This window comes from Rhea pennata, chromosome 9 (genome assembly GCF_028389875.1).
Source record: "Rhea pennata isolate bPtePen1 chromosome 9, bPtePen1.pri, whole genome shotgun sequence".
In the NCBI taxonomy this organism is placed as follows: domain Eukaryota; kingdom Metazoa; phylum Chordata; class Aves; order Rheiformes; family Rheidae; genus Rhea; species Rhea pennata.
In genome coordinates, this window is record NC_084671.1 from 2,904,062 (window position 1) to 3,192,419 (window position 288,358).

At 39.9% G+C, this 288,358-nt stretch overlaps 7 protein-coding genes, 1 long non-coding RNA gene and 1 other non-coding gene across 17 annotated transcripts; 1 reads left to right on the top strand and 8 right to left on the bottom strand.

Moving 5' to 3' along the window:
• Positions 1 to 1,645: 1,645 nt before the first annotated feature.
• TRIM59 (tripartite motif containing 59) lies at positions 1,646 to 11,182 on the bottom strand. Its single transcript, XM_062583165.1, has 2 exons — positions 11,109 to 11,182; positions 1,646 to 5,103 (listed from the first exon to the last, which is right to left on the bottom strand). Exon 2 carries the CDS (start codon positions 5,098 to 5,100, stop codon positions 3,877 to 3,879), a length of 1,224 nt encoding a protein of 407 aa, XP_062439149.1. The 5' UTR covers positions 5,101 to 5,103; positions 11,109 to 11,182; the 3' UTR covers positions 1,646 to 3,876.
• An 11,311-nt stretch (positions 11,183 to 22,493) lies between these two features.
• On the bottom strand, positions 22,494 to 52,020 carry KPNA4 (karyopherin subunit alpha 4). Its single transcript, XM_062582319.1, has 17 exons — positions 51,833 to 52,020; positions 42,492 to 42,536; positions 41,596 to 41,685; positions 41,478 to 41,507; positions 41,344 to 41,396; positions 39,253 to 39,348; positions 39,039 to 39,124; positions 35,630 to 35,716; positions 34,119 to 34,288; positions 33,982 to 34,026; positions 32,450 to 32,581; positions 32,059 to 32,187; positions 30,343 to 30,447; positions 28,884 to 28,955; positions 27,983 to 28,145; positions 26,894 to 26,988; positions 22,494 to 24,398 (listed from the first exon to the last, which is right to left on the bottom strand). The coding sequence occupies exons 1-17, from the start codon at positions 51,899 to 51,901 to the stop codon at positions 24,300 to 24,302; spliced, it is 1,566 nt and encodes a 521-aa protein (XP_062438303.1). The 5' UTR covers positions 51,902 to 52,020; the 3' UTR covers positions 22,494 to 24,299.
• On the bottom strand, positions 31,391 to 31,718 carry LOC134144408 (small Cajal body-specific RNA 7). The gene has a single exon (XR_009959363.1). It is a non-coding gene; the product is annotated as a small Cajal body-specific RNA 7 (non-coding RNA).
• Positions 52,021 to 52,420: 400 nt separating the features above from the next.
• Positions 52,421 to 97,298, top strand: B3GALNT1 (beta-1,3-N-acetylgalactosaminyltransferase 1 (Globoside blood group)). 8 transcript variants are annotated; one of them, XM_062582939.1, is made up of 5 exons: positions 52,421 to 52,686; positions 52,909 to 53,001; positions 76,759 to 76,897; positions 78,412 to 78,483; positions 79,629 to 82,756. In XM_062582939.1, the coding sequence occupies exon 5, from the start codon at positions 79,720 to 79,722 to the stop codon at positions 80,680 to 80,682; it is 963 nt and encodes a 320-aa protein (XP_062438923.1). In that variant the 5' UTR covers positions 52,421 to 52,686; positions 52,909 to 53,001; positions 76,759 to 76,897; positions 78,412 to 78,483; positions 79,629 to 79,719; the 3' UTR covers positions 80,683 to 82,756. The 8 variants fall into 8 exon arrangements, 6 of the variants coding, with proteins under 6 accessions (XP_062438923.1, XP_062438925.1, XP_062438929.1 ...); XM_062582941.1 differs by lacking the exon at positions 78,412 to 78,483; XM_062582945.1 differs by lacking the exons at positions 76,759 to 76,897; positions 78,412 to 78,483; positions 79,629 to 82,756 and adding exons at positions 57,968 to 58,068; positions 58,695 to 58,946.
• Positions 69,754 to 70,338, bottom strand: ARL14 (ADP ribosylation factor like GTPase 14). The gene has a single exon (XM_062582981.1). It carries the CDS (start codon positions 70,336 to 70,338, stop codon positions 69,754 to 69,756), a length of 585 nt encoding a protein of 194 aa, XP_062438965.1.
• PPM1L (protein phosphatase, Mg2+/Mn2+ dependent 1L) lies at positions 81,665 to 187,623 on the bottom strand. Its single transcript, XM_062582938.1, has 4 exons — positions 187,164 to 187,623; positions 112,476 to 112,650; positions 95,461 to 95,622; positions 81,665 to 91,398 (listed from the first exon to the last, which is right to left on the bottom strand). Exons 1-4 carry the CDS (start codon positions 187,560 to 187,562, stop codon positions 91,052 to 91,054), a joined length of 1,083 nt encoding a protein of 360 aa, XP_062438922.1. The 5' UTR covers positions 187,563 to 187,623; the 3' UTR covers positions 81,665 to 91,051.
• A 1,787-nt stretch (positions 187,624 to 189,410) lies between these two features.
• Positions 189,411 to 205,024, bottom strand: LOC134144198 (uncharacterized). Its single transcript, XR_009959312.1, has 3 exons — positions 204,966 to 205,024; positions 204,440 to 204,511; positions 189,411 to 189,483 (listed from the first exon to the last, which is right to left on the bottom strand). It is a non-coding gene; the product is annotated as an uncharacterized LOC134144198 (long non-coding RNA).
• A 23,970-nt stretch (positions 205,025 to 228,994) lies between these two features.
• Positions 228,995 to 241,625, bottom strand: NMD3 (NMD3 ribosome export adaptor). Its single transcript, XM_062583116.1, has 15 exons — positions 241,538 to 241,625; positions 241,040 to 241,174; positions 240,258 to 240,354; positions 238,250 to 238,330; positions 237,860 to 237,988; positions 237,177 to 237,267; positions 236,916 to 236,994; positions 236,512 to 236,608; positions 236,074 to 236,191; positions 235,233 to 235,378; positions 234,458 to 234,570; positions 233,433 to 233,505; positions 232,740 to 232,846; positions 231,771 to 231,841; positions 228,995 to 231,365 (listed from the first exon to the last, which is right to left on the bottom strand). The coding sequence occupies exons 1-15, from the start codon at positions 241,579 to 241,581 to the stop codon at positions 231,232 to 231,234; spliced, it is 1,515 nt and encodes a 504-aa protein (XP_062439100.1). The 5' UTR covers positions 241,582 to 241,625; the 3' UTR covers positions 228,995 to 231,231.
• A 15,109-nt stretch (positions 241,626 to 256,734) lies between these two features.
• Positions 256,735 to 271,769, bottom strand: SPTSSB (serine palmitoyltransferase small subunit B). Of its 2 annotated transcripts, XM_062582623.1 has the most exons (4): positions 271,711 to 271,769; positions 261,278 to 262,562; positions 260,087 to 260,245; positions 256,735 to 256,961 (listed from the first exon to the last, which is right to left on the bottom strand). In XM_062582623.1, the coding sequence occupies exon 2, from the start codon at positions 262,529 to 262,531 to the stop codon at positions 262,289 to 262,291; it is 243 nt and encodes an 80-aa protein (XP_062438607.1). In that variant the 5' UTR covers positions 262,532 to 262,562; positions 271,711 to 271,769; the 3' UTR covers positions 256,735 to 256,961; positions 260,087 to 260,245; positions 261,278 to 262,288. The 2 variants fall into 2 exon arrangements, with proteins under 2 accessions (XP_062438607.1, XP_062438608.1); XM_062582624.1 differs by lacking the exons at positions 256,735 to 256,961; positions 260,087 to 260,245 and having other exon boundaries at positions 260,939 to 261,468; positions 262,015 to 262,562.
• Positions 271,770 to 288,358: the final 16,589 nt, after the last annotated feature.

Here is a 288,358-nt window from a genome sequence, read left to right on the forward strand (position 1 = left end):
TTGTCATAGGTAATGTTTTATGATATGATAATCAAAACAGGTATTTGTAGCCATTTTGTAGTGAACTGACTCTGCTTCAAAAGCTCTTCTCTGTGGTTATCTTCCTACCCTTTCTCTTCCTGTGGTTTGATAGAGAATATTGCTTTATCTTTTCCTAGACCCAGCAAGCTGCACTCTCACACTGCCATGCTGCACACTTGCAGCTTATTATTTCCCCCGTAACTATCACCTGCTAACTTTTACCAGCATTTCCTTAAGGGCTAAATTGTTGTCATGGAAGAATATGTAAAGCTAGTCCTTACTCCTGTTGCATACTTAGCTCGTCAGTTCTCCCATTCCCTATCAACACCTCAATCTGCATGTTTTGAATTCAGACTTTTTTATACTTCACTAACTGGAATTTGTGTCTATTACTCCAGAGTTCATACCAGCATCTTGTGTTCTCCCATTGCATAGCTAGAAGTCTCTCTTGTATCTTCAAATGGCATTTTCAATAGCTGTATCACATTGATATCTCAGCTGACAGGAAAAGCATTTATCTTACTTGATATTTCATTTCACTTCTGTTATGCCTCAGGAGTTACCCGACTATTTCTCACAGAAGTCAGATCTTTCTCTATTAATGTTTGTTATGCTTCCAAGAAAAAAAAAATCATTTAATGATGTTTTTTTGTAAGAGGACAAGGACAGCAAAGAACATGCGATTCCAAGAACAGCAGCATCTGTACTCCCCACATCATACCTTCACTTACCTGAAATCCAAGACATGATCAGCAACAGAGAGCTGGTTTGGAAAAAGAAATGGGGGGGGGATACTGTAAATAATTTGTTATAAAGTGAGGGGGGAGAAGTTGAAATGTGCTTTTAATGTAACATTAAAACATCAAGATTACATTAAACAAGTGCAAATGAATAGACATAAAATGGAGCTGTAGGTATATGATCTAAATTACTACTCCTCAGTGTCAGTCAAACAGAAAAGCATAACATTAAAAAAGACAAAAAAAACAAAGAATTTCTCTGCCACAGTGTAAGTTAAGTCTCAAGTGCTGTGTATGGTTTTAGTCTTCCCATATTAAAATGAAACTATAAAAATCTTGAAGTACAGGTTCAGAATAAATTTATGGGCGAGATTAGCCAAGAACAAAAAGGTACAATACAAGAAGCAGCTCTTCTAAAGAGCATTGAAGGAATAATTAATAAACCAGGTAAAGAACCAGAGGAGAAAGTTGCTGATCAAGTTGTAGACAAACATGGTCACTGGGAAGTGGATGACAGGTAAGGAAAATAAGCTATTTCTGAGCTTTGACTGAAGAGCAAGAGAAACCTATGACAGGACACTATAATTGTTAACAGCAGGAGGTGGTGAATAGGGAACAACTGTTGATTATTTTCATCTGCAAAAAGAGCTTGAAAAAGTGATCTCCAATAACGCTAAGTGGTCAGAGGCCACCTTTGTACCTCCTCTGTCCTCACCGCTGGTCACCTGGCAGGGAAAGTGTTTGCAAGTCCAAGTGATAAACTGGAAGTTTAAGTCTCCTCCTCCTCCATGGCAGGGGGGGGGGGGGGGGTCAGTATTTCAGCTCTACTTAGGATTAAAGGAAGAGTTCTGTACAGTAGGAAATCAAGGTGTATTAGTCAAGCCTAATGTAAGAATACATTTTATTTGTATGCAAATTTATTAAAATATATAGTACATTGATAAGTACAAATACTAAATGTTTTAATCAGTGGTAAAGGTATTTTATAAATTCATACTGTCTGGAAAAATAAAACTGCACTATAAACAACATGCAAGATTTTAATTGTTATGAAAAATAACAAACGATGGGAAGATAGGTCAAAAAAGAAGCCTCATTTGGTAGTTGCTTTACACTTAGCACCAGGTTTCAGGACTGACTTACATGCCAAACAGCAGTATAGCAGGGCCTTAAAAAAAAGAAAATCCTAGAGAGCCAAATTCCAAAATCTTACTGGGAAATTAATAAGAGCAGTTGAAAGTCCCAGGATATACCTAAATACTATTTCAAAACCCAACCTCTGCAATTAATGGGATTTGCCTTTGTAACTAACAGAGATTATAGGAAACTTCAGTACAGGTTACAGAAACGGTTCCTAATAAACAGGCAAAGCCCACTCTTCTCAAGCATTGCTTGTTCATACATTTCATTCCAACAGAAATAATAAAAATCACCAAGCTGCACAGAATAGTGGTAGACAGTATTTGTTTGGCTAGGCTTAATTAACACTTTATTAGTATCTAGATGCCAATATTCTTGGAATCTTTATTTAGGCTTAAATTGGTATCTCACATAATCAAACCCAAGGATTAACCTTGTGCTCAGCTCTCACTTTAGTCAAGAGCAGCAACTAGTATCTTGCAGGACCCTCATCAGCGTCTGCAAGTAGGAAGGAGCATGTTTTGTTTCCAAAGGGCTTCTTAAATGTCAAGCAGCTACAGGCTAGCCTCAGAATTCAATCTCTATTTGAACAACTTTTATTATTTAAAAATATACAACAGCCAAGGAATGTTGCTATACCAGAATATACATCTTTTCACTTTGAACAAATCACGTACAATTAGACATGGTAAATACTCATTTTTGGTTTTTATAGTCATTAGTGAATTAATTGGAAGCTCATTTGTGTTATGATATTCTAATTGCAACGCTTAAAGGATATTCCAGTACATAATGTAATCAGCTTATTAATAACTGAAGGTCAAAAATTACTTTCATCGGGATTTTTGCTATTGAACACAGTTCAGACTGGAGTATTTCATCAAAAGAAAACAACTGCATTAATAAATGTTTGATTATAGAATAAAATGCCATCATTTTTGTTCTATATCAAGGTAACAATCTCCATTTTTTGTGATGAAAAGCTGAAAATAAATTACATTCACTTTCAAGTTACTTTATGGGTTCTTAACAACATTTGACATCCTTATACCACTAATTTCAATGAGACTTTTGCCATTTATTACAATACATATCTATTTTCACTACATATTAAATGATATAGCAAAAAGTCAGGGTTCATTTTAGTAAGCAGCAGGAACTTCCCGCTAGACTAAATAATACATAATTTGTACACACTTGAATCTAAAAATTGTATTCAGTTATTTACCAGAAGCATCATAGACACTGATCTGAAAATTTGTGGTAACTACTTGAAAGACGCCAAACTATTAGACACAGATATTTTTTAAAAAGATGAAACTGTATCATCCACTAGGAAACAGGAATCAACAAAATGAAACCCAGGTCAACTAGTACATGATTAAAAGATCACAGATGTAGCAATTAAAATACACTTAGAGAGAGGTCAGTAGAATAAAAAATAAGCTTTATGTACATCAGAAGTAGGGACTGACTTATTCTTCTCAGACTAGCCTGTTTTGGGTTTGAGGATTTTTTTTCTTTTACAGTGCTTTTATTACAAAACTACTTAAACTATGTTACCAAAGGGGGAAGAAAGGATAGTAAATGAAAAGGATAATATAAAAGAAGAGTTTTAACAAACCCTTCTAGGTTATAATTTGTAAGTTGCTTATAGCTTTCTTACAGACATTATTTCTGACTGGCTTCCAGTTTAAACAAATAGAAAACCAACTATTTGTTATTTACCAACCTATCATATCGGAACAAGCAGAAGAGTGAGCCTCTTCATTGTAAATCTTCTCATTCAACTGAGAATTAAATTTCCTAGGTGTTCTACCTAGATGCAAGGAAAATATAAACAAAACAGAAAAAGGAGGGCGATGAAGAAAGAAAAATGTGTAGTTTTAATAAGCAACCCAGCTTTTAAGCAGAAACTTAAGGAGGATATCATAGGGATTCCTATACTAACTTTTAAACCAATTATTTGCATTATTCAAAAATAAGCAATTCTACCCCAAAATTCCATCAGTAAATTGAACACATGGCACAGTGCATCCACTACAGTCTGCAAATGGGTGCAGGTATCTTCATAAACAAATAGTAGGAATTCTGAAATATAAGTAGCAGTAATTTCATTTACAACTGATGATATCTGTTTGTGGAATGAAAGCAGAGTTATCACTATTATTATAAGAAGTAGCATGACTGTTAGAGGATTTACAGCCTGAAAGGATTCTTTAGATTTTCCTCTTTCCTTTTCGCTGCTTTTGCAGCATAACTTCCTTTTCGGAATCAGTTTTATTTTTGGAGTAAGGATCTTGTTGATCTGACCAATTTCAGTTTTAGACCACACATCCTTCAACAGGTGCCCTACCCTTGGATAAATCTCAACAGGTTTAACATCTGGTAGCTGCTTTTGTTTCACAGCTTTTATACGTTGTTGCATATCATCAACCTTCTCAAGAAAAATAAGTGGGGATTCTTCTTTTTGAATAGATGTGTTCAGTGACATTAATTCAAGCTGTTCTTCCCTTATTTGTTTCAACTTTTCAATTAGAGGCTCATATTCTTCCAAAATGTGTTTGTTAACTTCATCCAGTGCAGTCAGCAATGCTTGTTTTTTATGCTCCAATGTATCATTAAGTTTCTTAAAATACTGTAGTACTACTTTTTTATCATCTTGAACAACGTTTTCACACTGGGATTTCTGTTCTTTCAACTTTTCAATAAGCAAACATACATCAGTCCAGTGTTTATCTGTCAGCTGCTCAAGAATTTTTCCAGAACTCTGTTTTTCTTTTACGTAGGCACTTTGTAGGTCATCTATTGGATGGCCATTATGTTTTCCTATCGTAAGACAGTGACCACACACTAATTTTCTATCCAAAAGACAGTAAACATTCAGTGGTTGTCTGTAGTGTTCACTACAGGTTGCAACATCAGGCTGATCCTCCTGTCGGTATTTTTCAATAATAGCTTTTAATGCAAAGTTGATAGGCAACGACTCAGTACCAGATGCAGGAATTTCAACAATACTTCTACAGTTAGGACACTTGAGCGGAACTCTCAGTGGTCTCCAAATGGAAAAGTTGCTTGACAGCTGAATAACACCTTCCAGACAATTTCTACAAAATGTATGGGAACACGGTAGAACACGTGGATCTTCAAATATACTATAGCAAATGGAACATGTTAATTCTTCCTCAAAGTGATGCATGTCCTACAAAAGGAAACAAAAACAAAAAGGAAATACAATTTAATCTGTTTCTACAAATCCACTAGTTTAAAATTGTTTCATTGACCTAAGCACCTCAACATGAAATTTAGCAACAAGTAGCCTAATTCAAATTAGTATTTTGATTGTGGGCATGTGTGTGCGTGCACGCAATGGTTTAAAGTTTTTATCAAATTATCATCCATATTTAAGTGACTAGATACTGTTTCCTATTTCCACCTCCTACCTTAAAAGGTGGAAAAAGAAGCAATAGATGAGATTTTTTTTTTAAAGTAAGAACCAGTAGCAGAGAGTAATAAAAGTCAGAGCTAAAGTTTCTAAATAAATTAAGAATTGGAAAAATTCTCTCCCAATGTTAGTAGTTTTATCCCCTTAAGAACAGCATAATAACTATATTAACAGATTATTTTTGTAACTTTTTTCAAATAATACTTTTCTAATTTAAATAGTCATCAGAATATTAAGCAGTCAAATCTACTAAAAGCTACCTATAGCTTCCAGACCAAACAAGAGAGTCTAACTTACTGGTCCTTAATTACTACTAATAGTAACTAGACTTGTAGTGTTACTCCTTTTAACTCCTGGGTTACTCTAACCACGAAATTTAAAAACTAGCTTTCATTTTTCATCTTTTGTAATGTTTCCTTGTATTTATTTGCCAATTCAGTGAAATCACAGTGTAAAAGTCACAAACAACGTTAACATTGGTTTTCAAAATAACTTTTTTTTTTGTAAAAAATAAGGAAAGTAGTTCCAACTTTCATTATCCTGTGTCATACTTTCCTGTCCCTTTCATGAATACTAGATCAAGTATTTAGACTTAGCTACACTGCAAAAAGAAACAGTCCAAGTATTGGTATTTATCAAAAACTCCCTACCTAGGGTCTAACCCTAAATCTCATAGTGATAACATGCAGCTGGGCTATCACAGCTGCACGAGGTGCTATTGAGTTTCAACCTTTGAAGGCTTATTTTATTCAGTCAGGAAGATAACTGGCTATGAGCTACATTTAAGGAGGGTATTTTATTCAAATGTGCCGTCTTAAATGCAGTAACATACTTTTGCATAGATATATCATTGCACATTGACATCAGGATTAGTAAGATTCACTTTATTTTAATTTATTTAACAATAACTTAGTCATTTATTATACTTTTCTTTACAAATAAAACCTTAAATTGAATTTGGAATCATGAAAACCAGTAAGGATAAAATTTGGCACTATCCACTGAACAAGTTACAATAAATAAGCAGTATTTTTCCTGCAGAAGTCACAGAGCTAAACTGATGGAAATCAGAAGCTAAGTTCTTAGACTCTGGTTCTTTGAGAGTTAAGTCAGCTATTAAGAGAGAAGCTTATTCTGGTACAGATATAAGCATGTTTATCTCTCTTTATTCAGACAGCTTAGTATACCCAAAAGCAAAAGTGTTTAGCTATGAAAGTCTGATCAGACTTCTTTTAAACTGTAATTAAGAAAATGATAAAAATTGTCTAATAGTTGAAGGTCATCATTACCTGAAACACCCAGTTTAACTCATGGAAGTATTACGTGTTACTTTTTTTTTTAAATAAGTCAATTTTAAATTCAAAACATAATTTTGATTAATTAAAACAAAAAAAAAGTCTATCCAACATATTTCAGGTAACTACTTTTTTTTAGCTAATTAAGCTAAAGTATTAGTTCACTTATTTGAACTACATTTTTCAAACAGACCTTGACAAAAGTCAGAAAAAAACAACCTACTAAAAAAGGACACCATTCTTAAATCTTTTTAAAACATGCATGATAGTGTTTATGGCTGATCAAATAGTGTATTCTCCTAGCTACAGCGAATTAGTATCAAGTACTAGCAGTCATTTAGCAAAAAATATTCATAACATTTTGACACTAAATCTACTTAGGTAACATATTGTTCTTAATAAAGACTATGAAATATTTCTCTTTGTATCTTTATTTTTGCCCTTTATTTTCCAGTTTTCCCAATCAGTCAATGTGACAAAAGTAGGTTATTTCAGTTTATGTTAACAGTTTCATATTTTTAAGGGATATATTCCAGACACTGAAACAAAGTAATGCATCAATAATAAAACCAACACTAACAACAATTTGAAAATTCAATGCATTCCCACAGTAAAGAGATGTAAAAGTTAAAATATATTTCCAGTAAGAAAGAGTCTCAGGAATGCCACCTTCACTTAACTGAGATTTGTTAAGTTCTTGCTTGTAGTTAGAAAAATCAACCCTTAGTAAACAACCTCATTCAATTTTTCCTTCTATATAAATATATATAATAAATATAGTTCAAAAAATTCCTTATGTTTAAAAATCTATCTTTTCCTAAATCTAGCTTTCAACGCACTTTTCTCCTAAATCTAAGGCAGTAGTTCAAATGAACTGTTAAAAGAGAGAAATTTTCTTTTTAAGGTTTGGATCACTTGAGTTACGGAAAAGATAGGATAAAATTAATTTTCAAAAAATGGATTAAACTGCAAAATAATTGCTTGCTATCATAAAAATCAAATAGTAAACCTACAAAACTTATCTTAGCACTATTACGAATATCTTTAACTTTCTTAAAGAAAACAGCTTTTAACTTCACAGTATCTACCACTAGCAAATACTCGCATCTTGCTGCAAGTCTGCTCAAGTTAGCACCACAGCAAGCATGGCCAACCTAGCGGCCTGCACGCAGCGCCAGGACTGCTTCGTAACCCAAGATCCTCGCAGCCGCTAGCCAGAGAGAGTCAAATTCCCATTTCCACAGAAACAGACTGCTCTGTTTCCCAGGCAACTCACAAATTTGAAAGTGACAGCAGTTGCCTGCTCGCAAACAGCCCTCAACAACTAGAGCCGTCCTTGCTGAGGCCGTAGCTCTCGCTTTCAGCGGAGACCTCGGCCCGGCCGCAGCCCCCAGCGCAGTGGCCGGTGCGAGGCACTCCCGTCTCCAACCCCGCATGGCCAGAGGGGCCGTGGGCAGGTCCCAGAAGAAATTAGATTCCATTTCTTTGCTACCCATTCGTTCATATATTTCAAAACATTATTCAGATTACTGATGTTGGTATTTGCTATATATACCCTGGAATGTTTTAAGTCATTCTAAATAACTGTGCTAGGTAGCCGTACCTTCTAGAAATACCAGGAAAGGAAAAGGTGGACATACCTAGATTTGATTTCATCCTGCTTTGGTAGCAGTGCAGATAAAAAAAATATTCCTTGCATGAATAATACTGGAAATAAATTAGTAGAAATAGAGAGACAAAAAGCACCAAGAAAAAAAGACAGGGGAGGACCATAACATCACAGAGTGAAGAAAACAGGGGAAAAAGAAAACAACTATATTTTTTCTGGGGGTAGGGGAGGAAGGAGCAGGAAGTTGGTAAACTGCTTCCCTGCACACAGCAGATACTTTTCCTCAAATGTTCCAAACAACTTTGGTAGAGAAAAGTTGGGGGGGGGGGAATCACAAAACCTCCTAGTACTCAGTAGAGCTTTAAAAATTACTTTGAGAGCTACTCAGCATAAGAAAATTTCAAATAGAAGGTATTTCAAAAATGCAATGAGTTCCAGAAATATTTTAGCAATAGAAGGCCTTCTAATTGGGTATGACTTTATCTTCTTTTACTTAGTGATACTGCAGACTAGATGAAAACATGTAATATGTCATGTATACATGCCTTCTGCAGCAGAAGTAATTTCAACATTTCAAAATTGATCAGTTTTCTTTTTCTTTATACACATTAAACGAGTCTGAATTTAAAAAAATAATAATTTAAGCACATCAAAGTTATATAGTGTATTCATCAATAATACTGCATTCCACACCCAGGGATCCAGCCACTATTCATCTAATTAATTATGCTAGCCATTATTTAGAAATAATTATAACTGGAATACATAGTACGCATATTTTTAGATGAATAAATATCTAATAGCTTTACTACAAAAGCCAGCTGTAACAAGCTAATACACCACTATTCTACACTGAAGAATATTAAAAAGTAGATTTGGTATTTGGTGACAGTTTACCATACTCTAAATCTCAACTGTTACAATTTTTTGCTTGACTATCACAAAAGAAAATGACATCTGTTTTCTTCTGAAAGATGCTCTATTTTTAAAATATTTGACTTTGATCCTTTTGCATTTCAAACCCCACTTAAAATACTGCCTTCCTGTACCACAGTGGTCCATGAAAGCCCTCCTGTACCACTAGCACAGAAGCCCAGGTTTATGTTGTGAAAAATAAGAGGCTAAATGACATTTGTACCGTGTTTTCCATTTACAGGTCACCTTCATTTTAAAGGGTGACAGAACTTACTCTCAGAAAAGTGGCTGAGCTGCAGCTCCAGCCTTTGTCAGTTCATCAAAATGCAGGGAATCTCCTACACAGCTGCAACATGATCCCAGGCATCAAAAGTTAGAATTGTAAACTATGTCTGTTGTTTCTATTTGCAAGTCCATTTCAGCTGGACTGCTTTCTCCATGCCACAAACACCCCACACTCAGGTCACAGTAATTCTCTATCAGGAATGTTATAGTCTTGATTTTTTCTATATTAACAGTCAAATTTCAACAACACTTCCCATTCCTACTACAGCTATGATAAATCATCTCAGACTTTTACACTACATTTTTTATGAAATGAGAAGAGATGCATACAGCTGAGAAGTCTATCTAGTTTGTCAAGTTGATCAGACAGCTCCCTTCTTTACATCCTTCCACTGGCTCCTTATCTGCTACTACAAACAAACTTGCACAAGTTAACCACATTCAAAAAAAAGCTACGCTGCTCTGTCCAATCCGTACTTACTTTCCTTCACTGACTCACTTTCCATCCCGGATCTCTTGTGCTCTGCCAAAGCTTCTGGACTTTACTATTAATTTGTCATTTGCCTTTTCATATTACACAACGGAGCCAGGAGGAGGAATGCAGACACCTTTACCTGTCACCTACCTGTTGGAGTCCCTCTCTCAGCTCCGAAAGCAGGGCGCACAGAAGATATGCATGCCAGCATGTCCCCACCCCCCAACCCTTAACACATCCCCTGAACAGGAATGCCTGAATCCATTTCTGAACTGTCGCGATCTTCAACACAAAAACAACCCCGAAGCATTGGGTGCCCTGAAGACGAGTTTACAGGTAGCGATGGGAGTTGCATCTGTGTTAACAGCCAGGATAAGCAGTAAACAATAATGGCAGCAGACTTGCTAAGGTTACACAGACAGCAATGCAAATGAGGAAAACGAAATAAGCTTTCAGCTACGCGACACCTGAGCGCCCAAGGACATACAAGTCTCCCAGGCGGGCACTATCGCTGCTGGAACCTGTAGCCAGCACTTTGTGCCAACCTGCTGAAGGAAAGGACCAGCCCAGGGTCTCCTTGGACGCGACTGCCCATCGCCTGACCCGAACATCTCTAGCCGAGGTCAAAAGACTGGAGAAAACCGACTGAAAGAAGGGGAGGGCAGAGGTTGCTTAGGACGCTGTTCCCCGTCAAAGGTGGTTTTAGTTTCAGACACGCTACTGAGGGTAGAAGCATCGATTACGCGCATCGGGGCTGCGACATCAGGTCAAATACTTCTGAAACAGCTTCTTATGCAAAGCGCTGCACGAACACGAAGCACGACCCCGAAAACGGACGCTCTCCGCGACCTCACGAGCAGGGCACGGCAATGAGGAGCACCGACGCTGCCCCAGAGCAGCCCCGCGGGCAGCGGCGAAGCGGGAAGACGGCGCGACCCGGCCGCAGCCAGGCCCAGGCTGAACGGGTTAAACCTTTACACCTCGCTTACGGCGGCCGCCACCCGCGCCCGGCCGCGGTAACGGGGCACCTCGCCGCTAACGGCCAGGCGCTCGCCCCCAGCGCCGCCAAGCGCATGGGAGCGCCGAGTTCCTAGCAAAGGCCGGCGCCGTCCGGCCGCGGCCAGCCCCGCCAGGACCCCGCCGCGGCCAGCCGCTACCCCCGCGCCGCCACCTCGCCGCTCACCGAGCACCGCGCAGCGCCGAGCCGAGCCGAGCCGAGCCGCGGCCGCCGCCTCTCACAGCGGCGCCGCCGCCGCCCAAGGACGCCGCGGCGCGAGCCACGCCCCGCCGCCGCCGCCGCGCATGCGCCGCGGCCAACCGCCGCCGCCCGCTCCGTTCGAAAGTCAACGGGCGGCGGGGCGGGGCGGGGCGCGCGCCGTCGCCGATTTCAAATCGTCGCGTGCGGCCGGCGACCGTTAACGGCTGCCTGCAGCCGGCACGCCTCCAGGCGCCGCCCGATGCGCAGACCGCGCTAGGTCCGCGTTCCCTCAGGCTTTTTTTTCCCTTTGTTTGTTATTTGTTATTTTGTTTTTCCCCCTTAGAAAACCTGTCCCCGGGGCCGGGGTGCCATCCCGCAGGTCGCAGACAGCCCCAGAGCTCCCCACGGAGCCCTGAGAGCGCCAGAAACAGCCTCCTCGGCTCGCAAGAAGTGAGGAAAAGCTACCTTCCTTGGGCCCGGCAGGTACATCTCCCCAGCCATGGTGTTTCTGAGGGCTGGCAGTTCTCCTTTTTCTTTCATCTCTCACACGATCTGCTTTGCAAAAAAAAAAAAAAAATAGCCAAGTAATACACAGTTGGATAAAATAAATCTGAGAGTAATCTGGATAAAGTAAATCTGTTCATTCCCTAATGAACAGGCCTTGTTCATAATGAACAGCCAAGGCGGTTCTCTCAGCAGGTGATGACAGACCCAGCCTTAAGGAGGAGTGATATAAAACTTTAATACTCTGTTCATGGCAATGGTAAAGGTGTTCACAGATGAACAGTAAGTCAGTTATCTTTTTACTGTAAATGCAGACAAATCAGACAAGCATAGAAGAAAACAGACATCAGGAGTACTCTGGAGAAGGCTTACCTGGACAAGGGCTAGACAGACTGAATGATGCCACTATTCAGTTAGTGATGTAACTAGGAGCAGCAGTCTTTTGCCAGTAAGGCCTGTTTTAAAATGAATGATCTGTAAGTGATTGAGAATGTATATTGCAATTTGAATATGTAAGAGCACAGATGTATTTAACCTCCACAATTTAAGGTGGGACAACCATCAGAGAGAGTTTCTGGAACTGAACACAATGCTGTCAAATGGGCTCTTATAAGAGATCATTTCCTACAGCTACTCTATATTGTATAGTCTTCTGATACAAATCATCTGAAAGGTATGCATTTAAAACTACAAGATTAAATAAAGTTATATTGACAATTATGCAAATATTGACAATACTTAACCTTTTAAATAACACAGGAAGTAATCTATGCATGCCAGTGCCTTTACAGACTTTGCATTTAATTTGCAAGCAGTGAATTAGTGAAGTAAAGTATCATCTCAAATACCTCGCTAAAATGATGCGTATTTTGTCTGGAGTTTAAACAAAATATGAAGTTTTTATATTGTACACTGAATTTTCATGCTACGTGGAAAGAAAAACATAAATTGTAAGAAACAGGAAAATGGCTAATCAGGAATGATTCTCTTGATGTCACCACCATCAGAAATGAAACAGAATTCAAACAAAAGTAGAAACATCTTGGTATATGTGTGTTTTTCTTTTGTACTGCTTTGTGTAATTGTTGTAAGTCAACATTTTACAAAACTGATTTTCCTTCATATTATGGGAGAAATTCATCCTGAGGCTGGAAACTTTTGACATCTACTTCAGTGGAAGCAGAAACAGACCTTCTGTCAGTTACTAATCCCAGAATTTCAAAAAAAGTAAGTAATAATGTTCAGTTTCAATTTATTTACCTGGCTTGGTTACTGAAGCTAGTTAAGGTTTTTAAGAGAAGCAAAACTGTTACTGTCATACAAAATACTTTAAAATTGAGTGGTTATAATGAAGACTATAGAACATCTTGGTACCTTGCTGAGCAAAAACAGAAAGTAATAGAAAGTCAACAGATTAGTATTATTCTTAGTGATGTTACTAACATCTGTTACACATGAAAATCTCAACATTTTCTCTGTCAAAGCACCTAGTGTTGTGTAGAATTTTCACATATTTCAGATTAAACTACACCAAAACTGCAGTTATTCTCAGATGTTACTTTTACAATAAATTTGAAAAAAATCATAAAATCCATTTAATATTGTAATGTAAACTATAACACATCATTCAAGAGCTACCTCAACGTCACTCTTAAAACCAGCATTTATACAACCATATATAAGTATCTGGGAAACATCTGGACTTATGTTTGAAATAATAAAATTTCATGCCATAGTGAATTAACCATAAACATTTTTGTTAGACACAACTTATCCTACTACATATTGCTAAACTTGGTCTTTTTGTGTGAATTCATTATGATAACTATTATAACTAAAATTTTTACCTTCCTGTGCAATGGATTAGTTATTCCTATAAACAACTGAACTCAGAACATGATCTCTCCTGCAAGTGAATATTAACTTTTGAAACTTACTCAGTTTTTGATCTACAGTCACACTGTCAATTACTGTGTAATGATTTTTTTTTATAATGCAGGCAATTACCTAATGGGAATTGCACTGTAATCACTTATTTTGTTTAGGCCACTAGTTGATCATTGAATAGGCAAGATTTTTGATCACTATCATTTTGAAGTATATTTAAAGTAAACTTTTGATTGCTACTGTGACCTGGTCTGTTATGGATTATAAAAACAGAAATCTATGAATATGAATCAGTATCAATAACTTGGGAAATAGAAAATAATAATGTATTTTCATTCAGAAGCTGATCAAGGAAATAAACAACTTAAATACAGATGATCAACCTGCTATAATAAACACAGCTTCAGTAGATCCTTAACATAATCCTTTATAAGGAACAAATCTATAAAGGTAATTACACAGCTGTCTTTATTTTGTCAGTACTAGTCTTTTGAAACCATACCACTAGTGATGTCAGTTACACAACTTTAGTTCTGAATATGTAACAGTTCAAACTTTTTTGTATGTTAGCAAGTTGAAGTATTTACTTTTTCGCTGTAGCACACTGAAATAGTGCTTCCTGTCACTGTTGTTGCACTTACAGTAGTAAAGATGCTGTTATCTAAATACAACTAGCATAAAAGTGTTTTCTTAAGAAATACACATTTTTCAACTATCTTAATGATGTTTCTATTTTTTATTATAAATCTGTTGGCTACTGATTACTTTTACTATGTAAGTCTAATTGTAGTTTCTAATGCAGATTCCTTATGATTTTGCTACAGTATATGTTGGCTCTCAAAAGTCACCATATAAATTAGGTTGATAAAATTGTTCTTATCTTTGTTTGAGATTGGCAGGGAAGGAGGAAGGATTACAAACAGATCTAATTTTTTTCTCTCAGTGACAGAGGGGAAAAAACATTGGAAAATATTTTAGTGACACTCATCTACTTAGATGATTTCTAATTAATATGTCATATATAATTTGACCTTTTAACTGGTAGCTGTTGTTTGAATAGGCTTGATGCAGAGCCCTAGATTTCAGTATTACTTGGGACATAGTTTTGTTTTTCTCTCAGGGCACAGCATACTGTGCTCATGCTCAGCAGGGATAATTGCTTCTCTCCTTTATAAACACAGCACTTTCACTCAAAACATAAGCCCAGCAAGGACCTCACCTCAGTCCACTTCCAGGGGTCTCCCAGCTCTGCCTAGCTGACATGCAGCCGCCTGCGGACTTAGGAGAGAGGAGTGCAGCACTGGGGCTGCCGAGCTGGCGACATTTCTCCTGCCCTACCTGCCTGCAGCCCAGCTCCATGCAAGCAGCCACAAGCTCTGTGATGGGCCAGAAAGATTTGCACAGCCTCAGCTCATTGAAAGGCAGAAGGCGAAGGGGCAGCTTGGCAGCGGCCGTAGCCCAGTGCTTATCCCTGGGGATGATGTGCACAGCTGGGGCCTTCCCTAGCTGGGTTGTGGTCCAAGGTACAACGATGCAGTTTGTGCTGGGGGCTGCCTGTGCCCTTAATCCCAGACACCTCTCATCTCACTCCCTAATCCTGGACTATGCAGGATTTATCCTCCTGAAACTGATAGCTCTCTGCTGCCTGCTAGCCATCCTCAGCAGCTGTGGTGCCTTGCTGCTTGACTTCCTGGGGCTGCCACTGGGCAGAGTAGCTGCCCCACTGCTGCATGGCTTAGCTGCCCTGTTTGCTGCCATTGGAGTGGCCACAAGCTCCTGCCTCTTGGCACTGACAAGGCGCAACCTCCGCACTAAGCAGGAGCTGCAACCTTTGGGCCTCTCCTCAGTCTTTGGCTCAAGCTTCTTCTTCTGTATCATTGCTTTTGCCCTAGCAGCCATCGCAACTGGCTGGAGCTGCACTGCCTTGGCACAGGTTGAACCTGCTGTGGCCCTCTGCCACACCAGGGTCAAAAAGCAACAGACAAGCTCATGCCCCACACCGGAGGGAGATACTGATAGCAACACGCACTGCTTTCCTTCCTCACTGCAGCAAGAGACCAGACTACCTATGGATGTGAGCATTCCCTTCATCCAGGGGGAAACTGAACTCAAGATAGGGGAAGGTCCCCCCTTCAAGCAAGAAGAAATTGAACTCCGGATGGAGGAAAGTGTCAACTTCCTCCACAAGGAAACTAATCTCCAAAGAGAGGAAAGTCTCTCTTCCAAACGGGTAGAAATACAAGCCCAAATGTCACAGTATCCTTATCATATGTAAGAAAACTTACCCAAAATGGAATGGCCTTCAAAGGAGGAAATAACACAAGTGAAATAGAGAGAAATTCCCATTAATTAAGGAAAAGGCTAACTCTGACACAGGGAAGACCTTTTCTCTTCCTGGAGATGCCGACTACATTGCCCCATGAAGCCTGCTCAAGTCAACTATACAGACACTAGACAGTAAGAGATTTATCAAACAAGCCGTATAAATTAAAATTTGAGCAAAACTCTTGCTTTGCCATGGGGGAGATTAAGAGGTTATGACAAATCAAATCCTTCTTTAAAATAAATGGTTAGAAGGAACATTAGGGCCTTCCTTACCTGAGAACAGGACTTAAAATGTCTTCCTAAGAAAGTAATATCCTTTTCAGAATATAGGAAATATTGTGGATGCAGCAGCAAAATGATTAAAAAAAATTAAAAGTCCAAGTACTTGGCTAAGTTGCTTAAAGTTAGTCTTAAAATAAGGGATATGGGTCTTCAGATAACCGGTTCAGCTTATAATGGTACCAGAAACAAGTGTCCTACATAGCCTTGTATCTGCAGACTCTGTTTGACTTGTGAATTATCTGCCTTTCTACCTGCCTCCACTTTTAACTCATCTAGCAGTTTCACAACTGTATTATGCCAGTCTACATCTATCAAAAAGGTGGCTCCATCCATTTCCTTTCTTTGCACTGGCCCTTGTATGCAAGCCACCATGGAGCCTGATCTAGGAACTAGTTGAAAACTAACTCAGAATATAGTTTATTTTCAGATAGGTCAGAGAACTGATGTATTAGCTAGATGAATATGCCGCATTGGTCATTACTGAGCCATACCACCAACACAGGTGCATCAAGATGATGATAGCATTTCTTTGTTTATGCATATAATATATATGTTTATAGAAGGTGGCAAAATACATTTTGTGGCAAAATGCAAATTCACAGCACTTGGACCCTTGGGCCATGAAAAAACCATATAGCCACCATAAAGATGCAACTAACTCAAGGTTTATACCAAAACATAAGAATAATCAATATATTTAGAGTAAATGCAACATTTTACACAAGCAAGCCCTTTGGGTCCACAATACAAACAATCTGCAAAATAAGGCTTTAGTTCCATGGGTGTCTAATTGCTAGTTGCCACACCTTTCATTCTCTAGATACCTATATATTGTATCTATTTTTCCCTCCTGTATGCAAGTTTTGGAACTTATTAGACATGTTAAGTCATTTCAGGACATTAAACAGGAAAACATTGTTTCTTTTTCTTGTCTGGTTAGTTACCTCTGTTCTGACCCAGACCAGAGAAGGGTCTGGGATCCTCAGCCATTACTCAAAAGGATCCAGAAATTCACAGCTGGACGTAGAGAGATCAAGACCATGGCAGACCTAATTTAGATTGATGCAGGTACTGAGGAACCTCAGCCTCAGGACAGATTGCAAATAAATTTATCCAAATTCAATTGAAATACTGCATTTAAGTAATTTGAGAGAAAAAGTATTTTATACGTTGAGAGGCAAAGAATGTTATCAATGGGAGAAATGATAATGCCATTAGTCTATATGGGACACAGGAAATATTGTGGAATTTGCTGGGGCACAGCCCTGGAAAATTATGATGCATGATAAAAAAAAAAAAAAAAAGTATCGATCTCTACTGTGCTGCGATTTTCCATGGTTTAGTAGGGTTGCAAATTTTCTCAGGCTCATGTTTGAAAGCTATTTTCAAGTATTCCATAAGACCCTTCAAGTCTGAAAGTTAAAGGTGGAAATAAGAGCAATTTTAGCAACATTTTATCTGTTTTTCTGTCAACAATTCTAAACCCTCAAAAAGTATTCTTCCATGACTGTTTGCATCTATCCAGAAACACTAAACTCAGAAGCCAGGATGTCTACACATTCACTGCAACAGATGCATACTTGAGGGCTGTATCTATCTGCAGTGTCTAAGCCGACAGCACTTGCACCTAAACCAGTGGAGATGGAAAATATTTCCAATATATTTTTCTTTCTTGATTTGCAATTTTTTTTAAACATGCTCAAGCTTCTGTGTTCCTAACTGACTGAAAATGAGACAGATATATTTCAGATGATAGATAGTAAAGGAGTACAAGTGTATTCAAATGACTGCAGTCCTTGTCTCCACTTGTCCCCAGAGACATCATTAGCTGCCCACCATGATTTTGCTGAAGTAGCTCCTACCACTGGTGTTTCAGGTGTGACTAAAAGGAAAATTAATGCACACTACAGACATACTAGCAGCAAATAAATAGTTTCTCACCAATGTAAGCTAAATCAATTTCTTTATAGGTGTAACTAAATTGGAAAGACACCATAGAAATAATATAGATTTAGCAACTTAAGATGGAAAGGAAAACTCAATAAATACTCAAAAGGATGCACAGAAAATATATAGCCCTTTTAGGTCCACAAATGCTCCTGATTGTACTGTAGTTTTATATTCAGATGCAAATAATCCAATCTTTAATTCAGAATGCAGAAAAAGGAATTACAAGAGGAAGAAGTTGGTTTCAAGACCTCCAGTTTGGGACCACTGAGAAACTTCTTTCCAGTCTCAATTCTCAATTCTAGCTCCTGAAGAGCTAGAAATAGCAGTAAATATGGTAGAAATTTTAACAAGCTAGTATTGGAAATGGCCCACAAAGATAGTGTCTAGCTTCCAGCATTGAGGAAGATTATTCTTGAACACTCTAGAAGTGCAGTGAGAAATTAGAGTCAAAACTGTCTGAGCTTTAGTCTATGTTCACAGGCCAAATAGGATGTATAGAGACTCAAAAAGTACATCTAATTTGTCCAATAATGCATACTGATACCAATGTATGAGCTGAGGAAGATATCTGCAGCACTGTACTGAACCAAGTAGGTGATATTCAATCCAAATCGAGGTGTAGACAATATTCGGCAAATCTTCAGCAAGCATTACAGAAGTACATACATCTAAAGTCCTGCACACTTTGAAGAATAATTCTTACTCAAATAATCTGAACGTCTGGCACACTGAGGCAGAAATACACTTATCACTGTATACTTATGCTTAGTATACTTACAGTACTTCTGCTTCATTGTAAAAGTAGTATCTTGTCAAGGACTGTAGAAAAGTATGAACTGTGATCAGAGCGAGAGTTTAACAGATTTCAAACAGCTTAAGGAAAAAGAGGTAAATTAGGGACATATAGATAAAGAAAAAAGGAAAAAGAAAAGTTTGAAGAAGAGAAGTAACTACACATGGTAGGGCAGAATAAGAGCTTACTCTCATAGCATTACTCAGGCAAAAATTTTAAAGTTTGATACCAAAACAGATGTGAACAGAACTTGACTAGTCACTCAAGAAAAAGAGTTAAGACTGTCACAAAGTACTCTGATTTTTGCCTTGATTCCAATGCCAAACCAATTAATACAGGTACATGGACTTTTTCGTCACTCATTTTATTATATTTGAAATAACTATATTTACCAGACTAAAAGGCTGTAGCTGTCCATGGTATTGGAATAGTCCACCCAGTCCTAATCTAGCAAAGATCTAAATCATAGTTTCATGTTTCTTGGAAGATGTTTCTCCAGGTGATCAATACTCTTTAATTTTTGTGGTGGAGGAAGGGAATGCATTGGTATATTACTCAAAGACCTATACTAAATACACTGCAACAGCACAGAATACCTCCTAGTAATCCACAGTGCCTGAAACAGAGCCCAAATAACAGAGACACAAAACTTGGGAGTAATTTTGTTTCTGAGGTGCAGGCACTACATAAAGTAGAATACAAAGTGGTGTTTATCATCATTTCCCCTCTACTACCACCCCCCACCAACAGGGAAGTCTTAAGGAACAAGCCACAGAAGCAGAACGAACAAGGGAGCTCTTGTCAATACAGTATTAATAACCGATGTTCGCAGGAAGAACGTATGCTGCCTGTTTATTTTTTAGGTACTTAACAGTATATAAGAGTTCAAAATGAAGCAACTGTTAATTTGAAAAACTGCCATTCCCAGAATGACATACTTGCCTCATACTGTGATCTGCTACTGACAATATAAAGTCTGATTACAGACCACTACCTCTCTGTTCAAGTTACAAAACTTCTGTAAAGCATTTACAAATAGCTGTCATCTTAAAGCTTCCATATTTGCTACTTTCTAGTAATAGCAATTTTCAATGCCATTTTCTAGAAATTTAAACATTAAAGCATATCAAAGATATTTGTATGCATTTACAGCATCAACAGTTCGATGAAAAGAAAGTTTACAGAAGCTTTTGAGCACATTGAACCAGCAGAATAAATACAGCATCCCCTTTTCATAGGATTTACAAGCAAGGGGGTTTCTTTACACAAATTAAAATTTCAGCTATGTTTCTGTGGGTACTGAAGTGGTGTTAACTCTTTCAAAGCACATTGTGTGCCTTCTGAGGCTTGTTCTAACAGCAGCTAAAACTTACTACTAGGCAAGGGTTTGTAAACTTTACATGTTTTCTGCTACTAAATCGCCTTTCATAAAGTCTATTTGATCCAGATGCATGATTTTTGTAATTGCTTCCAGCCTTGTGACCAGCATTCCTGCCAGTAATTTGGTAACACGTGGAACTGAGGAAACACTTACAGTTAGAAATAGCGAAGAGTCTAGTAGTATTGATGTGAAGAGATTCTAAAGCAATAAAAGTAATTAGCAATTTATGCAATATAGTATACTTATACTAGGTGGAATTGTTAAAATACATACAGCTTTCTTCAATTTCATTTAGAAAGAGAAGCATTCCTCTTTCTTTCTAGCATATTCATTATTTTCAGTAGACTTTCAAAATCCTGTAAGAGCAGAGCCCTTGTTACAGAGAAGTGATCAGGTTCCCTTGCTCAGCACTGGCCAAGTTACACTGTTTAACTGTCATTTCATTTTGCTTTGAAATCCTCAGAAGTTGTTTGGTAGCTTAATACAAAACCCAGATATGAGCGTTTTTACAGTGAGACTAGCCCATTCCACCAACAGAACAGCAGAAGTAGTGAACTTACTGGGAACACTTGTCATCTGCCAGAAAATACACTTCTATGAAGAAGGATGAGAGGTATTTTTCTGCTCAAGTCTCCATATATCCAGCAAATGGCTCTCCTGTGCTGAAAGGCCTCAAAGAATCAGGAGTTATTCCACTTCCAGCCAGTAGTGGGAAAGAAAAAAAAAGGGGGGGGGGGGAAGGAAGTGTCAACTTCTCTCAGGTTTTCCTTCGGATTCAGCACAGCATTCTTCCCACTGCAGAGCAATTTGTTGCCCCAGCTATGTTAGGTAGTCCAGCCTGACATAGTCAGTCAAAATCCCAGCACAGCTGCTATTTGAACTCAGTGTTGCTTCTGCGAGGAAGAAATTATACATGGAATAGTTTATATTATGAATTAACTTTTGCCCTTTAACATTTTTAAATGTCTTCCTAGAACTGTTACTCTTAAGTTCAGCTGAAGAGGAAACTTTTTACTTCTAAGATACTGAAAGAATAGATTTACATGCTACCTGACTTCTATTTGTGTTTTCTAGCATGTAAGAACAGTGACCAAAGAGATCTAAATATCATAGAGCAGTGTTGTCTGTTACTGAACAACTTGAAGTATACTGTGATCTATGTTATAGCTTGAATAGTCAAAATAACACATCTGATTTACTTCTGTTGATAGCCCATTGGTATTGTTCAGTGTGGATAAAGTCAGGTGATAAAACATTTATCTTTATTCATAGGCAGAAAACTGATCTATGACTTCCATCAGAGCAAAGTTGCACCCTTGAGGAAAGTACTCTGATCAGATGATCAGGTAAGAGGTGAGGCAGTCTTCCTAAAGCTAGCCATTAGGTGAAGTTGTTTTTAATTTCTATCCTGTACCCCACCCCCCTCATATAGCCATAGTTTTTGAAAACCAAAACATTAGACAAACTCACTTTAGTTTTACTGCCTAGCTTGCCCCTGAAGAACTAGGAATACTGCCACCTCATGGATGCCAAAATATTTAAGCTTTCAATACATTGGTATACTAACAGAACAGAGATGGGATCTGCTCTGAAACAGGTGAAAATTTTTTAAAAAAACACAAGACAACAATATGTAAGAGAGTGTAGGCTGTAGGTAACAAGAATCAGGCTAGCAGACAAAGTGAATTAGCTTAACTATATCACAACAAAGGAAGCACCAAGACAAGTTGCTTACTGTTGGCAGTAGGGGTGCTGCATGAGCTTGCCCCAGTGGCCTTTTTTTTCCTTTTCAAACATACACATTTCTACAAATGCATCTGTTCTCCTCCTGCCCCCATAAAAAGCAACTGGAACAAAGCAACAGACTTCTACTGTATGTCCTTCCACACAGATACTGCAGTGTGAAGTTAAAAAAAAAAAAAAATATATATCACTTGTGGCATCTCAGTCATTTAAACACTTCAGCTCCTTACAGGTTACTTACACTTTACATGGACAAAGCTCTAGTTTATCTAGTGAATATGTACTATGTGATCAGGTAAAGTAGTAGATATTTCTTAATATTTACATCAAAATAATTATTTTTCTCAAGTCTGCATAGCATACTGCACTACACACTGATATCTGGTAGGTGGTGTCAAAAAATGATAGACAAGATGCCACAGCAACACAGCTTTCTTCAAAAGTTCACCTGCACCTTTGGATGAAAAAAAATCTGAGTTTACACAAAAAGACACACTGAATACGATACTGTTGCAAGTTTTAATGTTTATTTCCCCAAGACAGCCTAGCCTGCACTCTACTTGGATAAATTTCACAAGCTAGTTTCCGCTGCTTCTAGTTTTAAACTTTAACCATGTTTCTGATGACAAGGAATGCTGCAAAAATACTCTAGTCCAACAAAGAGTTATGATCACAAAATAATCTTTATCCATTCTACAGTGTTTCAGAATTACCAGTTGATTTTAAAACACAAGGTAGATATAGATGCTAATGGTGGCTAATCTGGTATGTTTTATTATAGCAAACTGTTGTTCATGCAACACTTGTGCTCAAAGGGGAAGGCACAGCATTTCCTACAATGAGCCACCTTATAAAGAGTTCATTTTGTACAAATTTGTAACATCACCTTTAATTTAGTGTGCAGAACCTCAAAACTGAGGCATTACTCCAATTATAAAAACACTTGCATCCATTTTATGCAAGTTTTAAAAATACAAAGTTGTCTCTCTAAAGTGGCTCAAAATAGATTGTTCATGGCTGCCTACATCTAAGATAAAAAGAGTCTAAAACAATTGGATTAGGCATATTAAAGGTGTTCAAACCATGACTTGATTTGTACATCTATTCACACCTCTTTCGGTCTTTATTCGGCAGTACATATGCACCAAATTTCATTTTTAGAAGTTTCCATATCATTTTCATAGAAAACAAAGTTTGAAAACAAGTAACATTGAAACACAGCACGGTATTCTACCACAACGGAAACATTTGGTTACAGGACTCAACAAAATCTAAAAATGAACTATGCTGTAGATTACCACATGCAAAAGTCTTTATGTTATCTTTGAAAATGAAAAGGATGAGACTTTTATTACCACATTTTACTGCTTTCTACTATTATGGCAAATTGTGTACTGCAACAGTCTGAAGGGAAATGTATGATTTTTCATGCAAAAATCTACAAATTAGTTTTGATGATATGGAAAGCTTTTCATAACATCAAACATTCATCTGGTGCAAATGCACAGGGAAGCCTTCCTGAAAATTCTGACTTTACGAACAACTAATAAGCCATACAGGAAAGAAATTAAAAATAACTAAAAGAAAAATAAGAGGGGGAAAAAAACAAAAAGAAACACAGGCTGCAGGAGTAAATCAGAGTCTGCTGCTAAACCGGTCTTTGTTTTTGTGTCCAGTGTAAGTTAACACTTATGAACTCATTTTGATGATTTACTAGGTTTGTTATCAGCCCCCTGAAGGCGAATCAAGCTTGCATGCGTTCACATACAGCATCACAACCATACTCTCGTACACACGCCACTCCAGGACTAGGAGTCTGCTTCATGACTGAAGAGCCCCATATTGGAAACATCAGTCTGGCTCCACAGCATTGAGTCCAGACATTCATTCAATGTTGTCCATTCACACGGTGCTTCATAGCAAGGCTCATTCTCCTTGGACTTATATGGGCATCCTATTCTCTTATGCTTACAAGGCTTGATGATGATAGTACTGCATATCCCCCCAATTGCTCTAGTAAGTCATTGTTCCTTCTCAGGCACTGAAGATCTTTGACCTGTAGCCCTTTTTCTTTGAACAATCTAAATAAGCATTCAGTGTGAAGTTTTTCATAACATTTTGCCACTCATTCTCACTCGCACCCACTCGCCATCTTGACTTCATTTGGGCTTTTCTGTGATTCCAAATGAAATCTTCACATTTTCTTTCCCGATTTAATGCAGCAGCGGATCCCATGAGCCAAGATTGATGGATCAAACCTTTTTTTTTTTTTATTCAGTGCTGCATTGTACCTAACTTCCAAAACACCACTCTAAAACTGGAACCCTTCTGCTGGTACATTGGCAGATGAATTGAAACCAAACGTTCCGCCTTGTATTGCCTCTGGAACAAGGCTAGGATCTTCATCAATCTGTAAGAAAACAAGATGATGATTAAGTAGGTACAGAGGAACCAAAGTCTAGCTAAGCTGTCAGAAAATCCTAATGAACATTCATCACTTCAACTTAGTTTACTTCATTGTATCAAGTCTTCCCAATTTTCTCCCCCAGCTCTATGAAGGTACCATAGTAACAAAATAATTTAGGCTGAAGTGTTTCAGATTACAAGCAGACTAGCTTTAGCAGGTGGTCTGTATGGTACTCAATAATGTCTCCCCTTCATAATAAAGTTTTCACATCTGGGAAGTACGTCAGCCACATGTCATCCTTACTGCCAGTTTGTAAGCTGTCACAGTTCTTAGAGGAAACCAATACCATTACATCAGGTGCATAAGCCAAAACTGCAGTTTGTTTAAATAGGCAACATACATTTCACCAAATCTGAATTTGTCAAGGACACTTTGTTGAATTCCAAGTTCAAGTGACTATACATATTTTGAACTGCTAAATTCTGTCTTATTGTTCATCTAAAAGATGAACACAAAATACATTTCTGGCACAAAGCACACTTCATGGCATATAGTAAGTAGGGCCTGCAATAGAATTACAATAGAAGGGTAAAATTCATCTGAATTTTACTATTTTGCTATAATCTGCTCCTAGAAGTTTTTCAGCCAAGTAGAAAACACTTCACAATGCAGACTGACATTATTTATTGCATCTTCCCATGCAACTTTTTTTGCTATTTAAAATGTACACACATCTGTAAAACAACCTTCCTTTGATTTACATTATATTTAAACTGAAAACAACATTCTGGGTCAGTACATTATTTTTACTTGAGTAAAACCACCTTACCTATGTCATTACTAAGATATTCAAAATAATTTGTTTTATAAGCATCAGAAAAATCAGACTTGGTATTCAAGTCAGCAGGGAGCTTATTGGATGTGAGAAGTCAAACTTAGTCAAAAACTGCCAGTAAGAGAACTATTTTAAGCCTCATCTTTAGGGAATAGAATACTAGGCTTCAGTTAGGCATCAGATCTTCAGATGCTTCATTATGAAGCAGCAGCCATGCAGCAGGATAACATAAGGACTCATTTTTCATTGAATCTGCTAAGTTTACTAAGCGATTTTTCTAAAACTTAAGCACCACAAACTTAAAACCAAAATGGTAATAACACTAAGTAAAAATTGCAGGACCTTAACAGTACAGACAAACACATGTTAAGACGAAATATTAGTATCACTTTAAGAAACAAGCAGCATCTAGCTGAACAGAACTGTTCTTTAACAGCATGGTTGCAGAAGATGACACATCCTAAACAGCAAAGGCTTAAAAATCCTTCCTTCTGACTTTGAATATCCATGATGTGCATTTTATCAGCTTCCTCTATGCTGCTTATCAAAGCAAAATCAACGTGCAAACAAATTATCATGACATCCCCATATTTATCACATTGTTGAATAGTATCTTAAAGGTTTTAAGCTTACACTTAAGACACCAGTAGACAACTTATTCTCTCATCCATCTCAAATAGAAGTTATTCAAAATCCACGATTATGAACACAAGATCCTATGCAAGTGAATCAATCAGTGATGATAACCCTTCAGCATAATAAATCAGTCCTCTTTAACACAATTGCAGTTTATACTCAGTTCTTATAGTGGTAGCATCTAGCAAGCAGTTTACATGAAAGTTAGAAATACTACAGACAGGTACGCAACTTTACTACCACTAGTAAGTGTTTCCCACCCCGGCGAACCGAACTCAAAAGTCTCAAAGACATCAGGAAAGAAGCCGAAGTGGAGGTATCAGGAATTCAGTCTTTAACCATAACTCAAGCAGCAACAGTGACAAGGGAAAAACATGGAAAGCCAAGTAAGAGCATAGAAAATACTAGGTTGTCAGTAAAATAAGTAATCCTAGAACACCTGAAGTTATTACCAGGATGTTGTTAATTTCAAGTTGTACAAAATACATTCTTTAAAAACATATACATCCATTCTTTTGCAACCGTACACACTATGGCTTCCCTGAACAAGTAAATTCATTATGTAAAGCTAATGCATTGAAATAGAGCAAATGCAGATTAGAAAGGGCTGTATTTCTTTAAAATGACAGTGTTTCAAAACCTAAAAGCTTCTGATTATTGCCTGTAATCAACTACTCAGAAAGGCTCTGGCATCAAGTTAGAAGTTCCATGAGTTCAATAACCTATTCTTAGTTTTACATTTATTTACATTTATAATTAAAATCTGTCAGTACTAGTCTAATGGAACTTTAAAGGAAGCTAGTTTCAATGAAACATCTCACTCAATTATTGCAGCTTAACAAACAAGTTATGCACAGCAGGACTATTAAGTGTGCATCAGTAATTTAGGTACAATAAGAAAATCCTGAAAAATCGAAGAAGTGTCAGACATCACATACTGTCGGCATTATAGTTGCTGTGTCTATCCTGAACCATATTTATAAACAAACAATTTCAAAGGCAGATTTCAGAGCTATCATGCACTTACATCATCTGAAGAGAAGAACTGATCAATGATCTCATAAGCCAGTTTGTAGATGTCTTCATTTTCATGATTTTGTAGCTGTTCAATTTTCTCCAGGCCTAGAGGAAACACACAAAAGATGACTGAGTTAGAATTCTAAGTTCAGTCAAAATAACCTCCCTCTCCCTAAGGCCTCATCATACAAAATAATTAACAAATCTAGGATAAAAGCAAATACGAATAAATGCTGTTAATCTCATTTGAGCTGCCTACACATAAAAACTTCTTAGAGTCAAAGAAATATAAATAATGGGACATACATGCTACAATAGCAATTTACATAAAGGTCAAAAATCTTCTAGCACTGATAGTACTTCCCTCTCCCCCTACAAGTTGTTAAGCTAATTGTAGAAATGCAGTCAGAGTCAAGAGCTTCACTGATGTTGCAGCTGTCTGTAGCGTGCATGGGATCAGTCACTGACCTGTATCTTGAGTACATACCAGTATCTCCAGTATTGCCTGGAGATAATATTATTTTAGTAATAAAACTTATTAGCAGACATGAGCAAAGCATGCATATAAATATATTAGGAAATTCTGACCATTCTTTTTATGTATAAAAAAAATCCCCAAAGCTTTTACAAGCACGCAAGTTTATCACTGTTCTTTTTACCTGAAGAGTTTCAGCCAACTGAAATAGCAGCCAGTCTGTAAAGCCTGAAAGCTATTAATGAGTTACTACTGCTATTACATTTTTACAACTTCTGTATGTAAAAATCTTTAAAAATTCACCTGGACATGACTTGTGTACAACTAAGTGCGCTATCCCTACAGTAATAGATAGGTATTTGTGAAGTACACCAAACTTAGAATTGGCACCTGATAGGTTTCATAGTAAGAATCTAATTTCTACACATTTTACTTAAGCATGAAGTTAACTGGGGAAAAAACAAAGTATATTTACCTAATAGGCAGAAAAGAATGCTACCTTATTTATAATGCTTGCTTCAAACATTTGTACCAAAATACTGTAAAGCCTGCAGCGTGTATGTGCAGTAAGAAACAAAACCATCAATTTATACAAGAACATTATCCAAACACAAAGCATCATACCTCCACACTCTTCTATAAGATTGGCTATGGTTTCTGCTTCATCTTCAGCCATTTTTAATATATTACTTAGTCCATCCAGAACAACTTGCACAACTTGTGCATCTTTTACTGTTAGCAAATTGCAAAAGGGAGGAATTACATTTTGTTGAATTAAGTATGCCACCTAGGAAAAAAGCAGAATTGATTCAGAATCATGAGAAGCAAGCAGTGCACCACTACCACACACTCAAACTAGAAAAGTGAAAATACTCAGTTACCCGACAGCATAAGACTCTAGCAATAATCATTTTCAGAAATACCTTTTTATGCTCTGAAGTGAATATCATTTATGAATTAGGTCGTAAACATATTTCAATCCTATATCACTTAGGCAAGCAGTAACTACTGTAACCTTTTCATTATTAGAAAAGAAGTTTCAATCTGATCTTTGAAGAATGACAACCTCCCTCCTGATACAGTAAATTTGGGTTAACAAGAAACTAGAGTATTCATATTCAGTGGCCTTTCCCCAACATTAACATCCTGTTTTCACTTAACTCACATGAGAAAGTGGCAAATAAGGCAGACTGTCTGCAGCTTCCACACTTTTAATTATCGTACACTTACTCAAGGAAAGAGGCAGTACAGATGTTGAATGACTAGGAACCTATCAGAACCTTGTTGTTGCTGTTCATAGCTACCAGGCCACATCAACCAGAACCCCTGTTCAAATTCCCCATTGATAATCCTAATCTCAGGACACTCCAAAAATGGAAACTAAAGTTCACTCTTAAATCCTTTTGTGGAAAAAGGAAACAAGTTACTGTGACAGAAAAAGTGACAGGATCTAAGCAATGGAAATACACTCTCAAATGCGCTTAAGGTAGATAGGTAAAGAACTCTTTCTAGAAGTTTGACTCACTTGGTCTTTTCTTCCGCTGATTGTTAGGTTGCTTATTGCCCAAGCAGCTTCTTTCTGAGTACCAAAGTCCCCCTAAAATACATCAGCAATTAGAAGTAGTCATTCCAGTTCTTATTTGTAAAATTCATCCTGCTTAATGTAATATTCTGGTAGAAGCTTACATTTGTTACAGTCACTTCTACATGGTGTCACAATACCAGTTTTAGCTAAGGAGGAAGGGTAACTGACAAAGCCTGCTGATACTTGAGTCCACCAGAATGTTCATCTCTCCCATGCAACCATGTTTTTAATGCAAGAGCAAGATAAGTTTGTACCAAAGTAAAGAAAAACAGCTGCAGTACTCACATTCCTTATCAAAAGCTGTCATACATTAGTGAGATAATACAGCAAGTGTTAATACTGATAAATGTTGTGTATACTATAATGAAGTCTGGCTCTGAAATTAGCCCACTCAAGTCTGTTTACCAATTTAAAAAGTCTTCAACTATTCTTATGATGATCAATAATTGGTAGTAACAGAACTATTTAGGAACAGCTATATGTTACCAGGGGAAGAGACACAAGTACTTCTTCAGTCTCAACTCCAATCCCTACACTGACATAGGACTTTGCATTTTTGCCTTGGCCGAAATAGTCATAAGGTTAGCGTTGCTGGCTGCCTTACTTTCCTTTCCTGAAATACGGAAAGTCGCGAATAAAGTAAAAAAATAGGAAGTATCTGAAAGACAAGTGTTGTATATGTTTCCCCTCATTTATAAATGCACTTTTAGCTACAATTTATCCTCACAACAGAGTTCCTGGGAACACAATGCAGTTTGGAAATTGATGTTTTAAAAGATACTAAAACTCAACAACTGAAACTGAATACATGCATTTGAACTCCAGACAGATGACCCACTGGCATTCAACCCCTGGTATGGAACAGGCAATAAACGACTTGGAGACAAAGCAAGAAAAAAAAAATCATTCTGAATAGTTTGCTGGCAACTACTTTGCTTTACTATTTAAGTAGTAATTAAACCCTCCCCCAAACCCCATTCATTTTAAAGGCTTAATCTACTGCTGAAAAGAAACATCTATACATGCACATACATGCATATATGTATACATTAAAGTGGCAAAAACCTCTGAACACAGAAAAGCTACAATTTTTATACACCTCTGTTTTTTGATGCAGTTCTACTAGTTAAAAAAAACGAACAGATTAACAAACGCCACTGTTGAGCTTCTCCTTATGTTTCCGTACAACAGGAGGGGAAAAAAAAAGGATGTCCTTAAGAATAGGCAAAATGCTGGGAACTAAACATGTTCCCAGCTGATTGACTAATTACCAGTTCATTAAATACCACTCCCTGGCAACCTCCCACTCCAGATTTTACAGTATGTTATAAAAGGTAAAGCAGTAAGTTCAATGCCACTTTCCCTGCTTAGAAAAATAGTTAAACCATTGTTATCTAACCTTATCCAGAAGATGTATTATCATTGGAACAAGGTTTGCATCTATTACTGCTTGAACTTGCTGCTGATTTCCTGCAGTGATGTTAGATAGGAACCACACTGCTTCCTGCAAAATAAAAAGATTTAGTGAAATTAAGTAAGTCTTCTATACCATATTCTATTCCCAGTGCAACTAGTTTTTAATACATTCACATTTTTACAATTGATATGACAACCAATCTTGAATGCAATTAAAGACTTGGTCTAGTTTGTATTTAGCTCAATTCCTTGTAAGTGGACTAAAAGCACAGGTGAAGTTAACACAACTACATCTCCTTGGGAGATTCTGCAGGATTCTAGTCTTTCATGGTAAAACTACAACCAAATACTCCAAATTCATAGATCAAATGGAAAATCTAGAGACAAAGTCACAGGGCTACAAACAAGCACTCAGAATTGATTCTGCTACTGAGAATGAATGTTACAGCATTTTCAGCTGACTGCCAGATCAACGCTAAAATGCATTACAGCATCATGCATTTCAGATTTTAGAGGGCCTAAATCTAAAACAGATTTTCTCCCGTTCCAAAGTGTATTTCTTTTTTGTTACTTCTCAATCATCAAGAAAATGCAACACATACTAATCAATTTTAAAGCAAGCTTTTCAAGAACACTGTAAAGTCATACGATCCTTTATGATCACCATCCAGAAGATCTTGTCTCCAGGACACCTCTCCAGCAATAACCACTGACAGATGTGCCTAACAAGGTATGCAAGGAGCTCTTTTCCCCAGTGGGCCCTCCTAGGCTTTGACAGTTGACATTTTGAACAGAGCCAAAAGCTGTATTTTGGGGGTTTTTAAACTGATCTATACTTCTACTCACAAGAAATGAAGACAAAGACACAAAATTAAATATATGAAGAATATATTGCTCCTTGCTTTTAATCTTTCAGTTGATAAATTTCTCCTCTCCTTATCCTGCACAACAACTTTTCAGATAAATATTCATCTCTAACACATGATTCAGAAATTCCCACATTTGTGTATGTGAACATTCAGCTGAGTCTCTTGGATCAGATCACAGGATCATTTCCATTAATGAACCTGTTAGAGATTTTTAAGATGCCTAGGCTTGTCTGGTGAACCTGTTTTGGGCTCTAATCATCGGCAATGTTGAAAAGTAACACCCCAGAATTTAACAACATGCCTCAGATGCACTCCGGAATCAGCACTTAATTATCAGTGCCCCCAGTCTATAGCCTTTTATATATCACCCATACACACACACACACCCCACTTCCCCCTCCCCTCAAAAAGTCTGATTCAATTCATATTATATTTACCATACACACTCCATTCAGAGAGACATCCAATTATCTCTGTTTCATCACTTCCAAGAGAGTCAGTTCACGTTACATTTATTGAACTAACTTGCAAGTCAAAACAGGTAGGACTACAAGATAAAACTTTATTTCATGAAAATTTAATCAGAATAATTGGAAACTGACCATTCATGTCAAGGAAAAGTTGGTAGCTCCTCAGAAATTTTTCTATATATGTTAATTTAAAGGTTGGAGGGGGTGGGGAGGAGCAGGAATCAGCACCCCGTGTCCTCTTGCAGTATCTTAAAAGCAGTCAATCACTTGAAGCTCTATCACACTACATTTGTGGAATTCAAAATGGCCAAGCCAAATATCAAACAATTCTCAGTCAGGCGCAACTCTGCAGTTACATACCTTATTAATTTTTTCTTTGGGATGCGTCAGAAGTGCTGGAAAATGCGAAAGAGCTTCACAATTCAAAACTACCTGTGTCTGTTCATCAGTACCAGTGACAATGTTTCCTACAGCTCTCAGTGCAGCAGTCTGAAACAAAACACTGTCTTTAAAGTTCTTTTGAATAAAAAAGATGAATTCTTTTAAACAGAAAGGACAAAGATTTTTCTAATCAAACACATTCTGCACCTTCAAGAACAAGAACAGTTAAATTGAAATATCTTCCGCAAAAGTTGTACCACACAGCATTTTTAAATGCTTTAAAACTTAAACGTGAACTATTAAAAGAAACAAACTACTTTTTCTAGTAGTAATTTTAAACAACTCTTTTCTAATAGTTATCCAAACATACTTGCACTTTAACTTCCTGATGACTGAGAAGAGGAACCAAATGAGGGACTATTCCGGAGTCTATCACCATCTGGATCTGTTCATTGCCAGCATCCGTTAGATATGAGAGCGCCCAAACTGTATCTACCAATATCTAAAAAACAAAAAAGTTTTTTAAATTAGCACAGAAGTGTTATAAATCTTACAAAACTTAAAAGTGTATACAGTTCATATTGAAGTCAGGGTTTTGATGCAGTACAGTAGCTTCACATCCATAACCCACTTGTAGAACAAAGTTTTGTACATACCACAGTTCAAAAGTCTAAAACATCTTTTTAACCTGTTCCCGCTCCCAAGAACACATAGAGGTAAGAATGAGCCAGCTAAACAACCTAAACTACTAAAACTAGAATTACGAAGAATCTAATAATCAAAGGAATTCAAGAATAGCTGCCCTTTTCATGAAGTACGGGAAGCACAATAAGATATGAAAGACTGATCCCCTGAAGGAAGATAAAATCTTAGAAAATAAAGGACTGCTGGCATTTCAAACCAGCGGTCTATACTTCACATAATCTCAAGTTATTATTCCTCCAGTTTTGCCAGTGAAGTTAAGACAGACTTTAAAATTCTTCTTAAAACCTAGTGCTGCAATGCTTTAGACTATATTTCCTGGGGGCATGTGCATGTGCAAATGTTCACATACAGAAAAAACAAACTAAAGAAGTAGAAAATCAGAACATTTCAAACAACAGCTTACAAAAGAATTAAATAGTTGAGAAACTAAGCATTATTTCAGCTGACAACTCTCGATTAACTGATAAACTGTAAACATAGACATTTCAAGAAATTCCAAACAAACTTTTTCATTTTTACCTAATGGAATGACTAAAATATAATTCAATTTGTATATTAGTTTAAATATATTTTGTTAAAGCACTTGTTATTAAACTTAGACATCTAAACTACAGCTTTGCTAGAAGAGTAATCACAAGTAATTCTGCTCCTTTTGTTTAGGTAAAAAATGGCCTATTTAATAATTTCAGTAAAGTCTTTTATGATTTACTTTACTATGAAAATAAGCTAAAATTCATATTTAACATCTCATAAGTTTTATATAATGCTTGCTAGCATTTTACATTAGCTCCTCGTTTCTCATATTTCTCCCTGGATTACTGGGCACTGGTTTTCATTACAACCTCAAACTTTTTAGTGCTAGATGTACAAAATCCTATGTTTATCTATTAATATCGCTACAGAAACAGATAAAACTGCATTTTTACTTCCTATGAAATGACTGCATGAAGAAAATAAGCTGATAATCTCTTAAGCATGGGGAAAGTACATTCAATTGAGTACCTGCAAAAATACACAGGGAAATGAGGCAAAATCATAACTCCAGCTTAAAAATATATATCAAGACATCATTATAAGCTTGCAATGATCCAGGAGTTTTTTTTTTTTTTTTTTTAAGTTACTTATGACAAATCATATACTTCATCTAGAAAGCTACACATGAGCACAAAATAACTTGCTGAAAGTGGTGCTACTTACATTTACATCTGTGTGGTGAATTAAAACGCAGAGGGCTGGAAGAATCTAAGAAGAAACACAGCATTAAGCAGCTATGTTTAAGGCATTCAGATACTAAACTTTGTTTAATTACACTGTGCAGTGAGTAATTCAGTCACCTCCTGAATGGTTTCCATCGGTGGAGGAGGATCTTTGTGACGACACAAGTTGACCATGACCCAAGTAACGTTTCTTAAGAAAGTTATGGGAATAGATGGGCTGATGAAGGACAGCAGTGGTTTCACTACTCCGAGACTAATAACATAATCTCTACACTGGGGTCCATCACCTGTTTAAAACACCAAAACCACACAAAAAAAGTATGAAGACAAAAACCATCACAGAAACCAATGCCATTCACAGAAACAGTAGCATGAAACATCCTCTTAAATTAACGTTAGGCTGCAAGCTCTTAAAGATATCTGAGAGCTTCCTACCAATGTTTTGACATAATTTGTGCATGAGTCCTAGACCCTGTTGTATAGGGCTCAAATCCATACCATCTCCCAGTTCAGCAGACATCCAACAAAATAAATTAAAAATGATTAATAATGGCTACTTAGTAAATAATAATGCATCCAATATTCAGCACTTACTAGGGAGTCAGTCTACTCTAACTTCTGTACATTTAAAGTTGTTTAAATTAAAATGCATATAATAGACCTGAAGTTAAAGATGATAGGCCTGGAGAGATGTATATAGATGCACACAGATACATTATCTGTCATAAATGGACACTTATTTAAAGCTTAAAAATGACCTGTAGCTGTCTAATTGCTTTGTTTTGAACCACTCATTAAAATCAGGTAAACTGCTAGCAGAAAAGCATTCCACAAGTTATAGCAGATCTGCGGGGCAGGGTGGTGGAAGGGCAAAAGAAAAGGGTGAAGAATGTTGCAACTAAATAGTTTACTGCCCAATGCATTCCCGAAAACCCGTGCAAAAAGATTAATACTAAAATATCCTAAGAATAGTTCAGAATTGCCTGAAAACAAACTATAATCTCTGTATTTGAAGAATAAACACTACTTTTGTCACTACCTAAGTAATGACAGTTGCCTCAGACATACCATCCAACTCATACTACACACATCCGCCACTAATAGTCATTCCAGGTTGCTACAATACTGAACTTTCTTTTTCAGTATCTTACAGCTGATATTAGCTTTCCAGCACTATAAACATAGTCAGGACTACAATCACGTACACTGCAGTGGCTAAAGCTCACACAAGAAGAATCAAATGAAAGACTGAACAGTCGCAACCTAACTAGATTTCAATGCACGCTGTGTGAGAGCTCAGGCAAAATGTCAAGAGCTCAATGGAAAACAGTATTTTAACAATCTGCATGCCTGTTTACTAGCATTTCCTCTTCCTGTACCTGGAATAAAAGATGTAAAGGCACATGTTTTTGTGTGCACATTGCGTGTTTGTAGACAAAACAGGAAGAAGTTAACAACAGGGTGTAATTCTTGACATAATACCTCAACGTATCAAAGTCAGTCTAAGAGCTTCATTTCTTAGTTGAAACTATCTCCATATTCTAACAAACAAGATCCTACCTACTTTATTCATTCAATTTCAAAAGGAACTTAAAGGCTTTTTAATAGCAGGTGTAAGTAACACAAACCTATGATATTGCCTAAAGCCCACACAGCTTGCTCACAAACATTTTGATGAGGTGAATGCAGCAGTCTCAGAAAAAGTGGCACAGCATCTGAAAAACACAAACAAAAGAAATCATGCCATCGTTAAGAAATAAATTATCTTTTGAGAGTTATAACTGACACAATTAACTCTTAAATAAAAATTCAATACTGCATGAGAAGTTTTTTTATTATTTTTTTTTTTGAGTTCAGTACTGGCCAAAGCTGTACTACTAGCTTCCTAGACAGAACTGAAAGAAAACATTGCAACAGTTATTCCTTTATTAGGTTCAAACAAGAGCCTGCACATCAAAACACTAAGGAAGCAACTCTCAACATTTCATCTGCTTAATCTTAATAGAAGTTTACTAAAGCTTATCAAAACTCTGTATTTAATTATACTATATTGGAATTAATTTAGAAATACATTGCTAACTTATTTGTCAAAACTAACTGGCAAGTAGTAACTGTTTAAGACCAACCTCAACCAGTCAAGTTACCGAAGTCTAAGTATATCTATACTACTGATTGGTAATGTAGTAAGAGGGAAGGACAGGGGACTGATTTGCTGCAATCTTATGATTCAAGCACCCTCTATCCCCCATCACATCTTTACTAGCAGTGAAGCACATGCCAGCTGCTGGTCTAATGTGCAGAAAGCTAACTAGTTGAGGACCTTCCAAACACATTGCAAGTGGGAAGCTCCAGGCAACTCTTCAGCACACTTCAGCAAATAACTTTAGTTGTGGCTCTACCAGGAGGGAGCAAAGCTGAGCACGGGTGTGGTGAGTTCCAGTGCACACCACAAGGGACAAAGCAAGCTAAACTGAATCCCTGCTACTGATACAAAGCACTCACTAAGCATCAAATCACTGTACTTTCTCTGATATTTCCAGACTTATCTGTGTTAGTATTTTTTGAAGACAACCCTCATGAAAATATCTGTACAGCAACAGCAGCTGTTTCTACAAATCCACTCTGCTCAGTCTCCCAAAAGGTAACAGATACTGATTTAAAAGGATACTTCATATTGAGTGTAAGTTTTGACTCTTTAACTCGAGAGCTGTTGTCAGAGATAACACAACAATCTAGCTGATCACCACAGAGGAGACTGTTTCAAATGCTAATACATGACCAAAAAGAGAGCCAACCAACTGAGCAGTAAGAAAGTGATCCAAAAGACAACATGCAAAACCACACAATTGTTATCAAGAACAAGGCAGCTATCATTCTGCCCCATGCTGGGCTCAGACAGGAGAGTGCTCCCAAACAGCAACAGCTATACTGAACCAACACTTAAATAACCATTCTATATGCACTACATTTGAATGACTCATTTGGATACTCATTGTTGCCCCCAAACCTAAGGTGCTCACATGACTGACAGTATAATCTGAACACTTATATACTTCAGACCACATGGTATTTCACTAAATTCTGGTATTTTATAGATTCTCTCTCAATATGAACATTTTTTGTTAGAGAGATAACAATCACAATAGATTCCCTATTTTCTCCTAAATAAAAGTACTTCAATGCCTGTATGCAAGGAAGGAAACACATCCCCAGCAACTATATTAATACATACTTTCAAGGAAGATGATAGATCACCTTCTTTCATTTAAAGAAATGATTGCAAAAAACAGTTTCATAGGTTACAACTGGCTAATTAAATTGGCTAATACAGACCATACACACAGGCCTGGCTAAGTCAGAAATCACCAAAATAAATAATGGCTATAATTGGCACTCAGCTTCACTCTATCAATAAGTTAGGTTTAAACAGTTAGGGGAAAAAAAAAAGTGTTCTAAATCAAGAGATGTGTAACAGAGCTTATATATTAACTAGATTTTCAAAAGAAAACTCAAGATGCAATCAGGAAAGGAACAGAAGAAATTTGGGAACATGAAGTTAAAAGTATTAGAGAAGACTACCTATTTTAAGAGTTAGATCCAATCTTTATCGAAGTTAGAGTCAACACTAATTACCCTTTACTTTTACAAACTGTCAGTCTTGCAACCAATGCAATTTCAAAGCATGCATTCAATTAAAAAAGTTCCTTTGACTGAAGTTACCTGCCTTAAATTCTTTGAAAACTGTCATTGAGAATATATTTGTTCAATTAAAAGGATTTTTAACTCCCTCAGTCATTTAACAGAAAAAATGGTACTAAAGACTCTAGCATGAAAGATAATTACTTTTAAAATCATATCCAATAATCTACAGATTGTAAGAAACCTGTAACCACCAGGAAATAACAATGAGCAAGAAACAATCTACTTCTATTAAAGTGAAACAGTTAATCATGGAAGAGATGAAAGAAACATTGATACAATTTCATTGCTTAAGTCACAGTACATTTTAGAAGCAACATTAAAAAAAATCCATGTAGTTTAAAAAAATCCAATATACTATGATGGGTGGGGGAAACATACAAAAAAAAAAAGCATAATTCTGTGCCTTTTCATTGTTGGAAGCACAGCATGTCCAATGGAACCAGCAGTGTGAACTGTAATACAACACTGACTCCAACTCTTAAAGCTATTGGTATCTCACTTCATGAGATACCCCATTTTGTGGGTTTTTTTTTTTTTTTTTTTTTTTTTTTGAATTTTAGGGAAAAAGCTTGTTTTAATGTTTGCTTGATTGTATTATGAGTCACAAAAAGCTCAGCTGTTTCATTCCCTAAGTTCAAAAAACTGCCAGTGCTTCTATTTAGCCCTGCTTTACCAACAGAAATACTACTTTGGCCCAGGACACGTTTAAAAGTACAAAAAATTGTTTGTTTTGCTTGGCAGTTCAGATTCCAAGTACAACAACAATTCCTTTGCAAGCTTCAGATTCCTCAAAATATGAAGGAGAGCATTTTTATCTTCAATGTGATTTTGGAAGCGAGTTCGATGACAGGCAACCTCTGAAGTTGGTCTGCACCTTTTCCTCCCTCTTCACAGTTAGACAGGAAATCCCTCCACGGGATATTTTAAAAAAAAAGTTTGAAAACTGGAAACCAGCAGATATCATCTCTGCTAAAATAGTGAGTTCCCAGAAGAGATTACTCACCATCAGGAAACCCAACTGAATTTAAAATCTGAGAAAATGAAGAACAAAAGCAGGTGTGCGCTTCAACTGATGCTGCTTGCCAGAGAAGAGGAAGAACTTCTGGCAGGAGACTTCAGGGGCAGGTCCTTCAGCGACGTGCCTGTGATTGACAACTCAATTTCAACCATCCCGGCTATCGCATCGAAGGACCAACCCTATCATGTGGATTGGTGAACATGCTTGAGATAGAGAGAACAGGAGTGTGGATGCTCTTTACAGTATCATTCAGATCTTCTTATTTTGTGGAAGTTACTGTGCACACTATATCAACAATCAAACACTGTTTGACTTACTAGATTGAACTACAGCCTGTGTTTGTTCAGAGGTTCCAGATGCAATGTTTGTCAAAGCCCATGCAGCTTCAAACTGTAAAGAAGGACTACAAAATAAGAAAAAAAAATGTAATATGAGTTTTCATTTAGAATCTATAGGCATGTTAACTGAACACTGAAAATTCTTGCAATAATAGAAAGGTAATAATAATAGAAAGGTTGTAAGAGTACTCACTTGTCATCTCTTTCAAGACAGTGCACTAAAATAGGTAATATTCCTGATTTTATTAAATCATCAATTGGTGGATTGCGATCACTGGAAAGCAGCTTTCTGTTCAGGAACAGAAAAGAAAATATAAGACTTATCAGGGGAATCACAGTATGAGAAGTGATGACTGGAAAGGCTCTCTGGAGGTAGTGTGTCCAACCTCCTGCTCAAAGCAGGACTACTGCTAGCATTAGATCAGGTCACTCATGGCTTCATTAGACTCTGAAAACCTCCAAGAAGTGTGGAGGTTCCATAAGTTCTTTGGGAAAGATGTTCTAGCACTGCACTACACTACCCTCTGGCAGAGGGATCTTTAAGTATCTAATCTCATACTCTCAAAGACCAAGTAGGTTTTACTTTCTCAGCTTCAGTGAAAAATAACTAAAGCCTCACGACAGAAACCACTGAACTACTGAAAGTTACCATGTATTCTCTGACTAGTTTTGAGGAGCATCACCAGCCAGTAAAATAAAGATTACTAAACTTATTCAATTACATCCTCCTGCATTATCTTCCTACCCCAACCGACAAGGCATATAAGCAGACCCTGGCTGCTCTGGCAAGACTGTCAGAAGCTTGTTTCCTCACTACTAAGGATATAATATGAGAGGCCAGGGTTCACAAAGTACTATTGCAAGGAACAGAAGTGTACGGAATTGTCATAATTTCTGATCCCTTTAGTTTCACCTTTCTCCACAGGGAGGAAATTTAAGGATGATGAAGGAAGGTTCCTGAGGGGACCACTTGGGCTGCTTCCTAAAACCTTTACAGGTAGTGGGAAGAGAGTATCTATAATGATATAGCTATAGATGAAGAGATATCCCTTCATATCCCTGTTTATTCACAAATACAAAGCCTCTTGTAACAATCAGCAAGATGTGCATTTTCAGCTTCCAGCTGAGCAAAGACTATTCCCTCTAGAAGTGATGACAAGTTCACAAAAATTAAGAACGAAAGTTTTGTCTTAGATTAAGTACTTCTAATCAATTTTCAATGTATGTTTTGGGGTATGATTTGGACAAGATTTTTCCTTCTCATTCCAGCCTCAGACTAAACAGAGACACAGAGTAATTAAGGCTGAAATGCATGTGTTTTCTTCTCTAAAAAAAAAAACAAAACAAAAAAACAAAACAAAAAAAAAAACACCTTTAGGTTACTACTTTTAAGCCTTGCCAACAATATCAATTGCACCAGTTTAAAATTAAATTTAGTTTTCAATTGAAAAAGAATATTTAAAATAGTAAGAAATCCATGTGGATAGTTCCATCAGGCTTAATTCAGTGTACTTCAATCTCATTTATATCAGCTATAATAAATATGGTTTTCTAAGAGATACTAACCTGATTAAAAAAAAAAAAAAAAAAAAAAAAAAGAAGGCAAGTCCCCTGACAAAATAGCATGGAAACTGCTCTAACACTTATCAGATTCAAGTACAATACCTCCCAAAAGTCCAAGTAACTTCCTATTTGCCAGCTTCTCTGCCTGAACTTCCACAGAGTTGAAACAGATAAAAAGTTGTAGCGCTCTGCTACAACAACAAAAAAAAGCAGTAGCTCAGGAAATGGCAGCTAAACACTGAATTTATGCAAATTTAAAGAGAAGTTCTTAATATTTTCAGAATACTTCTCATAAATGCATATATAACTTTACATATACCATGCATAACTCCTCTTAGAATGAGGAGAGATTTTATGAGGCTTAATTGATGACAAAAATATATTAAAAAGATATTTATAGTCACTTGTTTCTGTACTTAGTCTAAATACTGTCCATAATCCCACCAATTACATTTTGTATTCCACTTGCAAGAAGCATCAAGTTATTACTACACTAAAGTAAAACTCTAGTATTTAATTGTATCTAAGGAAATGCTGACCACTTCGAATACACAGGTATTTGAATCTCTTTTTAAAGCTCTGTTTATTGAGGCTTTTTAAGGCTTTTTTTCTTTTTTTTTTTAAATAGTAAATGACACCCTTTTTCTAATTTGGCTAGAAAAATTAGGAAAGAATATATATATATATGTATAAATATATATGTCTGAGAAAAATGTCTTACCTTGCAGCCTGCACAGCACTTAGCTGTATACCCTGGTTGTCACTTGAAGCATTCTAAAATGAAAAAGAAGTTAAACCTTTCACATACTTGTCACCAGGTTACAAAGATGTTCAAACATAATTAAGAATTTTTACCTGTACTATTGCCTCCAAAGAAGTGTTTTGCTAGAAAAGATATTAAAATAAAAAGTTAGAACTTAGAAGCATCTTCTGAATAAGAAAAGAAGAAAATATTTGTAGAGTTAATTCTTACCACTCTAAAGTCACCATCTATATCAGAATCTTCACAGATATCTTCATGGGGTACATTTCTCCTCTTTAGAAGATGCTCATCTCTTTTGTTCTTAAAGAGAAAAATGATTTTATGTCTTTAAAATCTTGAATGGGGCAGAGGAAGGAAGAAGCTTCTGTTCTAAGCCAGCACCATAAACATGCTTTCATTGATACTACTAAAGTTCCAGCATTCAAAAAGTCAGAAATGACTGCAGAGGGAAGCACTTATGCAAAACCACTTTATAGGGAGAGGAAAAAAAAAAAAAAAAAAAGCTTCCATCCAACTTTATCTAGCAAAAGTACAGTTGCTGCTGTAGTTTTCACATGTTCAAATACTTACAACCTACTTGTCAGCATTTATAAGCAAGATGAGGCAATTCCCAGAATTTAGTTTTCTATTCAGCCCAGAAGTAAAGCATCTCAACTCAGGATTACTTTTCTCAAGAGCTAGAGTTTTGACAACTGCAAGCAGTTTTTAAATCTTCACACGTATCCTCTGCACTAGTGTACCTGCATCTGTATTTTGGATCACTGCTTTGGGCAACAGAATAACTCTGTTTCTAGATTAGGAGAAAATCCTCATTTTCAAAGGAAAAAAGTTTGAACCTTTAAAAGGCTTACCTTAAGAAGCTATCTGCTTCTAAAGTTCCTTCTAAACCAAAAGCACCTACACAGAATTCATTAAAAAAAAAAAAGAAAAGAAAAACACACACACACACACACAAAACCTCCAAATCCCCCCAAACCCAGAGTGTTTATCAGTGGCGTTCTTAGTGGCCTGAAGAACACACAACAACTTTAAGCTTTAAATACAAGCTTTTACTGAAATACCAAAACAGCCAAATTCCACTTGATAAGAATACCAGTTCATCTCACCTTTCTCAACTCCACAACAACTTCATTTCTTTGTCTTCTCATAGTCTAAAAGGAATCAAGATCAAAGAGTATGTTATATTATGAATCTAGATCAAGTAGTCAGAAAATAATTTTTGCACAACTCTTTAGCTTATGTACTTTAAACAGTGCTTATTCACACAATTTTCCTTATAAAGTAAAAATTCAAGAGGAAATAGAGATACTGTGTTAAATTACATTTGACTATTATTTGATAGTTAAGCACAATTCCCTAGGCCTTTATATTGAAAATGAAAAATTAAGACAGTAAACTGGATCAGGGAAGACAGTGTCTGAACAAAAGGTCATCATTAAAGAGCTGTATATAAAGCACAGTAGTACCAAAACCACATTATAAATACCACAGAAAACAGTAATTTCTAAGGTGTTTCCAATTTCAGTTTGTCCATTATTTATAGCCTTTTCTTAATTCAAATTTTTTTTTAAATGTCTCCTTTCAAGTTAAAAGTATTTTGACAGGAATCCTATTATTAGCAGAACATACAAAACTGAGTATTCACCTAGTAAAACGTACCCAGATCTATAAGACCACGATCCTCAAAACCACCCAATACCTGCAGATACTATTACCAGTCAAGTTAGATTAGAAGCTACCACCACTGCTTCCAAAACTAGCACCAGTGTTCCTTCCAGAATCAGGCCTGGGCAAGAGATACAGAGCTTAAGGCCAAAGCCCAGACAGCCAAAACTGCCACTTCTTTAAGAAAGTCAGAATAAAAAGTGCTGACCTGCTTTCAGACAAAGGCATACTGGTAAGCTAGGAAGCAGTAAAGCCCAGCCCAATTGCCTCCCCTCCACTCAAGATTAACAGCTCACACTTCAGGGCAGCCAGAGAACCAAGTGACTGCACAGACACTGGTACCAGGGAAACAACACTGCTATACAGCTGCAGCAGACTCACTGATCAGACAAATGTGCAAGGAATACAATCCATTACTAACAGGTAATAGTCAACACAGAAGACATCACACAGCTACACTGTAAAACAGAGGCAGAAGTTCAGATTGTACAGGCAATCCTTGATATCAAAGAATACAACCACTACACTGAAAAGAACAATGCACTTCTTCAAAATAAATACATATAGTCAACACAATGATCTATTTTTAAGTGATGCCTACTTGGATTAGTCCTGCCTTCTCATGCACACATTGCACTAGTAAGTGTACTTTTCCACACATAAGTCATGAAACTTTTCTGCTGAATAACCACAGTAAATGTGACGAGTTTCACACGTTCCTGATGTGCACGTTCTTCTGTTGCTGTGTGAAATAACAGTGGCTTTATACACAAGTTTAGATGAAGAGATCTAATAAGCAAAGCTGAATTATGAAAGTATTATTTATAAATTAGTCACATGAAATACTTTTCTGTAAAGACTCCAAATTAGGTTGTTCAAAGAAAAAATGCAATCATAAATGTACATAAATGGGTCTACTACTGCTTATGTTACCACAATGCAAAGTATAAATAGAAAAGTCTCTAATAACTTTCTTCTATGCTTCAAACTCCGCAGTGAGTCAGAATGGTAAAATCAAAGCCAACTGCATTTTATTCTAACTTAAGAAAATATTCAATGCCAGAGAAAGTTTAAAATTCCAGAGCATAAAGGATCCCATTAAAATAAAAGAAAGCACTAAGATTTTCTGTACAGCAGTAAGAAGCCGTTCTGAAGGTAAGGATTAAAAGCTTGACTTTCAGAAGGGCTTTTCTTTTTTTTCTTTTTTTTTTTTTTTTAATCAAAATGAATGTACATTTCTTTAGAATCAATATTTTCCAGTTCCAAGTAATGCAGTTTTCTTTCTCAAAGAATACATTATAAGAAAAAGAGGGCAGGAACAGAGACATGGGTAGAAGAAAGGATGACTCCCCATTGCCTGGGAAGTAGAAACTTTCATTGCTTGAGGACCAAAATGCAGTTCACTGGGAAAAACAGAAGAAAAAAAAACAAAACACACCCACACAATAACTTCCCCATGAGGATACCCAACACAGATGAAGCACACGTAACAAGATAAAAGTCACAACACACAAGTTTGAACTGTCCCACACTGGAAAGTACCAAATCAAGTATTCAGTAACTGTTTTAAAGTATGTTAATTCAAACATAGGTCAAAGTTAAAATTAGTAACAGATCAAAGATAAAAAGAATAAGTCCAGTAAGTTAAAACTAATTACATATCAAAAGTATTAGAATAAGAGTCCAGCACAACTTAAATTTGTAGCTTTCATCTAGACAGTTATATCCACCACATGAAGTCAACAGTAGTGTCTAACACTGCAGTGTTTTTTTTTCTTGACAAAGCTGATTTGTTCTTCCTGCTTTGTTCATGTCATATTCTTAGGAGAGTTTTTTTTTTTACTTCAGTATTATGAGTTTGCTCTCCAACAGCTGGATAATCTTTTCAAATATTTCTCAGAACTCTTCAAAGAGTGTAAAAAATCTCAACACAATGTGATCTCTAAATAGCAAAAAATATTACTTAAACATTTATTAACACATATTAACATATTTATTATCCAACAGATAGTCTCTGAATATGATACCTGTTTTATAACTACATTAGCTTTTATAAATACATAAGCTTATTCATAAGTGTCAATGTTTTATAATAGACCTAATTCAAGTGTCTTTGCTGACACAAAATGGAGAAAAGTTGAAAACAGGAAAATTTCCCTAAGAATTATTTTCCTAAATATGCACTTGTTATACAACACACCAATACAGAATACTAGCACTGTTATCTGGCAGTTCATGCTTCAGCGTTCTAATGTGTGCACCACTTCAGCGCTGGGAAGCTCAGTCCTTTGCCAGCAGTTGCACACACTGCAGGATGCTACCAACTGCAGAAGTCAGCACTACAAAATTTGAGTCCAGAAAAGTGTAGCCCAGGATTCTTCAAAGACATGTATTCTGCCTGAATGATGAATAGTAATGCTGAAGAACAGAGGCAAGAAGCACTCAACAGCCATTTGCCTGTGCTTGAAGGACTGGTGCCTTTCCAGAGAAGCCAGTATCAAGCACATTCCTGGATACCACCTAACATATAGGCACTTCAGAAAGACTGTGCAACTTCACAACTGACAGATCTGCTAGAAGCTCTTGCTCTCAGCCTGCAGTATGGCATTCACTGTACTTTCTCCCAAGTCTATTAACCTGATACATGCGAGTAGAAATTAAGGTGAGGAAAAATCTTTCATTGAAACATTCCAGAATACAAACCCCCTATCATCACACAGGATTGTTAATTAACTCCTTTCCAATCATCACCATTTACTGCAAACTAATGCAAGAAGCACACCTAAAGAAAAGCTGCAAGGAACATTTTTTCCTAGACTTCAGTAACGATACCACGGTTTACAGCAAAGCTGTAGCTAACCAAGAGCAAGACACAATAAACAGTTTCAAGAAGCAGAAGACTGTATTGTTGGGGCATCAACTGCTAGTCACCATTAAACCATAACACATACTAAAAGGTAATAGTTACAGTTACTAGTGAGCCCAAAGGGGAATATATTCTGACTCAAGTGGTAACATACCTTCAGAAGGACCAGCACACAGGCATGCATGCATGTGTAAGAGATGGGGAGAGAAGAGTAGGAAAAAATGCTGAAAAATACACAGATATGTCATTTGAAAGTTTCATTATTTGAAGACAAGACATGTATACAGTCAATTAGGCTTTAAAAAAATCTTGAAATTACATCAGCCCTATCTGGAAGACCATGCTTCTCATTCCAGCAGAAAAACCTGATAGTCCCTTGGTTTTGATTCCTGCTTGCCTCTGAAAATCTGAGTACCTTAGACTCGCAACAGCTTCCACATGAAAGACAAGTAACCACTGAAGTCACTGGTAAAAAACAATTTACAAAAATAGGGCTACTTAAAAATAATTTTGTGGATGAACAGTACTTGGTTTACAAGTTGGTCATCAGTGGTTAACTGTCACTGCCCTTTCTCCTAAGAATATGACATGAACAAAGCAGGAAGAACTGAAATCAGCTTTGTCAAGAAGTTTCACAGCATGATTTCCCCAGCCTGCAAGAGTTTTGAAGAAACTGAAGTGAAAGCAACAGACCTAAGAGCTAACTTGTGGGGTTTTTTTTTGTTTATTTAATATCCACAGGGTAGATATCTAAATATAACGGTTTCTTGGCAGGTGGCATCATAAAGCTAGACTCTCCAGTGTTACCTTCTGCTTTGCAGAAGATACAGCTTGATTTTCAGACTTCCCTGAATCACTTCTCAGCCTGCACTAACACAACTGTAAGCAATCAATCTCAATTTAAAAGATCCTAGAAACAGAGAATCCAGAATGGTGCTTGACAAATGCTCCAACTTAAAAACATGTATCACTTTTTAAGTATGAATTCATCTGGCTCCTCTAGTCATCAAATCTTATTCTTCATTTGCTACCCTGAAAATCAAATTATCAAACTTAGTTCTCTCAGCCTATGATTGCCAGCCTTCCATCCTCTTCCTCCCCCAACTAAATATAGCTCCTCAAGTTTTATCATAAAGGAGGTCATTAATCATTCCTCATCCCTCCAGTTTATTATTACAATGTTTCATTAGCTAAGAGCAGCAGGATCCTGATGCACTCTAGAAGGCTTCACAGCAATATCAAATACTGAAAAAATACACTGCACATTCAGGAACTTCTCAGATCTATCAGCACTTTCTAAATATACTAACATACACCTGGAGCTCATGCTCAGCTGATGCATCACAATCCCTCTTCAAGTTCTTTCCTTGTATCACTGCTTCTCAAGATCTCAACCCCTATTATATACATAGCATGTCTTTATTCCTTTGCATGTTTTTTGCTCACAACTCACAGAGTTGTTTTTGCATCTACAATAGCAAGGCCTGCCACTGTACCAACAATGTTAAACCTTCGCTTATGCCTCCCATTCTAGTGAGTGGTTTGCAAAAGCATGCTCTTCCTGTTGCAAAAGGCAACAGCAATTACTCTAAAGCAGAGCTGCTTGACCCATCTTTTCCTTCCTTGGCAATTGCTACTGTGCACTGGTATAGCTAGTATGATCTGTGATTCAAAACACAAACAAGAAATTGCCTGGAAAAAAAACGAACACTAGTTACCTCCAAAACCTTCTGATGGCTGTGTGACACCTTCAATTTTTTGTTGAAAACACTATCAACCATGGCCCTGTGCACCAACTGCTTGTCCATTGCTATGTGCTCACAAAGCACTCAGTCTGCAGATCACAGTTCAAGAAAACTAGTCTGTAACCCTGAACACACAATGACTAACAAGTTCTCTTCTGCTTCACAGGAATAACAGGCCACTGAAGAATAAAACAAAAAACAAAAAATAAAGGCCTCCTCAGAGGCATGTGGAAGTTCACATTTGCAGGTTCTCCTTTATCTGTTAGTCCTCTTCTATACTGGTTCTTGTTCATTTGTAAACTAGAAAAATAAATTTTATCCTCAAAATTACTGAGGAAAATGCTAAACAGTTTTAAAGCCAATACAATCTTTACAAGATACCATTAGAAAACAAATCTCAGCAACTATTCCTCCTTTAGAATTATAATAGGAACTCTCCATTGCAAAAATCAATATAACATTCCGCATGCTGTCATTCTAGTTTCTTCCTGGAGAAGCTGTACACTCCAAATAAAGTGTCTTACACAAAGACATCAACATGATCTTTTTTTTTAAACCACCACAAAACAGGTGAGCTTCATCACAGAACTAGTGTTTAATGGAATCTATTTTTAACCAGCTTATAGTGAGTGAAGTTACTGCCCTCCTTCAGATTCTTCCTATTTGAATCCCAAACTTACTATTTTGTGTGTGATACGACAGAAGGTTAAAAAGCTTCTAACTACTTGGGATAGCCAGTAAGTCATGAAATTAACTTTATTTCAATCCTATGAAGCTTTCTTAGTGCTCCCCAATATTTTGTCAGTGTTACAAGACCAGTGAACTTCATTGGCAACTCTTTAAAAACTTGATAGAGTTTTTCAGCAGTGATCTTGAAACATCTAGACTCAACGGCTGCTCCAACTTTTGTTTTGAAGTACCCTGCCTTACAACATAATTGTTGTTTTATATCATGTGTCTCAAATACACAAGACATTCCTTGTGGACACTCCTCTCCATTCAAGGAGAGCCAGGAGAACCATGGTGCAAACAGGAAAATATATTTCTGGTTGAAGAGACAAGATGAAAATAAGTTATCTTACCTAGCTTTCCTATACAACAAGCACTTATATAATTTTGTATAAAATTACAGATAAGCATTGTTGAAGTATAATTTTGTTTCTGGAAGTATAAAAAGAAATAGCAAGTGTGACTGTTTGGGCAGTTCTTTAAGGAGTTATCCTTAAAAATTTTAAGGATTTTTTTCCCCCCATTAAGGGGGGGAGATAAAAAATAAGGAATTTAACAAATCCTTACTCTTACTAACAGCCTACTGCATGTACTACACTAGAAACTTCAAACACTACAAATAGATACTGTCTTAGCATTGGCTATAAATTAGCGCACTCATGCCACAAACTCTTCAGCTGTTAAAAAAAAGTTTGTAATACTTGATATTTATGTTATCAATGCTATAAATACTAAAAAGGACAAGGAATTATTTTGTATTTCTGGTCAAAACTAACTCCTCTATTCCTAACCTAGTCATTAATGTCATCTTAAAACATACAGCAGCAACTGTTTACAACATAACATGTTTTTGTATGCATGTTTACTCAATACTTAAGTGTATAAAGAACTTATTAAGCATGCATTCTGTAAATTAGTGTGGGTTTGTTTTAAGGCTAGGCTTTATATTTTTAGAAGTACATTGATATAAACTGGAAAACTAGGTCAAACTTTAATTCATATTTACACATACAAAGGTCTAAGCATATGCTTAGCATTTTAAAAGACAGAAGCTGAAAATTTTCTTCCAGTCTTCTGAAAAACATACAAATAGCCTACTATGATGTGGTAAGACCTAAAAGTTAAGTGCAATGCAAGAGTAGCTATTAATTTAACTACCAATGAATGGACTTCAGCAACATGTAAGAATGTGAACCATTTTTAAAAAAGTTTGTAATCTGCAATGTGCTAGAACTTCATAATCTTTAGAAGTATTTATTAATTTGGCATTCACGAAAAATACTAGAGTAATTTATAATTTGTATGACAATCTGCAGAGACCAATTGTCACAGAAAAGAAGGAGGATCACTAGTTTTGAATTAAAAAAAGAAGCTAATGGCTACAGAGGCAACTTCAGCAGACATAAAATGGGGGAGGAGTGAAGGAGGCGGGACAAGGGAAAGATAAAGATCAAACGTTGGCTTCCTATGTGAAATAAACAGACACCTTTCTGTCAAAAGCAACAGAAAAACGCACTTGTATGATGCACAAACCGAACACTCATTAGTAACTGTTGCTGCTATAATATACCCTGACTACAAGCTGGCATTACCAACATCTCACGCTTTAATGAAAAATGTGGTGTGTAAGCAGTTAACAACAAGAATGATAGCCGTAAGCCTGAGCTATTGTATGAAAAATAACTGTCCATGGTAGTTATTTTAGGTACCAAGCATATGTTCCAAGATTTGTTGGACAGATGTCAGTATCTAAAATTTAACATTGCCACACAGTGTTTTTTCACTGTAGAAGGCCACTTAAATGCATCAGCAAATTCAAAAAATACTTGACAGATTACCTGCTTCCTGATACACACACACAGGGCTCCGTCTCTTTGCGCATGTGTTCGTGTTAAGCCTTCCCTACTTTAGCTGACTTACCTTAAAACGGAGTATGTAGGCACCAGAAGAGGAATAATGCAGACACTCCAATCTATTATTTTTTGTAAGTTTTTTTTTTTTTTTTTTTTTAAGTCTGTCAGCATATATTTTACTGCATCTTTTCCTAAAGGGTCTCTTCTCATAGTTATCTGTTCAAAGTTAACTAAACAACTTAGACAAAAAGAAATCAACATTTAAAGCAAGTCCTCACTAACAAAGGTAACAACTCTATTAAAGCTAACAACTCTATTACTAAACAGAGCAATCAGTGCATTAATTATTGCCATTTCCAACTATTTTGGCATTGCCAAATATTGTGCATAATCAAAGAATAAACTGGTACCAATACAATTACTTCTTAGTAAGAACTTGCCTTAAATGTTTATTTCTTTTTGTCTATATTGTTTCAAGAAAAAAAAAAGAAAAGCTATTATTAACTTCTAGATTAGCCAATTGCCCAGGAAGAAACATGGCCGATATTTCCATGAATGACAGCAAAATAAACGCATCCTCTACTTTTGAAAAAGGATACTCTAAATTTATCTGTATTGCCACTTCATATGAAAGCTAGGATATTATACTATGCTGTTCACAGGGACAGATATTGAAGTCAATGCAAAATGAAAACGAGAAATATCTGAAGCCCATTTCTCCATCAGAAAGAACTCCATGCCATGAATATGACCACGCACAGGTTCCCCAGTCAGCACTGCCGGCAAGTGTCTATGGGTGAGGCTCGATACATAATTTTAGTATTAGAATATTTACTATGGAAATCCTAAATTAATTATCTCTTCCACTATGTTGACAAAGCAGCTTTACAGCTGAAGCGAACAGCATACATGGCAATCTGGCCTCTGGAAAGTTTAGAGGCTGCACAGTACAAGCCACAACTGTTTCCACGCTCCACGAATTGAACACTAAAATACTAACATTTGCCCCATTTTAAAAAGGGCGTTTAAACGGACAGTTATTGCCTAGAATTAACGTTGAAGATTAACACTTGAATATTTTAAGAGACAAACAGCAGCGCGCACAACTGGGCCCTGATGCCTGACTCAGGCTTTTCGAGCTGTTCAGTTAAAAAAATAGTAATGATTAAAAAAAAAAAGTAGTTAAGTGTTTAGCAGGGAATTAAGGAAAAACTACGCAAAAATACTACTTTTATTGCTGTCGACAGCGCGAAAGCGCCTTAACGAAGGGCGGTTTTAACTACACCCAACCGAGCTCGATAAGCGCCCGGGGCGCCCTGCCGCGGGGAGGGGAGAGAAGGAGGGGGAATGCCGCCGCCCCACGCGTGAGGGAGCCCCACGCGCGGCGCGGAGGTGGGGGGGGCGGGCCGCGCGCGGCGCCCAACGGCCCGGCCGCGCCCGGCCCTCACAGCGCCTCCCCCCCCCGGTTCCGTCCCTTCCCCCCGCCGCCGCCGCCGCCGCGCCCGGGCGGGGGAGGCGCTGCCGCCTCTCCGCGCGGGGCGGGCGGCGCAGGCCGCGGATGAGAGACGCCACACGGCGGCGGCGGTTACCTCCAGGTCGCGGCCTTTGTTCTTGAAGTTCTTCAGCCGCTGGTTGTCCAGTTTCTCGTTGTCGGCCATGGCGGGGGGGAAGGTGGGAGGGCGCGCGGCCTCCTCCGCCGCCGCCGCCGCCTCCTCCTTCCTCCTCCTCCTTTCCTCCTCTTCGCGGGCCCGCGCCCTGCCCGCCGGGGTCCCCCCTTGCCGCCGCTGGGGCCGCGGCCCGCGCTGCCGCCGCGGTGCCGGGGCGCCGCTGCCCGCGGGCCCGGCTGCCTGGGCGGCGGAACGTGCCGGTAGCGAGGGACGGAGCCGAGCGGGGGAGGGGAGGGGAAGGGAGGGAGGGGGGCGAGCGGGGGGGGAGGAAAAGAGGGGCAGCCTCGATCTGGCCCGGCCGGCCGCGCCCGCTGATTGGCCGCGGCTCCCGACGCCGGCGGCGAATCGGAGCAGGGAGGCAGAGGGAGGGAGACGCGCGGCGGCGTGACGCGCGCGCTGACGCCGCGGCGCGGGGAAGGGAGGGGGAGGAAAGGGGCGGGGCGCCGGCCCTTCGAGGAGCTTCGGCCGCTTCCCTCAGGCGCGGCGGCCATTTTGGGTGGCGGGGGAACGGGGCGGGGGGGTTGAGCGGTGCGGCGGCGCGGTGGTGGGGCCGCGCTGCGCCTGAGTGCCCGGGTTCGCTCAGCCGCGGCGGCTGCTGCGCTCGCCCAGCCGAAAGTAATCCTTCGTCTCGCTGGAATTTGTATTCGCTGACCCCAGCGGGCGCCTCAGGAGCTGCCCCACCCCCGCCGCGGGAGGCACTGCAACTTGCCAGCAGTTTATAAAAAAAAAAAAAAAACGCAAAACTGTCCTAAATGCGGCCGCGGGTCGGGCCGCAGGTGTGTGTGAGCGCCGGCGGGGAGCGTTGGGGGCAGCGAGGGATGGAGGGGCCGGGCCGCCCCAGGCCTGCCGGGGTGGGGGGGGGAGCTGGCCGCTGTCAAGCAGCGAAGCTTCACGAAATACTGAGTGAAATCGGGGCGGGACGAGCCGCTGGGACTGTCAAGAGGTGGCCTCCATCTGGCGCCGTCCAGACTTTAATCCAATCCGTTGTGCTTTTCTAGACTTCGGCGCTAAGGCGACTGATTTTGGAAAGAGGAAGTAGTAGCGTGCAGGAAACGGCAGCAGGTATCTTGGCCGCCTCCAGAGAGACGCGGGTAAGCTCTCCGAAAGCATCAGCACCATCCGTATGCAGATCTGTCTGCAGGAGTGCTGCAGTTCAGTTTTACTTGCCAGTTTTCTCATTTACGCTATTCAGCAACTGTGGCCCAAGCCCACAAGCAAGAATTAGTGGCAGTATTTCTGATAGACAAGGGATGAACAGCGTTGGGAGCAAAATACTTTTTCAGCAAGATCAGATTTCATGGATCTTTGCAGCCTCTTAGCATGATGATAAAGATAGACTGTACTGGGCTAGAAATAGGTTGCTGTTGTCTTTTGGACTCTGCTATTTCAGACAGGTCCATGTCTTACCAGTTGGGTGATGACAGTCAGGTTTTGTGGCGGTGGATTTTGGCCTGTAGCAATAACTATAATTCATTCTCAGGTGGTGTAGGTGGGCCGCGTTCCCAAACTAATGATGAGCTTTCATTGGATAGGCTTCTCACATTTAAGTATAATTATCAGTGTTACACACATTTGTTAACTCCCTGCTTCCTTCCAAGGTGCTTTGTCACAAGTATTACCTATGTATTATGCAAACTGGGAGAGGTTGTTCTTGAATTTGTGTTGAATACTCCAGTGAAGGGAATATGAAAATTCCACAGTGGTGCTTTGCTTAAATATAGCCCAAGACCCTTTGTTTACACCAAAATGTGGAGTTTAGAGTGTGTCCTTGTCTTTATTTTAGCAAAGGCAAGTTATCAGATTTTTTTTTCCTTAGGAATGCAGATATGATAAACTATTGCCTGTTGACAGTGACTCTTCCAGAAATACAAACTCCTCAGTTCTTTAGCTTTTCTGTGATGCAGGTGATTAGAGTACAGAGAATTTCTAGAAATGAAGACAAATCAGTGATTGCCAGAAAAACTCATTTTTTTTTCACAAATTACCCAGTGTTTTTTCTTCCTCAGGCTTACTTGGTAATGCCTGTAATGTTTTGACTCAATGGTAATTTTGAGGAAAAAACGCTGGGAGTAGTACCTGTTCCTTCCAGTCTTCCAGAATATTAGAAAAAAAGTATTATCCAAAGTGTTTAAGCTAAGTTTGCTCATTTTGAGTGTTCATTTTGATTGAAAGGAGATAAGGAATATTTGAACAAATAGATGTACTTGCTGAGCAGAGAGGACGGTAACTTTTCTAAGTTGGTCCAGAAAATAATACCTTCTACCTGGAAGTGCTCACTGAACATTATATTGTGCTGGTCATGCATGTAGTACATTCAGTCTTAATGCTTGTAGAATTAAGTCTGGGTTCTTCTTTGTTAAAGACCTATACGTTGATGAGACTCTCATTTAATCAGTTACCTTATGATTCTCCTTAAACATACTTGTTGGGAAAAGTCAAAACCATGATGGAAGGTGCAACCTCTGAAGTAGGTGTAGTTAAGACACTCTAAGATTTATGAATATCAGAAGAGAGAACTTGATTTTGGTTTTATACTCAAGAAAACATGAGGATGATGATCTCCCAGACTATGGGGTCTTACCTCCAGGAGATTTTTCAGAGCATGAGTCTCCGTTCCTAGATAGAATTGTAATAAAGCCTGAAAGTGACAAAAGTCCAAGTCACCGCAGCCATGTTGATTGCATAAATCCATGTGAGTAGGGTAAATTAGAGTTAAGTAGTCCAGGTGACATTCCATATAGCCATAGCTAGCTGTCTACCAATACATAAGCTGGCTTGTTCAGAGATGACTTGGGTACACATTGCAGTCTGAACATACAAAAAAGACTTTCCTGACATTGCTTTTTAAATAAAAAAAAAAAAAAGAAAAAAACTTAATTTGACAATATGATGGTGTTTTAGTGTACTAGTTAAGAAAAAAAAGAAAAAAATAACATTTATTTAGCTAAATTCTGGTTGTTAGCACAATTGCCTTAGGAAGGCAGGATGTTACAACAGTACAACCATCTCAATGTCATACCTCACTTTTTCAAAATTCTTGTACTTTCAAATTGATGGTCTCACTTCAAAAGAGAAGTCTTTAATAAACAAGAAAAAATTAAGATATGTAAAAAGTAGAAATGCGTGAAGTCTGAGAAACAATATATTTTATCAGCTTCATCAGTGTTAATTCAGTTAAATAAAATTGCCAAATAGCTTCTCATTACTATTAGAAGCGAATGTTGCTTCTGCACTTGCTGTTTAAGGAAATAATCAGTAAGTAAAATACTTTTCTTTTTCTTTACCAAATTGGAAATCTCTTATTTTTGCTGTAGCTTTTGTTATTATGAGTTTCTTGTATAACCTATTTACACCTGAACAGTTTTAATTAACTGAAAGGAAACTCCCTACTTTTGCTATATTTTTCAAGGATATTTTGAAGCTGCTTCCTTTTGAGATTAAGGTTTGCATTGCATGTTTCACTGGGATACTGAAAACCCGTCATCTTTTTTATTCTCTGTCAGCTTTGAAATTGCCCTAGATGAACATACCTTTTGTAATCACATAGTTGATATGATGGAAATAGTATTACACTGGCAACTGTGCTTTCTAGTACTTTTTGCTGAACCACAGCTTTTTACATGCTAGGGGTATGAAATGCAGAAAGAGAGACCTAAAAATAACAAATGTTTAGCTAATAACCATTGCAAAAGATCTGAAAATTCAGGATGCAGCACTACAAATCTGTTACCGTGACTGACTCATGCAGTTAGTAACTTTAAAATTGAGCTCCTTCTGAGGAAATTATGTACTGAAAGAAGAAAAAGATGAGAATTTTAACAAGTGCAATAGCTTTGCAACTTTGTCTAAAAATATAATCAGAAACATTGAGAAGTTACTGTTACAATACAGCATGAAGTCATTGGTCTCAGAATTAAAAGGTGACAGGTATTTTCCAGACCTACAAATAACTTGCTGTTTGGTTGTAATGTCACCTCCTTTGAGAAGAGATCTTAGAGTCCTTGAGAAACATCTTTGCAGTTTTTGAAATTTTGTAGCTCCAAGAAGTTTTCTTTGTGAAACACTATCTGAATGCACAATTGAGGTGCTGGCCGTGCAAAACATATTAATAATTAAATTGTACAAAGTACTACAAGGTTAAACTCCTGACAATAACAATATCCTGAGATTATAAACAGTCAGGCTATGAAAGTAAAAAAGTGTTTGTGTGTGTGTATATTCCTATATTCCTCTCTCTCTCTATATATATATGTATATAATATATGGACATATACATATGTAATATATATACACGGTGTCTAAGACCCAACCCAAAAGAATTCTATGAAGAAGAAAGAAAAAATATTTTGCTCCATCAGAATTTTTTTTTCGGCTACTTTTTTCTTGTCTTTTGTAACTCAAAAATGTTTGTGCTCATCCCACCTCTACCACTTCGTGCTGTCACCACATGTAGTGTTGCCTGGTTATGTAACATGTGGTTTGGAAAAGATGGAATTGAAAAGCCAGCACATTATTTTGTGACCAAAACTGACTCGGTATTAGACAATGACCTTTAATGAAGTCATCTCCCTTTTGATCTTCCCTCTACATTCTTGGAAAAAGATTGACAGAGACAAGGGACTGAGCAGTATCTTGTCATTTTATGAGTAACCGTTTGAAAATAGCTGAGAATCACTGGGTTAGTGTTCCTTGGAGAATCTTACATCAAATCCAGATCTATCTTAAAATCACATTACTGCTTGCATTGTCAAATCTAACGTAACACTCTGGTGTGTATAGCTTTCCTTTAGTGTACCTTTGTATGAAATATAAGAATATGCTTAGTTCTTACTGAATTATGTATGTTCAGAGGAATACTACCCTTCGGGAGTCTTTGATCTGTGTTTCTGGTCTGATATCACCTGAAGAATAATTTATAGTGTGACTTCAGTGAAGACATAATCAGAGATTAATCAAGTGCATTTTGTTTAACTGTAGTCTAATTAATCTGTTTAGCTCTCAGTGGAACAATTACCATATTATTTTCTTACTGGTTGGATTTTTACCTCAGATCTGCAGTGCTAATATCCTAGCACTTGGAAGCCTAGTTCTGAAGAACAGACCAGTTCCCTTCTGAATTCTTGATCTTGCAGTGCTGGGTTGTCTTAACAGCAGCAGCAAAGAAAAGCTGATATTTTGATTATAAATTATTTTTTCCTAAAAGAATATGGTTTGACTAAATATAGGTGCCCACAAGATAATAAGTTATGTATATTGTGCAAATTCATTTGGTATGATAATCTTCAAACCTCCCATGATATTACAATACAAAGCTGTGTAATTTATTCTGTTTTTTGCTTGTTTATCAGCTTGGAAAGTAACAGTAATGCAAATATAAAGATGGTGAAATAAGATTCTGCTCCGATTTTATACCTTCAAGCAATTAAAAAAAAAAAAAAAAAAAAAAAAAAACCACTGAAAGCTGTTAAGTTACTGTTAGTGATTCTAGATTATTTGATCTTAGCACCTGAACATAAAGTTAAGATGATCAGCACAAGTCAGAGTAGCTTGAGATAGTTATAATTTGTGCCAGATTTGAGCTGCCAGTGCCTGCCATGTATAGGAGCTAGAAAGGAGTTACTGTTTGTCAAGAAAGGATTTTTCTCCACAATACAAGTTTCCAATTGACATAAACAGCCATTTTGTCACTTTTCAAAGTTTCTGACGCAGAGGATATCTGCAAGGGCATCAGTTTTATGAAGGTTCTGGCTTGTCAAGCAGCTGTAACATAGGCCATTCTGACTTACAATCTTAGTTCATCTGGATTTCTGCAAAAAATGCAGAATTTATATATCTGAAATAGCTTTTAGCCACTGTTGTTCCTTCCCTATGGGTTGTGGCTTCTTTGTCTCCTACAGTGCAAAATGGAATCTATTCTTTAGTATTCCAGTTCGTGCATGAGTCTCCTTCATCTCGGATGCCAGTATTACTAGCTAACTTAAGTTATGCGCTGCTTCCTATGTCCTTTGGGCAATGTATTTTACTTGTCACAAAACTGACTGCTCTGTACTCCTGCAGCCTCTCATTTCCAACAACCTTTCCTTGGGGCTGGAAGCAGGTGCCAGTGGGAGAGCTCCGCATGGTCTGGGAAGCTCCCTTTCACAGGAAATACTCAGAAGGTGAAGTACTCACCGTTTTAAAGCCGCTTTACTCTCTCAGGCTGGCATAAAGGTTGTGCTTCAGAGAGCTAGTCTAAATAAAAGCTAATCTTTGAACCTCAAAATATTTCTAAATACTTTATTTCTTCATCCCCAAAATACCCTTATACAGGTTACTGACCTGTATGTATATGTAGATAGATGGATGCATTATAAATAATTCATACTTACAAAAGGGTAAGTTCATTTGTAAATTTTGCACCTGATTAAACAATGAGACAATGTCTAATTATAAAGTTATTTTGATAGTCTTTTTAAAGTAGTTATGCAGATTGAACTGAAATCTTCTAGTAATATATTTTCATCAGAATATTCATTTATGTGAAATGTGTTAACTGAGAATGCTTTTTCATACCTAGTAAATCTGTCTGCCTAGTATAAAAAAATAAATATAAAGCTGAGAAGATTTGTGTTGCACATAGGAAAATTCTCATTAATCCTGGAGATTATCCACCCTTTGAGACTCAAAATGGTATAATAACTAGTATTAACAAAAAAAAAGTGGACCACTGGCCTGCTCTTAGGATATTGTATAATAATTTTACATCTGGTATGCAAACACAGCTATTTGTTTTCATCTTACACAGAGTGTCTCCAGGTCTGGAATTCAACTGCACTTGCTGGACGCTGAAACAGACATATCAGATGATACCTAAACCTAAACTGGGATGAGCCTTGAATAACACTCCAGTTAAAAAAGACATACAAAAACAACACAAACAAATAGTAAATGCACAAGATCAAGCCTTACAGAACAGAGATTTTACTTTTTAAAAAAGAAGGTATTTACAGATAAGGATGAATTCAAATAAAAAGCACCATGGCTTTCTTGGGCTCCATCAAGCAGCTTAAGTTTTTGTGCGCTTGTTTTCACTTCAAAGTGTTCTGCTGTAACTCTTTAGTATGAAAAGCCCCTTCTAGAAAGAGCTGGAGATGTTCATAGAGTTTTTCTGCTGAATGGGAGGGCAGGTGGAGGCATAATGACTCCAGAGGCAAGTCAGCACAGAGCCCTCAGCATGAGCTAGTTCAAACGCCATACCGTACAGCAGTAGGTCATGAGCAGCAAATGCCACGCTCACATTTCAGACTTCAGTCATTGAAGCAACGACAACCATAGGCTGGCTTCAGGGGAGCTAACTTGAATCATACTTTTGCAATACACAGCAGAATTTTTAAGGTTAAATATAGGAGCAAAATTGATTTTTACTCTCTGAATGCCACTTTCCCATTTCATCTCCTCTTACGTCAATGTATTAGAAGCACTTCTCTGGAGCTGGCATTAACCAGTTACTGCTGCAAGGGATGTTGCTTTTTAGTACAGTGCTTGCTTTTGGCTGAGTGTCTCAATTCTCTCTGCTGCTGCTCGCTTATTTTACCTATTTGAACTGCTTGAGCCAGATCATAATTTTTTCTTAGAAAATGCTTATGCAAAGCTGGCATTCTTTCCTGAGCTCTTGCTTTACTAGCTGATTCTTAACTAGCTGCTCAAACTTTCTTTGCCCAGTTGTAGGCCACTTTGCAATAAAAGGCTGTATGTCAGGTATTTGAAGCAACTGTAACAAATCCACTAGAGTTGCTGTCATCATTGCTGACATTTTCTTTAGTGTTATTGTTGCCTATAGGTCTTTGAAAACAGGAGTACAATGGATTGTGCATTGCAGATATATCTGGTGGATGCATGTCATCCCTTAGGAGCTAGAAAGAATTGTTAATACTGTTATCTTCTTTGAAAAAATGTTAACTCTTAAATTACATGCAGCCTTCTGTCCTGCTTCCCTTCTCATTTGAAAAAAAAATTGATATGCAATTATTTCAGCTAATTTTTCAACTTGTTTTTCAAATTGTTACCGTAAGCTATTGTTTTACTTTTTGATGGAAGTAGACTGAAGTCTTTTGGGTGACACTAGGAATGGATTTGGACCACAAACTTTTAATTACAAAAATTTTATAATACCATAGTTTAAAGTTTTGAAATTTAACTACCACTACCAAGTGTCTTTGTTCATCACAGGCCTATGATTACCCAAGAAAGACATTTTTCTACTGTTCCATGGTCAGGGCCGGGAGGAAAACAATTTACCCTGCCTTGAAAGATAATATATCCCAAATAACTAATAGCAGATTGTACTATGTTGTATGAGCATAAATAACTTATAGGCTATTTTCTGCAGGTAGCTGCTGCTCTTAGATCTTCACTCTTACAGATGGGTCATTCTCTTGTGAGTGGGAACCTGTGTAGATCATGTCTAGTGTATTAAAAAGGTGTAGAGTTTCCTGTGTGTGTCCTCTCTATTTTCCAGTGTGTAGTTTATAAGTAGAATTTAGAATTCTTGGTTACACTGTATTTTAGCTTTTTTGTGTTTAGAAATACCTCTTTGTATTTATGTATTTATGTTTTTGTACTTAGTGGTGCTCAAAAAGGGTCACTTTCTAGCAGTGTAGTTACCAGTAGTGAACTGCGACATAGTCACTAAGTAATGAGCTGCACATAACTGAAGAAAAAGCTGCAAGTATCCTAAAATGTCCAAAACTTGGTAGGATTCGACACATTTCTATTTATAACACTTTAATCATATTGTACGATAGTGACATTACAGAGGGATGTTCTTGAACTTAGTGCAGGCTTGTATCAAATGTTAATAAAGCCAAAGGCCTGTTGATGTCACTATGCCAATTTAGTTTTATTGCTCTCACTCATTTAGCACAGGCCCTTCCCAGTCTTTCTTTCCTGTTCTTATTTAGGCCCTAAATGTTATAGATGCCTTGAGGATCTCCCTCCACGTTGCCTATTTGAATTTCAAACACCTCATCATGAGCACTGTTGTTTTAGATAAAGAGCTCTAGATATTTTCTCCTCTCTTTTAAGGAAGCTACTGTGCAATTAGTTATAAGATAATGCACAGTATTCTTTCTTCAAAAGGAGAGACAAGGAAACAGATCCACAGATGGTGCGAATTAAAGGTAGTTCCTCTGACTTCAGTGGGGGTTTGCTGATTCACATCAGCTGAACATCTGCTCCTGTGATTAGAAAATAAACTTAGGACTCCCACATGACTGCAAGTACTATGCAGCAGGCAGTCATGTTAAAATTTATGATCATAGTTTCAAAGATATTTCTGAAATAGGACATGAGCCTAGCTCTGACCTCAATTATTCTGATTTAATATAACTTTTTATTTAATATAGTTTATGATTGTTCTTAATTTATATTGGTGAATTTTTCTACAGTTTTGCTTATATACATTGTTTTTAATGCATTAGACCAGACTATTTGAAGAAAAACTTACAGATCGTAAGATGATTCCAAAAGGTTTCTTGGTGCATGAGCTTGAGTTGATCATGAACTCCGCCAGCTACAAATAGCCCAAGTATAGGGATTAGCAGATTGAAGAGACGCACTTTTAGGTCTACTCTTCAAGCAGAACAGATTCCTATTAAGTATCAGAGAAGAATATTTCATTTGAGATGAAAAGTGAGGAAACCGTGGATGAAATGAGCCATTTCAGTGTTCAGGCAAGATTCGGGAGTATATTGTTTTGTGCCAGAAAAAAATTCCTTCTTAAGAAGCCCCTGGAACAAAGTCACCCTCTGGTAAGGAGCTTTTCTGTTGCAGACAGTTTTGTGTGATTCTAGCTTGTTCTTAGGTGAGATCCATAAAGTTTTTAGAAGGAAAGGAAAGCTTAGTAGACTGATCATAGGACTGAGAAGGCTGAGAACTGGAATATTCAGAATTCTGTTCTGCTTGAACACCGTCAGTCTGCAGCACGAGGAAGTCGCTTGTCCTCTTTCCCTTAGTTCTTTAGCCTTTCAAATGTAAGAATGATCCTCAGAGTTGTATTTTAAAAAATAATATATATAATAGGCTTAGATAATTAAATGCAAGTGTGAAGTATTAGGTGATATGAGTTATTTACACGCACGTAAATAACAGCACGACAGCAAGGGAAAGTGCTGCCCCCCAGCTTGGGCAGAAGGGTGCACAGCTGCAAAGGGAAGGCCCTGAGCTTTCCACAGGTTGGTTGCACAGTGGGTTGGCCATGCTAGGAAAGGCTGAGATGATTCAGAAAAGAACAATGAAGGTCAGAGGCTGTATTGGTGTGGTGCCTTCATCACAATAAAGAACTTCTTCAAGATGTGATACTATTTGTATATATTGGCTAAAAAATCTTTTCAGAGAGGTTACAAATACTGATTCAGCTATGGATCAACTGGAAAATATTTGTCTTGTTCCTTTTTTCTTTAATCAAACACTGAAGTACCAATGAAAGGATAAGATTTAAGCTTTCAAAAATATCGGAATAATTTCTTCAAAATAATTTGCTCTTCTGGGAAATCTTTCTTCAAAAAAATTTTTTTTGAATATTCCATTGCATAGATGTTCAAGTTGAATTAGCATATTTACATTTTAAGTTACTCCAAACAGCGTTAGTTTGGATCAGATAAATAAAACATCAAAGTGCATTTCTTTGTTGAGAACCAATTCCTTAAAGAAACATCAGCTCAGGCATCAGTCACTGTTACGGGCTGATTTCCTTCCAGGACTATATCTCCCATAATGCAGGACATATTTTGCTCCTAAGACTGTGCTGCAGTCATATGATTTAAGGAATTTATAACCTCGCCAAGATAACAGCACGGAAGAAAGAATGGAGGCCTGAATACTGCAGCTACCGCAAAACAGAATATTGCCACTATGGGTCATAATTGTACGTATCTTTTGTTCAGCACTTTTTGCAGTGGAATTCAAAACAGTTCATAAAAAAGCCAATACCCTTATCCCTGCTCTACAGATGGGGAAACTGAGGCAGGGAGAACATGAATCACTCAAAGTCATAACAAGGGGTAATTGCAAAGTTGGAAATAGGTGCCAGGTTTCCCAAGCCCCATGCTTGTGTTCTATCCATTGAGCATTTAAATGATTTAGAATAAGGCATTTGTTTTAGTTAAGTAAATGGGAATTAATTAGATTTTGGAAAGCTGAGAAGTTTAATTGTAGGCATCTTTAAAACTCTGAAATTCAATTACAACACTTCGAAGTTTCTATTCCTCAGAATGCTGTAATTTTAAAATATCCATCCTAACGTAGAGTGAAAACAAATGTGAGTATTTCTTGCAATGCAAAAATTTGAATTTAACAGATTGTTACTACCAGGTTTACAACCACCTAATATCTGAAAATAAGTTTCATAAATGTTGCAATTAGCCATTTTTTTTGTTGAACAAGTAGTGTGCAAGATTTTTAGCTAAGTGGCTTGAACCTCTCAAAATAGAGAGATCTCAAGCTCAAGTTGCCATTCAAATTTACAACCAGATAGTTTCCTTTTTATTAACTGCAATATGTCTAATATGCCACAAGATGTCTCAGTGCTGTAATACTAAAATGTATACACGTTGTTTTTTAATGATATTATTAGATTTAGATAAGGATTTTCAATATTTAATTTGGGTTTTCCTTAATACTCGGTAGGGGCTTTTTAGTACCACATGAGAAAGAAAAGTGTATACATACTTACACATTAGTGTAGAGAATAAATTATTTTAAGTGGTCAGTGAAGCTAATGGTTCCTTGGAAAATTTTAATTTTCAAGAAGTAAAGGCTTAGTTTATAGCCCTTTCTAAGCAGGTGATCTCTAACAAATGCGGATGTTTTCCTGTGTAGATTAGATGGAAGAGCTTTCTTTTATATATATAATTTTAGCTACTGTATTGTATTACCATAACATTTAATTTTAATAAAATGTTACATATTTTTAATTATTCATGCTTACTTGGGATTAATATTGTTTAAAATTACTATAAGGCGTCAATCAGTTATTTGTATAACACTGTCTTTAAGGGTACGTTATCTTACTAAAATCCCCCTGGCAGTGGGATAAGTGGGCTCTGGGAATAAGACCCAACAAACTTGTACAAAGATGAGGAGCCTAACATTAAGTTGTTTATGAAATGCAATACATTTTTTTTTGTATCACAATGAAATCAGGGACTGTTGCACAAATTTATGATGGTCCTAGAGCTTTTCAGAATTATGAATCAGTTAAGAAAATGTTGAGAGACTAACATTCTTCCATGATTAATGTGTATGCTCTAGTAAAGTAACTGCAAACTATTGATTAAGGCTCAGTTACCCTTTAACAGTCAAGGACGATTGTTAGGGAGATTAGCCTTTCTCTAAATCAATGAGGTAGCTGCTGTAGTCCCCAGGTATATCTTCTAAAAAGAAAGAATACACAAGGCAAAGGTTTCAGAGCTAAATGATTTATTTATGAACACAAAATTACTTATTTTGGCAGATATTCTATGAGATTTGAGTTACCTGCAGCAGTAGTATAATGTCTAGAAACCCTTCTCATCAGTCAGGAAGTATATGAGGCACAGAACAAAAAGATGATCTTTGCACCAGAGAATGCACAGTCTAAAGCTAAAAGCCAACAGACGAATAAAGAATAGGAGTACAAGGAAATAATAAGAGAATACTCATCAGAAGATATAGTCAGGGGCCTCATCATAAAACATATAACAACTATAGTCAGGATTTTTGCATACATCATGGGAAAGGAGTGCTTTCAGGAAGGAACTGAAAGAAAACAAATGATTTTGCAAATGTTTGTTGACAATTGCTTCCAGGTATAAAGAGCAGCAGGAAAGCAAGTACAAAAACACTCAATGAAAATCTAATAAATAAGACCATGGAAACTGGCATCACCATTTTGATAATCAGCGAAGGACAGGGAAAGTGAGAACAGCTCTGCTGTGCAGAAATACACAGCTGCAAATATCTAATGGGGGCGACAGGGACACAGGGGAGACAAAGGGCATGGGGAGGTGTCTCCTGGTGACAGCCTGACTTAGCATTAGAAGCTGTATAATGTGAAACTACACTGCAGATACAGTGTGGACCAGTGTGAGTGCTACAGAAATATTTATCACAGCTAAGAAACAGATTCATGTAGAAACTGATGTACAAGTTAAGGCACGATTTGTTGAAATCGTATGAATTCGAAGAAGTATTTTCAGACATGTTACTGTTTTATGAGTACATATTTGCAAATAGTACCTGCAGTATGATAGGTGTTTTACATGTAGGGTCTCCACCCTCATGAGTTTACAATCTGAATTGCAGAGACTTAACTAATCTGGACTTTGTGATCTGATGAAATACATATCTAGAATCCATATATTTGTGCTTCAGACCGCAGTGTAGAATAGCAATACTTGAGCTAATTTTAAATATAAGAAGTCTAATCGTTGCAGCATAGAACTCAGCATGGGTGATGTACTTTGCCAAGAAAGCTTGTTTAGAACAGTTTTATATACTACAGTACTTGAAAATGCTGTCTTTCTGTGTACTGGGCTTAGAAATTATGTTTTAAATAGAGAAATCTTTCCTTCAGTTGTTTCAGTTAATTTGTCAGAAAGGAGGAGGAGGTGGCAACAGAGACATTTTGAGTAATTCACACTGTTGTAAAAGCTTGCATTACCTAATGTTGTAAAAGCTTTGCCCTGCCATTGCTTATATGCAGGAATACATAAGGAATATGTTCCTTCACTTCTGTTTGATTCTACAGGGTATTAAATTACTGAGAAAGTTGTCTCCAAAGAGAAGGATGGAGTGTTAATCGTCCAAATTTGCAATGGATTCTTGAGCTGCTCCCCACGTTCCCTTAAAACAGCCTTAATCCTATTTGGTTTCTTATTGGAATTCTTATTAGCTCCATGTCAGCTATTTCAAAACTGAGAAAGCTCATCATGATCTTATGGTACAGTAATATTATTAGTGAATGATCAGAAAGACAAATCCCATACTCCAGATTTGTCAACTTTTAAATTGTCCCACCCAAACATGTCCCAATGGATAGCCTCAAGCTGGGACAGGATACAACATGCCTCACAAATCACTGATCTTGCCCTTTCTGTATTTCACAATCTCAGATATGGGCCATTTACTTCTGCGTGGATGACTGTTCTGTCAGCAGAAATGAACGGGTACAACCAGACAAGTGTAAGAAATATCAATAGACAGTGAAGGACTCATACAGTTTAGCTACAGTGATTTTTACAGCTTTTATTATGGTTGCACAAGACTGCCATTATGCATGAATAAGAAGTGCAAGAAACACTAGGCTATGAGTTTGTGATAGAGGTGTGATTTATTAGGAAAGCTATTGAAAGAAGTTCCAAAACTGGAAGCCACGAAGGCAGCTGACTAGTGCTCCAAACTCTTCAGAGCCTTCCTTTCATCCTGTGCACACTTTTCAACTTACAGACCACCCATCTGTTGCTCTGTCAGTCAGGCTGAAGGCCACTCTAACTTTGGTTACACTACTGAGGAAGGCAGCACTCCTCATATTCTGATTTATCTTTTTCTCAAAGCACCCTGAACCCTTCAAAAATCCTAAAACTGTTTTTAGTAAGTAGTCTGTGTAAGTTTTTTCAGAGCTTAGCTCTAATTTTTAATTAGCCACAAATCCATGCAATATGAAGTTGTCCAGAAATAAATGATGCTTTCAGTGCTATGGACTGTATTTTTAGCTCAGGTAAAATTCCACTTTGTTATGATCAGAACCATAAAGAAAATTCTGCTTACTGTATTGTTCAGCCAAAAAGTCAAAAGATTTAAATCTCGTCACAGCAAGATTAAGTTGTAAAATGCCTTTTAACTTTCTTCCTGTGATTTTAACATGTAATACACAATGGGATCAAATGTCAGACAATTTCTGGGCTTCCAGTGGGGACCGAACAGTGCCCTAGAGAGAGCATGAGGGCCAAGGCACAGAGGCTGTGGCAGGTGCACAGGGGACTGTGTTCCCTACCAGTATGTCTGACAACTGACCTTCCTTCAGAACGAAACCCTGTGTGGCTGCAGGCCTGCGGCAAGGCTGCCACAGGATGCTCTGCTCTGTGTTCTTGCAGAACGTGGCCACAAGTTCTGCTTTCTCTGCATTTTCCTGCCTACATAATACATATTTCGGGGACCCTTCTCAAAATGCTAGTGCTCAGGGAAATGCTTTGCTGCAAGTGCAGAAGAGGAGAGGAAGCTTTATAACAGTGAATGCTCTGTCCACTAACTCTTCATCCTAAAGAAGCCCCCAACTAAGCTTATTCATAAGATACAAAAAAAAACCCCAACTAACTCCAGCAGCAGCAGAACTAATTAAGTCTGGGTTCTCTGGATTTATGTTCTCTTGTTGGCTTTCTTTTAAATAAAATGGAACACTTATCTCCCAGGGGATTAGTCTCTCATACCTTATCAGCCTTTCCTTCAATGGGGGCACCAGTATCATCACCTTTCTCTATCTCACTGCTTTTCTTAATTAAACTTTTAGACATGTAATTCCTTTGAGAATCCTCCTCTCTGTCCAAACTGATTGATACTTAAAAGTTATTCAGAAAAGTAGGGGTCTAGATGGACAGATAACATGGCCAAAGTGTCACTTCTTTTGGACACCAAGGTGTTAAAAAACCTAATATTTAATACATGATAGTCTGCAAAGTGAGAGGAATAATTTTACTTCCTTTGAAGTATAATGGAAAAGATTTTCTTCAAATCAGTGTCAGTATCATTTCATCTAATTTGATAACCTGAAGAAAGGACTGTGTGCCTGAAAGCTTATTCACTTTTTTTAGTTATATTAGCTAGTCTATTATAATATATTATTTCTCCCTTCAAAATTTGCTTCTTGTTTAATTAGAGACCCTGGTGCATTCTTATTAAATCTCTCAAGGAGTATTCCTCCCTGAGGAAGTTCTGAGGCCAGTGAACTAGACTGAAATTTATGAAAGTTACATGATTGGATTAAACTAGTGGGAGAAATAAATGTGTAACAAGCACATGCAAATGTTTATAAATGTATTAATCTAAAATACTACATTATTTAACACTGAATTATTGGGATTAGAAAAATAATATTCTCATTTCTCAGTCTGTTGTAGACTAAGTTTTTAACCTTTTTTTGGAACAGATGATGATATTTTATATTAACCCTAAATCATCAGACTGGGCAATGACAAGTCTAAATACTTGCTATCCATTTAGAAATGTAGTCTCAACATAGGATCTAGCCCACAGTATTGGCTGTCAGTATTAATAAATTCTGTTGAGAAACCCTCCTTTGTTTACTATTTCAGCAAATTCACCTGATGACTTTTCATTTTTGAATGCATGAAGCAACAGCATATGTCTGCTCTCCTTTCTGCTTTGCCCTTTTATAACTTGAAATTCCTGCTTTTTATTAGTAAGAACTACCTGTAAACTTCTCATGTGACTTGCTTGACCCTTTGTCACAAAAGAAAGGCAAACAAGCTGACCTGTGCCACAACTTTTTAGTGAGCATAACTGGGAAGCTTGTTTCGCCAAGGGACTGCTGAGACACAGAATGATTAAATGACTAGCCCATGGTGCAGGTAGGGAAAAAAAATCCAGCTACCTAAGCAAGCATCCTAACCACTGGAAAAGCTTACCTCTGCAGAGATTGCTCAAGAAGGCAAAAACAAATGGTCTGGATTTACTGCAAGTGCATAGCCAGTAATCAGATGCTCTCTTTTCTCTTGCTTTTAGAAGAGCAGTCTCTATTCACTTTTTAGCCTTAGCAATTAAACTGTTTTTGATGGTTGATACTGTTCAATTAGTCTTCTTCTAGTTGTCAATCTATTGTTACCTTAATGGCATTCAAAATACTAATTCATTCCTTAATGAATCAGGAAATCTGAATGGAAAGGTTCATTGGAATTTTTTCTAAAAACTGTAGTAATGGGATAAACCATTTTTTGTTACTTTTTATGTCAAATATAATCAGAGCAAAATTTGTCAGTAATGATCACAGGTGGCTTTACTAAAGGCAAGACACAATCCATCAAGATCGATAAAAAACTCACCAACCAGCCTGCTCCCCCTCCTCCTCTGCATGCACAGCACAGATCAGCACTTTGCTGGATTGACCTCACGCTGGCTTCCACAGCCCTGCTGGTGGTTAACGATAGCAAACCGCAGTACAGAAACAAAGAAGCAGACACACGGAAATCTTTAACAACTTGACATCAAAGCTATACCTTACAATTAACAGATGAACTAAATTTTATCTGTGGCTTGGTAAAAACTTGATCCTGATTGTGAAAATTGATTTGGAGGAATAGGTTTTAAAATGCAGTACATTTGCAGTTCATTTGAAACAAGCATTTCAAATTCATGGGTTCATAGGTACATAAATGAGAGTTTAAGCTCTAAAATAACTATATTTTTACATGAGAAATACATCCACAGAGCACAACAACATTGAAACAACATTTTATCTCTTGCTTTTCTTGCTGAATGAATGATTTGGCTATTGAGCTTTTTGACAAAATACTTAAGCATTTTAAGCACTGCTCACCCATTTTGTTTCCACTTGCTAAAATTCAGAAGCTCAGCTCTGCCTTTTTTATGATTCATCTGCCACACTTCTGAGTTGAATAAACCCAAGTTTACTGTCGATAATTAAAGTACTGCAGAACAGTATCTCAGAAGCATACATAGGTAGAACAATATAATTTGAAAGCGCTTTATAAATATTTATTTAAAGAGTTTTTCCAGAATCAAGCATTTTTGGATTCAGTCTGTACAACAACATATGTTGATTAACGTTCACCAGAATTTGATGATAGAAATTCTTAAAGTTTTTCATTTTGCTTAAAAATTGTAGAAGTGTCTTTTGATCTCCTGTGGTTTTTTGCAAATACAGTTAGTCTTTCGAGAGCACCTGACAAACCTTCTCCTGTGATGGCACAACAGGGTTGTACATACCAATTTCTGTCACTGCAGTACTTCTTCATGTTGAATCTCCTCGTTACTTCCTCAGCATTCAAAGCTCCAGGCAAATCCTGTTTGTTTGCTAGCAGAACTACTGGTACATTTTTTATAAATTCATTCTTTAAAATGAGTTCAAATTCTTTCTTTGATTCTTCCAGACGTTGCTTATCAGAGCTATCCACAACATACAGAAGCCCATCTGCATTTTCCAAGAAATTGCACCAAAGCTGCCTCATTTTGTGTTGTCCTCCAACATCCCAAAAGGTCAATGCAAAATCTTTCTCAGTTTCAATCATATCAACATTAAAGCCAATTGTTGGAATTGTTAGAAAAACATCATTGTACTTCAGCTTGTACAATAGTGTAGATTTCCCTGCAGAATCAAGTCCTAACATTAATATATTGCCTTGTTTGACTTTGGAGTCTTTGGTGTTGTGGAGGCCCATTTGTGCTCTTGTATCCTATATTAATCCTTTAAAGATGGTATTCGCTGTCTTTTGAGAAGCCAGTTTTTTGTCAGTAAGCTTTCTTTCTTCCTCCGTGAGATAAAGCACAAAGTGTAAGGAAGAAGCAGCCTTGTGCTATGAAAAATAAATAAAAGCTCTGTACAAATACCTTCTGGCTTTTATCAACTTGATAAAAAGCAAATGATATTTATGAAGGCGTAACGTTCAATGCCAAGCCTGTGGGTGGAACAACTATGAGTAATGTACTGATTGGTCACAGAGCCCAAAGGTTACAGTCTCTGAACGTGTTTGAACAGTGAACCATAGTTACCTGTTCATCCTTCTCTAGAATCTAAGAACTATTCATCTATTATAAAATTGTGGATGCTGAACCAGCAATGATCTGGTTATACTCCATAATCCCATGAGCTAGGAATCATTAGCTCTCTCCCACTGTTTCAGTGTGTACCCAGAGAGAAATCGCTTTCTTACTGTACCAGCATCCTTTTTAGAAAAGAAACCTAATATAAACACAACCATTGGGGAGGAGAGATCTTACAGGTTTGTCCGTAATTAACAATCCATGAAATGACAAGGTACCTGAATTTATCAGTGTATCTCATCTCCCAGCAACAGATTAATCTCAAGTGGTTTCTAGTAGAAATCTGTATAGATACATGGACTCAATCAACCATAGAAGAACTTGATTTTAAAATTTTTCTGCTCTAAAGGTGGCTAGCTTTTACTCTGTAATTTTTCTTCCTGCTCATTCATATGTCAGGCTGTCTGCTTTGACTGTACTATTAGAGGTGTAAACTAGGTGAGTTAAGTTTTTATGAAAATGATTGTTAACTGCACTCTGCACATTGGAGATAAAATACAGGTCTGATGATCTGGTCATGCCTGAGATTCAACTACCTGAAATTAAAAATATATATTAGCTTCATTATGATCTATTCTGCTGTTGCATGCAGATATTTGAGCAAGATTTCTTAGAAGAAAGTAGTAAAAAGAGGGGAAGTAACTGAGTCTCAATCAAAAGATCATTTTTGCCAGCATTCTAAACAATAGATTGATAAAGAGAATAAGATTGAAAATTTAGTCTAATATTACTTAATTCATGTTGAGTCTCAATTCTTTTTGACAGCTGGTAGATCCATGTAGCACTAGTGTAATGCAGACTGGTTATTTTTGCAATACTTATTTGCCCTTGTACTCAGATGGACTAGTAGTTAGTATTACCACTTCTCTTTGCCTCAGTAACTCCATAAAGAGCAAAAAGACGTAAAGACTATATGGCCAAATGAATTGCTGACTGATAAGGCAAGCGCTTTGTTAATTATCACATTGGTTGCCCAAGTATTATGCATGTTCTGTAAAATAAACCTCTGTCTTGATAGCCAAGTTACAATCTAGTGTCGTCAAGCTGAAAGGATTATAGCAGAACTCCTAATTGGGGACAACAAAAGATTACAGTGACATATTCACTGTAGGACTGTTGTACATTTTTCATATTTAATAACATATAGAATATGTATAGGATTTCTTTCAAGAGAAGATCATGATATATTAAACCATGGAGGAGAGTGTTTGCCTTTCCTTATAAATAATGTATATAAATGAATTGAAAGATGGGGAGACGGGAAACTATGCAAAGCACATTGTCAGCTTGGTCAAATGAATCATAATTCCCTGCAAAATAGCATGTCAGTTCCTTTGAAATATGGTTATCTTGATAAAGGGCAAAACTCCCCTTCTGTGCAAGCTGTGATAAAATGGATGGACTATCTGTATCTTCGCATAGTGCTGTGATCTAAACATAACTTACAGTTCTGTGCTCTATATGTTTGCTCCAACTGTATTTGATATATGTGGTCTCAACTATTATTTTATTAAATCAGATTACCACTTCAAATAAGCTTATTAAGCAATATCTGACTTTTTACAAGAAAATTAAATTTGTTTCTGGGACAGAACAGCTAGTTTTTGAAGACAGCATGTTTTTGCAGTTTTTATCTGTACCAGAGTCAAACATCAGTTATCTGGTTCAGATACAGATTTGTTCTTTCAGGCCCACTTCTAGTAATAATTTCCCATGCTACTCTAGAGTATAAAAACTACAGTCTAAATAAGGATGGATTCCAAGTCAGTCTGTGGCATACCAGTGTAAGATCAAAACCACCTTACTCAGCTGCGTAAGATGTGCAGCAGTGCAGCCTTCAGCAGAGGTGTCATTCACAAGGCTGTTCAACTCCTTGCACAAAGACAACCAAGAGCTGCAACTGAACTATATTCAGCCAGCAGCCAAGTACTGCAGATTTTAATTTGTAATTGTTAAGAAGCATGGAGCTGTAGTAAAGGTTTCTGCAGGCCAGTTCAGATTTAAACCCAATTTGTTTAAGAATGTGAGCAGGGCAGCAAAATGATGACATATATTGAGAACGGCATCCTTTGTGGGTATTAATTTATGCTACAGGGCCACATCTTTCAAAAGGTCACATAGACACAGGAGGTGAAACTTGAGGTACAAATCCGTAGCGAACTGTACTCAGACAGGCTTCGTTTGTTCAAACCGTAAGAAGTGATCTACATTTGCACAGAAAGAAAAGCATTTGAAAAAAGGAGAAACTACCTTTGACTTGTCCAAAGGTGAATTTGTTTAGTAGGGGTGAGGCTATATTGCTTGTTAGGTTTGCCTTTATAATTCAGTTAAAAAAAAAACAGACATAAAATTGGGACAGCTGATTTGCCATAAAAATTAATCTAAACTCAGAAACTTCATACAATAGATTTTCCAAATAACCTGCTTAGGTGTCTATCTCCAAGTGCAGCGGAGACCCAAACTCCTTTGGCTGGTGGTCCGGACGTTTATGTCGCAAGTCACTGTCAGGAGCGGAGCGCCACAGGGCATTGCCCAGACAGCATCTCGATAGGAATTGAGTAATGGCTCTCCATGGTCCTCATTTCTGAAATCATCCCCCCTGTCAAACCAGGATATTCCATAACTATGGCACGCTTTGATAACAAGAGATATATAATTTAGGGAGGCTTCAGAGTGAATCGTCACAAAGCTCAATTGCATTTGCTAAAGCTAGTGTAAAGAGGCCATGTGCAATTTGAAAGACTATGTCTCTTTTTGCCTAGAATCCACAAACTCTGATCGTATAGTTACAAGGCTGCAATTTAAGAAAAGGGAATATGGTGGGGTCAACAGCGGAAAGGACCGCACACTGCTAGAAGAGATCAGGGAGGTAGCGGACTGTGTTTAGGGGGAAAGCCAAAATGCCACTTATTACACCATATTTATTACTCCTGTTGTAGGCCCTCAGGATGAGGCGTAGGAGCGTTCCTACCAGAGAGAGATGAAAAAAAGTATCCACTTTGTATCCTGCAAGGAGGATGTCACTTTGCATCTGCCACAGCCTGGCTCTGTAACCGCCTCCCTCAGGACTCAGCCATCGCTTCCTAAGGGCGCTGCCGGGGCCGCGCTTTGCCTGGAGGCGCGGCGACCGCTGGGTAGCGACCGTTGCGCGTGAGGCGCGAGGCGCGACGGCCGTTGCGCGTGAGGCGCGGCGACCGCTGGGTAGCGACCGTTGCGCGGCGACCGTTGCGCGTGAGGCGCGAGGCGCGGCCGCCCGCCCTGCCCCACCTCGCGCCGCCCTGCCCTTCCCGCCCGCCCCAGCGGCAGGAGGCGGAGGCGGCGCCGCACAGCACGGTAATGGCGGTCGGGAGGCAGCGGCGGGCTCCGGGGCGGAGGCGGCTGCAGGCAGCGCGCGGAGGGGGTCGGGCCGGGCCGTGGCAGGCGGCGAGGGGATGAGGCGGGCTCCCCGCGGCGCGGCCTGCACGAAAGGGCAGGAGGGCTCCGCGGTGGCTCTGCTCGCTAGCACCGGGGCGTGTCATTTAACGCAGGGATCTGGTGTAAATTGGCTACAGAGGCTGGGGAGGCGACAGCCGCCCCCGATAATCTCTGTTACTGTCGCGCACTTCCAGCGAGGCGGCCTCTCCTCCCCCCCCCCCCCCCCCCCCCGGATTTTCAGAGAGGATAGTGTTAAAACGGTCAGCTGCTCGCTCGTAGAGGCAAGCAGACAGCGTGCCTGTGGGTGTATTTTTGAAATTCGCCGAGCAAGGGGTTGAATGCGATCGCTCCGACCGGAAGGCAAGGCCGCCTGAGGCGCCGCTGCCGGGAGGTGCAAGGCTGCCGCAAGCATGCGGCTTAGAGGAATAGGAGGGTGGAAAGAGCTCCCTGGCCGGCAGGGATGCAGTTTAGCAGGTTGCTTTGTTTTTCCAAGCGCTGAAATGCCTCTAGGTGAAAGGATAATAATATAGGCACATAAGCAATAAAAGTAAAAGCACTTGCTTAATCGTGCTCTTACAGTATTTGGGACAAGTTTTCAGAATACTGTTTGCAGAGTTTCTCAAATATTTGGCTTTGGTTGGAATATCCTAAATAAAACTCGTGTTAAACAAAAATATTTTAAGAAGTCAGTGTACTTAAAAAGCCTTATTGTTAAATAATTTTGTCTCCTACTTTTCACTAGTCTGTTAACTGCAGAATCCTTTAACATCAGTTCTGCACTAGAACTGAGGTGTATAGATGAAACTGTACTGCTTGCAGTTCTCCATAAAGTAGATTCAGAGGTAAAATACACTGGCGTTAAGAGAAAGAAATATATCCATTCAGGAAAAAGCATTTTACAAATATGTGGTAATTATTTTTAAAAGTCTAGCTCTGAAAACCTACATGCAAAGGAAAGGCACACACTAAATCACAGAAAAGAAAGGTGAAGGTACTTGGAGAACCTTAACTCTGCACTATCAGTGCTGCTGAGAAGGAGAGCAGATTTATTTATTTCAGTTTTTGAGCTCTTATGTTAGAATAAACTGATTTATAAAGAGAACTGGTTTCTTTCTTTTTTATTTCTCTTCCTGTTTTTCTTATTTATTTTTCACTGGAATCAAACCTTGAACTTAGAATGACACACATGTCCAGATACATAGTTCAGAAAGGTAGTGTCTCAGAAACCTAGTGTATGAATATAAAATATTCTTCTATCACCATGTCTTTTTTTAATATAAAAATGAGAGGAATTTAATTGTTCTGTCTAGTTTCAGCAGGGGGCAGTAGATTTCCTTTTAATTCTAGTTTTTGGACTGTTTCTTCCTTAGTTACTTCACACATACTGGAAAATTGCCTAGAAAAGAAAATTGTTTGGACAATTTGAAATAATAGCAAGTCATTTTTAAAAGGTTATTTAAAGTGTTTTTTAAACTGCTATTGTATTACTATCCTTTAAACTTAGTTATACTCATAGCCTAGCATCTTGCAAAAATACCTCAAGCTCCTGTTCTTAGTAACCCGTATCATATGAAGAAAATGAGAGGCCAAGAACTTTGATTCCTTCCCAAATAATTTGTGGTGGTGACTTAAAAAAAAAAAAAAGAAAGATTTAATTTCTGTTTGTATACACTTATCACTACAAATAATATTAAGTGTTTTTTTGTCTTTAAGTTGAACTACCCATTGGTTATTATAATAATGTCAAGAATGTCTGCACTAGATATTACCCTAGCTACAGCAGTGTGTGAGGAATGAATCTAAAATTAATATAGAGCATGACCAGTGCATCTTGCTTTAAATATGATTGTCTTAAAATTGATCTGTTTGATCTGTCAGCATAACCTAAAACTTAAGTTTGAGTCCTGCCAGCAAGCTGTGAACTTGCAAGCAAATGAAGCTGTTTCTCTGAGAAGAAGTTTTGAACTGGCGTTGCTCCCTGCTGCCTCTCCTATCATATGACAATACAACTAGAAAGCAAAACAATGCAGAAAAATGGAGTATAAAAGCAGTAGAGAACCTGTCATGAGCATATCTGTAATTTCTACAACTTTACCACCTCCTAGCAAAATTGCTGAGGGACCTATCAAACTACATCAGCTCAACCTCATTGTTTTGGATGACTCTTTTGGACTAAAAAGAGATGGGACTCTCTTGCTGTGGTTAGGGTTTCTCATTTTATTGGTACTTTTATTTTCCGTGTGTGCTTGAAACCAGAGTGCTGTGCTTAATGATTTTGGAATATGACTGCCTTTATTTTAAGTTCTCAGCCCTACACTAAATAGCTAATATTTTGGGAGTGACGTTTCTACCATTTCACCATTATAAAAGCTTTAGTTTGGTGAACCTATACTAGCTCGTTAACAGTTTAGCTCATCACTTGGGAAGTACAGCTTAATGTAGCCAAAAAATGCTATGTGCATTGTTGATCAGCCTGCTTTTTTGAGTGAGCTAATCCTGCCATTTGGTACTTATTTCATGGGATTGGTGCTGCTGCCCTCTGCTGTGTGAATGGCTGCTGATCGTCTACTGGAGTAAGCAACTCATTTACTGTTATCCATTCTTCTGTCTTCTCACTTTTGCAGCTGCATGCTCTGCATATGTGGTAGTTGAAATTTCAAAAGTGCAAGAATTGCCAGTTGCTGTATTTCCAAAATGGTACGACAATTTAGCATTGGTGTTTCTGAGAGCAAGATGGTGGAGAGGCTGAAAAGGATAACATGGGTAAGATTTATGGAACAGAACAGCAGCGTTTGTGAGAACTAGACTGTAAACTTTTTTAGTTTCATAGTAGGATTCCTAACTCTTTAGGATTCATACAGCATAAACTAAGCATTTTATAATGCTCATTCAGGTTTCCATATGGTGCAGCCTTTTAATGAAGATCTGATAGCTTTAAGATAGTGTTTTGCATAGTGTGAGCAAAGAACTTAAATTACTGATTTATTCTCTCCCCACATTTTTTATTGCTTGTCAGATTGGGCATTGGTTTCTAATTCTGTTGTTCAAAATGTCATAAAATCAAACTTTTTGTCAGTAAAGAATTGAAATCTTTATCAACATATTTTTTTTCTTTCAAGATGTCAAGAACTGACCAAACTTTGATATGTTTTTTCCTTTAAGTTGATCATCAAACCTTGAGAAATACTATTTATATAAAATCCAATACATACACACCGGTAAATAACTCAGATTATTTTCTTCTAGTATGTATTTTGCATATTGTTCAGTAAAAATCAGGTTGATGTATGATGAGAGAAGAATTAAATATATTCTTTTTTTTCTTTTCATAAAGCTGAGAAGTAAATACCAGTTTAGATCCCATATAAGGAGAGGAAATCTTTAGTGTTATGTGGTTGTAATCAACTTCCCTAAATTACTTACAGTTTTGACAGTCCTTCCTCTATGCTTGCCAAACTTCAGTTTCATTTTGCTTATATACCTTTAATCCATGTGGAGGTAAAAAGAATTGATTAAAAAAAAATCCATGCTTCTTCTAAACATTTTATGAACAAGGGAAAGATCATAAATCTTTTTAGAAAGTTCTTAATGAAACTCACTTGTTCATCTGTAATTATGTGAAATACCTTCAATGAAGCATTGATTCCTGTTAGCCCCTTAGTGTTTTTGAAGTAATGCACATTTGAGAGAGATCAGTCTGAAATTCTTCTGTTTAATACCTGTTGGTATAAAATGGCTGTAATACATTGTACTTGCTTTAAAGAATCATATATTTAAGGTCAAATCAAATGCAGAAATACAAGGCAGGAAGGCTCTGGCAAATCAAATTCACCTAAATCCCAGAAGGTTGTTTATTTTTTTTGTAAACATTTTGTACCAAAAAGCTCCAAACACTGTGGCGATATTTTCAAAGATAAGTTAAAGTGTAATTAATTGTGCTGTGAAATTGAACGTTCCCATCATCCTCAATGTGGCCACTTTGCCGTGCAGGGGGAAATACTAACACTGAAAACATTAGTGATCATTTGGAACTCCCACATATGCCAAGGGAGTTTCTTGCTCAGCTGTGAAACTGCATTTCAAACTGTCTCCTGTGCATTTACTAAGACATGTTTATTGCTTTGGCTTAATGATATTTAATATATGTTCACAAGATACATAGACATAGTTTTAATAAATATAGTAAAGTCCACTGTTACATGGAGAGTACAGGGATTTTATTTAAAATACAGTTTTGGAAAGATATATTGGTTTGATTTATAGTCTTGACATTGTAGTATTATCTTCGGGATGGACTCCGTGGAGACTTGGAAGTACCTGTCTGTATGGATTTGACTGCAGACCAGTATGTATGTCACTAACTGAAAGACTGCTTTGATTCTGTGTTCTTATTTCACACTCATCACTGTTTTAATTTAATACGGTATGCATTATGGAGCAGGGCTAATCTGTTGTATTTTCTAACTCATGCACTGGCACCTTGGGTTAGGGTCTGCAGACATTTCAGGAAGATGACACAGATGGGCTCCTTTCTTTGCAACTTAAATACGTAAAAATAGGTAGGAGGATTTTGTAGTAGCTTGTTTAAATTAAATTATTGAAAGAATATGCAAAGCTTATTTAAGGTTTGAGCCTCATCTGTTGCAGTGGATTTGCTGCTGTTCCCATTATGTCATCTGCAAAACTGCTGTGACAAAATTGGTTGCCATGTACCTTTACTAAATCACTTGATTTAATAAGCACATAAAAGAAAATAATTGACTGTTGTATAATGTTATGTGTTGTAGGAACAGCCATTTCTTTGGGCATTGTAATAGCTTAGTCTGTCTGCCAAGATACGTTTGTGTTTGCAAGTTTGCAATGCTGAAATAGCTTGGGATTGCTTGTAAGGAAGTTACTTTTTCCTTTTCTCCCTACCACCTATTCAGCCGGTTCAGAACATGTGGTTAGATGTAAGCGTGTGCTCAACTCTTCAGTACGGGAAAAATTACTTGCCTGTACTTTTTTACCGCCTTGCTTTGCTTGCTTGTTTATAAAAGTTTATAAAAACTTGTAAGATCCTTTCTTTGAAATAAAGTACAAAATTTTGAAGCTTCTGAACAACCATTTGTTGAGCACTTTGTAGCTATTAGATTTTGTGTACTGTTTTCCTTCCTCAGGGTTTAAACAAGCCTCAGATATCACACTGAAAACCTTCAACTTTCTCTAGGATCACAATGCTCTATTTGTGATCCTTTGTAGAGATCAGGTTTATATCGGGAAAATGCCCAACATGAAAGCTATGAGATTTCAATCCATACCATATTCAGTAGCAGCTCGATATTCTGCTCGTGCTTGTTGATTCACGGTGTACAGGATACAATATGCAATAGCTGAATCAAGAAGTCTTGGGATTGTCTTTATTATAGCATACTTCTAGCTACCATTTTAGGCTGAGAAAACGATAATGTTTGAATAATAGCATTCTGAATACTACTTTTCATTTGTTTTTCAGTAAGACATGTGCTTCTGAACTTGTGATCCAGATTTTGAAGGTCACTGGCATACTTCTGCAAATTACTTATTGCCCAGTTCCAGTTAATGTCATGTATATGAGACAGCTGAAATGGATTTTTTTGTCCCTCCTTGTATTTTCTGTCATAGCAATATGGTATATAACTTTTTTCTCAAACACTGTGATTGAGCATACAAACTCAATGTATTTTTATGAATATGAACCAATTTACAAGCAACATTACCTCTTCACTTTGCGGGAGCGCTTGAAATGCGAAGACATAAATCCATTTCTAGTCATCTTGGTGTCTTCAGAACCTAAGGATGTGAAGTCAAGGCAGGCCATAAGAATTACATGGGGATCTAAAAACTTCTGGTGGGGACATCGAGTTTTAACTCTTTTCTTATTAGGTCATGAAATTCACAGAGAAGACAATTCTGCATCATTATCAGTAGAAGATGAAAGCATTCTGTATGGTGACATAATTCGCCAAGATTTTATGGACACGTATGACAATCTTACCTTGAAAACAATCATGGCATTTAGATGGGTAACTGAATTTTGCTCAAATGCTAGATTCCTCATGAAGACTGATGCTGATGTTTTCATCAACACGGGTAATTTAGTAAAATTTCTTCTAAAGCTGAATTCCTCTGAAAATATTTTTACTGGTTATCCTCTAATAGATAATTTTGTCTACAGAGGCTTTTACAAAAAAACTTATATCTCCTATGATGAATATCCATTCAGGTTGTTTCCTCCGTATTGTAGTGGAATGGGTTATATATTGGATGGGAAACTTGCTCTGAGGATCTATGAATTGATGAGTCATATCAAACCTATTAAATTTGAAGATGTTTACGTTGGAATTTGTTTAAGTATACTTAAAGTGAACATCAGAATTCCAGAAGATAAACAACAATTCTTTCTTTATAAAATTAACTTTGACATTTGTAAGTATAGACATTTGATTGCAGTACATGGTCTTACATCAAGTGAAATAATCAGGTTTTGGCAAGATTTGTCATCAGACACTTCATTTAATTGCCTTTGATATGACTCATCTTAAACCTTTGAATTTCAGTGTAAAAATATTTAAGATTTGGGGAACACCAGATAAAACCACAGTTTTAGAAATTGCTGCCTAAAGGAGGACTACTCTACTGCAAGGGCAAAAATGCTCTGGCAGCATTTCACTGAGGCATTGTCATACTCTTAAATGAGAAGATCAGGAATTCACAAAACACCTTCCTCCTATGTATCCCGTGCATGTAGGCAAATTTGGAATACTCTGTCTTGGCTCCCTCTGTCTCCATGCATTTCATTGTAACCACAGGATTTCTACCTGATTCTTCTGGGATTTGTTAAATCTCACCAACAAATAATGTTTCTTCTGAGAAACTATCTTTGATGGTGCTTCCAAATTCCTGGCTAACAGGACTTTTTTGTTGGTGGTGTTTTGCAAACCGTCTTCCTTTGTCACACTCAAGAAATGTATGTTTGCTGCTCAGCATGAGCAGAGTTAGTTAAATGGAGGTAGTTTAAAAAACCCTACCTTCTTATGTAAATGTATCATCACCTCAGTGATGCTTCTGATAGCGTAACAAGACTTAGGAACATTAGATCTTACTGACATCTGCAGCATCTGATGGGGAATTCTGAAAAATATAGTATATGCTGTGTGCGTGCATGTGTGTGTGTGGTGTGTGTATATGTGTTTATGTATCTATAAAGTAGCTGGCTTTGATGTTTTAGGCAGTGTTGATAATAGTCATAGTTTGAGGGCTACATGCAGAAGAGTCCATATGCACTTTAGTTACTGTATAGTTTTTAACATAGCAAAATCATACATATGTATATGTGCTGATGCATCCCAAGAGGTATTGGAATCCATGCAGGGAAAATAAAACCAGATGTATTTAAATGGTGACTTTATAGTTGTTTCTAAAGCAGTTTTCTTGTTTCAGATTTTAAAATTTAAGAGTGAAAGTCCTGGATTCTTAAAGACGACAAATGCAACTATAACTGTAAAGATGGATATTTTAATAACTTTATTCATATCCGCAAGGCTAAATTTTCAGTAGTTTACACTTCTAATGGACAACAATACATAATCTGTAATTGCATTAACATAATTATTCTTGACACATCTATTACACACTGAAGATACTATAGTTACTCCTGTACATCTAGAATGACAGAGCACTGCCACCTTATTTGTACTAAAGCTAATATGTTATGATATATTTACATTTGGCTGTCTTTCAGGTAGTCTCTTAGAGACAAATTAGAAGAAATGCAGAAACCTCTAGTAGTAAGATTGAGGTTTCACCCCTTTTTTTTGTTACATTATGATTATGGTCAGTATTGATTTTGCTGTCTTTTCAATTACTGCACATGGTTTTATGATGGTGTTACAGGACACGTTAGTTTTAACTATAAAAAATGAAGTCTTAGAGGAGAATACCATCAAAATAAGCATTTCAGATTTCAGTGTTTTAAGAATGTATGTTAGAAAGGACAAAGTTTTCCAGAGATGATTTTTTTTTGGGAGGGGGGTTAAACTAAATAGCTGAAAAAGCAGTATTGCATAATTAAGGAAGGAATGCTATCGTAGTCCTAGAAACAGCTAGGACTACAACTATTCTTAGGGTTTTAGGATTTGTCATTTGATTATTTTAGTATTGTGATCAGATCTGAGAGCTCTGGGAAAAACATTTAACTTGTCTTATGATTCTGTGTACATCTTTAAAAAAATCAAATTTTTCTTAAGTCTGCCATGATAAATGTTTGGAAATAATTAACAAGAATACTACAGCATAGTTTGTATTGCTTTTTTAAAAATTGTATTATGAAAGACTATGTAATTTTCAAAAAAAATGTGTATCTATAAAGCAGACAGTGCTCCTGTTGAAAAAATAATGAGTATCACAGAAAAATGGCTGTGCATTACTACAGTAAAAATGCAACTGTCACCGAACAAGCTATTTTTGTATTCGCGTCCCAGAATGGTAACACTGATCATAGATTACAAGGCTTTTGTTTTCACAAATGTATGTTTATACACAGTGATCTGTTTATGCCACTTGAAATTGTAATTTGGTGACATAAACGCTGCAAGAAAGTTATATTGTAAAATGTTCCTATGTCTTTTTTTAACCCACTTCAAAATCCAGTTTGTATTTGCATTTGACCTTATTATTGCTTAAAAGACCATAAAAATACATAAATAAGCCAATGTTTCTGCTTAAAGCAAGCATCAGCAAAATCTCTAGTTTCTGCAGCTATGCAAGAGGTTAAAAGCTGGTTAAAAGCGTAAGTCTATGAACTGACACAAACATTTAAGTCAGTAGTGGTTATCCTTTGGGCCTAAACTTTTCAAAAGCATGTGCTTATGATATTTTAACTTTTTTTTTTTTTTTTTTTTTTTTTTTTTTTTTTTTTTTTTAAGTCTGAACCACAGGTTACGATTATTCCACATCCTAAGATTCTTCTTTTCCTAAGTCAATGGTTGAGAAAGACATTTTTTAAAAAGCAGATTTCAAAGCATTTGTGATCTTAGTAATAAAAGCGTGAGGCTTCAGTAAAAACTTGAAAAGCCTAATACTACTACCTTGGTCAAAAATGTTTGGAAACTACTGGATAGCAAAAGAAGGTTACAATGTAAAATTTCAAACCTGTATTGCCTGTGTACTATTCCAGAAGAGTTCAAAAGTAAAAAAAAAGTTTCAATATTTTGCATGCGTTCCTAAACTATTAAGTGTGTTATTCCCCTGCAAATACAGGGGCATTATTCTAGCATCAGTTTGGTATCATCAGAAAAAGGACATAGAGGCTTTGGAATATCTTTTGAAGTCTTATGTTTTGTAACCACTAATGAAATATTTCAATGCAAGTTCATTATAAATAACAGAAAGATGTCTGGATATACAATAAATAATGTAACTTTTATCATATTTCCTTCAAATTTAAACTAAAAACTGATTGAAGGTCAACCAAAGAATATGACACTGAGTTCTTGATATGTGTGTATTAGACATGTTACATATGCTGAAGGAGTTTAGGAGCTACAGCTTTACTCACCCCTTTTCAAATTTTCATTAATCTCTTTTTTTTCTGACCAGTGTGTACTATTTTGGTCATTTATTAAGAGTAATTTACAGTTTGCTTAAGGTAGAGTTTGGCAAGGAGAGCAATGAGAGTGGGAAGAACATATAAAACTGCAACCTGATTGTTAAATAAGCTTGTCAAGTTTTAATGCAGTTTTTGCATACTGCATCTTAAGTTTTAACCATATACAAATGCAAGCATTACATATGAGAAGGAAAGAAAACAACCTTAAAATGAAGCTTAATCTATGTTTGTTGTTTATTTTCACTTGTAGTTGAGTCCACATTTTAAAGAAACATAAAAAAAAAAAAAAAAAAAGTAAAGTCTATGATTATGTTAGGTGTCTAAAAATCCTAAAGACACTTTATTTTAAGGGACTAAAGAAAGTATAGTGAAGAATCATGTCAGTATCGTCAAGACTAACGGCAGTATCTTCCTGAAACTCATGTTGGGAAATACAATCTGCATTAAGTACAGTTTGTCTCACCACAGTTGTGAGACTTAATTTTCCTCACGTAAAAAAAGCACTTAGAAATACAGAGTTAAACTCAAGTCGTGTTTATTGATAGGGTTGATATAGCTGAGCTCTGTTTACTTCCAGCCTTCTGACAGTTGCTACATAGCACATTAATTTTTCCAGATCATATTACCCTGAATGAGTTTTTTTAAGCTTATGCTGAGTGAGGATGGTCTGTAGATGCCATATGCATCCAAATTTGCTATCCAGACTAAGATAGCATTGAGCCTGATGTCCTGTCCCCTCCTGACAGTAATGCTTTTGTCCATGGTGGTCCTCAAAGTAATAGCAAAGTGCACTCTCCTCTGAGCTGGCACTAATGACAGAATCTTAAAAACACTTTTGCTTTCAGTGAAAAAAAGTGTTACAAACAGAAGCCTGAAGAGGCTGTTATCTAAGATAATACAGCAATGTTGAACTAAATGGAAGTTGTCTTTAAGTGAGACAAATTACTTACTTAAATATTGTGGTTTTGTTATCTCTCATGTTGTTCAGGCTTTTAATAAACCTCTGAACTGCCCTTACAGAATTCTGAACATGCACTCTTCATTTTCATAATCAAATTTTCTCAATCTTTTTAAGAGCACTTACAAATAATACTAGGCAGAAATGGTTTTGCAGTAGCTAAGTATACCAACATGTATTTTTTTTTTAACTGTTCCTCATACAAAATTAACAGTTGCTATTGGTAGAAGTAGGTGCAAGTGTTGCATTATAATTCAACATGGTAAAGGTAGATGGGTTTAAAAACCCGTTTTATACGAATGAACTTAATTTGTAAATTCAACATTAATAACCACTGCCTAAGTTTTGTATCTGGCTTATGCAGATAAGAACAGTTTATCAAAGAGCAATGTGGTGATTCAGTACAAAATGAAACTAACTACAAACAGCCAACAAACTTTTCCCAATTAAACACATTTTAAACTGAATTGTTTTTACCAGAAGGAGAAGTTACTAAATCACACATGGACTTCTGTCAGTTCTCGTGTGAAAGTCTTGTCTGATCAACAGACGAAGCCAAGTGAGTACATCTGCAGAGGCACAGAGGCAGACTTGCACTACTTTCAGCCAACTTAGTTTCACAGGGCAGTGAAACCATGATGACACCAACATTTGTGTGGACAAGCCTGCTGGGGATGCCGAGCAGATACTTGCCTGTCAGCCTACACGGCATAATTTCCTGACTTTTATTACCAAGACTAAAACAAGTGCAGTTAAAGTACAAGTTTGTCCAAGTTACTTTTGCACCCCTGACTACACAATAGGCATACCCAAAAAACAATGTTTGACAGTCCTGCATTCAGATTTCTAAAACATTGTAACTGATTATTCATAGTCTTTTAGTCAGCTGTTTTGAACATAGGCTGAAGTAGATTTCTGAGCGTCTAGGTCCCCAGAAGTACTAATGCATCTCCATAAGCTTGAGGGAATATAGGATTGGTCTTTTAACACAGAAGGAAGTCCTTTATTTCCCTATTGTTAACTAATTCAAAATTTCTTCTCAAAGACTCAGGAGAATGGACAAAAGGACTGACCTCCTCCTAAAAGAGGATTTCAAAACTTAAGAATGTCCCTCGATGTGAATCTTGGTATTTATAGTTTTAGACAGGCTTCAGTTCCTTTGACTGCACACATTTTGTTTAGCAGTAGAACATCTAATACATCATCTATGACTGCAGACAACTGATAACCTAGAATGTCAAGTTACTTAAGGGAAAACTATATTTAAAATAGCTGCTGAGCTAAGCCAGTCAGTACTATATAAATAAAACTGAGTAATTCAATATTTAAAGCAGTATTCTTAATTTAAAGGTAGCTATCTTATTGGATATGAGTTCTCAGATTTAGAAAAATAACTTACAAATTCATTGACAACACTGAAGGGTAACAGCTCTGTTCTGTACAATTGTTAAACTTCAACTGAAAGTTCTAACTTTTTAAATCTAGCAATTTCAGTTTTGTACAGTCAGATTTCAAGATGAAACCATAAAAGCCTACTATAGAAATGAAAGCCTAGTTGCTTTTTAAAATATAATCACTTACTAAATATTTTTATGTAAAATGTGTTAGATACATTAGCAATATAACACTATTTAAAGCAAGACTGCCATGTATTCTGAAAGACAGCTGAATAACAAAACTTTATTTTCAAGATACAGCATTAATATTGTGCAGCATTAGCATGCACTGTTACTTCAAGCTAACCCAGTGTATTTATTAACCTCTGCATTCTAATGTTTAAATGGTATAATACTGTAATAACAGTAGTTTTGCTCTGATCTTGTCTTCAGAAGCCTGTAGATGTTATTTCATTATGTTAAATGGCATTTATTTTATTTGTAATATTTATCTAAGCATTCTATTTGGTAAACAGACTCAATCATTTGAAATTCTGTCTTTTTAGAAGTTTTAGGACTACAGTGCTAACAGGGGCCTCAAAATGTCATGTATAAGACAGGATAAATATGCCCAGACTATTAGCACTGAGTATCACAACAAAAGAAATGGCATACATTTTTATACAAAATAAAATAGCAGATCCTGCCATCCCTGAGACTAGCTATGAATTCTGGAATCCTCCAAGCACCATCGTCAAACCTTTTGCTTCCATAAACAAATGGTCAATACTTAAAATGCATTCACCAGTTTTTTGAAGATACCCATACAGGGGTGTGTACATGTGTGTAAGGTGGCAGGGGATGCAGGACAAGATTATTATATGCCATACTCTTTCACACACATTTTTGGCTGCTGAGTAGCTGAATTTCTTAGATACATGCACATGTTCAGACCGCACTGCTTCCGCACTAGTGTAAAATTCAGCCTGAGAGTGTGGGCCTGCATTAACCTCGTAGTGGACTGCAGTCCTTAAATCACATGCATTCTTCACATGTGCTAACAGAGCAACTATTAGCTTTACTTAGTTAATGTGCTAAGCCACTAGACGGAGCTATGATCACATCTAACCAGCCTGGTACACATACTCCAGATTCCCAATTAACAGTACAAGGTGCTACAGCTGATGAAGGTTATAGCCCTTTCATTACATGGACAAACAGCCTTTCTAATACCATACTAGCATATAATCAGAGTGATATACTAAATATTAGTATCTTTATTATGTGCAAAACTGCACTATATAAACCCAACTGCTCATTTATAATACCACTGTTGGGTGGAGCCAACTTATTTGAGCACTGGATGAGATGACTGATTATATGGTACGGTTTGCAAATTGGACCAAACTGAAGATACTTTTTGGCACCATCTTAATATAGCACTTTTTTTGCTATTAGATGCTCTTACTTGGTGAACAGGTGTCACTGATAAAGCTACTCTGGCTTAAACAACAGAATTGTTCCATGAAGACATAAGGCAAGAAGTAGGGACTTCTCCGATGTATGTGGGACACTGATCAAAGTGCATCTCCCTTTTTCAGACTCCAGAGTGCTGAGGCAGGAAAGCAGCACTGAGGATGGCATGCAGGAAGTATTTTCTCTCCAATGCAGTAACACATTCTGGTAGACTGCTCTAGCATACGTGGGGCTATTTCTGGTTGCAGTGTCTGACAGCTCTTTCCAGATGTAGGATTTAATATTAAGGCAATGAAGGATCAGACTCTAGATCATTCAGGTTGCATAAGCTACGCATACATCTCCTTAATCTTGTCATCCAACAGATGTAAGTATCACTACAGAATTTGGCACACCTAAGCATGACTGAAAAGTTTTAATTACGAAGGTCTAGAACTGGACTAGAAAACTTACCACAAGGCTTGTAATGGGAGCTAGGCAGGCACTGTGCATGTACAAGGAAGACTACCCAAAGCCAGTCATTTCTATTAGTCATTTCCATCATTAACTCTAAAGTAGCTGCAACTCACTTTTTAATAATTAAAAAAATAAAAATCAACAACCTTACCACAGATCATTGGCATGAGTATCTTTGGCCAAGAAAAGGAGCTACTACAAAGAATGAGAATGTTAAAGGGAAAATTCACAGCGCTAAAACAACTAGTGATGCAACTGCAGTCAAAGATTGAAATAACGTCTGATTCAGTAACTGACTGCACTGAACTGTGAGTGACAAAGTAAATGAATCCTAGAATAAATAACCAGACAAATTTACAAAACAGTTCTGTATTACACTGCATTACGAGCTTGAATCTCTGAGTGTGGCTTACTCGCAGAGCAAGCCCCCCCCCAGCTCCCTCACGCAGCCACAAGGCTTTGTATGTGTCCATCTCCTGTCAGCGCATTCTCCCATCTACCTCAAGGGCTCCAAGCAATCAGAACGCTAGCTGTACTCAACAGAAGGGCACAAATTCCCGAGCAATATTTACTAAGCTTGAGAAAGTGAGCTGCACAGAGATTTAGTGGCAGCTATAATCTTTTCGCTCAAGTAGCCTTTGTTTGTAGGGTTTTTTTGGAACTGCCTATTGTTCCAATTCCAACTCCTCAAACGTGTGTGAAGGATTAGTAATGTCTCTGCTGCTATACAAGTTCTCTGTGCTTTAGAGTTCTGCAGACTGCTAGGTCTAATTCTTTTGTTCTCTGGGCATCTGTTTTGACAAACATCCAGGCTGTGTCCTACAAGGAGAAGCCAGTACAACTGAAATACCAGCTCTGAAGGAGAAAGCAAAGGCAAATGCTACATGCACTGAGAGCTCTGCCTGGAGCACGGTTTAGATACTGCTGCTCTAGCGTTATTCAGTACGTGATTAAGCACTCCCATGAAAACTTCACACAAGGTTTTCATTTCACAGCATTCTGACCTAAAATACTTGAAGTACTCTGCAATTATTAGTATTTTCTGTTACTTGCTTGATTTCACTGCACAGTTACATTTGCAATTCTCTGAATGCAGTTTTTTATGTTCAAGTGATTCAAAAAATCCCAAATGTTCCATCTTCCAGGTAAGGATCAGTACAGGCTGTGCCTTGTGTATTACAGAGAAGTTAAGGGAATTTACTGAGAGCCTGGAATGAGAAGAGGCTATATTTACATTTTGAGTAGTACTGGCAGGAGCAACATAACCAGATGAGATTTGTGATTATCTCAGAACAAACTAAAGAAGGGAAATTTGTTAGGAATGAGATAATCTAAAAGCAAAAAAGAAAAGACTGATGTGGGAATGCCTTCCAATAGGGGAAAGCAGAATTTGCATTCATTCTTGTCTTCAGAAACATCATACCTACTCAATAGAACCACAACAGATCACAGTATTTTAAAGACAAATGAACCATTTTACCAGAAAATGCTATAGCTGTGGTAATGAGAAAAAGTAATCACAAGTAATCTTGTATCTTTACCCAACAAACAGGCAATGTTAGTTAGTATTTCCCTGATTCAGCTAAGGACTCAAATACCGAAAACCTCCATCACCTTCAAGACAGGAGATTTTAGCAGATCTTCCAGGACCAAGTTCTGTGGGGAGGGAATCCCAAAGGTCATGTTACTATAAGACATAATGCAGGCAAGCAAGCTATCTGAAACGCACACTAACAGCCAACTCAGCCCTTGCTCTGTTCCTGTAACACACGTTGCCCTGTCACTCTGCTGCTGCAGCCTCTCCATCATGAAGCAGCCAACGAAGTTATCGTATGTATACCAAATTCAAAAGGTCATTGTTTAAACTTAAAATAGTCACAGGTTCCAAAATACAATTCAGTATTGAAAATTAGCTCTCAAAATATTTTACCTAGACTTAACCTAATCTTTCCTTCTCTACAGTGCAATTACACTGTCTAGCATTTACACATTATGCCAAATGTTCTAAAGTTCTGTTCTAAAGTGGTCTTGTCCTAGATTAACATTACAAATTAACCTGCAGTGGTACTAGGAAATCTTTAATAGGCAATTTCCATCTAGTAGCTCTAAGGAATGCTTTGTTTTGCTTCGTTTTCCAAGCAGTCACTAAAGAAATTTTATCTTGCATTATTTTCTTCTCATGCCTATGAAAATTCCATGCTAAAATACTGACACAAGGGTAACTCTCAGTGAATGACAGGCATTCTTCTATAATGACAGAACTAGTTTTCTGATTCAGAAGCCATCCACATTTTGCTGGAGTTTAACATTAGTTGGTTTGAATACAACGTGGTTAAAACCAAAATGTTTTTAAAGTAATACACAGACTGAATAAACATGTGGTTTCCGGTATTCAATACCTGATCACATGCTTAGCAAGGTTTTGTTCAATGTGAGGGGAAAAAACAAAGTGAGGAGAGCCAGCTCTATGGTATCAGGCTAATATCTGGCTCCTTTTCCTCCTTCATATCAATGACAGGCCAATGATTACAAACCTTTTCCAATACAACCTTATCACCACAAACTAAAAAAGAGTAAGACAAGAAACAGTAGAGCATCATTCTGAAGAGTTACATCTATGAGTGAAAAGCAGCATCATTCCTATCACTTGCTATTAAGCAGCAGCGCTGCCCTGACCCTGCCGTGCATCTGAATGAACCTTTGACTCTTAGAAATAAAAGGTAAGAAATCAAAAGTCTACACAGGATTTGAAAAAATGTTTGAAATGGAAGATTACAGTTAGTTTCTAAGGAGCAGCAAGGTCACAGGAGACATGTACATGTGAATAACATGACTAAAGTTAATGATAATCACTCAAGATGTATTTGTTGTATTGCTCCTTTTGTTAAGCAAAAAAAAAAAAAAAAAAAAAACGGAGGGATCTGTTCCTTTTGTGTAAAATCTTAATGATATTTACTAGAGCTTTCTACTATGTTTAAAATACAAAAATTTAAGTTCGGAGTGAGGCAGAGAACCATTGGGAATTACTGTTCTTCCGTTTTGCTGCTATTCCTGAACTTTACCACCATAACTGTTATATTATCAGGACATCCTCTGTAAAATGACTGTAGAACTATACTCTTTGCTCCGAAGTGTGGTTCATCCAAGCGTTCCTTGATGAATCGGACAGCCTCCTCGTTGCTGAAGGCATCCCACAGACCATCCGAGGCCAAGATCATGAACTCTGGCTGCAGTTTGTCCAGATCAAAGGTGAGAATATCAGGGTCAGGAATTACGACGTTCAGGTTCTTCAGAGGATAATCTCCTAGCGAACGGGACATGGCCAGGATCCCCTGAACACGCCAGGAGCCGTTAAAGCTGATGAAGCCACCTGGAGAGAAACACAAACTCTGTTAAAGCATTTCTCTGACTGACCCACCCAAAAATTCATGATGCAATATCCTCAGGTATAAACGTTACGTATTTCAAAAATCAAGAGATGCCTCAAGTAAACTAAGCACCAGAGCACTGCAGTGAAGAGCTGGATTGTGCTTACCTGCTGCTGAAACAGCCGAAGCACAAAAGTCGCGAATGGCTGCGCTTTCAAATGAAGCACTGCTTCATACTCCACTCCCCAGTGAGACTGACAACGTGCTGAACAGAGATAAATATTCCTGTACCATACAGTTTATTGTTCAGAAAGCCTTATGGCAATGTTAAGAGAACATACTGAAAGTAAGTCTTTATATTCTTGCTTTAGTAAATCCTTCCTGTTTCTCTGTAGTTCAGGTTTTCCCTCATTTAGGAAGATCTATGAAGGAAACAACCCTGAAAACACTTTGCAGTAGGACTTGAATTTCACTTTAAGGCATAAAGCAAAGAAGCAGCAAGTGCAAAAAAACATTTATAGATTCTTCCACGAAACCTGCCTTAAGCTGTGTCAAAAGAAAGACCTAAGAATTCTTGTTGTGAACAAACTACATGCTGCCTCAAGGTCAAAGAGTAGAACTGAAGCACCTTCAATTTCATAGGAATGTTTTTGTGTGGCACTGTCTGCACTGATTCGCAGGAATACTCCCTTCATCTTAACATGACAGAGTTATCAAAGTTAGTTTAGGACAAATAATTTGCAAAATGCGTAACATAGAACATAATATGAAACGTGCAAAATAAACAGGTAAGCTATTGTCTTTTATACCTACAAGTTCTCTGCTTTAGTTTTCTTACAAGTGTGTTTGTTCTTCACAGTTACTAGAATGTTTTCAGCTTTGCACTTCAGTCTATAAATTATTTGTTAACCACTCAGTCACCTAAATCTTACGATAGCATTTCCATTCCTGGTTGGCTAATCTAATCTTTAAATTCCTTCTGTTTTCGCATCAAACCACACTTCATTTAATGATTAATTATTGTCTAAAGCTTGATTTGTGTTAAAACTGTCAGAAGCAAAACTTTTTATTTGGATGTTTTCATGAATACTTACATGGAGTCTCCATTATTAAGACATTTTCTTCCCTAGTCTAAAAATGAAGGATTCTTGAGACTATCTGCAACTTCTCTTCAGATACACAGTCAGACAAGCCCTGTCCAGCTGCTGCTCTGTGTTTAGATGGGCTCTTGCTTGAATATTACACAGATACCTATTATCAGCACTGGATTTTTTTCATAAGTGATTAGAAAAACAGTAACTGAGTGTAATCATAGGTATATACTGGAATGACAGGGACACAAAATGCAATTAAAAAGAGGTAATTGTAAGTCCTCATTATATACATAATTAGAGGAAAGCAATGCCTGCATCCATTATTGTACTTACAGAGGAGACATCTGATCTCACTGACTTGCTGCAATCTGCGACCTGCCTTTGCCGGTAAGGCTTATGCATACAAAATGACTTTTCACTGTCATTGTCAAGTGGCAACTGAAATTTTCTATGGCACAGGTTGAATTCCTGAGGTCCACTGAAGTGTCTGTTGGCATTTTTCATGTTTTGTTTTATAAAGTCATCCATACAGAATACTTAAAAATTCTCGTTAGAATTTGCTTGTTAGAAACCAAACATCCTGCAGCTCTAGATGTTACTAAAGAGGAAAAGGCATTAAAGAAAAATATTTTTTTGGCAATCACATGGTGATTTTATGGGTTAGAGAGCTCAGCTCAAAGGATTCTTTCTGTCAAGGTGAGTAGCTTAAATTTCTATCAGTGACAATCATCTTGTGGCTCTAGAACTGAACATCTCTTCAGAAGTCAAAACTGTGGTTGTTTCAAGGCTCCCTATTTAAGCTGATACTTCAAACATTGCTCAAGTCCCTGATCAGAAGAGCATTCCTTGAGTCTCTGGGGAAAACAGCATCCTTGCATGGCAGGACGTTTCCCTCTCCCACGGAGATCTCTTGGGGTGGATCGGAGTGACGGGCTCCCTCTCCTTGTTCAGCTGCTGGACGAGCAGCGCTGCAGCACTCGGGGCGTGTGCTGACAGCCAGCTCCTTGTGAAAATAACAGCAAGTTTTGACAGAGGCCCTGCGACTGGTGCCGCTCATTTTATAGCCACAATACAAAGCAGGTACTTATAAAAAATGTGGCATCTTAACTCAAAAAGTGAGGGCCTTGCTCACTATTCTGTTAGCTAGTGCCATTTTTTTGGTATTAGTAATTTCATTTGGTCGCAGGTTTTGGTACCAATAACCACTCACTGCATTAAAGAAACTCTCAAGAGAAACCTGAGCGTTGGCTTCGGGGGATTTCAGCACAAGAGTCAGTGGGCTGTGCTAGACTGAGAGAGGAATTTTATCCTTCAGTTGCAGGCTGTGGGTAAGGAAGACTTCCTAGGTAGTAGCAGGGATGGGGAAGGAAAGGACTGAATTAATTCCCGATCCAACAGCCTCTGAAAGCAGCAAGCTAAAGCCTCCTTAACTTCCACCTCTACAGCAAAAAATGAAGGATTACTTTAGACTTGTCATCACAATGTTAACACTCCACCAAGACGTACAGGGCAAGTCACACTTTACTTTGAGCTACTCTTTCAGGCTGCCTTGAATTGATTTACATCAGACTCACATTTGAAAGATATTTTCTCAAAGCAATTACATGGATTTCACTTTTACAAGAAATCTTATCCTACTAACACAACTGTGCAGCTGTGTAGTAACTACCTATAGGGCCCTGGTCATGACATTGCCATTTGAGGGTGCAAAGCAATGTTGAAAACCGGGTAAGTATAAAGATGATGTGGTTAGTGTAGCTTTCTTCAGTTCTACATGATGACAAAGTATCCAGCTACTGCAAAACACAAGGTCAGGTACTATTGTCACAGTAACAATGTCAGCTTGGTAATTCAGTTCTGGCATTTTACTTCAATTTTATATTTATTATATATATTAAAATCTAAAGGGTTGTTCTGAAATGTAAACATATCTGACTAGCATAAAATGGAATATACTTTTTTAATACCACTGTGAGGTCATAGCAATCATGATAATAAAAAGGGATAATATGTAATAAAGAAGTAAATTCATTAAGTTATTAGGTTACCTAGAATTTTTTTTTAGTCGCAGACACTTACAGCATTTACTTGTCTATTAAAATCATTTTTGTCAGTGTTGAAAATCCATACAATGTCAAGGCTCAGTCTTGCTGGGGTGTTATAAAAACTCACTTACACAGCAAAGAAATACTCAAGTTATTTTTTTTCTCCTAAGTGAAGGCCTTCTCTAAGGGACCAATTTTATAGGGCACCTGGACATGGCTAGTTCTTGCGTTATGGGACCCTCCTCTTCTAAGCTGGCAGAGGCTCCTGAGGGAAAGGGACAGGTCAATAATTCTAACGTTCCAAGCAGAAGTGAAACCTCCAGGTAAGAGCATTTCAGAAGAGCCTTCCCGAGGTTATAAAGTCCAGGGTCACCTCCACGACTAACCATTATTAAGTTTGATTTGGAGTTAGAAGAGGGCCAGTGGATGAGGTCCAACCCTTTATTGCTATTTGTTCGTGGAGGGCTCAATGCACAGCCTGGCTTTGTCATTACGGTATTTTCTGTTTTTGTGGTGTATTACTAACAGTTTTTTTCAGTTTTTGAAAACATTAAATATTCCTGCTTATTTTGCTGCCATTTACAATAAACAAGGACTCTTTGTTGCACTAAAAAGCCTCAGTCACAATCAGGCTGTGACGGAAGAAACAGTGGTAAGACAAGACGAGAGCTGTACAGGCAGTGCACTCTGCATGGCGTTACACCGTTTAACTTCACCCTCTTCTAAAAAAAGAATGGAAAGCACAGACGCCAGGTACGCTCTGAGAAAAACCAGAACGATTCAGCAATGTAATAAACGCTGTATTAACAGCTCACAGGGAGATCTGTTTCACTTTTCAGTATCTTTTGAAGAGAAAAGTCTGTATTACTGACAGAGTAAAGAAAAGAAAGATGAATCTTCAGTTTAAAAGGAAAATGTAACTCACCAGCTCTTTTAATCCTCTTCCTCTCCTTCAGCTGGTAGGGTTTGTGATCATGGGACAAGGGGATAGCATTTCCATCCTTGTCGCACAAGACTCCCCGCGAATCACCAACGTTGGCCACTGTGAGTTCTTTATCCGACAGTAGTGCAATCAAACAGGTTGTACCTGGGGAAAAAGGGAATAGTATGTATTTAGGATGACCAGCAGTAATACTGCAGGTTTTCTCCAGTTGTTATCTAGCCAAGGTTTCACAGTGAGGCCAAGGAGAACCTGCCTTGATGGGGACTTCTCACGGCACTCGCTCTGCATTGCTCTTGCACAGTGCGACAAGTAGATGAGTGATGTTGAACGCTGAAAACCTCAAAGTTCTTGGTCTTCAAGTAGGGGAAAAGTGACCAGCAGGAAAATGTTCTTTACATTAAGAATGGCAGAGAGGGGTTCAAGTGGCAGGGGTATATTCTCAGTCTCCATCTGGGAGCTGTCTTTTCCTAATGGGCAAGGAAAGTCGTAAGAGACAAGTATACCCTGGCACCAGGGCCCACCAGCTGTTTCCATGAACAGAAAATACTGCATGGGTAAAACAAGCATGGGTAAAACTAGTCTTCTCTCTCCTTATCTCTTCAAGAAAAAGCTTTTACACTGCAATTATATTAATCTTTACTTGTACAGAAAAAATAATCAATCATTAACCACAATATCTGTTGGCTGAAGTGACAGGACAAATTGGCCATTTTTAAAGTACTAACCCCACAATTTTTATTCTCCTTATTTAATTGATGCAGAGTAGCATGAATTCTAAGCAAGAGACCCCTTTAAGAACATACCTTGTGTACGTTTTCTCGTTCTAGTCAGTATAACATGAGCTGTATTCACAAACACCCTAGCTATTGAAAAATACTCCTTTCAGGAATGTTACAATTAGATGTCACAATTTCATTAATGTTTTAGAATAGAAAGTTGCCAAGTATGTTTTTAGATATATACTAACAAATATTAAAAGGGAACACTCCTGACAGTCTGGATTACAGAGCAGTACTAAAACTCATTTATTTTCACATTATCACAAACCATAACCTAGCATCTTTCAACAGTAAATAAAATGGTTGCTTTCTTTTCCTTTTACATAAGTCAGATAAGTGCACAGTGAATTTTCATCTCTGTTGTTAATTTACATTGGATTATTCATTAAAAAACAAAACAAAAAAAAAAAAAAAAAAACCCAAAAAAACCAGCAAGGCGCCTACCCTTCTCCTATAGGGGAGGTTGGCAGGAAGCAGCAGGACCGGCCGGGCAGGAGACGGTGGCAGGCAGCACCGACAAGCTCCGAGGAACCGCCCGGCACGCGCTTGTTCGTTCACCCACCTCGGGGCCAGGAAGGCGGAGAAGACGAATCCCCGCGAGCGCCCAGCCGCCCGGGGCCTTGGAGGAGGCGCGGCGAGCGCCGCGGGCCGGGCGCCCCAGGCGACGCGCCCCACGCGCTGCCCCGCTCGCGGCCCGCGGCCGCCGCCCCACGTCGTGGGCACGACGGAGCTGCCGGGCTGCCCGACAACGGGCCCGGGCGACTGGTTCGCCACGAGCAGGAGAGTCCCGAAACAAAACATCTCTGCTCGTGCTTTTTAAGCAGACAAGGAAGCAGTTTAATGGAAAAGCCAATGACGGAGCATTCCAGCACGTCCTACCACCAACAGCAGCTTCCGACCTCTGTAGATTTGCTCCTGCAGAGCTAAATTAGGGTTTAAGTCTAAATTCTCATGTCAGTGGCTGTCCAAAACCAGAATTACAAACTTTGTTTTACTGTTCCCATGTCCATAGCTGAATGTCCCATGATTGGTATAAATAAAATAGCCAGTAATAAACTGCTTGTGTTTAGATGCAGTGTGTTTGTTCTAAAGATTTATTTTTAACTTAATGGTCTGCCTTGCACAGCTCTGCACTAGAACTATTTTTCACAGACATATATATATAAAATATATATATATATATTTTACAATTGACTGACAGATTATAAACATAAGTGCAAAGAAAATCTGCTAACTGCAGAACTTAGTGGTTCCTCTAATAACAGGACATACAGAGAAAGACGATCCACCAGACCCATGCAAGGAACGAAGGAAAATTAACTGCCTACTCAAAAAACACCTTAACCGAAGGCTGAGCAGGATCGTACCAAAGGATGTTAAGGAGGTAACAGGGAAAGGGCCACGTGCCAACTGGACTCCTGCATCACCTCTGTCACTCGCCTGCCACCCAGCATAAACACCGCTGGGCTCGCCTCACCTCTCCCATGGCCAGATCCCCTGGCAGCAGCAACACAGAGCGGGTCAGACACGAGGCACCTGGCGTTCCTGCCCTGATGAACAGACCTGCGCTAGAGCCAGAGGGCTTAGCCGTTAAAATAACAGTTTTCACAGAGTCACAGAGTGGCTGAGGTTGGCAGGGACCTCTGGAGATCATCTAGTCCAACACTGCTTAACCAGGGGCACCTACAGCATGTTGGACAGGATTGCGTCCAGGCAGGCCTTGAATACCTCCAGGGAAGGAGACTCCACAACCTCTCTGGGCAACCTGTCCTAGTGCTATGTCACTCTCACGGGAAAGAAGTTTTTCCGTATATTCTGGTGGAACTTCCTGGGTTCACTTTGTGCCCGTTGCCTCTTGTCCTGTTGCTTGGCACCACTGAAAAGAGTCTGGTCCCATCCCCCTTGACATCCTTCCTTAAGGTATTTGCAGACATCAATAAGATCCCTCTCGGTCTTTTCCAGGCTCTCGCAGCCGTTCCTCCTAGGGCAGATGCTCCAGCCCTCTGATCATCTTCGTAGCCCTGCACTGGACTCTCCCCAGTAGCTCCATGTCTCTGGTACTGGGGAGCCCAGAACTGGACACAGAACTCGAGATGAGGCCTCAGCAGGGCTGAGTAGAGGGGCAGGATCACCTCCCTCCACCTGCTGGCAACACTTCCCAATGCACCCCAGGAGACCATTGGCCTTCTTGGCCACAAGGGCACATTGCTGGTCATGGTCAACTTGTCATCCACCAGCACTCCCAGGTCCTTCTCCGCAGAGCAGAGATGTATCAACAGAGGAGGAAACAAAGATACCCCTCAAAAATCTAGTGCAGGTGCAGCCTACTACCTCCAAGTATCTAGTTATAAAATACGGAAAGCCTTGCCACATTCACAAAGTGCTCGAGAGACTTGTTGGTGATTACTATTACTACCCTTACTGTTTAGGATGACAAGATTCTGCCAGCTGAAACGGCCTTTTAGAGGTTTCAAAACATAGCACCAGCGCAGAAGTGTTGCATTCTGACTTCATTTTGCTAAGACTCATTTACTCCAATGGCAGCTCTACACAAAAGTCACAGACACTCATACAGACTCCATGTTTTTGGACCTAATTAATGCTGAACAGACAAATGTTAAACAGTTCATTCTACAAATATGCATTTGAAAGTATTGGATCGATATTAAGACAAAAATGGCTAGAGTACAGGTAAGTAGCAAAGCCAGGTGACTATCCTATACCATGGTCTCTTGGGACAGGAGAACAAGTCTGTAGGTGGGAACTCTAAATGGTGAGAGTACGGATAACTAGGATATCCTGTAGGAACTCTAAAGGAGGATACAAACTATTACAGCAGGGTGCAGCTGTTCATTTAAGCAAAGCAAAATGTGAATTAGCGTTTGAGGTCACCTCATTTTCTGCCTGAACAAAACAGATTAACATTGCAAATCCATGAAGCTCTGCATCAAGAAGAAAATCATAGTGGTAAACTGTACCCTCCTTTGCCTTTATTTATTAAGTTTTCTTTAACAAATGTTCGAATACTATAGTGCTGACAATCTGCAAGAGTAGAGGAACCTGGTACCCGCTGAAGCCAGTCTGACATTTTGTCCAAATTTCAGGAAGGAAAAGAACAGCCACCTTTACGTTTTTGATTGAAAACAAAACAAGCGAAATGCAAAAAGGGAGCAAAAGTCAAAGCCCCTTTGGAAGGGAATGTGAAGCCAAGAAGGACTCATCCAGCTCCAGCAGGCTCTCAGCAGACTGTGGGACAAACGCGAGCTCGCGCAGTCCAAGGGGCTGGAACCTTCCCTCATCTATCATGCAACCCATTTTGTTTCCAGAGATCAGAGCTCCTCCTTCTCTGGCCCTCCCTGCCATCTTGGCTTGACATCGCGTTTGTAAACTGAGCATCCACGTTCATTGCGTCTCAGGTGTACAAGATCGCCCTGCGCACAGCAAATTACCTTCCCTCTCTCCAGTGATAGCACCAGAGCATATATTTTTCCTAAAAGTGTAGTAAAAATCTAAAGTTTCCTAGTGAGGAAAATATTGCAAATAACACTCCAGAGACCTGATGTTTAGAAAGTAAAACACTTCAAAAATAGAGTAATTATTACAAACCTGCATAAAAATGGCAACTTTGAATACAGTCTTACTGGTTAGAGGATCTATGTGCATGAAAAAGCCCAAGAATCTAAAGCAGAAGATAATTTCCAAATTGATTTACGAAGGATCAATTGCTTCAGTCTCTGTCTCAGCCCCTGACGGATGGCCGGGCTGCCGTTAAGTCCCTGACCTCACGGTCCAGCCTGCTATTACATGAGAAAGCAAACTTACTTTACTTTGTTTTCTTTTCCATCTATTTTTATTTCAGTCATTTAACCTTGTGTGGAGTTAGAAAACACTGCGCTCTTGTCAGTTGCCTCAGATTTAATGCAATTGCACAATGGAAAATTCCCAACATAAAGGGTCCAAAATTGAGAACACATGTTATATTAGTCCCTCGGTGCAGTTGGCTGAATAATACCCTGCTGAGCAGTTTAAAAAGAAAATCACCAGAAAATTTAAAACCTGTAGTATACTGGCTGCAGAGATAGCAGGGGATTTTTTTGTTTGCCTTTTTTTTTTTTTTATTATTTCCTCTTAGTCAGAAAAGATTATTGGTGTTATATTTTAGCATAAGACAAGGTGCATTGTAAAAGTCAAGGCTGCACCAGCTCTACTGTTTTTTTTACATAACTGCTTTAGCTAAAGAACAAAAATTTACCAGAGTACAAAGACCTGATTAATGCATTAGAAGGAATTAGGGAGCGCAGGCATGACCCGACTCAGGCGATAGCTGCCTGGAGAGCTCTGCTGCAAGGAGATCTGCCGGGAGCGGCTCACCGCCGGCTGCTGCCCAGCCCAGGCCCGGGCACGGGCCGGTTCCCCCCGATCCGCACGGACACCTACGTCTCCGTGCAGGAAGCAGAGGCACTTCACGCACGACGTCCAAATTCTCGCATCTCACCCCAAATCCCCTTCAGCTCCTGGGCCGCCTGCCAGCCTTGCTGCGGGGACAAACCGGCCCGGCGTAAACGCAGCCAGACGGAGCAGCGCGTGCCGGAGCTGCAGGCTCCCGTCCGACGCGACTGCCAGGCGGGAAGGCTGGAGAGCCGCCTTCCTCCTCGCGCTCCCCGTCCAGGCCGTGCGACGCGGGAGGGGCTCGCCCGTCTCCCGCCCCCGCGGCTCTCGCAGTCGATGTCTTCCCCTGCTCTTCCCCGAACGCCGGAGCCAGGCCCTGCTCAGCCCGCGCAAACCTGCCAGTGCGGCGGACGCGGCCCCGCGAGGGAGAGCGACCGGGGGGGTTGTGGCTTCTCCCAGGGCTCAGGCTGCTGCTGCCCCGCAGGCTCCTCGGTTGGGTCCCACGTGGTGGCCTGAAAGCTTCGGTCACACGAAACGAGCTGACGGCAAAGCCCGGTGCCTGGGAAGGGGCGTCCCGCGGGACGGGCGCAGGGCAGCGTTCCCAGACCTGGCACAATAACCAGGGTCCTGTGGTTTGCTGACTACTTGCTTCAGTCTTGCTCTGCACAATCTTAATTTCTGAAGCTAAAAGATGTCGAGGAAGTGCAATAGTTAAGCAGAAGGGGAAAGAATGAGAGAAAAAGCAGTCAAGAGATGTAAAAGAAAAACGAAGGTACGGAAGTGGCTGAAGGATATCTGTCGTCAGCAGACCTTCCCGGGGACACATGTAGCACAAGGATGCCACAGGCAGCCAGGACACGCTGCGGCTGACGCGCGAGGGGAGCAGAGGGTGATGCTTCAGACCAATATAAGAGCAAAAGCAATTCGGGAGCTTGAATTAAGAGGGAGCGATAACGGACAGAAACCTACAGCACAAAACGTGCATCGCAGTCGAGCGTTCAGCGATAAGCCTAAGTCGCGTGTCAGACTTACAGAAGTGAAACAAGGCAGAGAGATAACCTAGACCGCAGCGGCTGTGAGGGTATCAGAAGTTGATTGAAATCTCGCCACCATCCTTGTTTTATGCGACTCCCTTCGCAAAGTGCAGTTATTTCCACTGAGTCCCCTCGTCTTCCTTTTTCCTCTGCTGAGTTTTCTTTTTCTTTTCCAGGTATTACATGGTTCCTCGTGATTCCTTTCGGTCCCCCAGCACATGTACCCTCCTACCATGCTCTTGGCTGTTCCTTCCTCCCTTTCGCTCCTTCTACCCCTAATATTGCCCATCCCTCCACTGTAAGGAGCCACCTCCACCGTGCCCCAGCTCCTCTCTTCAGCTGCGACCCACATGACAACTCCCACGAGAGAGACCTCCCTCCAGGACCTGTCCTGAACACCCGCGCTTCTCCAACATGCCTCTTCCCCTTTCAGCTTGCTTTCAAGTCCAAGAGAAAACTGACAAACGAGACTTTCCTCTTCCTATATTTTAACCATTACTTATTTTTTCCACAATTTTCCTCAGCTGAAGCTTCTTATCTGCTGTCTCTCATCATTTTCTCTAATCGCCAGGGTCTCCCACAGCACTGTCTCCGAGCACCCCTTGTCCCTCTGCCTCAGGCGTCGTGACCTGCTCCATTTCCCCATTCCAGAGCTGCTGCTGCAGAATCGCATCTGCGGACACGCACGTCGCTAACGTTTCTCTGCAGACCTCACAGGCCCGCTTTTCTATTCCTGATGGGTCACTTCAGTCAACTAAATGGTCACTAAAAGCTCAGCCTCCCCCCTCGGTATTTATGCTCTGCCCAGCACTTCCACCGGCCCACGCAGCGCTCCCCGGCCTCCCTCGCAGCCTGCTTTGCTTGGCGTGGACGCTGCCAGGACCTCCTCCATGAAGGCCATGGCACGGCCTCCTAAGCGGACATCCCCCTGGAGCCCTGCTTCCAGGTCGAAGCCTGGCACAGCGTTTCCATATCAGTTCTCTCTGGGATACAGCAAGGAGGTTGCTGGACATAACTGCAACAGAAACATCCCGGGCAGACGGTGGAAGCTGTTGCGGCTGCAGCGAGCGTGTGTTAAGGCTGTCCCCAAATCTCAAGGCAGCTAGATGACGCAAGAAATGCCATCAGACACTATGTTCCAAGGTAGCCAAGACATCATGAGGAACAGGATGTTCTGCTGCCTCATCTCAGCTTCATTACACAGGAACCAAGAAAAAATTGGTAGAATAATGACCTCAAAAATATAAACGATCACCATAAAATGTAAAAATATAAACCATAAACCATTACCATCATCTTTGATCTAGTCATCATCACTGTCCTCCCCTTGTTGGTATCACCTCAGCTGTGGAAAAGCAGCAAAGCATCAAGAGAAAGAGAGAAGAAGCAAGCACATACCCAGTATTAATTTTCAGGCAGAGACAGAGAAAACGTGAAGAGACCAGCAGAACTACAAGGCAGTGACCGGATGTAAGCAAGAACCAACAGAAGAAGGACGTGCAGCCTTTGATACAGTCTGCAGAAGCAGGAGGTGGGTTGCGCTGGTCGTGACTGCTGTGAAATTATGGGGGAAAAGATTCCCCGGTGTCCGGAATCAGAAAGGAAAGCATTTTGGGTGCCCAGGCTTGGAGCATGCTCAAACAGACACGGCTGCCAGTGGCTGCATTTCTTAGGATAGAATATGGTGCTAGAAAGACTTTCGACTTGAACAGCACGACCCCTGCACTGAGAGCATCGACTGGAAAGAGCAGCAGGTCGGAAAGAGGCAGATCCCTTGCCTGGAGCTGCCTCACGGGTACGACGGGGCCAATCTATTCCCAGCAAATCTGGTGCGTGGCGGGAGCAGGGGGAAGGGCTTTTTAGCCAGGCAGGACAGAGATTTGGAAGATGATGAAATACATGTTCGGTTTGTTTCTAGAGATGTGCTCTAATCTGAAATCTGATACTGTACTTTCCCCAACAGCCTGTTAACCTTTTTTCTTAAATGCAATGTAAAAATAAGTTCCTCTTCGGATTAAAAACACGGGTTAGTAAATGATAGAATGGCTACAATAGAAAAACAAATGTTTCTTTATGACTTTTGCACTTGAAAGTATTGTTGCTGGCAGAAAAAACAGAAATTGAGAACAATTCTTGCAAGTAAGGTAAGCCTATGTTTCAATAACAGTGCTGTTACCCAGGAAGGCTGGCTTCTGCCTGACCGTTTGCCATGTATCTCCTAGGTTTCTGGAGCAGCAGCAAACAAAACCCATCATCGTACAGAAAATCAGCCTCGCGCCTCGGAGGAAGGGAACGGCTGGTACGGAGGAGCGGCAGCGCCAAGCAGGAGCCTCCACCGCACACCGGCCTTTAAGGTATTCTCTATTGCCATAGGGTCAGCAAGGAAATAAAGAACATCCGGGGAGACGAACCAAAATAAAGATACGGAGAAGCAAAGAAACAAACAGTCGCTCAAACTCGCCAAAACCTTGCTGAGTTTGAAAGACCAGAAAACAGACGAAGATAAATCTTTTTGACATGACGTGCACGGAGTTGGCGCACGCTCCAGAACTCACTCCCGTTTCTATTCCTGTTTCGCGCCGTTTCACAAACTCGGGGCCTACGTCACTGAAGCGCTTCCACGGCGCCTGCCAGCGGGAGGAGAGAGGCCCGAACGCTTTCGCAGAGGCTGGGAACCAAACACTCGGTACTCGCTTGGCTGCACTGGGAACAAACTTCCCCTTCTCTTTGCAACAGCACTTAAGCATCAACTCGCACAACAGTTGAGCAAGAACTGTATTTTCAAGCTTCAGCAGTCTCCAAAAGGCAATAGAATTACTGAGAACACCACAGAGAGGGGGAAATCAGTACAGATTTATGCTTACTCTCCAACAGCAACTCTCACTGCACGGAGTTTTCTTCTTACCTGTAAACCGTGCGTTTACATTTGCCTTACCTGGACTTCAAATCCTAAACAGTAAGACTATATATACTATACGTATATATAGTTGATTTTAGGGCAGATATGTGGTATTTTTGTTATTGATATAGCTGTCCTTTATGCCCATCTACCTTTAATTCCTCCTCAGTCTCTCTCCTAGACTAGCCATGTTGCTCCCAAACATCCGTTTTACATGTTCTACACATACACCTCAGGCAATGCAAATTAAACTTTGATTATAGCCTGCGGAACAGGGAAGACTGAGAAAAACACTGTAAATGTATGAGGGAGGGTAAGGGAGGCTTTTCCTTCCCAACAGCGGGAACATGGACAAGACGGGGAGGGGAGGGAGGAGAAATGTTATCAGGCAAGACCACAACATGCTGCCTCCGCGTCCTCCAAACCACCCAGCTCTTCTAATCCAGACCCATAAAACCTAAAATCTAATAGCCCAGTGCCGATCTATGAGATAAGCCGGGACAAAACCAGGCTGCAGACGCCTGCGCGTCCCTCGCGCTGGGGCAGAGCCGCAGGCGGCTCCGATGCTCCCCAGTGACCGTGCCGGCACCGCAAAGGCAGGTCCACCAGGTCCTGAAGACAACAGGTCTCCAGTCTGAGAAGGCGATCGCCACGACCCGCAGTTATCTGCGGACGCGGGTGGGCTCTCGCTGCCAAACCTGCGCAGAGGCGGACCGGCTCCATCTCTTCCTTTAGCTGAAGCTATGCAGCTTAGAGCAAACGCTAGAATCATCTCCAAAATATTATGCAATTGCAGCAGATTTCTGGTTAACCACCTGCCTGTGGAACGAAGCTCTGATCAGTCACAGCAACTTCCAGAGACACAGCTGCATTTTTAGAGTACCCACATCCTTCCCATATATTTCTTGCAAGGTCCATGGGACTGGCACGTCACTGCGCCACTTCACCCCCGAATTCCCTTCGTGCTGATCTTTCCTACAAATGAACTGCACTTGCTCCTTCTTCTAGTTAAAAAATGTGTTTTGCAAAACTCAGTTCCGTAAAGCACAAACCTCTCCCCCACCCTGTATATTCTGGAAACTCAAGGGCTTGTAATTCCCTAATCATTTCAACGTGAGTTTTTTTCTAAAATTGAAAGAATTCCTTTTTTTTTTCCAAAATAGACTCACAGAAATGTCGGACTCATCAGGAACAAACATAAACTACTTTGGATCGTTCTGATAGCGCAGCTTCATTGCGGTCACGAGACAACTCCTACTCGACCGCACGCAGCACTACCTTAAGACAGTGGAAGCAGACGAGCACCGCACTAGATCTCCGTTTAGACGGGCTTCGTTTTCCCGTCTAAACCACCAGCGTGCACAGGGACGTCAACGCCACCCGTCACCGATCCCATTACACTCATCATACACACCAGCTCTGAGCAGATGCGACGTACGGGCTAGACGAGCTTCGCACGGAGCACCTGGAAGGCGAGGAAACAACCGGTGCAGGGCGCCGCGCTGGCGCGGCCGCCCCGCGCCCCAGGCCGCTGCGCCGCGAGCCCCGCTCACCGCCCGCCCCGAGGCAGAGCGCAGCGCCTGCCGCGGTCTTCCTGAAAAGCCCGAGTTGTATAAACTAAAAACCAACAGCCTTACCTCGACCGATAGTAAAAGTTTTTGCTTTCAGGTAGGAATTTCACTTTTTTTTTCTCCAATCCGTGAAGGTGAAATTCAGAAAGACACAGACCCAAACCAGGTATGTTTTTAAAAACGTTTCCTTGAAAGCATTTTCTTCAATTCTGAGACCTATGCAGCACAATTAATATCTTGGGGCAATTTTGTGCAATTTATCTATCGTGAGCCGGAGGCGTTTGTACGAGGCTACCTCCACCTCAAGGCGGCGCTAACACGGTTCCGTTTAGACGGGCAATTACGCCAAATAGCCCCAAGGTTCATAAAAGCCAAGTTGTGGCATTTCTTTGGGGTCGAGCGCCAAGCAGGAGGAGCCGGAGGGCATTTCCACAGACTCCCAGAGCGGCTGAGGTTGGCCGGGACCCCTGGAGATCGCCCGTCCACCCCCCTCCTGCTCAACCGCGGGCACCTAGAGCCTCTTAGACAGCACCACGTCCAGGTGGGTTCTGCAATTTCCTCAGGGAAAAACACGGGTACTCAGTCAAAATAACAGGGCTTTAACTTAAATAAGCAAGAGCAGGAGGAAAGTTTAAACACGAAAGAAGCTGATACCGGTTCCACGGTAAGATACACAGAGCCATTGAGTCTCCGTGGAGTTTACTCCATCCATACTCCTCAGGCATCAGCTGTAGGCATCAGAGCTTTACGTCTGCGCCGCACGCTTGCAGACCAGCTGCAGCTGGGGGACCCGCTGCACGGGGGCCACCCGCAGCACCCCGGACGCCGCGCGCGTCCCTCCATGGCCCCAGCAGCACCGGCCGCAGCAGGACGCGTCTCGTCAAAGCCCCCTCTACGGCTGCCAGACGTGACTGGTGAAGCGCACGCCAGAAAAGGCGCTAGGGAAGCGGCAAACGTGGCACGTGCAGGTGGGCACTTAAGTGCCAGAGTGCCACTACCACGCTGAGCTTCTCCTGAAAGGTTATAACTATACGGAGTAACAACAAATTGAATAAAAAAATGTAATTAAATAAAACAGTGAAACACGCTTGGGCAGGCCTAATACGTATCTCTTGTTCGCGACTGTTGCCAGCATCCGCAGAGCTGCGGGAGGCCAAGGGCAGCGCGAGCGTAGCGGCGCGGGGAACGCGAACCACGTGGCTGCTACCGGAGCTCCACGCTAAAACGTGATTTCAACAGTTTAAATGTCCACTTACACAGACGCATCTCCCGGCTAGAGCTGTCTACCTGTATTTTACGTGCGAGCAAAAGCTAACTCGCAGTCAGCTGAAAGGAGCAGGCACACTTAGGATGTACGCGGAGCCCTGTGACGGAGAAGAGGCCAGCCAGGCTGCCGGCTCCCTCGACGACCGAAGCTAACCTCTCCCCAGAGCAACCGCATCTGCACAGATGTTTGTGCGAACCAGATGCATTTGCCAACCTACCTGACTGAAATTTAATCTTGGATATTTTTGCTCTGCTGTTACTTTTGCCAGAGGTGGCAAATGCTCAAGGCGCCGGGGCTCAGCAAACTGAGCCGGTTCCACTCCCGGAGTCGCAACGGAAGGCTAAATTTCTGCTCGGACTGCGTTTTTAGAGCTGCAGCTAAAGAAACCAAAGCCAGGCGTCTATGAGGCACAGCAGTGCAGACTAAGAGGAGGCAGCTGAAGTCCTTGCCCACTCCTTACACACTAGGTGCTGCGGGGACGGAGGGCCGCGCGGGAGAGCGCAGGGCACGGGCCGCTGCGGCCCCCGTCTCGCTCTGCAGCGCGCCGCGGTCCTGACGGCCGCGTTTCTCCTTGGCACAGAATAAATTCCGTTGCTAAGATCTGAGCACTCGGACAATTTGGGATGCGACCTGCTATCGTAAAAACATACTTTACGAAAATGAACCACTGTCAGGAGTGATTTCACTTACCCAGTGACACTGGAAGAGGTGTTAGCGGAGGAAAAGGGCAGCCGCGGTACTGAAAATTAACGCGTGCGCAGCAATGAACGCTGCGACTGCTTCTCGCGCCTGGCGAAAGGAAGCCCCTCGCTCCTTGGGCACGTTCCTCCGTCCCGCTGCTCAAGGCTCCTTCCGGAGCCTTGTTTTTCCTTTGATTTGATTCGTTCTTTGGGGCTTCAGATGTGACTTCATTTACTGTTATCAGTGTTTTCATGTTAGCACCCAACAGCTCCATTCAGTTTCTGGAAACCCACCGCAGCAGTCACCTCTGGCAGCACAAAAGGGCTTCTTGGTGAAGTGGTAATACAGCAACACCGTAAAACAGGCGCGAGGTGTGAACAGCTCAGTGACGCTCAGCCGGGTAACAAGCTTCTGGTCCCCTCCGAGAGGCTGCACAGAGCAGCTACTACTTGTTTTTAACACACGTGGCTCCAAGAAGCATGCGACACAAGGGTAAAAACCAGCTAAGCAAACGTCTTCCAGGTTGACGTCTGGCTCGGGATACAACGCCTAAATACCAAAATCTTTCACATCTGCTTCACGGCACGGGAAAAAAAAATTTTTTGTCACACAATAATGAAACTCCGCAGGACTTTGGGGGTCCTGCGCTAAAGAAAAACCTATTGACTCCTATGCAGAAGGATCACCAGAATCTCCTAGCAGGCTTCAGCTAACGGACACACGAGTTCAGTGCCAGAAGTGCCTTTAACTACCCAAAACTTTTATTCATACAGAGCTGTCACTGATCACCCCGGACATTTAGAGATGCTGTAAATAGAAGGAATAGGATTAACATCCTATTAGAGCAGAGCTTCAAGGGGAAACAATATCCTTGCGCAAAATTAACCCAGCTGAGAATGCCACTTTTTAAACTAATGTATTTAAAGATTATGAAAGGATTTGAATCCATCTGCCACATTTGGCCTGATTTCATTTTATAAAGCTTTCTTAGTCAAACTTCACTAAAAATCTTGTCAACAATGACTGTTTTTAGAATAACTCATTTTATTCGGTAGCTTTGATATACTGATTTCCTAAAGAGAAAGATTTACGAGAAGAGGCTTTAGACTCCTCAGTCCACTGAAACTGCACGTTATTAATATCGTATGTTACGTTATAAAGGCCAAATTAACATACAATGTTGTACCCAAAAGCCCAGGCTGTTTTAGTGGAGTTCTTCTGTTTTCATCTGGCAAACAGATATAGTTGGTATTGAATCCTACATAAAGAAGCACACTTGAGACCTACAAAACGATGAAGTTGGGGGAAGGAAAAGAAAAATCAGTTTAAACCCATTTCAAGAACTCTAGTGTCCCAGTAACTATAGCACTTAAGTACAATATTCACCAATTTTCCCTCTAAGAATTCACTGAAGGAAGAAAAGTGAAGGCAAAACGTGTTCCTGAGAAGATGACAGAAGTTCACTTCAACTTCATGGATGGTCAGAGAAAACACGCAAAAATAGGGACTTAGCTCCGACTGCAGAGACGAGCGCCCATCAGCTTCCCTTATCCGATACCTGAAAATACCTTTGTCATCACACGCTCTCTCCTCGCAACGTGCAGCCTCACCTGGACCAGGGGCACCTAAGCAGGAGGACAACGGCCAGGAGCTGAGCACCACTGCCAGCAGCCCTAAACCTCCTCTGGCCGCTGTGTCAAGAAAAATTTGCTCAGGTGAGTGGGTTAGAGCTGTGTGAGAGCTCAGAAAAAGCCTTTTGGGGAGGAATGTGTTTGGAAGCGCTGCGCATGGAGAAGTCAAGGGCTGCTGCAAAGCTCAGGGCAGAACCTCGTTTGCATTTTCCTGGATGGAAAAGGTCTCCTCGCTCCAGTGAAGTAAGCTGGTAGGTTAAGGCTGTGCAAAGCATGAGGAAATGCCCTTAGCAAAATTGCATGTAAGCACACAGATATTTCTGCCTTTGCGTAAGTGCTAACGTGCTACACCTAGGCCCTTGTTACAGCCAGCTACAGAAGCGAAGCTCCGATTTGTCATGTACCTTAAACATTTAACTACTTGGTTTCCTAGGCTGACTCTTAACAGAACTCCAACTGCTTATCATTATAGAAATTAAACACTTGACAGTGGTCTACAGGATGGATTTTGTTGACATCTCACAAAGTCTCCTGTTAGAGAAAAGACTGTACTTTCCCCATAAATAATAATCACTCCTATTTTCACCATTATGCTTCTTAAGGATTGCTTTCTTCAGTCTGTGTATACCAAGAACAGCTTGATCTTCTCATTAAATTGACTTTGGTAAGGAAAAACACTAACAAAAAAACCATCAGCAACATGACTGTTCTAACACTGAATATAGAGCTTGGAGTCATGAACATCCGCTGTAATTATACTTAACTGCACATATTCTGTGCTCTACTCTCAGTCAGATCTTACTTCAGGACCAGGTAGCACCATTTCTTCCCTTGTAGTAAACAAGTGACATGATTAGAATGATAAGCAGGTCCCATCTCAGTGTTTTAATCTCCAGAGGTGTCTCTACCTGATTAGGAAGCTAAAATTCTGGCTTGTTATTTACAGTGAGTTGTTCTCTCCCTCTATTTTGATTGTGTGTATGTGCTGAGCTTTTTCTAAACTAGTTATTTATGAGGCATCTCATTTCTGCATGATTGTTTCTTTGCATGATATAAATTCCCAAATGCGTGTTTCAAGCACTTTTGATCTATATTTTCTCTGTACAAACATTCAGTTTTCCATAAAGAAAAATGCTTTCTTTTCCTTCTGACAGGAGTTGATAATTTCCTCCACTATCTTTTTTAATTCCTAACAAAGTCCCATCAATCAAAATGACTACAGAGAGGAAGTGACCAAGTAAGTGTGGCAAAAAAAGAACTACATGATTCATTGGCTGGTAAATTCTGTGTTAAAAATGACAAACAGATTTGGAAGAAAGAAGGAAAAAAGACTTTTAAAGCCTACTTCTTATGCATCATTAAGAATGAGACAAGACTAAAAATAATAATAAAAAAAAATCCTGTGCCCTTATTTTAATTATTTTGTCCTTCAGGAGTTCCTGTGACTCAGTTCTTCAAGTACACGACATGCATGGTCTGCAAATGGCACACTAAGTCACTTGAGAGCTTCTGAGATCAAAGTAGTTTAAGAGAATCAGGCTTATTTATTGGGTGACAGTGAATATCGCTGATAGAGTATTTTAATTACTTCACATTACTAAAGCACATAGTCCTTTAAGTTAGAAGAATAAACAGTCTGCAGATGGCCTTTTCAGTTGCTTGAGAGCATTTGAGATCAAAGCAGTTTAAGAGACTCATACTGATAACGAGTAGGAGTCTGAACAATGTTGATAAACTAGTTCAAGCAAAGTATTTCAGGCCATTGCAGTGCAAGTACAAAGTAACAGGACAAAATAATAGAAACTTGTCAGTGCTTCAACTAATGAAGAGAAACTCAGACGACGACAATTTTAGCAGACTGCCATCTAACCAGGTTGAACAAACCACTTACCTGCTGGGACTGGTATCTGGCAAATATGACCTAAATGTGATGAAATACCATGTATGCGTTCCAGGCTTGTGTCAACAGCTGAAAGAAAACCTTAAGTTGAGCTTACAATGGTTTCCAAAGGGTGCCATGGTGCCCAACACAGTCAAGAGACAACAACAACAACACGACCAAAACCAAAAACACCTTCAGGGATTTAAAAAAAAAAAAAATAGAGAAAGAGATTTCTAACCACATTAAAACAAATGCTAGTAAAACCAGCACCAGCTATAACTAGGAAGAAGCCCCAAATATTTGGGCCACCAAGACACAAATACCAAAACTGAAGACCCCTGTAACCTCTGTCTGTGAAGCCCTGTGTCAGAGACCTCTGCCACTCTACAGTTAACTTATTTTGGCTAGCTACGTGCATCACGAAATAGTAAAGATCAGATTCTGTGACTATCCGGTATTCACTTAGCTATGCAAAAAGTAGTAGTCACTGATAAAAAAGCAATATATAGGACATGTGCTTGAAAAAAAAATGTCACAATGGGCTTCACACAATCCACCCAAACTGTATTTTGTAAGTTGGTAGCAAAACTTACAGAGGCAATAAAAACGCATGGAAAGATCTAACAACAATAGTATATTAGAAAGGACAAAATGCCATTAGAAAAATAACCGTCTTTTCAGCTATTTAGTATTCAATAATTGAACTGGAAAGTTCTCTATCTCAACTTGGTTTTAGGAGAAAGAAATGCTTCACTGAATTTTGAGGACAAAGTTCAGTTTGCAAACTCAAGGACTAGTATTTTGAAGAAAGAAAGTGATCAGATTTTTCAGAAAAAAATAACTGAGAAAGAAATACAAATATACCTGCTTCGTCATAGGATACAGTCAATTTTTCCAGCATTTCTCGATCAATTGATAAAATCTGCTGTTCCAGAATGGTTTGGTAAGACAGCACACTGTTCTCCTTGTCTTTCTCATAGTCTTGCAGATGTTGTTTCAGGACTTCAGGCAGACGGGACTTCACATATTCTGCTGCTGACTATATGGAAAAGAGGCAAAGGTTTAATTAGTATATTTTCTTTTGAAAAGCTTTACGCATACCCATATCATTTTTTTTTTTAATTAAAGATTTCTCAAACATAACCCATGACAACATAAACCTAGAACAGAGTTGTAACACTGTTCTCTCACGCTTGTCGTTTCCACGAGTGCTTCAGCGACAGATACTGCTGCTGACACGAACCCCCAGCCCCAGACTTACTTCCAGGGAACCCGGGATGGAAGTGACCAAATTCCTCTTTGCTGAGGAATATTTCTGCCCTTCAGCAGGATGTTTATGGTGTAACATTTGCATTTGGTAATCTAGAAACAGTTACTACACTTGACTAGACACAACCTAACAGGCAAATTTCTTATTCTAAATATATTTTGAAAATATAAACACAACTGTAACAAATATGCCTTTATTCTGAATTTTAAAGTAATAAGTAACAGAAAGGAATCACTTCAACTGCTATTGATACCAGAAATTGATAGCAATATTGTCAGCCAAGTTTGGACAGGAAGATAGTAGTAAACCTTTAATAGCATTAAATTTTTTTTTATATATATATATATATATATATATATATATGCACACACAGAGAATTCTTACTATTTTCTTTTTTTTTTAAGGCTGCTCAAGGCCATAAAACAACAGAAATTAACACCAGGTGGCATGGTTGTACCAGGTTATGGAGCCTTGGGCAAAAAGGTAAATGGCAGTAAATAATGAGAGCGTTTGCCTCTGGCTGGCTGTCCACAGCCCCAAGACGAGAGCTACTACTGAAACAGCCGCTCTTTGTTCTTCCTTTGCACCTCTGATATAAACGTAACTGGAGAAGAAAGATGTAGCAATGGCTGCTGCCCAGTGCTCCAGCCTTCTGCCAGTTTCAAGACAGAAGGGAAAAATAAGTGATGGAAAAGTGATATTATTTCAAGCCTGGAAGTGACCAGTAGTTACCCCTGCTCAACGACATGCTCTTCCCACATTTATATTTAGTTTTCCAAAGTCAACTGCTGATTAAATTACGACCTTAAAATATCACCAAAGTTGTGTTCAATTTATCTGCAAGCTAAGTCATGTGAGACGAATGAAATTATTCCACAAAAAAGTAAATTAACTCTCCGCACGAGAACAACATATTTAATGCTACATTTTAATAGTATTTTCTTCCTGGAAGGGAAGGTCAAAAGATACACTGTATACTAATTATTTTAGTGCCCTATAAAAATATCATGTTCAGGCATTTATACTTAATGTTTCCTTTGAGAAGAGGTTGTTCTCTGCATAGGGAATTTTTTGTGCTATCCCTATTGTAGCAATGCCAGAAAGCTGAAAACAAGGAAAGAGTGTATATAGATGCATTTTCTGAAACACGCATTTTTACCATCTAAGCGAGTGTTTGTATACTACTGGCTATAAACATATAAGAAAACATACTGCTTCTGTCCCACAGATCTTGCAATTTAAGTAAAAGTCAAGAGACAGATGGCTACAAACAGACGGGAAAACAACTGGGAACAAGCAGACAACGCCGGTCGCAGGACGGACAGTTGCTGTGAGCCACGTGAAGCCTATGTGCCCAGGTCTTCATCGGCATCAAGGCCACAAAGCATCCCAGGGAGAACCGTGGCCACAGCACCCTTTTCCCCAGACATTTGCACATCCAGAGGTCCTCCTGAAATATCCCAGCTGCTGCTGCAACCTGATCATGATCCACTACATTTGAATTCATTCCTGGTATCCCCCGTGAAACCCAACCGTAAGGGATATTTATTTCCAAACACACGTTAAGAAACCATTTTCATGCTGAAGTGTTATTCTTAGCGGGACAGAATGGAGGCTGTTCATAAAACGGGACCCGCGGTTTGCTCGTCTGGTCCTCAGCATTCACGGACATCAAGCACATAAATTAATCTAACTACAAATTCCAATTTTTTTCAATAGACTTTGGAATGACTATTTCAAGTGTAATCTCATAGGTTTTGTTTCTCAATTTGTTTCTCAGAGAGAAATAAAACACAACACTCCAGTAGTTTACTACCTTTCACATTACATCTAGATATCATTAAAAATTTAAACCTAAAGTAACCAGGAAACTGATATGAATTACTTCTCCTTTTCTAGCAAGAAAGGCGATCAGCTGCATTTGAATAATTACATCCCTAGCTGCACTGACGTAATCAGGCAGATCGTACTACATTCTCTTTAGTATGAAAGTAATTTGTTTTTAAAATGTTGTATTCAGTCTTTGGAAACTTAAAAAAATGATGTGTTCGTGCGTGTGCTTGGAATTAAAGCAATTGAGAGGCTGAATTAAGGGAAAAAAAAAGGAAGAGGGAAAAGAAACAAAAGACTTCCATATACCCCCCTCATGCGCCTCCTTACGGTTTCAGGTGCAGCTTGGAGACTCGTTTGCGGGATGCAGCGCAGCAAGAGCCGGTCCCCGGAGCCGCCTGACGGAGCTGGGCAGCCCGGGCAAGTCAGCCCGCTCTTCACGGCAGCGCTGCCACGCGCTGCAGGCAGCGACAGCTTCGGCCTCCCCGCTCTTTCCCAAGCACGCAGACTCTACAGTACAATCGTTAAATCCATTTTTGTTATTATTTGTATTCACGTCGCTGACACAAGTCGGGAAAACCCCACTTCGCTACTTTGAACCTCCAAAATAGCTTTATTCTCTTTTTCTCCGTACAGTCCATCCTTATTCCTGCAGGAAGGAATTACAAACCAAGCTACTCCTAAAAAACGTCTGACTTAAGCCGTTAGTTGTGGGTACTACTAATAGCACAAAATTTGCTGCTCCATTTTCCCCACCGCTACCTATGCAATAAAACAACTGGGAGCCGCAGGGCGCTGCGGCAGGAGGAAATGTGGAGAAAGGCTGCAGCTGCTCGTGCAGACACCTCCTCACTTCCTCCACACGCCGCCTTAGGTTGTCACCTGTTCTGCTCACATTTAAGGGAAAACAAGTGAAAAATTACCTAGGTAGAGCTTTAGACACGTTTGAAAGTGGAGATGGCACCTCTTGGTCAAAGCTGGCCTCAACAGTCAAGCGTTGGAGCACAACAGCCCAACCAGACGTACAGGAGAGCCACAGCGGTGGTCCAAGATGGGCACGCGCTGCCCCATGCAACCCGGCTCCGTCCCCCGCTGCCCATGGGCCTGCCTACGCCTGCTTCCCCCAAGCACCTTGATTCTTGTTCCTGTTTCGCTTTTGGCATTTATGAGGTTTGGCTTTGAAGACTCATGTTTGGAGATGTTCCCATCAGTCCACCCAGGCCAGGTTTTGAACTCCAGCCAGTCGGGCTTTGAGGTTTTGCAACATGTTTTGGAGGAATCCTCAAACAGGATTCAAATACATCAAAACGGCATAACAAAACGCAGATTATTGACTTATTTCTACTATCCTTCTGAAACTATTTTCCACTTCTTTTTTTGATGGATGAGGCATATATATTCAAAGCGAAGACTTCTATAAATCACACTAGCAGTCTGCGGCAATTTGCTCTGCTTTCCTGCAATCCCTCCTTCTGGGAGCGCCTTTCTACGTGCAGAAGTAAAGGTCTGCAATGGTTAATTAAAGGTTTCTTTATGAAGCTACTTTGAAAGTCAAGTGGCAGCTTGATCAAAGAGGTCTCCTTCCAGAGTTAGATCAGGTGCTTTCCAAAAGGCTTGCAACACATGGTAAGGGACTATTCCTTCCTATTGTAATTAAATTGTTTCTGTATGTAAGTGTAAGCAATAAGTGTAAGCAATAAGTGTAAGCAATACTTCATACTGCAAAGGACATGCAGGCAAATCCCGCTATTCCCCACCGCTCAACAACCCGTTATAAAATAACGGCATCAGCCAGAGGGGAGCCTGGGCGGCCGAGGAGCCGAGTATTTGCTATGCGAAAGATAAGCTTCGCCGTAAAAGAAAGTTACGGGCTTGTTCATTTTAATCACATGCTGCAGCCTGCCGCCGCTCAGCACACTTTATAGCCTGGAATTACCAATCTGCTTGACCTTTAAAACCCCAGTTTTCACCAAAGCAAATACAGTGACCTTGCAGTCTTCTGAGGCCCGACACACTTCGACGCACTTCTCCAACAGCCCACGGGGCAACCACGCAAGTCTCCCTACACTGCGTGCCAGAGAGTAAGCGCGAGCGCCTTCATCTGCGGGCACTCAACTGCTCTACGTGTTTATTAAGACGGGACACGTTAACCAGCTCCTGTGAAAAATGAGCCGCCGCAAACAACAGCTACGGAAAGATAAACACACTCACACGTCGGGCGATTGAAGAGTCTGATTAGCTGGAACAGCCATCATTCAGAAACTCACATTTCCAGTTTAAGCAGCTGGAAGATGAAAACCTCCTTGTCCCAGACCCCTACTCCTCACCGACTCAGTGATTTATAGAGCCAGGAAGAAAATCCTGAATTTATGGCCACAATATTCTTGAGACAATTCACTGCCTGCCCAGATACTGCAAACATTTGGAGGTGAATGGAAAATGCAGCCTACATTTTAGAGTGTGGTCCTGCTGCCATACCAGGTGTACACCACTGAAGGATTTTAAAAATAATCACGATTCTTCTGTTGCGTATTTCTGCCTTTTCTTTTCATATGGGCTTCAAAGAGAGGCGGGCCCCCAGAGCCACAGCAGAGCCCCAAGAGCCCTCATGAGAAAACATGCATTTTCACTGCTATCATTTGGCTGCTTTTGCTGCTCAATAACCTAATTTTAAGAGTTTTAAAATAAGCCGTTATGAGTATTAAAAGATTCTGTTTTAATATCTTTATAGATATTATAGTTCTTTAGACTAAAGTAAGTAACAACATGTAGCTCTGAAAATTGTAAGGTAATTATTATAACCTGCTCAAGCCAAGGTAACTAGAGTTTGGAGAGTTCCCAAAACACCTAGAAAATGGGCAGGACTGTCCACTGTCCACCAGAAAACTAACCGAGCCCAACACGAGCACCCGTGGTATTGCACCGTTTTGAGCAGTGAGCACCCGGAGCATTTAACAGCTTGTAGGGTAAGCTGAACTGTAGGCTGCTGCCAATGCAACTATCACATGGATAAATTAATGAATCTAATTAACAAAGACCAGGATTTGGCTGAGGGACCTTCCAGTACTAAGAACCCAGTCAAGAAGAGGAAAGCAGAAGATAACTGAATGGAAATGACTATTAAACAATAGCTCGTAATATTTAGGGAGGAAAACAACTTGAGAGAGATGAAGGACTTTAAGGAAGCAGACAATCTCCGAGACTTGACAGTGCAAAAGGATTAACAGGACACAAGTCAAAAGAGAAAAGAAGGTACAGAGTGCAAACATTTCCCTAGAGAAATGAGTAAAACTGAAGTGCAAAATATCCCAAAATGGGGGAAAAAAATAGAATTAACCTAAGTCATAAGCTGTTCAATGATCTCAAACTCACGGAGGAAGTATGTACACAGTCAAATTACCATACGAGTACAGAAGAGTAACATAAATGCCAAGAAACAAATGGAGATCAAGGTGAAAAATGACATAGCGCTAGCAAAGGAAGCAAGAAAAGCCTCTGCAATCCACAGTAATGAGAGAAAACCCTGGCAAAATGTTGGTCTGCTGCTCAACAGAGTAGAAAAGCTATTGACAGATGATGCCATAAAAGCTGAAACATTTAATGTCCTTTTTGCTCTAGTACTCACTATCTTTACCTTGCTGCACCCAACTGGCAGTTGATACCAAGTTGAGACAAGGAGCTAAACTCTCAAGACAGAATGGGGAAAGATTACGTGCTAGACAGCGTTTATAAAGACCGGGTGTTTTCCAGCTGGCTGGGCCAAGTGACATTCATTCAGGTGTACACAGGTAACTGGCTGAAACAATCTCTTTAATGAGCTCTATCTTTGAAAATTTCAGAGGATGAGGAGGTACTATATGACTGGAAAGAGCAAATGTGGGGGCTACTTTGTATACAGTATAAAGGAAAAGACAAGAGAATTACAGACCAGTCAGTTTACCTTCGATGCCTACAAAAATGGACTAAAAGATCAAATGGTTTCTAAATACAAGAAAGCAACAAAACTGGAAAGCGGCAGGCAGCGAAGCGGCGCTCTGGGGCGGCAGGAGGCACGTTAATTCAGTCCCCGTCAGCTGCAGGCTGGGGAGAAAGCGTTCCAGCAAACATGCCCACGCTTAAAAGCCTTGGCATCACTGGTCACACCTTCAGCCTCGGCGAATCTCGCGTGCTATTCTCATAAGCCTTAGGGGATGCTGGAGAAACAGCACTCCAGGAAACGGGGATGCTGCATCCCACGTAGATTAAACATTTTAGAGAAACTGCCACGATTAAGATGCACCTCTGGAGTCCCTTCCCAGGCGCGAGGCGCGCCTGGTGTCCCCCGCGAGGCTGAACGGCACACGGGAGCGCACCGTCCCCACTCTTCTCCTTCCGCTCGCTGCTGTCCACATTCGCTCGTTTTAACGCTCACGGGAAGGACTGCAGCCGGAGGTACCATCTGAAACAGCCAACCATCTCGCTGCAGCTTCACATTCCGCATTTTAGACTAGAGCTCCTCAGTAAAAATACCTTTACATACATGTTTCTGAACTTGCATCTTAAACCCACAGGTCACTGTTATTCTAAGAATAGTTCCCTTAATCTACTAGGTAACTCAAAACAGGATGACAAAAACAGTTGGCATAATAAGCCTGTGAACAAGAAATGTATTCCAGCTAGTCTGCTACTGTTTTTTTTTTTTTCTAGTAATACTACGGTGCTTTCCTGTACGGTATTTTGATCTAGATAGGATTCCATTTCTTTTACCTCCAGAAAGGAATCACTTAGTGAACACAACGTGCATGGACATTAGCTGATCACACGACCAAACCAAGGTGTGTTTGCGCTTGCCATGGCCTCAGCCCGAGAGCCCTGAAATGACGCTGTCCTGGCCCTTCTTTTGGGCCACCTGGAGCCTGCTGGGTGACCCCGAGGAAGCCCAACCCCGGCTCTAGGTTTTGTGAGAACAATAAATGTAAGGATGAGAACAAGATGATTTTTATATATTTACACGCACATCGAAAACTCCAATCTCCGTGCCAGGAAAACTCATTCTGTACAGACCATTCTCTCAAGGTATTCGTATTACAGTGCAGGAAAGGCGGCTGTTGAGCAAAGCAGATACAGAAATTCTGCCTTCAGACCCACACATGCCAGTTGAGCTGGTTTTAGAGGAACATAAATGCAGCAGCCCTAACTCTCGAATCTCATACAAAGCATTTAAGATTCACTTCTCCTCCTTCATCAGCCTGAACCACCACCGACTCAACTGAAGTCAGTGGAATTATGCTGACGCAAACCCTCAAGAATAAGAGTATGAAATTATTAATGGTTACCCAGAGAAAACGTATGATAGAAAAATTTAATCTACTCTCAAGAGGATAATACAAGACCCAAAAAAGGCACTAAGACAAACATGAACAATTTGCCCTCTAAAACAAGGAACTATTTAAAGAACAAACATTTAAAAAGAAACTCATTAATTGATTTTTCCCTTAGCTCTAGACATATTTAATATTTCTATTAAAAAGCATCCCTTTCCCCAAAATCAGTATTAAAATACATAATTTACTACAGAATAATATGTATCCTAGGACAACCACGAAAAAGATCTCACAATTTTAGACAAGAGAGGTTCATAGCAAAAGCATGATACCTGGAAGCGTTCTCAGAACCCAGAAATTCTCTTTTGGGACTTTAAACAAGACTGAACACTAAAAAGGCCACCATTATTTTGTAATCCACGCACAATTTATTTCCCTAGCAGGGAAAATATTAGCCTCACAAACATCTTTAGTTAATCAGAAGCCATATAATCATGAGAAAATTAACCTGATTCCAAGGAGATGTATAAAGTTCAAATTAGTATTCACGCTGGATTGTCAGAGATATATTAAATCCATAATTACCGTAATCCACAGCTGCTTCAACTGCAGAAAGTAATGAATTGCCCAGTGAGAACGGGTGTCCATGAAATGGAAAGAAAAGGTCATCTGTTGTAGGGCTTTGCTCTGACTTCATGCTTTCAGCACAGATAGCTTGATGTTCTTGACACAGTCTATACGTGGATTTATGGCTACAAGCAATTCCAGATAACCACATCACAAAACAGAAAGGATAAAAATGAAAATGATAAAAGATAATGATTTATGGCTTTAAATTACACATTATAGTTTCTTCTGTAAGACAGCACTTGTCACTCATTTTTAAATAGACTTATTTAAATGTCCTTGAGTGAGAAGCAAGTCAGTCAACAAAACTTGTAATGTAGAAATTACACGTTCCTTTCACCCACCCACTCCCCCCAACATTAGTCATACATTAAAGTGTGATATTACATTAAGCATACAGAAGAACGTTGGCATCGTGCTTGCTAGTCCAGGACATGGATCAGAAGAGGTGAAAATAAATGCAAAATGATTATTTTCCATCTTCCAATGAGCAAGGGGAAAGGGTAATAGTTGGGCAACTTTTTCAAAAAAATAATTTAATTGATCCAAATTAACAAAAACATACTGTGTGTGATGTAGTGAAGCAGTCAGCCATTCCAGAAGTGACTGAGGCACAGAGATTACCCTGTAATTGGCAGAGCTACAAAGAGTGCTTCCAAATCTGGACTTCTAATTACAAAATTAATGTTACCAAAGCAAGGTAGAACATTATGATTATCTTGTCTGAAATCTTGGATCAGAGGGACCATACTACTTCCTTGTGCTACTGTTTAAGTCATTTAGAAAAATAATCAATTCTGTTTCAGAGACAGAGAATCTTCATAACCTTGGAAGTTAATTACCCTTACTGTTAGAGGATAAATTTACATACCACAAAAACGTGTTCACATTATTTCCAATTTAAATCTGCTATTATCTATGATTTTCAGCCACTGAATCGAGTAAAACGTCTGTTCACCTACATTTCTCTTTCTCATGTAGATACATGCAAATCGATCAAATCACCCCATTATCTTCTTGTTGATAAACTAAGGAGCTGGAGCTCACTGAACTCCACGTCACGTTACTGCAAACACTTTCTAATCTCTCGAAGCATTCATGTGGTTCTCTAAATACTCAATCCGATTTCCTGCCTTCATTTGTTAACAGCAATCTTCACAATCTTTACTTCTGCTGACCATTTGCATCATGTTTCTTGGCTCACCGTTGCTGTGGGATCTCAGGTACAGTTCAGATCCACTATGGCCCCTAAATCTTCTTTTATGACCTACACGGTGCAGTCCTAGATATATAGTCTTCCAGCTGAATATGCTGAAATGTATTTTACTTGCATACATTCACTTAACAAATAAGTCAAACTACTCTGGATCCTTAGTTGATCTTCATTATTTATCACTTAATCTTTGATAAAATTACTAAATCACATACTCATTCAACAGTTATTCTGTATTTGTAACTATCCTGAAGCCAATCATACAATCTGGGTTTAATCCCTTCAACACATACTGTCTTGATTTGACAGCATTCAAAATAACATGTATATCAAGCCAAACACTATCACCTTTTCGACCAAACCTTTAACCTAGGTAAAGAAAAAAAATCAAGGTGATTTGACAAGATCTGTTTTCCATAAACTGCTGTTAATTGGAACCAATTATGTTACCTTCCTTTGATTTTTATCACTCGTGCCCTGTATTACCTGTTCTATTGATCCAGAACTGATGTCACGCTGATAGGTCTGTAATTGCTTCAGACTTCCCAGTTGCTCAGTTAAATGTTGGGACAACACTGATTTATTTCTAGCTTTCCAAAGCTTTCCAAGTCCCCTAAGACTTAGAGAAAAATCATTCAGGGCTGGGCAAGACGATCCCCAGAGCAATCCTGCGACTCTGTGGCAATGTTTCCAGAGAATCCAAAGGGATAACTATTGCACTGGGAATATTTATTCTGGTTGTTGAAAGAACTGCATATATGCAACAAAAAACAATGTTTACTAAATTCATTAAGAACAATGATGGCAAAAAGGAGTTATTACCCTAATAAAAGGAAATGCATTAGCACTTAAATTGCATATGCACAGACACAAATTCTGAATCTTAATTATGCTAGGAATCCAATTATTATTCATGTCCTTTTTAGGAAAAGAATTAAGATTACTAGGTAAATTAAACTGAAAATTAGCCACAGACAAAGCAGTAATTTTATAACACTTCTGTTAGTTTTAACAAATAAAGACGCTAAACTTAAAGGTGATAATTTCAGAAATTCTGAAAAATACACAGACTTAGGTTATCTTTGGCAAGACAGAAGGCAAACAATAGTTAGGACTTCCAAGTGTGTGTGCCCATATTTAAAGGACATTAATATTTGGCGTATGAGACTAACATCTGCATTTGCCAAAAGGCATGATTTAGCTAATGGAACAAAAGAAAAAATGTTTGAATGAATCACACACGCAAAAATAAAGGAGCGTCAAGATTTAATTATAGAGACAGGGTAGTCAGCAAGACACGGCTCAAATTGGGATGCCTCCAGCGGGTGCATGCGGCCAGAGAAGCGCATATGAGACATGGCTATAGGGAATCCTCTCGCACTCCTCCTGGGAAACCTGCATGCTCAATTACCTCCCTGAAATGCCTGTACACCAGTGCACGCAGCACGGGGAATAAACAGGGAGAATCAGAGATCTGTGAGCAGTCACAGGGCCATGATCTCACTGCAGAGACACGGTGGGATAGCTCGCATGACCGGAATGCTGTCATGGATGGCTACGTGCTTCTAAGGAAAGACAGGCCAGGAAGAGGAGGTAGTGGAGGTGCTCATTACGTGAGAGAGCAACTGGGATATACTGAGCTCTGCCTAGGGGTGCATGAAGAGAGACTCAGGAGCTTACAGGTAAAGATTAAAGGGCTGGCTAACATGGGTGACACTGCTGTAAGTATTTCCTACAGGCCACCTGATCAGGAAGAGGAAGTAGATGAGGCCTTCTACAGACAGCTGGAAGCAGCCTCACAATCACAGGCCCTGGTTCTCATGGGGGACTTCAACCACCCTCCATGTGGAGGGGCCAACAAGAAGTGTGCTGATGGACCCTGTACTAACAAACAAAGAAGGACTGGTTGGAGATACAAAGGTTGGGGGCATCCTTGGCTGCAGTGACTGTGAGATGGTGGAGTTCAGGATCCTGCAAAGAGGAAACAAGGCAATAAGTAGGATTGCAGCTCTGGACTCTCAGAGAGCAAACTTTGGCCTCTTCTGGGACCTATTTGGAGGATAGTGCCCTAGAAGGAAGGGGAGTTCAAGAGAGCTGGTTAATATTCAAGCATCACTTCCTCCAAGCTCAAGAATGGTGCATCCCTGAGTAAGAAGTCAAGCAGAAAGGCCAGGAGATCACGGATGAGCAAGGAGCTCCTGGCAAAACTCAAACAGAAGAAGAAAGTATACATGGAAAAAAGGACAAGCTATTTGGGAGGAATACAGGAATGTTGTCAGAGTTTGCAGGGATGCAGTGAGGAAGGCTGAGTCCTATTTGGAATTAAATCTGGCAAGGGATGTCAATGACAACAAGAAAGGCTTCTTCAAGTACATAAGTAGGAAGACTAGGGAAAATGCAGGCCCACTGCTGAATTAGGTGATGAAGGATACAGAGAAGGCAGAGGTACTGAATACCTTCTTTGCTTCAATCTTTACTGCTAAGGCCAGCCCTCTGAAATTCCAGAGCCTGGAGACAAGAGAGAAAGTAAGACTTTCCCTTGGTCAAGGACGACCAGGTTAGAGATCATGGGCCCCATGGGATGCACCCATGAATGCTGAGGGAGCTAACAGATGTTACTGCTAGGCTGCTCTCCATCATCTTTGAAAGGTCATGGAGAACAGGGGAAGTGCCTGAGGACTGGAAGAAAGCCAGTGTCACTCTAGTCTCCAAAAAGGGGCAAGAAAGAGGACTTGGGTAACTACAGGCTGGTCAGCCTCACCTCCATCCCTGGAAGGATGATGGAATAGCTCATCCTGGATGTCCTCTCTTAAGCATACGGAGGAAAAAGAAGGTGACTAGAAGTAGTCAGCATGGATTCACTACGGGAAATCATGCTTATCCAATCTGATAGCCTTCCATGATGGAATGACTGGCTGGGTAAATGAGGGGAGATGTTGTGGATGTTGTCTGCCTTGACTTCAGCAAGGCTTTTGATGCTGTCTCCCATAACATCCTCCTAGGCAAGCTCAAGAAGTGTGGGTTAGACAGGTGGACAGTGAGCTGGATTGAGAACTGGCTGAAAGGCAGAGCTCAGAGGGTTGTCTGCAGTGGCGGAGTCTAGTTGGAGGCCTGTAGCTTGCAGTGTCCCTTGGGGTCAGCACTGGGTCCCATCTTGTGCAACTTCTTCATCAGTGACCTGGATGAAGGGACAGAGTGCCTCCTCAGCAAGTCTGCTGATGACGGCAAACTAGGAGAAGTGAGTGATATGCCAGAGGGCTGTGCTGCCGTTCAGAGACCTGGACAGGCTGGAGAGCTGGGTGGAGAGGAACCTCCTGAGGTTCAACAAGGGCAAGTGCAGGGTCCTGCACTTAGGAAGGAGTAACTGCATGCACCAGTACAGGCTGACCTGCTGAAAGGCAGTTTTCTGGAGAAGGACCAAGGAGTGCTGGTGGATGACAAGTTGACCATGAGCCAGCAATGTGCCCTTGTGGCCAAGACCACCAATGGTCTCCTGGGGTGCATTGGGAAGAGTGTTGCCAGCAGGTGGAGGGAGGGGATCCTGCCCCTCTACTCAGCCCTGCTGAGGCCTCATCTCGAGTACTGTGTCCAGTTCTGGGCTCCCCAGGACAAGTGAGACCTGGAGCTACCAGGGAGAGTCCAGCGCAGGGCTATGAAGATAATCTGGGGATTAGGGTATCTCCCCTATGAGGAAAGGCTGTGGGAGTTGGACCTGTTTAGTATGGAGAAGACAAGACAGGGGATCTTACCAATGTCTACAAATACTTTAAGGGAGGGTGTCAAGGGGGATGCGACCAGACTCTTTTCAGTGGTGCCAAGCAACAGGACAAGAGGCAACAGGCACAAAGTGAAACACAGGGAGTTCCACCAGAATATAAGAAAAAACTTCTTTCCCTGTGAGAGTGACGTAGCACTGGACCAGGTTGCCCAGAGAGATTGCGGAGTCTCCTTCTCTGGAGATATTCAAGGCTCTCCTGGATGCGATCCTGTCTGATATGCTCTAGGTGCCTAGATGATCTCCAGAGGTCCCTTCCAACCTCAACCATTATTCTGCGTGATACTTTACTGATAATTGGTTGTGCTCAACTAGTAACATAAAAGCAACTGAATAAATTAGCCAATGATTAAAAAAATGCTTAAAAACGCATGAAAATACTTGCTTATTATCAGTTACCAGACGCGACTACTACAACATAAACGTCTATCAAGCTGTATCAGCAGAGATTACATTTGCTGCTGAAAACCTACCAGAAAATTTTCATCCAACCAGGAAGAAAGGAAACATTTTCTTATATTACTATAATCAAATCTAAGCAGTGGGGGAACAATTTTTTTTAATGCTGACATAAAAAATATAAGCAAGAGAAACAGAGAAATAGCACTGAAGATAATGGTTGAAATATCACACAACAACTAACTTTATAGGAGTACCGAATTGCTCATTTTGCAAGCCAGGCATCAAATATTTTTTTGATATAGAAGAATACTGCATTTTTTTATTTTACCAAGCTCATCAAGTTCAATACAGAAGCTGGAACAATTTAGCTTTGCAAAATGAATGCTACTCTGCACAACCCCTGAGAAAACGATGTTTTAAACTTTGTAAGTGCAATCTTGTGTCAATACAGATCCTGAAATGAAAGCCTCCATCAGCAATTAAAGTGCCTTTAAATGACTCCAGAGGATTTTTACAGATATTTCTGTGCAGATACTTTTGCAAATAGCAGTTGGATATAAGAGGTATGGGAAGAATTAGTTTTTACCAGAAGCCTTTTATTCTACTACTTCAGTTTAGGGAAAAATCTATTTATAGGCCTATTAGACACAACTAAATAGTAAGAAGTATCTTATATATCCATTATAAAGACTTTGCCTTCACTAGCTGATAATTTTACCAAAATTCAACCAGCTGGTCCAAAATTCACATTCTAATTTAGATTCTCACTCTGGAAAAGTTTTAGTCAAAGCAAATGAATTCATCTGCAGAACAAAGCTGCTTTTCCCACTGTAAAATCACTTTTGGCAACCACTTCCTCGAACAGCTTCCACTCAATGACAGCTAGGTCCTTCAGAGCAGGGACCTGAAGCAGGCGGCAAATGAAGAGACAGGTGCACAAGATACTAGATACCGTACAGACCAGGGAATTTGCACCCCTTATGATGGGTGACCAGTGTAGAGATCGTCTGCACCGTTATCGCTGGTGGCCTCTTTGCTGCTCGTTGTCTGCTTGACTGTGGAGCACTGGGAGCACTCAGAGGAGCCGAGGCTGGCACTGCTACACCCATGCTTGCCTCAGTCATGACCATTACTTTTAGCTGACGTAATTCATACAGATGGCTCACGTAGAGCTATTTTGTATTTACAGCCTCTCACGCAGAAAGACAGGTGCACAAATGCCTGTCTGTAAGTCACTCTCTAGGGTTTAGGTTGCAGCACAAGGTAAATACATGCCTTGCCCTTCTGCATTATGGTTTCGTAACTGTGGGTGGAAGAAAAGTGTTGCTAATTTATTCTGTTGGTAAAAAGCAAATGTAGGAGGATTTTTGTAATGGACTTAAAAGCACAGGGGAAAGGTTTGAGAAGCACAGCATCAGACACAAACTGGTTACCACCCTGCTATTCTGGGCATGCTTTCCCCAAGAACTGGCGTATCTGCACGGCTCCCACTATCCCTCTTCACAGTATCGACTCCAACGTTTCTGACTGAAATAGTTCTGTAAATTATTCCAGCACAGTTTCAAGATTCAACAAAGCTTAACAAAATGGATGGAATTTTCAAATAATTGCACAGTGTCAACATATAAAATACAATTATTTTACCCCACCTAGTCATAAGTCATCAACATATCACCGTAAGAGATCCAGCACACACAAAATACTGCAGCAGCAAAGGCATGTGCTTTTCTCTCAGAGCAAAAGCTTTCCCTAGATACTGTCCCCTGAAGTCCAGCAGCTATAGCTCCCATCCTGAGAAAGGTTTTACCGTACTGGATATAATTAATGCTGGGAACCATTCTTAAGCTTTCATTTAGGTTCCCCATTTCTCTTATTAGTGACCTTATAAAAATTCTATATTAAGAAATCACATTATTAATTAGCCCCATGTTACATCCAATATTATAATGAGAAAGAGATAAGAATCAAGATAAACTAGTTCAGAATGAAAAGAAAAAAGTATTTGAAGTTGCAGAGCCTAAGGATTAATCCAAGATCTGTAGACGTGTCCTGCTGTGCTGCTCGCTCAGAGGAACTCGAGCCAGCAAAGAATAGACGACAAAACCGCAATTTGTTCCAGCCGCATTTACTGGAGTCCCCTGCTGTCTTTTCAAAGGCGCTAACGCTGTAAACAAACAGTTAACAAGGAAAGCACGGCCAAGTCGTCTTTTAAACAATTTACCATGGGGCCTGACGACATTTTCCTTTAGCAACGTATATGGAAATTAAAATTTGTGGAGATAGTGACTTGAAGATTCAGCGAGTTCTGTAAATGCAGTTACGGTTTTTTTGCTCAGGCTTCCTCCTCACACCAAACCTGAAAGGCCACTAAAACCGACCCACGCTGCAAACAACGAGTAAGGAGGCGGCTAGGGAAGCGTTGCATTCACAATTTACCTAAAACTAACCCCACACTGTTCAGGAATGGGGGGCACTACCGTCTCCTCTGTGTACAATAGTGCAACAGCAGCATGCCAGAAAAAAAAGGTTTTTCTTGCCTCTCAGACTTTCTGATAATGTTGGTGGTAAGTGGCTGAAACACAGATTATGGTACCATATAGTGTTTAAAATGGCTCCTACAATCCTAAAATGTATAAATAGAAGAATGTGATTGTAATAATTGTGTTATTACAAAACTGTTATTGGAATATAACGTCTAGTTCCCGCATCTGGAATTCAAAGATGTTAAAAAGTAGATGGGTTCAGAGAAGCACCATAAGAATAACTAAACAGTTAGGAAAACAAACAAATAAAAAAACCTGAAAACAATACAAACCTCCCCAAAGACTACAGCAGCAGAAGCAAGGATCTGCCACAGTTTACCAAAGTTAAGGCTAATATATCTTAATCAAAAGCCGTAACAGGAACAAGATGCTCACAATCCACCAAACGAAGCTACAGCACGAGTCATCAGCTGGAAGCTGAAGCTAGGTTAAAACAATATAAAGCCTTTTCAACAGCTGCAGGTAAGAAACCACTATGATAAATTACCAAAGCCTACGACAGATTTTCCCTTGCTGGCAATAATTTACATTGGATTTTTACACAGCCATTATTGGTCTACTCAAGGACTTCCCAAGCAGAGAAGCCCAAGGTTAATTTTGGGCACCCTCCTCAGTACACTTCAAGGTCAGCTTCTTTGGTAGCTTAAGTGGAAAAACTGGAGCTGCTTCTCCCGTCTCAGGATTGCTGATCTGTCAGAAAGACGCTATATCCCCGCAGCTCTCGCGGAGAACCGGTTTATTCCGAGAGCTCTGCTCTGTTGCCGGAGTCACAGCCCCGAGAAGGAAACTCCCCCTCCGACGAGGAGCAGCTCAGACAGGTAAGGACGCAGGCTCTGCAGCAAGAGAGGCTTTGCTGATCCCGCTGCTAAGGGGTCGCGGCACAGCGGCCTCGGAGGGCACGAGCAGGCAGCATCTGCCCCCAGAGAACGCGAGACCTTTCCTAAGCCTGGCGTTTCTCCAGCAGCGAAGAAGGACACAGCAGGGGTTCTGTGAACGTGCACTGCGTCTCCGCCACCACGCTGACGCAGGCACCCGACCACAGCCCCTCTCCCCCAAAGGAGAAAGTTCTGATAACTCAGTAACCGAGGAGAGCAGAAACGGCCTGAACTCACTCAGCTCACCCGAACCCTGCTACAAAACCTGGCTTTAACTTGGGATTCTTCACGTCTGTCCGTTTGCTGCTTTGTGTTGTCTCCCAAGCTGAAGCACCTATCAACCACCAATAGCAATGCATAGTACATAAAAATTAAGATACCTTCTTTAATAAGAAACATAGACCTTCCAGAGTGGACAGAAGTGACAGCAGAAAGTAATTATCTAAAGCACTTAAAGGGCAGAGACTCAGAGACAGGCTCCATTAAGCAGAAAAGCAGCCAATTCAAATCCATAAATAGAAAAACAAACTTTCAAATGCACGTTCATCTTCTAGCGCCACTTCACAAAGCAAACTCCGAAGGCAGAACCGCTGAGAGAAGGGAAGGCATAAATCACATCTCCAACTAGGAGGAAACATGTATTACACCTGAACGTTATTTTTTCTCCTCTGTAAAAACGTATTTAGTCAAAGACTATATAAAAAAAAAAAAAAAAGTCCTCTTGCCTGGGCTGCCAGTGTATCTCTGCTTACCGAAGCCAAAAGCCTGCCAGTACGCTGGGCCCAGCTAACGGAGCCAGCAGCAGCCGCACGGGGCAAGGCTCCTGCCGCGGATCCAACATGATCCGCGCGCCGAGCAGAACGTGCCTCACTCCACGGCTCTGCATGGACGCGCTCGCCGGCTCCCGTCCGTCTGTCCGTCCGTCCCTCAGTGCCCTTCAGCTAACTCTACTCTCCGCTGTGCTTCGGCGCTCCGCTCGCACACCTTCTGGGAGGAAGCAACGCAAGCAGAACTGCATCCACCTGTGGAGGTATTTCTGTGTTACCCACCTGGCTTTCGCACCTGACCGGTTAAACCACAGCAAAATAAAAATACAGAGAAAATAAAGATAAAAAGACAGACACAGAAAACACAGTAAAGGGATGCTAATTACAGAAAAGGTAAGGAGAGGGGAACAAAGCCAGAAAAGATGAAACCGATATCAGGGAAAAGTATGTTACAGTTTAATGGCACTTCCTTGAAATACAGTTTAAGTAAATGAGAAGTACACAGCAATTTTTCTTCTCTAGCTCATTAGGACAAGAGGTTGTTAATACTTCTTCTTAAAAAGGCAAAGTTCAAGCAGATTTCAGGTTCTTTCCATCACCAAATAGACAGAGAAACGGGAGCAGAGCAATGAAATTATCTAGCCAAATGACTTATTGCAAAAAGCCTGTGGCTGGGATTAGAATTCAGTGTTTCCACAAACACTTCTTTCTACACTTTAGCCACAAGCATTTAGTTCCTTTGTTGAACAACAACCAAGAAAAATCCCAAACAAACACCGGCAAAAAATACATTTAACATGAGCAAAACAAATTTAATGCTGCTTTGACTACATTTACCTGAGGGGAGGAAATTAACTTCATAATATTCTGATGTACAGAACCAAATAAAAATGGGCTCTGCAAGGAATTGAGAACTCTGCTGTAGATGCACTGAATCTTCATTGACTCTAACAAATGCACACTCTGAATCTGGTAATGATAACAATAAATAACAATAAATCATCTGTTGTAGTCATCACTTCTAGTAGTTTTTTTTTTTATCTTTATATATCATCACACTGTCTACCTAAACTTTCAGCAGCATCAAACTTAAAAATTACAGCTGTGACCAGCTATACTTCACACTGAAACCGAACCAGCAAACTCTATAGAGTGAGACTGATTAAATGTTCAAACAGCTTTTTTACATTACTGCTTCACTTTGCAATTTCTCACTATTTTAAGAGCAGCCACAGCATGGATTAAATGTCCATGATATCACACCAAAAAAACTTCAAAGACGCAACTGGAAGTTATTCTGCCTTCGCTTTAGAATCTCCTTGAAAAAGCTCCTGGTCTGAAGAGATAACAGCGCAGCTTTGATTTTAAGCCTTTTGTATTGCTCAGTGTGTTTGTATATTAAAGTGACACAGCCTGACGTTTTCAGATTTCACGGCGAGCCTTGAGACGACAGAAAGCACACACCTTTTATCAGAAGCATGTAGTACAGCAACTTACGCAACAGAGCTCAGTATTTTGGAAAGCTCCCAAAAATATTCCACCTTTCACTTCCAGGAGTTTAAACAGAAATTTAAGTAAATCTGAGCCAACATTTCTAAAGAATAACAGGGTTTGAAAATCAGAGAAACTCAATATAACGTAAAGGCTGGCCGAGTTTTCAGTTAGCAGAGGAGAGCGCTGTTCTGCAGCAAAGTGAGTGCTGGCAGCGCCCAGGACTACCACTGCTTTAAGCTATGAAGTTCAGGCACAGGAACCCAAAACGCTCTGCCTGGGAACCGCCAGAGCACTACAGAGCCCGTGCTGCCCTCTGCGCACTCGGCATATTAACTGTGTTGACATCTGCAGTGCATGTGCCTCAACTGAAGATGAAGGAATCATCATCACCATCACCTGTCCTACACATGGGTGGGAAATCTGGCGAAAGCAAGCGCTTCTCCTGAGATCACACAGTGCACTAGTAGCTGAGCTAAGAAATCAGATCCCCAGCTCGTAACGGTTGCCCCTGGGGTCCTCAGCATTAAAAGGAAGAAAACCAAAGACAGCCATGAAGCCGCTCAGAAACAAGAGTCATGAGTTTTTCCCCCATTTATCCACGTGCCACTGAACTCCTGTCAAAACAGAAGGCACATGATAACATCTGAAACAATTTTAGTTAATTAACATTCAGGAGATCAGAAGGCAAAGCTTTACATAAGCATTTCTGATACTAAATTTATTTCTTTAACTAAAAGTAATTTCTGCTACTGTTAAAATGGATGATTTAAAAAAAAAAAAAAGAGAGAGAGAGAGGTCAACTCTTCTACTGTGGTCTTAGCTAAGTATGAAAAAGCAAAGGTTAATCCCTGTGTGTACTGGTAGGACTTCAGCCTGACAGTTTTAGGTTAAAAATTAGGATTTTTTTTTTCTAGTATAGATTCCTTGAAGTAGCTGTGGGAATCTCTTGAACTGGAAGTATTTGAGAACTGATTAGAGAAGTATTTTTTTAAAATGGTTATACATACTTAATCCTGCCTTGGGACAAGAGGATGGACTAGATGATCTCTCAAAGTCCCTTCCAGACCTATTTTCAATGACCTGAAATTCTTCTTGCGAAGTGTGTTACTTACATCCTGCAATCATCCTTGGAGGAACAGTCGTGCACTCTTTACTCCAGGAAACAGTCATAATCTTTTGCATCATCTCTTTTCATTATTCTAGGACACAATGTATCTTGTGAGAAGAATGATATCGCACAGATTTTTATCAAAAGCAACAGCAAAGTAGAATAAGGTCGTTCCCTATGAACCAGATTAACAAGGCTAACAAGTAACTTATCTTACAGTTTTCTCTTTGAAAAACTCATTGAAATACCTTTCTCTGGCAAATAAATTACTCCTGTTTTTCCGATTCAGTTAGCTGACAGTCTTTAAAGGCTGGAGGGTGTTGAGATCAAGATTATTTTCTCAGCAAAAAGGGCTGGTAGCAAATCTTTCTTTTGCTGTCAGTCAGTTTTTGATTTATTTTCTGCATTCATTAAAAAAAAAAAAAAAAAAAAGAAAAATCTATCCAAGCTCCTAGGTGCTTGATCTTCTTGCCAAGCCCTTTTGGCTACACACCATGTCTTTAAAATTAGTGCCACACCTTAACTTTAAAATTTGCTCCCTGAGGAGGAACCCCCCCTACATTTCCCTTTCACCCCACTCTGCTACCTATATTCTGCCTGCACAAGCACTATTCTTAGCCCTGGCTTTTTTAAAATTAATTAATTTATTCAGTAATCATGTCCTAAAATTGATGAAGATACAAGGGGCTTCCTAGAACTGATGGAGATACAGAGCCTTAACACACACTGAGCTAAGGCAACGGAGCTCAGATAAATTCTACTAATGGACCGTCTGACCTGCATACAGCACTGCATAGCAAATATGCTGCGAATACCATATACCGTCCTGAACACTGCACGCTCTCCAAATTCCACCTCTCCTGCAGGGGCATTTTCGTTCTGTTATGTAGTTCTAAGTTCTTATAAAATCAGTAACTTTTTCCTGCAGAATATTTGCAGCAAATTTATCCCTTGCACTAAGAGCCCACATCTTACCTTGTACTGTATTTGGTACAGTTGAGGGTGGAAGAAGTGTTATAAAGATGAGCAGCAGATTTGCTGAAAGGCATCAACAAGCAAATACATTTCAAGGTAGAATTTCAAAGCACACAAGTGCCACGTAAGAAATTAGAGCCTAAAATGAAAGCAGCACATAAGCCAAATAGGTAGGACCTAATCTCAGACACAGAAATACAAGTTGAGATCTCTGCTGACTTGTTTCCAAACACCTCCATACACACCATCGTCAGTAACCTCACCATCACTGGTAACATTTCTTTCTTGAAATCTTGCCTGCTTTAATGCCAATCTCTAGTCTTTTTTCCTCTACTGCTTATTATTCCACCAGGATCTTGTTCACAGAATTACTCTCATCCCACCTATGATGTTCCCTGAGATTTTTGTAAGGGTTGTCCAGGAAAGGATCGTGGCTGAATCTCACTTGTAAGTACAAAATCAGCTGTAATCTTTAAGCTCAGTACGAAATCAGCTGTAATCTTTAGGCTCTTGACTTGCCGACCTACCTTGACTCTCTAGAGCTATTTGAATTAAAATCCAAGTCAGACAGCTTTAACATTTACTTGTGGATATTCATGCAGTAGCTTCAAGTAAAATGGTCAAAGCACAGATCTTAATCTTTCTCCCAAAGGTTCTCCTCTTATCCTGTTATTCCAGAGTCCAGCAGCACCCCGGTGTTTGTTCTCAACTAGAAACATATCTGAGGTGTTATTTTTGACTTTGCTCTGTTTACTATCCTTGACAGCTAAATCATGTCTAAATCATCTCAATTATTCCACCTAAAAATGCAGTCTTTCTAAGGCCCAGCTATGTAATAGCGTGCTCCCTCCAGGCACTGCACAATCTCAACTCTTGCGGCACCCCCCACCACTGACAAGCGTGATTTTGCTGAATTTAAAGCCATTCAAAACACTGTTGTGATGCTGCCGCTCCAACAACGTCACTTTGAGTCCCTTCAGAAGCGCTGCATTATTCATCCCGCCGGAGACACCCTGCACTCAGCTTCGAAGCAGGGCAAGGCCGCTCCGTGCGTCCTCCACTCCGCGCGTCTTCTCCCGTGTTCTGCCGAACGGAATTCTGCAGTCGTCAGGCAGCAGCTATGCCAAGGTGTCTAACGTCACGTACCACTGTGCTGTTGCTTTTTCTTGTGCTCGCAGTTCATCTTAGACGCATTTTTAATCCCTTTGGGGCAAGCACTATCTTTGCTTTCCATGTCTGCAAAATGCCTGGCCAGGAAGCTCTTGTGAAACGCTAAGATGTGGAAGATGCAGTCTTGTAGTGCAGGACAGCAAAGGTCTGTGTTGTAGGTCAACGGCAATAAACTCTTCATTTGGAGCAGAACTACATACAAAAGGGATGAACTGTGGTGAAACTAAAAGAAGAACAGATGGAAAAATATTCTGCTTGAAGTGTCTCAACAGATTAGGACAAAAAATGTAAAAAAATAATTCAGAGCAGAAAACTGCTGGGGTCAAGGCTTCATACTCGAGAAAGCAGGCTGTTTCTTGGTGACTGACACCGAGAGACACAAACAGAGACCGAGAAAAAAAATCTGAAAACATCCCAGTGTTTTGAGTAGGGTGGAAAGAAACGGTGCCAACGCATAGCAAAAAAAAGATGAAACACTATTTGGGAATGTTGTGGGTGTAACGGAAACTAATCTAAATAGAGAAAAATAAAATACGAACAGGAAATGTTGGGAAAAAACCTGGCAGACACACAGAGTGTAAAAGATGAAGAAAAGACTGCAGAAACCAATTTTGGAGCCAACATACTGATATAGCGCTGCAGTCGAAGAATAACTGTGATTACTCTGCAAAGAATTTATATGGAGTACAAATGCACACAAGAGGGATGCACACATTCCAAAAAGCTTGTTAGGGGGAAAAAAAGGATAGATTTTAGAAGAGACAGCTTTAAAGGTAGTTTTGGTAGGAAAGTTGCCGGTGCTCTATACTTCTGGTAAATCAGTTGCCTAAACATGGATGGCACCTTACTTCCAACGTGCTCGTATGCCTTGCAATAAGACAAGTAGCCAAAGATCAACGCATTAGTTGCATCAGTTGCACACAATTTGCAGCCCCATCTTCCTGAAGAGAAGAAAAATCACAGATTAGAAGCTGGGCTGCTATGAGCATCACTGACTTCGAGACAGCTTTCTGCAGGCAAACGCCCAGGTCCTGGCATTATTCAGCGAGTTGACAGATATCAAATTACTACATAAACCTAGAGTCTATTGATTCCTTGTTTTCTGAGAACTACTTATTTGGGTGGGATGAGTACTGATAAGAGCTCTAAACTGGACTTCCATCAAAAAGAAACTTCGCAGTTATAGGTAGCCCTGCCAGCTACAAAGCAAAATAAAGAAACCCAGTGCCAATCCGTCTCACAGTGTACATGCCAGCTCAGTAGTTCAAAACCAGATTACTTTGCTTTCCTTGGCCTTTTGATTGAATCTTGGCTATTTTTAATCCATCCCATTACAGAAAGGAGAAAATCTCCTACAAAATAAATACTGAGAATGACCCTGACCTTAAAGAGCTACAGATATTAATATACACAAACAAAATTATTCTAGAAGGAAAATGATTGAATTTGAGAGCAATTTAATCTGATGTACTAAAAGGAATACAAATGTTGGCTTTTGTCTACAGAAGTGCTGCTTTAAGGAAACATCTCATTTTATTTTTTATCTGAGAGGCTCCACAAAACATCAGAACAAAATAAGTCAGAAAAAGGCCCCCAAAAACGTGATCAGGGCTACTTTCAGACTTATCTCACTTTCTGATATCTATAAAGTCCCTTTTTTGAACCATGTAGATACAGTAATTGCAAAGAGAACATTTCAGGGAACTGATAAATCAAATTTGCAAGAGCAGCTACTGTAGGAAATCATGATAAAATGTCTGACATTCCCTGACACCTAAAAACATATTTTAACAAGCTTTTTTCCAAACAAAGAGTTTTGGAATAAGCTGAACTGCTTGGACATAAGGTAGAAATCAAAGGAGACATGTGAATTCAAATACAAAAAGTATGTAGTGAACACTGCCACTGAATAAAATCAAAAGAGGTGATTTTAAAAAAAACCCTGCAATTAAACTATCTGAAAAGTACACTACTGATGATGGTGCCATCGTGACAGAGTGAAAACTTTAATCCTGGCAATTACAGAAAGAAAGTAACAAAACTGAATTTGGTTTGATTTTACTCCACTAGTTAAAAAGCTATTTCACAAGGAAGTACTTCCTCACCTACAGCGTGGGTGTCCTGGACAGCTCATAAGGAAATCTCCTGGGTTTCTGTTCCATGCAGGTTGTTTTGGTCACTATTAAAGTTGCTCACGTACATGAGCAACTACTGGCTTTTCTTTTTTCTTTCTTTTTTTTTTTTTTTTTTATTAGCAGTATAATTGTCATCCTTTGGCTTTATTTCTCATTGCCATGTTTTTGCTCTTTACCATAATCTTTGCAAATCCTTCCCACTTTTATTCCTCTCCCAACTCTGAGTTATTTTGTACTCTTTTGTAAAGCATCTGGTGTTATACTCATTAAAGTCTTTATTTTAACAGTTTATGAGCTCTGCCTTCCAGTGAAGCCCAGACACTCAGTGATACTCAGCCTGGTGCTCCTACTGCTTCCTGCCCCCCATAACTAGACATTTTGGGTAATAAAATTTATTACCATATAAATAGGAGCTTTCACCCTACTTTTATGCCTATCAGCAAGACACACTTGCTAGAAAAGACTGCCAGCAGTGTGTGCACGACAAGGGAGGGATCGCGGGGCTGCCGTGGCCCACGCTGGTCCCGAACGCGTCCGCCTTCCCTGCCAAAGGGCTCAACAGAGAGTAGGATGCCAGCGGGACCGGACAGTCGGTCCAGTCTTGGAAACTCTGGGATGGCATGACCAAATGAGGACCTAGGTTACAGCGAGGTATTTTCTGGCTTTTTATTACTGATCCCTGTGCTTTTTTATTGCCTTCTCAACACTACGGATCATAGGCATTAAGTAAAAAAAACAATATACCTAGGAAGCTGTTAAAATATTTCCATCATTAGGCATTCAAGAAATATTCTTGTTTTCACTTAGGAAAAAAAAAAAAGCCAGAAATCCTTCATTCAAATGATGTCTCTCATTGGCTTAACATCATGTACTTTTTATTATGAAATCAAATACACACAAATCTGTACTCTATTCTTCACTTACCAAATATTGCCAAAATAACACGCAGATTATTTCTTTCTAAAAGACCTAATGCTTGATTCAACTTTGAAAGAGACATGATAAAATAATTTCCATGCAACTCTATCAGAGTGATGAAATATTCATTCAGAAAATGACTTGAGGAAGAAATATGACAGGGAAATCAGGGCAAATTGTTTCTTTAATATTTGGCTCTCCAACAATTCTATGACTGTTTTTCCTTTTCATTAAAGGTGTCTAGCATAAAAACATATGTCAGATCTGGCATTTTGAAGTTTCAATAAAATACCAAATGTTATTACTATAGCAAAAGGGAAGCAAAAGCTTTCCTTAATTATTTCCATAACTTGGTTGAACTTATTTACATCCTGTTAATGTGTGCCTCTTGCAGCCCTTTCACTGCGATAACTGCAGAGGAGCCACGGGAAACCGAACGTGCACAAACCCCCGAGCTCCAGCCCAGGACGGGCTGCCTACAATTTCTGCCTTCTGGCAAATCAAGAGCGGGAACGGGAGCGATTTCTCCTAGTGCCACAAGACCACCGAGTTCTCCGTAAGAGCCCTGCCTCTGGAAACTAAACAGATGTGCCGGCAGCTAGAAATCTGAAAAGTTGTATTCTGCCTTAATACCTGGAAACAATTTTTCATCTGTAGTTGGCGACTACTTAGCATTGACCTCTTCCTCTACAACAAGCAAGGCACCTAAGAAACTAACCTCGGGGATTTTCCCGAGGAATGGGTAAGCAGCTGGAGCAATTCAGGGACTTCCTACCTGTAGACTCCCCAAGAATCCCGGTAGCTGTGGATCTCCAAAAGAAAGACTCCACTTCATATCTCTTGCCTCTGGAATATCTAAAAAACATTTTGTGTTGATCCTACTGCCTTTCTGACAGAAATAAAAATTTCAAAAAAATCATCCTACGTTTAAAAATTGAACATTTTGGCCAGACTGAAGTCCATGTGGCATTGTTACTTGTTACAGCGCAGCAAACCCAGCTTTGAGCTTTTCTGCTGGTCTGTCCCATCAGACAGTTCAATCAGGTCACAAAGAGATAAACTTTCGCAGTCCAGAAAGTATAGTTAAATGACAGTCACCATTTGCACAAAAGTCCCCTGGCAAAAATCCAGCAGGTATCATTAGCAAAACTCTTGTAGGAAGTTCCTTGAAGGAACACTGATTATGGCTATCTACAGAGAAACGGTCTTAACAGAACAAAACACTTGACATACACCTAAATCCTAGTAAACTGAGGAAACAACCTGACTGTACTGCATACAATACAACAAATAAAAAAACAATTCTTGTGTAATCTACATAGCACTTCAAATTGTTTGAGGAATCACATTCCCATTGGGATCAGGTAGCATACGCTGTTTTTTTTTTTTAATAACTGTAACAGCTAGATGTAGAACTGGAGGAAGAGAAAGCAACTAGTCAGTCTGGCTTAACAATCATTGTATATCAAAATAAATGACACTATATTTAAACAGTTGAACCTAAAATGCTTTATAAATAGTTTTTTAAAAAATCTCAAGTTTATAGATTCTCTGGCAACAGGAAAGCAATAAGGAAAGCATTCTTAAAACCAACATCCTATCCAGGGCCTTGTCTGCAGGTTTATTTTAGGTGAAGGGTGGTGTTTTTTTTCTTTTTTTTTTCTTTTTTTTTTTAATAAGGTTTCCATTTGATACATCCCTTCTAATATTACCTTAAGAGATTTGTTTTGGAAATAGTTCTCATCACAGAAGTGAACAGGATGTTTGTACATTTTGTATTTGAAAATGGAATTATTGTATCCTGGAACAAATAACAGCAATTGATGTTCATAACGAATGCTTTTCATGGCAGCTGCCAGAATAGAAGTTGGAATAAGATTCAACTGACGACCAGGGAAAAAAATATTCCTTGTCCAAAACCTGCTCTCTGTTAAATCTTCAGGTTGTGTCTGTCTGACATCAATGGTCTGCAGAGACACTGCCGGGACGTGGGGAAGGTGTTTATACAATGTGCACTGAATACAATAAAAAAGTAATGTTGATATTAGATTGGAAAAGAATTAACAACAAATGATTGCACATACAAGAACTTCTCAAACTGCAGACAGCTTGTGACAAGAAGGGACATGAGAGGACAGGAATGTGATCACCACTGCATTTGCTAATAATTCCTTTCAAGTGATAAAATGTCAGCTCCAAGAAGAGCTATTTCCCAGGTGCCACAGACACGCTTTTGATGAAGCGGCAAAAGCACTTCTTTGCCCTGTTTTTTTTCCATGCAGATTCAAGATATGCTTGATTTAACAGTGAGCCGTTATCAAAAGGGACAGTCCTGCCAGTTCCACCACCAGTTCCACCACGAGCACGTGTTCCCATGTCACTTACACCAGCTCTAGCAATACTGTAGCTAACCACTGAGTTTGGATCAGCTTACCGATCTGACTGCAAACTAACCCTGGAAAAATAAAGAAATTATGCCAGATTTTCAGTCTGAGAGTGAGCTGGTAATGGGCTAATCCAAATCCCTGCATAGCAGGAAAGGGCAGGCAGATGCAGCTGGACATGGGAGGGAAAGGCAGCATTCTTTTTGCAGAAAATTCAGAGCTAGCGCAGATTAAGCTAAACACCAGAATACATATTCAGCAAGTGTGATGGCAGAAGACACACAAGAAAGTCAGAAATCAATCAGAACAGAATTAAATGCAGCTCAAAGAAAACTTATGTCACTGCAGAATACATTTTGCAGCTGTGATGCTGTCCACCAAATACTAGCTTCACACCAGTATCACTCACTTTACAGAGGAAGTCAACAGATCTATTACTTGACCCGAATTTAACATCTGCTTGCGACAAAACATGAAGCAACAGAACAGCAGAGGACGTGCGCACGCGTTACCCAGTGCGGGGCCATCAGCAGTGTCAACCACGCTGCCATCCAGAAGTGAGTGCCTGGGCTCAGGACTCACATCTTAAATATCTCAATGTGATTAGAAAATGGACGGTCAAAAAAACAGAATTCAGTATTTGCACATATTTTTTTTCTAAATTTGCTACACTAGAGGAAATTAATTCCATGTGCTACATATTAGTTTCATAAACTTCCTCCCTCCCTCTTGCCCTTCTCCTACGCAGATTGGCCATAAATACTGATTTAACATACTTTCAGATGAACAGCATCTAGGGATGCCAATCAAGGTAATAAGCAAGTTGTTCTGATTTTTTTTTTTAATCTCCCATCTCATTTATTTCTCTCTGGAAGTATTTAAAAAGTTTTTAACATTTTTGGGAAGATAGCAGCTACAAATTATTCATTCTGCATTATTAAATTCTTCATTATCTTTTCTTACTATGGAACTACTGAAAGTTCTGTGTTCATAAATTCTGTTATCTCTGTTTTCTCCTTATATTACATTATTTCTTTAAGTATTAAGTAGCATTCTTTTCAGCTTCATTTCCCTTGTCACTGAACCCAAATATCCAATGATGACGAGTTCTCTCTGATAATAACAAAATTTTCTGGGTAGTGATTTGCCAGGTTTAAGAAGTGTCTTTGTATTTCCCTATCTAGCCACCAGCAAATTTATAACTTTAAACTTTCCATCATCATTGCTAGTGTACGTTTTGTTCAAAAAAGCCTCTGTTAGCTAGACTGAAATACTATATTGATCTTGAGTTGTAAGATGCTAATTCATTGAATATGCCCAGAATACAGAGTTTTGTTGCGTTTTAATCAACTGTATCACTTCTTATTTGCATAGCATGTTACACACTGACGACGCCTCATATAAAACACGGGACGAAGCCAACAGAAATGAAAGCCAGGCCATGAATTCAAGTGAAGAGTCTCTACAAGATATGACTGTTATTTTCTGTTCGCTGCATCGTCAAGGAGGAGCTGGAAGGCATCGCGAAGGGAGAGACGGCCCAAGGCACGCGCGCGGCCGGGCCGCTGCGCTGCCCCTCGCGGCAGCTCCCCCGGAAACCGCCCGGCCTCCTCTCCTGCAACTTCCGCGCAGCTCCTCGGGGATTTTGACATGAGGAGTTTAAGGAAATATATACATCAGCAGCTGTGATCCTGTAGACTGTAGGTAACCGCTGTGCGCTGCAGACGAGCAGCGGCACGGGAACGTAAGCGAGCTGACGTGTCCGTCATTGCACTAGCCGGCAGGACCGACCGATGGCTGCTCACGGGTGTTAGAGCCCCCACCACCGAGCACCACCGCCACAGGCCAGAAACCTGTTACAACAGCTCCGGTGAGGACATCGCGGCCACACACCGTGAAGCCTGGGGCTGGTCAGAGAGATCTGACGCGGACGCACAAGCCTCCGGTTATCTCAAGGATCAGTGAGTTCAGGGGAAAGCAGCAAAGAGGAGACATCTGTCTCGTGCTTTAGGATCCGTTTTCTCTGCAGCACTTCCCTCAAAGCTGCTCTCTCACAACCACCGCCACTCCTTCTGGAGGGCAAGAGCAGCAACGTCTTGCTCCAGGCCAGGGCTAAGGCACGTACACAAGAACTGCTGCATTTTGCCTGAAGAAAGAGCTGGAGATCTTAGGCAGGGACACACTTAAGAAGAGCCCGGAGGCGTTAAGAAGCAGCTCCGTCGCAGCAGTGGAAACGGTGCAAGGAGCAGAAGACCTCGCCGGCGGGCATAGGGCGCTGCGCGGGGAGGGCGAAGGCGGGCCGCGGCGCCAGGCTGCCGGCCACCCTCATGCCGGGTGCACGCGGTGAGCCTTCGGAGGGCTCAAAAAGCCTCTCGTCGGAGCAAGCTGCCTGACGCAAACGCCTCGTTTCCTAACGGTGCCGCTGCAAAGCAGCCACCCGGGCTGCCGCTCCTGGGCAGCGGCGGACCGCCCGGCTCGGCAGCGCAATGCTGCCGGCACCGGGCCCTGCTCACGACCGAAGCCCCGGCACTTGGTGCAGCGCAGGCTCTTCGTTCACTTAAGGCTCCTTGCACTGCAGAAGGGTTCGTCTCCCTTCCCGTTAAAGGGCACGAGATGAGAAGCAACCTGGCTCTTTACTCAGGTCAGCAGCTTAAATTACTTCCTTGTTATTTTAACCCATTTTTAACTAATTTGAGGTCAGAAAGAAACTGGCCTCCAAGCACTGCTGTTTGCAGAATTCACCTACTCCCTGGCACTTTCGAAATCTGCATCTAACTAATGGTTTGGGGGAAAATATTAATCATGTTTAATTATTAACAATGACAATGATTAAAAATTACTACTAATAAAGGACAAAAATAAAAAGGATAAAGAAACTTCTGTTTAAAAATAAATGAAGGCAAGTCACTACCTCCACATGCTTAAATTATTATTCCCCTCATGAACAGCTTTTCACCGCTTATTGAAATTCATATATTGTCTCTGTGGTAGATGTAGCGTTGGAAAAATAATTACAGAAGATGACAAATGAAGTAAATTATACCCAAAGTATAGCTATAAAGAGTACTGTCTGCTTTATGTCTGATGTTTCGAGGTATTTTTAAGAGCAGGAAGGTTAGAGGTTAATCCAATAAATACAGTGCTGTTTGCCAGCCTCAGAACCCACATAGCATCATTCTTAAACACACCACAACCACCAGCGTCTGCAGAGAAACGGAATTTATACTGTCGAAGGGAAAATCCCGCCCAAAGCCTTTCTAGAAAAAGGCTGCACAAGTTAAAATTTAATGATCTGACTGCATAAAGAGGATTTGGAATTTATCAGAAGTGCAGATTTGATTAAAAAAAATAGGTGTTTACTTCTGAACTCGTGGGTTTTTAAATGGACACAGAGTCCAGCTGGGACAAAAGCGAGATTCCTCGCAGCAGCGAAGTCGCAGCTCTGGTCAACGCAAGTACTGGACGTGGTCACGCTCGAATGTCCCAATCACAGAAATGAGGGCACTAAAGTACAACAACAACAAAAAAGCAATTACGCCTCATTCAGTTTTCAGGAGACCTACAAATTGGTGGAATTTATTACTTATTCTCCACTTCATTAAATATGGATTATTATAAAAGTGAAACAACATCAGTGTAAATATTGTTTACATCCAATATAGAGCTGGTTTATGAACCGGAGGGCATAAATTTAAACTACTAGAACTGCAGAAATTAAAATACAAACTGCTTGGCAAGAGATATGACTGTAGGCAAAGGTTAGTGTTACTAAATGTTTACTTTAGAGACATACCTAAAGGCTGAACCACAATCGTAACAGGGAAATAAATTCAGGCATAAAAAGGGAAGAGTGCACGCACCTTCCAGCCGCCCGCCGGAGGACGAGCAGGGGCCGTGCGCTCCCCGGGGCCCGGAGACGCTGGCAGCGACGCACGCGGCGCCCACGAACCCTGACGGCCGGAGTTGACCGGCTGGGTGACGTTCGCGTGTACGGTTTGCATCCAGGCTGTACTCCTGGTTTGTGCTCCACAGTTTCCTCCGCGGAGGGGATGACAGAGCAGCAGGGAGCGGCGTCGGGGGCAAAGCCGCAGCTCGAGGATGCTGCAGGAGCACGTTGTCCTTCACCAGATTGGAAACTGGAGTTTCCTTCAGAGCACAGACTAAATCACAACGGTGCATTTTAGTTTAATCAGCTAGAATTATCTTTTTCTGCTATTAATGTTAAATTAGCATCAAATTTTATCTTTAATACAACCATTTTTTTTTGAAAAAAAGCTACAAATTAAATCTGAAGCTAGAGCTAAGAGAGGGAATAGCACAGAACTGAGCTGGGGACGTGCGGGAGCGTGGCATAAGCCAGTCACAAACAGATCTAGCATTTTTGAACTTTTGAGTGTACAATCTTAATTAAGAATGCTCTTTTTAATGCTGCCTGAACGAGCAATTTTATAAACATTCTTTAAATACCCAGGAGCAAAATACCAGATTAAATGCTGTTTCCCTCATCCTCAAGTTCAAAATTGATTTCTAAAACTTGGAAAGTTTTGCACAATAGCACTCTTGCCTGCACTATGTTTGTGAGTGCATGTACTTCTTCACAGCTGCACGGCTTACAGAACACACGCTAGATAATGCATAGAAACAGTTAATCACAGGTTTTTTCTCGACAAACGTTAAAGTGGCCGAAGTGCTGCTAGTGTGTGTCTTGTATTTTAGGGCTTTTCCCCCTAAATTTAGCACAGCATAAACATTCAAAAAATAAATTTCTGCAACAAAATAAAAAGCTTAGTACAGAATTAAATGAAGCCATAATAGAGTTTACATTTGAAATTCAAATGTAATTTTTGCTTCAAACACGAATGCAAAAACATTTATGAAGACAGAAGCAAATATTTTGTTGTCAAATGATGTGTAAGTTAGTCAAACACAGATAAGAACTCTGAAATATAGCAAGGCGTCTCTTGAAAACTTCAAAGAAAAGGTTCAAACGTTTTTAACTTAATAACACAATTTAGCATAATTTTTATTTCAAAAGAAGTGCACTAGAGTCACAATCCATAAATTACCTGCATCTTTGCCCCATTTGAAATAAAATACAATTCATTCACATTTCTACAATTTTGAAGAAATTTCATGTGGAATATTCTACAGTTTCTTTTCAGACTGGCTACCTTTAATTTAGGAACTGTGCAGTAGCGTGTAGCTGGGACCCAGAAGGCTATGCAAGCTGTTGTGGCATCAGGGTCTGTCCCACTGGGGAGATACACTCCGTTTTTTGAAAGGTGCACGATGCACAAGCAACAACTTGCATCCTGCTGCTCCAGAGTCAGAGAGTTCAGCTCACGCTGCTCAGTGCGAAATCTTCCTAACACCTGAATGTATAAGCAATGTATTTAAAAGTTAATAAACTACACAGATGTAGATAAAAAGCAATGCTGTGACTGCTCTTGCAAAGTGTTCCACAGGCAAAGCAAAGAAGTTTCAGCATAACTGTTATTTCAGCTGCTGTTATTTCAGTTGTTTAAAAACAAGAAAGATTTGTTTCCACTTTAGAACGCCGTCGTGCTCAACAAGTCCCAGTTTCCTCACAGCCACAGCATCACCCCTGGTTAGGTACAGTGAAACCCATTTGCACGTCCGAGCAAAGGCTAAAATTGTGTACTGGACTTCTAAAGCCCATTTTGGAAAATTTTCTATATAGCTGAAGTAGTGATAATGATTCTGTTTTGAAAGTAGGAAAAAACCATATGTCTGAGAGGCAGCGACTGGATTGCTCACAAAAGCTGCCATCAAGGCAGCAGCGCAAAGCGGCAGGAGAAAGCTTGTTTCCAGATTCACCGCTGTCCAGCTGCCTACGTGGAAATAGCAGGCGCTTTGCCCAGCTAGCACTATGTAAGCGCCCTCAATTCACGCGCTGGGAGACTCAGCGGAGATAAGAGAATTAATCAATGCGGGCACCCGTTATGCAGCTCACCTCTGGGGCTGAAACTCCTCTGGGTGAGGGATGAGCAGGGCAGTAAAGGTCTTCGAGGAGCTACTCCCAATTATAACCCTCACCAGGCAGAAAGCTATGATACTCAGAATTAAATACACTACCAAGGCTAAAAACATTGAAAGGTTATAGGGAAGAGCTAGAGATTCACACTTACTTCTGTCAAAATATTAAAATCCAATCCAAGTACAGATAGCTATACAAGTTCTACCACTGGGCTACTACAGCAGTACGTAAAAAGCACATGGCACTGAAATTAAATACTAATTCCTTACTGCTGTTACCTGTGAAATTCCAGTTGTGTCCAAGAGTCCTATTATACTAACAGAGGGTTGTTCTGTCTTATTTTAAGACTAATCTCTAATGTTTTTCTATATGCTAAGTTAATGTATGTTATCTCCATTTAATATTAAGCAAAATAATTGCCGGATGGTGGGAAGAGGGGTTTACATTAGCAGTCCCTGCACAAAGACTGTTCCGTTAGTATCAGTCACGTATTCCCTGCATTATGGGAGGAATAACGTTAAGGCATTTCAGTAATACAACAGCAACTAGCATCTTTTGCCAAGACTGTAACTACTCTAGCAGCCTGCTACTTTTCTACTGCTACTTTGCAACACAGTGTTTAAAAACCAGAGATAAAATTTGTTCTCTATGAAAACATTCTGAATACAGAGCAAGCCAAAAGCCAAAGGAAACGTTTGGGCTGTAGCTGCAGACGCAGCTCGTGGCCCTTCCTACCCGCCTCAGAAAGCTCTGGCTGCTGCTTCAGAAACTCCAGAAAGAGACTAAACGCGCACAGCATGGCACGTGCATGCAATTTAATATTCACTGAACAAGAACCTGAAGGGGCTTTTTTTTTTTGTGCAACTTTCTCAGCAGCTATAGATCTAACTCTCAAATGCAGTTCTTTTATCCAGAGCATGAGGATGTGTTAAATAATAACTTTTATGTATTATTATGTGGGCTGAACATTTAAAATGGGAATATATACATGATGCACAACTGGCAAAGCTAAACTACAGACGAAGCCTTTGCTTCCGCAGTAGTTTTGTGCCCCAAACACTTGATTTCTCAATTACAGCAATGCATGCCCATCGCCAGTCACCGCTAAGGAAACGGGCTGCAGGCTGTTTACTGTGAAACAGGCTCAGAAACGGGCTGTCAGACACTTGACAACGATAACGCCAGTGATACCTGGAAGCGTCAAAAAATGAAGGAGTCTGTCAGGATTTCTGAGGTAAATTAATTCTACCACAAATTTCATAAAATTGGCTTTTACCATTTGCACTTTAGGAACTTCTGGAGTCTAAGGGAGAAAAGCAGAGACTCCAAACCATTTAAAACGTATTTTCTTAGCTGACTACGAGAAGGTAGGCAACCACCACACGGCCTACGTAACGGGCTCGATTTTGCAGCACGACTTCCACAAACCGCACGGGCAGCGCGGCGTGGAGCACACGGCGTGCAACGTCCGCGCAGGGTGACAAAGCACGCCTCAACCCAAACCGGACTGCAGCCTCGGATTTTTTCAAATGCTCGGATGTATACTGTGACAAGAACTCCCTAGATGAAGTTAACAACACACAGGTTAAACAGGAGATGATTTTTGGTACTTCCAGTAGAGAGATCATTTAACAAAAACATAAATTAGGTTGTTTGTCAACCATCAGTGACAGGGAATTGCACACTCGAGGGTAACACAGTATTTTAGACAATGTTACATCAATATAAGTAAGATCAATAATGTACCAGTTAGACATTTCTACACATACCTCATGCTAGATATACATTGCAACAGAATTTATCTTTGAAAAGCTGCCTTCTCTTTAAAGTGCAAAATTCAAATCAGAGAGAAAACACTGTTTAAAGACAAATGATGCACAGCCTTTCCAGAAAAGATGGAGGAGGAAATATATGAACCTGCCCTTCCTTCTTTTCTATTAAGAGCAACCGAGGCAGTTTTCTGTGTAGCTTTGACACATCAGTAGTTTTAAAAAGGAGGTGATTTATTCAGGTAAGTTTGGACTTTCAGGAGTCTTGATATTCTGCCGTAGCTGCAGACTGACACAAATATAACTCCTGGAAACAGCACAGAGAAGACACGACGTGTTACCCCAAGAACACTCAGATGCTCCCTGTATCCCTTTGAGAAGGGCACTATTCTTTGCTGCATTTGTCCATTTATTTTTGTGATGACATGTGTACTGTCAATGTTCATAGCTCAGTGCACATCTTTGAAGCGACCACGAGGAACATTATGCACTGGTAGGCTTTTACCTACACAAGTATATCTACAAAGACTTTGCAACAATACTGAGGCAACAACAAAATAATGGGCTTAAATACAGTTACTGAAGTTAGTACACTGAATACGAACTCTACAAACTTCATGCACACTAAACTGCATAAACAATAAACACATGTTACTATGATGTGTTTCAATACATGCTTTATCAGCATACATCTGGCACTGGGCATCACTGAAATTACCAGAGTATTTTGGCAGTCATCACAGAAGACCTCTACTCCACATCATACATTTCAGTATTCAAGACATGCATATAAATAAAATCAACTTTACAATCTTGGTCCTTATCTTTGCAATAATGATTGATACGGGCCCACCATCTCCAGGTTCAGAACAGAAAGATTTACCAATTACTTGGGCAAAATGCAGCGCACAACCCAAACAGGGGAAGGTCACCTGTATTGAAATGTGCTTTCTATAGCTTTTACAGCCAAGTTCACAAAGAAGCTGAAAGGTATTGCCAAACTCACACCCTTCACCTACAGGCAAGGTGTGCTGCTTTCATCTGACAGCTATCAGAGACAAAGGAACAGCCAAGACAACAGTGAAAGCCTGCAAAGCAAACATCAGGCTGCACATACAAGTCTCCACTTGGAAAAATGATACGAAGGAAAATGAGCTGTTAGTTATTACCCTTAACACAATACAGCTATAGCTCAACTAGGACAAGTAGTACAGGAACCTGTAAGGCATGAAATGCATGTGTATCCTGTCCACAGGCTGAACAACTTTAAAAAAGCTCGTTGAGTAGCTTGAATGCCAATAGCCAGTGCCCAGAAAACTACAGGTTTCTGAGAAACAGTTCTGAAATGCAAGTTGCTCCAAAAGAAAGGATTCATACTCCTGCAGAACTCTGCTTATTTCAGCCAGTCTCTCAACTTCTTGCCTGATCTTCCAATTTGTAGACTTACAGCCACATCAGTGTTACAAAAAGCATTTCAAAAGCAGAGACCTGTTTCAAACCGACATCACCTAGTCACTATGGTGTAGACAAGCAATAGGCATTTTTAGTGACTACCACTGTAATTGCTGACAGCACAGAGTTGATGATTTGCCAAGAGCAGAAAATAATGTGTCACTTCAAGTCACTTTTTTTAAACTTTATAAACTCAATAATTTACTCCTACCTTCCTACCTGAAGCATGTTCGTCAGCAGCTCCCGTTCCAGTGAGAAGCTGTCCTTCTAAAAGGAAACTGTCAGACTGATTAATACGAATATAAAATTACACTATTAATACTACCTAAGGGCAGATTTTTGCTGAATATAAACTGTCACAGCTGCTCCACGAATTTTAGACTGTAAACTGCCATAATCCTTACCAATAAAGGAACGTCTCCCCTTCCATTTTCAGGAGCCAGGAGAAATGCTGAGGCAGACAGCGATAAGAGGAGTAGCATAACATTTTCACAAGAGAGGAGGGGAAATGAGAGCACCAGGAGAGATCAGCAGCTTTGAGCAGTTCTAGTTCTTCCCCTTGCTGTGAAAACAGGCTAAGTAAGCTCCGTTCTCCCTCGCTGTGACAGTAAGGCTGACAAGGGGTATAAGAAGTAAAGAAGCCTGCAGCTGGGGAAGGTAAGGAGCTTAAAATGCCAAAGAGCCTCTTGGATTGAAAAGAGCAGAGACAGGCTGGAATATGAGAGCAAATGGTAAGATGAGTAAGTGGGACTGGAAGAACAAACAATTACTGCAAAGGACTCAAAGTTACTACTGGATAGAGGACAGGAAGGTTCAAGGCCAAGGTAATCTTAAGCTAACACAAAATTCATGCATTATCTCCGAGCTCCATGTAGCTGGCGGTGCATTATACCAATCTCGGTACTTCTACAACTGAAGGTCAAAAATCAACTTATTCTACTGCTCTGTAAGACTTGTATACTGTAATTCTCTCACCAGAATGAATTGGGAAACTAAAATAATACTCTAAAGGCCAAAATAAGAGACTATAATAATTTCTAAGAATTCTGGAGATTTTTTAGCCATTCTTGTGAATTTTAAGTATGGGTAATACTCTGCTGCCTGTGGCTTTTCACTTTCTCCCTCTCTGAAACGTGCTTCTACCTATTCTTACACATTAGCACATTCCACATAGTACAAAATCCCATCTATCACAGTCAGCTTGACAAGATATATTTTCCTGCAAAACCTGCATGAAAGATAAAAGAAAACGAGCTATTCATAAGCCTGTTTTATGGGCACACCTCCAGAATGCACCTGTAATGATGTACTATATTTTGAGGAAGCCAAAACTTGGAGCTCAGTTGTGAATGCAAGAGATGTTTTGTATTTACAACCTACAGGAAACTTCATGATGGTTCTTCACTGAAAACAGGAACTGGAAGTGCTCCATAATATCAAGCAATACACTCACTTGTCTTAAAGATCATCATTGGACCCTATTCAATATCTTTGCCAGGACACTGGAACAAAAGAAAAGCAGAATTTCTGCTTTAATCTGGCAGTCAGTTCAGGTCAGTGCACATGGGAACAGTTTACTTTATATATCTCCACAGTAGAGATAACGGTCTTCAAGGAAAGAGCTTTAGCTGCAAAATTAACAATGACATTCATCAAGAACTGGTCTAGTAGCCAACTACAAGCTATTTCAAAAGCGCAATTCTTCTGTGAATTCAATGCCTACAGCAGGGTTAGATTTCAGATATAAATCTGGCCACGCATTTGGTGCTTGAAAGGAAGTAGTGAGATGCTTTCTTTCCCCCACAAAAATGTGAATATGAAAGGTCATTAGACTGAACATAAGCCATGTCCTAGCTTTTACTGCAGTGAAACCCATTAACACAAATGCTTTCTTCAAGAGAACAAAAACAGAATTATACTTCTACTATTGAAAGAGATACATTTTGCATTGTCAGCAAATGCTTCGTGTATTCTGTCTCACCTCCAGACTAATGGACCAACACAAAAACACTTTTCCTTTCAGCCTTCTCATCTGCTCCAAGATAAATATTAATGAAAAAGTATGGAGTAAACACTCAAGCGTTTCTTCTGAAAATACTTGAAACTAAATGAGTCCTTTAATGTATTTTTTGCACCAAATCTTTTGCTCCAAAGATTTTGGAGTTTTGCTTAGTCTTCTCCTCAGTCACATTTAAGCCCTCACATAAAACTGAATTTCGTGTTTGTGAAAAGCTGCCGGCTGGGCAATTCCGAACGGGTAAGCGCGTGCTGAGGAAGTAGGCTGCAACTTGCCTGGAAGCTCTCTTGGGGAGTAATCCCCTCCGCAGGGGCGGTTACGCCGGGCGGATTGCTCGTCTCCACGCAATCGGCCTCCGGGCACTGCGGTCGGCCAGACCAGCCTATTCCCCATTTACTGCCTGGGTTGCCAACGGTCCGCGTTGCTGCGTCCTCAGCAGCCTAAAGATTCATGCATCTAGAATGGATCTCATGTAGCTTTTAAATTCTGTCATATTTTTGAATGAATATTTGATGAATCTTTACTCATAAAATAAAAATGAATAAAACAAATCTTCCACTAGAGTAAGTGGAAACTTTGCGTCTCTGGAAAGCATTTACAGCGGTCGTGTGTCCTACATGCTTGTATATTGAAAATCACAAGTAATTTTTTCTAAGCATAGTTCTGTTAAGTATCTATTTGCAAGGATTAGGTTTATGTTTTTAAGCATGTGGTAACGGCAATGTGGATGATTACATATCTGATTTGAACATCTATCAGTAATCGCTGAGACTGCAGCAATACTACACACACAGCTCTGAAGCTTGTATTCTGCCATTAACACCTTTACGGTTACGGCTTCCTTTTCCACATCAAGTAGAAAATGAAGCGGATGAAGGCAACAGCTCTGTCCTTCCGTTCAGTAAAAGGTAACTGTATGGTTTGCAAACAGCAGCAAGACACAGTATTCTCTACATTCCTCCTCCTCTGAGTGGACCAGACATTTTCATAAAGAGCTCATGCCTTACAACACAGTATAAAATACAGTCTAAATCCCCAAGTAAATGTAAAATGAATAGAGCCTCTCATCTGCACATTCTAAAAATAGTGCCTATGTACATTATGCTATGAATAATTCCTCAGTTTAGGAATACTGAAGTGCCTTTTAAATTTAGACTGCACAGTCTGCAATTTGGACAAACGATATCGCTAGGGGCACTTCCATACGGAAGGGATAAGCCTGTATAATTTTCTCTTAATAGCATTGTTGCCAGTGCTCCATTTTTTAGGATAATTTGCTTTCGTTAATACAATACTTTGCACATCCATATTCATGAAGAATACCAAGGGGGTGTTTTCCATTCATAACTCAGATACCTTTATACGTGCCAATTACTACACCCTAAGTCACCAGGGAACAGAACAACTGCGCAGAGTCGGTCCTTCCGTTAAGGGGACGGGGGTCCGAGCCGCTGAGACCAGCGGAACAGAGCTGCGAGAGCCGGAAAAGAGCTGCTGCCATCAGCCCGGCTCAGCCCGCGCCGGCCCTGCCGTCGCCCGGGCGCAGCCCTCGCGTCCCGCGCGAAGGCCCCGCTCCCCCGCTCGACGGCACACGGGGACCTCCGGCCCCAGCGCTGCGCCGGCTGGGGGCACCGTGCTCCCGGCCGCGCTCTGCCCCACCGCCGGCCGCCCCAGCACCCCGAACCCCACGCCGCGGAGATGCGGATCGCTCACACCTTTAGTGGGCTTTGAAAGTCTTTGAAAGCTCTGGCAATTAAGAACCGGCACTTGGGTCGTCTCAAACAGGAGACCCAAAACTTCTGTGTTTCAGTCTGCCCATAAAGCAGCACGGGCAAAAATCTCTTTAATAGGTGTAATTATTGTTTTGAGACAGAGAAAGGAAATGGAAATACGTATTTCAGATGTAGACCATATCATTTTGTGGAAGTACGTTTTACTACAGAATAAAACAATTGTTTTAATATGCGATAGAAGAAAGATCTTTGAAAAACTTCATCTGATTTAAAAGGGACAGAAATAAGTCTGTGGCTACATTTGAACTACCAAGTTAATTAGGAACTTGTTTTACTTGCAATAATTGCATATTGATCGCAGTGGTTACTGCTGACGAAGTAGAAGAGATGGTTTAAGCACGTGCAGACAGTACCAGTAATACAGAAGCTAATCACTATCCAAAAAAAAAAAAAAAAAAAGCATTTAGGATGACTTCAGGTGATACTTTCTGAATTCTCATTTTGATGAACTTAACTTACAGTTACTTAGAGAAGCAATTTAAAAAAGAGGTCACAGTATGTGCCTTAACCGACAGGTAATTGCTTCATTACGTATGAGATCGGACAGGGAACAAAAGTCATCAGACTACGTAACTTAAACCAGAACCGGTGGCTCAGACCCAAAGGGCGGGCAGGGAGCAGGCGCGGGCGGCAGGCGCGGGGCCGGCAGCGTGGTCGTGCCCGCCGGCCGCTCGCTCGCCCTTGGCCGGGCCCACGGCGCGCTGCAGCCCCTGGAAGGCGCCGCGGGAGCTCTCCCGGAGCAGGCGGCTCCCATACGGCAACCAGAAAACATTCAGAAAATGAATATCCAAGTCTGGCCAACATAATGCTGAACACCCTAACTCTTGGTGAACATTAACAAGTCAGATTATTCAACTTGCAACAAAGTAAAGAATACCGAGCATTTATGTAATAGACGCACCAAAAAGGACTATAATAGTAATGCTGCTTCCCACAGTCTTTGCATTAAAAAGCTATTCTCTTTTCATTTATGCTTTTCTCCTGAAAGCCACAATTATTCCAACAACTCAACACGCTATGCCCTAGCAATATGTAAATCAAAAACTGAAAAGCTGTTCATCAAGGCAAGCAAATTAAAACAGACTATCATTTTGTTTGTACAAAGCAAAAGAAAACTGCACATTTACCTCAGTGAACATAACTAATGCAGGCTTAACTATAGCTGGTAAAAACTTCAGCTACTTTTGAGAGTTATTCATAGCATTTCCTGCCAGAAAACTTCTTAAAGTTCTGTTATCTTAAATTTTTGGACACCTCAATAGAAAAAAAAACCTCTATAAACTTTGAATTGCCATGCAATATGTTACAGTTAAATTGCTTAACTTTCTGCAAGATTGTGTAACAAAAAAAAAAAAACAAACAAACAAACAAAAAAAAAAAAACACACACTCCAAATCAGGCCATAGAATAATAAAATAAACTAAGTGCAGCTAATTGGGATACAACACAAGCAAATAAAACAGAAGTGAAAAAGACTTTATGATGTTGAGGAGAAGAAGGGTAAGAAAAAAGAATGTCCAGGAGTGGAGGTTTTCAGGGAAACAGCTCTAAAAATGGAGCCTGCACTTCTGTGGCTGTAGAGCTCTACCAGTTAATCCCTGGCGGTGAAGGCAGAGGAGCAGGAAGCTCATTCGGTTCTGTAACTGATTTTCTTTTCTCTTGCCTTACAGCCATTCACTTTGATATCGCTTTTGAGTACATAATAAAAACATACATAAATTCAAAGAGATGGATCACGAACAGATCAAATTAATATTAATCTGTAAAATCTTTTCACTCTGTGTATCCAAGATCAAAAGACCGTTTCTCGCATGTCTATGATTTTGCTATAACAGAAAAAGTGCATAAAGAGAGAGGTTTGTATTACATTCTGAAATAGTAAGACTTGCACGGTAGTCAACTGTTGATGGAAGAAAACTCCGCAGAAAAAAACTAGTCATGCATTGGCTAAAGCAAACTGATTAAAATCTAACACAGTATGAGTAATTCCTGTAGCTGAACAACAGTACCAAGGAACTAGCGAGTGCGATGAGCGGTCACACTTGGCCGGTCAACGGGAAGCCTGGGAACAGAGAGCACCCACACTCCACTGAGGAAACATGCGGTGCGGTACAGCTTGGAGCCCGATGTGCTGCCCAGGACACCCCTGAACGTGCCGTTTAAAATTGCTTACCATGAACTGAGCTGAAAGGTGCTGCTAAAAGGGATTTCAGTGCATGCTTACTATATGGAAAACCATTTAATCAGAAAGTAAATCACAGGTGTACAAAGATGGTAACAAAACCATAGGGTGTGCTAATAGGAGAAATGTATATTCCAGCTGCTGAGCAGTGAGTCCTCACTTTACGCTCTTTGATTCCCAGGTCTCAGTCTTGCTGTTGACTTGCTGTTGACAAAACCTGCATGACAAACCAGTGTCAAGTGTTTTGTTGATTCAGCCACCAAAAGAGTGGCACTGGACCTGGAGTTGCTGCAGCCAGTTCTGGCCAGTGGGTGAGCAGCTCTGGCCAGGAGTCAGAAAGAGGCTGGAGCTCTGCAAGTGCCAGCAGGCCAGAGGAGACAGCAAACGACCTCGGAGGAGACAAACCCTGGAAGAAGTTGTGAGCATCGGATATCACCTTTGTTGAGAACTCCATCCCAGTCTCGTGCTAGGACCAGAACATGTGTTGTGGGGACATCTTGTTTTATCTCCAGTAGGTACAATCAGCTTCACTCAAATGTCTATTTGCTACACTGGCAAGCAACTACCAAGATACTACCAGGATGGACATTCTCATCCAGATGAAAGAATAGGACTGTAGCTCTGAAACAGAAGGCTGCGTTACATCTGGCAGTCATGTAAACTGTCTAGTTAATATCTTTCCCATTTGCATATATGTGTCCACAGATTATAATATTCCACAGTTAGAGATGTTACCCAGCTACCATGACTAATTCATTCTCTTCAGTTCACTGCCTCTGCTCCACAGAGGGACTGTACGTTTTCCAATAAAATTAAAATCTTTCTGTCACCCATGCTAGATATTTTGCCTTGGTGTTTAAAGTGGCTTTGCGGAGCACCTTCAAATAAGACAAAACCTCCTTACCTTGAAGGTTATTCTTCAGCACTATGGGCCATTCATTAAGGTCCTGGAGACAGGTGAAAGGAATCAGATCTCTATATTCTCTCCCTTGGGTATTTTAGGCTTCAAAAATCTCATTCCAATTACTTAGTCGTTCTGCCTGGATTTCCCAAATTGTAACGTGCACAGTAATACTGGCATTCAAGCTTCTCCAAAGTGGTACGGAGGTAGTACTCAGCCAAACACCTTTTCATATGCACATGGCCTGGAGGCAGGACTGCTGCACCCAATTCTAACCCCAAAAAGCTGTTGGTTTAGTTGCTTATTTTTGCTGACCTAGATCTACTCGTGACTCAGAGAGAACTGTAATGGAAATCTAAAGTGACAACAACAAGGTTTCCCCCTCTCTTCCCCATATACAAGTCTGTATTAGAAGTTAAAACAAGTATCTTTAAAAATCCTTTAAGTGACATAGTAATTTTAAAATTAAACTACCTGTTTGAAATCTGAAACTGGCTATTACTTTTCAACTTAGTCAAATTCTCTGGAAGAAATACAAGAATTACTAACTACCACATCTTATAAACCTTGGAAGGGTTTACTCAGTTTTTCTAAATTTGCCCAGTGAATCTCAAGAGAGTGAAAAATAGGCAGCATTTTTTATATGCAAGAACGTTTTGTCAATTTTTCTTCTTACTATTGTATCTGAAGACCATTTAAGAGCATGCAGTAACTCCAATACAGCATGTCTCAAAAACATGCTGCCTGATCCAAATCCCGGCCAGCCTGGGGGCCTTGGTGCCTACGACACAAACGGTGCGGGAGAAGTTCCCGATCCTGCGGGACGCCACTCCTGAGCCCGCTGCGGTTAGGCTGTCACCTTTCGGTATCCACGCTCCCCAGACTGGCAGCATGCCCTACTTTCCTCTTTTCAAATCACACCAGACCTGCCGGGGCGGCACCCCAAGCGCGCGGGGACACAGATTGCTTTTCCAGGGATAGACGTAAAAGGTGCTACGGCGCGGGCTGTCTCGCAGCTGGGATAGGGACGCACAATTAATGCAGTCCTTGCGACGTGAATATAGAGCACTCGGGGAGGAAGCTAACAAGCGCCAGAATTTAGGCCTTCACTTGCAAATAAATTATGTATACAATCGCTGTAAAACCGGCCATTTTAAAACACAGATCAGCCTGTTCCCTGAGTCATGCCAAGATTTACACGCAATGTAAATCAATGCAAATTTTTATTTAAATATAGTCCCTCATAAGAAAAATTAAACTCATCCAAATTTTAAGAAGCCTACTGGGTTGTATGGAAGTTTTTACATAAATTCATTAGGACTGCTCTAACCTGCTTAAGACAGAGTACAGCTGCAACAGTAACAGTGGTGGAAGGGATGGTCATTTCTCAACCCCACGGTGAGGGGCTCCACGCAAGCCAGATAGTCCTTCCCAGGAAAAGGGAAGAGGCCTTCTCCCTACCTCATCTCTAATATCAACTTCTCTAACTTTTACGGTTCTGATAAAAAGGCAGCGCAATCAAGTGGGAGAAAGCCTACATTTAGTTTGGGATAAGCTGGAGGGGAATAGGAACTTGCTGAGATGAAACTTCTGTTTTAGCATTCCATGCTTTATTGGTAGGACAATGATGAAAATGCAGTACAATTCTCCACTAAGATTTTCAAGTGAACTTTAATTTTATGTCTCTACACTAAGTGCTTTTCATGCAGTACTGAACAATACTATCTCAAAGTCAAGGCCTGTTTCAATCTCTTAAATTGGACACAGAAGTTACCAGCTGTTACAGAAAAATTTGGCTGTAATGGGTTCCAGTAACAAAAGCTTGATTTTTGATTGATCAAACCTGTACCAGCTGCTGTCACATAGTAGTTTCAGGAACTCTTGGTTTACTAAAGGTAACTAAAAGAAACCTTTGAGGCACTTGAGTATCACAATGGCAGTAGGTTACGATCAGATTTCCAGTGCTAGTTATGTTGTAGTGAACCAGAAAGTACAAAAGCCATAGAGTATTTCACAGAACACAAAATTTAAGAACACAAGTTATAACTTTGTTTTGTACTGAACATTGTCGCTGATGGGCTGTATCCGTGTGATTAGCCTGAAAGCTTTGTTCTTCATGCCCCACCACCACTTGAAAGAGCAGACCATCTGGCCTACTTCAGGCATATAAATTGCATTTCAAAAAGGCAACTTCCAGGGCCATTGATTAATCAGCATTTTACTTTCCAAAATCTTGATTTCTGCATGGAAAGAAACACATTTTGTGTTATAAAGAAAGGAATTAGGAATTTAAGAACCTTTGATACTCTGCAGAGAGGCACTGAATAAGCAAATCAGACCATGCTAGAGGGTGTAAAGTATTTAGATTCTAAAACGTATAGACTGGTGATTTGCAGAAACTGGGAATGTCCAATGGCCTCAACGCCATTGAATTTAGAGGTAAATTAGGCATATAGTGACTGTGGAAATCTCAAAGTAAACTGCAGCACCTCTGGCTGTAAAAATACCTAAATAAACAAACACCTAAAAATTTTTGTCATTAGTTTATCTATTCCACAGTCTATAAATTGGCTTTATGTTTATCAGACTGCCTGTGGAGCACATTTACAGTGCATTATTTAATAAACACTGCTTCCAATAAAAAAAAAAAAAAAAAGGCAGCATAAGATCTATTGCCCACTCATTTGTTAGTTGATTTGGCTATAGTCAACAACAACCAATTAACATTTTTTAAATCACTCCCCAGTTTGTCATGGAATCGCATGCAATATGCCATACAAAGCACCTCACAAAACAAGTACAAACATCCTAAAAGATACTAAACTGAGAAGTCAAATTCAAAAGTACAGCTCTCTAGTCACTGAACACCTAACGTTCATTAGGAAGAAAAAATTCCAAATGCTCTCATGGAAAAATTATTCTGGTTTCAGTTCAGCAGCCCAAATCCAAATGTCTCCACAAGAAAACAAAATTAAAAGCTGGTATCAAAATGTACCTCACCTGTGCTAACTGTATGAAAACAATTCTTATTTTGGGTTATTCATTAAAAAAAAATGTTTCTTTAAGATGGACATATTTTTGTGATCAACATCTCTCATTTTAACCCAGCCCCTAGTATCTATGGGCCTCTGCATTTGCATTCAGGATTCTGTAATGCAAGTGCTTTCCTTTCTGCTTCACAGACAGGGAAAGGAAGCAGAGGAAAAGTTAAATGATTACCCAAGGTCACATAGGAACTCTACGATGGAGAAAAGGCTATTTAGGGATCTAATTAGTGAACCTTTCTACCCTGCTGGTGTATCCCATAAACGTAACTAATAACGGGCTTGTAAAGTTAACATAAGAATGAGGTTAATATGGGGGAAGTGGAGGATACACACCACGATCGTGAAGCAGAACATCTTTTAAAAATTGGTTACTTTCATACCCCAATTCTTCATTTGGAAAAATTATTTTCTGCACTTCTCTTAAAAGGTAACGTGGCCCTGAACAAATAAAAACTTTGCCACTTTAAGTATCACAGAAAATGCTTTAAAGTCAAAGCAAATGAAAAATTATAACGCAACAGTAAAAGCTAACAGGCACTGCACTCGTACAGCCCAGACTTTCAGATTCAATTTGCTCACTTATGTGAAGCCTACCTGCCACTACACTGCAGGACCACTTGTCAGATTTGAAGGAAGGCATTAAAAGCATTCTTGCCTTCAGAAAAGCAGGTTAGAGAACACTTGAGATAGTTTCAAATTCCTCCTAAGGAAAGCCTGCATTCATAGTAACATTCTGAACTCTAAACTCAACAACTGCAGAAGTTGAAAAATGTAACCTTTCAAATTAAGCAGGAATAAAAGTAATTATTAGTGTGCCAGTTAAGAAAGGCCATGTACTGCCTTCTAGTAAATGTACCACTCTGCTAACTTTGATGCAGATGCTGTGCTTTATAGGGCTATTGCACATCATGTCATTTTTACCTTGTTAGCAAGAGAAAGAGCTCTGAGTCTACAGAGGTGAAGAACTGCCTTCGGAGAGAAGGACTTTTCCTGGTTGCCCTTTTTTCACATAGTATTGCTATACTCCTAACAGCCAGAGAGGTGGCTCAGCAGGAAGGCATAGAAAGGAAGGACATAGTGGTATTTATATTATTCATCCATAAGATTATAAATAAATTTTTGACAATATATTTGTTCATTATTACGGACCAAAATATTCCTCTTATACAAAAGAAGAAAAAAAAAAAAAAAAGAGACAACTTATCTGAGCTAAGGCTAAGTTATCCAGGGACTCTTCATCCAGTTTCTGCAGAGACTCTAGCACTCTCAATTAAAAACTCCATCCTGACTGCAGCTATAGCGCTATTTTAAGTGAACCACTTCCACCTATTCAGGTTTATTCTATCAGCTAGGTCCTGCCCCTAATTCAGGGATATATCTATCACCAAGCAACTGGACCAGCTGAGAAAGGATTTTTAATTCAAAGGGAAACATTCACTCCTACAGAGTTAATTCCTCCAGATTGATAACACACACAAAAAAAAAAACCAACAACCCTCAGTTGATATATACATAAAACCCCCCAGCATTTCAGAAACATAGATTTGTATTAATTCCTGGGAACTGACAAAGCTGGACACTACCGCAGTTATCACACTGATGCCTCTCAGAAGCTATCCAACTACGATACGCGGTTTCTAGCTTCAAAAGGCCGCAAGTCACCTGGGAAGCATTCCGTGCTCACAGCACAGCCCTTTTCAAAACGGCAAGCCAAAACTGACACAACTATAGGATCATTTTAATGAGAAAGACACAGACTCGTGACCATTTATTTTAAATTTGCAGTGGTTCCTAGGGAACTGTTCACATGCCTGCGACACAAAGCAGAAGATTTTATCTTCTCTAAGTGAAAAAGACCCACATCCTAGTGGAATGCTACGAAACAATTCACTCCCAGATTGGGAGTAAAGGCTGGTACTTGTTATAGAGTTTTATTACACCATATAAGCCCCAAAGTGTTTGCTGTTCACATCCTGAAGCCACTCATATTAAAATTAGAAGTCCCCAGGTCCTTTTCCACCCCTCATATTTTACTGCCTATGGGAGACCTAGTTTTTAATACTTTGTGTCATTAAACATTTAGCTGAATACTTACATTGTCCTCATCACTGGGATATCTAATTTGTGCCCATCTGTCATGAAACGATTGGGGCCTAATCTAGTGAACTCACTGAGCTTGTATTAGCCTCTCCCTGAATTACAATGATAAAACCTCAGCAAACTCACTGGAAGCAGCTAGAAGGTAACGTGAGAAACACCCCCGCAGCAGAGAGCTTCTGAAGGGAGACACGCAGAACTGGTTGAAGGAGCAGGAGAGCTGACTCAGGTGCAAGAAATTCACTAAAATTATCTGGCACTGGCTGAATATTTACTCTACTCAGTTCCAAAACACTGCAAATATTTCACTGTATGCTTACCTCTCCTCAAAATCAGCAGATGGTATTAGACAATATGCAAGGTAACTAAAATGTGTCATTGGACTGAGTTACACTATTACTTTGAGGGGTGTAATATTCAGATAAATTCACTTAATCTTCTCTAAATACCTAAGTAAAAAGTACTTTCTAAAGAAGCAGGTATCTAACAACCAAAGCCCATTCCTGAACACAAATAATTAAATAGAAAGCTCTTTCGCCAGAGCGGCCGAGCCTGCTTCAGAGCGGGCTGCCGTCGCAGCGCGAGGACCGGGAGGCTAACGGAGCAGCAGCTTTGGGAGGAACAAGCGCCCTCTCTCACGGCGCCACGCCAGGCAGGCGGATTCGGGCTTCTGCTAGCTTTTGTGTTGCACGTGTAATGCACTGCTCTGCTTTGCTTTCTTCCCTTTCACTTGCTGCGCCCCAAGCACAACTGCTGTCTTTGGGGTCCGCGGAGAGACGTACTCGTTCGGCTAACCGCGGGCCCAGCACGGCGGCCGATCGCTGCGTGCTGCTCACGGCTCAGTACGGGCGATCTAATGAGAAACGCCCAAAGTCCCGGGGCACCGTCAGACACTTCCTCGCTCTCCTCCCGTCTGAGCACTGCCAACGTGAGGCAGCTGAGCGTCCTGAACAAGCAGATCACCTGCTACGCACAGAACTTCTTCACAAATACTTGCAAAACAAGGACTTTATTCACGTGGCATTACAAATAACAAAATTAACTACGCTTTTTTTTTTAAAAAAAATCCTAGATTCTGCTTCACATTTGTATTCCAAAGCAATAAACTGGTACAGTAAATGACGTTAGCCACTGAATAATGACTCTTCTAGTAAAGTAATAAATCAGGACTTAGTAAGTACAGTAGGATATTGCCGTAATTGTAAACAGCTGATACACAAAGATGACCAAAAAAAGAAAAAAGGCAAAATACTTGAATACATTTGGTTGTGGCCTATTTTTTATTACTACTAGTACCTATTGCTCTGCCAGAGCCTGTTACGTACGCGGCGCCCCACGCTTCCGCAAGGCTACGTGCCCGTGCCGTGGAATCACACTCAGAAAACCGTCTCCTCCCACAGCCACCGGATTCGTGAGGAAATACTACAGCCCAGCCTTCGGAAATTCACGAGCGCGCGTGTCACGGTGCTGCAAAATTTAGCCCTCAGATGTATAGACTGTCAAGGAAATTTTAGTAGTTAAAGTGATCGATGATGAGGACTTGGACATGAATGCTGACATCCTAGCCCGGAGAGAACAGAGTGAAATCTGCACATTTATCTTTAGACTTAGAAGGAGAAAAAGGAAGGCCAAGGCAGCCGTTTTCAAGGACTCTCCGAAAATCATGGAGAGGAGAGAAAGATCAGGCAAAAAAAAGAGCGCTGAAAAGAAATATGAAAGAGAGGAAAAAGACAACCTAGGCGTCAGGCAAAAAAAAAGGGGGGAGGGACACAAAAGCACTGGGAGGACTAAATCCTTAAGTGATCACAATCACAAGATCAGAGACAGCTACAAAGAAAATCAGAGTCTGAAGCTGCAGGAAGAAAAATGCTGACAAGGAGGTGATAACCTGCAACACTTGCATGACAGCACGAATGAGAATATTTGAAATGAATACAGGTTTTTGCTATAAAAACTGCTGTATCAAAGGCAGTCTGAAGAACGACTGCCACAGCAGGCAAGGCGGCAGGCTGAAGGCGGGGGGCTGGACGCGGGGCCGCCCCAGGCCAGGCCTGGCGGCGAGCGTGGGGCCAGCTCGCGGCCCGGGAGCGCGGCGGGCGGGCAGCGCCGTGGCGGTGCCTCCGGCCCCTTGGGATCGGCGCCCCAAGGCCCGCTCGCGCAGCGGAGGTGGGAGCGCGCGGAGCGTCGCTGCCTCGAGCACGGTGAAACAGTCGAAGCAAGAGCAGGGGAAGAAGCTCGGCAGGCACTTCAGAGGCCCGCTTGTGGCACGGGACATCTCTTCATCACCAGTGACGCTGGCATTTAGCTCCCTCGCGCACACACGCTGCTCTCAGGAGGCACCATGCTGCCACAGACGAGGCAAAATTATCTCAGACAGCGCTGGAACAGCCCGGTACAAACTCGCCACGGGCTCGTGCAGCTTGGCAGACGCTTGGCTTTGTCCGTCTTTGCTTAAAACCCCAACTCTTATTTATCAGGCCGGCGCTTGGTTTTCTTTCCGAGGGCAGCGCTGCAGCTCCGGCGCGGTCTGGAGAAGCCGGCAGGTTTTCCCATCAAACGGGCGCTTCCGTTCTAAGCCGTCGCACTTTCACCCCCTCCAGCGGGCAGCACGCTCGGCCCGTGCTAACGGGCAACACAACAGACGCACGGCGAAAGCATCTACGTCTGAACACAGGACCAGAAACGGTTTCTTCTCCAATGTTATTTTCAAATAGATGCATTTACAGCATTCAGGATTTTTTTCTGAAATAACTGTTAAAACAGTTTTTGTAAACATAATTCAGTTCCTGTTTCTATCATTTCACCATAGGTGTTCTGGCAAATTGGTTTAATCCTTCACTCTCTCAACTCTTTATAAAATGATATGCTTGCAACATACTATAATCCTTATTGACAAGCAACCCATTAAATGTAGGATTATACTCCTAGAAGGCTTATATGAAAAAAAAAAAATAGTTTCTCTAAGTCCTGAAAAGAAAACTTATAAAACAACAATAATAAAACCGTGCTATTGTTTTCAGAACTGTACTCTTCAAAGAGTAATTGTCTTTTCAGGGAATCAACTGTAAAATTAGAGGTTCTTTTTTGTTATTTTAACCCTTCAAAATGTTGGTTTCATATCACATTGAATAAATTCTAAAAAAAACTTGCTACTCTAATTTAGAGTATCACTTTTAGTCTTCCTAACGGTAATTATAATCTCTTTATAATTTTCACCCCCCTCAAATTTGTCATTTGAAGCTGTTTTCGGTGCATACAAGAGACATTTATCAAGTTGTTTATCTATATCTCTTCAGCAGCTTGAACACCTTATGCCGTGCAACACAGATTCAATACGACGGCTTCTCTTTTGTGGCCGGTGGTCAACAGATGGAAATATAAAGGCATTCTACAAATTACATTGCGATAGAGTGATAAGCGATACTCATACGTCACATCACCAAAAAGTCTGTCTCCATTTTTTTTTAAAAACAAGTAAGAAGACACATTCACCTTTTTATCTTTTTTTTTTCTTGTAAATATAATAAGCAACTCTTTTCCATTCCCAAGTTACATTAACACTACTTACTTGTGCATTGCCCATGATCTGGACTGGATCTGGAGGTAGTACGTTCCCTGAGCTAAATATCTATAATCTAGAGAGACAAGGCTATCTCCAGTGAGAAAACACCCGAGTCTCCAAAGCTTGATGCAGCAACGTCATCACTGTTTAAAGTGTCACTGTGGGTTTAAAAGCCTTTTTGGAGCACACATGGGGCAGATAAACAGACTCAGCAAATACCGCGCTCTGAAGTGGAAACAAAGCAGCGTTTTAAGAAAGCCATGGACTGAACCTTATAGATGTTTTTACAAGCTCTTCACCACAGTTTTACCATATCTAGCAGGATTGAAACCCACACTTCAAAATACGCAGAAGAAAAATATAAACCGATGTTATTTATGTAGTTCATGATGATTTTCAAGTGAACTTGCTAGATGAAGAACAGTTATTTTCCTGGCTGAATTTTTGAACTGACACTGCCAAATCGACAAGCACTTTTATGGAGACACAAATCTTAATCCTAAACCAAACACAGTTGCTCTGGAACGCTGCCCCTGCCACTAGCAACAGTCCTCGGCTGGCAATGAAACAGGGAACTTCTTCTACCATAGATCTCTAGTATCTGAACCTACACAACCACTGGCAGACTGGAAGATGAATATTCATCTTACACAACTGAAAAGAGCATTTTAAAAATAATTTTCAAACATTTTGCCTCTTCAGTCAGTTTAACAAACTAATTTGTTAAAGTCTTCTATTTAAAGGTAGTGTTAAAGCACAAATTAAGAAAAGTCTGTATTCTCTTCATGGAAGCACCATACAATGTGCAAATAAAATAATCTTTATTAACTACATCATCTTTTTTTTAAAAAAAAGTTTTAAAATTATTATTATTTTCCTTTCACTTTCCTCTGCCTGATTTTAGTCATATTTCTGAATAAATTAAAAATACTTAGTAACAGTTACTAAATTAAATGGGGGGGGAGGGGTACTTCCCCAGGAGGAACAGGTACTTCCTTTAAAAATAAGCAGCCCCCAAAACAACCATTCAAAACCTTCAGCACCTTCAGTACTCCAGAACAGAGCTGATTACCACCAGTCATCTACCTTTCCCACAGAAACATAAAAAAAAAAAAATTAATCCACCTTCTAGTGCTACAACAGAAGGCAGTATTTCAGGCCTTAATCATAAAATTTACAGCTGTTAGTAGACAATCTCACACTTTTCTCACTTAATTTTTGCTACAATACACAGCAAACCAAACCAAACGCCTATTTTTAAATCAAAGGAATTCAGAGTTAATGAACATGGAAGAGATGATGGCAAACAGGAGGAGGTATCAAGATGCACAAAAGCCAATTTGGAATCACAAATGTTTTCAATTACAGAATAAAAATAAAACTGAAAATAAACCACAATACCAGTATCTGTGAAATGTTGTCAGTGAGGCCAAGAAGATGAAAGCTACCTTACTAAATAAATATAGGAATATGCAAGAAGGAAAATAATGTTAACATTTCCTCAATATAAAGTATTGGCTCAAATAAAAGCAGCATCTTTAAGCTTAATTTCAACTCCTAACTCAATTTATATTCAGTATCATATCCAGGAAAGAAAAAAATAGGAACAATATCCTTACATATTATGAAATACTATATACTTTGCAACTAGATCATGTGAAAATGATTGAAGAATATGGCACAGATTTTACTTCCTGATTATTTGAGAGTTTATCGCCATCACTTTTAAATTGTTATCAGAAAATACTTTAGAGATGTATCAGATAGGTAGTGGCCCAGCACATGAAAAATCACCTAAGCTCACTCATCCTCTGCTGCATGGAGCTCATTTATCCCTGAAAAGGCTTTGCCTAGGATAGGACTAAGAACTAACTGGGAGACTTGACTGGGAAGAAGAAATACATGGGCTCTGAATATGCTGTCCAAAAAAGAAAAAAAAGAAAAAAGAAAAAAGGAAAAAAAAAAAAAGGAGAGCAGTAGAATAGCTGAAGAGTAGAATACCGTTTGGAAATTAGCCATTAATCCCTATTCTAACCACCGCTAGGGAGACAGTCCCTTTTTTATTCTAGTGACACAGTTTTTCTATGAACGCGTTGCTCCATTTTTAGCCACCCTCTATCTGTAAAACGCTACCGCTTACTTCTTAAGAGCATTGCTAAGAATAAAGTACTTGCAATATTACAACTGCTGCACAGGTTCCAAGCTACATAAACAGAGAGAACAGTTTTATTTTAACCAGTGTGACGGTTTCTGTATACGAGATCTAGCTTAACACGGGAGACGGACAGACACACACAGAGAGATGTTTTGTGGAGATGTTCTGCAAGCTGGTTTTGAGAGGCCTCGCAATGGCCAGGTTACGGCACGCCACTGGAGTTTCTAGGGGGTTAATGACAGGTTGCCTAGAGTCAGTGCCAAGAGACCTGCTTGTTTTTTCCAGCTGAATCTACAGAGCTTAAAATATAATGGCTTTGCAATGCAATGTTTTACTTTTCTTTTAATGGCTGGAAGGAGAAGAGAAGTGCCGTTACTCCTGCTGCCAAGACTCTTCTTTAGCTTCAGAAGTACAGCAGCTACTTTTAGATCAGAGTCCTCAGATTCAACTCCCACAAAGTTTCTTCTCTATATATTATGTCTGTTTGAGTGTTGTAATGCTGTTAACTCTGTAATGAATATTAATACAGCCTTTGGGGAGATTTGTTCTGTCTCTACTATGCCTGGCATATTATGAAGCACTTTTAAATCTGCAATAACAGTTTATCATATCAGAGACAAGTAATTCATTGTATTCCAGTAGAGCGGATGCAGGCACCAACCCCACACTCACAAGCTCTGGATTAACTACCTATTCTGCCTTCCTCCCATGAAATACATGCATTCTTTCACAAGCCACGAGCTATGGTTGGTGTAGGCTGCTGTGGCTTAAAGGACATGGAGAGAAGCACCACGGCCAGTCTCCCACCTCTCCACGGTATTGCAAAGGGAGCAGTTCACCTGCCCACAGTGACCTAGGCAGAATCAAAGCTACAGCCGCTTTAATGTCCAAAAACAGACGTAAAAAAAACCCCAAACAAACAAAAACCAGCAGTGGCCTCTCTCACAGCGTTGTCAGAAGCCCTTGGCACCACTCAGGCCCTCCTGCTGGACAACTCGCCGCTCCGCAGACGAGCCGTGTGCGATCCCAGCTGCTCCCCGACGAGGGGCAGAAGCCACCTCCGGAGGCTCTGCCGTGCTGCCGGTCACCTCCCGGCAACGCAGCAGAGAGCAGCGGCACGGCTGGGCCGCTGGCTGAGACCCCGGGACTCCCTCCTTGCACTCTCTACGTGCTCACCTGAGGGAATGTCTTGATTAAAAACAAGTTTGTAGCTTTGAAGAAGCCAGTTGGCTTTAAAGCCATAGTTAACTTCACTTGACAGAAAGGACAGCTTGTTAGGAAAGATGCTCACACGTTTGGCGGAGAAACTCCACAGGGGCTTTTCTGGTGCGTTTCTTTGTTTACTATGATAAAGCAGGCTGTAAAAAGCAAAAGCAAAACCCCACAAAACACACACATCTTTTTGCTTAAAGTGATATCACCATATGCTTAGTTGCATAAAACAACCTAACTTAACTCAGTCAGCTGACAAGGTGCTTAGTCTTTACTAGGACAGTACCTTGGGGGAACTGCGGAATAAAGATGCCCTTTTTAGCGCAGCAATGCTGCGTAGGAAGCAAAGTCAATGGAGAGTTAATCTAATGGCAAGACAGAAAACTGTTTATTAACTGCACTGTTTTGAGTATCTAGAAGAAGAAAGAACAAGTAGGCTGGGCAGAAGGCAGCTGTGCTAGTTAAAAGGGTAAAAGCAATCACTGTGGCTCTGCAAAAACGTCAGCAGCTGGGACAGAGCAAAAGGATTGGATCGAGCACCGAAAAGGCAAAGAGGCAGGACTGGAAGCCTGGGAAGAAGCTTCACCAGACTGAGAGGGGCTTTCTCCTGCACTGCAATGAGAAAACCAGCACATTCATCAAGCTGGAAAGCTGGGGGGGAAAAATGGGAGTTTCTGTACAACAGAAAAAGTGTGTAGAATCACTGTTCTAATGCAGTGTAGTACTGGAAAAGTACCATGCCAGCAAGAGTGTCTTTTGATATTAAAACATATACCAATGATCACAGGAAATGAGAAATTTACTGCACATAGCTGTGTCCCCAACCGGTTTTTGTCAGCATAAGCACTGAAGCGAGACTAAGCATAAGAATAAAACCAACCACACACTACCCCAAGTACCCAGACACCAGCGATAACAAATTAAGCTGACAAAAACGTGTGCTATATCTGGAGCCCTAGGTTATGCTTCAATTGCAAAGTTAGCTCCAGTTACTTCAGGATGTGACTAACTTCACTGAATGCAAATCAAGAAGGCGCGACAGACTTTCTACAAGGGCAGCGACTCCTCTCCACACGGGCCCAACCTGACACACAGAAGAAAAAACCTGCAGTAGGCTCCTCAGTGTGCACACCAAAGCAGCACATCATCTTTGCCTTCAGTTATATCTTGTACCAGAGCTTTAAGTCAGCACAAAGTGAATTGCACAATAAAAGCAGATGTCCATATAACTAGTTTTAAGATAGCAAGTCTAAAACACAGGTAGTGTTGAGGTAATTACAAGGATAAGGCTGAAGCCAGTTTGGGTATTTTTGCAGTAGGCTCATTGCACAGTGGAGAGAAGCCCTCAGACTACTTGCTAAAACAATTCCCCTCCTCCAGAGAGCAGTTCCCCTTCGGAAGTGAGCTCACCTGCGTTTCAGGAGGGTTTCCTGACTGCAAGCTGGAGGATGTGCACCGCTGCCGGGTGGAATCGAGCCTCCTGCAACCTCCCTGCATCAGACGTGATGCTAGTGCGGCCTCAGCCCAAGTCAGGACAGCCAGCTGCTCCGCAGGAAATAATCTACAAAACAGATCCTGTGGCTGTACGACCACCATAAATATCGAAAACAGGAGCATACGCCTGGGGAAGACGCAGAAGAAACAGGCAAAATCGGAGCTCTGCTTCGGGGAAAAGCTTGCCCTTACAACCACTTTAGTGAAACAGGCAACGACGCGAAGGGCTTTTCAAAACCTGACAGTAATTCAGTGCAAACAAATTAAATGTCAGTCGACTGGACCCTCTCTATACAGACAAGCGCTAAGAAAAATACAAACTATAGTCTGCTTAAGACTGGTTAAAACTGTTTGTGATGAGCCCCAAAATGTAGTCTGTACCTCTAACCTGAAGGCAGCAAGCTCTCCTCTGGCGAATTTGCTGCCAGTACCCAGTCTAACCTTACACTACAGGACTCGCTGCAGATCAGTGCTTGTTACACCGTGCCCAGTAACTGAAAAGTTCTCCCGCAATTGTTTTCTGTTTTCTTCTTTTTCTGAAAAGGACACACAGCACACTCCGCTAAAACAGCCACCAAAATACATGCATTTACCATATTAAAGGCTTTCCAGGACACTTCAGACAAATGTTCTAAGCTAGAAGTATGGAAATATTAGAGCATCTTCCTATCAGTATGAAAGTATTCTTGCTGTATGTATTTCCCTTTCTCAAAGAGAGGGAATACTAAAACTAGTATCTGAAAGGCAAATAATTCTTTGAGATCTCCCTTCACACGGCTGCCACCACTCCCACGTGCTGATTGCTGGCACATCTGCCTTCCCTCACACAGGCACCTCTAAAATAGAGGCTAACATTTCAGACCAACTGGAAAGAGGTAACTCAAACATAGACTCCTCAGATTTTCTTAAAAAAAAAATAACAAAAGAAATTTAGCAGGCATCTGCTAAAATAACATTTCTCATGAAGTTTCCATCCACAGATTTTCATTCTATTTATGAGTAACTTGCATTTCAAATTTAATAGCAGTAGCAGGATTACTGTAGGCACACTTAGGGATTGTCAGAGAAGTTAGGTTGTGTTTGTGCCGTTTGTGATAAAACAATTAAAAAACACAAGATAAAGAGCATTTCCTAGCAGATTGTTTTAATATATTATATATGTAAAATCCTGCATTGGAAGAAATATATATTTAATTTCAAGCATAATTACAAACACCAGTGGGACTTTAGTGCATCACAAAGAAAAAGCACTTCTTGCAAGGTAGTCCAAGGAAGCAGTTGCTTGTGACCATCACTTTAGCATGCAGTCACATATTCAAGATGCTCTATAGAGCTAAATATTTCTAGAATAAGCAATACATTTTCTCCCAATTACGGAATACAAGGGCTGTACAGAATTTGTATAGAATATGAGTTTTCTTCAAAAAAAAATTTTTTTAAGGCAGAGAAAGCAAAAAGCAGTTGGAGAATAAAATCGCGTTAACTCAGACAGGCAGGAGTGGCTAGCAACAGACTTCATCTGAAAGACCTCCTGCTACAGTCATCATACATACACAGGAGAAAACCTCCAGTTGGAAGACATTCAAGTGAGAAAACACGCATGAAAAATGAGCACAGTTTACACATGTTTGCAATTCAGTGTTGTGCTGGGAAGCCAGAGTAACTTCACACCTGGAGCGCTCACAGCGATGAACAATCCTGCAAGGATTTACTGAAATCCCTGCCAAGCCTGCCCACTGACCAGAGACTTTCCACGGGTGAAAGTCTTGTTACGTCTTGAGTTTCAGCTTTTGATCCACTTAAAAATTTTTTTCCTACCAAGTTACCTGAGACTTACATATTTTGCACAAGTAGATATTTGTGTCAGAACAAGATTTTCCAGAAAAAAAAACAGATCGTTTTAAGTAGTTGTAATATATTTTATCAGTTCTTTTCCTCTATTTTAGCTATGGAGAGTATTTTTAGTTCTAATGGAATAGCAAGACTACTACTTCTACGCCTTTATTTAAATGCTGAACACTGAAGAAAACTGATTGTGTCCAGTCCAGATACTGTCAATTTACAGATGAGTTCTGTTTCAATTTCCGGTTTTGCTTCTAGGAAAATAGTAAGATGGATTCAAACTATTTTAATTTCTTCTCAGACAAAATTACATTTGCTAGCAAGTAACCTTCAGTTTGCACCACAGCTGTAATGGCCATTACCAAAATTTGCATTTCTTTGTCTCTGAATATTAGCAGAAGACCATGTTTCCTTGGAATTCCATTGCTTTAACTAATAAATTATAGAAATAGTCTCATCTAGAATCTTGTTCCATACATATAAATGCATGACAAAAACAACTTCCATAATTTAGTATTTGGTTTCCCTTTTGATCCTTGTTTCAATTCTTATTTTGAGGCTAAAACAGACGTTTCAGGGGTTTCTCCACTGGAATGTATCAGGGAAGAACAAATGTTATTTTGTTACTTCTAAATAAAGGAAAAGATGTAGGGTTCCCCCCCCCCCAAACCTCTTTCTCCAAATCTTAGTTTGGAATGATGATATCTCCATTTCCTATTCTTTGATGTATCAAAAATAATCAAGCTCCCACAACCCTCACTTCTACTAACAGAAGAGGAAGATACCGCTACGGAATCGCGCACGTACGCCTCGCCTTTCAGGCACGTTAACCACAGTCCACCAGTTTCCTGAAAGGTGCATGGGTTACTAAAGCACCAGGCAGCTAAGCCCATCGTTACTTTGGTTTCTTGCAATTCAGCTGCAATTCAGATAGTTCCAATTTTTTCAAGGGATCGTTAGCATGCTTACTAATTCCAGCTGTTTCCAACAGTCTCAGTCATTGAAAGTTACTGCATTTAAAACAGGAAGGTCACAGAACAGGGACAGGTCACGAATGTCAGATCGTAGGAGACATGAGCCTAACATCTCCTAGTGAAGTGCGGGAACACTGACAACTCCCAGAGCAGCCCTGATGCTTCTCTGTAACTCTACCTAATGCACCACAGCTAGACAGTTGGAGGAAAGTTGCGGAGCACTTAGGGAGTACAGCCGGTGCTGCACAGGTTTACGGTTCCTGTCAGGCTCCTATGCACCCGCATATGCTGGTGCATATCAGAGTTCACAGCTTTCAAAATAGAGATGCAAAGAAGTGCTTGCACACACTCCTGAAGGATGTCAGGGGAGCTGTGGTCTCCAGAACTTAAGCATCTGTGAAGATATATTAGCAAAAACAGCTTCCCTGGAGTGTTTGGCCTCATTTTTGCCCTATAAACACCATTTCATTACAGACTCTTGAAATATGACATTTAAATACGTTCTTGGGTATTATGGCTTAATGATTGAGGTGGACAAGGTCATGGCAATATTTGCAATTTTGAAACTGTTTGCTGGAGAATCTAGATTTTCTCGCACCTCATGGCCTTGGCATTAGCTCATTCTTACCGCTAATTACTTCACTCTACAAAATATTTACATATAATCCTTTCAAGTATTCATTCTCTCTCTCTCTCTTTTTTTTTTTTTTTTTTAGTAGTCATAAATATATATGCACATTCTTCTTTTGGTTCATTTGATTTTCTCTCCATGCGTGGCTATATGTAATCAAGGTAAGAACAGAGGCTTTCTCCCCTGCCCTGTAATTTTAATTCATCTAATTTCCTTTTACTTTTCCCAACCTATCCCTCTTCACCTTGAAACTTCCCCCACTATTAGGGGCAATTTCTTGTGATACAGCACTTGAATTCAAAAAAAATTGGGGGTGAGGGATCTTTATCTTTCATTAACAAAGTTTTCAAAGTCAAAAGCCAAAACACTTAATTAAATCATTTAGGGCTTTTCACGAGAAATATGAAAATCTGCAACTAGATTACAGTGTTCCGTAATTTAACTTTTCTTTCCGTACTTAAATTGGAGAATACTACCCACGCTCACTTCCAAGCTCCACGTTGCTGCTGCATTCATATCTGCAGACTGGTCAGCCACTTAGAAGTTGATCTCCTGGATCAAAAGCAGCAGCTTCCAGAAGATTTTAGTCTCTCTCCTTTCAACATCAGAAAATTGGAGAAGTACTGCCTCAGGAACCTATGCTGCAACATCTGCAGTAATTAAAGTGACAAGCAATGGACTGCTTGCACTTACCCTCTCTTCATGTTGCTCAAGATAGGTCAAATTATGCTAAGTTTTCAAGTCTCGCCATTCGCTCCCTACACTGAAAGACTCCTGTTGGCAAAGAAAGGGAACATCAAGTCTCCCTTCCAGAAGGGCAGGTGAACACAAAGATGAAGTTCAGCTTCTCCCCTGACACAATACCAAAGAGAAGGCCTGGGACCTCTTGGAGTTAATTCAGGCAGGTAGCAGGGGTTAATGCTGATCACATCCTTTGGTTTCTGCAAACCGCCAAGCCTTTACACCAAGGTTTCTCACTGTGGCAGGTGCACACTGGAAATGTGTTTTGGCATCAGCGATGGCCACTAAGATCAACAGTGCTGAGGTGGATAGGTATTGATGATGCTAGGTCTTGGGTACCACTGTTTGCTTGATAACCTTGTAAAGGAAAGAAGCTGAACACTGCAAAAAGCAGTGAGCAGGTTACTGTGCTATAGTCCTGCAAAGAGTTACCCACGCTGGGGTCTGACCGAGAGCAGAAGGCAGCAGTTGCACCTGGGACTGAAAGGGAGGGAGTCTATAAAGTTCTATTTTCAGTGGCATTACTGACTTGTATCAGATCAGCCAAGGGACATAAACAGAAATTTAAGCCTGTAAAATGATCTGAAAACACCTGTTCACAGAGGTATAATGTGTTTTCGTGATATACTTCGAATCAGCAACACAATGAGGTAGACTCACATCCAGAGGCAAACAAAATATTAAGTTCCCAAACTGTACATACAAAATATCAATTAAAGTTTAAAAGTCTGTTATTCAAATTGATTCAGCTCTCCTAATTACTCAGGAATGCTGGGAAATTTAATCACAAAATATTCCAGTAAAAACCTCTCTCTTCACTACAGTAAGTCTGTGGCGGTGTCCTTTCATATTCATCAATATGATTTTAATCTTCCTCCACAGTCAGGTTTCTTCCTTAATAAGAGATGTACAACCAACATGCCAAAAAAGCTTTTAAAACATATTTGAAACAACTAATTCTGATATGTAGCTGGCTACAGTTTCTTTTGGCTCTCCTGCCCGCATTATAACATTTAGTTTATTAGAAAGAGCTACGTCAGTTGCCAACCTCAGAAGTTTACAGTAACACTTTTAGAATACACAAACTCCAATCGTTTAAAGTATGAGTGCAAAAAATAACCCATCCCAAGAGATGCTCTAATTTACTCCACCTATTTCCCCAGTCAAGTCATGCGCAGAGCTGCAGCATGAAGCTGTACGCAGCTACCATCTTGAGCTGCTGTATGTCACTACCAGACTAGCGCTCTGCTATATAAAGAGGCAGATAAGATAGATAAAAGAGGCTGGGGGGGGTGTGTTAAAATTTTGAATCTCAAAGCCTAAGATTTTTATAATCTATTAATTAAGATAACTATTTAATTAATGTAATAAATTATACACTGCAACTATTTGCCTCTGAAGATTAGAGAAGAAATTACTGACTGGTAATATCAATGGATGAGCATCTGGAATGGGAGTCTGCACCTGCAGGAAAAGATTCAGCTCTTACGGTGGCTTATTTCCATTTACCTCAGTTTACAGACTAGTTCATCCAAAACTGAAACACTTACTTGGTATTAAAGGAAAAAAAAATTGTCCTTTTATCATCTGCGAATAAAGGCTATAAGTAAGGGGACAATACCTACGCTCTAAAATGTTCCTGGCTGCTACACCCTGAAGAGAGTCAACGTTCAGTTCACACACTACCAGCAGTGCTGAAATGTTTTAGAAGAGCTCTTGTTCAGCTTATGAATTCTAGCCTACACTACATAATTTCTGCCTTTCTTAGCATCCCTCTGTCCATTTTCCAAGTAGCCAGAGCAAGGTATTGCTCTCACAAGCGGCATATTGCTACCTAGGGGCTCAGAGGTACGACTCCCGCCAGAGCCCCCAGACCGGAGCCTTTGAGCACATTTAGGTAAGGTCGCAGATGCACTAGCACAAAACACCTTGTGGGACAGCAGGCTTTCCTACCCAGGAAAAGGTGTGGGATTTTGGAAGTAATTGATGACCTTGTGATCATTCTCTCTGAGCAGGAAATAGGTTAGCTCGAGCTGGGTGAAGTACTGCTAATCCTTGTCTGTCCTACGGTGATTCAGGTTAGACCTGAGGAGCCAGTACCTGACTTCCTAAGAGATGACGTGGGCATGGACTTGAAGTCTCAGGAAGACATGCTTGGCAAGAGGACCTTCATCAATGAATAAAGCTTAGAAGCCCCAGAAAAGGATGTGCTTCAAATCGATTCACACTCCAGAGGCTTGAAAGGTTCACTACACTTACCTCTGTAAGCAAAGCATTCGACAGTTTCTAAAAGATGGAGGCCTTTTACTTCATTTTTTAAATTCTATTCTTATTTATGTGTTGGTTTTGGATTTTTCATGTGGATATCAAAGCCAAATTAAAAACAGGCCAATAAAAATCTTGTCAAACAGAAAACATAGCTAGTAAATACCATTCTCCTGTTTCTGTAACACTGTAAAACAGAGATATTGTGAATAGGTATATCAAGAAACATAATTGCTGAAATAAATACTAATGCAAAGAAGAATTCAGGTTGATGATTTAAGTGCTTGCCAATTTAAACCATCACTGAAAAGTGCTTATTTAAAAGCACTAATTGAAATAATTCCATCCCAGAGGCAGGAGATTGCTCCTACATTCGAAGTTAAAAATAATATCACTATTAACCTCAACAACAATTTTCTAATTGCCAAAGATTACAAATCTTTTATGCAGCATTCATCCAGATAGGAGGCAATCACTCTCCTTCACTTTCCAAAAACATTATTGTAATAGCATTGTAAGGTAAGTCCCCGTTTTAAAAAAAGTCAAACTTATGCAACGTATTTTTATGAAAGCATAAAATATTTACCTCTGGCAAAATTAAAAGACCTGTCATACCAATCTTCTATAAATTAATGTAGCACTTCAAACTAATATTTACAGATGAAACACAAGCAGGAGGAGGGGCTGACCAGAACTCTTCTCTGCCCTGTCAATGACAACTGTCACCATGAAATAGGCAGCTGGTCCTGCATTTTGTTCTCTAAATCCTGAGCAATCAGGACTGTCAACACATGCCAGCAAACCAACAGCTATTGGGGGTGGGGGGGAGGCAAATTTTAGTTCTGAGAGATATAAAAAGCTTAGTGCTGTTTCAAGAATCATAAAGAAATGCAGCCAAAAACGCACACTCACGCTTTCTTTTTTTTTCCTGACATGCACAGAGAAAGATAAAACAGCATTCATCCTAAATCACATCCAATTCAGAAATAACCCATACACACACATCTCTGAGGGTTTGGGTCTTAAAGCAGAATACAAACAGTGGTACATTGAACTCAGTAGTAATTTTTCTGCTGGTGCCTGGTGATCTTGCTAGGATCAGCTCAATCTAAAATCAAGGAAAGCTACAATGCAAGAACACATGCTAACCTTCCTTTTCTCCCCTACTTAAACTCTTGCCTGCAAGCCCCAAGCTGCTCCTCATTTCTCTCACCCTCCCCCTGCACCAGGGGCCTTATACCTTGCTATGCCATTAAGAACCCTGGATGCCCTCTAGACATTGCTTTCAATTGCATGGCCAGAAAAGGTAGTAACATCTTTTTTTCAAGCAGTTATAAAAATATATCTTTCCTTGTCACAGTTCAGAGTTAGCTGCATCTCCAACTCCCAACTGGCCAAGTGCACACTTAGGCGCAGGCAGGTCCTCTGCCTTCCCCTTCTCTGGTGGGAACCCCAGCAGCATCCTGCCCACCAGCAGTGCCACAGCACATCCAACTGGGTTTAGTCTTTGCGTCAAGGGCTGTGATCAGGTGCTCAGCATCACGACCCCACTATCAGGTGATGAATATCACAGGTCTTTTGAAATAAAATCTGGCTGAATCTTAACTGTAGGATAAGAATGTATGAGTTACAACACAACTATCTACATGCTCATCCTACCTATAGGCTTAGGTCAATCTGGCGCCTCCCAGATAACAGCACTTCTGGGAAATGAGATTCAGTCCCCTTTACAGCATTGCTGCTTCTCCTTCCTGTGATTTAGGGACTCCTTATCCATTCTATTTTTCTACTTTTCCATGTGCAATTTTCCTTTTCTTCTATAAAGAGGCTGAATTTAGCTTGGTCAGGAGTAAATATCAAATGACTCTACTAGCTTTGTTCAGCAAAAGTCATACAAATTATTGCTCAGATTCCCTGCTTCTCAACACAAATAAACCCACTGTAATTACATAGCATGTATCAGCCAAATTTAAAATGTATATATATTAAAAGTGTCTCCTACATCCTATATACAGTCCTAGCTCTTAAAAGACCTAAATAATAAATGTAGCAAGAAAAATTAGCATATTCACACTCAGATACAGGAAAGCATATGAAACTTCAGGGCTATAAACATTAAGTGAACCAAGAGGAAAGGCACTTTTTGTCCTCCCTTTCCTCCTACTCCCACACTAAGCTTCCATTCTTGAAGCACACAATCTTGGATGGACATTTTATTTAATGATGATCACAATCAGATATTTCAATATCTCAATTTCAGTGCGTGTTTGCAGGAAACATACATTTCAGGGAAAACTTAAGACAGTTCTGGGTTACAGGTCCATGTGTACACTACTTGCAAATAAATGATGTTCTCATTTAAAAATGCAAGCTTAAAAAAGTAAGTGAGCTGTGGCAGACCAGCAAACTATATTATGGGCTGTGCACTTTTGCTTATCAGAAGAAATGCTTCATGCCCTGTAGCAGTTTTCTATCTGGTAGGGAATGAAAAAGAAGAGATATATTACATTTAAAATTATTGATTGAAAGCCATACTGTATGACAGTTTCAACTATTATAACAGAATTTAATAAAATCAAATGTTTACCCCTAAAGGGGATTTGGGGGGAGGGAAGAGAAGCTTTTTCAACATTTATGACAATGAGAAAATTTGCAAGGAATAACATTTTAGCACTGGAAGTAAATGCAAATAAATGTTCATTTCTCCAGGGGACTTTTGAGGTTCGCCGACATGATGTGCTATGGATAATTGCATTGTGGTTTAGCAGTTAAAACACGTACTTTGATTGTCTGGCTGGAGATGTCAGCTGCTCACACAGCTGTGAATCAGACAAGGTCGGAGATGATGAGAGCCAGCAATGTTTCAGCATCATAATCAATTTGTATCATCATCAGCATGATTGGTACTCCATGCTGCCACACAGCTCTCCAAAGTTCATTAAAGCACCCAACAAAGACTTACACTTCTTCCTCTCCCCTGGTCTGTTATACTGTACCACCAGACCCTTGTGAAGCTTCCCTACTTCGAGCTGGAGGCTCTATCCCACTTGCATACTCTGTGTTTCCACTCTCAAACTACTCTCCTGGAATGACTTTTCTGCAAAAGTTAAATATATATATATATATACATTTATATATATCCACTAATTTTCCATTCAAATTATGTTACGGCCTGCAAGTTACTCTAGACATGAAAGTCTTGTCTTGAGATTTTTCTTGATTTTAAATAAATTTATTTTTGCAACGTGATCATTACAGTTCACAGAAACAACATCCATATCAGACCAGAAACAGCTGTTACATCTTACTGTGAGGCATTATGGCCAAAATGAGCAGTTATTTCACTGCAATTAGCACACTCTCTCCAGTCTCCCCTACTGGCCCAGGCTCAACTATTTGCTACTATTCTGGTGTCTTCAAATATTTTTCCCACAAGTTGTAACAAAATTCATGTTTTTTTAAAGCTAGACTTCTTTTCCAATAAAATCTCTATATTTGACAGTAAGTTTTAAACTGCTTTAATAGAAAGGATTATCTTTCTATTGAGCATCCTAAGGATGTAAAGTCTTCAGGATGCTCAAAAACATGTGCAGTGACTTTTGATCAAAGAGCTTGAAAAATACACTCTGAGCAGATAAAAAGCTTCCTCTGGCAAATACGGGGACCTACCTAAAACATCATTCCTGAAGGCTCCTTGAACTCCTTTTGAATACAAAATGCCTTTGTAACAAGTAAAAACTAATGATACAATGTCATCATGCACTTCAGAAGGAAACATACTTCTGAACACGTCTTTGTTCTCATTTTACCTTCAGAGTGAACTGAAATTCTACTGGGCTAGGAGAGGGTCATTAAACCTTCACGATCTGCTTTTACATGAAGATCTCTTGGGCAAAAAGCTGGCCATGAGCCAGAGAAACCAGTCTGTCCAGCTAGACTGCTGTCTCGGTAACAGAATCACTGACAGTAAATGTTACCACCATAACAGGAACCTGAGCAGGAATTCACCTGCCAAAGGGATCTGGTAGTTATAAAAGCCATTCTAAAGAAGTAAGAGTCTCATGTTTACCTCCTATTCCAGAAGGAGGCAGCACAAGGAAAATAAGGAATACAGTCCTGAACGTGTAGCAGAGGTTTTGAAATTGGAGTATAAACACACACACTGCTAGGAACAGGCAGATCACTTTAAACAGCACGCATGTGCCATACGGTATGAACAGCAACAGCTCCTGTTATTGCTCATCTTCAGCACGCTGCCTGAGAGGTAGGCTGAGCACCCCAGCAAAGGTGCCCGCTGCTGTCCTGCGTCTACATGCCTTTACAGTATGCACAAGGACCTACCCAGTGTGAGGACCCAAGCTTTGGCAAATGGAGCATAGTTTGTTGAGGTAAAGTGTTGCCTAAATGGATGAAGGTGTAAGCTTCACAGGATGCTCAGGATGTATGACACAAAAACATGACCACAGGGCTACCCAGAGAGCAGGGCAAATGGGCAGAGGTACGAGGAGTCTTGCTCTGCAGAGGCACGTAGTAGGGAGGATAGCAGCATAGTCCAAAGGGTAGCCTAACCAAGGGTACCAAAGGGTACCCTACCCAAGGTAGGCTACCCTACCTTGGGTAGCTGAGTTCACTTAACCTTCAAGGTTTTACCTAATATCAAAGTGAAGAAATGGAGCTAGAGGCTTAGGCCTTTCTGTGTGTAATTATAGGAGCCACTGCCCTTAAACTAGTTTTGGGAATTCTCATTTCAAGGACATCAATTCAAACCAAAAAGCAATACAGAAGCAGCATACAAGCATTTTATTCCCTTTTCTAGGTGTATCAGTACTTATGACACACTTACAAAAAAGAACAAGCCTAGAACCTCAAAACCCAAGAAATGTTAGTGCCATCCACCTCTGGAATATGTTTTTGGCTCACAAAACTTAACTCATCTAGCAGGCCATCTTTTCTGAAGACGTGAGCAGCTGAAGGGTTCCTTGGGGTAGGGGATGGGGGGGCGAGGAAGGTGTACATCCAGAAATGAGGGTGACTGTGAGCCAGCAGCACGCCTTGCAGCTGCAGCGAAGGCACAACGTACGTGCCCAGGAAGCACGTTACACAGGGCAAAGGAAGAGGGAACGGGCCAAAGGGCCCCAAGAGCAAGGAAAAGGTGCCCAGGAACAGAACAACTAGCAAGGGATTTCCAACAGTGCCAAGACAGCTGTAGAGAGCAGTAATAACCAGGGAAAATCAGGCAGTAGCAAAATAAAGCCAAGAGATTGTTTAAAAGATGAAACTGCCAGAAACAAGAAAACTCAGTTTTAAGGAACAGTTTAACTACAAGAGTTACTGAAGGATATCAAGTTAAAAAGCATCATGCACTAACAACTGTCATTTGGACATTCCTGTTCTGTAGCTGTGAAATACCCTTCCCATCTATGGCAATGGATAAGCTGCTGAGCATTTACCTCGGAGCAGCAGCATGCACACAAACACTGCTTGTAAGTAGTCTGAGTTATTCAAGTTCACAGAGGAACTTGAATGACTGCTCAGAATCTAAAGGCATCTACAAATCAAAATTGATTTAGTTAAACCAGAAGCAATCAGTTGGCTGCCTCTGTGCCCAAATGAGGAAGCACTGATTCAAGTTAAGCAAGCAGACTGTATTTAATTAACTTCTTGATTTTTACAAAAATTGAAAAAGACTCAATTTTATACCCAATAATACAGCTATGAATGACAGTGATAAGAGCTACTAGTTCCAATTACTTACTTTTTCATCATATTAATCAATTCTAAGTCACATTTAGATGGGGCAAATGAGCACACAAAGTAGGGCTAAGTTAAAGATTACACAAAAATGCTTTGTACAGTAAAAACTGTAACACCATAACATCATATCCAAGAATCAAAACTTGCATGAACAAAAATGACATAAATTTTCCTATACATAATTTTGGTTTATATTTTAGGATACTTGTGCAGAATTTATAAGCAGATTTGAGACTTGTATACCAACACGACCTTATCTATGTAAGTATTTATTCAAATATTTAGGCATTTTGCAGAGGACTCTAGATTAGAAATTGAAAGAAATTATTATAAAAGGAAAACCATCACTAATGCCAGCAGTTTCTTTTTAAAAACTGCAAAAACTACTTACAAATAGGTTCTAACAGCCATCAAAACTCAAAGCTCTCATTTGCTTTATTTGTACTTTTAAAAATCTAATGCCATTAATTTTTAATGCCCTTGACTCAAAAGCATGACAGGTAAATTTTCATCACCAAGTTTGGTTAACTAATTCAGCATAAGAGAAACAGGTTTTGACTTCGAGATTGCAGATCCTGATAAATTTAGAAAAAAACCAAAACAAAACACAACATTGTCAGCTTTCTCTTCTTTCAACATATTGCATAAATACTTTTCACTCTTGCATAAATACTTTTCACTCTCAGGATTAAAAATGAGAAAACTCTAAACATTACCAAGATAGAAATATTAGCTCAATGTTAGTTTGTATCTGGCAGAAGGCAAACAGTGCCTTTCAACTGGCAACTACCAATCTAGTTAAATGGAATAAATTTTCCCCCACCAATATCTGAACGGATGTTCATCATTACAGCATGACCTATTCACAGTAAAGTTTAGGTTATTATTTGAATCCTTTCACCAATTAATCAGGACAACTGAACGTGCTAACAGCTGTGAACAGGAGCATCTATCTCTAAAAAGCAATATAGACACATGAGAAAGTCATGATGTAGTTCTCCAAGGGTACGATTTACAGCTAATCAGCTGTTCTGCTGATAACCTCACACACATCTGATGAATTTAAGGTTTCTTTAAGTTTAAGAAACCTTTTAATTTCGTCGAGAATCAAGTCGTCTCATACTCATTAAACGTTAAGAACATGCAGGTGGCTACTGCCCAAGTATGTGGCATTCCGCCGCTCACTCCCCGGCCTCGCCGTGCTGCGACTTGTTCGTCGGGGCTGGCGGGAAGACAGCACCTAAGTTTACCCCGAAGAATCCGGGAGGAGTTAATCAGGCTCTCAAATACCTGTATTTCAAATACACGGCCAGCTCACTCGAGCACAGCTGGCATAGTGCCATTTACTCCAGGCTTCACCTCAGCCCGCACGTTTCCATAGTCTCAGACGAGGCTAGTCAGGACTCTAACCGTTATCTCCTGATCTTGGTGCGTTTTTTTTTTTTTTTTTTTCTTCCCTCCTCTTTAAGTTAATCAGTAACCAGGGACTTCTTCCAATAGTTCAGGCTACTGATTTCAAGGTCCTGTGGCACACACAGTATTACATGATTCTGTGTGTGGTTAAAAACATTACTATTTACACAGTGAATACCTGCCTTCCACATTTAAACTTTCCAATCTTTTCCTATGCTACAAATAAAAATTAAAAAGATATATTTCATTTACTATAGAATTGTATCAGCAACTCTTAAAAAAAAAAAAAACTAAATGAAAATCCCAAACCCATAAAACACTGATCAAAGAAATTTTTAAGTAAATGCTACTAGGCAGAAACTTCATTTTTTCCTTCTTTTTACATCTATTTCTTTGTCCTCTATCTGCATGGTTCACATTATTCAACCTTCAAGAAACAGTCAAACCAACTTTTTACTAAAAGGAAGCCTGCACCATGTATCAAGTTTCATCTTTAAAATATTATTCCCTTAAACCATTAATTGCAGCAACACACCAGCTTCTTAGCTGTAATACACAGCACTAATACTTTGTCTCTTTCTCATCAAGTCAGCCACAAAATTTAAGTAAATGACTGCCAACCTATTCAGGGTAAAAATTTTAATATGGAAGAGAAAATCACATACCAAAAGAGTAGAATTTATGCAAAATGCTGGCAATATTTAAACAAACAAAAATCCCCCAGAAATTTCATGAATTAGCACCACTCAGTAATTCATATTACTTGAATTACACTTCTCTATCCTTGCACTTCAACCTCACGTGGCAGGAAGCAACTAATGGAGACACATTCCCTTGTATATAGTTGGAAAGAATTAATCTAGCATCTCATTTGTGGCACTATCTGTTTGGAAAAACAGATTTTCTCCCATAGAGCAGTTCGTTCCATGTGTAACTCTACATGTTTTGCAGTTTTTTGTTCTTTAAATACACAAAAGGAAATTTAATAGGAACCCATTTGGAAAATTAAATCTTTACAAAGGTTTAGCTATCTATGTAGGCAAAGTGTTCCACAGAGTCATTTACTTAACAAGACATCCAGAAAACCAGTTTAAATGGAGACTCAGAATTTAGTATTATGTATTTTGGATTAAATAAGAGCACTCATTTCTCCTGTTTCCCTCCCCTCCCCTTTTCTACTCAAAACTGCAAAACCTGCTTAGATTAAAGCCTATTATTTTACAATTTTATTTTGCTGTATGCATGCACTTCATGCTCTATTTCTACATAAAATCTAAAATGAGAAACTAGTTATGTCCCTAATGATTAGACGTCTATTTTTTTTACGAGGAGGAAAGGTCACTAAGAACATCTGAAGATTTCATTTGAGAGACGAAGGATACTAGATTATATATTTTTTAAATGTTCACTTCAATAAGGTTTGGAGAAAGATCTAAGCCTTTCAAAATGACAGTCTTTATATAAAAGCCTCATACTTCACCACTGAATCAATAAGAACAAGTTCTCTGAAGAATCAGAGTACAAAAGATAAATGTGCTTTCCACAGGGCTAGTATTACCATTCTAACATAGCACATGGATGTAAATCCAAGCTCAAAAATCTCAAGACTATATCCATTACAAAAAAAAAAAAAAAAAAAAAAAAAAAAAACCACACACATCTCTTTCTGTCATTTAGCTGTCTTCTTTTAGCTTTGCATTATTTAATATATTGGCTGTGGAATCAAGTGTGGGGCGAGATACACATATGATATAAACAAAGAAATAAGATCCCTTTTTCACAATGCCAAAGACTAAGTGTTTATATAATACTTCTATCTGTAACCATCTCATGTTTAAAAAACATGACACACATTCTTGCAAACTTGTTTTGGCTGATCAGTTCAGACACGGTAAACTGTCAGTTTAAATAAAGGGAAAAAAGGCACAGAACAAAACACAAACACCTTTCATTCCTATCTCAAATAGTCAGAAAACAAAAGAAGCAGATATACCAAACACACAGTTCAGAGGTACTTACCTTCTCTCTGAGACATATTATTAGTTTGTAAAATAGACATTTCTACCACTATTCCTCAAAGGCCAAGGAACAGTGAACTGGTACAACTATGCCAATAGGAGCTGGCACAGCTATGTCCCAATTGAAAGCAGATGGAAAAAGGAAAATAGGATTCAATCACATCAGAATTTTTTAAGCAGTTGGCAGTTCTCAGTATCTGAAGTGTTTCCATAATTTTCAAGGGCGCAAAACACTAGATACTGCAAGACAGTGTATCATATACGACTCCGCTTACAGCTATGCAGGTAAGGGAAGGGAAGCTTTTGGATACATGCCCAAGGCCTGAAGTTTTCAGACATTGTGTTTAGGGGGGCAACAACCGCTGTCTTGTGCTCCATTAGCATCTGATCACTGCCAGGGCTTTTCTAGGCGAACACTTTGATTGCTTGGTCTGTGAAAGCAGCTAGAGGAACACCAAAGCCCCCCCACCATCTTACCCTTCTTTAAGGGATGCTTACTTGAACGAAAAACTTCGACATTTCTCTCCAGCTGCCATGGTCCCAATAAAACTCTTAATGTAATCTTAGCATAATGCGTACAAGAGTTCACATGTCATATAAGGACTCCCATCTTCTGCATTTCTTTTCCATAATTATGAAATACGTTCTTTGTGCTATAAAAGAAGCTAACCGGCAGCACCACAATCCTAAATGAGGAGGAAGCCATAGTTTCAGCATGTCACCTGAAATAAATGATGCCTCCCATCAAGCTATAATACAAATCACAGAGCACAACCTTCAATAAAGCACCCTCTTTAGAAAGTTAAAGTTAGAAATTCAATATCAGAAAGTTTCAGAATGACAACTTTTTCTGGCTTTCTGCTAGGGAAGGGGCAGGTATGACAGCACAACTGTAATTCTTCAGAAAAATACACGTAATTCATACACACACAACTCATTTGCAATGACTTGTTGGTCTTCATAGGAGAGTGAATTACTGAGAAGAAACATTTTATGTGCATCAGCTGAACGCAACCCACATGCAGCCTCAAAGAGAAACCTCCTCTGACCGCTACCGAAGAGCCCAGCTCCTGACAGGAGAGGGAGACTAGCCCTCTGCCAAAATCAGATTACACCACATTTCTCTGCAACAAAAGATGACTCCAGGCAGTTTGTGCTCATCATCATTATTCTATGCACATAAGATCCACCTCCAAGGGCTTTTACTTCAATTAAGCCTTTACTGCTGTAAAGGGCAGAGGGGTATAAACACATTTATAGCAGACTGGAAGAGGTAGTGAAAGAGAAAGGGAAGGGAGACACTTGTCTCTTCCCCCCCTCCTCCTTTAGGGAACAAGGTCCCCATGCAGCGACCTCTCACACCTCCTTGCAGGAGAACACAGCTGCTCCTTGCCCTGTAGCAACCCTCCCCACTGCCAGCCCCATTTCATCCAACCGAACACTTGCCTCTCCTCCGTGCCCGTCAAATATCCCGAAGATGGAGGGGTGCGTCTTGTTCACCAGGTCGGTGATGACTTCAAACCGGTCTTCCATGTGGTCCCGCCGGCCTTGGATGGAGTAGACGGCCACGTTGTGGCTCTTGAACTCCCAGGTCTTGGAGAACTCCGCGTCCAGCACGTCCAGCCCCCCCAGCCTGTCGTTCTGCATGATCTCGGCCACCTTGCCCTTCACCATCTTCACCGCGTCCCTGCTGGACTTGACGATGGTTTTCACCTCATCCGTGTGGAAGAAATAACTCCACAGGGCCAGGCTGATGCACAGCAAGAACAGGGTCTCCGGTCTAAGCAAGAAGTAACGCATGATCCGACCCAGCAGAGACAGCAGAGTCATGGTATCCTCTATCATTTATTATCGAGAGCGGGTATCCCCCACAGCGTGCAACGCGCGCCCCGACGGCTGCCGGGGCTCTGCGGCGCCGCGGCCGCTCAGTGCATGCTCCGCGGGGCCGCGCCGCTCCTCGCCGCGCCGCGGCCGGCTCGGCGCCGGGGGCGCTGCGCCGCGGCCGGCCGGCCCGGCCCGGCTCGGTTCGGCTCGGCGGGAAGCGGCGGGAAGCGGCGGGAAGCGGCGCTCCGCCGGCGCCGCGGCCCCCCTCAGAGCCCGAGCCCGCGGCGGGCGCCGGCGCCCCTAGGCCGCTGCCCCGCCTCAGGGCCCCGCGGGAGGCCGCCGCTCCCGCCGCCGCGTCGCGGAGCCACCGGCCGCAGCGAGGAGGCGCCTGCCAGGGCCGCCCGCGCTACCTGCCGCCCGCGTCCCCCGCGCCTCGCGCCGGCCCTTCCCCCGGGGCGGGGCGGGGCGCCGCCGCCGCCGCCTACGAGCCCGGCCCCGCCGCCGGCCTACAAGCCCCAGCAGCCCCCGCGCGGGGGCGCCGCCGCGGAGCGGCCGGGGGGGCGGCGCGGGGCATGCCGGGACTCGTAGTGCGGCGGGAGGCGGGCGGGGCGCGGCCTAGCGGCGGGCAGAGCGCGCCGGGCGCGTTCGTCCTCGGCCTCCGCCTTGAGCGCCGAGCCTGCAGCGGAGCTCCTCCCGCTCGGTGAGGAGAGGGGCGCGCTTCTTTGAATCCCCTTGCGTTTCCCCGCCCCGAGCCTCGCTGGCATTCGGTGCGAGCAGCTGTCAGCGAAGCAGCTGTCGCTCCGTCCCCGCTGCGGCCGGCTCTTCCAGCGCTCCGCGTGCCCCCTCGGCACAAACACCTCTCCCGTGGGCTGAGAAAAGGCAGGAGGAGGCTGCAGCGGGACAGGGATGTAAGCGGACGCGGGAACAGCCGAGCCGCGCTCCCGGTGCCCGCCGCCCGGGCTCGCCTGCCCGGACGCGCCGGGGCTGCGACGGCTCCGGCGCCGCTGATCCTGCCGCAGACTCCGATGGGGACCCACGAGCAACCGGCTCCCAGCCCGGGGAGCGGGGGAGCAAAGCGGTGCGAGAGCCCTGCTCGAAGCTAGTCGCACACGGTCACCTGGTAAATCCAACACGTAGCCCCCCGGTCGCATTCGCGGTCTCGTAGGTGAAGAGGCACACAAGCAGGAATTTCTGAATTATTAAACTGACAGAGGAGTTCATCCAGGCAACATTTCAATGAAAAAAATATTACTCAGATTTGGTGTCTCTGATCCACTTCAGTAAGTGGTTGTTTTTCTGTTAAGTAATAAGCAGTGGAAATTACAAACTGTGCGGCCGTGAGCGCAGTTTGCTGGAATAAGCAGAGGGCAGCGGGCTGCAGGGGGGCTGGGAAGGATCTTCGGCCGGCTGCCAGTCTGCGGGTCTAAAACCCCACAGAATTTGTCAACCAACCTCAAGGAGTATGAGAGCTGATGTAAGACTGGTGTGGGGAATGGATATGCAAATGGATGCACAATGGATGAAGTTTTGACTGGAAAATACAATAAAATGTCTGTCAGCCGATGCTGACTGTTCAAGTTCATGCCTTCCCCCAAGTCTTCCAACAGTTCCCACTTTCGGTCACACAGAATTCACATATCAACAATTTTTTTGCTAGTTTTTCAAAGATCAGACTATGTAAAGTCACAAAACCAGTTAACCCAAAGTTAATGAGTTAAACCTTTTTGTGCCGGATTCTCACGCCCAGCTCTGAGAAGCAGGAAAATGAATGACAAATGTTGGATATAACAATGGTATCGCTTTAAAATCTCAGACACATGTAACACTTCTATTAAAGTATTTCAAACTATAAAAAGTTGTGCATAGCAGGTCTGAAGAAACTCTCTTACCTTTATCTTCCTATCTTTCACTATCCAGTGGAGCTGAGCCATGAGCTCTTTACCTGCAAAGCCAAGATATGCACCCATGATTTCAGTACTACGATAACAGACCACACGTAGAAGCATTTGTAGGGAACACTGCTAAGTGCTTCGCTATACTTACAAGTACTGCCAGGAAAGATGAGAGTGTGATAAATAGAGGCGGAAATGAGTTACACCATTAAAACAATATTTTTTTCTACTAGGAACTTTGTAACTACATCTCCATTGAAGCTTTTAGGTCAGACTGGGTCCCCATTTTCTGAACAGAGCATTTCTGGAAAAACTTCTTGGTTTAAAAGAAGCCTCAGTATAGTTCCACCTAAACTATGTCTTAACGTGGCTAGGACACTTGCATTACAACACAGATCCCTCAACATAGTCTTTGTATATGCGCTCTTGGAGACTTAATTTCTTCTCCACAGCTTTTTGCTGTATTTGCTGCGGCAACTCCCCTTATTTATTTTACTGACTGGAAGCTGTATGCGGCCACTAAGAAGAATTTATCCTGTAATGATTGTGTTTGCTTTTAATAACACCTGTATTATTGATTCCTTTAATTCTATTTAATTATATGTTTAATGAAAGATAAGTTTTAAAATGTGGAGAATGCTCACTACAGCCAATTAATTCATTATGTATTTAAACATCACTGTAATAAAATATAAACGTGTATGTACCTTGAGGGTACAGTGACCTCTATTAAAAGTTGTGTTTCACTGAATTCAGACTATGGGATTGCCAAATGATATAAAGTGGCTTCATTCCAGACAGCACACAGATCCCTCTTCCAGCCACCAGTGTGCATCTCATCGTTGTTATTTCAGCTGGTGAGGACTAGTATCTCTACACTGTCTAACAGCTTTATTCAAAGAGGTGCTCTCTGTGCTAAATACCTCCAGGAGCTGAGGCTCAGCACTACCCTGAGGCAGTCCATTAGCAGCAAAATTGTTGCTGCCTGCTTTCCAAAGCATTATACATATTTTAAACTGCTAGAGAGTTTGAGTTGGTTCCAAAATCATCTCAGCTGTGAAAGTATGACCTGAAACACTCTGCAGCTGTGGAGTGTTTAAAGCTTTAATTTCTGAGTGGGAGGCAGATGAAACTAGAAGGTGCAGGCTAAGTCTTATTTTGCTTAACTAATGCAATAGGGTAGCAATTGACATCACGATAGAGGCATCTCCAACTAATCCATGTAATTACTTCAGAGAATTTCCTTCCACTCAGCCTTTGAAATGGAACTGTCCACTAATTAAATGCTAATAAGCTAAGCACAAAGTACAAGCGCCACAGGAAAGTATGTTAAATGCAAAATTAGAAGGTTCAAAGTAAGCTTCAGGCAGCCCACTGGTCTACTCCAGAAAGTGTAACCAAACACATTTAAGGGTTTCTTAATGCTTCCCGTGGCTGAATCCAGCCCTCCTTAATCTTGTGCATCTCCCTAGCTGAATTAGTGGAATAATGAAACTCCAAGAGCCAAATGAATTCTTTTAAAACTGGACATTGATAACTAAAATTTCCGCAATATTTGACGTAACAGTTGCTATTGAAGGATTTTATATAGTTTTTGTTGGGGAGAACTCTGACTTTTATTCATTTGTGAAAGGAATGAAAAGCAATCACTGAGTCAGCTTCACAAATTAACTTGATGATGATGTACTATGTAGTGACTTGAACATGTAGAAAACCATTTCTTGCTCAACAGCTCCGCCTACTGTCTACATGTAGCAAGAAGATACCAAGGCAGAGTTTGTTTTCACGCATTGGCTACAGAGGCAAATCATCTGCAAATATAAGCACGTATTGATACCATGGTCTAGTGTTATAATATACAGGTATTGGGTACATGTTGTCTGATATTGAATAAAATGAGCATTTATTTGGGACCTAGAGAAAAGAGCAACAATACGACTTTTATTCGTCAGTAATTTTCATGGTAAGCAAAATTAAATACTGAGTAAGGTTTTGGAAAAAACACTCACTTCTTGCTAATTTGCAAAGAGTTAACATTATAATTTCTTGCTTATAAAATAAAAGCAATGTAAATTAAAAAATATATATTTGATTTCATTTGCTTTATATACAAACTGGATTTACTATTTCTTTACCCTTGGGATGAATAGTGAAGATATGATTCTAAAAGACTCATCAGTCTTACTAGATATTTATACTAACATTCAGGGTTCAACTTGATGGAAATTTGCTTGTAAAAATCCCACCAAAATCTGTAAAATTTCTATTTTATAACCTGCTCTACGATGCTAAGATTTGGAGTAACTTCTCATATTAATTACTGTATTGTGCTGCCTATTTGAAAAGTCTTGCCAGGATATTCAGATTCAAACAGTGTTATTAGCATCAATCAGAAGTGCCCACTAATATGGCTTAGTGCAGATGAGTTCCTCCATTGCAAGACAAAACACTGAAATTTATATCAAAACATTCCAAGAAGCCTACAAGGTCATCTCCTTTTCTTCTGCTAATATACAGAAGTGTAATAGAAAAAACAGTACCAATTGTATTTTTTTCCCCCTCTGTCAGGAATAAAATTGTAATGCAGTACATTATCTCCTGCTTTTCGTTTTGGATGTTTTAAAGAAACAAATCTTAGACTATTCAGGACATTCTTTGACCATGACAGATATAGGTCTCCAGAGGAATAACAGTACAGCAATATAATGAATTGTTTTCTACAATAGTTTTGGTAACAGGCAAATGAAGCTTTAGTTTTCTTGTCAACAATTTTTATCCTTTCTTTCAATCCCAGTTAATATAAACAGTTCTTTATAGTATAGTTTCCAGAGGTATATGTATTTTTATGTTGCAGCAAATGCCAAGCATTACAAGCAAATTCTCTTTTCTCTCTGTTAAACCCAAGAGGAATCTTATTATATGAATTTTGCTCATCTTGCATCTCCCTTGAAGAGGAACGTTTGTAGATGTGGAATGAAAATAGCAATTTTTCACGCAAGCTGTTTTTTTGTTCTTTTTATCCGTGATTCTTAATTCCCATTCAGCGTTAGAGTACACCTTGGTGTGTAAAGTCTGATTTTCATTTATTTCCCAGCAACATAAAGTGACCTTAATGTCAGGAAGAATGAGGGCCACAAGATGAAAGGAGATTTCTGGAAAAAAAAGAAAGTGATGCTTTCACAGCATCCTTTATTTAAACATATGACACTGCTATGGTTTAGCTCCATGCATCAGAGCAGATACAAGGGAGAAGTAGAAGGGATTGAGAGATAAAATCATGGGAAAGTGGAAGAATTTAAACATGGAAAGAAAATCCTTTTCATCCCCTTGAGATACTGAAGCAAAACACCTTAATGGTTTATGTGAGATTTGATTTGGCTGCTAAGGAGTAGATCTAGGGTTGATAAAAATACATACCTGGAACACTACTGTGCTGTAATTCTGAACTAGCTAGTTTGGCTACAAAGACTGTTAACTTTTAAAACATACATAATTTAGGAAGTGATGCTTTCTGGAAAAATTATTAATATCGTGTCAAATCCTCATGCCGAACGGTACAAGGAAGTGTATTGTAATGTAGCATAATCTGTAAGTTAGTACAAATTCATTTCATGGTTGGGATCTGCCTAAATTAGATTAGAAACAAAGGTTAGTAACTTCTAAGCAAACTGTTTAAAGATGATCTTTTGTGGTCTGGGATAGATAGAGGAGAGCAACTTGATGCATGCACCAGACCACAGCAGTGAAGCTCTGTACCCCTGTGCAACTGAAGCACATCTTAGATATACTGGAAAGGTTAAATGTATCCAGCTGCTCTGCATACAAACAGATAACATGTGAATGCTAGACCTGGTCTACTAAAGTTATGGTATACAGTTTTTTAAAAGTTATACCTGAAGCTAATATATATCGTTTCAAGAAAACAAAAATCAAAAAAACTGCCACTACTATTTCACAAGTAAAAAGGGGGTATTGTTTTTATTAGTGTTTATATGTTCTTATCTACTTTTAATATCGCAGCCAAATTGTCCTATGACACACACAATCAAGAAAAGATGCCAATATTAATTTTATGGAAAATTTTAATCAAGGATATATTTCAGAAATAAATTCTGAAGTTTATCAACTTACAGAACCTTGAATTGATACAATTCAAATATAGCAAGAATAATTTGGCTTTTATATATGAAGATAAAGCATTTTTCTACTACTGAGATCACCTGCTGATGTAGAGACAATCTACAGCTGACCTGAAAAAGTGGGATGGAAAGAAGCTGATAGGAATACAGCGTGATACTCCTCTGAGCAGTTGTACAGTCATCAGGCAATCCAAACATATAAAAGGTTCTCACAAAAAGCTAGAGTACTGACAGTGCCAGTGGGATGAGAAGTCAAAGGTGAAATGCTGTTCCCACCAAAGGCAGTGGGAGTCTCGCCTTGGATCTCAGTGGAAGCACAACTTCAAAATTTTCATTCTGAGTCCATCTCTCAGGGACATGACATGCACTTGGAAATTCACACTGATTTACCCTTAGATTTCTGTAGTTATGCTCTCAATATCATAATTATTCAAAATACTTATTTTCTCTGTCAGTTTCCAGATATAAATTTACTGATAATTGGAGCATGACTGAAATACCGCCAAAAAGGCACAGCAGATAAAGCTGAAGATGATCCTGACTGCCAAAGCTGCTATCTAAAGTATTCTTTCATTTAAATAGCAGTATAACTTTGTACCGCTACTCAGGGAAGATGTATTTCGAAATGTTTAGACAGTATTTGTTGGTGGATTAATGCATCACAAATTTACTGCTTACATGAAGAACTCCAGAATATGTATGCAAAATATAAATTGAAACTAAATCATTTAGAACCATTTTGAATTAACTATGAACTAGCAGCACTCTTATTAAATCTTTCTCAGATTTGAACACAAATTGATAAAAATCAACAACAAAGGAATCTTAATTTTCTTCTTCATTAATTTTTAATTGGTTTAGCAGATGTTTCTTGCATTATGTTGTAGACTATTTCACTTGCATTAAGCAAGAGACTACAAATTTGATTTATACATTTTAATTCCTTGCATTTTTACTTCTTTCGGAAACATCTGCATGCAAAACATTGTGGTCTGTATTCAGGACTAGATCCTTAGGCTGGGCAAGCTAGGCTTGTACCAGAACTGAGATGAGAGGAACTGAAATTACAGATGCCTTCTTTATGATCTACCCTAAGTCCAAAATCAACCTTGGACTCACTTGGCTCACTGCACAATTTAAAACGTGAGGCGTCAATAAGCTAGTACAGCCACTGTGAATCTCGAAGGTGCGGAAGCATCCAACCAACGCCTTCCCTTGATTGTATTCGTAACATAGCCTTAAAAGTAAAGCCTGCTGTAAGGCACAAGAGAGAGAACTCAGCTCTAGGTTACTTAAGATTTCCTTGACCAAAACAGGCAAATTGGTTTTCTGACAGCTTTACAGTTCTTCAGTGGCATAAAGCATGCAATCGATCCTCAGTGACTGCTTCATTTCCACCCGCAGCCTTCCAGCGGGGCTCCTCTGGAGCGCTCCCGCTAACGCTGTTTGGTGTGGTGACGACAAGCCCTACACAGAGCACCTGAGGTGAGGAGATCATCAAAGGGCGAGTCCAGCTTCAGACCGCGACTCAGTTTGAAAGGTTCACTTATTACCCAAGTTTTTTAATGATGGAGATAGACAAATATTAAAATAAGGATAGTGAGAGAATTTATTTATTGGAGTTTGGAGAATTTATTAAGACATTCCTCCCTTTTTGAAATTATGGAGTGTTTGTGTTCGTGCCCAGCACTTGAAGTTCATGTGCATTTCTGAAATGAGTCTGTCAATAAACAAACTTGAAGCATTCATATTTATGGGGCCGAAATATGATATGTATTTTATACATAGCAGAGGAAGGAAGAGACTAAGACTTTCTCCAAAGAACCCACACAGAAGACTAAAGGAGCATTCCTGATGTCCTCTGGATACAGCCGTAATCTTCCTTGAAGAGAAATACAAAAGTATGGAAAGAACCCAGAAGTAGTACAAAAAAACCCACAATACAACTGTGAGGGGAACTCTCAGAAGAGGACTTTAAAAATATTTATAAATTCTGGATTAGGGAACAGGGATAAGACATTTGGAGCTTTTTAGATGTCTGCATTCCACTGCATAACACAAGAAAAGTTTGGGTTCACAAGAACCGGATGCAGTAAGGAAAGCAATCATACTAAACACAACTCCCAATTAAAGATGTTTTAAGTGTTATCTATTCTACTTGTGTGTCTTCAGTGACAAATACATTTCTTTTTGTTTGTTCTCTGTCTTCTCATGGGCAATATGTCTAGTGAGATATGAATTGCATGGTTTGTACTAAAACAGCTCCGTGGTTTGGTACCTTCAGCTGTCAGAACTGTCTCTCCTTCTTGCCCCGTTTGTGAAATATTCACACCACAGCACCATCTGCTTAACCATGAAACAGATTTGCAGCACAGGAGCTGTATTTTAATGGCAAATATCATCTGGGTACAAGAGAATTTCATGACTTTGTTTTAATTTTCTTTTATAGCTACTTTTTTTCTCTAATTCCCATATCAATCCTAGGTCTCCTGAGGCACCAGACTGTGAAGATGATGCCAGATGGGGAAAATGAGTTTCAAACAGCTGCGGGCTTCCCTACCGCTGCTTCCAGCTACTGAAGATTCATTTCTGTACAGGCATATGGGAAAAACTGGTGATACCAACACAATACTAAATTCAGTTTTCTTCTTGACAGTCTCCAATGCATTCAGCATTCACACAGCTCACAAAATTTGCCACAATCACAGGACGTGTTTAGTGAGTGCAGAATAACGGGAAACTGCCTTCGACCGATGAAAAAGAAGCAAACAAAGGATGAGAGAGAGCGTAGAAAGAATGGAATGTGCTTACACGGATCCCTCTGCAGGAGGTGGTTTATCAGATGTTACAAATGGCTTTATTTATAGCTAATGACTTCTCCAAAAACATTGTTCTCTGCTGACCCTCCATCTTCCGTGGAAAATCAGGAGACCTGCTCTGTCAAGTGACTGAAATAACTTAAAACAAAACAAAACAAAACCCTGCCTGCTGTGTTGGATTTCCATTGTGAAGTATTGTATCTGCTGATATCATTCTTAATTGCTCCAGCTAATTAGTATTCTCCAGAATAACCATTAGACCTTGCAGGTAAGAAAAAAAAAAAAACAAAAAAACTCAGCTTTAATATGGGAGTTGAGGACATTTAGCCAGTAACTGGATGAATTGCTTATACGTCAGCTACTCATACAGGAGTTCTGTCTCTCAGTTGCCTGTGCAATGCCCAGTTCATTAGTAACGCTACACAAATAGCAAAGATTACGAAGGATCTGCATTTTTGCAGAGCTTTAATAATTACTCATTGCTTTCTATAAAAATATGGAAAGCAACATCCAGATTGTCTCAGCCCAGTGCATCGCACCTCTTCTGACTTTCATACCCATTCATACTGCCACACTTGACTTTGGCTTACAGAAGAAGTAGCGAGACATTTGCACCCAGAAAGGGTTGCGCCCTTGCCTTGATCTCCATCTCTGCTGTACTGAATAGCTTCCACCAGCAAAGCATAATGAGGTTCCAGCAATATGGTAAATGCCATCGCTCCGGGGTCACCTGTGCACCCAAGAGACGGCTAATTCACCTCACACTGCTGTCAAGCCCCGTGCTGTGGGACTGCATACGCGTGTTTTACAATTGGCTCGTCACCGTCAGCCGTGCCTGTCATCGCTTTCAAATCGGGATGCTTCTGGAGTCAAAGGGCGTCCTGTCACCTTTGCCTCTTGCAGTGCTGATGAAACTCTGCACTGTGCAAGCGCGCAACAGAGACACGAAGGATGCTTACAAATCATGTTGTTGCCCTGTAGCAGTTACAAAGGAGATCCATGCAGTAAATAGAAGGAGATGCTGGAGGATGATACAGGACTTCACACGCTCACTATGTCCCGAACACTTTCTGTGGGAGGAGGGCACCAGTTCATTCGCTTCCTCAACAGGCAGTCCCGATTCCTGCTGCAGTTCTTGCAGTTGTGCAGCTCTGTCTTCTCCTCCCCTCCTCTGCCCTCTTTGCATCTTGGCTAAGCTTTAACTAACAGCATTTTCTACATATCAAATATGTGATTTGCTATAGCTTTAGAAATGGAAGGGGAGAAGGCTGATGCCCTTATAATGACAGTAAATGGGCTACCAACCAAAATTTAAGGTCTACTAGTTATGTTCTATATCAGGTGCTATAAAGATTAATTCATGAATTGAAATATGTGATGACAGAAATTCAAAATATAGCCTAACTGCACAGCATCTGTGGATTGTGTACATATTTATTTTTCTTCTACTGCTTTTCTTTATCCAGTCTTTTTATATCTGAAAATTCATAAAACAAATCATAAAAACTGCAGAAGTAAAGCATGCTATACCTACAATCTAACTCCTACCTAAAAGATGGAATACCCCACTCTTCCCCCATGCCTTTGAGCTCGATGCCCTCTAATGTTTCCTTCAGCAAGGGTTGGTTTTGTCAGTATACATGAAAATAATAGCACCTCAGGGAAAAAACAAAATGCCTTCAAACTTTATTCCTGTAATGACTAAGACATGAACATTAATTTTTAGTTTTCAATATATTTTCCATATCTTCTTAAGTTTTCTACCTGGAACTGCTAGTAATAAGCCTGCATTTTGCGTTCTCAAGAAAATCCATATGGCTGTGACATAAGGAAAAAGACTTTGAGAAATACAAAAATTTTGAGATATCTCATATTGACAAACAACAAGACAGAAATGACAATACAAGAAAGTAAGTCAGATAGAATCCTGCTAAAGAAGTGGAAAACTCTCATTTTAAATAAATAAATGTGCTTTAAACTTTGGCTAAGTTATATTGGAGTGAAGCAATATGCATTTGAAACTGCAGCTGCCATTTTCTAAACCTGCTCTGTTACTCACTTAAAGTCAATAAGCTCACTTACTCTTTATTCCTCTATGATATCAAGAGACATTTAATGAAGTCTACTATCTTAAAATCAGTTTCTCCAAATAGCTGTGCTCTGCTGAAGAATCTAAATTTAAAGGCTTTTTTTAGTATGACTGTGCTCTGGAAAGGCATTTAAGCACATAAATAGTCTCACTGACGTTCAGTCTGTGCTCTACTATATATGGCTTTCCCAAATTTATTTTAGGAACATAGTAAACTACAGAAATTGATGGGACTAGTTATAAGGCTAATAATATAACTGTAACTGTTTGTGTTATTTGTTTCAAAGCTGAGGACCTCCAGGTTATCTGCCACTGTAGCACAGTGCATAGAAAAGAAAATGGAAAAAACACATTTTAAGTACAGTGTGTGCTGTAAAGTTAAGGCAAACATTGATAAATTATTTTAAAAGACTTAAAGAAGAGTTTCTAATAGTTCTTTCTGCACACCCTGTATTGCTATTAAATACTACTTCTTTTCAGAGATTTTAGTTTCGCTCTAATTTCCTTAACTCAGATACTTTTAAACATACAGTTACTACATTATTAAGTAAAAACAGCATAAATTACTGTGGTTCTGTTGCATTGTATTTTGTTGCATTTAACTCCCTACACATACTAAAAAGGTTGTAGAAACAAAGTTTAAAGGTGTAGCTACATTATACTTTTCCTCAGTGGCAAAATCAGTTTAAGATGCTACAACTGTCATGCTACAATTCTCTGCCTTCCTGTTGTTTCCACCCGACACCTTCACACTACTCTGCTGCCTGACAATCTGAGGATACAGTTTTATGAACCGTCTGAAAATTTTATTTTATTAGCTCTCCAGAAATATTTAAAGGGCTAATAACAATATGAACATTGCCATAAATATCTGTTTAATGAATCGCTGACATTTGTTTTAAGGTTTTCATAAAACAGGAAAACAATAACTCTATATTTGTTCATTCCAAAAATTACAGCACCCGCTTTTTTTTTGTGAAAAGCTGTTGCCCTGGCCATCTTTTAAATTAGAATCATTTGAAAGAACAAAAAAAAAAAAAAGGTCCTAGACTGAATATATTTAGCTGAACTGTCACATATGGATCTGACAACGAGAAATAGAATTCAATCTTCTCCGTGAAATGCAAATTTCCTAATGACTTGTAGAGACACACACTGGTATCATTTAACAATCCCTAAATCTCTGCCAAATACATTGCCATTCTGTTAGAATCAGTGGCAGAATCATAGCTAAGATGACTATTTTGTGTACTCAGAGCTCTTCCTTTTTCTAGTCATTTAAAGCAAAGAGCTTATTGATAAATATCCTTCATACATAAGCACAGTTACTGATTGAACTCTGTATATCTGGGCAGGCAGGAGATCAATAACTATTACATTGTTATGAGCAAACATGTAAGCAGGGATAAGACAAATTCTGGATCATTTTGCCTTTTGTTTTCAAAACATGTTTTGTCTTCTCTAGCCCTGAAACAATATTCTACAGAGGTTCTCTGGGATTACACCTGGAATGAGGAAAATATGGTTAAAAAGATTTAATTTATCTTTAAAAAAATATCTAGTATGTCATCCAGATAGAAAAGCAAGCCAGGGATGAATGTTTGATATAAAAATTTATGAAACATGAAATTGGCTTTAATAGTAAGTCTGTGAAGTCTTGAAACAATAGGTTTCTCTGGAGTGGCACAGTCCTATTTTTATGGTGCTGTGATAGGTGGGAAGGTGATAAAGTGCTGTGTATGAGGAAAGATTTAAGAAGGTAATTGAACATGGTTCATAAATCCATGAAGATTCAAAAGCTACACTCTAGGTATTAATTCCTGCTGGGAAATATTTCTATTTAGTTACACTGTAAAGGTTAATAGTAAATACAATCTTGCATCTGCAAATTGACAGTTTCCTTTTCTTCTAAGACGTGACTTGCCATTGACCTTATGTTATCTACCATTTGATGATTATGCCTGCATTTGCCAGTAAAAGCTGTTCTTTCCTTCTTGATTAAATTAGCCTGTGAGCTCAGATTTTGATTTATATGAGTAGCAATACCTCATTCTTCCAGGACTGAAAATATCCTCATTTAAGATCAGATTAGAAGATGAGATAAAAGCTTTTCATAATTTCGAAATGAATTGGTCTTTTTAGGTCAGTCACTACATCTATGTTATTAACCATAAATATAGCTATGTGTAAAAGAAAGTATTTTTACGTCAATACTAGAATTCCAAAAATTTTATATTGACAAATAGCTATTAATAACAGAAAGATACAAAGAGAAATACAAAGAGAAATGTTAAAAATATGAGCTTCTGACTCAGAGACCCACTGCTTTCACAGCTTGTAACTATGAAGGGGCACACAGGGAGCTAAAGCAGATCTGCCTTAGGTGAGAAGTAACCAAATACAATTTAAAGGAGGACTACATTACAGTGAACCAAAATAAGATAGCATCTGGTAGTGCTGGATGGAGGTCTGCACTATGTATCTGAAAGCTCTGACTTCAAACTTCCTTGCTGACCCATGCATGAATTCCTTCCCAGAGCATAAAGTAGTTTTCTAAGGAAAACAGTAACCTAAGAAAATTCACATAAAGCAGTACTTTATATGTTTACTGTTAAAACTGACAAGTAAAGATTGTATAACATAAGAAATACCTCACTAACATTATTGTACCAGTAGTACTATATCTACTATTCTGCCATTAGTGTGCATGCATAGGAACATAGTGTGTAGTAACAGGTGCACAGATCATTTTGGCATTGCAAGGTATGTTTTGCAGTGACAAGATAGGAAAATATTTAGCTTCTTTTTTCCTCTACATATGTCTAGAATACTTTTAGTTATCCTTTAGATTTTATTTCTGCTAGCTGTGATTTGGGATTTCATTAGCTGTGATTTGGGAATTATTTTGAAAATAAATTTTTGTTTTTTATGCCATAGTTTAAAGAAACTAGGACATGTAAAAAAATCTAAATAAAGAAATCTATATACAGCAAAAAGTCTGAACCTCTGTCAAAATAATATGAATAAAGAAGCACCATTGCCAATCATTTTGGCAGTACAGAAATGCAGAAGACTTGTTTTCTGATTAAAAAAAATCATGTAGAAAAAGAAAAATTTGCCTCAAATTCTCATTCATGATTAATCAATTTCATGACTCAGTCACTACAGGAATAAATGAGGTGGACCAACTTCTTTGTTAAGAGTCTACTAGTATAGATGGTCAGAGCTCACTAAAAAAAAAAGCTGTCCAAAAGTTTCAAACTCACATGTCCTGGAGAACAGTAAACCTGTCCTGCTGCTAGGCAGAATATGAGGATGTTCTTATGATGAATTTTAAGGCTTGTTGTTTTAATTAGATTTTAATATCGAAAGCAATATAGCATGACAAGTTAGAGAAATCAACATACACAGAGGAGACACGATTTCTGTGTATTTGGGGTGTTTGTAAAAAATTTACGTATCGTTCATAGATTTTAAGATTTTCTTTTAAAACAACAGGCTTCTAGTCCTCTGCATAGGGAAATTAATTTTGAACATAAATCACTCCATTCTGTGCAGTTGCCAGCCCAAATCTCTCACATATGAAAGTCTTCTCTCTCAGATAGAACATCAATCTTCAGTCCAGGAATAAACAATTTCTCTCCATTCTAATGGGACCTGAAAACAAGCCTAACCCCCTTCACGTGCTGTGGTAGAAAGCAAATTTGAGAAAGAATCCTGGGCAAAGGAGAAGGCTCTCTGCTTGTGGTTCATATCTAATTTTAATGAGGTAATATGAATGACTTAAAGCAGAAACTGTTTTATCTGCACATTTCACTTCTAAACAACAGGATTAATTCTACCACTAAGACACTTCTGCTCAGTCTATCTCTCATCCTGAGCTGCACTCCTTATGCCTGCAGGACAACCACAAACACCATTTATAAGCATCCTTCGTGTCTCTGTTGCGCGCTTGCACAGTGCAGAGTTTCATCAGCACTGCAAGAGGCAAAGGTGACAGGACGCCCTTTGACTCCAGAAGCATCCCGATTTGAAAGCGATGACAGGCACGGCTGACGGTGACGAGCCAATTGTAAAACACGCGTATGCAGTCCCACAGCACGGGGCTTGACAGCAGTGTGAGGTGAATTAGCCGTCTCTTGGGTGCACAGGTGACCCCGGAGCGATGGCATTTACCATATTGCTGGAACCTCATTATGCTTTGCTGGTGGAAGCTATTCAGTACAGCAGAGATGGAGATCAAGGCAAGGGCGCAACCCTTTCTGGGTGCAAATGTCTCGCTACTTCTTCTGTAAGCCAAAGTCAAGTGTGGCAGTATGAAAGTCAGAAGAGGCGCGATGCACTGGGCTGAGACAGTCTGGATGTTGCTTTCCATATTTTTATAGAAAGCAATGAGTAATTATTAAAGCTCTGCAAAAAATGCATATCTCTCTTTGTTATTTGTGTAGCATTACTAATAGGCCACTTCACATGTGGCCTAATAAGTCTCTTTGTTAAGTAGATGACACACTAAGATACTGCAAGCTTTGGTGTTTGCTTCCAGACTTTCCCTGATAACAATGTACTAATTAGACCCTTTCATTTCCTTATCTCTACTTCCATTTTCATGCTAGCATTAGGATGTTCACTGCTCTAGTTCCTAGCAGTCAACAATTAACAAAACATATGATTTCCAGAGTCTGGGACTGTTTTCTCTGCTTCTCTTATTGCAGATTAGATTTCTGTGTATTCACTGAAAGCCTTCGTCATTCATGTGAACAGCACCCAAGGGGTAGTCTAGGATAGCCCTTTAGTCAGCAGAAGACATGCCTCTGGCAATTCTTCCATTATTTTTTGTAATCTATACAACGTTTTCTCCTTTCAGAGGTATGTACAATATCCTTCCTCCTCACAGTTATGATTATTTAAAGCACTATAGATTAAAACATAATTTTAACACTGTTAAAAATATAATTATAAAGTTTTAATCTGATGCCATTTTTAATTTGATGTAATTGATGAAGACATTTTTAAGTAAGTTTTGAATAAAGCATATAAAGGCTTAATGATGTGGCCTTTTGGAGAAGAAATGTGTATTCTTTGGATTAATTTTTGACTTTGCCTATGCTTTCCCCCTGCATAGTTTCCTCTTTTTACATCATATATTCAAATCCAATAGGAAAATTTCATCAACTAGGATTTCAGTGAAAGAGTTTAAGTACCCAAATGAGTATGTTATTTCTACTCCAATATCTTATAGCACTTAATCATATAGTTCAAAGCCATTTGGACCTCTAAAATCTATTAAAGTCAACTGGGAGTTAAACATTAAATATCTTTGTAAATTCTATTTGGGTTCCTGCCCCTCTAAATTATTCATGTCCACAATTGTACTAAAGTAATATGTTTCTCTGAGGGGGCCATTCACTTAAGCAAAATCATGCACACTGAAGAACACCTATGCCTAAGATTTGACAAGGCAAGAAAGGAACCATGTTAGAATGGCAATAGTCTTCCACAAAATTAAACAAGGTTATGCTGAAAAACTGAGAAAAATATTGGCACATTTTATTGAAGTAACAATACCTATGCCTAGACAGAGAAAAATTTTCTTGAGAGATTTATCAGTTATTTCTTAAAGTAATTAAAGAATGTAATACTTTGTACTACAGTAATTCCCTTGAGACCTTTTTGTCACAGTCAGCGTATAAACTGAATGTTCTCACATTTGCCTTTTAAAAGGATCACTTTAAAAAGGCAAGAGCTATTTTTCCCCTTAATACTCTTAATTATCTGAAGAATGTAGAAAATGTATGACTGATCAGATTTTATTAGGTGGGAATTTTCTCTCCTTACAGCTAATTTCGATACTACTCAGCAGGTATATGGCTATACTGAAATGTGGAAAGGGGAAAAAAAAACAAAAAAAAAACCAAAAAAACAAAGAAAACCAAACAAGAAAAAAACAGATACTGCTCACCTGAAGCACTCTAATGGCTGTTGTTGACCCTGTGATTTTGCTGACTCTGGAACACTTGGCTTGTCATTCCAGCTGAAATAAGAAAGATACAGGTAGTCTTTCAGGGAAGTTACACCCTCTGAAAGAGTCTCATGTAAATAACAATGATTTACAGTTTAGAAAACGTTGCATTTCCTAGACTTCCTAAGCTGGAGGAAAACAGACGCTTACAAATTTCACCATCTCATTACTCATAATTTAGAGTGAGACTTAAGTACGTGGTATCTGCCAAGCAATGTCAGACACAGGTTAAGGCTGTTGTCTAATGAAATCATCTCATGTCATTTTTGAAAAACTAAAGGTTTTAATTTGAAGTTGTACAAATGAAAAATAATAAAAAAGCATCCTCCCAAAGTACGAGTTTCAGGAATATATGTGTCTCTTCAGCAGCATTAATTCTGTCATAAAGAGAAACTTTACAACTGAGGTAACTGTAGGCCTGGAATCACTGGCATTTTTATTACGAGAAATCACAACATATTCTTACCTCAGCGCTCCTGCAGTTTAGTCATGTAGAGGTGTTAGGCACATCCAGGTACACTGTTTGAATTTCATTTGCCTGACCTGTGTTAAAGGAGGGCATATTTATTTCAAAAAGAGTTCATAAAGACCTGGCTTTGGGCTGTAGTTTACGATCCTTTGGTGAAAGTTGCCTTCACCTTTCTGAGGTCAAAGATTAATGCTCTATTAATACTTCATCCAAGATTGGCTTATTTCTGCTTATAATACAAACACAAATTGGAAATTTATCTTTCGGCAATTCTGACCCCCCCCCCCCCCCCACTTAAGTGTTAACGCGGAAGTACTTTTCCCGGGCATTCCCCGGGACCACAAGCCCCAGCAGCCTTTGCGGTACCCTTCGTCAGCCGTTAGCGGCTCGCTGGCGCGGGGGCTGCTGGGACTCGTAGGCATCCGTCGGCCACGCGGCTGCCCAACCCGACCCGCGAAGCCTGGCGCGATGCTTGGGCCGGCGGTCCGAAAGAGCTGGGGATGCGGGGGGCTACCCCGATGCATTGCCTTGTAGGGACAGGAGCTGCTGGCTAGCACCGCAATCCAGCTCTGGAGGCGAGGGCAGTGCGACAGACACGTCGCAGCCGCAGGCTGCCACCAGGCAGGTCGAGAAGATGGCACGGGGCAGGAGGGGAGGCTGACAAGATGGCGCCGGGCGGGAGGGGAAGGTGACAAGATGGCGTGGCGTTGGTCGGGAAGCTAAGGAGATGATGCAGGGCTATTTTTTGTCCCTCTTCTTTGAGTTTGTTTTATGGCAATGGGCACTTAATGATTCCAGCTAGCCCCTTTGCAAGGTAAAGGCCAAGAAATCCAGGTTTGGAACTACTGTCTGCTGAAATATCCAGCTAAGTTTTTTTTTTTTTAAAAAAAAAACACCTTTCTTGAGGGTGGTAAGAGCAGTAGACTTCAGACTGAAAGTAAAGAAGAGGATGCGTCTGAGAATTAATTATTCCTGCTTAGAAAAGCACATCCATTTTCATAACTACCTGGCTTAGTTAAAACAGGAGAGTCACTGAGCTCTCATCCTTTCATCTGTCAAACAACAAATCTTGAACCACTTGTCTTTCCTCCTGGAAACCCGTTTCTTGGACCAAGTTTCTCTTGCAGGGAAATCTTCAGTACTGTGCACCAGTTCTTGTGGATGTCAACACTTGCCAAGTATATGTTGACCTACTTTATTGGGAGAGAGAACTGAGCAAATAGCTATCCTTTTGATGTCCATCACGCACCAACAGATGCTCCATAAATGGCGTGTTCTTCTATATATTCTTGTGTGCTGTTCCCCATGTATTAGATAAGGGTGGTGTCATGCCAAAATGATTCAAAAATAAGGGTCACCTGCTAAAAAGCTCATTTTGTTTTCTGCTGCTGGGCTAAGTCACGAAGGCTTTGGAATTCCCTCCATGCTTCTGACAGGATCAAGCAGCTGAACGACTTCCCAGAAGAGTGATGAAACATAAGTGGAGCACGTCAGGGCCGCAGCTGTTCCCACCCTGAGCCTTTATGCAGAAACTCTCTATGCCACACGCATGTGGAAGATAACTGTACTTGCTGGCAGTAAACTGAAGTTTGCACTTTGTTGCTTTTTCATCTCTCTAGGCCCAGCTGTTGCAGGAGAATGCTGGAGTTGGCTTCAGAGCTCTTAATTAAAGGTGACATTTCAGTGAGGTATAGTATTGAAATGTTTACTCAAACCAGAAGTGCCTATAATTCTCATCTGAATGAAGAGAAAAAAAGCAAGAGTAGAGTGTCATGCAGAAGAGTGTTAATGGAAAATCCCCAGTTCCCATCCTCTGACACTGTACTGTGGTGTCACTTTTAGTAGGGCATTTACTGTAATTTCCTGTATGCCTCACAAATAGGCTAATTAAATGCATTTTTTTACATTGTACAAGCAATCCTGCTGAGGATTTTTTTCTTTTAGAAAAGTCCTATGTTAATAAATTATTCCACAGTATTTGACAGAACTATACTTGTTTCTCAAAAATATGACTCTTAGTGTGCTTATGGTTTGCAGTGTGGATATAAAAACACAGTTAAAATAAAGAAGAACTTGTGCTATTTCTCTATGAAAAGCCAAATTAAATTTCTTAGTGAAACGGTGAAATCTTAAGTTCTTTAAGTTCTTATGTTCTTCATGTAATGTATACTGAAAATCTGCAAGGTAGCTAGAGTTGCATCAGTCCTACTTTAATGTAAAATTCCAGAATGGTTGTACAAATCAGAGAACAATAATAGAAAAATCCTGACAAGAATGAACTGTGAGGCAGAGAAGACAAATGAATGTTCGATTGTTGACCTGGAGGCAGAGAGGCTGCTTGTCCCCAAAGCAGTCCAGAACTGAAATATCAGCTGTTTTCCAAATTAGACTCCTGATTGTGTTATGTTCTAGAGTACAGCATGGCTGGGCATTCACTGTAAGTGCTGAGCCTGTCATGATCAAGATATTTTTCTATAATGAGTTTGTATATTGCTTTCTGTCTTTCTGTACGCTAGAAAGCTGGAGTTTCCTTTTGATCAGAGCTGAGGATAACTGGTTAATATGTTGTGCGAGATTTTGAATGGCACTATTGGCAATCTGTCAAAACTATGATAAAGTCATTATCATGAGAGATTATACTCTAATAGGTAAGGTTCAAAAATAACTAAGACCCACATGAGTCATAGGAGTTTGCAACGGGTCCAGAACATGAAGAGGTTCATGCTGTACCAGAAAGGTATCTTTTCTGGCAAGAATGTTGTCTGCATTATGACACAGAGCATGCCCTAACCATGAAATGCCTTTGAAAACAAATCTCCTAAATTAAATAAAAAGCAGCATCTACTATTATTGTTTAACATTAACACTATTCTGATCATACAATACATTGTTTCAGGCAAGCAGGGTAGTTGAGCTGACTTCAAATGCCTTGTTACTTTGTTTAATTTGCTATCATTAATTGCCTTTATGAATGGCATTCTTCTCTGTGATACAATGCTGATGGGAATTTTATTGCTCGTCCACGGTTTCTGTAGTCAGCCATGAGGGAACTTTGGACTTTCGTCTTAGGAGACCTCATGGCTTGCTTAAAATCCTAACTCTTAGGGCCATGGAGGGAAGCCTGAAGTAAGGCTTACCAAAGATGAAATTCTGTATAGATATTTAGTCCCAGGCTATAATTTCTGTAGTCAACCAAGGACTGAGAACCTTTGTCTTAGTAGAATTCTCAGTTTAATTGTTTCCTAGCCTTACACTGAGCATTCTGCTATGGTTTTGTATCTGCACCACTCCGTATTTTAAGCTCCTTTTTGACAGCTTTTTCTTTATATTTGTTTTGCATCTGAAACAATATCGAATTTTAGAAAACTACTGGCTTTAGCTTTGCTTGCTTATTTCCTTCTGCTCTTCTCCTTTTTTATGAAAATTTTAGAGTATGCTATAATATTCTTTAACCACCATTCAGAAAGACTCTTAAGTGCAAAGAAGTTTCTGCCTTGCCTTCTCATTACCAGATGATGACCTTTTAGACCTACAGCTGATGGTGAGCTCTGCGTGAGTGGTCTCACTCTGTGTCTGTTAAAACTAATTTTACTCTTGTTGCTTTCTATAGCTGTTTGGCTTGAGACAAAAGGCTAGGATCTGACAGGAGTAGGCAGAGCCTCCTACTCATGCTGGGGAATGATGAATTGTCTCAGGCTGGCTTTTTCTCTGTGTTACTCCCTTTCAGTCTTGATGTCCTCTGGTGAACCCTGCAAATCCTGGCTGAAGAGTCATCTCATTTTCTTCCAGGGTTCCAGCAATGAAGTGAATTTGGAACAACAGGGAGGAGAAAGCATCTAAATGCATAAGACTCTCTTAGGACTGTGTTCCTTTAAGATGGAAATGCCTTGTAAAAGCACAAAAACTCCCTTATGAACTGAGAAGAGTGGAACTGAACAGAAGGTTGCAAGCATAACATGATTCGCAGGCTTGTGTAAACTATACTCCTGAATGAAGAAGACTTTTAAATAATTTTAATTTAAAACATTATATGTGATTTGATTTCTTGTTGCTTCATAAGCTGAAGTTTTACACTGGATGAGGAGGAAATCCAAGGTATAAACCTAATATAATGTACTGGAATTCAAAGAAATAAGGACACTTAGGAGTGTTTCTAGTCATCTTGATGTATTTTTAAAATACCTAATTTTGTAAAGTGACCTAAACAACCTTCTCCAGATAAAGACAGGTGACTGATAAGTCTGAAACAAACTAGGAAAAAATTCCAAATAATGAATAATCCTACCACTCAAATTGAGTTAAAAGGTAACTGTTACTAATTTAGAGGTGTCCTGATTTCCTTACAAGGAAAAAACAAAATTGAAACTCGTATTGGAGTATGGAAAGGTAATAAATGTTCTTTAGTAGAGTTATGTTTATGTATGCTTGTACTTGCATTGTCTCTAAGGGTGCAGCTAAAAATATTTTCTTATATGCTGAGATTTTAGGATCTTTGTGGACTGAAAAAACAGACTTTAACACCTGCCAATTTTTTCGTGCCATCAGTACTAAATATCCTGGTTTGTTTGTATCATAGAATCATAGAATAGAATCATGTTTGCATCTCATCCCTTTCTATGGCTCTTAGTACTGTTAGAAGACAGTGGGAAAACAAGAAAGTGATACAGTGGAAAATGTATTTTTCTGTATTTCAGTACTAAATGTGGAGGCAGGAGTTGTATTAGGGAGGGAGGAGGGAGGTCAGAAAAGAGGTTTATCTAGGAGTTGATAGCGCAAGAGGCTGTTATCTGTGACTTATTACCCCTAATTTTTTTTTGTGACTGTAGGGATGGAACTGCTTAATGGAAAGATGCATCAGATGAGCAGAACTGTACTAGAGGCAGGTAAGAACTGGGCTATGTGGAGAAGCTGGGACCTGGAGAAGAGTGTGTTTGATAAATGATTGTTTATACTAGTCCTTGTGGACCTACATCATGAAGCCACTGACTGACTTTACCTTCTAAGTGGAATATATTACTACAGACGTAATAATAGTGATTTATGATCTGGACTGACTATTAAACTTCCATAATAATGTTTGTGTTTGCCTCTACATCTCTAACTTAGTTATCTGAAATACCGTATTATTCTTTGTGGTGGTGACTCTTTAGAAGTGGGTTAGTTAAAGCCCTTTTGCTATAGATTAGACTTATAATAGGATGTTCTTCAGGAAAATCAAAGGCTTTCGTATTTCTCTGTTGTTATTAATCTTAAGAGATTAGAATCTGATGGAAGCCAGGACACAACACTAAAAATATGGAATTGTTGAAATGGGGGATTAGTTTGTAAATGATGGTAAAATATATGCATCCCATATAACAACAACCAAAAGTAGTTAATGTACCAATTATCTACTTTTGAAGGAATCAAAAAGTGTTTAGAAACATCTACTATAAAATAACAGAGCCCACGCAGTAGTACAGAGTGACAGAGAGCATTCAGAGTTACATGCTGAATGAATGCTATAGCATGAGCAACACTGGGGAAAAGAACTGTAATAAATAAACATTCTTAGCAGCCTGGGGAAGCTATGAGAGAGAATCGACCTTAGTTGCTCAACGCAGGAACATGTCGTTTCTCTTATGATTTTTATCCTTAAAGGCCCTGTCCTCAACTGCAAAAGGGAAGTGAAAAGCTGCCGGTGAAGGAAGAAGATCTTAGGTAATACAGCCTGGAGCTTCTCTCTGAGATTGGAATGTGTGGTGAGTTTGAACTACACTTAAAGAAGAGACCCTGACCCTCCGATGACAGACCAGTGATACAAGGACTGGGGCAGCTGACTTTATCACAAGAGCGTGCCTTGTATGCTGCTAGAGCGCTTCAGTGGGTAGGTGAAACTGTGTTGCTTTGCTGGCGTTTCCAGTAGATTTTAGCATGTTGGTGGTAGCTAAATGAAAAAAGGCGAGTGACCTGCACGGAGAGGTAAGAAGCAGTTGCATTCTAGGGAAGATCTGTGTCCATCCATCACAACTGACATGCTTAGCTGTACAACTTGTATGCAATATGCAGCTCCTGACGTTAAATTATATGGTGTCATCTTTCTTCCTGTTGAAATAGTGTGTGTCTAAACCTTCTGTGCCAACTATGCATACTCATTATGCTTTTGGAGATCACTTGACTCAATGGTTTTCACTAACTTAATTATCTGTCTTGATGTAGAATTAAAAAGGTTCTGGAACCTGTCTAACCAGGTACCAAGAGGCATGCTGGGAAGCCATGTGATTCATTCAGACAACAATGTAATAATTAAAAGAGGTTATTTGCATTACAAATACAAGTAAGTCAAAACACTTGTAAGCTTGAGCCAAGATACATTGCTCAAGATACATTCTTCATCTATACTATGCTTCTGTATCTGTCCTACAGCTTGACTGCGTATGTGATGCCACTCCAGATAAACCTGCCTGGTGCTAGGATTTGAGGATCCGCATACCAGATACTTTATACCATGCAGAATAGGGCCTTTCTAAGAATTGGCCTATACTACATGGTAGAGCATTTTTTCTATTTTTCAAAAAGAGTAGTATATATTCTGTAGGTTATTTTGTGCTGCTTGGTTATACTAGCAGGTCAAGATAAGAATTCAGACTGTGAGCTGGTCCTTATTGAAGGGTATCTTTTTATGTTACAAAGCTGGTGCTCAGGTGCCTTGAAGACATAGGATAACTCTCAGTGACTGCAGGTCTTCAAAAAGGAAACAGATCTTCACAAAGGAAGCGACACCACCATTGGTGAAAAAAGTTATTTATCCAGTGATGTGGTTTCAGCTGTGTGATCAGGTGATGAGCAGACTGAGGACACTGACCTGAACACTGACGTGTTTCTGTTCTGCCTGGCCTGCGTAGCTTCCTGAATTGCCCAGCCAGCTGGAGCTAGAGCCAGCACAAGGGAGAGGGCAGGCAAAGGTTGCCAGGGACCAGCAGAACAACATTATGGACTTAAAGCTGCAGCCACAAGATTTCATAGTAATTCCCATGTGAATGCTGACTGTCTCCATGAGCTGCAGAATGCTGCCTCCCCAGTATGTTAATCATTCATTTGCTCCATTTTTTGTGGGAGTCTGCAATATGAGGGACATAAGGAAGAAGCCCAAAGCTAGTTTTTGAAGAATACAATTTCCAAATTGTGCTACAGCCAAAAAGGAACAAACTCTAGTATACTTCTGTGACAAAACAAACTTGTCTGTCTTTCGTGTTATGGATAGATGGAGTAGATGAGAGAGAAAATTATCCTCCTTAACTTGATCACCTTAACTTTCTGCTTCAGTTATCTTCCAAGGTCTTAATTTTAAGTACACAGATAAATGATTTAGCATAGTGTGCATGTGTGAAGAAGGGAGATTTCAGGCATTTTTAGTCTGATCTGAGGAAATAAAGCTTATGTATCTCTCCCACGTACCTTATTTTTTAACCCATGACCAATTTCATTTAAATTTGAAAACAAAATACTGCTCTTAAAGGTTTATAAATTTTGTCAAAAGAGAGGGGATGAGAGATGATCCTCACTGAAGGAAAAGTGGCATTTTTACATAGCTCTTACTAGACAGCAAAGAAGCCATATGGAAGACAGCCATTATGAATGCCAAACACAGAACAAATGCTTCTGTATAGGTTTACATGTTATTAGACATCAGAGGGCGCCATTATTAGGCACTGGATAATAGGGAACAAAGCTTCATTGTTTCTCCTTATGGAGCTGTTCTACGAAATTCTGTATATACAAGAAGTCATTGATTTTCCATACTGGGAATCTTACTGGACTTAAAAAAAAAAAAAAAAAGGAAAAAAAAAAAAGAAAAAAAGGGGGGGGGGACATTCTGATGATTTCCCTCAGTGAAGTGATTGTTTGAATGTGTTTCTGGTTTGCTTTTTAATTCATGTTTCGCATACTAGAATCAATCACTGGTATGTCAGTGTATGACCTTTTACATGCTTGTGTTTCAATTTGCTAGACTGGAAACCACCATGAGAAGCTATAAAAAGAGGATTTGAAATTTAGTTATGTATCCGCATATGCCCGAACCTGGGCAACACAGTTATAAGGCCTGAAAATGTCCAGAAAGACAATATGGCAGTTGAAGAATAAGCTTGTTCAGAAGTTGCCTGGATGTTTTCCTCGCAATCTGTCTTGCAGTACATGTGTAGTCACCTTTCAGGAACTGATATAATCTGAGAAAGAAGTAAGTAGGATTGGGGAGGGGACAGCCCTGTGTGTTTAACAGGACATGGCAGGATACAAGGCTAAGGGAGACAGAGTCCAGTATTCTGCAACTCAGATACACATTACCAATTTCTGTTTCATCAGCAGCTGAAGTGACCACTCAATTAAGTAATCTCAGGTCTGGATGCTGCTAATTATGGAAATGCAAGGCTAATTATGTATGACACTCAAGGAGTAATAAAGCTTTCAAAGCTTTACACTGCACTTCTCACACTCCCCTTTACCAGATTTATGTAAATCTGTGTTGATGCAATACCATGAGTCAGTGCAAGCTCTTTCTGGAGCACAGATAGGTTTTGATTCCAGATTTATAATTTTGTGAAAGAGCTACAGCCAAAGATCTGCACAGTTTAGAAACAGTGACTGATACTGTCAAAGGGATACTGTGTACTGATACAGTCTGGGACAGTGTGCTCTCTAGGAAAATCTCTTCTCTTCAGAGCTTCACCAAAAGTACAGTATAATCTTTGCAACAGAATATTTTCTGCCTGCATCTGCAGTCATTTATCACTGTTTTTTTCCAAATATAGTAGTATGTTTTTGTCTATTTTTCCTTTTTTGGGGGAGGGAGGGGGAGGATCTTGAAAATTACTTCTGTTTCTTCTCTCGGGGGGAAGAAGTGTCTTAAAGCACGTAGGTCAAAATTGGCTTAACTAGTAGACATTTCAGGCAAATTTTGTATTCTGAGTGAAGCTATACACCTATGGCTCTGAACTGTGAAAGGTATTAATGAGTTCTTACTTCCTCTTGGGCAGAAGCTGGGAAAGGCAGCAGGAGAGGCTGCTCAGGAAGCAGGGAGGAGAGAAGGCCCTGGGGAGGACCCCACAGCATCATGTGCCATGGCTGCTGCTCACTCTAACATTTTATTTCTGTGAAATAGCCTGTCCTTCTGCACTACTACCTCTCCCTTTCATGAGTGCTTTCAATTGTCAGGTGAAAACTGAAATGTTTTTGAAGCTGTTAAGACTCAAGCAAATCCAGACTTGTCTTACTTCCTACAGTGTTTCATCTCTGGGGATTCACTATTTTGCAGTTGAAAATGGCAGAAGTATCTGAATCATTTTTCCTGGCTTTTGCACAAATCCTTTTTGCATTGAGGTGACAGCCCTGCCTTGAGTTGCTCAGTTACTCCATGTTCTTCTCAGCTCTGCCAGTGCATCTTGCTAAAGGATTCGGAAGAGGCTGATGCACCTAGCAGGGAAGGTAACTAAAGCAGAGAGGGATGCTGGCCTGCCAGGAGTGTAGGCACTATGGTAATCAAGAAGTGTTGTTTCTCCTGTGTATAAAAACAGCAGTATTGTTTCAGTGTTATTTTTCACTAACATTTTCATGAAAAAAACTCTGAAGAACTTCCCCTCCCTTCCCCTAGATACTCTATTGAAATACATACCTGGAAAAATCTGGCTGAGAATAGAAATTCTTGAGATAAAATTGTGAGATAAGAATCTTACAGCAATATTTCAGGACAATTCTATTTCACATTTTATGAGTCCATTCTCTGCTTTTGGAGAGGCCCAGGCCTAGGTTATAAACTCCGTAGTAGTCTGTCCAGCGTGGGAGAGGTGCTCCTGTGGCAGACCCCAGGCTCTAGAAGAAAAAGTTAGGGCCTGGGGTGTATTAACTACTGCTACCAGAAGCAGTGGTTTATCATTTCCGACTTTTCTATGCGAAGTGGACACTTTTGGAACAAAAAGCTGGTTTTTGTTGAAAACAACAACAGAGAAAAATGTTGAAGGAGTAATCAGGATTTAGTTAGTAATAGATCAGCTCAGCTGCATTTGGCAAGGAAGGGAGAAAAGAAGGCGAGGCTAAGATGCCTTAGACATTGCTTGTGGCATATTCTCCCAAAGTGAAGCGGATTCATATCTGGAAATGGTTTGACTGCAAGCAGATAGTTTACAACATGTATTACATAGATTTCTACTATAGATTTCTACCCCTGCCTAACATGCTTTAGGTGACCCTGCTGAGCAGGGAGGTTGGACTAGATGATCTCCAGAGGTCCCTTCCAACCTTACTGGTTTTATGATTCTATGATCCTACTTTACTTGTGCAATTAGATAATTAAAATGCCTCAAGCACTTACTGAGGTTTGGTTTATTTTGTAGCATTTTTAAGGAAAACTCACCATCTTTTCCTCACACAATCTTGTCCACATGTTCTCTCCAGTATGTTCCTGGATCAGGATAACTGAAGTGTGTGTATGGGGCTGAGAGATAACAGCCACAGAGAGAACTATTTGAAAGTGATGTTAATCAAAGGTTGCAGGAGGTAGTGGCTTCATCTGAGACTCTCTTGTGACACAGTAATTGAGCTGCATTTTTGTGGCTACATAGCTCTGACGCCATGTTTTGCATTGGACATTAAATTGCATGTTGAAGGAACTTCAGCAACCTGCATTGTGAAGTCCTACAGAAGTAGATCTATATAGTTTGAGAATTAGGGAGGGCACTAACTGTGAAAAATTTTTGCTGCTGCTCCTAAATATAAATAGTATTTCAGCCTCATGTGTTCCTCCCTGCCTGTAATGCTTCAACTTTAGAGTCCATACAAATTATCAAATTAATGCTGTCTTGAGAGCTTGGTACCGAGCCGATCAGTGAGTGTCGTTGTGGCATAATGCCTCCGGCCAGAGGATTTCTAGCAATAGAATGATGAAGGGTGGGGAATGGAGGCCACACTGTAATTGAGGATCAAAGCTAATTGTTGCTGCTTCTCCATGTATAGGGGAGCTGTTCAGCTGCAAAAGGCAGGAGTGTCAGGACATAGCTTTCATCTAGACATTTGGTCGTCAGGGAGAAGTGAAAAGGTAAGTTCCTTTCTTATATTAGCTGTGAAATTTTTGCAAGAAACATTTTTTCTCAAAATAGTTTGGCTTAAGTGTAGTCTGGGTTTTGTGAAAGCTGCATATAATACCCAGAAAGGAGAATGGTATAATAATAATATTACTACTAGAAATAGTTAATGATAGTACTTAACTATAGAAGCTTAGTTAAGTGCTGTCTTGTCAGGCAGAAGAAGGATGGGAAAGGCATGTTTTGTAAAATGGAAAAGCTGAGGATAAAGTTCTTTAAAACCTTGAAGAAGTAGCTTTAGTTAGGATGAAATCCCACTTCATTAGATTCTATTAAGTTGTCTTTTATTTCTATGGCCTAAGATTTCTCCACAGATCTTGACACTATCAAAAGTTCTAACATTGCAGTTAACACAGAAAGGGGGAGATTGTCATTTTTGTCTTCTTTATAAAATGCATCCCCTGCTTACTGAATGACTGAAAGCAAAAGTGACTGAAATAGTCTTGTTTTTCATTTAGTTCTCTGGATTTTTTTTTATTCTTCTGGTAACTATGCAATGTAACATATAATTTTTAGCATTAATTTGAATACGAAGCTTTATAATAAATATGTATTTCTTATTCTTGCAACAGATCACATTAATCTGTTGCAGAAGGAACTGTATAATCAATATATAGTTTCACTCTGTTTTATTTCTGTATGTGTTTTACTCTGAACTCTTTCCATCTGGATTCCAGCAACAACTGAAGCATAAGACACGAAATTCAGTCTGGAGTAGTCAAAATCAGACATCTAGCCAAATTACATTGTGAGGTTTATAGGAATGGTGAAGGAGAGGATAAACACTGTTTGAAATAATCCAGAACAAGCCAAGGTTAAAAAATAGAGTGGGTAGGAGAATGGAATGGCAATGATGACTAGCTCACAGTTTTCTGGAAAAAGTAGTATTACAGAGTTTCCTTGGTAAATCACCCATGATATGGTGGTCTAAATTTGACCGTCTTATTCAGAACTGAAGGTAGGAAAAGAAAAGGTGTACAGATGAAGCCTTTTATGGGAAGGGGTAAAAGAATGACTCATTCTTCCACAATTGCAGTCCTGTGATTTTAGCTCTTCTGTGTTTTTAAAACATCATTTACTGAAAATGGTCAGTATAAACAGAGTGAATGCCATACATCTATTTTAGCTTCTTCAGTTAAATAAAACATTTATTACAGAGAATTGTGCAAGTCATGATCTTTTTGCATGTCAATATAATGTTTTCATACTTTTTTTTAAGTTTTTTTTTTTTAATAAGACTTATCTTTCTACTGACTATCCTTTATTGTAACAGGAAAGGCCTCAGAAGCTGCTCAAAGATGAAGGTGGATATTAAGAGCATGAAGAACTATCTCTATTGGCTGTACTGCCAGTATGAACTAATCACCTGCAGCTGCCTCATGGAGCCCTGGGAGAAACTTCTCTTCTACAGTTTTAACATTGCTGTGTTAGTTCTGATAATATACACTGCTTACCTCTTTATCCCTGCCCATATTAGCGTGGCTTTTCAATTCTTCCTACACTTCTTGGAAATCAACCTGAAAATACTGTTTGTATCATGAAATAACATTGGCATCATGACACTGGATCCAAGAAATATTTTTCTTAAGACTTTTTTTTTTTTTTAAGAAAGAGGTTCAGGTGTTTGCAAATGCTGTTTTATTCTATAGTAGCTTAGTTTTCTTCTGTGTGTTGGGAATCTATGACAGCAAAACATTTTGACAGACTGCTTTTTAAAGAGATGTGAATTTAAAAAACTGGCTGGAGTTACAAAGATGGGCTTGGTATGGAAACAGCCGTGATGCAGATTTTATTATTCCATGGAGAACTGCTTGCATATGGAGAGTTTTCATCTTGAAAAATTATATGGCATACATTTGTTCTTGTTTGCTATAGCTTTGCTGACAGGAGAGACATGAACACAAAAGGTTTTGCACAATGCTATATGACTATAAGCTGCTTCTCTAAGCTTGGATGTATGTATTTATAGAATGATTTTTTTATTTAATTTGCCTCAGTTATTTAAATGCAATGAATTACTTGACTGGTTCATCATCAATATGTGAACAATGCAGTTGATTTATTAAAAATGTGGGGATTTACATCCATGAAAGTTTAAAATAAAATTCTCATTTTCTTGGATTTAAGAAATTATTTTTATCCTACCAGTTAAACTGGTAAAGGTATGCAAACCATGTGCAAAACAGTAAACTAAATTTTTTAAGCAGGGATTTTATTCAGTTTTTCGACTGAAAATGATGTCTCTGATTTTGTCCTAAAATCCTCATTCTCCCTCTTTTGCCTCCTTTTATATCCTACTTGTTGAAAAGTTCCTGGAACATGAGCTCTTGAGATTGCACGATTTGTAACGAACATGCTGGGCATCCTGTAATCATCCCTGTTTCAAAGCCTGTGCTTTTTATGCCTATGCTAGCTAGAGTGGGCTGCAGACTTCAGCTGGCGGGGGATGAAGTAGCAAAAAAATTAATACGGGAACGACAGTCAGTGTTCTGTATCATTGCAACACACAATAGGTCAGCAGCAGGTGCGTACAGGGTAACATAAATCTAACTTTGTTCCCACCCAGACTGGAATTTTCTTTTATGTTTCTGTCATAGATATTACGCTCCTGGAATACCCTCTCCTTAAAGAGAATAGGAGGTTCTTGCTAAGCAGCAAACTTACAGCTTACGAACTGAGATTTGTGACAAACTGAAGGTACTAATTATGTTACTTGTAGAAGTATTAGTGCCGTCTCTGTGTGCTATATAGTTACTTTCCTAACTTATAATTGGGAAAGCAAGACAGGCTATGAAAATACTGTGAACATGGGGGCAGCTGAGCTTAAGCTGCAATTCTACCTACAATTCTTTTAACAGTACCCAGGTGATCTCTAGGTTTGTTTAAAAAAATTGTTTTCTATTTAATGCTTTCAGATCAGAATTCAATTGTATGTTTTATTAAAGTAATAAATATATAAGCTAAAGTAATAATGTCTTGCACTTGCTCCTAGTAGCTTGTCAGTGTATATATAGTTTTTTTTACCATGTAGGAACAGAAGAGGGAAACATAGTATCTTAGGTTGATTATCAGACTATTTGTCAAGACAATTTATTTCAAAAATGTCAGCACAAATGCAGGTAAGTAATAAAGTATTTTGCATTATACAGCTGGGAAAAAACTAGGTAAGCAGACAACAGATACATTTATATTTCATTATAGTAGAAGACTACATACACATATATTGAAAGTGTTTGTCAGCGTTAAGGAATCTTGACGTCAGACTGAAGACTGACTTAGGAACTCTTACACTTGGGTATGTTTGTGATTTTTCTTTATTGCTACCCTTTCCGTGTCTCTCCAGTGTAAACCCACTTGATGTTTGTTGTGGTTGCCTGAATTGTCTGGTGCCTCTTGCAATAGTTGCCTTATAAGCAGGTCTGTTTAGCTGCTCTGTTTGCATGCAGCAGTCCTTCGGCAGGGACTGGCTCCTTTATGTCTGCTTGTCACAATGATGTTATTTCAGCTTTTCATTTTGTTCGGCAGCAGCAAACGTCTCTAGAGCTCAACTATGAATTAAGCAAGGAAAACATCCAAAAGGCAAAGAAGGAAACAAAGGACTAAGTGGTAGCGGAAAGAAAAACACTTCTTGATTTATTTTACTCATTAAAATCTTCTCCCTCCATGCCACCAAGATTCTCATCTACAGAATAGGATTAAAAATATTACACTCAAACTCCACCTTGCAATTTAATTTTCAAAATGATGCAAACAAAAATCCTAACCTGTTTGGGCATGTTCCTGTTGGAAACTCTGTTCTGAGCAGCAGCCCAAGGTGTTGAATTGATAGAATAAAGCCCTGGTTCTTTATTTGCTAACGTAGGCCAGTGCACGGTCACCTGGTAATGTGAATTGTATCAAGAACCGGCATTGGTGTATTTTTGTTTCTGTCAAAATAGCAGAGCACATGATGCTGTGTTTATCCCAGTTGTAGGAGAACAGATGATACCAGTATGGAATAAAGCCTGCTGTAACACTGTCTGCTTCAACAAATTCTTCAATGAGCGGAGTTTGTATTAGTTCAGCAGTCTACATTGTGTGACCGCATTTTTTTTTAATTTGGTAGTAAGTGATCTAAACTTAAATGTACTATCTCATGGCACTATAATTAAGTAGCAGCTTTAGAGTTTTCATAACATTTGTCCCGCTGGGCATTGCTGAAGCAGAAAATACTTCAAGAACAGAAGGAAATGGAAAACTCCCTGTAATTCATGCTTGCATACCCTCCCCCGAGGACACTCGCACCAAGTTGAGTTCCCAACGATTTCTTGCTAACACCAGTAACAGGTCCGTCGAGCTTTGCCTAAAGTTCTTGCACAACCAAGAACAAACAAGCAGAGGAAAACTAAAACTGGGCAGATTCTTGCACTTTTTCTCTATTTTAAACCCGTCGGAGTGTTGTGTCATGAGCCCCTGAAGACCTCTTTCTTATGAGCAGAGTGTGCTGACTCTTAAGCTACAGCCATGATAGAGCAGAACGATGAAAACGTAACAAAGTAGTAGCTGAAGTTGGACAAGCATCTACCCTTCAGACTGTTGCTGGAGTCTGCCCAACCGACATGATATCCCCAAAGGGGTTGCGAGGGGTTGTCTGCGCACCTGGAGGAGTTCCCAGGCTTGCTACGCTGGTAGCATTGGAACAGCTGAAGCAAATGGGACTGTTTGTTTGTTTTGACAAACTTTCTGGTACAGATAGGCCAGCTACCTGTAGACGATCTGTTTTTACACATGCACACACACACGCAGTAGGAGGTTGTTTTGAGACACTGGAGTGGCTGGTTCATCTCCTAAACCTTAACATGAAAGGATTTACTTGCTTAGCAAGAGAACATCGAATCCTTAACATCAATGCATGCCACAGTAGGACAGCTAATTCTGCATGCCTGCTTTCCAGTGTCTGGGGCTGAGCTTTTGGGGTGTGTGCACATGGGAGGATATACAGGGTTTTTTCTACCCTTTCAAAAAAAGCTTACTGGAGTTGCAGTTCACAGGATTCACTGCAGGTTTTATTACCAGTGAGAGTATAGAGAGGAGCTGTAGCTCTCTCCTAGGGATCTTAAGCACAGAGTATGCTTGTATACAGAGTACATACTTGCTTAGCAACTTTGTCACTAAATGAAGAAATTAATTTTAGCATTTGCAAATGCAGATTTAAACAAATAAGCAATGTTAATTTTACAAACTTAGTTTCTGGCATATAACCAACATGATACTCTCCAATGTCATTTATACTGTTCATCTTTGTGAATGGACGTGACCTGCCATTCCATATATTCATAATTGAGAAAATTATGTCACTGTGATATTATTTTTAAAAAAATGAAAGTGAAGGTGACATAAAGCACCATTCATATCACTGCTTTTGATGGATACTGACTTTTTAAAAGAATCTAATATTAAAGTTACACAGCTTCCTTATGCTGGTTCAGCAAGTGTTGAAACTAAAGAACAACATAATAAACATCTGCTACAATATAACAGCATAAGACTGCTATTTAGTATGAACTGTTTGATCTTTACAACCATAATATGTTGTCATGTACAGTAGATTCACAATTTAAAAAGATTATTATTGTAGGATTTTTGTAGCTTCTCTACCATTAAATTTAAACTACAATCCATATTTTATTGATCCAAATATGTTAAACTTCCAAAAGGCAATGAAGACAATGAGTATTTTATTTATATACAACTTTACCTCCTATACTGTTGATTACGTCTAACAATTTTGGGGGCCTAGAATCAATTCATAATCCTTATTGTTACTTTTATTGTCTTTGCTATTACAATATTTGCATTTTGTCTTTGCTGCTATTTACATCTGAGTGTAATTTGAGTTCTTATGTCAGATATTTATCTGACTTGAAAATCCTGTTCCTACTAGGCATTAAACTTGTCAGCACTTCATAGGCTCTATATCCCACAAAATATCTTCCTTTTCATCTTGCAGATGTGCTTAGAACAATGTTGAGTTTATCGAAGACCTTTTACAAAACTGACCTTAAATTAGTCAGTCCTGCTTGTCTGAAACCTTCTGCTAAACTTTTCTGATGAGCTGAAACTGCATCATGTAACAGCCTAATGCCCCAGATAGTCTTACTTTGCTACAAAAAAGTAAAACTCTACTGATAACTTTTCCAATATAGAGTAAGCATACTCTTAAAATAATATTTAAATTGAAATTCCTCCAATTGTTTTGCAGACGGACAAATGTAAGAATTTGAAATTGTGGAGATTTGTCTGCTGATGCTTCCCTGAGGAGGCCCTGGCTTTGTCCCCGTTCCTCTCTGTCCGCTCCAGTAGCCTCTCATCTGTCTCGCTGACTTGTACATCGCCCAGGAACTGTCTGCCTGTCTGAAGAACTCTAACAAAAAGCAAGGAAAAGGGGTTTACTAGGAGGCATTTTACAGAACTTAAAATCGCAAGAGACTGAAAGTATTGTTCCTTTTTATGCAGCTATCTGGGTGAGATTTTGTTTGTACGAAACGTGTAGAAAAGAACATGAAAAAGCAAGCTCGTCTTTCAGAAAATGTTTCTACAAAGGCAAGTGTGAACATCTTGAAGGCACAATACTATACTGCTTAGATACGTGGTCCATAATTTTATAATGCATTTTTTCCACCAACTATTCATCTGCTGTTTAAACCTAAACCTAGAGCCACCGAGGCTCCTGAAGTTTACCAGAAAATTATTCAAGGTACCTAAACAATTGTGGCTGACTGTAACTGCTGCCTTAGTGAACAGAGTTTGACGGCTGAGCAGCTAAGAGTTTACCTCCTGTTTATCCAATAACATACGCACAAACAGGTTTGCCTGCTGGGTTTACACAAATAACCAAGGCTGGTATGGGGCTACCTTAAAAGGAGGAGAGAGATCCAGTAGATGAATGGCTATGGCATTCATGTAAAACAAATGATAGGCACTGGACTTGTATCTGTCATTAAAATTCCCAGTAGATAAGGTCTTCTACAGCAGGATTCTCTACAACCTTTCTGCTGGGAGTGCTTTACTTCAAGACTACATTAGGCAGAAAAATAGAAAACGAGTCTGCAGGTACTTGATTATTCAACGTGCATGTGATTTCTGACCTTGCTCAAATTAATTCTTATTGACCATCTAAGGATAAGTCTCTCAATAGGTGAGTTTGCAATCCACCTCACGTAATAGCTTGAGGTTCAAAGGCAAGCAGGCATCCTTCTAAAAGGCAAGATGTGAAGGTTTTATCAAGTAGGAGAAGAACTTGCATCCAAAGCTCTCATTTTCCACAATACAGTTTTAACTAGCAGGCAGAAGGGTTCAACTGACAGTGGTACCTCCCCACCTTGTTACTTGCCGTTTACATTCCTATCTGTAAGTCTGAAACATTTGTTAATATTTCACTTGGCTGAGGCTTTGATTCTCTCTCTAGCATTTTTTAAAGACCCAGTTTAGGTGGCTCCTGATTTATCTTGCTGTGTTCCTGCTCCTAACTTCCCAGTCCTTCCCAGTAATCCTAATGGGCATCAGCGCTAAGGAGTCCAGTAGACTTGGCCCTTCCATCCATCCATGCAGCATCCTTACATCCATCTAATTGCCCCTTGCAATTAGAACGATTAAACAATGGGATATAGATACACACTCCTTTAGAAAGCAAGAAAACAGACAGGAGGCCTATTGCAGGAATTCTCTGTGCCAAAAGAATGCTACGTTTTAATTACACCGTTAGTAAAATATAACATCTTAAGGCTGATTTAACATGGGCTGCTATTGCTGCACAGTTTCAATTTAACTACTTTGTATTCCCCTGTTTGTTATTCACCTTTCCATGTAGAAATTCCAGGTCACTGTTTTCTGCCAAAGCTATTATAGAAAAGCAATAGGTGAAAAAAGACACCATTCCTTATTGTTGTTTAAAAAAAGTCTGAGCAGCTAATGTGACTTGGACAAACAAAACATCTCTAAGGTTGGAAATAATTCCAGAGAACACTATGAATTCAGCTATTCTAAGGTGTAACCCTTGAGGAGTAAGCTAACTGCCCAGGCCACCTTTGCAGCTCCAGCAGCTGTGGCGCAGCTCAGGGGACGTCCCCAGTGAAGGCAGGAGAAGGAAAGCGGGAGGCACCAGCAGCTGGCACCAGCTCATATGTTGCACGTGGACTGAACCACGCAAGTTCCTGTGTGTTCTTACATGCAAGGACTCTTTCATCCCTTGTGGCTACAAGCACCTTTGAAAGCGAGATGGGGCGTGTGAGGGGCCAAAGAACAAACAGTACAAACCAATGCTCCGCTTGCGGTGTAAACACAGTAAAAGTTTGCAGGGACACAAGTTTTTGTAGAAAAAATTACTTTTTGTTGCTTCCTACTGCATGTTGCAGGTGGGAGCTATGACGCCGAGAAGCACTTTTGTTTTTAGAAAGCTAGTTTAGATTCAAGTAATCCGATTTTGCACTTTTTAAAAAAACTAACTCTGAAATGGTCCAATTCTGCACCCATTGACTTTAGAGGTGTGTATTAGTAAAAAGTCACAGGACGAAGGAAGATGAGGTCATATGAATCCATCATATTGTTACGAGGGAGGATCACTAAACCTGTACTGTTCTTAGCAGGTTAACAATACAGTCTCCGCTAGCGTGCCATCCTCTTTATCTTTACAATTTTTTTTCCTTATGTTTAATCAAAATTTCCCTGTCTGCTGTTCATCCTATACAAAGGGCCACAGAATCCAGAGTATTCATATCCTGTAGAAGCCAGCAGACTGTTCTTTGAAGATATCTAAGGCTGCTTTCAATTGTGTGTCTGTGAGTGGCTAATTCATCTGCATAAGGAAAGGATTTAAGGCGAGTGTAACACTTCAACTTGACTTTTGATTACTTAATCTTGAAAATAAATTGTCTTTAAAATGGTAGAAAGCTACATTCGAAAAGTAATCTTGCAGTACAGAATGAAGGGAATTGAGTATGATCAAACTGCACCCAATATTACTGAACTTACTATTTTTGTTACATAACATGAAGTTGTAAACTCCTTGCTTTATGCTACCTATCAATGTAGCTATAAAAAACCCCTTATCTGTATACTGCTGAAAGATGATTTAATAACCCCACAGAAAGAATGCTAAAAGAGACAGATGAAAGCTTTATTAAAGACCTACCTCCTAAGACAGCACTTCGATCTATGAAACTTAAACAAAAATTCTCAATGTTAATTTATTAGAACTTTTGTAACATTTGTGATTGTTAAGCAGGAAGCTGAGCAAAATTCCCAGACACAAAACATTAGCTAAAATTAAAACAACAAGTTACAGTAACTCAAAGAAAAATTCATTCCAAGAATACTGTAGTAAATAATAAACTGATATTAAAAAGTCAAATTACGCTCAAAGAAAACCTGAAGTAGCTATGAATACCCTAACTTTTATAAGTTGACACCAGTTAACCTCACCACAGAATGAGAAAGCTACAGAAATAGGAACCCTTTGAAAAGACTGAACTAGGCTGAAACGAAGATGCCTTAAGAAAGTGTGATTTTTAGACACTTAGGAAATGGAGGTAAACAAATGAGCTATACATAGAGTTCAGATGCTGCCAAGGTTAAACTGTAGCTGTCTCAACATTTCCAGGCTCTGGACTAAAGAGAATTCCTTTTAAATCCTCCCTGGAGCATACGTGTCCTTTTGCCGGATCTGAACGAGGCAACAGCAGCCTCCTCCTAGACAGGAGAGTTGCTGCCTACGGGAACGGGCACCTAGCATGAGCAACACCTCAGCAGGCAGCTGGAAGAGCTGCCCAAGCGCCGTCGCTCTCATCGGCATTCACACGAGCGTTTCCGCCAGGCCGGCTCAGGCGTCTCCTTTCTCAGCGCCTGCTTCTGCAGATCTTGTGCTTTGGGACTAATTCCCTGTATTTGGGCACTGGAAACCTGCATGCCTAACTCTGAACTGAGGCTTCCAAAGAGCATCAGAGAACCTAAGATCCAGACAGCAAATGCGAGGTGGTGCAACACTTACGCTCCTCGGGGGATCCAGGGCCCCTAACGGGCTGACGTAGCTCTTCCGTCCAGGCTTCCTGTGCAGTTCACTGGAAAAGCCAGGCAATGTGGCTTGGCACGTTCCTGCACTTTGTCACCTAACTTGAAGCCATCTTCCATGGTCTCCCTCTCGTAACTTTAATTCTGTATTATTTTGAATATGATCATATTTCTTTAATGCAAAAATCTAAAACAAATCTAGAACTTCAAATGACTTCGAGAGCTTTCTCTGCTGCTTGCAGTCACTAGTTTACATGTCAAGCTTTTATACATCAGCATAAATTCATTTCGGCACAAGTACAATTAAAATTTGTATCCCCTTATGTCTCTGATCAAACGAACAAAAAGGTATGAATTTACGAAGACCTACATTAATACCCAAAGTGATAACCATTTTGTTATAGCCCATCTGCACTGAGTTTCATCATGCTAAGTAGTGTACAAAATAACCTGCCCAAATAATTGATAGACTTAGCAGTCTCTATCATTTAAAGTTTGCCACTGAACATGGATTTTAAATGTCTCCCAACACCCTTACAGTCCTTGGCACATCTGAAGCATTTTCTTAATGAATGTGAGAGATTACATTAGCTGCAGATGCATGTCATATATAGTGCTTCATTTTATAAAGCTAAATACTCAAAGTACATAAAGGCACTTTTATTTTCTGGTAATTATGGTTGGAATGGGTCTTGGCAAATTTTAAACTTGATCTCCTGTTTTTAAGTGTCTTAACCAAGTTCTCAGCCTGTGCTTATGCTGAAGATTAACTATAGAAAACTTAAGTCAGGTAAATTCTGAGGGCAATAGTATTCTTTGCTACATGATTATGTTCTGTAGTGTTCTATATAGTGTTCTGTTAGTGCTCTATATACAGCCAACACCAATGAAACACTCTGAAACTCAACACAGGAGTCTCGCTCCTATATTTAACTGTTGTTCTGGGAGCGCACAGCTAAAATAAGTGGCCTGGCAGAGTGCAAGTAGAAGGAATCTGCTGGCAGAAGGAGCAGATTGCCAGGAGCAAGTCCTTTAACAGCAAGATCAAAAAACCCTTTTTTGTCTCACCTTCCCTGAGGTTTGGTTTTATCAGCTTTAAACTTAAGAAAATGTGTAGCAATTACATCAGCAAAAACAAGAATTGGATGAAGTTTTTCAGAGTTCAAAGCTAGCTTTTCTTTGTAACAGCTGAGCAGGCTGCTCTTGAGGCCATCAACATGAGGGAATAGTGACATCAGGTGGACTGTTACATTCATCACAGGGACACCTCACAAGTTTTTCTATGCCCACTTCTGCAGAAGAGCATGAAAAATTTCTGCCTGCCAATGCAGATGACTCCTGGCTGGGATGAGACTGCTGGTCCCTCTCTCCGGCTAGGTGTTGCAGCATTCCAACAAAGTGTACATGACCAGTCATAGACAAGTACTTAAAACATACCCAGCACTTTGCATTCTGTCTTGAGCATGTTTCAGTTACTAGAAAGGGAAATAAGTGTGTATAGCAACCCTTGCCCACCTCACATCCGCAATCTGATTGCCTTGTGGGCAGTGCCTCCTGGGGTGACTCTCTGCTGTCCTCACTGGCTACACACATGTGGTCCCTGTTTGTGAGGGCCAAGTCCTCCCTTCTGTGCCTGGCAGAGCCACTGCTGACCCCAGCCTACCCTCCCCCCCCAAATCCCTGGGAGAAAGAAAAAAAACACATCATACAAAAACTCTCTTAGCTTAAATAGCTACTACTTCCTACCATTCCCACGCAGGGAAATTAGTGATAGGGCTAAAAGCTTCTAAGAAGCCCTATTCAGTTTCCCATTGTGAAAGCTTTCCTTCTGAAAGAACAAGACAGCGGCTGTTTTAAAGGACAAAAGCTCTTCTCTACTGAAACTGAATCTCTTCAGCTAGCTGTGCAAGTTTTTTTTTTTTTAATATATATCCTTTAGAAACTACTCTTTCTGTTTAGTCTAGTATGCTACTGCATGTGTTAAGTACACTTCAAACTTAACCATCATACCACTACTTCAGTCACCCCTTTTCTATCTGCATTACTATGCATAAGTTACTACACATACTACTCCTGCTTGGTATATGCTATCACATATACACTGTGCTAAGTCCCATACACACATGTACATACAATTCATGTCCCAGAAGAAAACCTTCCTCTTCCCCCAGCAGACCGATGAGATGTTTCGCTTCAACAATTCTGATTTAAAATCTGGTTTTAAAAACAAAACAAAACACCCACTTAGCAGCTATGTCTCATGAGTCCTAAAGCAACTTCTCTATAGTATAAAAGGTGCTTTTTCTTTATGCTGTGGCTCTTAATCTACAAATAGTTTTTTCAAAAGAGATGCAGGGTAAAGCAGCAGCCTTTTTATCTGTTGTGAATTAAGTACCTGCTGTCAAATTACTTATCTAGTGTCACTGAGAAGAACTTGGCAAATATTTCAGTTGCCGGTATACCATCTAAGCCTTTTTTGGCTCCCAACCATTTAAATGTTAAAAGGACACTGTAAACTTGAGGACCTAAAATTAGAACTTTGCTTGGTTTCAAGTACACATAGCTTACCCACTTATCTCAGTGCTGTTACTATGTGTTACCATTTAGCAAACAAATGCACAAAAAGCTAAGCACTAGGCTTGGATTTATGACTTGTTTGTCTAGCATCTTCGGTATGAGATTGTTCCAGACAAGTCCTTTGCTGAAAGGACACATGGAAACTAATACAGACTGGTAACAGACCATGGTGGTGGCGGTGGGGAGACATAGAGCAAACACAGAATGACAGGACAGCAGTACGTCTGAACTTACTGAGACATACTACGAAGGCAAACATCAGAGAGGAAGGAAAATAGCTGATCAAAGTGGCACAGTTTAAAACACATTTTTATTCCAAATCACCATTCATTTCCTAACAAGAGAAAGCTATCTATTTCCAAACAAGACTAGATAAAGAATTCATTGCTTTCACCTGGGCTGGAAAAAAAGAAAAAAAAAAAACGAAAAAAAAAAAAAAAAAAATCACAGCCCAGAACACATCTCACCCCGAGACATTATGAATTGGCTACAGGTTACAAATCAAAGCTCTTCAAAAACTTCCACAGATTCAGTCCAAGGGAGCCACTAGAACTGAGTTTTATCTTTATCTTCTCAACAGTACTGCCACCACAGTATAATGAAATTTATTGCAGTGATAATTCAGGTTAGCTATGCAGCTGCATTCTCATGGATTTTTTTTTTTTTTTGAGCACAGTTTTATGCAGTTTCTATACTGAACTAAGTTGCTAGTATGAAATAAATTGTACTTCCAGTTCGCAACAGCTTTATGGATTTTCTTAACTGCTTTTCAACATAGTAAAGATACATGACAAAATTTAAGAGAAGAAGCAGAAGAGCTTAGCATGACACAAATACACAGTGAAAAACAGCACATCTAAGGGATGCCCGCTAACTCAACTGCTAAGTCCAAGAGAAGGCTTATAGTTCAGCTACACCAAAAATGCCTTCCAAATTTCCAATTTTTTCCTTTACAAATGGGTGATTACAAGATAGTCAGAAACAACCAAACAAAACAACCAACTCCCCCACCAAAAAAAAGAGAGGAAAAATCACCCTGAACCTAACTCCTTCTTTTATAATCAAAAATTCATTTGCCTTGTATGAATACTGTCTGAGCTCAAACATCAGGAATACAGACAAGACTGGAATGCAATGAAGTTGCATCTGTTCAGAAATGCTTAGTCAACAGTTGACATTTAAACTAAAGATTCAGCCAAAATTTCTTTCACTTTGCAATGCCCAGCCCACTGCCAAGGCTTGATTGTTTCTTAATTTTTCTTTGAGACCTTAAAAAGCTGTCTAGTACTGTCAAATTCAGAAAGATGTTCCTGACACCTCATCAGTTGATACTACAGAGAAATAGTGCAGTGAATTTTCAGACTTATATATTTCTCAAAAAGTTAATTTTACAAATATACATGTAGTTACAGATAAACGCAGTTAAGTCTTCTCATTTTATGAATTATGTAGAGCCTACACAGAGGAATCACTAATACCTCTGTAACTGAATTCTGCTCTTCTCCACAAAGATTTTCCCACTTTCACATGTGCCAGTTATTTTGAAACATGTTTTCTGAAGCATTAAAAACAAAGCGGCAAAATTACTCTTCCTGTATGGTATGCTTCCCTGTTTCTGTTCAGTTAAATGAAATGTATATTTACATAAACTCTTAGTAATATTTCTGTTGCACCTCCTTTATACAGTAAAGTGAACTAAACACTGATTGATACCAATATTCAATGCCCAACTATACCAATTATGTCCTATTTGGGTTTGTAATAATTTACTTCAACAGTTAACTAAGTGATGGACAAAAAAAGATTTTTATAGTTTTTAATAGCTCATAACTGTTATATTAATTAAAGGTTATGCACAACAATATTCATTACAGTGAACAGAAGTTTCCAATTTTTCTGATTCAGGGTGCTGTACCTTCAATCAACTTAGAGGGGAGTTTTGTGTGTGTACAACATGTGCATTTGGAGTTGTCTTACCAAAGGAACAGAAGATGCATGTTTGAGCTTCCTCAAAATATTACAATGGGGAATACAGCATCTTCATATAAAATTTCTAACCATTGTGCTAAAAAGACAGGAAAAATCTGCCTCACAGGGAAAGAAATGAAAGCAATAAAGAGTAGGTAAGATGTACTACCTACAAGTCTACCAAACTAGAATAAAATCTATCCCTCTGGACATCCCTTCTTATTCGGTGTCTTAAGTACAAGACAATCATTACTCTCAGTTACAGCCCAGCTGGTCTTTATACTGCAGAATTTAAGGGGAGCTTTTGGGAAGATCTGAGGAACTTGTGGAACTTACTCTGCAATGCCTGCATCAGAGATTTAACTTCAGTTACTGATCCTCTGGGAGATTACATATAATCATTCAGCAATATGATTTAGGGGTATAGTGATTATCTATCACATTACTTTCTAAGTTCAGTGTCTAACAATTACAGTTTGTAATGTTCAGTTATGTTTTGTGTATTTGGGATATTTTTTCTTCTCCAAATGAATATTATTGTATATATTAATGGACTGTTCTTATTCTGTCATCATACTTGCTCCCTCCCCACCAGTGGCATCCTGAGAAATATGCAGATCCTCTAGCATTTCAGCTAGACTGATTCGTGGAGGACCATCCTCATCTGTGTCGCTCTCCACTGGAATATCTGAATCTAAGAAACAACAACAACAAAAACTGAGTAAAGATCAACAAAAAAAATCCCAAACAACTCCCTCCTCCAAAGAATAAAGCTTGTCTTCATGAAGGATACTGAATCACTTATCAAAACCTTCACCCAGCAGGTTGGTTTGTCTGCTGTTGTTGATGGGGTTTTTTTGGGTGGTGGAGTGTTCAAAACAGGCTTCTATCTCACACATTAAATACCAACAAACACAGAAAATAACCCATCAACATGCATTCAGTGCATGTGAGACAGAATACCTCATACTTTTAAGTTACAGCGTTTCTCCAAGCATTAGCAGTTGGAAGAATCCAAACACAGAATTTCAATAAGAATATTTTCACTCAAATAGTCATGATATAATTATGTGCAATTAAGTGATTTAAAAGGCCTTACTTCTATAAATGTTGACATTCTTCCTTATGGCTTCATCTTCTTCAAGATCTTCAAGGAAGTCCTGGTACTGTCTGTAAAAGAAGCTTAATGCATTTAATCACTTTTTTTGGATTTATGCAAATTTATTTAGCGAATCATTAGAGAACCCTGATGCCCATAAAATCAAAGAACACAAAGCCCCAAGAAAGGACTGCAGAATGCAGTCCTTTAGACATGCATTCAGATTGCATTCTGACACTTTCCAATTAATTCTTTCAGCTTATCTTTAATTATCAGCACCCAATATTTTCTAAAAAATTTTTTGTTTAAATTGCCTGTCCTCATTTAACTCTAATTGCCTCAGTTTTTCTACTCAATTGAGTATTATTTAGACTTAATCAGCTGTTGCTTTCTCAGCTTTGTCCCTGAATGTACCACCCATGGAAATCCCTCTGTGTTTTCACAAAAGCATCCCTTTAGCCAAATTAATGCCATTTGTAAACAAAAGACGAAAAGCTTCTGATACTATTCATTTGTCTCATGGCTTAAGCTTTTCAAGAAAAGTATCTTAAAGATAGTTTTTATATTTGACAAAAGTAACATGTTTAAGAGTTGATATTGTTATTTATGTAATTATTTTTAAAGTACTGTCCTCAATATCCATCTTCCCTGAAAACTTAGCAGTCAAGACAGAATAATTTAGAAGCATAAATAAGGTGCATGTGCTTCAGGCACTTCCTGCATCGGGGGGAGGGGGAAGCACACAGAAGGATGCTGCTCTTCAGAGAGCACTGAAATCAACCTAGGAGAGCCAGCACCGTACAGTCTCTCATACAGAACCGGCAGCATTTCCTTGCACGCCATGAATAATTAGTAAATCACCTAAGGTATTACACTGAGTTTATCCTCAGCAGATACTGAGAAATATTATTTCTAGACTTGGCACAGTATTTTAGAAAGGACTGAAAAGCTGCATGGTAGATACTGAACCTTTCATCATCTGTATCCATGCCTTCTCTGTCCCTTTCTAGCTCTTTTAGTTTCCAGTTTCTGCGACGCTGGCGTTTGGTACGGTCATAGCTCTTCTTTATTAATACCTACAGTGTAAAAAACACAACAACAAAAAATATTTACATATAAACCTTAAACAAAATTGATAAAATTACCTCAAAATCCCAAACAATATCCAAGTCTAGATTTGGAAACCTGTAAAATCAGCTGACTAAGTGATAGTCAACAATTTTACTATAAACACAAGATAGCAGCATGAGAGCTGTACTTTTGCTCTGAGTAATCCAGGATGGCCAGTCCACTGGCCATCACTAAGAAGCTTTTATATACAATTTATATAGCATCTGTCAATCTAAAAGTTCCAAACACTTTAGGTTACATCCTGGGGAGGCATATGCATGCCAGAGATGCAATACGCAGTTTTCATCATACAGGATGACACAAATTAAATGAAAAAATGAATAAGACAAGTAAATCTATTATTTAAACACCACAAAACTTAGGCAGTGAGAAAAGAATTCTCAAAATTAGTATTCTAATCAAATTTCAATATTAATGTCCCTTTCCTTTGGCACTAGGAAACTGCTAAATACTTTTTATAAAAACACTATATTCCTTAATAGTCCTGAGTAATGAGTGAAAATTTCATACAGAGAAAGAGAATAACCTTACCACATCAGGAATATGGTGTGGGTTCATCTTATTTGCAAATTCATCATTTAAGTTACAATTGGCCAAGTCGAATCTAAAATGAAAACAGGTACAACATATAAAACTGAACTTGATGTATTGAATGCTTATGTTAAAGAGCAGCATATTGTAAATAATAGCTAAGACAAACATTTTCAAAGGAGTTACAGAGCAAATTAAAAATCCACAGCAGCTATCATAACTATGAATAACTTGTAGAAGCAGTTGTTCTCAAAACCTGTTCAGTAGCTTGGCCCATACACCAGCCTCCTAACCCCACATAAGAGTATCTACTGAGATTCTGCTGGGCTCACAAAAACTCCAATATTCATGTTTAAGCCCACCAGTACCAAAGTCTAATCTACCTTATGAACATTTCATATTTGTCAGTGCTGTTTATGATACTATCAAGCAACAAAGCCATATGCTTTACCTTACTCTCACATTGACTGGTATTTTAAAAATGCCTCCAATCTACTTGTGTCAAATCTGCACTTTATAGTCAATACTTAGCTTTAACTATCTTATTACTAACAGCTCTTTTCTTAAGACGACTTTTTGTTATTAAAAATTCTTGTAGTAGGATCATGTCTTCCTGGACAAGACAGAAAGATTGTATTCCTTTTGCCAATTTTTGTTTAGAAATAAGAACAGCTCACAACTCTCTTGATAATGGAGAGAATCCAAGTTAGCTCTTTGATGCTCACATTAAATAGAAAAATATTTCAGCTCCCTAACAAACTGAATAGTAGAGTTAACTCATCAGGTGCCAGAATTTACTTCCTTGCATTCTGGGTTATAAAAAATGTCAAGTTTCCTCTCTCAAACTACTCTAAGCTTCTTTTCCACAATCGAATATAAAAATTTTGTCATGCTTTCCATGTCAATTCAGTGTAACCATCACCAAAAGAGCATTTGAGTCTTGCAGTAGGTAATTCTTACAGAACCACTTATTTAAATCAAAGTCAAAAAAAAAACCCCCAAAACCCCAAAACCAAAAAACAGACCCTAGGACAAGGTCCCCAGGATTTAAAATGTGTCCCAAGTGAGTACAGCAGAAATATTGATGATCCGTATTCAACTCCGAAGTTTTCTGTACCCAGGCTTCTGCCAGCGTGTGCTTGAGGAATGAAAAACAAAATACTTCTGTAATGAAATGCAGCTTAACTTGCTGTGCTGTTAAAACATTCGTACTGCTATACTACTGTTTTAAATTCCACTAATCAAACTTTTATTTCCTCACCAAGTATTCAGTGTATTGCTCAACATTTCCAATTTCTCATCTCTAGTGCTTGGCTTTTACAAAAGTATGGAAATGGCCATGGAGACCACTTTTCACAAGAATTCCAATAAGGCTGTTCCTATAAATAGACAGGTGTTGTTTTTATGTCTTAACTTTCCACAACACACAGCTTTTGACTTGGGGGGCAGAGGGGAAGCTTGAATGAATCTTTAATTCTGATTTAAAATAAATGTTTCTGTAAGTCAACAGAAACAATTTAACAACTGAATAATTATAAAATTAATACAAAATAATTAAGAATGATAGTTACAAGTGAGTTTAAGCTCTACAAAGGACAAGAATTTCTGCAAGTGGAATTCAGAGAACGCCTATGCAATTTCCAAACAAAAATGCTTGGAGAAGAGCTTTTTTGATAGAGAGAAAACTTCAGAAAAGGAAAACATATATGTGGCTTTGTAATATAGAATGATTCAAAACAGAATTTATGACAAAAAAAAGTAACTCCTAAAACATTAAATAAAATACAAAGGAACTCTTACTTTGTTTGATCTTGCCCCTGCACCTGCACCTTTTCTTTTTTCTTGAACTCTGTTGATATCCATAACAATAAACTCTTCTAGTTGTTTTGGATGGAACAAGCTATTAAAAGGGTGGCGCCAGTAAGTATTTCCATCAATTTCAGCAACTGAAAAAAACACAATCATAAGCATGAGAATTTCTTTCAGAGAAATTAAGAAAAAGTATGAGCCAAAATTAAGGCAACTGCCAAAGGGATTCTGTTCAAGTTTGTTATCATGAAACAAGCAACTAAGACAAGATCTTTACAGCAAAGTTTTGCTTCAATAGCTGTTCATGATCTGTCCATATACTGCTCGATCATCTATCACGTGTCTGAAGCACAAGTATCTTTTATTCATAAAAGACATTCTTCTGGATGTACTCTTAATAGAAGTATTTTGCTGGTATTGCTCACCTGCATGCCTATCCAAGCACAGTGCTTCTGTTACCCAAATGGCTAGAATCATAACTCAAGGAAAAAAAAAAGGTCACCTAATTTTAGAAATTTAGAAATATTCCTGAAAAATTTAAGTGCTGAGCTGAGCAACAAGTGAAATAGAGCATCTATGAACTTAATACTGACCTTGAAGATTATGCCTAAGATACTGAAGAAATTAAGTTTAAGAACTATGTCTTAGTCTTATGTCTTATGAACTTATGTCTTTACTATTAAATTTCTGTGCCAAGGAGTGTACAGATACATTGTCTACATTAAGATCTTAAACAAAAAGAAAGAATTTTCATGAAAACAGAGAGTAAAAATTTGTGCTAGGAAAAAAAAATCATATGCAGCTGTAGGGCAGTTAAGAATTCAAAACTTACTCTGCAGAGTGCTAGGATCAATGAGGTGGATGGTACTTGTTACTCTAATGCACACACAGATCTGGCTCATGTTTCCAAGACTTTGTGCCAGTTTTGGTGACAGACAAACAACATTGTCCTGCATATAAACAGACAACATTTTACACTCGTATTTCCCTAATTTTTAATCAAGTCTTTACAAAAGACTTAATCTGATTTTAAAACTCCATCCAGTATCCCCCAATAATCTGAACAAGGGACAGTTCTGCACTGTCTCTTCATGGGGAGACACACACACATGCGCACACCCCCCCCCTTTCCCCAAATATACACTAAATCAGGCCTCTATAGTTCAAAAACTTTATAAAGACAAGGAACAGTCTCAAGATAAACACCATTACCAAAATCAAACCAAACTCTACTCACTGAATACCTAAAGATGGAATAGAGGGAAGCTACCTTGCATATTGGAACGATTTCCACGGAGAAAGTGCTTTTGTAATTGTAGACATTACTATGAATGTCATGCGAGATCAAACGTTGAGATGATTTTGATCTATAAAATATAAGTAGTAAAGCCTTCAAACAGTAAGACAGACATTATTTGAAACAAGATAATCAAAGTACAGCAACAAAGGTACATTGCAATGTACTACCAATACATTAAGGAAATGGGAAAATGCATTCAGAATTGCTTTCACAATGGCTACATGGCAAAATATAGGGCTTTTGTAGGAAGGGTTTCTGTTTAACTAGAATACAGGTTACTTACACTTTCACTTGCATAATTCTTTAAAAACGATGAATAGAAGTCTGTTCCCAAAAACGTTTGGGCATTCAAGGCAAAAAAATTAAACACGTACCTTGCTGGAACTGTACATAGAAGAAAGTCTACCATCTTCTGGGCATGTTGTTTTGAAGAGTAATAAAAATCCAAGCCATCTAAAAGAAAAGAAAGCTTGATGAAGATACCTATTAGAAGTGCTGCAGTTATACTGTGCAGTTCATTTGAAAAGAAAAATATGCCATATGTCTGTACATAGCTACTGATGCAAACATTCTTCCAAAATGAAACAGGCTAGTCTATTGTTCTACTCAAGGATTAAATAAGCCAACTCACTTACCATGGATTTCTTTGATGCGAAGTGTATTTTGATGAAGTCTGTGTTTTAAAATCAACTGCTCCAAGTAGTAGAAAGTCTTCTTGTGCAAAGTCTAAAATCAAAGCAAGACAAATTTATCGAAGTGTTATCTTATTTAAAAACTGTCTAGTGCAAATGCAGTATACCTGGAGAATAAACATTTATATGAAGAGATCATCCAGAAAAGGAAGTCTCATGTCACTTCCAACTGATCAAAAAGATTTCAGATATACACTCTATTTATACCCCAATTTAAGTGTCCATTTCTTATTTTTATGTATCTAGTTGCTAAAGATACTCATTTCCTTTAATAATAATTAAAAAAAAAAAAGATTTAAACATTTATAAACAATCTGTCCTACTGGTTCTAACACTACCTTAATGTCCAGAAGGCACACAATTTTCTTTTCTCATCCATCATTTCAAAAGAATATGCTCACAGTATTAGTTGACATGAAAAAGGAAAAAAAAAAAAAAGAAAAAAAAAAAAAGAAAAGAAAAAAGAGTTTTTCTAAACTAATGCCAGTAAGGAAAAACTGTATACATGCAACTTATTCCTGTGCCAGTTTGTAATCATAAGTACATCTTCTGATGAAATCAGAAGAACATTCAAAGATCTGTCTGACTCGCTATGCTACCATCAACAAGAATTAATTTGCCTCTACCTTTTGTCTGACTTGAACCACAGCTTTCCAGAAATCCTTAGCTTCAACTCTGTGACAATCTTCACACATCTGAGACTGAACCATATACTCCACCACAAATACTTGCTGAAGAACTGCTCCATTTATCACCTGCAAAAATACAAGTTTAAGAAGTTTTCTCTCTCTTTTTCTAGTCATATCAAGACAGGATTTTCTCAGTTTTACTGGGACAACAGATAACCTTATTCAAATCACAACGAACAGCACTCTAATGGCAAAATTTGAGCATAACAAAATGAGTACTCTTTCAAGAACCATATGTCTTTAAAAACAACAACTGTATTTGTTCTAAAGGCTTTTTAAAAGCTACACACACAACATACACAGCTACGTACACTATCATCCAGTTACCTCTTTCTGTACAGTTAGTTTTAGTTTAAGTCTCTTAGAATGTGGTTCAGTCCAAATAAAGCCTGCATCAATCAGCCGGACCTGTCAGTGGAAATGAACAAAAATTCAGACACTGCCAACAGTTTTACTACAGCATGTGTTAAACACGCAAATCTACCAGAAAACACAAATTTATGATATAATTAATTCTTCCTCTACTGAGGAAGTGAATAACCTCAAAAAACAAAAACAGAGAGAAATTTAGCAGTCTACCAAACCAAATAAATAGGAACCACGCTTAACTTGGACACAGACAAGTTGTAGAGTAGCACTCCTCCTTCCCTCCCCCCAAGTCTTACTGTAATTTTCAAATAAGCAGTATCACACTGGCATAGTAATTGTGTTAATAACAACAAAATTAACCAGTAGTCTACTTTCTAGTTGATTGAATCACCCTTGATTAGTGTGCTTTTCGTTAGTAACCTGAAGTATGAGACAGTGGATCAATATCAGTTAACAAATATCAAATGCACAAAACATCCATTTAGTTTAATGGAAGAATCTTACTTTGGGAGGAAAAACACTGTTTGAAATAGATTAATTTCCAAACAAAATTCAACATGAAAAATGTACAGAATTCAGGAATATATCTAACAACACACTCTAAGGCAGCTCAGCAGCTGCAGTTAAATATTTCTAAAATGGGAGCAAAAATAAGAAACAAAAAAGAGTATACAGCAACTCATCCAAGTCACAGTGGATTCGTAGTAAAGGTACAGGAAATAAGGATGTACTAAGAATTACTATCATAAAATTATTTAAGAATACAGAAACTACTGTGTGCACATTATTGAGAAGATGCTTAGAATGTGTTTTTAGTTCTCATGTCAGCAATCCAAGAAGACTTCAGTCTCTCAGGCTACATCCACATTAACAAACACTACAGACTAATCATAGCAGAGATGCAGAAAGAGCTGGTACAGAAGACCTGAAATCCTTTCTATATCCTTTTTTTTGGGGGGGAGGAAGGGTTTTTAGCAACTTCAAGCTAGTCTGATCATGAACTGAATGCCAGCTGGTGGCTTGAGTGCATTAGATGTGCTTCTGGAACATACTTCCCACTTTACTTTCATCCTCAAAAAAATCTATTCATGCTTTTTAAGACTTCTTTGTGATGAGAACCAAAGCAGGGTAAACAGAACAGTCAGGAGATCTGTCCCAAAAGTACACTCTTGATCTACACTAACACTTCCATGGAGATGCAACCTCAAAGCCTGCTGTGTCAGAATAACTGAGTGTACTATCCAACTCTGTTGCTGGATGCAATGTAATGATCAGCTTGGATAGTAAAGTATTTTCTTCTGGTCTTATAAATCTATTTAATCTGCAAAACTAAGAATACACAAACTTACTGCAGCTAAAGGTAAGTAGTACACATAAGTACTGGCCTAATACAGAGAAGCTCCATAAGGCAACTAAATCAAATCTTGATTAGTGCAATAACAAAACAATCTTTTCTGTCTAATACACTAGCTCAGATTTTCTCCTCTGGTAATATTCTTAACTTGAGATACTTTATCCAACCTAACATGTAACTTTCAATTTAGTCTGCATACAAACCTCTGCAAACCCTTTTTGTAACATAATAAGCATGAACAAACATTAGATAAGCAATTTTTGAAAATAAATAAAAAGAAAACAGCAAAATTAAATTGCACTAAAAAAACCTTAGCTTCCTTTAATTGATTACACTCAACTTCTATATAAGTGATAACAATTATGATACTGCATGCCCTAAAGTCACAGAATTGGACCGCAGTAGCCTCAGTTTGTTTGGAAGTTCTTTGTTATAGCCTATCCTTAATGAAGTCCTCTCATATATGACTTATATGAGATCAGATGGCCATTCTGTATGTTCAATATAAGCTCTGTATAAAAACAAAAGGGTACCTGTGCAAGTCAGTCAGATTTAATTTTATGAAATACTAATAGACATTTTACGAAATAATAACAGAATTCAGCTACTAACCCTGCTAAGTGAGGCTTTGATTTTTTTTAGACACAAAGCAAGAAGCTCTCTTGATTCTAAGGCACACTGAATCCAAGTTCCTGGAGGCTGAAGATACCTACAATAAAGAAAATATTTTAGAAAATGTGAAGTGGCTTCAACAAATGAAAACAGTCAAAAGACATGCACTTATTTCCCAAATTTTTAGCTTTAGTATCAACTATGTAGCTATAACTTGTCCTTCTCTAAAATATTAAGATTCACACATTCCAAAAGCACTCAAACTTTTACTGTCATTCTCATCAGCTGCTGACTTTTCTCTTTCAGAGACCATAAACTCATTATTTTATTATTCAAAGCCATCACACCAACACCTTCCTGATTTCACAAGAAAATATATGAAAGCTTTGGAAAATGAAAAAAAAAACATCAAATCCATAATATGCTCTAACTGTCTAAATAGCTATCTGCATACTATTAAACTAACTGAAACTTTAAACAACATAAAGAGGTCCATGGATGTGTTTTCCATAACGAAACTACACCTACAGCCATAACAGCATCTCCAAATCACTGCAGTAGACTACAAGATCATCTCTAAGCTGTAAAGGTTTTAAGGGAAACACATACAACTGAGAGAGGTTTTACAAGCGGTAACCTTAAGGAGCATGTCCTGTGTTCAAGTCACAGTGACTGAACTGAGGTGCCACAGTTTCCTGAGATGGTTACTTTTCCCCTTGGAGGCAGTGGGATCGCCGTGACCCCCAAGCCCGTTGGGAACCGCACAGCACCAGGACGCCCACCTCTCGCACTGCTTGCAGAAGTTCACGGTGACCTGCTTGGGGATGCCCTCCGTGATGTCCACCTGGCAGCGCAGGCACGCCACACACATGTTAGCTGGGTTCGGTGGGATGGGCACGCCGCACTGGCAGCAGAGGCTTGAACACAGGAACCAAGAGTCAACTAAAAGATTTTATATACATATATATACATATACACACATATACAAACATATAAATAAAAATTAAATCCAGAATCTCCACAAAACGAAGTGAAACAGTCTCAGAGAAGCCAGCAGAAGAACGGCCGCTGTTAACCGAATGGACGTGTAGGGCTTTTAATTACTTTTTCCGCTGTTCAGCGCCGGGAGGGGGAGAAGCGTGGCGCACCGCGCGGCCCCGCCGGCAGCCGCGGCCCGGGCACCTCTCCCTCCCCCGGCGCTCGAAGCGGCGCGGCGCGGCGCGGCACCTCCCTTCCCCGCGCGCCCCGGCCCCGGCCCCGGCCCCGGCCCCGGCGCTCACATGTTGCCCTGGCTGGGGGCCGCCGGCTCCGTCATGTACTCCATGGCGGCGCCTCAGGGCGAGCGGCACCGCAGCCGCTTCCGGGCGCGAGAGGAAGGGGCGGAGGGCGGCGATCCCGCGAGAGGCCGTGATGGCCGTGCCGGCCCTGCCTCTCAGGGAGGGCCCGGGACGGGCGGTTGGAGCAGCGCGCGGGCGCCTCGCGGCGGGCGCGGCCGTTGGCGCCATTAGCGCCGTTGGCGCGCGGGCGCCTCGCGGCGGGCGCCTCGCGGCCGTTGCGGCCGTTACGGCCGTTGGCAGGCGGGCGCCTCACGGCGGTTTGAAAGTGAAGAGAACGAAGCAGCGATACCTGTGTTCTGCGTAGAGAGTTTAAAGGAAATACCAGGTTTACGCTCTATTCTCTTGGATAACATTTACACAGTAGTGTAACGTTTCTGCTGTTTCTGAGTGATTCTTCTTTCCGACTCAAATTCAGAAACAAAAGGCAAACGAATTGATGCAGCTTTTGCGCTTAGTACGTTTAGACACCCTCTCTGCTAAAAGGCCAAATGAGGCCCCTTTCAACGCAGCAGCAGTTTATTCTGATTCCTGTGAGAGCTGATTAGAAATATCTCCATTATATTTTTGTAAGAACACTGTTGATGACTGATCAGAATATGATTAGACTTACAAAGGATACGTTTTTACTCCCCCCAAATTAAAGGGTAGGAGAGTAGTGCCCCAGTTTTATTTTTCTGGTTTTCAGTAACACTATCACTTGTACAGATGATCTAAAAAGTAAGAAATCATGTTTGCATAGCTGAGCTTTGAACTTCTTTGTGGCATGGTGCAGGACTGCTATGTATGTGTTTGGATAAATATTGTTTCTTTGTGTCAAGCTTCATGTTTTTATGAAATTATTTACTGCATAGAATAGCAGTAAAATCCCCATAATGTTTCTGAGAGTCATTATAAAGTTTACACTTTTAAGTTTTATGCTATGTCAGGAATTTGATGCTAGTACAGATGCATAAAATGTTTTTGTATGTTTAAAATAAGAACATCAAATTGAAATGGAATATCAAGGAAATAATTTTTTTGAAGCATTGTATTTCTGTAATGTTGCTATGCCTGTTTTGGGATATGCTTAAAAATTCATTGTGTTTTGTCTGGAGATTTTTTTTTCTTGGGTTTGAAAAGGAGGATCCATATTCTGCCTGGATAACAAGTGTGTTTGAAAATTTTAGTTTAGAAAACTTTATTTCTGTGTCAGCTGTGAAATGAGTCTCTCTGATTTGTTTTTCATTGAGATATATTTTCTTCTCAGGATACGTACTTTATTTTCCTTCAGTGGTAAAATGGAAGACTGATACGTTGGCATGGTTTTATGGGAAAGCCTTTAGTTGATCTTGAGGCAGTTGCTGTCCCAATTAGCGATTTTCCGATATGTCTCCATTCCCTGTTTGGGAGCATGAGGGAACTCTCTGGAGTCTGTTCTGCTTTAGTGTGCTGTTTGAAATGTTTTCATGCATTCAGCTGAGAAAATGAAAAATAGATAACTGCCTGTTTTTCACGTAAGTGCATTTTATACTTGCTGGCATATATAGGCTACTTGGAAAGAATATTTTAACTAAGAGAACTTTTTTTAAAAAAATAGAATATTGTTTTTGTCTACTGAAAATGGAAAGTTCCACCTTCAGGAATGGTACAAAAAAAAAACAAAACAAAAAAAAAAAAACAAAAAAAAAACCAAAAAAAACCCCAAAAAACCCAAGCCTTCTTAACCTTTTTCCAGTTAAACTAGTAAACTATCGTTCTCTTTCTTCTCTTTTTTCTGTTGCTCTTTTATGTCACTGTTACATTTTTATCTTTTCTAAAGGAAATGAGTTTTTTTAAAAAAACTTTTTAAAAAAATCTGAAAAACTATTCTTCATCTACTCTTCATTTTTTGCATTCTATTTAATTTTTTTTCACTGGTGTTTTAGCTTGATTTCAGTATATATTTAAAATTTCTATATCTTTTCTCCTCTTTAATTAGACAACTTTGCTGCAGTTGCCAAGACATTATGAAAAATATTCTTGTGTTTTTGTTTGACTCTTTAAAATTCAAAATGCAAAATCTCCAAAAGTTAAGTTTTGAAAAATAAGCCAAGCCCCATCAAACTCATGGTCAAATCATGGGAGCTGGTCTATCTTCTTTCTTAGTTGTACCTATGGAGTAAATCAATGCTGTCTGATGTTTGAATCAAACTACACATTCAATGTTTCCGGCAGATGGTGGCAGTAGTATACAACAGCAGCTTCTCCTTTTATTTTTTTTAATCCTTCAGTCATTATGTTTATATTCTAATTTATTTTTTCATGTGTTACATTAATTTACTAACACATGGATTGAGCTGGCAGATATTGTACATTCTCAAATCGAGCTACAGTGATGTGAACTGATGCTGTCAGTTCCACCTCCACACAAGGAGGTGGCCCTTTTCAACAGCAATTAATTCTTTAAAGTTGCTGTTACTCCGTCTTCACGATATACTACTTTGAACCAGTTGTAGTAATGTTTTTGTCTATTTATCATATGTAGCTGAACTTCTCCAAATACTTCTTTAAGTGCATTTTAAGTGGAAGTTCCAACTTCGGTGGAGAGAATAAAAGCAGAGATGTTTGGAAGTAAATTTGTATTACTTTCAATACTAATTTTGAAAAGAATGTTATCTTCCAGTTTCAGAATTAAATAGCCACTATTGGTATCCACTTGCAATTTCTCACCACTTTGTATCTTTAGAAATGAAAAGGTTACAAACAAAGTACCTTAATGTCTCCCTTTGTTTGGTCTTCCTAAATCTGATCAATGAAATTTTCCTGCAAACATGAATTAAAATTGTTATGATTCTTTCTGACATGGAGTTAATAGTTTATCTGATGGTGCAACGCTGGTAAGTGAGGAAACTAATGACTATTACAGCTGGGGCTTCAATTTTGATTTGAAGTCATTATCAAGCATGAATGCGTAAGGGTACTCATTTTGTCACTAATTTAAGAAGCACTGGATTAAACTGCAATGATTGTCATGTGCCACTGACTTATTGTTAAGACTTATTGTGAAATTGCTCAAAGAACAGACTGCCAAATTCTTACGGGAGGAGGAAGCTACAATAGCAGTATAATAGAACATTATCTTAATTGATGACAATAATCTACTGTCTTCCTCTTCATGATGGTTGATTCCTACTAAAGCCTTGTTGGATTTTGAGAAATTTTATTTAAAGTTACACTTTACATAAAAGCATTTGTAACTCTTTAAGAGTTCGTTTTCTAGACTGGTGTTTGTCCCGTCAGTGCAGAAGAGATGCTGATAAACTGGAGTGAGTTCAGGAGATGGCCATGACGGTGGTTAGGGCTGGAGCACTTGCTGTGAGGGCAGGCTGAGGCCATGGGACCTGGTTCAGCTTTGAGGGAAGATGGCAGCAGCTGCCCATACTGATGAGGAGATCCTGGAGGAGACAGAACCTGGATAATCATAGTGGTGCATCACAGGAGGATGAGCGGGGATGGGCATAGACAGGAAAAAAAAGGAAGGTTCAGACTGATTATAAGAAAAAAAAAATTGCCATGAAGACAAGCGCTGAAGCGGGTTGCTCAGAGAATTGTGCAGTCTCCGTCCTTGGAGGTTTTCAACACTAAGCTGGACAGAGCCCTAAGTAACCTGGTCTGACCACTCATTCAACCCTCTGCTCAAAGCAGAGGGTTGGACTGAGGTCCCTTCCAGTCTGCATGATTCTGTGATTCTAAGCAATATATGTCTGTATTTTTGAAGTAGAACATAAAGCTTAAATACCAAATATTCAAGCCTGGCAGGTTTAACAGTGTCAAATTTCTCCTCTCTGCTCTTCTCACCGCCTTCTGTTAAGAACTGTTCCTTCCCGTTCAGAAACAGGCTCCTCAGAGGAGAACAGTGAGTATCTTTCTTCCTGGATCCATAGCTAATGCAACTTACCCACAAAACTAACAAAAACTACAGTGAGATTGTTGTCAGCTGTGCTGTCATAATTCATAAATTAGGAGTTATAAAATAATTTAGAAGGAGTAGGTACAACTATTTGGGTTGGATTCCATTCATGCAGTACAGTAGTCAACCATTCCTTTTGAAGAACAGCTCTTTACTGAATTGTCATGATGTTATGCTGTGTTTCCTGGTCAGCATGTGTTTTCTGAGTATTTACAGTTACGATTGAGAAAAGTAGAGCAGAATTGCATCAACACACAGCATGTGGTTTATTTAATACAGTATAATATGCTGATGGAAGAGAAGCATTGTATTTGCTGTTTTGGAGTTGCCTTTGGGACTGAAAATCACAGGCTGTCAAGCTATCTGACTTTTTTTCCTACTCTGACACATTTTTCTTTGATGGACTTGTACTGACTTACTCACTTTTGCTCCTTTGAAATTAAGTTTATTTGCAGACATCTTGGGAGACTTACTACAGACCATTTTATGTAGACAGAAAAAAGGCACAAAAAAAAAAAAAATGTTTCCCTGTACTGAAGTTTTGTTTCTATACTCTTCAGTGTGGCAGGGTAGTTTTTGCTTTCAACCCTGATGAATTGCTCAATCTTTGATCACTTTTTTTTCATGAAATAATATATTTCTTGTAAATTAGAGCCTTCTGTTGGCTAGTTTTATGTTGCAAGAGGGATAGGACAAAGCCTGCACATTTACAGGAGCCACGTCTTCTATGAAGTCACCCTATGGAGAATTTGATACCAGTAAGTCTAAATGTTTCTGTTACAGATTTATTTTCAGCTGCAGTTTTCCAAACCTTATTTCAGTACTAACGTACTAAATTCTACTTAAGCTCAATGCAGAAACACCAACTAGTCTCAGTTAAAATCAGAACTATGTTCTTTGTAGTTACTAATGAACTTCACACTGCCTCTGCGAGCTTTCTTGCTCTATGGCTACCACCTGTTCAAGTAAAATTACTGTAATATTTTAAACTGACAAATTATCATATCATTAGTACCATTTCTGAAAGATTTTTTGTCTTTGTATACAATAACCAAAATAAAAGCGGATCATAAAATTCTTTAAGAAAAGTGGAAGTTACTGATTTTAGAACTTACTATTTGTGCAAAAAGCCACTTAAATCAGCAGTATTGGGCAACCTGATGTGCACTGAAAGATTTTACCATCTCTCCCTAATGATGACTCAGTATTTAAAGGTATGCCAATATTATTGTAGTTGTTGAGATGAGGGGTATTTTGTCTAAATCAGTGGCATTTTTAGGAATGGGTGTATGGGTAAGATCTTCCTTAAATAGGTCAGAGGAAGCTGGAGGAGACTGGATTTTACCCTGCCTGGGATGTCTTCCTGCACATATACTCTTGGTTTCTTTCTTGTTCATTCCCAATAAAACAGCGCTCTGTGCTGTTTAATAGCATATATAAGCCAGACATAAGAAAGTGGCTACGACTGCTTACCTGCCTGAAGGGAATGAGAAAAAAAAATTATACTTCTAATGTGGGCCTGGGCTTTGAGTATTTTTTTTCTTTCCCTGCAAGTGCCTATTGAGCTGTTATCTGAAGTGCAAAATGGTAACTCATCAGGACATTTTAGATTTCACTGCTCAGTTTAATTTCCCTTTTCACCTAGGAGCTGCAGTTGTAAGACGGTATATGGACATTGCTGTGAATTTAAAGAAGGCTTTGTAAATTCTGGTAACTGGGGTGATAGAGCTGTCAGGTCTCTACTACGAGCAGCTCTAGTAGTGATAACTGGAAGTGGAGATGGTGAGGATGACAAACATACTGCTCTCCCTTGAGTGATTGGTGCTATCTAAGAACGTGTTGACATTTCCATGTAAGAGTTGTTACATGGAGTTGTTAATTACTCCTCAGGTTTTCCTAAGATCAGAAACATGGCAAGCAATGTGCATAAGTTTTATTTTACATTTTTTCTTTGCAGACTTTTGGATTGCAGAGTACTTCTAAGGACTTTGTCTCTTTTTATTTATTTTCGGTTTGGATTTGCAGGCTAGAATGTGAGTGTCTTAGAAATAAACACTCAGCCTGAAAAAGTGTATACTTAATAATCCTTTGCATCTGTGTCTGCTTGGAGCTCCACTTATTCAAATAGACAAGACATCACTGGAAGTTCTTTGGGTCCTATTTAGATGCAGAAGCTTTTCTGAGTGGGTCAGTAAGTCACTCTTCTCTTAAATACACATCTTAAACGTCATGGTATTAGAAAGAGCACACTAAAAAAATTCTTTCAGCACACAGACGTTATTTTGGCATCTGTCTGAATGTTGCAATAGTTGCTACAGAGTATGCAAAAAGCCTTGCTCTCAGTGGCTCTGCTTTCAAGTTATTGCATACTGTGCATCCTATCTTGGTGCAGGTCTGTTCTGAAACCTGTGGAGCTCCATACAACTTACCTGTCCACATATAGCTCCCTTAAAGGTTGAGTCCACAGTTGACGATTATGAAGTGAGGTTTTACATAACTCAGTTTCTTCTAATTTCAGTTATAGAGTCAGAAAATAAAAATTAAAGTATATATTAAAAATGTCACATACAGAAGTATGAAATGTTTTATAAATTGACAATGTATATGGATCTGTACACAGACATCTTATTTACATAATAGTCTAATAATTAGAACAGTTATATAATTAGTTAAGTTACTGAGATCATAGTTAATCCAGTTCCTTCCTTTCTTGAATGGAAGAGGGATAGAAATCAGTCTTTCTTCATACTTCGTTACATACTTGCATCTAGAATAAACCTTTTCACTCTTGCATGAATTGTGCTGATTGCTATCAACAAGTGCACCCAGTTTTCTGAGTGTCATTTTACCCAGATTCATCTCTCTCTAGAGGAACATGTATTTCAAGGAACACTACCTGTTAATCCAGAAACCAGTCACCAAAATAATTTGTAGAATTAGAGGCAGCAACCAAAGGAAAAGCTTTTCCAGAAGTTGCTAAAGATGTGCAATGACTATTAATGAAAATGAATTGAAAATGAAATTAATAAAAAGTCACTATGTATTATTTTACATATTGCCGTCCCTAGGGGAAGCTCCTGACCCTGTCCTTTGCACCAGTGATGATCCTTGACTGAGTCCTCATTTGATTCAGATCACTAAGGCATTAGAAATCTAAGCAGAAGAGAGCTAATAGATTTTGCTAGCACTGAGCTGTTAGATAACTGCAGGCATCTGTTTCAGTATTACACCTAGTGAAAAGCATATTTGGTAGAATAGATTAAGATGGGGAAATGTCACCGTTAGGTTTTTATGCTGAGTCATGTATGCTTTGCATTGATTTCTTATCCTTCCTTTTGTCATTCTGTAAGTCTTAACTACAGTATTTATGCTATAAACTAGTTTTCTGCTTTTACTATCATATTCCTTAGTGTCTATATGATCTGTTACCATAAACACATTTGTTCATCTTATACTGTATCATGTTTCATTTCTCTTCATTAGACTACTCAGATATTTAACACTGTATCAATGGGCACATGGACATTTGAGTTAATGAATGATATTGAACTTATTGTTGATGTGAGTTTGTCCTTAGATTTGAAGTAGATTTTGTACCCAACCCTTAGAAATACTGCTCTGTCTCTGATCTACCAAATGATACAGAGGCCCCAGTAGTAAAAAGAATCTGTGCAGTGTGAAGGGAAAGTAAGTACACCATTTTAAAACAATTTAAACACAGGTTTGCTCTCATGCTTAAATGCAGATGACTGGACCTTTGAATAAATAGCTGTGTGTGTTTTGCTTAATGCTTAAATGCCAAAGCAAGAAAAAAGTCAAAACACTGTGTTTGTGGAGATGTGCCAGCCAGAACGGTTGGCTCACAGCAGCAGTTTTCATAAAAACTTTAATAAATAGAAGCAGAGAATGAAAAATGCATAGGAAAGATATTCTTGTGATTAAATTAACAGACCATCTGAGGTCACTATTCACTCAGACAAATTGGACCTAGGAATGGAGCCCATGAAACTAATAGAGAAGGTCCTAGGGCTACTTGCCCAGTTAGAGCTGTTCTACCCTTCAAACAACAACAAAAGATCTGTACTAGAAGTTTTGTCCTCATTTGGGCAGCTCTTTTTCCAAGCATCAACCATATTTCTTTAAATGTAAAGCTAAGCTCAGTGGTTCAACTCCCAAGAGTCTAAGAACAAAAACAAACATAGTGTTCTAGGCATTTTTTTTAACATTCACTGTAAAATAAACTTGAGGTACCAAGCAACATACACAGCTCTTAGGACATTTATAATTTCCAAGTGATAAATAAATAAAAAGGCTGTGATTTAACCATAGAAGTACATTAAGATGGAATATTTGTGCAATAACAAAGAAAGATCTTTGTGAGAACCACTCTAAAACTTAAGTTTTTTTTTTTTTTTTTTAAGGATTGTGATAATTACTAGGCTGTATTTTTAGTTACCAAGGGCCTGAACCTGCATCTGTTCTTAGCAATTTCAGTTTGCTGCCTATTGCATGAGGCAATTATTTGGGGAATTAAATTGTTTCTAGTTAGAGAGGAGACAAGTAACAAAAGCATATTCAGTACCTGAGGTGGGGTAGGGGGAAGTGGAGTTATATCAACTGAGCTGTTACAGATTAAAAGTGGAGGCAGCAGCTTGTTGTGCCTGTGGAGCTCTTGAAGCTGTAGGAGATATTCTTGTGCTGGAACAGACTGCTGTGTCTGCATGTAGGGTGCTAACTCTATACTCTCACATTTAGTAGGAGCTGGGCTTTAGTTCCCTGGAAGGGTCAGTCAGCAGCCTGGCTCACCTGGAAGTATCCTCCTCCATGTGTGCAGTGGCTCCTGCTAATGCTTCTGCCTACCTCTGTGGGTACTGCTTTGGGCCTTTAGGAACAGAAGGCTCTCGTTACCCTTTATTGATTGCAGCCATGAAGTTGCAAACAAGTAATTTCAGCAATGCATTGCGAGCAGAGCTGTACTTCAGAAGAGGTAATACTGCTTCAACTTGCCTCCTTCCTGCATATCTGGTTCTGGACTCAGTGTTAGGAATGGAGGGGATAACACCAGCTAATCCCCTTGGGACATGACATTTCCACAGACTGTTTTCTATAATCTGCACTATACTTACTGAGATACTGCTCCAATTATCTTCCAGTTCTCGCCTATTTCTTCAATTCCTTTTAAGGGCAAGCGATTTATGTATACAGACACACTCCTAAACTATATGTAATTCTTTATTTACAAGAAACATTCTGCTTATTTAGAAATAAAATAGGGGAATTGGTATTTGAGCCATAACTCTCACAGAATATTATATATATGTATATATGATTTGGAAAATGCCTTTTGGGGTACTTCTTCATTTTCATTAATTAAAGTAAAAGGAGTAAAATTAAGTAGCCAAATTTAAATGATATTCAGTTAAGCCATAGGACATATGTGTATCAGCTGTCCCAGTGGCTGTTGATCAACAGATAAAACCTGTGCATTTTATCGTCAAGCTTTAAGATAGTTCTTGGCAGCCAACATCTATGGTTTAGTTTCCTTTTAACTAGGTAATATCTTGCCTGGAACTTGCATATAAGGCGTATCCAGTGCAGTTTGGAAGTGCAGGACACACTTCCATAATGTTTGAAAGAACAGCAAATTAACTTTAGGCTACGCAAAGTGTAATACAGAATTATTGCTAAATGCTGCCATTTGTCAGCAGGGGGAGATCATTCTCAGTCTTCCTTTCTTTAAGTTGAACAAGCTTGAAACAGCTGAATTCTCAGTTGCCAGAAGCAAAGCCACTCTTTTTGTGCAAACCTGATACTGCACTGGTGCTGTTAGAGGAACATGTGGATACTTGCAGCAATTTTACACAGAAAGGCAACCTCTTCTTTGTAAATCTCTAGAGCCCTTTAAGAAACACTATTACAGGGCATGGGGTTAGTAACATGAATTTTTCTTAGTAGCCTTTAAAAAACAAAATAACCAAAATCATAAAGTTACTTAAATTGATATTTACCATAGAACAAGCAGACATCCTTAGTGCATTAATTGTGATCTTCTTAGGTTTATTGGAAGGGAAAATTCTGCTAGGATAGAAACTTCTGTTCTTTGACGGTTCCCATCCCCTATTCTGCATTTATCAAACATCACAGCGTACTGTTTCTTGATAGCCAAAGAAACGAAACCTCTTTATTTACCTTCAAGATAACCTCAGCAGCTCAGCTGTTACACTTGGTCCTATCAGTGTGCTATAATGTCAAGGAAACTCTCTTTGCTAATTACTTCTCATTGCTACGTAATACTTGGCTTTTCTACTGAGACTGCAAAGAAAGCTGCTCTCCTTTTTTAAAGCAGAGTGGTAGTTTTAGTATGATCTTGGTACTTGCCAATAATCTGTTACAGCCAGTGCAGAGAGTACAGCCAATTCCCACAGATAATTCAACTTAATCTCTTTTATTAGAATTTTTCTGTTTCTAGTATAGAAGACCATGGCAGGTCTTGCTACTAAGTTCAGTGTTTACACTACCTGACCTGTGGAACAGGCATGTCCAGGATTTAATTTTAAGCAAAGGGCAGACAAGATGTGGGAAGTCTTGCTTTAATACTGGTATACGTGTTGCCTGTACTGCGATGAATTAGACCTGAACCTCAGTCAGGAATAATTACCTTTATAAAGGTAAATATTTGTTCTTCAAACCATGATAGGAATCTCAGAGAATATTGTACAGTAGCTGTTTGCTTTTCATGAGCCTTTTGTAATCTTTCTTGTCTCAGCGAAAAACATCTCATCTCATTAGCTGTCTAAAGGAAGCATAGTGAAAGAGCCTGTTGCACTGAAAGGTTTGGAGCTGCCAGCAGAGGATCCAAACCGAATGTGAACTCTGGACATATGTATCACTAAAGGAAATACATTTTTGTGGTATCTATATTTTCATATATTAGCACTTTGAGTTCTCCTGTGAGACTCTGAGAGCTCTGTAAGAGCTGTGAGACTAGCAATATACAGGTAGAAATATTCTACATATTGCGTCTGTTATGAGGACTGTTGACATTTCCTACACTCCTCACTCTAGCCAGCTGAGGATGAAACCAAGCAGGGAAGAACCCAGAAACAGTTCAGTGGACTTGTTCTTGGAACAAACCATTATCCCTTTGGTTGGGATGTATGCTGCTGCTCCTTCCTCCAACATTGCTTTTGTGGGTAGAAACAAAGGGCAAGAGCGTGCTGGAGGCAGGCACTAGATGTTTCAAAGTGCCTGAAAGGACCAACTGTTTATGGTTTATAGGGGAAAAGTTGAAGCAAATCAAAGTGAAGTGAAATGATGCAACTTGGGTGAAAAACAAGTAAAAGAAATGCTAAATGGAAATGATTCCACTTTATAGGGGGGCCTTGCAGAGCCAAATGGAGAGGGGGAGGAGATCAAGATGATAACGTACGACAGCCGTTGATGATTTCTCTGCACAAGCTGGAGCAGCTGCTCTGTAGTAAGTCATACTCTCTCTGTGCAAAACAGCAGCTAGACAATTTTGAGAAGAGAGATGCTCAGTGTTTTGCTTTGTCCAGTTTTGACACTTTCTTCACTAAACAATGGTAATGTCTCTGGAGTCCCTTTGCAAAACTTACATCACTAGGATCATCATTTGAGGCAGAGCTGGATTGCAGTATAGTCCTATCTGAACATGCCCAGGGCAAAAGGAGCCTGAGAACTGATCTGTATGATTACAGATAAGTTGTTCCTGAGAGTGTGGACTGATAAACAGAAAATTACATACCTAGTCAGGAAAGGAAAACATGGAATGGGGAAGACAGGCACACTCCGCCCTCCCAGGGCTTTGCCAGTATGCTTGAGCATTTTATCACCGAGTGTCATACAAATAGTAACCTACTAGTAACCTGCTACTGGAGTAGCAGGTTTGATAAATGTAATGGAAGTTAGCCTTTTTTTTTTTTTTTTTTTTTCTTACAACAATCTCTGTGATGTTGCATGTATTTTATAATTATTCATCAAGATAAGTTCCCAGGATGAGGTGTTGAAATTTTAGTGGGTTGAATTTTTCCACCACTCCCATCTTTCAGGCACATCCACTACATGGAGATCTGACAAATCTCTATTAAAAGATGTCTGCACAGGTATTGCTGTGCTCTAAAATTGCAAAACCTGAACTTACTGTGCATGTGATAGACTTTTAATATAAAGATGCAGACTGTAGACTGCTCTTTCCTAGTGGAAACTTTTGCAAAGCTGATGTGAATGTTTGCAACTCATGATTTAATTAGGAGGCATGGTTATTCTGGGTAGAAAGCTGATACTGGAATAGATTTGGGGATCTGAAGTATTTTGGTACCACCAAAATATGTCTAAGTTAAGAAAGAGCTTTGGGACATTAAAAAATTCAGGTAATGGATTACAGATAAGCTAGGTCTCTTCAGATGTGAAATGCTTTGAATACAGGAGGCACTTAGCATTTGTTCGCTTTTGTCCACACTGCTCATGAGGCAACACTGACATCTGAGAATCAGTGGTAACTCTAGGCATGCTCCCTATAAGAGTAGACTAATCCTGCTTGATTTCCTGATATAAATATTCTCTGGCAGCCTTAGATGTTTTTGCAGTGTTAAGGTATGATTGAGCCCAACAGTATGTACCCATATTCATAGAATGCTGTTCATAGAATCATAGAATCAGTAAGGTTGGGAGGGACCTCTGGAGATCATCTAGTCCAACCTCCCTCCTCAGCAGGGTCACCTAGAGCAGGTTAGACAAGATTGCATCCAGGTGGGCCTTGAATATCTCCAGAGAAGGAAACTCCACAACCTCTCTGGGCAACCTGTTCTGGTGCTCCGTCACTCTCACAGGGAAGAAATTCCCCCTCCCGGTCAGGCGGAGCTTCCTGTGCTTCAGTTTCTGCCCGTTGCCTCTTGTCCTGTCACACAGGGCAACTGAAGAGCTTGTTCCCGTCCCCTTGACACCCTCCCCTCAGGTGCTTATACACATTGATCAGGTCCCCCCTCAGTCTTCTCTTCCCCAGGCTGAAGCGGCCCAGCTCTCGCAGCCGTTCCTCGTAGGGCAGATGCTCCAGCCCTCTGATCATCCTCGTAGCCCTGCGCTGGACTCTCCCCAGTAGCTCCATGTCTCTCTTGTCCTGGGGAGCCCAGAACTGGACACAGGACTCGAGATGAGGCCTCAGCAGGGCTGAGGAGAGGGGCAGGATCACCTCCCTCCACCTGCTGGCAACACTCTTCCCAGTGCATCCCAGGATGCCATTGGCCTTCTTGGCCACAAGGGCACATTGCTGGCTCATGGTCAACTTGTCATCCACCAGCACTCACAGGTAAAGTTTACTGTTGGTAAAGTCATGCCTTTTATTCCCATATGAGAAGAAATACTGGAAAGGGAAGTAAAAAAGTATTCATGCGATGTAGAGAAGTCTTCTTGGGATCTGAGTATTTTTTAACCTGTAGTAAAATTCCTGGTATATCATGTACTTCCTCAAGGGGAGTCATTAAGGAGTATGGAGTTGTATGCATCCACTTAATTTGAGCCATCTTTCCTTTAACTGTTATTTAATAAAGCATTTTGTCTTTGTGATATTTAATGTGTATAGGCTACCAAACTTTTCTTGTCCAATTTGCAGCTTTGGAATGCAAAGAACTGATAGAAACCCTTTCTTTTGCTATCTAGAAGAATGGGTGAGGCCTTTTACTGTGCCTTGTCACCCTCTGTTTAATTATGTTGCTGCAATTCTATTTCTTTTGTATGCTAGGACACTTCATTCTGAGCTTGGCTTCATTTTTTTTTGTGTCAAATACTCCTTGATGTACATTTTACCTGCAGACTGTCTTCCTATTCTTTTTTTTTTAGCATCTAAAAGACTTAAAGAATCATGGCATGTAATTCACACCTTGAAATAATGAGATATTTCTGATCTACTCCGTGATAATGAAGCAAAGATAGGAACTGTCAGAAAAAATAATTGAAACACTACCTTAGCTGACAATATGTCTATTCTTGACACTGCCACAATTTACCTTTGTTTTCTCCCTTCCTTCCTCTTTGCTCAGTCAATGTATGCAAAGCAGCCTCTGATTTTCATACAGATCTGCTAGAGTTACCCCGTTCTCATCTTGTAGATATTCCTGCTTTCACCTTTGTCCTGGTTATTAGCTTTTTTCTCCTGCCTGAGTGTGTGTCAGCAGTTGACTAAATATTCTAAACTGAGGATTCACATGCATCTTTTAAATTTCACACTTAAACCTTGATTAATGGCTCCTTATAATGGAGTGAGCATAACTTATATTAGGACACATGAAGCAATTTCAACACCCTTTTTCCAGCTCAGAGGTTCTTAGTCCAATTTAAAGAAGGCCCCAGTTAGCCTGATAACAACTCCTGAACAGGTTACTTTGGGGCTCATTATATTGAAATGCCGAAATCAGCAGTTTAGCAGCTATAAACTGTAGTGGTTTAGCAACCACTGAAAGCAGCCTCTGAAAAAAGGGTGGAGTAGACAACAATGATGACAGATGTCTCAGAGTTAATTCTTACCTCCATATGTGAATCACAGCTATAAAGCTAGGGAGTTTCTAAATAAGTTGCCTAGAGATATTTTCATAACCTGCGCTCTTCAAATTCAGTGGCAAAATATTCTGAGGAACTGATCTATTGTGGACAAAATCAGTCATGCTTTGGACCAAGATACCTTCAGTTAGTTCATACCAAGTTTTCTGCATTTTTTGGAGGAAGGAGAGTAGAGGAGCCTGCTTTGTTTCCGTTCTAGCCACTGGAGCAGCTGGAGGAGCTCTGTGCTGTTACTGTGTGCTCACATCCAGCCTTTCCTGCCTTCTGAGGACCTAGGGGCATTACAGGTGTCTGACCTTCTTTGTCAGCTAACAAATGCTGCTATTACACTGAATTTTCTGTTTCGTGAGATTTAAGGTATTTTATTTTGCCAGAACATTTTGATCATTTCGGCTCCCTTGACTTCCTTGGCTGCAAGAAGTTTGAGGCAGGTCTGCACATAGCATGAAGTTTGCTGTGGATGTAGTAGTTGATGACTTGTACCTTAAGAGAAGTCTGATTTTTCTACTGACTCCTCAGTTTTTTAGCTACTGGTCATGCTTGGGTTGGAGGGTAGAGTCCATACAAACTGAGTGAGGAACCATGTCTTGTGCAGAAGGCAGCTGGTGAGTATGAAAACAAACAAAACGATACCTAGTAATTTAGCTGACCAGTGACCGAGATTTATTTTTTAATTGTGATTTTTGCATTCCCTTCATCTGATGGAGCATCCTGCTGTCTTTCTGGAAATAATGAGGCTGGCTATTGCTGCTGTCAGCAAGGCTGCGGGACAGGCATGACGGGAGGAGCTGCTAACATCTGCTGTCTCTGTCTCCATTGCCACATGCTGTTTGCTGACCTCCAGCTGCAGGACACTGGTGACTACTACTGCAGAAAGGAGAGGAGCGACTGTATTTGTCATGGTTTTTCACTAAATCTTGCTGTTGTCAGTATCCAGATGCACACAGGGAGTCCAAATAAATAAATTGTTCTCCTATCTTGGCTAGGAAGCTATCTGGAGTTACTAAACAGAAAAAAACAAACAAACAAACAAAAAAACCCCCAGGTTCTATGCAAAAATACATTTGTAGTAGGATAAGAACATGGTGATTTGCTAATATAGCTGTGATTTGGTATTTTAAAAATAAACAAAATGACTTAGGGACTCACACATACTATGAAAGAACAGCATTGCTTTTGATATGGTACTGGATGGTGATCATTTTGTGTGATTGTGAGGAAATTCTCACAAGCTTAGTGATTTTTAATTTGTATATTACTTTTTCTACTTTAATTTTCAAAAGCTCAGCTTGAAATACTGCCATTTGTCCATACATCCACCCAAGAGTGCACTAATTCACCTGAGAGGGTAGGCTGAATTTTTGCAAATATTTTCTAGTGCTGTACAAGATTAATTTGCAGTTCCTGTGGTTCTGTTGACTGTTACTACACCCTGCTGTACTTCTTGTATTTAAAGATCCACCTTTGTGGTGGCTCACACAGGTTTTTTTTTTCCCTGGCTTCTGCATAATTAGCAAAATTAAACTCTAGAAGTGGAGCATTGCCCTGGTAACAGAGAACTGAGGGGAGACCCAGATACAGTATGTTGTATTCACAATCCTGACTGATACTGTGTACATGCTGAACAGGGCTAATACTGTGCCTATAACAAGAACAGGACAACATCTGCATTTTGAAGTAGTACAGGAGAGCTTCCTACCACTGAGATAAGAACAATTTCTGGACACATGCTATTTTTACCACCCCTTAACTCTGTAGACAAGCTTCCAAGAGGCATCTCTGTGGAGGTACATTGCTCACACATTGTAGTGTTTGTATGTTACTGATTGGTGATAGCCGTTTGCTCTTTTGGAGTTCATCTAAAACAGAACTTTTATAAAAATTATTATTTTAAGTATGTTAATGACATTTTTCTCTTGATAAAGGAGAAAAGGCACTAAGGTTTTTAATGATTTAACTGTATAAAAGGTTATCAGTGAAAAAGTAACGTAACTTTTTTTTTTTTACACTAACTCTGCATCCAAAGCAAGATTCTTAAATTATAGTTAAATAGCATCAATAATAAAATGTCAGAAAAATTTTGTACTTGGGCATGTTCAATATTTCAAAACTTTCCAGAAACACAAGCTTTCATTTTTCAGGGAATTCCATGTAGATCAGATTGGACACACAAGTGATGATCTGTCTCTACAAGTGACTAGTTTGAACCCAGCTGCCCTCTGTTTATTCCCTGAAAACGTGAAGAGTACACAATAGTGATTTTCCCCTATCAGCCGCTTTGGACTGTTCTGCTTGATTTTCTAGGAAGATCAATGGAAGGAATGAGGATATCACTTTAACCACTAAATATATCTATTCCTCTTCTCTCAGGTAAACTGAAAGGCAGGAACCATTTGGAGGATATCTAGGAGTTATGAAAACGGACTGGGAATATTGCTCTGAAGTAAGTGAGATACCAGCTAAAGCAGCCTATAATTAGAGCCTTCTCTATCCCACTGACTAGCCTTTGAGCTATACTGTTGCTAATGTATTTGACATTCCACATTTTAATTCATGCGGCAAAATGAGTACACCAAAATAATTCAGAAATAAGGCCGCTAGATATGTCAAGTCATTGTTAACTCTGCTGATCATTACTAATTTCCTGTATAAAACCACAGCTAAGGAAAAGGGCCCTGGGAACCCTTTTTCAATAATTTTTCTTTAGCAAAGTCTGGCTGGAAATGTTTCAGGAAGACCCTTCTGGAAGTGCATTGTCTGAACAGATGCACATGTAGTTGCCCTAAGTAATGGATTTGGGAGGTGATCCATGAAACTGGCCAGGAAACCTTTATGGCAGGATAAATGCTGCCTTTGATTAAATGAAATTAAGAAAATGAATTTTAAACAAGGGAGGTATGGTGCTGGCCAGCTGAACTCAAACATTTTTCAGCACTTAATTTAATGATAGGTTTGTACTTTCAGGGTGAATGCAGATGAAACTAGTTCATCTTCCTTTCTGCTTTTGTTTCATTTATTGCTGTTGGATTATTGATTTTATTTATTTTTACCATAATGCTTTTATTTGCTTTTTTGGTGTAAAAATGTCTAGCTGCTGTGCTCAGCCCAAACTACAATTATCAAAGGGTAATAATGGCAGAGGTAGCTGCAGTTAATGTGGGGTAATAAAGAAGCAGAAGAAAATGTGTCCTGCCAGGGTGCTTTTTTTTTAATAAAGAACCCAACATTATACTCTTTCCCATGGAGCATCAGCCCAGATACATTGCTCCTGTGCACACATACCGAACTGTGCACTAGTATTATTGGCAGCTCTTGGAAGGCATGCACCCTCCTCCTATGGCTTACTGCTATTACAGGAAATGGTAATTTCACATTAAGATATAATGTAATGGAAACCTCTTTCTATCACATATGAAAGCTTCATCCAGCAGGGAAAAAGATTTTCGGAATCACAAGTTCCTAAGCTGTGGTACAGTCTCAGCCTGTTGAAAATTATGTCCTACAGTACCTTACCTTTGCTGTCTTTTAGTTAGGGAAAAAATGGTTCTGTTTACAGCTGTGTTCCAAAAATATGCTTTGGAAACCTCCTGCTGGAATCCATTAATTTTAAATATTAAATAAGGAGAAATATTTCAGCTTTGGTAGTGTAAGAGATGAAGGAACAAACAGAACTGGAAAAAATCTCAAAAGGCTTTTCAGCAAAGAGGTTATTTTCAGCTATCTCTTTCCATCCTCAACTACCTCTCACCCCAAAACTCCTTTAAAATTTACTAAACAAACTGAAGACAGCTCCATCCCCCAAAGTGTTTTCAGTTAACAAACGTGGCAGAAGGCAGTTAGAGGAGGATCTCCCAAGGAGAAACTGCTACTGCTTTCTTCCAAGTGCCTTCTGTGAAGCTGTAAAAAGTCAAAGGGAGGAACAAGGAAGAGAAGTGCTTTACTAGAATCCTTACATGAGAGGTCAATGGAAATTCCCTCTTCCTGAACAATACCTGTGTTTGTAGATGATTATTCTGTTTGCTTTAAGTTAAACACAAATTGCAACATCACACTGGGGTGTGTGTTCCTTGAGATATGAGACCCAGCCATTGCACACATATAAGGAAGTGCTTTTCCTTGTAGTACTAGAAGCAGGTCAGTTCTGGTTGATGCTGTTGGGGACAAAAAAAGCTTTTTTAGAAATTATTTTTTTTTAATTGGAAACAATTGAGGCAGACATGTCATAGCATTTATACTATTTTATTATCCAGTTAAAAAGTAGCTCCCAATATCCTATCCTCAAAAGACTGTATTTTCAGTTCAAGTACTCACTTGATAATCTTTTCATTTCTTTGTCTCTAAGATTTAGGTTGATACTTTTAATCTGTTTTATAGACCATTTTCATAGAAGTTTTCACAAGTACTTAATATTATTGTCTCCTCCAATGTCAGTTTAATACTGTAAGTGTGCTTACAAACCCAATTTTGCCTCTGAGAAAAGGAATGTCATACGTATACATTGATACATTTATCTCAAGTAGTTGCTGATTTTGATGACTTGTATAATTAGGCCACTACACAGCAGTGTGTTACTTCATCAGGCCCTGTAAATAGGTTTGCAGAGGCTCTTCAACTTTAAGTTTGGGTCCCCATCCCAAAAGAATGGAGATCTCAGGCAGGAACACAGGTCCCAAATAAAGATCATGGCAATCCAGATGTGGATCTACTTGAGCAGTTGTGGAACCTTGCCCCATAATGTTAGCAAAAAAAATCTGTTTCTGTGATATTGACCTGGACCACACACATCCAGAGTACTTGCAAAGTAAAAGCACAAACAGCCAAGTCATTCACTAAAGTATTGCTTCCTGAAGAAGTGGTCTTTATTTTGTTTCTGAAAAAACTGCATACACATGTTCAGATCTGTTCAGCCTTCAAAACATGTCTTAGTTTCTGACAAAGTTCAGAACACATCATTCTTTTAAGCATGCAGGACCCCACTGCAGCTTAATAAGTTGTTTTTTTTTTTTTTTTTTTTTTAATCCTTTATCCATGCAAACATTATTTGAAAGCTATTTACATTTTATAACTCTCACTTCTAACAACATTAGCATCAGCTGTTAGATACATGCACTGCATAGTTACAGCAATTTGGCATTGGCATTTGCTTTAGATGTAAAGTGAAAAACGAACAAAACAAACCTTACATTGTTGAAGAAACTTCCCACAGGCAATTACAGTAAGTTGCATTTCTTCTTTGTAAAGGAGATCTCTGTATCAAAGTTTCATTTAAATGCTTCAGACCTCCCTGTAGTTATTAAAATATTATTTCCACTCTATATACTGCATCATCTTCCTCTGTGCAAACATACACTTTGCTTGCTTCAGTGGAGAGGAACTAAAAGAAAAAAATGTCTCAGTTTGTATCAAAGAAGGGAGGAGTGCACTGAAACACTCGCTTCTGTTTCTCTTCCTGTTTTCAGTAAATTTTTACTACAGCAATTAGGACATCTAAACTCAGTAGCAGCAACTTAGATGCTGCTGGATTCAGGTTCATACCTCATATTACTTTCTTTATTCTTCCATCCATTAAAAAACCCAGAAGTCAATTACCAGACAGACAGTTTTCAATCATGCTCTATTTCACTTATGCTCCTCTAGTCTGTCAAAAAAAGAAAGGCAGGTTTTGCCACTGCAGTCTGTTGGCAGGAGTTTTGTATAATAAGCAAAATATCCCTCCTCACAATCATTGTAAACAGTCTTTGCTATTTGATATATGCCAATATGATTAAATTAGTGAAGAAAATATGCAAAACTACACTTTAAAAAGCACACGGTTCTAGAATACCTGCCTTCCATTATGATAAAAAATAGGTTTTGAATGTGTTACAGTAAAAGACATCTCTTAATTCAAGGCATTCATCATACATAATATTTTTCTTACAGTGAGCAAGTTGAATATTAGATAAGTGTTTTCTTCTGGATGATGTGTTTCATTATCACACAGCAAAAGCTGGCTTGTGCTTTATTTAACTGGGACTGTGTAGCCAATAGTCAGCCTTACTCTGGTTTTCAGCTGTGGTAATTAAGCAAGCCATGTTTTGTAAGAGAAAACAGTATTTTCATAACTGCAAAACTGCTTCAGAACTCAAATGCACAGAACTGAAGACATTTCATTTCACAAGTTGCAAGAGCTGCTAATTACTACGGAGGCAAGTTCAGTTCATGATGGAAACAGTACTTTCAGGCTGGCCTCCAAATATCTGGGAGAAGAACTCAAAAGCCAGGCGGACATGGATAGGGATGAAGACGTAAGCAGTGTACACCACCATAGCAAAAACAGTGACAGTGATGGTGTGGAACATGGACTGCTCCCAAGGCTCCAGCACATAGCTGCAGGTGACCAGGAGGTACTGGAAGTACAGCCAATAGAAATAGTCCTTCACACGCTTAATATCCATCTTCAGCTTTTATTGATTTTGAGAAGACAACCTGTAACAATAGAGAAGCCTGGATTACCACTGCTGTAGAAAGAAAGACCCAGAAGTAAAATCTGCTGTGGTGAATATCAAGTTCACAAGTTCAATAGTACATGGTAATTGTTACATAAAAGAAAGTTCAATAAGAAATAAAGACTCAATGCTGTCACCAGCCTCCACCTTCCTAAAGGTAAACAGCCTTTAGCTCTGGAAACTGCTTCCTGCAGTAATAAAAGTTGTATTGGTTGGGCACTCTAAATTCCTACATTCTGATTATAAATGTTTTGTTACTCATCCTGCAGTAGCCTATTAGCTTGTAAAGGCTCAGGGTTCACATGGAAGTCAGGGAGATATGCATTTAAAAGGGAAGGCTTTGGGCCAAGCTCTGTAGGTGAGGATGGCAGACTTGTATGCTCTGGATAAAAATAAGATTGAAGAACTGTTCTGTAAAAAAAAAAAACCCTGTTAGTTCTGATAATCATTCCTTAAATCTCAACACTTATAGAATACTAAAAAAGGCAGTGTGTGAAGGGTTGGAGAGAAGTCATTTCAGATTGCATAACAAGTTTTTTTCAGCTCATTTCAAAGAAATAGATACATTGCAAATTAAAGAGCATCTGATCAAAGTTACAAGTCTAGGAAAGAGTTTCCTCTCAGGTAATACCTTTATGCATTCATTGTTCCTATGGCTGAGCAAGTATTAACTAGCAAATGGGTTTTGCCTTCCACTATTTCTTGTTAAAACATTGAATTATTGAAGGCAGAGCAAATTAACTAGTGGGGGAACGACCACAGTTTTGTTTTGGCAGTCAGGCAGCAGCTTTATTTTAGTTACTACTGCATACAATCTTTTGTCCAATGGGTGCACTTAACAGTGCACACACCTCGAGGAAGTGTTATTTCTCCATCTTTCTTCCTTTAGGTCACTAGTACAGCCAATTGTTAAAGTACAACATTCCTGTATTGTGTTCCAAACCAAAAGCATACTGTCAAACCTAGCTTCCCGAGAGGCTGAACAGCAGTGTCCCTCCCTGCCTTCGAGGAAGAAAACAAATGCAGTCTCATCCTAAGCACCACAGACCTTTTCTGATTAAATCAGCACTCCAGTTGACTTTCCAACACTGCCGATAAGACACTACCTCTGATCTTGGGCCCCCCCCCCCCCCCCCCCGTGCTGGCTCCTCTCTCAGCGTTTCTCCTTCCTCCCTGCCATTTCCTATCCTGATCTTGTTGCATCTGTTCTCCAGGTATTCCAACTCTCAACCCCCCCCCCCCCCACACACACACTTTGGCTGGCAAGTGCAGAGAAACTGTAAACACTATGCACTAGAAAAAAAGTGAGAAGGATGTTTTATATTAGGAGATTTTTTTATACAGAAAATTTCTGTGCTTGACCCTTCACCTGCCCAGTTACTTTCCACCAGCCCTTTAACCTCAGCACCTTCCCTAATAGATCCTTTTTTTCACCTTCTCCCAGAGCATTGTGTTTCCTTCATTTCCCTCTTTCCTTTATTGTCTCCTAGGCTACATCTCCAGCCAAGGGACCTCCTACAATCTTTTTGGAGGGCAGGTCACTTCCATTTTAAGTCTAGCAATGGCTGTCTTTGCTACGAACAGCTTCACTTACAGAGGTACAGGCTGGAAAGAAAGGGTTGCCACTGGTTTCTGTCCTGGTATTAATGGAAGATGATTCCTTTCAGATAAATTATTTTAAGGTAGAACTCAAGAGGTCATAAAGCCTTGAAAATATTGTGAGGCCTGCAGTAAGAATGGCATAGTTGGCAAACTGAGACTCACTGGGAGCCAGAAGTATCTCTATATAATCTTCTGTAAAAAGAGCAGCATTTTTCAATGAATAGGTTAAGCTCTTTGCTATATAACTGAAACTAAGCATCACAAGTCCTCTTATACTAAGCAGGATTACAGTGTTTACACTGGGGTTATACCTGTGCTAGTTAAGCACCTTTCTTGTGTGACTGTTAAGCCTGACTGCTGTGCTGAGAAACTGCAAGGCTGGAGTACTTGTTCGCTCTCTGTGCATGTGAGGTTATCGAGGGGGTAGCAGAGCAGTTTCGAGGAGAGAGACTGCATTTTAACAGATCTTTCTGCCCACAGCAGCACATATACTTTTATGTGTAAATACAGGGCTGAGAGGCCTTCATTGGTATAAGGAAGAGCCAAAGATACTGAAAGATTTCCCCAAGCTGAGTTTACTGATATTAGGCCAACCTACCAGGCTGCACACTTACCACTATCATTTGCTAGATATCCTTATTTCAGAGAGACATAAATGAAGTATGAAGTAGAATAATTAACAAACCTTTTTGTTTATACCTCTCAGTGTTTTACAAAGACACCATTGCATTTTCTCTAGCCTGGGGACTGCATTTCAATTCAGCTTGGTCACAGCTTTCCTAGCAACGCTGGCCAAGTCCATAAACTTTCAAGCATTTTAGATCTTCCCATATTTACCACACAAGAGGATAAACTGATCCTCAGGCACTTAGATACAACTGTAATGAGATTCCTCGAATTGGCAGCTAGAATGCAAACCTTCTTAATAAAGAGACTGTGTGGTCTCCAAATGAACAATAAAGGTTGAGATAAGTAAAGATAAACAGTCAAGTTAGTCTTTGTCCTCACTGCTAACACGCTTCCAGGCCATTTAATCTACCTAGAGACTTTCTTCTTTAGCAAGGCTGTCTTGGAAACAATGAACACACTGGGCATCTCAGGACAATGCAATTCTAGACATGTAATTAAAGGAAAACATAGATGGGAGGGAAAAAGAGCCACCTTAAACCAACTGATCAGTCGATGAGATGTAGGAATCCACTGTGGTACTGTGCTGCAGATACCTTTTCTTAAGGTACTCAATTTGCATTAATTGCAAATTTAAACATAATACTCCAAAGCTCTTTATGTCCAGAGGTTTCAGACGAACTTACCACATAGTCCAATTATGATGTAGCAATATTAAAGGGAAAGGCAGATAACTAGACAAATCTCAAGATAAAAAATCTGTATATCAAACAGGACCTGTCCTAGAGGCTTCCACTTACATTTAAGTGTTGCTGGTATTTACTGCATTTTGCTGCATTAATGCTGCAATTAGTTGAATTTCAGTTGAAAGAATCCTGCATTATTAGCTCAATTTCCAATATTCCAGAACAGGAGGACATTATTTGTTGTTACATAATCTAACTTATAATTTGTCTACAAATTTGAAGTATTCAGCTGCATTGTGGAAATGCCTTCCCATGTAGAGGCCATGGAACTGTTACAGCCAGCTGTGAAGAAAGTAATTAGTACTCAGCTTCTAAAGCTGTTAGGCAATATTCAAATTATTTTCAGCAATTTCATCTCCAATGGAAAAGGCAAGAAGAGCAACCTGTAAAGCAGCTTTTATTGTTTTACATGGCAACCTGATTTTCCTGATCGTTGACACATCTCCAATTAGAGCAGCTAAAGAGATAGTAATCAACCAAAGAAAAACCTCACACCCGAAGAGCTTTCTTTTAAGAGCATGCCTAATCTCAAAAAAACTCCATAAAACAAATGAAAAACACCCCAAAACTGTACTAAATAATCTTAGTTCACAGTGTTAGAACTAATGTTTGGAACTGTAATACTAAGATGCCCATGGTACGTCCTTTACTATATCATTCCTGCTTTGAGCAATAGTTTTTTGGGGACTTCACTTGTTCGCATTGCCTGTGTGCAGCTCTGCTGGCTGAACTCCACGTGGCAAAATTCTTGAGGAAAGACAGCCTTGCAATGTAACTGGGATAGACTGGTTTCCAAAGAACACTTGAGAAACATTATACTCCCACTAAGAGTTCAACTACACATACAGAGAAAAAGAGATTTCCAAAATTTACTTAAGTCTAGATAACTATCTGTAGTGGGCAAAAGCAAACCCTGGAGCTGTAGACAGCATTGGAATCATTAAGCAGATGATCCCTGATGCCTTTTTATGTAGAATACCTGCTAATGAGAATGGTAATATCTTTGTATATGCTTTGCAGTGCTAATCAAGGCAAGGAAGAAAAAACAACCCCCACATCCAGTCCCAAATATGTACATATGTAACTGACTGCAAATTGGTCATCTGCTGGATAACTGCTATGATAGCACAGGTACAAAACTTGATCAGTTTGCAGAACCCTAGGAGGCTGGATTCATAATGAAGCTTAAATAAAGCCCTGGGACCTTAAATAAAACCTGGGGACCCTGAGGCTTTTATTTGGTCTTCCCTTGTGGCAGGCTCCAAATAGCAGATAAAACAAGGCAAAGTGCAATAATAACATATCAGCCAAATCATTTAACAATTATGTAAATAATTTTAACTATCAGAAAAAGGATAGAGAATTGTGCTCCTCAGATACTGAAATACATATCCTCTGCAAATCATTATCCAAAACCGTTATTAAACTTTTCTCTAATTTTGTTACAGACAACTTCGTTCTACTGTTATTCAGACACTCTATCCTGACTTATTTGAGGACTTACTCTGTCCCTCTTAATGCTAACGTAACTCTGGAATGAATCCATTGATTTATAGACTGACACTTCTGTAAATGCAAATAGAAGGCCAAGAGGATTCACATTTCCAGTCCATCACACATTTGGTTTAGTATGTTTTATTCAGCGAGCATCAGTGGGTAAGGAATGAAGGACAGGTTCTGCGGATCAGTAATACTTGATCAGGAAGAAATCTAGATGAGGCAGCAGTTAAGATTGTGCTGAGAGCCTGAATGGCAGCATTGCCTGGGGACAGTGTCTCAGCCTGTTTTTGTATCACATCTGTGCTACTCAATTTCCCTGTGTACAGCATGGCCCTTGGCCACAGCATTAGTTCAGCCTCAACAACTGCCTATTACCCTACTGACAAGCAGAACCTTCAGGTTACTGTGGTACTTGCACTTTGATGTGTAAAAGCTTGTTTTCACAGGGAGGTAACATCAAACAAATAATGTGCATGCAAAGAACAGTCATAGTCCAGCACAGCTCCCACTATGGACACTGATGCAAAAGTAAAAATGTCTTCACATGTGGATTAAAATAAACAAAATCTCTGCTCTACTTCTGGAGTAAAAACCTGCAGCAGGCACAAGGCCATTTCCTGCTCTTCTTCCTTAGTATCATCTTCCTGCACAACACAACCTTATATTACTGCCAACTGCTGTGCTACAGAAATTGTTCTGGTGAACTTTTAAGTTTGCATTCTTGCCAACATTCAACACCTGAGTGAAGCTGAGTTAAGGAAATTACTACAGTGCATGACTCAAGTATTTTGCATGCAGGTAAACATGCTTTGTGTCTGAGATTTCTAAAAAAATTCTTCCAGGAACTGAAAAATACTTAAGAGGGGAAACAGTAAGATAGGGCAATGGCATTTTCAGCCACATTTCTGCTTACTGTGCTCAGAAGAGCTTTAGAAGCTTCATAATTCATCAGCACTAACTCCTTCCTGCTGACCTTGGTAATAACACATAGATGGGATTTTGCTTCTTTTAAGTGAGAAACATTAGACAACCCAAGACCTAGGAACCCAACAAACACCTTTTGAAGGTGACAGACTTCCTTTTACCTTTGGTACTTTCAGACAAGGCAATAAAACACTAATCAAGTGGTACTACAGGAGCGGCAGCGTTCCACCTGCATAAAATGCAACCAAAACTGCCTCCTCCCCAGCTCCAAACTCAAACTATATCCTTATAAGCACACTCCTTCAGCACCTTTTCAATAATATTTCTTAGCCTGTGTTTAGTGACCAACAGCATCAACTTGAAAAACACCTATAATTCACAGCTGCATGAATTCGTCTGTAATTGAAGCAAACAGATCCGTGTCAGAATATATATCTGCATGAATTGTGGAACACCTAGACGATTCTGAAATAGCATTTATTCCTTCTTTCAAGTTATTAAGTACACAGATCTAGTGTATGATTGCCTATAACAATGTAGGAAGTAATTTTAAATGTGATAATGTAAACTGTCAATCCTCCAGATCTTATCAGGAAAGAGGCTCCAAACCAAGTAACAGCACAGCAGCTGAAAACAAACTGTTTAGACTGATTTCATGCCTTAACTATTCCCTGAAAATTCTGGGCTGCTCCTAGCAAAAACATTTAAGAATAACCTTCCCATAACTTTGAGGACTGGCTGATTTATCACTCTCTCTCTACAACCTATCTGGACAAGGCAGAGAGAAAAGATACAGCTTCCTCCCTGTCTAACAAAACAGAGCAGCTTTGCAGGCCTCTTCCCTTCATCCACCTATTTTCCTATAACCCATAACTGCAGGTCGAATTAGCTTTTCAAGACATTGTGTGTTCTTCCCTCATCCAAAGTTTCTTTAGACTTTTTCATACATAATTGGCTTTTTTCTTCTTTGCTTACAACTTACTTGTTTATAAAACCCTTCCTTTCTGACTTACTCTGTTTAATATATTCTGCATTCTCACCCTCTTTCTCTGTCCGGAGTGGCACATTAGAGCCAAACTAGCCTTTAGATACCATTGACAGGCACTGCAAGAACAGAGAGAAGAAAATGTGTTTCTCTCCTTCCATCACAGGTCAACTGAGATATTTGGTCAAAAAAAGCTTTACCCATGTTTTTGCTGTAAGCATAGCAAAGTATCATTTTGAATGGAGCTGAATCCCAAACAAGCTCTCAAATTTGATCAGCACTATGTTAAAAAAAAAAAAAAAAAAAAAGAGTTTAAAATAATTGTTCTATGAGGTGTCTATTTGACTCTTTTTTCAAGTTTCTCTGGCTTTGCTTTAGAGGCCCAGCCCCAGTTCCCACAAGATTTTTCAGGTTTGGAGCACAAACTAGAATCTTTGAGGGAACTTAAAAATTTGGAAATTCAGAAGCTTGTGAAAAGAGAACATTTCCTAAACAAAATAGCCAAGATATTATGGCTCTACAGAGAGCTTTACTCTCAAATCTTATTTTGCTCAGACTTGCTTGGTTTGCTCCAAGTCATTTCTAAAGCAGCTAAAAATAATAGCTGATCTTGGATTATATGTAATATAAGAAGGTGAATGCTGTCATAGTTATGACTGGTATGAGTGGAAAACAGGTACTGCATGCAAGTGCATATCCTTTAAGAACTAACGAAAGGAGGCAGTGTTGCACCAGGCTGGTTATCAGTCTGAAAGGCGAAAAGAAAAATGAAATGACACAGTCGCAACAGATACGAAGTAAAAATGGAGATTTGCATTTTTTGCAGAAACCCATTTAACCACTCTTTGTAGGCTACTCCATCCCTATGAACAAGGAGTTTTGAACATAGCAAACTAATGATACAGCAGAATACCCATCAAATGTGGGGGACAGCAAACCCACTCCTAATTTTTGGAGGGAAGGACCCAACAAATACTGTTTGTTCAGGCAGTGAAGATCTAAAGAACATTGTATTCATTGAGCAAGACAAGGCTCTCTTTGAAGTTGCAACATGCCCCTGTGCCAGTTTGGCCTGAAGTATAGTAGAGACTGGGTTATGTCAATGTTAGACTAGAGTAGATGCACAGATGAACAGAAAAGGTGGTGTCCAAAGCAACCCGCTGACATCCTAAGGGCTTCACCTATGTGTATACACACACAAGACGCAATCTGAGTTGTGGAAACAGAAGTGAGTACTCCTACTAATACAGTACTAATTTTGTCATCTCATTTAAAGCTCAGTGAATTGTTATTTAAATTCTTCCACAAAGGGCAAATTAACAGCAGCATACTCTGCTAAAGGGCACAGAGACAGGCAAGGCTACAAGCTGCCCGCTGCACTGCAGGCCAGCCTGCGTGGCTCTGCGTGATGGGCTGGGCTCTTCCGGCAGGTGCCGGGTCTGGGAATGCAGCTTCATTCAGCTCTATGCCAAGAATGTGACCTGACTTGAGGTATGGAACTACTACACATGCTTAAAAGCCCAATAAAAGTAGGATCAGCCGAACACAATGTGGAAGAATGAATGCTTTGCCCCACTACCAGACAACTAGAGCACTTGAATTTCTTGGTGCCATTTACTAGGTAGCACGGCCCGCCACATTCTTGGCACAAAGCTGGCTGGTCAAGTAATCCCCTGGGCCTGAGCTGCTCAAGGCATCCTTTCTCCACATCTCCTGTTGCTGCCTGATGAACAACAGACATGTCCTGTGCAGAGCTTCCCTGGACTTCTCTTCCCAAGCCTCACCATCAAGAGCTCATTCCAAGAACTGTGCAGAAGTGCTCTCACAGCATAGTTACTTGTAGCAATACTCATGATATTCCTAAGCAGAACATAAACTTCCAGAATCCTAAAGCATTCATAATTACATGGTCCAAAGAGTACCATGTGTACTGATTAAGTGAAATACTGGCATTTATGACAGGGATTTTCCACTATGCTATCCCAACTCTACTTATACAACAGGGAAGCACTCCTGCACCTCATTTACACTGAAGGGTTACAGGAAGTGACCAACAGAAACAGGCAGATGGCGAGCTGGGCAGACACACTTGTATGAGCACCCCCTTCCTTCCTCCACCACTCCCCGCCTATTTCAGCCCTTTTTATGGTTTGACTTTTCTTTAGGGAGTCTCTGCTAATGCCAACCACCTTCCCAAGCACTGTGCCAGTTACATCATCTGGAAATCTGGAAAATGCAAGTGAACAGCAACAAGTACACCAGACCACACTCAAAACTGCAGGTTCTTCTGTAACATGACCAACCACCAGCTGCCTCGAGGAAGGTGCACAAGGCAGTCCTGGAGGTTATACTGCTGCCTCCCTCACTCCAAGGCCTTTGCTACTGCACTCCCTACGAGGCTGTTTGCAAACTGCCCAGCGCAGAGACAGCACTGAGAACTGAGCTGTCGTTTGACTGGCTCGCTGAATCTGGTTTCTGCAAAAGCTTTAGGCCAGCTCTTCTGTGGATGCCACGACATCCCCTGCAGAGCCGGCAAGGGCACGGACTCCGCGGACGGTCCCGCCTCTCACCGCGGGCTGCAGCGCGCCAAGGGCGCGGGGACGGGGGCGCCCCGCACCGCCGCCGGCTCGCCCCAGCCCCTCTGCGGCAGGGCAGGGCCGGCCCGCCCGGCGCTTCCCCGCCACCCGCGGCGCCGCGGCTCAGGCGGCGGCTCCCGCGGCCCGGCGCATCCCGGCCGCTCTCACCTCCGCGCCGCTCCGCGCCCGCGCCGCGCCCGCCGCTCCCCAGCCCGGCCCGGCCGGCGCCGCCGCGCTTAAATCGCTGCCGCAGCGCGGCCCGGCCGCCCGCCGGGGGTGGCCGCCGCCCGGCCCTCCGCGCCGCCCCGCCCCGCCCCGCGCAGCGCAGCGCCCCGCGCAGCGCCGCCTCCCCTCGCCGGGCTTCCCTGCGCCGGCCGCGGTGCCCGCCGCGCTGCGCAACGCCTCGCCGCGCCGCGGAGGCGAAGCAGGAGCAGAGCCGGGCTGTGGGGCGGCCGCCGGCAGCCTCGCACGCAGCGTGTTTAATGTTTTATTATGAGTCTATAGGGCGGCGTTTATTAGAGAGACTTGCGCAATCATCGGCTTTATTTTCCCACTGTCAGGAGTAGGAATTCTCCAGGAAAACAGGTGCTGCTTGTCCCAGGCATCCTCTGTATGTTCAGCACCACTACCTACGTGTGTTTGGTTATTGATAATGGTTTGTATCGTAAGTGTAGGTTTTTTTTCCCTCCCCAAACAGCCTGGTTCATGTGAAATTTCAAAACTCCTTCCTAGCTGTGGTGCTGGACAGCCTAACAACACAATGAGCACACTTAACCGGTTGTTAACACTTGAAAATCAGATTGTCTAGTTCAGTGTCTGTGTTTGGATTAGGGACCAAATACTGTCTGGAATCATGGACCTAAATGTTTCTTCTTAGAAGAACAAAAATACATACTTTCAATATGTTTCAGCTCATCACTATGGGAAACTCACTGAGATGAAGCCTTGTGAAGCTCAGAACACATCATCTACCCACAATATTTAGACTAAACAAGGTGCTCAGAAATATGCTTAAGACTGCTTTCAATAAGGGCCTGAATTTGGTGGAAATTTGGCAGAATTTAGATGCCAAAAACTCAAGTCTGTTCAGCTTTCATCTAGCCCTCCAGCCAGCTTAAGCCCTCTTGTACTTTACTTTTTAGTTTAAAATTCACAGCATCATTAGAACAGTACTGTGGCCATAATGCTCCCCAGGATGCCATCAGCTGCAGAAACTCCTTCATGTGGTCATTTGGTGCTCTGCTCTGTTTTTGGGGATGTTTTCTCAAGAATTCAAGCTGCATGTAGGGATTCCTAGGAATACCAGCTGTGACCTGGCAGCTCTTCAGCTGGAGACTCTAAGGGGGAAAGACCTGAGTGTTGTACTGGACTGCAGGATGGCTGCGAGCCACCAATATTGGGAAATGGTGACATATCAGATTAGGTGTTTCCAGAAAAGAAAGAAAGATAATAATGGGCAAGGTACTTAAAAGACTCTATCTGAAATACTGTGAAAGATGACGTGAACCTGCCAACCTTGAGGCTTACATTTCCTTCCTTTTTCAGCCCCCAATGATGGAAAAAGTAACGATAAATGTTTTGCTCATTTTGCTCTTTTCCCCTCCAGTAGTAGGAGAAATCTTACACCCTAAGCAAAACAATAGTAGAGACCTGATCTTGGCAGGATGCTTCTATTTCCAGGCTTTGAAATTGTTAGTATGTGACACTAAGAAGGTGATAAATGAGTGGCATTAAGAACACGTGGGTTTTATTTTGCATTCTTTCATTTACAATTATGCTTTTTGTTGCTGGCCTATGGCTGAGATGTGGCATCTCTGGCTCCGGGACCAGCTGGGTAGTGTTGCCTGAGAACAGGCATCTCTGGATCGCTCTTTGTGCCCTCTCTGAAATGAGTTTCAATGATGCAGCGTCTGCACCTGCAACCTCACATTAGTACCGTAGTGGAAGAAACGACTTGTGGAGGATGAGAAAATTCCTTGCAGTGTAGGTGCGCATGAGCCGGCACCCAGTTTGCACAGACACCTCAGTGAATCTTGCAGGCTCTGCTGGTGTTGAGCAGGGTCTAACAGGCTATGTTAAACATCTATGCTTTTTCTCAGGGCAAGGGTGCTCTAAACACTGCCACATGGGGCTCCTGCACGCCGTTTTGGTAGCCTAGGTCTGAATTTCTCCAGCCCTAGAGACAGGTGGCTTTTCTACACCACCCAGGGAAGCCTTAGGAATGACAGGGACTACACAAACACTAATGTGTGAAAATTCCTGAGTGTGATCACCCTTCAAAGGCAAAACCCCTTGACTTCAGTCTCCCACTTCTGAGCCTTGCTGTGGGCTCATGGCACTGGAGTGAGGGTCACCTCTGGCAGAGTCAGGGCTGGGGCTGGCTTGAGGCATTGCTCCTCTGCCAGCATGGTGCCTGCCAGAAGTGGGTGTCTGAGCCAGCTTTTCGGTTGTGTGAGGGTGAGCGCTGCTGCTGTCGGTCCCCTGATTAACAATCCCCCTGCTGATGTGTAGTCGAGTGAGTCACATGCCTATCCATAATCTGTCCCTGCGTAAGGCGTTCAGTAGAGAGCTATGAGTGAGTGATTAAAGATGCTTATAAAGAAATAGTGTCGTGCTTTACTGTAATGCCATAGTATGTTTAAAGCTTTAATTTCAATAAGTTACAATCAGAAATCATGAGACTTTGTCTTTCAGTACAGGTGGAGAAAGTTAGGGAGATGGCATTCCCAAACACAGTCATATGAAAGTCATGTGGTTGTGATCCAGTCAAGCCTGGGTAAACATTTGGTTGCTGTTCTGGCACGGACTGGTGTCTTCTGAAACACAGAAGGCCATAAAAGGCCTCAGAAAGGAATGCAAACTGTTTCAAAGGCCAGGTATAACTGCTGTTATTAAAATTGTTCTTGTAATATTTGAATACATTTTAATGATGCTTTAAAAATGCTTTTCCCTCATTTAATGTCTTTAAGAGGCACTTACACAAACATAGTAGCATAGGCAGCAATGGAGCAATCAGGATATGAGCTGTATTTTTTACATAGCTTCTTTCATTGCTAGCCTGTACAATAAGAACATTGTCTCTTTCTTCTGCTGCTATTTTTATGACCTTAACTGCAGAACTGTTGCTTGCTTAGTCTTTGATCCTAAAAATATTTATGCAGAGGCTTGATTTTAAACTTACAAATAGGTCCATCCCATTTAAGCTTTAAGCAGGGAATAGACGTTTCATTGATTTCAGAGAGCACTGAAAGAGTTCAAATGATGAATGTGCGTATAGCTTAGCTTGAGAAAATAGCTGGTATGCCTGCAGAGATGCCTGAGTGGATGTTCCTTGAACTACTAAGAGGTTCTTTGCAAGTGATAATGGCTGGGGTGTATCACACCAATCCCTTTAAAATACTCACAAAAGTATTACCAAACAAACATTGGTGCACTTGCTGTATGGCTCTATCTGTTGGTATGGTAGTCTACAAAGACCAGTTTATGAATAACTTTCCCACAGGTTCATTATCATGTCAATAATCTATTACAGTCTTACTTCACTCAATCTTGCTGATGTTTATAATAAGTGCACTTGCCAATTTATAGAAAACAAAGGTTCGGTGTAAATGAATGCTTTGCACTGATTTAAATATTGGCTTATTGAATGGAAAAGGATTTGCCTTACAAGGAATTAACAATTTGCTAATACTCAAGTGCTGTTTACTGTAGGACTAGACATGGCTGTAGCTGGCCACGCCAAGCAATGCTGGCATTTCTGAAGGAGGGAGGTAACTCGCAGAGGAGGATGGTCAGGATTGCCTCCTGATTAAATTCAGGATTAATAACTGTTGTATGAGAAGTAGGACAGAATTTAATGTAAAGGTTGTGGTTTGATTGGTCAGTGTGTTGTTGCTGAGAGAAGGAAGCTTTATTTCCTTACACCTGCTATTTCTCCTTGAGCTGGCTGCTCAGGTTGGTCTTCTCCTGTGTGCTGATCCTGCTCAGTTGGTCACTGATCCCAGAGAAGCCCACTGGTTTCTAACTTGGAAGCAATGGAAAGAAAAGCAATGAAACAGAAATGAAAAGAAAGATTAAAAAGCAGATGAAATGTTGTCTTTTCCATAAGTCCAGCTGGAGCAGCCAGGATTTGAAAAGGAAAGAAAAACTTCATGTGTCATGAAAAAAAAAGACCCAAAAGGGCATCTAAAAATCTTGTCGGCAGTGCTGTGGTGAGTCAGGAGGTAGGTGCTGCCAGTGCCAGGCTGGGGCACTCCCTCGCCCTTGCGTGGCCTCCTCTCTGCTGCAGCTGTGATGGCTTGTAGCTGAGAAATGGGTCAGTTTGCTCATCCAGGCTGAGAAGGTCCCTCTGACCCATGTCCCTTCTTCATCCAACACAGACCACGCTAACAAGTGGCCTCAGGCTGTCGCCATCCCTCCTGCACCATTGGGAGCCACCAGCCCTGGGTGCTGCTCCCCCATGGTGCCCTTTTGCTACTGAACAAGCTCTTGAGCCAGGGTGGCTTTGCTCACTGCTCCTCCTCTCCAGCCTGGGCAAAAGAGCCTAATGCCCTTGTGATACCTTAATAACAGGCCTATAAAATAAAAGGTTAATGACATGAATAACCTAGGCTTGGCTGCTAGGTTCCTTGGGATGGGCTGTCATCCCCATCCTCCAGATCTGTTTGGGCCCCAGACTCAAAGCCCCCAGAGTCTTGTATTTGTCATGGTAAAAGTCATGGCAAAGTTGTTATTTTTATAAAGTATATAAAAATAACTCTGTTTCTTCTCCCTGAAGGCTAGTGCTCTGGAAGATTGTTTTCTTCATTGCTTTACCACTGGGGATTTGTGTTAATTATTACTGGGGATTTGAGTGTTGGCTTTGGTTCCTGCAGGAAACATTCAGGAGATTACCCCCTTGAGACAGGAATAAAATTGCTAACCTGCTGTAAAGACTGACATAACATCTATAAAGTGAAAACTATAGTCTTTGAATATTTCATGAGTCTCTAGGCTCTGTCACACCCAGTAATAGAAATACTTGCCAACAAGCAAGTTTACTAAGCCTGGTCAGCAAGTGGCTGAATTGCATGCCATGACAGAATGGCTGTTGTCAATGTGCATTTTAATCCTGATCTGATTTGGCTAGTTATTTTGCTTGTGTGGGCAGGCTTTGTCCTCTCAGGAAGGTAAACTGCCTGGCTTGAGACTACTTGTTAAGGTTTAGCGCAACTCTTTGAGGGCACAAAGGGAAGTTCTAAAAATAAAGACTTTAATTTGTTAGCTGTCTATATTTGTGCAATAATCAATGTGTGCATTTGATATTTGCAAACTTTGAATGCCAAATATTTACTAAGGCATTTGAGAGTGCCTAGCTGATGATTTCAGTAATACCACTATATAGTCTGCACCTGTGTGCTGCAGATGGCTAACTTCTGACTTACATTCAGGGTCTGAAAATTCACTTGTCTGCTGTGCAGTGTTATTTTGGACAAGCGTGTTTTAACTTTGAATGCAAGGGCAAACTAACTGCAGGTACTCTGCAGGCCTGTTTGCCTGACCAGACAGCAGGTCTGAACTCTTTTGGTTTTGCAGTAGTGGGATATCTGGATACATGCTTTCAGCCTTTTCTACATGGTCAGGCTTGCTCAATTAATGGAAGGGAAATGCCTGAAGTAATCGTAAGGCTTGGCTTGTTTGAGTTTATGAAATATTTCTGTAAAGCATCCCTAACCTGGGATGTCAGGCAGAGATGATGTTCTGGCTAAACCTTTGATTATTGCCCTAATCTGTACAAATGACTCCTGTGGCCCTGCTGAAAGTCACAGTCTGGTCTCCAAGAAAAACTGCATTTAAAGTCAATCTGACAAATAAGAGGGAAAAAACATGTAATTATAGGGCAGAAGGGCTAAAGCAGTAACTTTTGTGGAGTGTGTGGCAAGCATTTGTGGGCGATTACCTCTACACCTCGTTCAGCTGCAGCCAGAAAACCACATTTGTTTGCAGCCTCCGTTCTGGGGACTACTATTAGTGCAAAGGTGCTGTGAGGCACGGAAGACTGCACTGGGCACTAGCCAGGCTCTGGCTGGTGGGAGTGGAGGCAGCAGTGACTGCGTCTGTGCGTTTGCCCTTTCTGTGAGCCTGCCTGGGGTGCAATTTCTTTGGACTTGGTGCAGGAGAAGATCCATGGCTGAGTGTCAGAAATGATACTGCGCAGGAAACTGTTGGCCTGTAACACAGCTAAATCATGATTCACTGCAGGTAGCCTATTGCTTGGTCTCTTAAGTGTATCATTCATAACTAGTATTCTGGATAGAGAGGTAATTCTGCCTATACTCCGGCTGGAGGAGAGGGGCTGGGTGAAATTCAGCAGTCAGGTGTAGCAAGAAATTACGAGGTAAAGGACTAATCAACTTTGAGTACAAGGGTTGGGCAGCATTTATAACTGTGCATGAGTCAGATCCCTGTGTACGATTACATCATTTTCTTTCTGCTCTTGCTGTGTCCATGCTCCCATATTAAATTGCTACAGCCAGTTTAATAGTCTGTGTAAGTGTGTCATCTTGTATTACGATTTTAATCTTTTTAATGACCTAATTCTAAGAGCTGAATGAGTCCATATCTACCTCTTTATTCAGATATCAGATATGAATATTTGTGCTTTTAGATTAAAAAATCCTCTTTCTGTATTTGTGCAAAATTTATTGTTTCCATAGATATTCCTACTTGCTAGAAAACTTACTCATTGGAACATTTGTAGAAGACAAACAGAAGAGGACTAGGAGTGGGTGTGAATAAAATCAATGAAGTTTTTGAATTAATGTTCACAGCTAGATTGAATTATTGCAGAAATCTTTCTTGTTCCTAGCAGAGTGGCTCATCTGCAAGATCTTGATTTCTCTTAGGCAGATCTGCTAAAGCTGCAGCCATGAGCCTCCATAAAGCTAAGTCATAAGCCACTCCTCTCCCCACATCTGCTGGATGACTTGTACGACTGCCTTACTTCATCTGGTGGGTGGGCAGCAGCCTGTGGCGGTGAATAAGTGACCTGCCCCTACAAGTGGCTCTGTTCCGAGGCTTCGTAAATGCGGAGTTGCACTAGAGAGCCAGTGCTTTAAATTGCTAGGAACAGTCTCCTGTTGAAGAGCAGCGCCAGCTGGTTTGGCAGTTCCTCCGGGTTGCACCCAGTCATCGGTGGAGAAGGTTTACACCTTTGTTTTAACATCATCCAATTCCATCCACCATCTCTTTCATCTCTTCATACTATTTCACAATATTGTAAGAGTACAGCTGACTCACTCTGATACTAGTTTTCTGTGGGAATTTTTCTTAGAATGAGCAGTTTTCTTACTATTTTTTTTTTGTCTCCTATATACTTAGACCATACAGATTCAGCCTTTGTTTCTGCTCTCGACAGAAACAAATTTGAAAAGTCTCTCCTCTGATTACTGGCGTGTGCCTCATATGTCATGATTTGTTTATTAATCATATATACTTGAAAAATTTGATTTTAGCTTAGTTGCTGTTGGTGAGTTATTCCCACAGAAATGTTTGTTATTTGCTGTTGTGCTTGGCCTGAACAGAGCAGGATGCTCAGGATGCACGGCATGATGTGCTGATCTGTAACCTGATGCGGGCTTAGGGCTGGATGCTTGGGCTCTCTCTTTGGATGGCGTGGGCTGTAAAACCCTCCCGGGCAGGGTCGTTCAAACCGCTTGGGGTGTCCTGTTGTGCCCAGCCTCTAAGTGAAACTGCGGTTCTGCACAATTTCTGAATCTTCTAGCGCCATCCTTCTCCATCCCACGTTCTGCCCTTGTAATCCCTGTTTCCTCACAGCTGCACCTGCCACTGTGGAAATCCCCTTCGTTGTCTTTCAGTTCTATTCATAAAATATGCTACATTTCACCACAAGGTTTTGCCATATGGCACAGCTTCTCACTGCACTTGAAAACGCAAATGGGCTCTTTGCAAACAACAGCTAGTGCCTTAGAAATCCTTCCCAGAGGCACATTTTGCTCTCTTTTTCCCTTTCCAGAGCCTGCTCTGATAGTTACTCTCATTCTGCCCCAATCAGGAGATCTACAGAATTTAGTGATGAACATTATCCTTATGTTATTCTTTCAGAGACTACTGCCTCTGCTGCTTCTGGATGAGGTGCAGAGATTTGTGTCATGGTTCCTCATGGGGGATCTTGAGGGGAAATTGGGAAAATTGTCTGGGAAAAAAGGATGGGTGGCTGTTTGGGTGGGAGTGGAAACCAGCAGAACATGAGATACCCATCCTCATGAAAATCTGATCTGAAATTTAACACTGAACTTTTAATAATCAATGAGAGTGTCCTTGATTTCCATCCTGTGCCTTTCAGGCATCCTGGTGTGTATCAGCTTCTGACAAACGTGCTTTTTTTGCTGATTCCAAAATATTTCATTTGAAAAATCTCAACACTTGCAGATATCTGCTCAGCTCAGTGCTAGTACACAGGAATTAGCATTGTCGTGTCCTGGAGCATGGGCAGTTTGGGTTGCTTACAATTGTAAATACTATAAACTCCTGACAAGTTGCAAGCCCAACACACATCACAATTTTTTTCAAGATTTTTTTGTTGCTTCAAGATTTTATGGTTGCAGCATGTAAAAAGCCTGCCTGCTGACAGACTCTTTAAACACCATGAATTTAAGTGGTGTAATCTTGCTTTATTACAAAATATGTACTTGTCAGAGCAAAGAAGAGTTTGGGCTAAAGGAAAGGAAATATTTCCATTTCCTTCCAGTTCCAAGGGATGTTACAACCTACAATAACCTGCAAAGGAGTCAGTGTCACTGGCTGTCAACATTACGCCACAGAGGAGCAGCACAAGAATCTCTGAATTAAATTTGATGTTGTGAAGATCTGTAAATCCGTTGTCTCATAAGATAGCTATTAGTTTGGATAGTTTCACACTGACTGGATTTCGTTGCATTAAAATGTCTAATGATTATGGTGTTTGTTGTGGAGTAGTAAGCTTAGGACTAAAGCTTTCTCTACTGCAAAGTGCTTTGCGTTGGACAGCCGTGTCCGACAGCGAGACATTGCCATCTCTTGGGCAGGTGCTGCCTGACCAGCCCTGGGCACAAAGCAGCTGAAAGACAGCACCTGCATATAGATTTTCTTTTAAAATCTCTAATAATTCAAAGCAAGTCCAGGTTTTAAGAGGAGTTAATGAATAGAGGCAAGGAGAAGAGCCTTAAGAGTGTGACTGTGTGTTACAGCCCTTCTGTGTGTGTGGGGGGGGATTGTTCAGTATTCTTGGGAATATGAGGTTGGAGAGGGCCGACTCTTGTTGAGTCCAGTATCCTGATATTTTAGTCAACGCTATTCGTATGTTTACTAAGTTCCATCTTAACACTAGTTAGAGTACAATCCGGCTCAGAAACACAGTTTGTTATCTCTTTGTGTAAACTTGATCATACTTACCAATTAGATATTTCTTAAATATTCCAAGCCAGTCTCAAATTATGAGACCGTTTCTGAGGCGAAAGAATGTTAAATATAATTACATTTGGGATTATTGTAATTTAACTTACAGAGTTTGAGCTTTTGCAACACAAAGCTTGGAACTGAGTTTTTAAAATAAAATCTGCAATTTTATGCAGTCACAGGATTCCAAGAGGATGAGATTAAATATTCCAAGACTCCTGGCAAAACTGTGAGGGTTGGCAATACTAGCACCTGCCTTGGTTCCTTGATGCTACATCTCCCATAGTGAAAAGAAGAGGTGTAGGCGTAAGATCCTGATTTTAATTAAATTCTGTCTTTCAGAAGGGAAAATGGCAGGCATGTGGCGACAGACCTTCTGTGATTGGTGAAATAATTAGATGAAAACTGATAATATTGGACTTAATCAACTGTACTGGAATAAAGAACTTTAAATAACACCTGCCCTTTGCTGATTAATAGGATGCTGCTGTGTAAGTAATCCTGGCATACCCTTTTTGTAAATATTGCCTACGCTAATTCTAAAATCCTCTTAAACTCAACTTGGCCGAGTGCCAAGTTTTCTTTGTGTGTGGAGATTTATGGAAACTTTTTACATGAAAATAGCTGCACCTGATCCAAGTGCAATAACTGTGGCATGGGCAAATATTTCTCTCCCTATAAAAATACTATGGAACTTTAAAAATATGAATATTAGAATATGATTTTTAATACATTGACTACTCACAATACTTGGCCAAGCTTTGGGCTTTAGATATTTGGCCTTTATAGGCCTGTAGGGTTTGTGCAAAGAAAAAGTGAGAAACAGCCTGTTTCCTTAATGAGCTGCAAATACTAATGATTGAGGGAGGAGATATCTAAACTGCTTCCCAGCAATGTGGGTATGGAGATGGCTTGCTGCTCTTAACCTGGAAAGCTACCTGGACGTAGAGGAGAAGCAAATCAGAGACCCTTAACAAATTTGTCTGGTTCTCAGTCTTCATTCTTGCACTGAAATGGATTTGGTTCCACTCCGGGTTACTTTCATCTGTTAGACCCTCTCCATGTTTCATGTGGAACAGCGGTACCGTAGCCCTCTTTGTGGGTCTAGCCTTATGCACATCACATCATATTTAGTCATTATTGGGAAAATGTAACCATATGATACTAAATCCCTTTCTGAAGAAATTTTACCACTTATCTTCCATTCCAAGGTCATTAACATTTAATCTACTTTTTTCTTGATTGCTGAGAAGCACAGTATTAAATCTGCTTTCATAAATGTAGTTAAATATCCTCAAACCTGCATGCGTTGGCTCATTTCAGATCTATTTCTGAAGGTACCCGAAAAAGACTACGTTCAACAGTGATAAATTGGTCCCTTGAGTCATTTATAATCTAAGCAAAAGTGTAGTGAAGTGAAGACCAAAGAAAAGAGTCATGTCTACAAATCTGTGATTTCTACTGCCTAGTATCAGAGAAATAAATGATAAGAACTCTTCTTTTTCAGGAGGTAATGGAAATAGTGCTGTTAATTTTCAGTTTTTGTGGGACTTGGATATGATTGCAGAGTTAGTGGTGGGAGACAGATACCTACTCATACCTAAAATGAGGTATGAGATGTTAATGACACTTCCTCAGAAAAAAACCCTGTGGAACAAAAATCAATTAAAAAAGATAGACTAAGACAGTGATATATGGCTGTTATTCTTTCTCTCACAGCAACGCTATATGTGTTATTCAAATAATGAATTTGGTGGCATTGATACTGTTATTTTTAAATGTACAGCTTTCTATATATTGCATGTGAATGAATGTATTAAATCTGTGCTCTCTGTCAAGAGGCTGGAACGAGTCTCTTGAAGACAACGAGTCTCTCTGTTGTCTAAAGAATATTTAGGAAGTAGGTGAAACTGCTGTACCCTCTCACTGCACCTAAGACAGATGGCTGTAGGGTGGGTACAGCCACAGCCCGTCTGGCACCATGCGAACGGCCAGCCGAGGGGGCCCGGAGCCAGCGGAGCTGACGCCGGCAGAGGTGGGAGCTGGAACAAAACGGCTTTGCCATGGCAGCACGAGCCCCTGAAAACTGTGGGACTGAGTGCAGGGCGGGAGGAGCGGGATAACAAGCAAATGCTGTAATGGGGCACTCCAAAAAACATTAGAGACAATATAAAACAGTATGATAGTGCATTTTTTATTGAGTTAACAATATTCCAGCAGAAAAGTTCCAAGAAATAGTTGTGTGTGTGTGTTTGTGTATATATATATATATATAGATAGATATATAATGTATGTATATAAACACACATCAGTACCTAAATGCATTATCCCTGTAACAACCCCTGTGTTTCCCAGAAGTCTAAATTTTAGCCTAAATTTTGAAAAGATTTTGCACAGGACATACCATTTATCAAACATACTCCTTGCTTCTTAAAGGCTCCATCATCTCCCCAAAGCACTAGTAGCAGTAGCAGTTTTCTGGCTATGTTCTTGTTTTAAATGCAGTTATGATTAAAATACATTGCTGTAACATAAAACTATGCTAAATGCTCTTTAATAGAAACCATTGTAATATCAGTATTTTTGGACAGGAAAGTGTATTCTGTGTGTTCGTGTGTAATGAAACAGAGGGCAGGTGGTGGGCAACTGCTTGCTGAGGAGGAATATTTTTCAGAAGAGCTCTGGTAACAGAAAAGCAGTCGAGCAAAATCTGTTGGGCGGTTTCCTATAGCCATGGAGAGCAGAGGGAAAAGATGGTCTCGGGTTGCTCTCTAGTGGAACAAGCCATGTCTGCAGCCTTTGGAAAAGGCGACGTGAAGGGAGCCGGCTCTGCCGAAGGGTGGAAGCCAGGCTGGCCATCACGGTTGTCCTTGGGAGATGGAGGAGGAAGAGCTGCTGCAGGGCTCCTCCTGAGGAGTCTCTCCCTCTACTGCAGGAGGAGAGAGATGTTTTCTCCTGATGCTGCTCCCAGCCGGCATAACATCTCTGCTGAAGAACCACATCCATCAGCAGCCCTGCCCATAACCTTGAAAATGGGAAACACGAGGAAGTTGGTGACCGTGTGCTTGTTTTTCCTCTGTGTAGGGCTTCAGGCCAGGTGTGGCACTAGTGAGTATCTTTGTCCTACACCCACTTTCAGCTTCATTTCCTGCTCTTCCAGCCTCAACCGCTCCTTTCTTAAGCTGTGTCGCAGCAAAAAGTCCTCCGGAGACCCAGGGAGGGGATTGTATCCTGGAGGATGCCGTGGGAATCTCCTTCTGGGTGAAGATCCCCTGTGTCTTGTCCCAGGAGCCACCTGTGGGCTAACTAGTCTACGGAACCATGGAGGACAGTTTTCCCTGTGTGCGCTGTTTCAAACTCACCAATCCTTCTCCTCGTTATGTCTCCATAAACACACTTTGGTTTCGGAGTTGCGCCCATCAGGAAGGGCCCTCTTGAAATTCTCCTGCAACTTCAGTTAAAGTTGGCTGTTCATGTAAAATTCCTCCGGCAGTTTCTCTCCTTGCCAAAATATTATCCAAGATACAATTTTAGAGTCCATATTGCGAGTAGCTTTAAAAAGTAAATTGAAGGTCGTGAATGTTTATAGAAGTTAGTGTGGTATTTTTTAAACTAGATGTGTTCACAGGCAAATACTTAGCCTGAAGACATAAATATTGTTCATTAGTTAGATATCCATTTAAGCATCATCAATTTTAGTTTGGATGAATAAAACTGCTAGTATGTAGTATGCATTATGTACCTCCTTTGGAATTATTCTGATCAACACATTACTTTATAGGTAAGAGGCATTGGGTGTAATCATAGGTTTGAGATGTTAAACATCAAAAAGAGATTTAAAAGAAAATCAGATATTCGGATATCACAGATATTCTTTAGGGTAAGGTACTTGCACTTAATTATGATTAGGTACATCTTCATTGCTTCTTTTGTCAGGAACCATTTTGCAAAGAAAGTATTTGCTTCTGGGGCATCTAGACAGGTGCCATTAATAGCAGGAGTGGTGGGAAACATGTGAGCGCATGTGTCCATGCGTGTGTGTGTGTGTGCACACACCAAACCCAGACTCTTCAGGGCTTCCCTTCTGTGGGCTTATTTCAAATGAAAATTCCTCAACTTCATCTACAATCTCTGAAACGTTTCGAGCAGTTGCTGTGTTTTCGTTAGGCAAACTGGTGTCCCGAGCAGTAGCTCCAGGGCTCCTGCGTGTGGGCAGCTGGGGAACGTGCTGCTCTCCAGCTTGTTTGCTGCAAATCCCAGACCCCTTTCCACTAAAAAACAGTACTGTAGAAAAAGAAGGAAATGGTATCACCTTAATCCTACTACTTGCTATCAGCAAAGGTGCTGCAGTCAATGATTCTTTGGTTTCTGTTCCTTAAAGGCAGTGAAGGGAAACGGCGCAATGGAGAAGCCGGGTTTCTGTGATGTTCCTGTGCCTGAAGGGCAACAGGGAGCCCAGGATGAAAAAGGGGAGCCAGGAAGCTTTGCTGGGAGCTCCGAACCGAGCACGCCGGTGGCCGTGGGAGCGGGAGCAGTGCGCGGGGCGCCTCCTGGGTGGACCTTCCCCGTTGGCCTCGGGCCTCCGTGGCCCAGCAGCGTGGCAGCGCACTCGCTTGCGGTACAGCCTGGTCATCGCTGGCATTGCAGCGCCGGGAGCTGCAGCAGCTCGTTTGCTCTAATTCCAGCCTCTTGCATAAACAAGTGTGTTCCTGGTATTTTAAATATGCATTTAGGGACTCTTAGACTTCAACAGACTGTAATAGGTATCATGAAGTCCTTCTAGTCTTCAAATGACTCCCTAAATGCTTGTTTATGTGAAACTGTAGCTTTTGGATCTTGCTAGTGATTATACTTTAAAGCACAATAAATCCATATTTAGGTGTAACTACATTGCCATCCTGCAGGCATAGAAAATAAGACACAGCCTAGGCTTGTGGGATATAGACTCTCGTGGACTGATGCAGTTGTTTTGCTGATCTTATTTTCCCCTTGGTTATTTGAATCTTAGTAACATCAAATGAAATTATACTGATTTTAGAGGTTATTTTATTCCTTTGAATCCAGAGGAAACCCCTATGGCAGAACTGTTTTAAAGTTGAGCCTTTAATAACCCTACATGAGCAGTAACTTGTTTTTCTAAATAAATAACTTTTTTAATACCACACTGTATTTAAAGTTCTCATCAGGAATGAAGTCCTCAAAAGATTTTAAACTAAAAACATAACAACTATAAAGACAAAATCAGGAGTACAATATTAAAGTATTAAAGACCCTTTTTTTGAATTTTTAGGTTTTATTTCTCTCAAGGCTTTAATGCATAATTCTTTCTTTTATGAAAAATGCAAGCTATGATCCGAAATATGCCCATACCCTCCACCTCCAGATGACTGTCCTGCCATCCAGAGCAGGGTTGCTGTCCATGGCATCTGACTATTGGTAACCCAAGATGAAAAAAGTTGTAATCTTTTAATACATTTATTACAAAAATATCATGTATGGCTTATTTTTTAGTAATCATACATTTTGTAGAAAAATCTGTCATTATTTAGGTAAAAATATAATTTGATGGCCAGTGAACATTCTGCTATAGAACCATATTCTTTGTTTTTATTCTCAGTGAAGAGTGTATGTGTGTGTATATATATATATATGTACAGCCCACACATGTTATATTTCATACATGTGTATATGTGTATGCGTGTGTCCGTGTCTCTGTGTGTGTATATATATATATATATATATATATATATGTATGTATGTATGTATTTCTGGTAGATAAGCCAGGATATGTCGGGAAGAGAGGAATACAAGGATACCCAGGAGAACCTGGACAGCAAGAACCGAAGGGGAAAGGCTGCTCAGGACCACGAGGTGAACCAGGACTTCCGCAGTGGAGAGGAGGGCGAAGTTTACCTTGATGGGAATGAAGCAGGTAGCGTTGAATCGGGTGTGTTTGTAGCCAGCACCAGAGGCACAGGCGCTGCGGATGTCGCTGGGCGCTGCGGGTGCCTGGTGGGGGCTGTGGCTCCCCGCGGCGCTGGTCCCGGGGTGCCTGATGTGGCGCGGCGCAGTGCGGTGTGGCGTGGTGGGAGGCCGCCAGCCAGGCACGCGCAGCTCCCCGGGGACGTCGCTGGCAAACCCGGCTCCTGGATTTGAAGCCTTCCCCAAACGGCCTGGTTGCTGGTGGCACCACCGAGCCTGCACCTCCCGGGGCCCCCAGACTAGGGCCTCAGTGCTCCGAAAGGCCCTTTTCTGCTTTCACTCAGCGCTCCCTACGTCCCTTGCCTCTTAGCAGTATTTAGCAGGCTGCAGCATACTGAGTGTATAAAAGAGGGAAAAAAGGCAGTATCTTTGATTAAATTATCTGTCCTATATGGAAATGCTTCATCTCCTAAAAAACAACCTGCAGAAAATTACCATATCAGTCTGTTTGCTATTTAGTTGTTTTGTAATAATGGAGAAAGGAAACAGGAACATATTTCAAATTTCCAGATGCTAAAATTAGTTGGGGGGAGGGAAGAGGGTCTCTTCTAAGAGATCTGCTAAATTATTGCAGGAAGTCTTTTGAGAAGTGTTAATTGTTTTTCATGCAGAAGTGTTAATTTCCCCTTAACACCTTTAACCCAGCTCGATTTTAATTTAATTCCATTTTTCCCCTCTAGGAAAGTATATGAATATTCTCTTCTCCAGCTTACCTTCTTGATATTTGGGCATTAAGATTTTAAACTATATATTATTACGAATCTGGCTTATCTTATGCTGCTCACATTTTTACTATTTCCCCTTTACTTCTATTTCCATAGAAGTTTTTTTAATTTATCTGTCTACCTTACATCTGTAAGTATGCATTTTCTACTTTAATTTGCAAATAAATTAAGGTGAAACTCTCTTGGAGGTGCTCTTTGCATCTCCTTTCTTAATCTCATTTTAAAAATACCCCACTGATGTCATATAAAATATATTTGTAAAGCGCATTGTGTCTCCCTGTGTATAAAGTGCCAGCTGAAGCAAGGATGCTGCAAGCAGAAGGTTACTGTGTTGAACTCACACCGGAGGGGAGGCAGATGAAGTAAGAGCTGAGGCTTCCTCCTGAATTCCTTTTTTCCTTGTCTCTAATAATTGTGGTGAGCAGAGATTACGATTATAAGGATTGACAAGGGGAAAACTGGTTCTGTAAATTGTGTTTACAATGTTGGGCTTTTTGAGCAGTGTACTTTTTTGCACATGCATGTTATTTATCACTCGACCACATGAATAAAAAGTGATTCTGAACTGGCTTGCCCTGCTTTGGGTCCTCGTTGCACCGCCAGTGTCCCAGATAACAAAGAGCAAACTGTCTTTTCACTCTACATAAAAGAGGAATCTGTTCAGTCAGTGGTTT

Excerpts from the sequence above, each read along its gene's own strand:
- KPNA4 (XM_062582319.1), bottom strand. The coding sequence starts at position 51,901 with ATGGCCGACAACGAGAAACTGGACAACCAGCGGCTGAAGAACTTCAAG. Across the intron at positions 39,349-41,343 it reads AGTGCTGTGCAGGCTGCAAG|AAAGCTGCTTTCCAGTGATC; the intron begins GTAAGACATTTT and ends GTTCCTGAACAG. Across the intron at positions 39,125-39,252 it reads TGTCTTGAAAGAGATGACAA|TCCTTCTTTACAGTTTGAAG; the intron begins GTGAGTACTCTT and ends CTTATTTTGTAG.
- TRIM59 (XM_062583165.1), bottom strand. The coding sequence starts at position 5,100 with ATGCATCACTTTGAGGAAGAATTAACATGTTCCATTTGCTATAGTATA.
- PPM1L (XM_062582938.1), bottom strand. The coding sequence starts at position 187,562 with ATGATAGAGGATACCATGACTCTGCTGTCTCTGCTGGGTCGGATCATG. Across the intron at positions 112,651-187,163 it reads TTGACGGGCACGGAGGAGAG|TCAGCAGCAGAATATGTGAA; the intron begins GCAAGTGTTCGG and ends TTTTCCATATAG. Across the intron at positions 91,399-95,460 it reads GAAGAGGATTAAAAGAGCTG|GTGGCTTCATCAGCTTTAAC; the intron begins GTGAGTTACATT and ends GTTTCTCTCCAG.
- B3GALNT1 (XM_062582939.1), top strand. The coding sequence starts at position 79,720 with ATGTATATGAGACAGCTGAAATGGATTTTTTTGTCCCTCCTTGTATTT.
- NMD3 (XM_062583116.1), bottom strand. The coding sequence starts at position 241,581 with ATGGAGTACATGACGGAGCCGGCGGCCCCCAGCCAGGGCAACAT. Across the intron at positions 235,379-236,073 it reads TGATCCTAGCACTCTGCAGA|TTGCTGAAATTGATGGAAAT; the intron begins GTAAGTTTTGAA and ends TGTTTTTTTCAG. Across the intron at positions 232,847-233,432 it reads CACACCATATTCCTGATGTG|GTATTAATAAAGAAGAGCTA; the intron begins GTAAGGTTATTC and ends TTTACACTGTAG.
- ARL14 (XM_062582981.1), bottom strand. The coding sequence starts at position 70,338 with ATGGGCCTCCACAACACCAAAGACTCCAAAGTCAAACAAGGCAATATA.
- SPTSSB (XM_062582623.1), bottom strand. The coding sequence starts at position 262,531 with ATGGATATTAAGCGTGTGAAGGACTATTTCTATTGGCTGTACTTCCAG.